The sequence below is a fragment of the Chrysoperla carnea genome, chromosome 3, assembly GCF_905475395.1.
Source record: "Chrysoperla carnea chromosome 3, inChrCarn1.1, whole genome shotgun sequence".
NCBI lineage: Eukaryota > Metazoa > Arthropoda > Insecta > Neuroptera > Chrysopidae > Chrysoperla > Chrysoperla carnea.
Window position 1 is genome coordinate 46,718,898 of NC_058339.1, and position 288,358 is coordinate 47,007,255.

Here is a 288,358-nt window from a genome sequence, read left to right on the forward strand (position 1 = left end):
TTTTATAACAACAAAATGGATAGCTTCTTTTCAACGTGAGTAAAGGATACAAATAGTAATAAACGAGCCGGATGTAGAATTTTTCTGAAGTCCTGGGGAAAATATTTTGCGGTGGACTTAAAACTTCTATAATTGTTTAAATACTTGGAAAATATACTTTAATTAAGTCTGAAAATAGAAGTACCTACTTAAGGCGAGTTTCCATTTGCAAAAGTAGTTACGAGATCATCAGAATTCATAACGCAACAAATACCACTCTCCAATCTAAGTAGCATTTGATTGATCAGTCTGATTTTAATGATAAAAGCGTTAATACAAAAGCGCACGTTAAATTCTAAATCTAGTCCCGAAACTTTTTCAATAGTATTATTCAAATTGATTTTAAACTACTCCATAAAGTAAATAAAACATGATTTTATAATTATTTATAATTTTTGAGATGAAATTGAAAAATAATCATAATATTTATATTAAGGTATTTCCGCATGATATCTGCAGTTCCCATGCTAAAACTATAGTAAAACCCACTTCGCGACAGAATTAAACGAATTATTTTCCACAGACTAAGAATAATTCTTACTTAAATGGCATAGTTTCAGAAATTTTGGCCTTTTAAAACACCAGATAATTAATGCCTTAGTTCTCAATTTTGACATAGTTAATATATTAGACATATGACGTGGTCTTCAACTCTCCTCAACATTCTTTTCAACTCTCCTACTTTTTTTTTTCAATTCTGTCGAGGGTATTTTTTAATATCTTAAAAGCTGAGAGGACAGTGAGTGCAGCTGATTATCTCGCGATCTAAACGACCAAAAATTCTCACAGCTAACATTATTCTGAGTCTGTGAAAAAAATAGAGAATAACTTAAACTGAGACACAATGGTATAAAACTGAATTGTTATAACAAAAACTATGATATACTTATGACTGGACGATCAGAATGCACTATCGCTGTAAATGGTGAATGCGCAAGCTTAATAAGGAAATCTTTTCAACACTCTTTGAACCTCTTAAAACTTAAAAAAACTGTTCAATTATTATACTATTATAGCAAAACTTTATAAGTTCATAGCATGAAATATTACATGGATATTGCTAGTCTATACATATATATTGTCTTTGGTCTTATAATATATGGCAATTAGCACCAAGCCCACTTATTTAAGAAGAACATTGTCTCTGCAATTTGTAACTACTTTAATTTTATTATTGAATTAAAATAATTCAAAAATTATTGTGAAGACTAGCTCAAAACTATGTCCCAGCCTATGTGACATACAACTTTGTAGCCTGTTTCTAACTATGTAGTTAGTTTTATGAAAAATTTTTAAAATATCGTTTGGCTAGACATGTTCTGCACTAATCTTTATACTTATATATTTAAGAAATTAACCATTCACAATTTGATATTTTCTCAATTAATAAATACTTACAAATTATTTTAAAAATATGATCATCATGTAAATTTAATTCAATGAGTGATATAGTATTATCATATTTGTCAAAGGTTAATTTTCATTTGTAAAAGGCACGATCTGTTATTCTTTAAAAACTTAATTTAAAAAAAATTTTTTAACAGCATACACACATAATGTTAATGGCAGCGAGATAGATTTCTAATACTTAAGTATTACTCCCTTCAAATTGGATGAAATTTATGAAGTTTTGGAGGCAGCCACCTATGCCAAGCTTTTTTAACTGTATAATTAAAATTTTCATATGCGCAAAAAAGGGCGATTTCGGCCAAATCAACAATTTTCCACGTTATTTCAGAAAAATTTTCAATTTACACGAAAATAATACATTTTAGAGAAAAAATAGTTTGATCGTTCAATCAAAATAGGTGCAGAGATTGGTAGGAAATTTTATGCTAAACAAAACACGGGAAATTTTGCATTGATATATATTTTTCAGAAAATACGAAAGATAAGAAAAAGTTTATATATACAAATCGCTCGGAAATTTTAAGTCCGATTACTTCGGAGAAACCTTTTTTTCTCTAAAATGCATAGCTTTCGATTAAATTGAAAAAAGTTGCGAAAAAATGATAAGATTTTAATAAAAATGTGCTATTTTGTGCATAAGAAAATATTACTGCCTCCAAAACTTTAGTAAATCATATGTTTCTTCTAACTAGATAGGAATAGTTTGTAAGATAAATACAGGTGAGGAATCAATGAAAGTCATTACTAAATTGAAACACTCTTGTCTATGAAAAAGGCAGAGTACTTAAGTGAAAATACTTATCATGTTTATCTACTGATTCGTGATCCGAAAAGCCAGGTTTCTTTGATATATAACTATTGCGTGAGAAAATCCGTCTTAATTGATTTCAACAAACTTTCTTAATCCCAATGTTTCCACAGTGTTCCCTTAGTGCGAGGTATAAAAATATCTTTAGGTAGGTTTCCCACCTTCTGCAGAAATTAGGCTAAAACAACGATTTTCATCTAAACTAGTGACCAAAAATGTATACACTCTTATAAAGTATAAGATGTTTTAACGCTTACTAGAGATTGAATTTAGCTGTTTTTGAGGTTTTAATCACACAACTTAACTCTTAATACTGTGGCGGGCATCTTTTTATTTTGTATATAATTTTTAAATATATCTACGCTGCTTTAACTTGAAAAATTGATATTCTTTGTGGATACATTATTCGATTTTATTTATTTACTTAGTATTACAAATTTAGAATATATTTTATTATATATTTTTACAACGTAAACAAGACTTTTGGAATTACTATTTACTATTTACGACGCCTATCTGGGCGAGGTCTAAAATAAACAATTAAAATAATTGAAATTGTTTTCCATTACTTTCAATTGATTGAAAACAAAAGACAAAAAATTGAAAACAAAAGACAGCCTGATGCACAGTATAAAGTACGCAACGACCGAGGACTAGACCTCGCCTAGATAAGCGCCTTTTTTCCTGTTTCTTGAGGGCAAATCTTTACTCGAGTTTCATTTACTTGTTATATGGATTCGTGGAACGATGTTTTATTTTAAGTTCCTAAACCAAAATAAAAAACGAAATAAAAATAATAGAAATTTGGTTACATGATTTTTACGGCATACAAATCCTTTAATATTTAATTTTAAAATGTTTAATTGAATTAACAATTGTTAACTTCACCACTCGACAAGATTGACGGTCTCCGGATATTACACATGAAGAGCAAGCAAAATGGATTTCCAAATTATTGATAAAAAAAAATTTAATATACGAAATTTATTATAAGTATATGTAAATTCTTAAAAGTGACTTGCTGGAAAGCAAAAGCTCAATGATTGGTTATAAATATCGGCATTACCGTTATTTGTAAGATAAAATACATGTTATAAGTTATCTATAATATAATCTAAAATGTGAAATATTCTGGAAGTCTGTATAATTAATGATTTCTAAACTATTACTTAAAATATATTTACATGATATACACAGGTTTTTTTGAATTCATCTAGAATTATAATAAATACATTCATTATTTTAAAAATATATACTTAAAATTATTGTCATTAATTGTGAGTCAGCAGTTTTAATATTTATTTATCTTAATGCATATCAGGATTGTATCCTAAATTCTTTCGTTCTAAAAATAAATGAATTTCTCTGAAATTTGGTCTATCGGATTCATTTCGTTGCCAACATTCTCTCATCAAATCATAAATTTCTTTTGGACATATAATTGGTGTTTGTAAAACAATCTGAAATTAAAATTGTTATTTAATAGTTAATATAAATAAATAAGTAGATTCTAAAGGAACGCAGCAAATAGAATTAGAAATCAAAGCAAATCAAAATCTCGCAATATGAGCAAATTTGACTTAAACCCAATACATGAAACTTGGTTAAGTGGAACCTGGATAAGTGAGAAACCTCCATAACTGAAAGTCATGCTGAGTTCCAACACTTTGGTACTGAATTACCTCTGTTAGTGGGACGAAGAAAAACCTCTTTATCTGGGATTCGTTTTTTCGATTTTATCGTCATGGTTACTTCTATAACTGAGACAGCGATTGAATTCTATACGCATTACGCATGAACCTATGTAACTCAGAACTGAGATAACATCGTTTTGTTTTTTTACTTGTTTACTTTACTTATATTTACTTAATCTTATTTTACCCACAAATTCCGCACTTTAGTAATTTTGAGCCTCAATGACTTTCAGTTTTAGTTTTTCTTTACTATCATACGAATGGTTATTTGAAAAATGCTGAAACTGAAAAAAAGGCTCAAATCGTTATCAGCACGTGAAAAACTGAAGTTAATATCCGTTTATGAAAGTATTCCAAAATCTACTCTTTGTAGAATAATTCAGAATAAAGATATAATTCAATCACAATGTTCTGAGGGACAAGGAAAACTAAAACGTGTACGTTTATCAGAATATCCTGAACTTGAACAGTGTTTCTAACATGGGTTAAGAAACTTCGTAACAAAAACGTTCCTATAAGTGAACCGACGATTAAAAACAAGTCCCAGATTTCCCGAAAAGGCTCGGTATTCACAATTTTTGTAGCAGCAATGGTTGATTGGAAGGGCTTAAAAAAGAAAGGGTATAGTTTTCAAAGCAATTTGTGGAGTAACGGTGTTGATGCTAACAAAAGTAGACAATGGATTGAAGACCTGTCAGTTTTTCTGCGCAATTATTCTGTTGGTGAATATTTAATTTGATAATACGTTAATATTTAATAATCGCATCTCTTTAACTGAAATAACGCATCTCTATTAATGGAACTCTCTGTAAATGAGACAGATATTTATAGCTGGATGTCTGAGATACTGGGTAAGTGGAATACCTCTATTAGTGAGACAAATTTGCAGGTTCCTTGATGTTTAACTTAACCAGGTTTCACTGTATCCATAAGATTAGTGCGGGATCTTTTGGACCAAGAAATTTGGTGAAATTAAATGATGAATTGTAACTTTAAATGGTTATACATAAAAAAGTAACGCAGTGAATAGTAGTAGAAACTACAAAAAAACCCATATGTGCGCTTAAATCAAAGGTTCATTTGCATAAAATGAAGAATTTTTACCTGTTTTCCATCATTTTGGTAATAATGTGATGCATTTTCTATAATTTTTTCATCACTTAATTCTTCAAACGGTTGCTCACGTGCAAATGTTAATATTTCCCATAATGTTACAGCAAAAGCCCAAATATCTGATTTTGTAGTAAATTTTCCCTAAAATAAAAAATATTATAAAAAAAACTAGAAGATTTTCGTTAGATTCTTATTTATAACATTATGCATACCAATAATATGCTTTCCCAAGCCATCCATCTTACGGGTAGAGGTTTCTCTTTAATACCCTCTAGTCGACAATAATCAGCCGAATACATTTCTCGACCAGTTCCTAAATCACTAATTTTTATTGCGTACTTCAATCCAACCAAACAATTTCTAAGAACAGAATTTTATCATAAATAAATACCTTTTGTTAAAATTAAAAAAAGAAAAAAAAAGTGGAAAAGTTTAATATACAATAAGGTACAAAGATTCGCAAGGAAAAAATGTTGATGGCAATCTGCGGTTATTTATCGTAGATATATTCTAATAACTAACGAACGATCGTCATAACTTAAAAATTATTAATTGAATAGGAAAAATTTATAAATTAACGTTTTTTAGTTAATCATTTTTATATTTTGAATTATGGAATAGACAAACATATTGCACTCAAAAATTTTAATATCTCGCTGAAAAAAGTTTTTTGTAAAAAGTAGAATATTTCAGTCAAATTTGATGGTAGATAGTTTATGATGTTAGATTTTCTATGATAAACTATCTAATTTTCCAAAGGTTCTGCGAGGCAGAAACTTTGAAAAATTATTTTACCATCTTTTCGAAAACCTATAAATTTTCACCGAGGTACTAAATTTTTTAATATAAGGGTTTATTTATTTCTCTATTGTTTGTGTTTACTATATTAGAAAAGTGTTTAAAAAAAGTAGGAGAAAATCGTCATGAAAAACAAATGGAAACCTTTTAATTCAAATAAAATACTTAGAAATAATGTAGGCAGCATATTGTTGATACTAATTACAAGCAATATGATGTGAAAATTCTAGAAATTTACGACTATCGTAATATAATAAATTCTGTTAAAATATAATAATATTTTAAAAGGGATGAAGGGAACGACATTTTGATAATATGGTGAACCTGTCTTTTGTTATATACCTATACCCTGTTATAAATAAGCAATCAAACTTCACAAATATGAAATCTATGTGTAACAGACTGTTCTGACATGTTTGTTCGCGTATTATCCATACTATACTAGAACACAGTAACAAACAAGAATATTAAGGAGAATGAAACAAATAAAATGGAAAATAGAATGCTCATACATGGGAAAGGTGTAAACTTTAATAATAATATGGAGGTGTACTGAAAAGGAATGTAATTATATATTTATAAATGATTTAACTTTAGTTACAGTAGGTTGTTGTGCTTCATTCAATATTTAAAATTCATATTTAATTTATTTTATATCGTCAAATAATTATATTCGTACAATATATTAGTCTAGCAGATAACGGCCAACAACTAAGAGTAACATTTATTTATATATAACAGGTTGGCTGATAAGTCCCCGGTCTGACACATAAATGGCGTCGCTAGTATTAAATGCATATTATTTTTATATAGTACCAACCTTCAAATGATTCGTGTCAAAATTTGACGTCTGTAAGTCAATTAGTTTGTGAGATAGAGCGTCTTTTGTGAAGCAACTTTTGTTATTGTGAAAAAAATGGAAAAAATGGAATTTCGTGTTTTGATAAAATACTGTTTTCTGAAGGGAAAAAATACAGAGTCCGGAAACTCATTATCAAGCCAAGTTTTTGCTTCCACTGTATTTTTTCCCTTCAGAAAACAGTATTTTATCAAAACACGAAATTCCATTTTTTCCATTTTTTTCACAATAACAAAAGTTGCTTCACAAAAGACGCTCTATCTCACAAACTAATTGACTTACAGACGTCAAATTTTGACACGAATCATTTGAAGGTTGGTACTATATAAAAATAATATGCATTTAATACTAGCGACGCCATTTATGTGTCAGACCGGGGACTTATCAGCCAACCTATTATTATAGAAAAATTACCAAAATTCAATTATTTGACTCTCCCCGACGCTTTTCCATCAGATTTCTATCACCATAAATCAAACTCTCAATAAAAAAAGCAGCATTGAAATTGTCCCATTCCTTTAAGAGTGAGTTATAGATAACGCATACACAAGAGACAAATATACGCTAAAGCAGATATGGGCGAGTTATTTTAAGTCGAAGTCACCATTGTTATAACTTTATTGTGTGCCATAAACTTTATTGTGTGTTTCTTTATCCAAGTTTGCATTGCTCATAGAGGAGGAAGCGAGACGAGTATACGACTCTTCTACCTATCTCAGTTACTCTTATAGTAATGAGATACTTAGAAAAAAAATGTTTTCTATGTCTTACTCGTGTTTTTGGTTGTCACTGGTTAGGTTATTACTGTCTTACTCGTTTGTTAGGTACAGAAGTTTGAGGGACTTCCCTAAGCCCACGTTTGGCCATGCCTGCGCTAAAGAACATTAAATTCTAACATTACCGCAGATGCAACAAAGTTTTATATAGCAGCTATATCTACAGGGGTGGAATAAGACGGATATTAAAGTTAAAGTAAAGCTATTCACAAGATTTCAAATAATTTATGAAATTCTTTAAAATATAAAGCTCAATAACTTGAGAAGTTTTAAAAACAAGTGGAAAAAATAAATTAGGGCACTGACTAGTAATTTCGTTTTAAATAATAACGAACATTTGAAAACTTAAAAAGCACAAATTGTTTTTAGATACTCATGCATCAACGTTTTTAGATACTCACGTATCGTCCTGACTATGCCAATTTTGGATTGCTAAAGGAGTTTAGTTATAATTTATAGATCATATCGCCTTCTATCAGTTTTTGAAAATACTATTATAGCACTTTACACAACTTTATTTGAAACTCTATTACCAATTTAAAGCAATTTAGTCTTATTTTAAACAAAATTATCCTTCCAAAGTTTAGGTTTTTTAATTTTTAACAAAATATTTTACTGAGTCGTTTTTGTAATTTTAATGCCATAGATTTGTCTATTAAAAATCGTGATGGACAAGCATGGAGGCGCATGTATTTCAGTATTGAAGTTAAGCATAATATTTAAAGAATAGGTACTTTCTGAAAACTTGTAAAAACAAGAAATTATCTGAAGAAATTAGAAATAAGGAATTACTTTTTTGTAGAAAGGTAGAATCAGATAGAAAGTTACGAGCACCTCGTTTTTAGCCATTTCAGAAGAGACTAGTACAATCCTTTATTAGTTTCAGAAAATTTTGAATACATAAAAGATAGTGGTTCAAAACTTAAAATAACCAGTTAAAACAAATTATCAAATTCAAATTCCAAATTTTTACTTTTGTTCTAAAAGTCTGTATAACTTAGAAGTAGAGGTCCGTGCAATAAACGTAAAAACGTTTTAAGAGATATTTGTTCCTGAAAAGTTTTGAGTAATATAATAAATAATAGTATTTATCTCTTCGACAGTTTTCGTTATATAGATAATAACGTTATATAGTGTTATTATCTGAGATGGCAATTTTAAAACCATCGGGCTTAATTTTTACCATTTTCTACCTATCTATAGGGATGCTATACCTCTACAATGATCAACTACTGAATTTAACTAATTTTTTAAAACACTTTTAGAATCTAAAAGTGAAACAGAATAGTTGTAAAAAAGTAATAGAAAGGATTAAGTTATGTTTGATATTAAAACCGTAATTTGTAATTCTATAAACACTAAACATACTGCACATTATATTTGTCAAATATCATATGTACCTTACACATCGCATACTTTTTAATTAAGCTTGCGATCTTTAAAAAGCCAGATGTGTCAACAAAATATTATATAAAACGAATCTTTGTACGTGATCAGAAAAACAATATCACAAGTGTTTTACTGTTAGGTAAAACAACATTGGTGTTATTTTACTGGTTTAAGACTTTTTTTTACAAGTAATGTATATGATCATAAGTTATGTAATTAATTTAAAAAAGGGTTCGTTATATACTCACCTTGTCGCCAAGTCTCTATGTACAAAATTTAACGATTCAAGATATTTCATTCCTGAAGCAATTTGTGTTGCCATGTAAATAAGGCAGCCATAACTGTTAAAAACAGAAAATGAAAACAATATTACAAGTTAAGTAATAAGTGGGTAATAAATTATAAATGTTTATATACATATATGACGCTCAATAATAATTAGTCTGTGATATGAATGTTAAATGAAAAAGGGGTTGTTTAGTATTCTGTACTATTTCGATCTAAAGATTTTTTTCAGAGCTACTTTAATTAATAGACAATTCACACAAAATGGATCGCATAAAGGAGACTACAGAATTCGCATGAAGAATAGCTCAATTGGTTGAAAATTTGGTGGAAGGTATTATTAACATACTAATTCAATGTTCACCAAATTGTGTAGTGAACATTTTTGAAGATATTTAATGCCAAAGACACCTATCCCTTTATGAGCTAGATTCGAGTATTTTCAAGTTATAAGGGATCAAATTCATCGTAATTAAACTTTGGAATCAAAACACTTTTGTCAAATTCAAATAAAAAAAAAACGAATTAATGCAATTTAACATTCATTTTTATGTGACAAATATAGGGAATACATCAGAGAGTTGTTTTAGGGTGAGCCACATCATTTTCTTGATTGGAGTTTTCTCTGTTTATCGCATCGAAATTCATATTGAGCAATGATTCGCTGGGTTATTTTACTGTGTCTTTGTGTCTAGCATAATCCAGGAAACACAAAACAATGGCTACATGTGTACATGTGTTCAGATCTCGTATACAAGCCTGGCATGTAATAGACTAACATTCAGCTTCAGAAATCTAAAGAAGACCTTTGATTCTTAAAAATCCTTCTACATTTTTGTGAAATTTAATTGGACGCTAGTAGTTTTTTAAATCATTTCTGAACTTAAGTAATATGCGAGAATTGATCCCTTTAAACTTCGAAACAATGTCATAGGAACAGGGACTTTTGACCGCAAATATCACAAAAACTATTCACTATATAACTTTAAGCTCATCGACGCTTTTAATCAGCATCGTTAGTTAGCAGTTCTGTTCTAAATTATTCTAACTAGAAATGGTTTGCCAACTTTATTTACAGTTGGTTTAATCACTATTACTTCGTATTCTGTCATTAAATCATAGTGAGCTTGGAATTTGCGAAAATATGTCGTAACGAAGAATCGAAGAATCCACAAGATTCATTAAAAAAACCGCCAATAAGAAAGGGCGTAAGTGTGTTGCGTCAAATGTGTCCTATTTCGAAGGCTACAAAAGATGATTTGTGAAACGTATAGTTTTTTTATTACCTTAATGTGTTTGCAGCTGGTGCTAATGGCGACGCTGTTTCAGCTACATGTTCTTGTAGAAACTGGAATAGATCGCCATGCTCAGAATACTCAAGAACTGCACAAATTGGTTCTTCATTCAAACAACCGCCTAATAATTTAACAACATTTGGGTCATTTATTGTTGCCAAAACTTTAATTTCCAATACAAATTCGTGCCTAGTTGTTTCTGAACAATCATGGCGTAATGTTTTAACAACTACCAATTTACATTCACTGCTGTCTACATAATCTGGAAAATTTCTCACTTCACATACGTGAATTTCACCAAATTGCCCATCTCCCAATTTATGTAAGAAACGTAACTCTTCTCTAGGAAAGTTTATAACCTCGATATGATGATAGTTTTGATCACATGGCGGTGTGTTCATATGCTCATTTGTATTTAAAGGTAATCTAAAAGGTGTTGATGGTATGCTAGTAATCACTGGTGGTGGAATAACAGGGGGGCTACTACTCAATACTTCAGAAGTGGCGTAATACTTTTCAGGTGGAGGAGGAATTGGTGGAGGTTTAGGAAAAAAGTTGTGGATAGGAGGAGGTACACGTGCTGGTGTAGGAGGGGGTAATGAAAAATGTGAATTAATTGATTGTTCGGTTAATGATATGTGTGGAATTGCATATTCTTGACATACTATATCGGGAACATCTGAAATTCATAAAAAATGTTTAATAAAAATTGTACGCACCTTCGAAAAGTGGCCCAATTTTTTGTTAAATAAATAATACATTCAATTTCTGATAGCTCCTCAGGACTTAGCCATGCGTTTTTATTTTTCAATAGTTATTTTTCATTATAACTTTAGTGCTAGCACCTTAAAGTCTTAGTTAGTCTTTATCGTACTCTTTAGGTTGAAATTATTTAAAAATATCATTGGTTTTCTGTAAGACGTCTAATTTAAGTTAAAATATAATTGGTCGTAAACATTTTCGGGCCAATAACTATCTACAAACAACTGAGAAATTTTTGTGTTGTCGTTTTATCGAAAGCCAGAGGTCTGAAGTAGAAATCATAACCATTTGAAATTTTTCAAACAAACGCAATTGAACAAAGAAAAACATTCTCGTTCTGCCAAGAAAATTATGGTTTTCAAGAATGTGTTTCATCTACTTCTGATAAACTTACGGAAAAAAGAAAAATGTTGTACAATTTAAGAAATGGACTAAGTGGCTGGTTATCACAAGGTTAATAAATGCATGATAGGACATTGTTTTTCTAGTTTATCACAGCTATTAAAACGATGTATAAGAAAAAAAAATTGAGCACATTATACCTATAGAATATTTTAAATTTATTATTTACCTGTGTAGTCTGGACTGTGACCGTATCGTGTATCCGATACTCGTCTATCAGATGCTGTTACTAATGATGTAACATTATTTGTATACATATTTAGATGATATGGCTCATGATACATTCCTCCGGGTACATTTCCTTGTGTTTTCTCCATTGTTCCATCATCTTCATCGCCTAATGCCACCTGTCCATATACACGACCGTTAGCATGAACATTTACTCGCATCTGAAGTTTCTACGTGCAACGGAACACATGCATTTTGCCAGGCATTCAATATAATAGTAGGCAAAAATACAAACAACATACGAAAAACAAAAAGCAACAAAATAAATAAATACATTCAGAAATACGGATCGTACAAATACATTTTTTTTTGTTAAATATAAAAACGGGGACGCCAATGATTTCCAAATGATTAGGGTATTGTAAAAAATAATTAACCTGCACTATTTTAGATGTGTGTTCTCTAACATACAATAAACTTAAAAGTTCTTAGCGCAGGAGCTGCGTTAGGTAAGAATTCCCTCAAAAAATTCATACCAATTATTGTCTCTGGGTCTGTTAAATGACCACCATTATCTCCCAATTTATCGCCGTTAGGTTATTTTGCGTGTGACTGGATGGAACTCTAGTGCTTATTTAACGTCTATTGGCAAGCAAGAAAAGTTTTGAAAACGGGGGGCTACAGTAACAGGTACTATCTCGGTATAAATTAATTTAAACCACACGTTTATGTGAACATTTTGCTTATTTCTACTAGGGAGCACATACCTAAAACAGTTCAGGGCAATTCTGAAACACCCCATATAGTACCCTGTAATGACCGTATTAGGATTTACATTGGTAAAGAGAAAACCAACTATAAATGGGTTTATTTTTTAAAGGGCAGATTTTTTTGGTCTGATGTCCTATGTTTTTTTGCCAAACCTGCACACTCTGTGAAAATAAACCTTGAAACTGTTGCATTCATTACATCAAAGTTTGTGTTTGTGCATACGTAAAAGAAATAAAACAAATTCCATGCAATTATTATGTTCTAAATTATTACATTTTTTAAGAAAAAGTGAGTTAAAATGTACGTAAACGAAGATTAAATATAAAACCCGATGAAAATATAGCGATAATTAATTTCCTCCGATTTTTTAAGAGCATAGACTAGGTATTTGAAAAAAATTCATCGACAAAAGTTGAAGGATTTGTGTGTTATTAATTAAAGTCACACTTTGCATTTTAAAATCCAAAACTTAATTTTTCTTTCCTAGTCTCTATCCTGAAAAACCGGCTGGTCCGATACTTATTGGACACAGGGTATATATTTTTTTTCATATTTGAATATATTGACTCACCTTCATATTAAAAGTAACACGTTTATCGGCACCAAAAGCTGTTGGTAGCACTGTATGTCCAGTGGCTGATTTTAATCGTCGATTGCGTACGATAATAAATAAAATCGCACCAACCAATACTAAAATTATTATTGTTAAAATACCAATCACGACACCAATATATTGTTTAGAATCTGCATTTGATCGTCGGCTTTCTGTGGATACTGAAAAAAAATAATTAATCATTTTTAAGTTTATTCATATTTCGAATTCATATTTCTCTTGATAAACAATTTTCTATATGTTACCAATTATATTTCGATCTTTTTTTGGGTTTGTTGGTTTATGTACTTCATCTCTCTGTAATGGATATTCTTTACTGCTGTCTTGAGGTTGAACTTTCGGTGTTAAAATTGATATAGATTCAGTTTCTTCTTCAGTAAAATTACCCACTGGTATTGCTGTAAAAAATACAATTTCATATATAAAAAATTATCCTTTATTACATTAGAATAATGTTACTTTGTATTGTGAGATAAAATACAATATTATAGGTATTTTTAAACCAAGTGGAAACTAAATATAAAAAATTTATATTTTTATGAATACTGGTGTACATACATAACAAGTATTTACAAAACGATTTAAAAAGTACTTTGGCTGCTGGTTTTCTCAAAAATTTTACCTTAACATGTAAATGGTCTCGGAACACTAAAATAAATTCGTTAGATTTATCGTTTATTAACTTTTCAAATAACGGCCATCCCTATGTATATTATAAATGTGAAAGTACTGAATGGATTTGATTGAAACTCTACACTAATATAGCTCTTATATCATACTAACACATGAGCTACAATTTATAAAGACATATATATAAAAAAAATTAATTAAATTCAGTCTGAAATTTCACTGCGTCATATATGAGCATCATTTTGAACAAAAAATTAAACATTTCTGTAAAAATGGAAACGTAAAAATGGTAAAAATACAATTAATGGCCATCTGATATACTCAATGAATTATGACTATTGTACATCTAATAAAAAAATTGAAAACTGTACATATATTTTACATATGTAAAACAATCCCTATCCCAATTTCGAGTGTTATGGAGGATGATAAGTGAGAGGGTAAACCACAAGTTTCTACGGGTTATGAATAGAGAAATTGACTCAAGATAGCACATCTTGCATACGATTTTAGTTGATATCTCAAAAAATTACTCGTCCAATCGTCAAAGAGTCTTGAATTTGTATTGTTTTTGAGCCAATATTTAAAAAAAAAAAAACTTTTGCCCGAATTGGAGACAAAATAATTCCCTCAATCAAAAAAACATCAAATTTTTTTTTGGGAGATATTTCCAGTTACTTAAAATAGTTGATTCCTTTTCGTTTTAGCGCGTAAACATGACACGAAGAAATATAAGTACATCTTGATAAAACAAACTTATCTAAGACTTTTTGCCCACCATGCAGGGCTAGCTACTAGCGCATACAAGGGATTGGTATGATCAAAAATAAAAAGTGCTTGGTAATAGAATCAAATTTCGATATTTTGGACTGAAATCGAAACAATATTTCCATATATTCTTCTAAAAGTGCTGTTCCAGTTAAAAATAAATCGATGTAAAAACAGCTTTATGTTTCCTATCCATAGTAGATGAGCGAAATGTGTTACGAGCATAGTAACATAGGAATTGTAAGAATGATTTAAAGACGAAAAGACCATTTGTGGCGGTCGGTATAAAATGGAACTATATTTGAAATGAGAAAACGAAACCATTAATCTCCATCGTCATATATCAAGACTGTCGTTTTCAGTAACAACACAAACATTGTATCGATTCGGTTATCAAAGTATAGTAGTGAAAACAACTATAAGTATTATTGTAAATGTATAAGAGTACAATGAAACACAAGAAGTAACATTGTCGAAGTAAAGTCATCCGCCACCTTACAATTCATTGGTTTGTGAAAATTTTTCATTTAACCTTTACAATACGTTATGTTCAATGTTCAAAGTGGTGAACTAAGTTGAATATGCTATTTGTCAACGTACTACAAAAAAATAAAACTAGGACTAAAAGTTTATAACAAACAAAAGAAAAACACGTACTACTGTGTTTGTATTTTTTGTTAATGCTCTTATAAAAAAGTTTCGCCAACTAAAAAAAATACCTATTTTGCTTTGAATATCTAATATAAGAAAAGTTTTTCATGTATAGTCTAGGTATATGTGGTTGAAAAGCATATTATAATGGTCTACTTTTTGGATCTTCGATATAAAGGCCAGGTTTATTTAAACCTTTGTTCAGGTTCCCTGGGTAAGGATTTATTTAATATTAAATAATACAAAAATTATTACGGATACTCTACAACAATCTTCTCTTCCTACATAACTACTTCTAATAACTTTTGATAATTAAAACGATATGTTGTTGCAAGATTGGCATATTTTTTGCTATTTCACAACATATTGTAGTTGAAAAGTACGCTTAAATGAACTTCTTTAAACGTAAAGTCTACTCATTCTAGACGTTCTAAACGTATTTGAAATATTGGAAGTACGTATGTTTCAAACATGAGTTGATGAAAATATTATTCTCAACAATTTTTGACAATCATTATTTTGAGATAATTAGCTACACGGTTTTGGATTATGAAGAAGGAAACTGAAGTGCAATATTTTATGGTGTCCGCTACCTAGTAGTAAAATTCAGAATTCGATTTAATACAAGTTGTGAACCATATTGTAAGAAATACCCGGTACACGGTAAGAAATTTATTAGGTTTACTAAAATGCTGATATGGTATAGAGACAGATACATATAGTATTTATATTAGCATGAATAATATTACAGTATTGAATAGGGCTATCCACCAGAAGTATTGTGGGTATCGCCAACCAGTAAGGACATGACGCCCATACTGCATTGCTTCGCCCGCCATAACTATTACTAATGTTAGGATTCCCTCAATACAGCAATACAGTATACAGCATGGCGTTCACACCGATACGGTATGGCGTTTACACCAAAACTGACATAGTGATATCCACAAAAAACTTCTTACCGCGTAGTTTTAAAATGTAAAATGTACCAACTATTTTCGCAATAAAAATATTTTAAAAGGTTTATTAAATTTTTATAACTTTTTTGGTAAAATCAAAATAACTTAAATAATTAGAGTTGAACTAACTCTAAATACTAATCTTACAACTTACTAGAGTCGAACGAAATTTCACTAAGCATAATCCATCGAGACGCAAAATATAGTTGCAGACGAAGAAACTTGCCGAGACGTTGATGTAGTTTGATAGTGACATCCCTCGCATGCTCTAACACATTATCCGGCATGTAGTTATAATGGACTGGCTCTGTGGAGAAGTGCCGACCGCCAATGCTGAAATACACCTTTGCATGCGAAAACACCTACAAAACATAAAAATAAAATAAAAATTATCACCTATGTAACTTTAATAGATGAGGCATTTCATTCTTTTAGATAGAAAAGCCGAAATGACTTCAATTGATGAATATTTGATTGAAAACTATTAGTGGGAAAACTAGAAAAGGTTTTGTAAGCTTGTTCTTGTATATGTATAGCGAAATGGAGTCTTTGTATTTATAACAAAAACTTTATAATAGATAAAGGAAGAACTGGAAATTTTATAATATGTACTATACTTGATTATCAGTTATGTATGTGTCACATTTTTGTATGTGTAATGTGATAAAGAAATCAACACTGACTATGCATGGTATTTCAACAATTAACTCAGTCAATTGTTTGTTTTCATTTTTTTCATAAATATTTAAACTATTCAATAATAAAAAAATTACTAAAATTTATTTAAACGAATAGGCAGCTCTACTTTGCGTATTCCATTCAAAATTATTAATTATTCCAAAATTACAAGTATTGGTTTTTTCGATTTTTTGGAATTTTTTTAAGGGATACCCCTTTATACAAAAGAGAAAAAATCGAGAAAATTTTTTTGTCTCTGATTTTGATAAAACTCTGTTTATAAGGTAATTTTGACCCATAATTTTCAAAAATCGTATTTATTTAACGATTAGGAAACAAGTTTCGGAGATATCGAGCCAAAATATGGGATAATGGGTGATATTTCAAAAACTATACTTCCAATCATCAAATGAATACGATTTTTGAATTTTTTGGGTCAAAATTACCTTATATGCTAAGTTTTATCCAAATCAAAAACCATAAATTTTTTTCGATTTTTTGGAATTTTCTTAAGGGGTACCCCTTTACAAAAATCGAAAAAATCGAAAAAAAAATGTTGGCTCCGATTTCGATAAAACTCTGTTTATAAGGTAATTTTGACCCATAATTTACAAAAATCGTATTTATATAACGATTAGGAAACTAGTTTCGGAGATATCGAGCCAAAATATGGGATAATGGGTGATATTTCAAAAACTATACTTCCAATCATCAAATGAATACGATTTTTGAATTTTTTGGGTCAAAATTACCTTATATACTAAGTTTTATCCAAATCAGAAACCATAAATTTTTTTCGATTTTTTGGAATTTTTTTAAGGGAATACAAAAATCGAAAAAATCGAAAAAAAATAGTTGGCTCCGATTTCGATAAAACTCTGTTTATAAGGTAATTTTGACCCATAATTTACAAAAATCGTATTTATATAACGATTAGGAAACTAGTTTCGGAGATATCGAGCCAAAAATTGGGATAATGGGTGATATTTCAAAAACTATGCTTCCAATCATCAAATGAATACGATTTTTGAATTTTTTGGGTCAAAATTTCTTTATATACTAAGTTTTATCCAAATCAGAAACCATAAATTTTTTTCTATTTTTTGGAATTTTTTTAAGGATACTAACAAATTTATATTCTGATTCTTAACTAAATTATTTGGTTCTTATATTAAAATTTAGTTAGAAAGCCGTTTGGGTATTGATTCTTATTTAAGGGACCTATTAATTAATTAATCTAGGACCTTAGCATTTAAATGATCTGTCAACGAATTAGAGAACCCTGTTATAGGTCCACTAAGATCATTTTTAAAATTGAGCTTATAAATTTTAAATTATAAATAAAAACAGATAGAATTTTTATTTACCTGAACATCTCTACTAAAAAAATTATTCGCATGTAAAATAACAGCCGAAAAATTACGCACACGATCAAATTCTAGTACTATTTCTACAGGTCGTCCAATCATTCCCGGCGTATCATTTCTCCAGCCGACCCACTCGTAACCTGTAAAAAAAAATACAATGTATTATAATTTAGTGTTTAGAGTGATGGTGTATGAATAAAAAAGTTCAAGTTGTATTTGAACAACTAGGGTTCTGTACTAAAAACTCTTGGAAAATTAATACCATTAACTATGCTCATTATTTCTAGGGAACTTATATCATACATTGCACTTAAATTTTAAAGAGATTTATACGATTCCATATAAAAAATTTTGAATACCTCTTAATAACCAAAACCAACTGACTTAATTTTAAAAGTAGCTCTCTCAACATCGTCCTTTCTTAGTGTTTTTAGACTATTTACGGACCATGTAATTGTAGATACAGGCGTGCTTTCTAGGCTTTTCCACTATTTATGATAATATTTATTTAGATTTCTTAGATGAAAAAATATAAACAAATTACAAGAGTAAGTTTTTTCGCTGTATCTTTCAATTTTTTATTTTATTTATTTTAATACAATAATACGGTATCCTAGAGTACCATTAAACTAGTAAAATGAAAGGTTTAGAACGTAGCCCGTTCATATGTTTCGTTGTATTAAACATCGTCGATCACAAACCATTAATAATACACATTTATATATCTATAATATAAATATCAGTATTATTGGATTATTATTGACAAGTTTATTACGATATTGTAAATTGTAGAATGAAAAAACAAAAATAAAAATACAAATCTTCCATCTAATATAAATTATATTAATTTAATAGAAATAAAATGTCGGATTTTTAAACCATAGATTTTTTAAATAAATAATTAACTCTTTAAAAGCAGATGAAAAATGTGATATCCCACTATCCTACTAATATTATAAATGTGAAAGTTTGGATGTTTGGATGTTTGTTACTCAATCATACAATGGTTGAACAGATTTAGATGTAATTTGGCAAGCATATAGTTTATTATGTGGATTAGTACATACGGTACCTTTTATTCGAGAAAAATGTTTGGTTCCTAAGGTGGTCTTTGCTCAGGAAAATCTTAATCATCGAACGATGGTACGCACTATGGAATAATAACGTTTTTGGATATACGTGGATATTCAGAATTAGAGTTGGAAAACATTGAAGGTTCGATTAAAAAAAAAAAAAATTTGATGATAGTTTTAAGCCCTCTGGAGGAGTAGTTCAAACTACCAAAATGGTGGGTTCGGATACGTATAAACAAAAGATGTTCTATTAGGTATTCTGTATTCTTTGTTTTTTAAAGGATTCGAATTACGCCACTGATACTGTGTGAAATATATTAAAATTTTAATATATAATTCTTGTAGTATGTAGAGGAAGTAGATTATATCACGTTATTGATTGATATTTAAATTGTTAGTTATCGAATAAATTTTTAAAAAGTAAAAAAATATATTAAATTAAAAAACATTAAAGGATGTTACTTTTATACGCAGATTGTATTAAAAGACAATTTTTGGACTGTTTATCCACGTTTTAATGAAAACACTTTGAAATAAATGATTATAGAATATTTGATAGTGATTTTCGAAATAACGATGCAAAAAATTTGCTCTGAATTGACATACACATTACTAAATTACGACCAATTATAAATTTTGAAACGTAAAGTGTAAAACTACTTCGTAAACAATTCACCCAAACTAATTCTTGCCTGTAACAAAGGTACAGCATGCCATTTACGACATGTAAATGACATTTAGAAATACATACTAAAAGGTTTCATGAATAAATGATTGTTTATAAAGTAAATTTTACAGTTTACAGTATAACAGTTTATTTCTCCCATTAACATTTGTCTGTAAAGTCAGTCAAAATATAGTCAGATGTAAAATCATATTTGTTGATGCTGTTGGATGATAATTTACATAAAGTTAAAAATTTGGTGTGAACTCTACATAACCTCTATATACACTAAATTATAGGATGTCTCAAAAGTATAGTACACGCAATTTGATGATTTATGATTATAGCTTCAATTGTTATTAGCATACTATATATTAAGAGGCGAGCGTATGAAATAACGTTTATTCAATAATGTAATTATCTGGATAGATAGTCTTCATTTTTACCCGATTTTCAAGGAGTGGTTGTTTTTCGCGCGTATCTGGTATGTATGTATGTATTGTATATCTGTATATTTGTTTGTAAATTTCTTTTTAACCTTGTATCTTCCAAACAGTACGATGAACGTTAGCGCATTATTATATTACTGTTAAAATTCTGTGTTAAAAAGTGTCCTTAGATAGGTGTTTGAAAAAAATGGCAAAATGGCGGATTTTTGGTATAAAATAGTAATACCTAAGCAAAAAAAAAAAAAAAAAAAAAAAAAAATTAACGAAACCTATCGAATAGGGTATCAAAATAAAGGACATTAAAAGGGGATTACAAAAATATATATATAAAAGATGATAGAACAAATGTTTCTAATAAAAATGTTCCCTATAAGAACATAAACAACTTTTGTTTGAAACATTTTTCGTAATCACTGAACTTTGGTGTCCATTTTCTCCAAAACTATGAAAGATAGGGAGTTGAATATTTCTTACTTCTCACTTGGGGTATGTTGGGACTCATTTGTACAATGCCTCTTGTTGTTGCCATCATCTCATAACATTTATTTCTACATAAAGAACGATTTTAATATGTGGAAAAAATCAAATATGGGAAAAAAACCGTATTTCGAATATTTTCTTAAATATTTATTTGTAAGAAAATTGTTTTAAATAGTAAATAAATGTTCTAATTAACTATTAACTCTTCTGCAAATTGCATTAAATAGTTCTACAGATTTACTTACTTATCATACTGTGCAAAAATGTTTTTATTTTTTACCGTTACTGTACCTATTAACTATCATATACTTATCTATCTCCATTTAAATATCGCAACCAAGAACTTGTATTTGGAATTTTTTTTAAATCAATCCTATAATTTTACAATCCGCAGTAGCATTGTTGTTACAGCAAACGCGATATTTTTTTTTCGTTTTAAAATAATCGGTTTGAATTTCAAAATAAATTTGTATACAAACTCTTAATCGTTATTTAAACAATTGTTAAATCGTACTTTTGACTAAGGGATAAAGAAAAATAGTATATAACCCACGGCCGGTATGTTCGAAGTCGAGTAAATCCAATTGTCTGGCCTAGGGTCGTTTAATTCTATTAAGAGAAAATTTCCTTAAAAAAATGTTAGTCATATATTAAAAATGATCACTTGGTATTTACGTAGTACCTATATTTTATCGGATTGCTGCTGATTATCAAAAACACGGCTCTTGTAGCATTTGCTACTCTTACCACATGGCTTATTCAGTACTGCTTTTTAGTCTGTGTATGGTAGTAAAAAGCTCATACATAATAGATAACATTGATAGATAATAGCTAATTAACAATTGGTAGATAATTTTCAATGATTCACAAATAATTAACCATACAAGTTTGTTAGTCAGTCAGTCAGTTATACCAATATTACTATTAAATTCGTGCTACTCTATGTCAAATGGATATTGATTGAAATATATAATATACCTACGAGTGGAAAACTATACGTTTCAATCAATTGTATCATTTATTGGGAAATTTGGTAATTTATACACATGGTTGTCAACCCTTAACTCGCACTTGAAACATATCAAAAAACACTTTCCATTTAATTACCCTTTTCATTAAAATATTTTCCAAACAGAACCGATTTTGAAGATCATCGCTACTTTTTTAGTTTTTCCGGTTACGAAACAATAAACTCACACATAGCTGAGAACACTCTTTATTAAATTAGCTTTCAAACGAAACAAAAAAAACAAAATTGGTCAAAAAAATCAATCACATCGTTGCATGCCACGTAGGGCAAGTCGGAGGCCAAATGAGTTAACGTAATTTAAATTTAACAGAGTCAGAAACAAAATTGAAATGGATTTATTGAAATTTGACATATTAACAGAGAAATTTAAATCACAAAAAAATATTTATGCTTGTAAAAATTGAATTTTAAGAAAAAATTTGCAACTCTATATTTCTACTATTAATTATAACCCGTAGATTTAAAATTTTGTGTTTTCTTATAAAAATACCAAAATATTTAAGATTAAAAAAGTCGAAAGTAGGATTTGATGTCAGATTTACCGATTTTTTATGTTGCTTTGAAAGTTTTTGAAAGTGTCTTTTATTATATATTAATCAACCGAATAACGGATGGGTTTCTGATTAGTATTATTAGTCGAGTTATTGTAACATTGGAAACGTCTGATTCTCCTATACTTTATATTCGATTCTATGAAAATGAAACGTACTTATCCTTATACCTATGTCAATCCTCATGTCAAGTATAATTCAAGTAACTTATAGTTTTGCGATATATTTTGACGAGAGTTATTCAAGAGGTCCTAATAATTTAATTTATGTATTCAATCGTTTTAAAGTTTTGTCTTCAAGTGAAAATGATTGACAATAAAAATTTGAATATATTATTTATGTGTGTTATTTAGTTGTAAATCATGAATACTTCCAATTATTGGCAATTATTAAATATAGGCAAATCAAATAATTATAACCCTTAAGACACACAACTCTTTGAAAAAGTTTGTTGGGTTAATCAACAATTCGAGAGAAAATGTTTTTTTTTTTTAAGTTATATTTTTATAGCAAAAATTAAAATCGTAAAAATAATTTTAATTGCCATGAAATGAGCTTTAGCGGTGATGTCAAGGCAACATTATCACACGTTAATCATTGTACCAACCATTCTGCAGCTTGGAAGAAATGTTCTAAATTCATCCAAGACCGTCTTGTTCCCGAAGGACTTCTAACTTCGGGTACAAGGTAAAGAGGTTAATTGGTCGAATACTTTAGATTATTCTCGGCAGTAATTGCTTGATTAATATAACTTGTTACTTGTTGCCTGGAATGGTAATAGAATCTCATTGGGTACATTTGTCACTGGTTCGCTTGAAGCTTTACTAGTATAGAGTATTAAATCCTTCGGTAATCTAAAATTTGAACTAATATGAATCCTCGAGGGATAGCTAGTCATGTAATAATAAAACAACAATTTTCAAACATTCTTTTATTGCATTACAGAAAATGTTTGAATTAAAGTTTTGATGTATTTAAAAGACTTTAAGAAAAGCTTACAGTTAAAATTATTTGCATGCTATTTTTCTATAAAATAAATTTAGTTTTAAATTTTTAGTTGTATGTGGCAGATGGTGCTTGGATTACACTCTCATAACTAGTAACAAACATCTACGTCTACTCGTCTAGTTTATTTTCATATACATGTATAAGAAGAGGACGTACGTACCAGTAAACCATCTATCTTGAAGGATCTTCGGTTAACCAAAGGCAACATAGCTAGTAGTAAACTCCCTAAGGACTTGAATATAATAGTGGGTTTCTTATATGCATAAACAATATCTATTGTACCTTCTAACCAATTCTACATTATTATTGTATATCTTAAATGTTTCGCCTCTTCAATAGTTAATAATACTGACTACACTGTATAGATTAAATTATGTATACTCATTTATGAAAATTAATTATCATGTTTCCGAGAACATTGAAATTAGACTTAAGATTGAAACGCTTTATCAAATAATACAGTGAAGGCATTAATAGGAATATCGTAAAAAAAAAAAAAAATGAAAAGTTTGCGTTAAACCGAAAACTGAGGAAATTTGGTAGATACGAAATGGTAGATACTAGTTTCTCTCAGAATAGTACACTAAAGTTTTCACCTCGGATTCCATTAACTGCTAGTTTCATGAATTTCATACTTGAAAACTACTACGCCGAGGCCAAGACCAAGATTGGAAGGTCTTGATCTAGTTTCAGGACATTTAGTAGTGGTCTTGGTCTTGATTTTGCTATATAAGTAAGAGTTTTAATTTTTACTTAATCATCTGTTATTCAAAAACTTTAGAAACCAGGAAATAGAACTGAAAAAAATACCAAATTTTTGTATGTAACGCATATGTTGTAATGGGTTATCTGTTCGTCTCTGTAAAATCTGAAGAATGAAGCAGTAGGATGGTAAAATAAAAATAGAGCAAGTTGTGGAGGAATATGCAAAATTTCGTCCTATTTCGAAATGTAATCCAATCAAATTGCCTAAAAAGTCATCAGACTGGCCTTCGCGTACAATGAAATTTAAATTTATCTAGATCCCAAAGCTAATCAAGAAAACAATGTTTTCAAAGCGTTTATCCGAAAATGATAAAAACAGATAGTTTCATAGCAGGTTGGGGCAATGAGAAACATTTTCCTGGCTTTTTTTCCTTATTTGAGAGTTTTTAGAAAACTTTTTTTTCTATTTTATGTCTGCGAAATTTTTTATTAGGAAATAATTAAGAATATAAGTTAATAAAAGCGATAAAATTAGCTGTACAGAAAAAAAATAGACATTAATCGCGGCATTCCATTGTTTGTAGGTTTTTCCACTATACTATTTTCAAAGAAACGTAATCCAGAAACATAACTATTTAATTATTTTTTGTTACACATAAATGCACATACTGTTTTTAATGATGAAAATAAAGAAAAGAGTTGTGTATTATTCTAATCTAGTCGTTTTGAATGTTTGTATATGAATGTGATTTGTCAGAAACTATACTAAATTTTTATTTTATTTTATTCTTTGACTGATCTGTGTACTCCAACGAAGCACTGTTCTATATACATTTTTTAATGGCGTGAAATCATTATTTCATTGGCGTGAAATTTTCTAATTTTTTAAAGACTCTTCTAAAGTTTTCGTTTTTTCAGGTGTGAATGGTTAAAGTTACATTTGAATTTCAAGCACTGAGATTATACACTTTACTCTATCGATTTGAAATTTGGATATGTTATAGGAAGGTACTCATATTCTACCTGCCCTGGTTACTTTTATTTTTCGAAAATCCTGTTAATTTTCGCAATTTTCATTGTTCACATCCAGATACAGAGGAATACAAAAAAAGTACCTAGGTAAGTGTGAACCATGAAAATTGTGAAAATTAACAGGGTTTTCGAAAAATAAAAGGGCAGGTAAAATATAAATACCTATAACCCTTCCGAATTTCAAATCGATAGCGTAAAGAGTATAAGCGCAGTGTTTGAAATTTAATTTTAACTTGAATTATTCTTATCTGGAAAACCGCTTTTCTTTATAAATATTTTTTTTCTAACAATTAATATTTAAGAGGAGTCTTAAAAAAATTATATGGTTTCACGCCAATCAAATAATGATTCCACGCTATTGAAAAATGTGTATAGAACCGTCTTAAGTATATAATCAACTGGGTTCAAAAAGGAAGATCTGCTTTGCTCGTATGCTTTGTATGTGCAAGCATGCGAGAGAGTTTTTTCAGAACCCAATTCAATAGGTTCGTGTTTATTCTACAAATAGATTGTAATTTATTTTGCGATATACCTGTTTGATTCAATCGTCAATTTCGTTGTGTTTTCAAGAAAGGAAATTTTCTTACGTTTCGACGTTTGTTTTTTAGTGTACTTTTTCTTACTGTTTCTAGTCTACATTTTCCAAAATAGTTTAACTATAATTTTTTAGTTATTATAAGAAAAAAATATAAATTTCAACATCGCTAGATATTTTTTCTCTAGTAAAATTTTTTTGAACTTTTTTTATTTCATCAATTATTAATCTTCAAATTAAAAGAGAAAATAACAATATTACATATTTAAAAAATAAATTTAAATAAATAGACATATTATTTAAATTTATTTTCGTATTTACTATACACATACAGGTAGAAATAAATGAAAAGCTCAACTTTATAGACTGACTGCGTAGAAACGATCAAAAATAGTGTGCGGTTACAATTTGCATATATATGAGAGTAAATCCAGAACATTTGGATAATATTATCATCACAACAAGTGAATGAAAACTTAGACTAGGGAATATATGAGGGCTTGAATATACTAATCAGAAATCGGCGAAATATGACTGATTTCGTTTGAGGTGTGTTGTGTGTCAAAGAAAGTGGTTAAATAAATTTTTTTGGCTCTGGCAAATTATTTTACGGATTTTTTTTTTTTTTGGAGCATATGAAGTTGTTTTCCCCCGACCATACTCTCGGGAAGTATCTTTGCCGAGTATAATTCGCCAAAGTAATCCAAAATGAAGCACTCACCACCGCTCACCACTCACCAACGCCTCCACAATATATGTATATGTGTGTGTATGTATGTATATGCATATATATCTATACTTTTATGTGTTTGTATCCTTTCTAGCGGTTGTATGTCCGATTTGAATAAAATTTGGTATCTAAAAAGGTTTTGCTATTTGAAAGAGCAAGTTCGTTAATGAGAAAAATCGACAAATAAACAAGGATTGGGGAGGGGGTAAGTATCTTTGCGTAAATTATCAAATTTTAAATTTTTTTAAATAAAAATGTTTTGTACTTTTTGATCAGTTTTAAGCAAAAAAGTACTCTTGTGATTTTTTCTTTAGACGCTTTGTTTTCGATACTTTATGCGTCTGTAGCATCTCTGCCGTTTGAGGGAATTCGCTTAGCAAACACAGCTCCTGCGCTACGAATTTATTTGAACTGATTTTTGTTAACTAGAAGTTTTGTGCTCTACATCTTACAGGGTTAGCACCAACTTTAATTAAATTTTTTTCGAAAATATGTTTTCTCTGAGGGATTAACATTACCTACTTTCTCAACGATAGCAATCAACTAAATTTTAACCTTTTTTAAAATCTGTTATTCTATGAAAAAAAAGATGTCTTTTTTTTATAAATTAATTAAAAAATCAGACATGCATTTTTATAACATTTGTGTAAAAGTGTCTCAAACAAAACTAAAATATAATTTTGTTGAATACGAATTGCATACTCAAGCCGTCGTATCTCCTAGTCTAGATACGGGTAGTTGTGAGAAAACACTTTCAAAAACGTGCTGTCCTCATAACAATATTTAACATCTATATATAGTAAAACTTTGTTATAAACCGACATACAACATTCATATACCTTTATTTTACCTTACAACTATATCCCTGCCCAAGAAAAACAAAAAGAATGTTTTTAGGAAAATTTGTTAGAATTCAGTACCGAAAATTCAATAAAATTTCGACGAATAAAAACTTTCAAGAACACTTATTTTAGTTAACGTAAGCATTCTATAAACAAAATCATTAAAATTAACTTTGCAAAATTAAAATTTTAATGTATGATATTAAATGAATTAAATTAAATTTTTTCACATGTCTTACCTAACAAAGCTTTGAAAACAAAATTTCTTACACACATATTGAATTTGAAATTCGAAATTGATATAATTATTATTAAAAGAAATACTGAAAGTACAGAATCATTTTTTCGTAAATACATTTTATGCTTTTGACCGATTTTTATTGTATATGTTATCTCATTCTAAGCAATATGATTAAATAAATTTAGATAAAGACAAACAAAACACTGATACTAGTTAGGCACCATAAATGAAAACCACTATGATGTAACTTTTATAAACAGGAAAATGCATTTTGTTTGGTCCCAAATGCATTATTTTATTTCTGATTCCCTCGCCATGTAATGTAAACATATATTATGTATGAATATTTTTTTGCTTTGCGGGTTATGTGAAAAATTTTCTATGTGACATAGTTTGGCTGAGTGACCTGATGAAAATGTTTTCATTTTGAACTTATTTAAATGTTTGCGCAAATAAATGTAGTATAATGACCAAATTAGGAACTTTTTTAAAAATTTTAAAAAAATGTACAATATTCTGTAATTTTAAGGAGAAACAAGGTTTTTTTGTTCAAGGATACGCAAACGTAATTATTAAAAAAGGGAATTAACGAAGCGATTCTAAGATTTGAATTCAGCAAGTCAGTATCAATCATGCAACGCAGGCAAAAATATATTAATTCTGTAGGATGTTTTTCGTCGAAAATTTTTACAATTTAGAATTGTTGAATAGGTATTCGGTTGAAGTTATAAGCAAATGATATTAGGAGCAGCATAATAATGAAGACTATTAAAAAATGGTTAAGTAATTATTTAATTGATAACAGATAACAAGTACCGATTCCAATTTTTGGTTATGCTTCCCAGAAAATCCATAATGTAACATCATTTTTAATTAAAAATAGAGAATCCACGTATCTAGTTCATATTTTATACCGCAAAGATAAAAGAATTCGATAAAAATTCAATTTTTATTACAATCTGGTGTATACATTGCCACACATATATGGGCTACAATAGTAAAAAATAACAAGTTTAGTAAATAGTTGTACAATCTAAAACAATATATTCCCACAAAAGCTGTTGTCCAAAAATCAAACAAAATAAAATGGTAACGTATGCGATTATGTTATTTGATTGAAATTTATGGATGTTTGATATTTCTCCATATGCAATAGAAACTTTTTTTTTTGTAAATAGAATGTTATTTTTTTCAAAGCGAATGCTATAAATTTTCATATTATATTATTTTAAATCTATAAGATCTTATATAATAGGTAACGTTTACAGGATGTAACAAATCAAAAATTATAATTATTTGCAGAAACAACAATTTTAGATGACATGTAGGTAAGGAAATGGATCTTAAGTATTAAACGCTAAAAATATTAAGATATATATTTTGTGACTGATTAAAAACCTGATTTGAGTGCAAGGGACAGTTAAGTTTCATCTATTCCGGGTGTAAGTATATTGAGTTTTATATAACTGTTTGTTGACACACGAATATCACGTCAGAATTAGTCTCCGAGGTACCTGGTGCCCAGGCTAAGCGGCATCTCCATTGTCTCTTAGAGTTTTCGAGAAATTCGTTATATAATCATATTCGTGCTCAGCAACCCCAAAAGCCTCCGAGTAACGAGTTTTGAATGATTATATAACGAATTTCTCGAAAACTCTAGAAGACAACGGAGATACCACTTAGCCTGGACACCATGTTCCTCGGAGAGCAATTCTAATGCTATATTCGGATTCAGCGACCTCAAAAACCCCCGAGTAATAAATTTGGAATCATTATCATCACTATTAAACTAATTATGAATTTAGTATATTTACGGTTAATTTAAAATGCAATTATGCATTCATTCAAATCCAACTTAATATTCAAATTTTTCGAACTTTGACCGTTTATAGTGTTTTGTTTCTGCGACTATAGTTAGTTCATGCAGTAATATCTTTCGTATAAAAAATGAATATCAATCGTTATAAGTGTACACCTGTTGTCTTGTACCACATATTGAAAACAGAAATTTGATCAAATCTATGTATGATATTTGTTGGGGATAGAAATATTATTTAAAATTGGGTTTGCTACCTATAGTTGTTATTGTAAACAGCAGAAGTCGGACGTAAAGTATAAAATATTTAATTTTTTTATGTTCAATATGATTTTCTGTCATAAAAGCCAGATATAATACCACAAGTTTAGATAATTCAAAAAATTTATTGTGGTTAAAGTATTTTGTCCACAGGGGAAAGTAGTCTAAAAAGGTACACTACTTTCGTCGACACATTGCAATTTTTAAGATTTTCTGTTATTATCGTGCTTTTATAAATATGGATACTTAGACAGTATCGTGAAAATAGTCCCAGTAAAAAACTTTGACAAAGTCTTAAAGAAAATAGTGTTTTGCAACCAGTAGTACCATTTATAAAGAAATTTTTAACTCGCGGTGGTAAATAATAAGAAAAATGGAATGAATCATTATGGCCATGAAGCATTCTGAATTTAAAAAAAAATACCGAATAAGTAATACTATTCCATAACGTTTTTGGTTTTGGTGTGGAGTAAGTAATAAGTTAATGCAAATTAAGGGTGTTTTATTTGGGTAGTGAAAGGTTGAGCCATCAGAATTTCGTACAAAACGAAATTAAGATCCAATTTTTATAAAATGAATTTGAAAATATCAAGTATTGTCTTCTTTTATAGCTTTGTTTAAACGTTATGCTTTTATATAACGGTAGGTGTACTTCAAACAAGTCAAGCTATTTGTTAAAATTGTAAAAGCCACGCAAGGTAGTAAAACTGGGGCAATATTTGGAGAAAATTTCGTTGAAATGTTAGAAATACGACGTGTTATTTCATTTTCTTGTACTGTAATTCATAACATACAAACATTTCAATAAAAGCAGAAAACTCGACAAGCATATGTTTTGTAAATTTTCAACGATGGATTAACCTATTGTTTTCAATCTTGGCCTAAGTTTTTATTTTATAAATGTTTATGACTTTTATTACAATCAATTTTTTGAAAAATAGAAAAAATTATCTTTTTTCCATATCGTTAATTGCTCTTTGCCGTAAGGTGCTTGAATTTTCCAAACTTCTCTCTTACATAAAACTTTGGACTTAGGTACTTTATTTCCAATTTCTTGGGAGTTTTTTTTTAAATTTTCATTTTTACAATTCTTAAATTTAATTATTTTGTTTCAAAGTCTACCGTAGAAACTGTTTTATGTAAGATTTAAAGGAAAATTGGAAACAAATTTGTATCACGCTTTTCGGCAAGTATTACATGTTATGGAGTAATGTTTTATATTTTTATTACAATTTATTATACCGAACGCAACAAAAATTTATTACCCTTGCCAAACTACAATTGAAGCTGTATCTACCACATAATTCTTTACCAAAAACAGAAACACATACAGCATCATAATTTTTTAGAAATTTATTACATCATTCTTCCATCAATTTCAGAAATGACAGTGGTATTAAAATTTTGTTTGATGTAGTAATTTTCAAATCAGTGATGTTATAAATTCTAAATCAGTATAGCAGAGTAAAAACTTTGAATGACATTGGCAGCTGTCCTTAATTTGTTGCTGTGGATTGGTGTCAGGATTAATATGCGGTTTTTAATTAGCAAATATCAGCGATAGTAAACTTAAATATTATGATACTTTTTATAATGGTACATATTTATTTTTTATTGCGATTAAAATTGTTTCTTGATTCATTAATAAAACTTTGACACCTTCAATACGTCAACTTTATCTATGATGTGTCTTTTTGGATGGAAGAATGCAACTTTTTTTTTTTTTTATATTCTTATAGTTAAGCAAAATATCATCCTGGATAGATTATATTAACAGGTTTATTTAACAATTTTTAACTGCATTTTATTGTTTTATCGTTTAATTTTGAAGTCTTAAAATAATATTGAATATTTATTGTATTCCTGTAGACACATGTGTACGTACCTCTGTTCATACTCAAAGCTGCTCGAAAATTATCTTGTCCTTTTTGCCCGTCAACAAGTTGTCCAAGACCGTTCTTTAGTTGATTACCTTCTTGAATTCCATCATATGTTTTATCTGTTAAATCCACCTCATCGGCTTGTTGAACACCTTGTGGCATTGAATAACTGATAAGACCTTCTGTAACAATATTAACAATATAACTTCATAATTAAAAAGTATGCTTTCATTTGTTTTATAAGTATATTAATTTAATATCTTTGTGCTTACCTAGCCACTTACAGCCCAATATTTCAACACGCATGCACACAGTTCTAACATGTACACTATGTGGAATAAATCTTATTTTGCTTCCAACAATCGGTGGTTCCAGCATTTGTTTTACTTCAGTGTAAGTGTTGGTATTGCCGGCCAATAACTGCAACAAGTAATTTTTAATTAAACTTTTGATAATCAGGTATATGTAAATTTAATTAATGATATGAATGTTATAGTTTTTGTTGTACATTCAAATACAAAATTGTGCCTGTTAACTGAATATGCCCGAATGCGCCAAGATCTCGCAGATTTGCTAAAATTCCGCAGCACTTCTTGCATTACATTCGAATCAATAAGGAAGGTGGTAAATATGTAAAACCAAACCACAGGTGGCAGAATTTAAGAATTGAGTCAGTTGTTTTAAGAAATACGGTTATTTGAAATACATTCCTTTGTAGAAATTTTAGACAACTAGTCCAGTGTTTTTTCCAGCCAAAATTTGGTAGGTTTGGGTATAAAACAATAATCATATAAATAGAAAACTGTAGAAACTCTTTACGAAAATAATAATTTCTTATGGTTTTCATAGGTGGTATTCAATTTAATCTTTCTAGAATGGTAAAAATAGTATCTTACGATCCCAGGCCAGAGAGTTGGCCGTAAGTGAGAAATCTTATAATTTTACTGTAAGTGTTGTCGTGCTACAAAAATAGAAAGCCACAAAAGTCGCTCTTCTTGGAATTAAATGCTGCGGGGAAGACCGTACTTCCAACTAGTAAGTGAAGAAAAATTATTTAAAAAAATATTCTTCGTCATTTTTGAAATTTGAATATTGATTAATTCTGCTTAAATAAAAATGGTGGGAGCGCAATTAAGTGGATAAATAGTATTTAAGAAGATTCGATTTACAAGGTATTTAACAAAGTACAACCAGTTGAAGAACATATTCTAGAGCCAATTTGCGGCGAACCAAAAAATTGTAAATTCTTAAGTTTTGTACTTCACCATTTATTTATTCACTTATCATCAATTTAACATTTACTCAGTTACAATTAATTTAAAATATGTAATTTAAAAAAATTGGTCGGGACTACCATTTAGACACTATTTATGTCGATTACTAGAAATTCTTTTAACAACAACGACTTATCGATACTTTTAATGTAATTTTTTGAATTTTTTTTAATTTTATCGTCATTTATATCAATTTTAATGACATATGGCTTAATCACTTAAACTCTAACGCGACGATATTCGAAAATAGCAAACTATTATTCACATTTCGTAAAATAATTGAAGTAGTTTGTAAATTTAGAAAAAACAAAATCGAAAAAATGACATTTCAGTTAATGAATTCGCTAATAAATTTTTTTTTTTCGATAAATAATATCTGAATATAGATAATACAATTATATTTAGTTGATATAGTGTATCAGATACTATCATTTCGATACTTTACCAGAAGTAGCTAGAGGTAAAAGAGGATCAATCATTTATTCCTAGGTGGTATGGCATTAGTTAAAGGTAGTTTTATAGTTGGTTATGAAATGGATAGAAACAACAGCATGGCTCACGTTAATTAGAACACACATATGGGTTCACTATGGCTACTGAATACATATATATTTACTATCAGTTCGAACAGAGAGACATCATCGTGTCACATCTCATATGGACAGTAGATGCTGTATCCCTTGAGGCTGTCTGTCATATATGCTGGTTGCTTGTACTATATGTTACCTACTAGTTAAATTTTTGAAAGAAAAGTTATTAATTTTATCCCGAAAAACGAGATTAAAATCTTTTGATTTACGGGAGACTCGAATGACTGCCAAACTCAATTCATAATATTGGATCAATTAAAATTTGTACTAAATTGACTCCATTCCCTTACCTTTGGCACGAAAGGGAGATGAAGCATAATTAGCATCGAGCTATGAGGGGAAGTAAGTGTAATATAAGAAGTCCGATTCATCAGTTTTCTCCCCAACTAAAAAAAGGGGTGTTATAGATTTGACCACTAAACGATTTTGATTTGTTTTGTTTCGTTCGAAGGGTAATTAAATGGAGAGTTTTTTTAGCTTACGTTTCAAGTGCGAGCTTAGGGTTCCGTACATGAAGAAACTAAAAAATTTGCGATTAACTTCAAAATCGGCTCAGTTTGGAAAAGGCTTTAATGTAAGAGGTAATTTAATGGAGGTTGTTCTTAGATGTTTTTCAAGTGCGACTTTAGGGTTCCGTATCCGAAGTTTTTGTAAATTTTGTAAATTTCACTTGTGCGTAGTACATTCCCCGAGAGTGAGAGAGTACATACATATGTACACATTAAGCAATGTACATAAGAAAGATACTCATATAGGTATGCTCAATTAATAATTATTGTATCAATTTCCACTCTTCCAAGTCGATACAGCCATAAAGCATAGTGAACTGTCTATTACTGTTAAGACGCCAAATGCATAAATCAGTATACAACTCAAAGACAATCTCCACGGAACAAAATATGTAGCAAACACACCTATAATAGTATCTTTCTTATAATGATATCTATCTACTCTCTCATACTCTGGGGTTTTAATATGCAAAAATTGTGAATCGAACGCTCAATATATAAATGAACACAATTATCAACTTTGCCAGAGAGCTACTGATGTGTCTTCTACAGGTCGTATCTATCACAGTTTGTTTAGGTGTATATATCGACCGATATGAATGTCATGTTTTGTCAGATCCAACAAATATTATAAAACTCTGTACTGTATATAGTTTAACGTGTCACGTATGCAATTTTATGGCAGCAATACAAAATTTTTTTAAATAAAAAATTCAGTTTTAACTCGTTATTTATTAATTGGTCGAGGTTAGATATCGCCCGTACATTGAGACGAATAATTAAGTACGACCATGAAAATAAAGTATACTAGATCAAATAAAACAACTTGTCATTGTCTGCTGTCAAGTCAAACTAGACTGAAATTTGGAAATTTGTAGAATGTAAAATCGCATTTTAAAATTAACAAGTGAAAACAAACAGTTGACTGAGTTAATTGTTGAAATACCATGTATAGACAGTGTTGATTACTCTGTCACATTACGTATACATACATGTCACACATATATAATTGATAAAGCCATTACATACATACTATACAATTTGCGCTCTCACGGGTAAACAATGATGTTTACGAAAAAATGTTTCAATCAAAAGTTGTTTATTTTTTTATAAGGGAAAATTTTTTACATTTAAACTTTCGTTCTATCTCTAACGGTTTACAAAATGGGTCCTATGGACCCAACACCCAACTGACCTATGTTGCTCATTTACGAACTTGACCTCACTTTTTACGTCCTCAGCACACTGTAACTATTTCAGCTTAATATCTCTTTTCGTTTTTGAGTAATCGTGATGACAGACAGACGACAGACAGACAGGCAACCGGAAATTGACTAATTAGGTGATTCTATGAACACCTACACCAAAATTTTTTTCGTAGCAGCATTATTTTTAAGTGTTACAAACTTGGGACTAAACTTAGTATAACTTGCATATTACATATATGCATGGTATAAAAATCATTTTAAATTAAAATTGTTTAATTTAATTTGTGAACATACGAATCACGAAATAAATTTGTTAATTTTGAATGACACCGTATAGATATCCATAATTTTAATGTTCCTATAAGCCTGCTTCTTCTATTACACTGTACATTTATGGATTTTAATAATATTATTTTTATACACAAAAAACAGTTCGTTTAAATTTTTATATACCTTCACATACATTGCTTCGACTAAGGTCTTTGTGGAACATTCAAGTTACACTTAAAATGGTTAAATATTGTTTATGATTTCAATAGGGTATTATCGTTAATAATAATAATAATAATTAGCCACTGGACCCACTAAGTGGGTATGGGCCTCTCCTCCATTTTTAAGGAAAAGTAATTTTAAATTTTTTTTTAAATTTTAAATTTTTTATGTTTTTAGATTGCTGGCAAGATTTTTATGGCATTTTTCCACGCATGTCTGTCCCTTGCAAATCTGGTCCACTCGTTACCAGCATAGCGTTTAAATTCGTCCATCCATCTTATATTCTGCCTTCCTTGCCTTCTTTTGCAGTAATTAGGTGTCCAATATATTAGTTTTTTAATCCATAATCGTATTATCGTTAGTCAAAAATAAATCATGAAGTTTGAAAAAAGTTAAAATTTATGTAAAATATACTTAAATATTCTGATTTCAAGTCATAAAAGCACTTTTTTAAAATATTAAAATTAAAAATCGTAATTTTTAAACTGTATATCACGTGACCTAAAACGCGAGTAAGACCTGCCTTGATGTCATAGCGGTATGAGTCATAGACCATCAGTTAGTTCAGTGTAGACAGTTGGGTATAATATATACATAGATAAGTGTTTATATTTATATTATAATCAGATGTCTATGAATATATCTGTCAAAATTATTTGTGTTATTTCGTATAGTGATACCCATATTACGTCATTAAAAATTGGATGCCCGCGTTTTTGACAGTTTAAAAAAGATTTAAAATTTAATTTAAGTTTTTGGCAAGAAAGCGTGTGTATTTTTCCGAAATAAATTTTTGGTGGCTTTTTATTAGCAAAATCAACATTTTGAAATACTTTTTCAAAAATAGTGGAATACCCTATTATTCTAAAAGTCAAAAATAATTTTAGCCTACAAACCGTTCAATCTCATTGCTATTATCATATTTTATATAATATTCACATGTAGATAATAAGTAAAATCGATTATCGCTTGTAAAAATCTACATACGTTGCATAACAACAATGTTCATTGATATATCATAATCATATACATTTAGATAATAATGTACAACTAGATCAAATAAGTTGTTACAATAATAAATACGTTATATAATTTAGTATAGTTGTTTCACAAATACCTGCAGATTGTTTTGAAAGAAACAATCAATATGGTTTTCGTATAAATGTAAAACATATTTACTACCTCGAACCGTACGGAATTCGGCAGTGCGATACCTGTGGTTAAAACAGGCTAGTGAAAAAATATTTCAAAATATTAAAAGTTAATTACTTTTTGTTTATGCAGCGTGCTTTTATAAGTTGACATATGCCTAAAAACTAAATTTAAATTTAAAATTAATTTAATCAAGGAAAATGTTTGGAACGAAAAATGTTAGTTTCAAAGACACACATCTTATAGCGGCATCAAATTTGATATAAGTTTTCAGGTTCAATTAAAACAACACTTTGATTCATAATTGACAAACATTAGATGAACGTTTTAAATTAGAAAGTTGTTATTTATAGATACGTAAATATTTTTCGTTCGAAACATTTTTTTGTAAACCGAATAGTTAAGACAGTAATTGATAGCAAAAATCTAACTTTTTATGCGTTTGTTCATTCAATTTTAACGAAAATGGTCTTTATAGAAAAACATAGTAAAATTTTCTTAGAAGAGTTATTTTAAAGAAACAATTATTAAACTTTTCGGTCTGTTTTTTTAAGTTTTTTTTAATCATAAAATCACTATAGTCTGTCTGTCTGTCTGTCTGTACACGAGAATTAAAAAACAAAAAGACATATCAAGCTGAAATTCTCATAGCGTGCTAAGAACATAAAAAGTGAGGTCGAGTTCGTGAGAAATACAGGCCAATTTGGTCTTGGGTCCGTTGAGATAGAACAAAAAATTAAATGTAAAAAATGTGTCTTATAAAAAAATTATCAAATTTTGTTTGAAACATTTTTTCGTAAACATCCCTGTTTCCCATGGGAGTGCAAATAATTGTATATATTTTAAATTTACACGTTACATATATTATGTATGTGTTTGTTTGTTTAAAGCATATACTATATCCACTGAGAAAGTGAGATGAAACATTTTCTTATTATATTGTGTGTAAGAGTGGCTATCTTTCTTTACTTAGTAGTTTACTTAGTTGAGTAATCAAGACTATATATACATGGTAATTCAACAATTAACTCAATTAAATTGTTTGTTTTCACTTGTTACTTTTATTTTCAAAGAAATATTTTTGAAAAATCTATAGTATATTTGAACTAAAGTGTTATAACAAACGTACCATTCATTGTTCAGGGTATATTTTAGCTGTACTATAATAGTTTTAGTTGGAATGATAATCATTTAAAGTACTATAGGTACCACTATGATATTACTAGGTCCTCACATATAAACACGCATATTGTAATATACATCATCATATTTTATGTATATATTATATATATATTCGAAAGGTACTCGAAAAATAGGTTGCATGATTTATATGAAACTATCATTGTGTGATGATTTGTAGCAATTTTACATTTTGATAATGACCATATTATATTTATACAGAGTGATCAGATTTTATAGCTCCTTTGCCTTTTATCTTAGGGTACAAAATTTGGAAAAAATTGAACCTTCAATATAATCATTTTTACCCAACTGTCAAGGAGTGGTTATGTTTTTCGCGGGGTTTCTTGTATGTATGTATATATATATTTTTTTTTTAATATTATACTACGTGTTTTATGTATATTTGTTTGAAAATTTCTTTATAACCTCGTATTTTCGGAATTTTTGATGGATTTCGAAAGTTAAGGAATCGTTATATTCGTCTTAAAAACCCAAGTCGGATTTGAAATAAGACAGATTTTTGGTGCAAAATAGTAATTCGGTAATAAAAAACAGTTAATCAAGCCTATCGAGTTGCGTATCAAAATAAAGGAAATGAAAAGGGGATTATAAAGTTATATGAATATATAAGTTATATGTTATTTTATTATATATTAAATTTAATTAGGAATAATAAATTGGTTTAAAAAGTTTTAATGGATTGTAATAAGAGGGTGTTTTTAATGACGGGACACTAAAAAGTCAAAAATAAAATAAATAATTAAAAAAAAAATTAAAAACCCGACTGCGTTAAATACAATCTGAAAAAAAAACTTAGTAATGTACATTGCGATTTTAACAGTTAAAACCCATTAAAATATATAATAATAAGCTCTGACTGTTAAAATCGCTATGTACCCTACAGAAATTGTTTCTTTCTTTTCAAATTTTATTTAACGCCTTCGATTTTTCGATTTTTTAAATTATTTATATTTTAATCTAGTTTATTTCAAAGGATAGAAATTGGCGTCGACTATAAAGCGTAATTGGTTCCGAGGAAATTGGTTATAGAAATCGCAATTATTTTAACCTTTTTTTTGCATTTTTCGTCAGTTCTATTTTTTGCAAACAATTTTTATATATCATTCTATAAGGGTTGCATTTTTCTTAGTTAAATTTCCGGGGGTACTTGATCAATTATGGGTGGGTATTGCAAGATTGGGAGAAATATTTTTGCGTTTAGTAATACATTTATAAAAAATCATTAAATAATTAATCATTTCAGGACAATAAATAAACTAACTTGAGGGTTTAAATTTTGTTTGGTTTCAATATTAAATTGGGAAATCCGCCATATAACAACAAATCTGTTTGAAAATATGTAAATCATATCTAATAACTATTTATTAAAAGCTACGAATAAGTACTGCGTTTGAAGAATCCATATTCCAGAATGTGCAACTATTTATATACTTAACGAAAACTTTCGAAGAGAAAATTGCCAATTATTATTTCACAAAAAATTTTTAATAAAAAAATTACAAAATTATAGAACCAAATTAAAAATTATAAAGAATTATTTTTACGTTTATAAATCTTGCTTCTACTTCTAATTTGTTAAGGCATTTAGAAAAACCCAGAAATTTTTAATTTGGGGTTGAAAATATCATATTTTAAGTTTTGTACAGTTTTTTTCTTGAAATATTTAGGAAATTTTTGTTATAAAAATATTTTCACGTTTTCTCGTTCTGGGTTGACAATTTTTAATATTTTGCCGTTTTTCTAAATTCTATAAAAAAATTTACTGCTTCGAAACTGTCCGGATAATTTGTTTCTAACAGTGTTTAGTGATCTATTACATAGTTTTGTTAATTTAACCTTGTTGAAATTTTTTAGTATGGTAATAAATTTGATTTAATTTTAACATAGTGTACACATTTTATCCGTTGATGATAATAAAGCTTTAATAACCCATTATAATTATACAAACAAATAAATATTTACAGGGTGCCAATAATATTGTTATTCGGGCAATAAACTCTTGTAGAAAAGTTCGTAGAAGTTTGATATGCTGTTTCGATTAACAACATAAAAACTACGTTAGTTGAAGTTTTTAATTTTGAGAGTTTCTCAATTAGGTTTGATTCAACTATATCGGCTGCCCACGAGAGACACACTTAGGCCATAAGACCAATTGCGATACCATATATGTGTTTTAACATCTTTTACGCTGACAATTTCATTTATCAGTGCTCCTCCATTATTTTGAGTTATCCTCCTTATAGCATATACTATGCACTATTCACCCCATCACAACCATTAATTATGAAGCTACTAAAAGAAAATTTGCTAATAACTATTAGACTGAGGTCAAACGATGGCGTCGATTAGACTGAGGTCAAACATGTATATGAAATATACCAAGGTATACTAAGTTTAGTCCCAAGTTTATAAAGTTCAAAAATATTGATGCTACCAATAAAATTTTTGTAAGGGTATAAAATCACCTAATTAATCCTTTTTCGGTTGTCTGCCCGTATGTCCGTCTGTCTGTCAACTCGATAGCTCATAAAAGAAAAAAGATATCAAGCTGAAATTTTTATAGTGTGCTCAGGACATAAAAAATGACATTGAGTTCGTTACTTTGCCAACAGGTAAATTGGGTCTTGGGTCTGTAGGACCCATCTTGTAAACCGTTAGAGATGGAACAAAAGTTTAAATGTAAAAAATGTTCCTTATAAAAAAATAAACAAACTATTGCGTAATCAACACTTTCTTTACATGGTATTTCAACAATTAACTCAGTCAATTGTTTATTTTCACTTGTTCCAACTTGCGTTTTAGCAATAAATTCAGCTAAATAGAGTCGTAACAAAATAATTTTAGAATTGCATCTCATTATGAAATTCTAGCAAATGGGGGTTTGAATCAACAACCATGTGACCTCAGAATAGTTAGTCAGGTTTATACAATTAAAAAAACCGCAACCTGTATATTTTAAATTGTTTACAATAAAAACCATAGCTCTAATTATCTTGCCGATAAATAATTAATGGGTATTTATCGTTTAATCCCTGGTGATATGTTAGGGTGGATAAATTTACGACACTCAAAATATCACAACATTTGGTGGTAACGTTGGTAGCGGGATGGTTACAAAACAGAAATATAGAACATCCAATATTCCAAATGAACTACGTATATTTATGATAGTAAATAGTGAAGAAGATCGTTTCGACATTAATGACGTAAACTTGTAATACTCAGGGGGGTTTCTTACATATTATGTATATGTTGATCAAGTGTCTTCTTCCTGCAATGAATTTTAAAGAGTACACTCTACTAACATCCTTCTTTAATATTATATGGATAATGTGTATTTTGTAAATATATGGGTACCATGTATTTATTTAAAATTCAACCCTACTAACAAATAAGGTAAAATTTAGTACCTTTACCTCAGACTACAGAGAATTTATTTCTGCATTAAATTACAGGAGTTGTTTTTTATTTCAATAGGTTCAGTATCACATACTGAATGTAAATACAAAATCCTTACAAATTTGAAGGGGGGAAGTGCCGCCATTTTAAGAAAAACCGTTACGCTCTATAACCCCGAAACCATGCACTTTAACCCAAAATAGTAATAACCCTTTTTGTAGATAATTAAATTTCCTATCTTTTAAGTCTATTATTTTAATAAAAAAAAATTTCAAGGGGTTGTCGCTGCTTTTACAGGTAAGAAGACTAATTATTTATTGCTAATTATGTTACTAACGTTAGCATTTTTCATATATTTATTGAATTTTTATCAATACACAATATATACTTCTTTTGTATTAATCTTGTACCCGGTGGCTGCAACATTAACCGCGTTAAAACTTCATAAATATTAATTTTAGAAAAAAAAGTTTAAAGTAAAAGTTTTAGAAAATTTGTAGATATAAAAGTTAAATTATTATCATTTTCTTGTTAAAACAAATATTAGAATATATTGGTCAAATAGTCAAAAAGAAAATCGTCATAGTCGTATAAGTAATAAACGGTTATTGATAAAAAAAAATTTTACAAAAAAGGTAGGTAATTTAATTATCTAAAATAAAGGTTATTATCATTTTTGGTCTAAAGTGCACGGTTATGGAGATATAGCCTAAAACAGTTTTCCTTCAAATGGAGGCTCTTCCCTCGGCTACTTCTGTAAGGATTTTGTGGATTTACTTTCAGTACGTGATACTGAACCTAGTTAAATAATAAAATAATTCCTGTAATTTAGTGCATTATGAACACCTAGGTATTACATCTTCCCCCTACTAAATACTTCGACTAAAAGTTTAATTATTCGTATAGAAAATATACGAAAATTTTATTTGATTTAATTATTAATTTTAATTAACCATCAAATAAATTTAATAAACAAATTTCTAATTATATATGGGAGCAAAATATTATTATGTCGGTTTGATAGGTGAAACAGCACTTCTCACCTATCAAGTGAACATTTAGTAAAACTTACAAGTTGTTATTGTGTCGATATTTCACAATTCATTAACGCCAGAACAGTATTTTTAAATACAAATTTTTGAATCAATAATACAATTTAAATCAATTTTCAATATAAATAGATTAATTTTTAATAAATCAGAATTTTTATCTATTTATTTTTTTCGATTTATGGATTTTTTTTGATTCACAATTTCGTAATCGATAATGGTTTTGAAGAGGAAAAAAAATTATCTGGCATTGTAACAAAGTTTCGTGTAAATATTATAATGTGACCTAGCAAATCAACGTCGAGTGTTCTAGAAAATCATTTAAGGCCTACATGAAATATCCTTCTCCTAGTAGAGCAACTTTTACAAAAACTTTTCGATGAATAAATTTTCAGCTAGATTATTTAAAATAGGAAACTTGGTATATTGATTTATTATTTTACAATGGTAAGGCTCGCTTAACTAGAATGATTGAAGAGAAACAGTTACTTCCAAAGGATCTGATAAATGATAAAAATGTGGAAGCTATAGGCAGAGAAAAATAATTATAGCTGTATTATTTTTTTTGGTTTCCTTAATAAAAATATAATAATTTTCTCGGCTCTGATAGGTTACTGATTTATAATAACTACTAACAGGAAGCACTATTTAATATATTTAAAGAACAAAAGCTTTTTAAGTAAATTACAAATTGAACATATCTATCTCTATCTCTATCTCTATATATTATAAATGCGAAAGTAAGCATGTTTGTTTGTTTGTTACGCTTTCACTCTTAAACTAGCGAATGGTTTTTAATGAAACTGTACAGCAATATAGCTGATATATCAGAATCACACATTTCTGTAAAAATCTTCTCTGATATACTCAATCAATAATTACTATTATACATTTAAAAAAATAATATATTTTACCTGTGTAAAACAATCCCCACCATTATTTCGAGTGTTATAGAAAAGGGATAAGCGGGAACAATCTTTACCAATCTTTTCTTTTAAACCCAGCGAAGCGGGTGGATATCACTCTAGTATTACATAAAATTTAAAATATATATAATTTTGTGTTTATAAAAGACTTTATTGTGTAAAGTTTTGACCCAGACAATAGCAACAGAAATAAACACGTACATTTATTTATTTAACTAAGATATAATGAGTATAAACAAAACATTCTTCACAAACTCGGTCATATGTGTGTTATACGATCATAATGGATGTTCCGTAATAGAAAATAAATATTAAATTGAGAAAAATTTGGACTCTATGGGAAAAACGATTTTTCATCCCCTACCCCCCTATGTAACAGATTGTAAAAAATTATTGAAACCCCCTCCCCCTGTTTCGTACGTAATTCTTTTTCTTTTTTGAATTTTAGAGTCTTATGGTTAAAAACTTTTTATGGTTAAAAAATAATTTGTGTGTGTTGAGTAATTTCTTTACACCAAAAGCGGCCGCAAAGCGTTACTTTCAAAATATTAAAGGCTAGCTACAGTCAGGTAAAGAGCGCGAGCCTCAGTTGCAAATTTTTTATTTAAATCATCAAAATTAAAAAAAAATTTATTTTGATAATTTCGTACGAGCGTTGAGGGACCTCTTCCCCCGTATCATAACAAATAGTAACATTATAATTTGACCCCCTATTCTTCCTAAATTTGTAACGTAATTTAAATACAGCCCCTAGGATAAAAATTAAACAAGGTTTACGCTAATATTATATGTACAACAACTATAAAATGATTGTTTATCGTGAAACAATGGAACTTTACGATACGGCATTCTAAACTAAAAACTATTGTAAATATTTTACAATAAATGTGTTCGTGAATGGATGGGTATATATGAATAAGAAGTATGTAAAATGTTCATCATTCATGTTGTCTTGACTAATAACAAAAATGATGATGGTCGTAATGACAGCGATGCTGCTGCTTACTCAATATGCTTGCTCATTTTTAAATTCGTTTAAAACGTTGTGGTAGGTATTTATATTGTGCTCAAGTACATTTATTTTATTTTATCTAAACCATTCAAACATTTAGTATGTAATGTGCAATAATAATTAACTTTTAAAAATAAGTAATATAGGCAGGCAAACAGCACAGTAGCAATACTAGCCATAATGTGCACTTGTAACATATGTTATTCATTATTTCTGTCAGCCAACAAACTATCTACATACTACTTTTTATTTAATGATTACTGCTTGCTTCTGTTTAACATAGACGTACGTATATGTTATTTGGGCACTATTTTTTATTATTCTAATTTAATTTGTTTAGTTGCATCTCATAAAATGTTGTCAGTCGTTAGATATTACAATCGTATCCTCTTCAAACGACCTTTTCGCTAAACAAAGGAAATACAGTACAATCTCGATAATCAAGACTCAATGAAAACCAAGGATGTTTCGACTGGATTTGATGCAATTAGTTGCATTGTATGAAATAATTTATTATATATAAAATAAAAGCATTGCAAAAACAGCCTAACGTGTTACTGTTAGGCTATTGAGATTTTAGAATCATAATCATAACAATAGCTTTAAGAAAACTAAAAAAACGCATTTGACTAGAGTGTGGTAAAAAGAACAATATAATTTTAATCTTTTATAAAAATTTCGAGTGTGTAGATGTTAGTGACTGTACTCCTCCTAAACGGACAGGCTGATTTTGATGAAATTTTTCGTGTGTGTTCCAGTAGATCCGCTGATGGTTTAGATTTACCATTCGGCCCATGGATCTACCATTGAGGGTTCCGGACCAAAAAAGTAAATTTCATTAAATGGTGGGAGCGCATATAAAACATATATTATCAGTATAGTTATTACTGAATTGGAGTTACAGGACAGCGTCTGTGGAGTCCACTAGTTATAATATAAAATTAAAACACGCACAAAAGAGTTTTCGGGCGGGAATTATAAATTATTTCTACCAGAGATGTTTTGAACGTTGCTGTTGAGTTTTTTTGCCAAAAGATGTTTGGGATTCAGTTATTATTGAAGGTTAGCGATTTAATGTTAAATCTGAGAGTTTAGTGCCCAAACTTTAATATTTTTTTTTATTGTGCTCCACATACATTAGTCAGTCGTCATTTCATTACTGATGTTCATGGCAGCCAGCGCTGTCTATCAGTTCGCTTGTTAACTAAGTATATGTATGCAGTACGTTTTCAATATGCATAGTTATGTTAATAATGTTTCCGATGAAAAATTTATATATATTTAATTGAATATTTGGTTGTAGCTTAATCTATATTTAAATGTATAAAATACTCAACGTAATTTAACCATTCTTTTTTATTTTTTGTTTGTTTTTACTTCCTTGTACATACTACAAACAAAGGAATAACGAAAAATTTCGATGTCGATTTTTCTATGGAAATATCCATTTTGGCCATCCCTGAATTAATTCTTGTTTCGGTGTGAATGAAGTACGAGAATTCTCGAACAAGATTTTTCGTGCTTCTCGAGAATTCTGGGAATATTTGGAGAGTCAGGCCAAAAAAAATTCGTTGAATTTACTAAAGCTGATCGTTTGAGAATTGGTTATAATTTTTGTGTACACATACTGCGTTCCGTCAAACGAACGTTAGTTATACAGATTAAAGATATATTTTTTATAGAACAAGTTTTTATAGTACTAAAAAGTAGAAAATAATAATAATTATTATTAGTATTTATATGAATATAAAAGAAATAGTCGCTTAATTTTAAATAACAAGGGTAATTTAGATCGCCTCCAGATTTCACAAATAGTCATGCATGAGGGACTCATACAAATGATTATTTTCTACTGAACCAGACTAAAAATTAAGTCTGTTTCATTCACATGTTCACATTGATGGGCAATAGACGTTTTACATGAGCTTTTCTATTGACCTTTAATATTGAATATCTAATTTTTAATAAATTTCAAATTTTCAATAACAGAATATATATTAAATTACCAAAACTACATGCAGACTTTTTAAAATTTAATTTTGAACATAATTAAAATTTGTTTTCAGAGACTTATTATAACTTACGTATAACTTTAACAGTTTTATATAAAATTAAATATTTTTACATATAATCTCAAATATTATCCATTTTAAATAATTTTACACATCAAAATACACACTTTTTTTTTGGTTTGAAAAGAATGATATTAAAATTAAAACTGCTTGCTCCCATTGAAATTATTTGTACTTGAAAAAGTATTAATAAAATGATTTCCATTTAATAATGTACATTGAATGTTTTTTTGTGTGTAAAACTACCTACTAAATTTAATAAACCCAACGGTAGTATAGAAATATTTTTTACATAAAAAGAAATTTTGTATTGTGGTTTTTCATTCCTTGTTAAATTATTTGTAAGTAGTATTATCTACTTAAGGATATAACAAGATACATGGAAGGTATGCTAATAAATTTTTTTCTTTTTAAACACTCTGATAAGAAGTTTTTCTATTTTCACTTCGACAAACGAAATTAAAACTTTTTTATAAGGTGAACATGCTTTTGTCATGAATGTATTGTTTACTGCGTCAATCTTTTTAATAAAATAAAATTAATATTAAATATTGAAATTGATTGAAAATCACTCCACGGATATCTTATATGAACACGTTTACGGTAATTTCACTTACAATGTAATAAAATCTTAGAAGGTAAATTTACCATACTTCTAACTTTGTGATTGAAAATTTGCACGTGTATGAAAGTTCTGAGCACGCAATAAAAATTTCAGCTTGATATCTCTTTTCGTTTTTGAGTTATCGTGTTTACAGACAGATGGACAGACGAAAGGAAAACAAGAAATGGATTTTATGAACACCTATACCAAAATTTTGTTCGTTGCTTCAATATTTTTAAGCGTTATAAACTTGGTACTAGATTTAGTATACCTTGATATATTTCATATATACATGGTATAAAAATTAAAAAGCACGCTTTATGCACTAAAAAGTGGATAATAATTTGAATTGTATGTAAAACTCAAAGCGTGGGGTGGTCGATATCTGTCAAATCAGTTAATGTAAAGCGTGAATGTAGAGAGTACCCCACGCTTTGAATTTTACATTATAATTAAAATTACTATCCACTGTTTAGGGAAATAAAGCGTTTTTTTATAGTTTTTTTAAACCATTTTTTATTTTTATATGCATACATGAAGGGTTTTAAATAGCGTACACCTATGGCTAAATTTGAAGTGAGGTAACTAGTAAAAAGACGGTACAATAAATTTTAAATTTTGACTGGAATATTCCGATTCAAAGAGTAAGAGTAAGCAAACGGTTGAAGAAAATGATTTTTGGAATTTAATCATTCGACTACTCTTATTTAAATTTAGATTTCTCCGATTTTGTCGGAAAAATTAAATTTGGATTTTACAGGTTAGAATTAATCAAAATCATAAATTTATTTAAATTATGGGATATTTAAATTGAAAAAAAATAAACTTCACTATAATTTACCAATGAATACAATAATATAATAAATGAGAAAGTTAAAGATCTGGTCTCCAAGATCATAGACATAATAATCGACCTTTCACAAAAAATATAGCCATTTTGCTTACATTGGGTGTAATTAAGTGAAAAACAAAATCCAAATACTTTTTTCCTTGAATGAGTATTATAAAGCGGCACATAATACCCATTGAACATTTTCATTTATTAAATTTACAATTTTAGCAAATACTCGCCCAAAAAATTCTTTTAAAAACATCTTTTGAAAAAATTCACATTTCTATAAAAACATTTATATTTTTTCATAATAATACTGTAATTTACAAAAATTACTAAAAATAGTTTCGTGTATAGCTCTAAGCAAAGAATTTGATATATCTTTTCTTAACAGTTAACAATCAAGCACTTAAAATGCAATAAGACCAAAAATTTTTGCAGGATTTTGTTAAATAAGCTTTACACTACAAATCAAAATTTTATACATATTTAAAATCTGATTTTTTCATACACTTTTTGAGGGGTCAAAATCGAAAAATTGCGTCAAATTTCGTGAATCTTTTACCCGAAAACTGAAGGTTTTAGAGAAGCATTTTTTTTGTTAATGTTGATCTCAATCATATAATAAAATCTTTTCGAAGTGATTTTGTTTTCTTTTTAGCTAAATAAAACATTCTATTAAAGAAGCAATTTTTACTTTTATTTCTTTTATTTCATCTATATGATGGGAACTTTTCACGATGTAATAATTATATATTATAACGATATATTTTATTTATCCGATATATTATTGTATAATAATTAAATTTGAAGAACATAATATATTTGAGCTTTTTAAATATTATTTTACTATTGAACATGACTGTACGCTTTTTTTAAATTACTGGTATGGAATATTTTTTTATACATATAATTTAGGTAAATATAGAAAGTCTTTTTAAAGAATAGAAGAATATTTTTAATAAACACATTTTAAAAAATTTTTCTTTATAACAGAAAATACATTTTTATGAATTCTGAAATTAATTTTTTAATAATAAATATTTGTAAAAAAAGGTCTTTTGTATTCTGTTTACTGCAAATGAAAGATTACCAACATAATAACTCTTTCATTTAATTCATGGAAAATTGGATGGAAAGTACATTGTTAATTCTTTTACGATAATTTTATGAGAATAATTATTAATAAACAGAAAATAATAGGACCTTTTGAAGATATATACATGGTGCTTTTTAATTAAACTTGGAAACTTTAGAAAAATAAGCTCATCCAATCACAAATGGCTTAAAGACAGTAGGGAAGTAATCAAACGTTTTTAACTTCCCGTTATAGAAAGTTATTGTAATGGGTCCAGTTTTCGAAATCGAAATTTTCAACATATTTTTACGTTTCATGATTAGAATAAGGCATTAACACCAATTAGGAGAAGAAGTATGTGTGTGTGTCCGTCCGTCCGTACGTATGTTTGTACGTAGATATTTTCGTGGATATCACCCGAACAAAAAATGATATGACTTCCTTGATAATTGGATGAAAGATATCACGGAATATCTCGGAAATTACAGATCGATCCTCATATGGAAATTTGGTAAAGACATTTTTCGTTTGTCTTGAGGTACTTAATCTCGTAGGACAGTTTTCCAGGATCACTTAAAGATCATCCTGTCTTAATTCATATAGAAAATATATAATTGTATTCAAATATCTTATTTCGCATGCGATAACTTATCTGTTCAAGATTTTTTTAAAATATTGTTTTCAGCATTTTCATTTAAAAAATGGTGAAAGATAATAGGTAAAGTGTAAAATGCGCACTTCTCTATGACAAAATGTTCTTAAGTTGAAAATTTTTTGGCTCATTTTAATAAGTGCTGCGATAAAGCTAAATTCTTTGATTTTTTTACTTTCTAGAATAAAGATCGAGACTTTAATCGTATTCCTAGTGTTTTGTCAATGAAAATGGTTGGTTTTTCAATTGTAATGTTTTGTCTGAAATTCATACAAAAAGAAAGTCGTTCAAAACACAACTCAAAAAAAGTTTAAAAGCAAGTTTAAAAGAGCTTAAAAAAGTTAAAAAATGACACTTGTAAAAAAACCTTAATTGTTTTCTTACAAAAGGTAGGTTAGGTTAGGTTAGTTTAGGTTATATTGGCTGTAGACGAAGAACACTCTTAGGCTATAGAGCCCTTTGTGATACCCTATATTTGTTTTACCACCTTTTCGCTGATAATTTCATTTATCAGCTCCTCAATTTTAGAGGCTGAGTGCACCTCTTTCATACATATACCTTACACTACGCCAGCCCATCACAACTATTAATTATATTAATTTTGTTGCGACCGCGGTAATCGAACTCGCTACTCTAAGTATACCGCGGACGGTATTGGTTACGCCTTAACCAACTGAGCTAATAGGGCATACAAAAGATAGGTTATTGTAAGTTTTCAAGATAGAAGAATATTTTTAGCTGATAAACATATTTTAATGTTTAAGAATGGGTTACCATTCAATCATTTATGTTACATTGACTATGTCTGAGAAGAAAATATTCTAATACTTTCTAAATCATCCTGTAAAACAAAAAATTGTAGGTATCTGCAACTAAATATTTTACCTTAATTGAATACTCTTCACATATATTTCATATTATATTAAAAGTACAAACAGAATACAAAATTTATATAATATAATAACTTACAAAAGAAAAAGGGTTGATATAATACCCATAAGTCTATCAAAAGGAATCATAATATTAAATTATAGTTACTGTAGGTACTGTAGTGATGGTACCAACATAAGTAACATTATAGCAAAATAGTTTACACAGGTACAGTAAAAAAGAAGAGTATCTAGTCTTTACTTTAGACGAATCTACTTATTAATACACCGTTAACAACAGCAAAGCGGTTATGTACAGAAAAAAAAAGAAAAACAGGTAATGAAAGAGAGAGCTTTACTATGTAACTTGTTCAAGTTCTTATTATATAATCCTTAAACTTTTAAGTACCATAATTGTAAAAAACGAAAGAGTTAACAATTATTTTCTTTGGTGAGTAATAATCTTTGGTGAGTAACAACTAAGTAGTAATCTTACAGTGCAGATTAAATATTACAAAATAACATAAATTTAATACTACAGCACAGTTTGCGTTTATCTTATCAGGCATTTTTGGTAATAATTTTAGTAGACATGGAATTAGTGGAGCATAAAATAAATCTAATTTTTGAGACAAAATACTTTTTAGAAATCATAAGCTCATTTAAATTGGAAAACAAAAACGTACAGAAATTTTGTTTATAATATTACTAGCTGGGAACTACCCGCTTTGCTGGGCAACATCCCCACTTGCACCCCTCCCTCCACATTTCCTTGCGTTGGATAACAGTTTTGTAATGTACACGTCATGCTCTTTTATTTGATACCCCACTTAGGTATATTTGTAAATATTCGATATTTCCTTCCCACTTTCTCGCTACACCTTTCTACCCTCCGAAGGTTAAAAAAATTTCTAAATGTAATTTAAAACATTCTGACCAAGTTTTGAACTATTAAAAGCCATAATTGAAAAATATGAATTTTTTATTCATGAACACCCCCGCAACCCCCCTTGTGGGTGGAATTTCGTAAAATCCGTTTTTAGCTGACCTCTACTTGGCAAAAGGAATATTCCTGCCAAATTTCCAGTCTCTAGGTCTTATAGTTCCAGAGATATCGTGATGAGTGACTATCTATATCTATAGAAAGTCTCCTATATATTTATAGATAAGACTGAGAAAATTACTGAAATTGACTTTTTTTTAATATATTGAAAATGGTTCAGCGCCATTTGACGCAAAAGCGGTATACTCTATAAACCACTGCTGCAATGCTATGGGGTTACCGAAATAATGAAAATGACACAATCTATTAGTGACACAACAATTCCACGTTGCTTTTGTGAAATCTGTAGGTGCATTTCGTATATTTAAATAATTTGGTTAAGTGCTAGACGAACTTCCATACCATCGTATTGAGGATTCCATACCATCGTACAAGGTATCACACTAAGTACTGACTGTTGGAATATCTACTTGTGCAATCTTCGAAACATTTTAGCACATAGAGATACATTTTGAATATTTCTGAATATATTTTGACTAATTTTTAAATGAAATACGTCGATTTTTAGTATCACTAGAGTTCTTAAAATTTATAAATTTATATGATAGGCTCTGTTAATACAAACTCAATTTGTGTTAAATGATGAACGTCTATGAAAATTTATTCATGCGAATAAAAGTGGAAAATTTTACAAACAATAATAATGAATTATTATTCGTAAACATATTCATTATGCAGAACTAGTTTGTTTTACGAAAATAATAATAATAATAATGTCTAGAGATCATATATACAGAATGAATATTATTAAATTGTATCATAAATTTATATTAAATTCCATGTCTATTAAATTCTATGTTTCAATTTAATTTTATTCATCAATTGAAGTAAAATGGCGTAAAACACTTCAGAAGGACCAAAGTAAAATTTCTTGAGGTATACTAAAAATAAACTGTCGTCATTAGTTTTTCACCACATTTTATAGAATGGTACACTCTTATTTCATAAACACAAATCTCAAAGAAAATTTTTTCTCACGATTGGGTCCTGCAACAACTCTGACAGAACAGTTTGCAACATTAGCTTGGCTGACACGGACTCCAAAAATAACAATAATTTTAACTACATTATATTATCGTTATTTTTTTTACTTTTTAGTACATATTAATTTATTATGGAAAAGTTTTTCTTTTGAAGTCGGTTTTTTTTTGTTAAAAGTTTTTTTTATTTTGTGATTTTTAGTGAATCTAAAGTACACTAACTGATTTGTGACTAAAAAAAGAATCAACGAAATCGGTTGGCGTGATATTGAGTAATTCGCCCTCTTGTCGTGCATACTTAATGCAAATGTAAGACTTTTATGGTTTTCTTATGGATGCCGTTGTCAGAACAGGACTCAAATGAAATGGGACCACACGGGAAACACCAGCTTTCAAACAAATAAAGAATCATCGAGTCGGTTAAAAATGTAATGTGATCTAAAATTTAGGGTGATATCCGTTGGACAGAGTTACTATAACAACGTAAACAGAAAGTACCCCATGTCTGTTTCGGGCCTAGATGTAATAAGTTATCTTGTATTTTTTCGACTTAATTCGAATAAAATGGATTCTGTTAGGTATATCAAAAGATGTTATGGCAAATATTGCAAAAATTTAATTACTTAAACTAGAGCTACAAAGGTTTTAAATTTGTCTTGAACTCAATGGACCTTCTTTCTGTGAGTTGCACGATCAATTAAGCCAAAATGAAAGTACAAGAGACATAAAAAATTTTAAGTGATTATTTACGATGTCTTGATCAGATGTTATTGCTTTGCAAATGACTGTATAAATGTGTACGATAACTGTAATTTTTTAAAACACAAATTATCAAAAAATAAATTAAAAGTTAATAATAGCTGATATTTCAAGTAAAAGTTTGGTTACCTTTTTGGTGTCCCTAGCGCTTATCTTTTAAATAATTGTTGCGAATTTAAAGAAAATGGGCCATCGTAAAAACTATTCATTTGTTCGGCGTTGGAGGGATTTTTATAATGTTAAGAACCAAACTTGATTTGACACTTTGTATATAAATTTTTTTTATACAAGATGAGTACTTAAGTCGAATGATGCAAGTCAGAGAAAACTCTTGAATTGTAACTGAAGCGTTTATTGTTAAGTACTTCGTACAGATTATCATCATGTAACATTTGTAACTAAATTCGAGAAATTTAAGTGTTTTACATGGAGAACACAATATTACATAACACACGTGTTGTCTATCGTTGAATTTAACAATATAAGTAGAATTATCATGATATTTATTTTATGTAATCATTATCTTCAGATTATTAGAGGATAACTTTAAGGATTATCAAATAATGAAACTTTGAGGTAAATAAAATTACACAAAATGGTCCGTTAATTTGAAAAATCATTTAGTCATATTGGACAGAGCAAACGAAAATGATATAAAAATTGAATGTAAATTCTTTCACATAGCCTACAATCGGTTTTCGAAGAACAGTTTCATTCAAAGCTTTTGTTTCATTTTATATTTTCATGTCTTTTACGCTTATAGTAAATTGATACATTTGTTTCTAATGTACATCTTTTTAAAATAGAATCAGAATTAGAAGTACATTTAGTGGAATTGGAACAATAGATGATTTTCACTATGATGAATACTTAACCGGCATTTATTCTAAAAATGATTTGAACTCTAGGCACATTTATTATTGGCACTTCACCAAACAGAAATTTTAACCTATACTGGTAATTTACATTCACGTTTACTTCGAAATATAACACTTTTAGTTCTTCAAATGTGATCACCATCCCACATAAATACAAAAGTAATAATCTATACTTATTATAAAGCAGATGAGTTTGTTTGTTTGTTTGAACGCGCTAATCTCTGGAACCGCTGGTCCGATTTGAAAAATTCTTGTTGGAATAGTCCGTGTTGGATAGTACATTTATCGATAGGCTATAGGCTCTAGTATATCTTCAAAAAATGAAGAATCCTTACTAAAGGTCCATTAATGTAACCCAAGGTGTAAAAAAATGACCCGCAAAAAACCCTTATCCTTACACGGCGTGCGCTGCCATATTTTACATTAAATAAAAAGAGAGCCAGAGAGGTGAAGGCTATAACACGGTGGTCTTTATCAGTATTTATTTTTAAGCCCAGAAAAGAGGGTGGGTAACAAGCTAGTGCTTCATAAATATCGTATGGATTAAAAAGGATCGAAAATTTGACCCACATAAACATTTTCTTAACTGTCTTTCCCGTTCTAAAACGTATGAAGAGTGGTACAGGATATAATAGCATAACTTTATTAAATGGTGAATGACGTTCAAATAATGACAATTTCTAAACACACTTATGGCTAATAATGCGTCATTTTCAAGATATAGTTTGATGAAATTTTGGAAGAAAAATTATATTCTTATGATATTTATAAGGCTCGCTTATAAAAATTCGAAATTTCATAGCATGGACTATGGATCCCTCATAATTATACCGTATGGTGATATATTACGAAAATCAGTGGTAGATATATGGGTGTGCCGTTTCCACGTTTCTAGAAAAAATATGTATGAAATAAATGATAAAAACACTTTTAACAAAAAGAAAACCGACTGCAAAAAAACTATTTCAAAACAAATTAATATGCACTAAAAAGTAAAAAATAACGGTAATATAATGTTGTTACAATTATTATTATTTTTGGAGTCGGTGTCAGCAAAGAAAACAACTGTGATAGAACAGGTTGCTACATTAACTTGGCTGACACCGACTTCAAAAATAACAATAATTGTAACTACTATATTATCGTAATTTAAAAAAATAGTTTTTTGATTTTTTGATTTTGAGTGAATCTGATGTACACTAATAATAACTAACTAATTTGACACTAAAAAAAGAATAATCGAAATTGTTGTATGGTTGGCGTGATATTGAGTTATTCGTCCATTTGTCGCGCACATACTTAATGCAAATTTAAGACTTATATGGTTTTCTCATGGATGCCATTGCTAACAAAATTGAAATGGGACTACACGGGAATCACCAGCTTTCAATTAGAAAAAGAATCATCAAAATCGATTCATCCAGTAGAAAGTTCTGCGGTAATAAATATAAAAAAAATACAGTCGAAATGAGAACCTAATCCTTTTTTGTTTAAAGTCGGTTAAACATATATATGAATATCTGAGAGCATTATCAGCTGGATTTCAAATTTTTTTACTGATGTTTTGGAAATATTCAAAGAATACATACACTTAAGTTATTATATGACATCAAATTTGTGCATGAATGGAAATATGGAAGTGAGACAGTAAAGAAGTAAGCAGTCCGTAGAGTGAAATAGGCGCGTTATATAGGCATTGTGAATTGAATAGAAACGTTTTGTGGGTGAGTTACAATGTGGGCGCCGATGGCTATTCCTAAAACACAAACAAAGATTTATTATGAATTTTAAATAAATAGAGTTGTAATATTGTAATTCAAGATGGATTAGTTGTTAAATCTTGTCGTTTATTATTAGAAAATGTGGTTGATTCATATCCTCTTGATCTGAAATTGTCAAGAGGATAAACTTTTGAAACTTTTTCTTTGTATCTATTATCATTGTTTGTAAATCATGTCATAGACTGTGGAATAGTGTTTTAGCAACGATTAAATGAATCAATGATGAGGTAATTTAATTGTTTGATCATAGTCTTACGTTCTTATAGTTCTCTGTATACATATGAAAATTTTAAAACATTGTAACATGTAATTAAAAATAATAATTCACGGCATCAAGTGACTCCCAATGCTTAAAAAGAAGAAATATGAGAACAGCAACTTTGTGGGCCTAGCATTCCCAGTACCTAAGAAAGAACGTTAGAGGCTTACAAACATTGAGAGGCGGGGATTTAGGCAGTTATCAGGTATTAAAGGTGCTTAATATCTGGGTTTGTGTGTCACAAGTTAGCACTACACATTCGCATACATTTTGAAAAAACTTTTGACAAAACTTGTAAGTATGCTTGGAATATGAATTTTGGAACTATGTTCTCTATCGCACAATATTTGTTTGCTGGTTGGGAGTTAAAACCAAAAAACAAAACTACAACAGACACCAAAAATCGACATCTAGGTTACCTTGGAAACTAAAACTTTTTCAATCGATTAAGGTTACTATGAATTTCGGGAAAATGCAAAAATCTTTTTATAACAATCAATTTGTATTTTTTGTCAATATTTTATGTTTTTTCACTTAAAAAAATTGAGTTGTGAATGTTATCAGAAGTTAAAGAAAACAGAGATAATTTAAAAATATACTAATCAAACCAAACGTAATGTACTCACATATTGGATTGACTACTAAATCAGAAGTATGTCTTTTTATAACTAATATTACAATACAGTAAAAACTAAAAGTAGCTAATTAAATTCTTTAAATAATCAAACAAGTATTTGACTTCCAAAATGAATACATTAATTTTTCAAAAAAATATCTTGCAAATAAAAAAAGTAAGCGCCAAATTTATAATGTACCAAGGTACGAAAGGAAATTAGTTTCCTACCGTGTGACTCATAACACCATTCGATCTTTTTTCACATTTTTATAACCAGTTGATCTAAATTTTTGCACACTTTATACGGAAATTGAAGGGAGGAGACGTTTGCATACTCTCTAAAAAAGCCCTAAGGAAAATTTAGTAGGGCTGAAACTTGAAATATTATTGCATAATTATAAAGAGGAGGATGGTCACGGATTTTATATTTTTTGTTTATTTTAAAAAATTGGATATATTTACTGGCTATGTTATGTGATAATGGAAGTGAAAAAAATGTTAGCCAATACAATATCATATCATTTCTATCTACCAGCATATTTCTTTATACTTTTTAATAATAACAGACTGCCGTCTGAGTGATGCTTTTGTAATTTATATGTGTATATTACATGGCATATACTTTATCTTATCATAAAATAGTTTTTTACGATACTAGTTGAAACAGCATTTTTAACTTACTACTGCGAAATTTGGACTACCAGTGCGTAGTACGAATTTGACAATCGCAAAATTACGTTAAAAATGAGTTACTGGTGTAAAAAACTTGTTACTAGTGTACATTTTGACAGTAATTTGGAGTGTTGTAATGAATTCATTGCGATACAAATGCAGTAATGAATTCATTACCACTCTAGAGCGGTAATAAACTATTTTTCCCACGTATACTGAGTGAGAAAAGTAGTTTCTATCTAACGCGCGTAAGTTGATTGATTTTTAAGGTAGGTATAACTTAATATTCAAAACTCTAATGCCTGCCTAATAAAGTATGTAATAAACTCAATTCATAAGAAAGTTAATTCTCAATAAAATGTATTTTCCATAAAATTTTGTAATAAAGCCATGTACACGTCTTCGGATAATATTCGAATCAGTATAATGCATGTTTGATCGTTTCGTTTCGTTTATAGTTTTCTGTTATTGCTTGTCATATGTTTCTTTTGTAGTTTAAGGTTCTACGTTGGATGATTGGTTGCTTCAATAAAGAAATAATGAAAAAGAAGCACTACGGTAAGAGATTTTTCTTACCTTATAGAATATATTATATATTATCTTTATCTAAATCCATGTGCTGAGTAGATACAAGACGTTGATGTCTTGATCGAGAGTAGAAATAGCAAACAATAATACGTGATTTAAATTTACTCGGTATATCGAATAAATAATGCAAAATATACAGGCAATATAGTTTATTTATTAGTAAAACTGCATGGGATAGTGATATACAGATGATTCGAAAAAAAAGGATTTGGGACGTTTGTAAAAGTTTACATGTGTAAGACAATTATTCAAAGATCAATTTGCGCAGCCTCTCAACTACTTGGAAGGCGAGCGATATAGAAACATTTTTGAAATAAATAAAAAATTTGAGGCTTATTATCTAAAAATGGCTTTGCTCGCTTGACCCCTGCTATGGCCTTCGGCCTTGGCTCCACGTCACAGAAAATAACATTATATGAATTGCAATTCCACCAAAAAATTTACCCTCAAACCCCCGCCCCGACGATAGCGTCCCTATAAATTTTGGGGAAGGGTGAGAGAAAAATTAAATTTTATGGAATAACCTCATTAGTTTGAAGAAATTTCTCACCAAATACAAAAAATCGCATTTCTCTAGAATACCTATATAGTAGAAAAGGGGTAGTTTAGGGGGTGTTTTTTATTTTTTGGGGGTTTCGATGTTGATTCTGTTCATTTAACTTTATTTTTAGTCAACTGGTGAAAATTTCATTTTAAAAAACGTAGTTTTGGGGGATTTTTCCGATTTTTCTGTGTCGCTAATGAAATTCCTTAAAGTATTCTGTTAATTTGACACTATTTCGAGTCGATTGGTAAAAATCCCCCTCTTGCTAGCATGTAGAGAACAGAAAACGCAATTTTCGATAGTTTTTCCGATATTCCGGAGGGTTTCAATAAACAAAATTTCATCTTTCTAGCATGTCTAAAAGTCCCTTCGAATTTGAACAGAATCAGTCAGTTAGTGAGTCAGTTAGCTTTAAAAAGGTCTATATTGTATTTTAAATTATTGAAAATTAGAATTGATTGTCGATAAATAGTATGGTATGAGACAGGTTAAGGAGTTGAGGAGCTTATACTTTTTTTAATTTATCTTTTATCCGTAAAATTGTACGTATCGTAAGGGCAATCACTTTGGGTGAGTTAAATTTAATGTAGAAACGATAGAAACAAGGCGAAACTTCCAAAAAACGAAAAAATACAAGGTATTCAACTTTCATGTCTTTGCGTTACTTACTAGATTACAAAATTAATTAACGATTTACGAAATAAAGAGAAAAAAGAAAGGTAACGAGATACATACATTTTTATCTGTACGATTTCGCCATCGTCTCCATTTTGTATCTCCCGGTCGCCAGTAATCTAACATATATTCTTCTGCATATTCTTGCCCTTGACCATTACCAAATCGACCTTGTGTTAATGTGCCAGTAATTACGTGCATTTCATTTAAATCAATTTGCAAATATTCTTTTGCTTCTTTTGATACCATATGACGAGGGCACCACGCACCACCACTTTTATCAATTCGCAATCTGAAAAAAAAAACCATATTTTACAACTTCAATTTAAAAAGCTTAAACTTTTATATCAATCGTTACAAATATTTTTACTACGGACGTTAGGTCACAAAAATAATAAAACTTTCATTTTGCTTGCTTGGCTTGTTTCAGACATAGATTTAGATAAAATCGCTCTTGATTTACGGTTAAAATATTTTGTTGTAAATGTTTACTGTAGTTCTTACAGTTTTCGAACATCTTAGAGAGCCTTTAGTTTATTAACACGCTTATATTAACAACAATCAATGTAATAAAATAACTTCAATCTTTATTAACTTCCCAGAGGAAGTTAATATAACGGGGCCGATTTAAATTTATTAAACCTTTTTAATGTGATGTCTGTGTGTGTGTGTGTGTGTATGTTTGTGGGTGTACGTATATGCGTATGTTCGTTCGGATTCTTTCGCCTCGATTATCTCGCGAACCAGTTATGACATTGACAAGAGACTGGGCTTGGAACTGGAAAAAAACTGAATAAACCGAATCTGAAAAGTGGATAAAACACATTATTTATGTATGGAGATAATGATCGTTCCAGCATAAGCTGCAATACATGTTGGAAGAATCTATGAAGGCTAACAAGACCTTTTTATAATGTTTTTCCCCCTCTGGGAAGTTAGTCGTGTGGACTATAGGGGTCGCACTCACACGACTTCAGTAAAACACCACCGACTATGTACTCCCAATTTATCTTAGTATCCTGATCAAGATCACCAGGATAAATAATCTTATCTTTCTAAGTAATTTTATCTTCACATATTGACAATAACTATAACACGATATTTTATTGTCTGTAGTATCCGCTCCGCAAATAATTTATTTAAAAACATTCACACATAATAATGGATTTCCAAAAATTTAGACTTTAAATTCTTAAAACTTTAGACCTTAAAATTTTGCAAAGTGAATGGTGTCAGCAATTTTTTTTAAATTACAGAAAATCAATAAGTGACTATAAATTTTTGGTTGATATTATTTTATAATTTGAGTAACAATATTTTTATAAACATAATTGATTTTAAATATAATTTTAATAATCTAGACAATCAGTTGTATAAATATTGTTGCATTACATTATTGGTGTGGTATGATAATCATGTTTTTATAAATAATATATTTTTAATTGAAATAAAATTGATTAACTGTCGTCTATCTATCTATATGTACATACAATAATTATGTATGCAATTTACCACGGGGACTAAATCTATATTATTTTAAATAATGCATTATGTGATTCATGTAAAACGAAAAAAACCAAATTGTTTTGTAAATATTGCAGAAAGAGTTTGTAAATTATTGAAGCAAGACTTGCTATTTAAAAGTTATAGATATTTGAACAATATTTAGCTCTATGGCCTCAAATCACCTAGGGAATAAATTTGTTTCCGAGACTTTTAAATCAATAAATAAAAAAAAATATAGGCCGCATTATCTTCAACTTATTTAAGTTTGACATAGACACAATTAGTTGCAAAACATACGAAATTTAATTATTTTAATAAAGCCCCCCTGAAACCTCATTTCGGGAACACGTTTTTCTTGTTAAACAGTACTTTCAAGTAGCTTTTTGATGCCAGAAAAATTGTTTTTCTGGTATTTTAAACCAAGCAATGAATAAATATCAGTACGCGAAATTAAATTTTGTCGAGACAATTAACTCTCCCGTATTGTAGCAGATCTCGGACTCCTATAGTTGTTGGCAAATTATATAGTCGCGTGTATTGCTTTCCCAACTAAATTACGGAGTATTGATCTCAGATACCTCTGTCATAGAAGGTGTGTATTTTATCTCTAGGCTAGAAATTTTTGTAACAATATAATAATTAATATTGTAGTGTTTTAGACAGTAAAGGGGAGTTATTTTCACAAAGAAGTTCAATGTGTGGATGATAAGGGTCGTACTTATACGAACAGCTTGATATTTTTGTTTAGTTAAAGCGCAATAGCCCGGATAGGCCGGACGTGCGTAGATGAAATTACCTTTTTCACATGATTCCATAGGAGAATATATCATTTTCTAAAGAAAATCCCAGTAATGCTTAAAAAAGGTCACTAAATAAATTTATTTCTATTCTGAAAAATAATTAACACTAGTGTTCTATAAAAAACAAAATGACATGTTGACTTATCTATAACTGTCATTGTACTCTCAATTTAACTTTATACAAAGAAATAATATTCTAAGAGTGTTAAATTTTTTATTTCACAGAAAAAAGTACTTTTCCTGTTATAAATTTAAAATAAAGGAAAAAAATAATTTTTAACAACACTTATTAAAATTACAACAAAATAAATAATGGTTGTATAATTGTTTTTTGGCATACGTTCAAGATTTGTGAGCCATTACATTTATTAAACTGTGTATATATTACCTTAGCTTTTAATAAGTACATTAGTCTCTATTTACATATAAATTTTAATAATTATTTATAAAAATTAAAATTTTATGATTATTTACCTATAAACAGATTATTATTTTAAATACACAATAAATTAACTTTAAAAAAAAATTCACACATAATAAGTGTTTAAAGTAATAATTTAAATCACGCTATTACGTGTCATTTGAAATACGCGCTATTATTATTAAAATTTAGACGCCTCTAATAGTTAGTTCATTTATTAAGGTTTTACGATCACTAACATTATGTTTATTTAATATGCTTCACTAAATAAACGATATACAGTATGATACACAAAAAGGAAATTGCGATTTTCTGTTTCGTTAAAAATATAGAATATTTGTTGACATATATAGCCATCATAGCCGTACGATCATTAATTGTCAAGTTAGGAGCGATTTTATAATAGGCAATTAAATACGTCCTAAAACTTAAATATCTCAAAATATCTTTTTTTTTTCTTTTAATTTCAATTAATTATGTATTATTAACGTAAATCTCTCTAAAAAGATATTGCTTACTCCTAAACATGTGTTATTTTGGACAGGAATCGAGAAAAATGGAGTTGTGTGTGTTTTTGAATGTTTAAGTTTTGTATGTATGCTTTAACTAAAATTGTTCGGTTTCTGCTAATAAATATCCACCAATCTTGAGAACGAAAAATCATACGGCTTTGAAACGCATATTGAACTGTAAAAAGACCGTGATACGTTTCATGCGTCAGGACAAACACTGAACAAATGTAATTGAATTTCCGACTGTCATGACAACTCTTCCAGTCTTTTAGTAGTAAAAAAAGGAAATCAGAGCATCAAGTTACAAATAAGTGGACTGTTGAGTTTTATGTATTATGTCTTATTAATTTAAAATAAGAAACTAATACATAAGGATGATTTCGTTCCACGAGAGCCAATTCCACGACGGAAGTTTATTATTCGTTCAAAAATGAAGAGTAATTTTAATTGAAAAGATAAATGGATTTCTCCAAAACTCCGCATTCTATATTAAAAGTCACTAAGATCTTGCAGAAATGCAGAAATTGAATACATAGTTGTTTTTTTTTAGTAATGACTGATGTATTGTTTGCATAAAAATGTGTAAATGAAGGATTGAATTAACACTCGTTCATTAAGCATATGTGTTGAGTCTTTATTCTTTTTGTTTTGTATAATATATTTTGTGTTATTATTATTATTTATGTTCTTGTTAGTTGTAAATGAATGAATACATTTCTGTGAATTATGTACTCGTTAACGTATACGTCATCAACCTGGTCTTGGTTCCATACCTATGATTATAATTATTATTATTAACTTTCCCAAGGGAAATTCTTGTAACGAATCCGAAAATCCAAATCGAAATTTTTCAACATACCTTTATGTTTCATAACCAGGATAATATCAACACTACTTTTAGATTGATGTCTGTGTGTACACAATTTTTCTGTAAATATTGGGAAAGTATAAAGTGTAGTGTAAAGGTGTGGAACATTAGGAAATTTTAATAATTAGTAAATGGCTGTGTCAAGTGTTAATCCTAAGGCTTCTTACACAGAATGTTCGATTTTTACACCAAGGCATACAAATATCAACAGTATGACAGAGTACATGCGTTAAGCAATGCATCTTAGTAAGAAGTATTATAGGTGTTATATGAAAAGGCAAAAGTGACTTGTATCGTGACTTATCTGTTGAACTTCATCTATTCAACATAAAACTCCCACTCTCCAAACATCTTACAACTATCTAAACACATATCGGATATTTATATGCCTAGATGTAAATCGAACATTCTGTATACAAAGCGCGTGCTTAGTTTTTCACATCTTTGTTATAAAAATAATAAATAATATTAATAATTAGTATCTGGAAAGTTGATGACGTGGATCATAGGGGTCATATTCTCATAAATAGCTTGTTTAATATATTTGGTGGAGGATTGTACCTTAATAACAATGTGCTTCGCATAATCTTACAAATTCATAAACGAGATTGCTATCTCTGAGGTAGAAACTATATGGAGACAAAGTTTACTTATTAGAGGACAAAAATCGAGAAAATAGTTGTTAATTACTTTCAAGTAAAATAAAAACAACAATTTTTAGTGTATTCCTTTATTTACAAGTAGTGGTTTTGGTTTTTACTACATTCTTCTATTTTCTCTTTTAAATTACATTCCATCTTAAACAGAAGTAACTGATTGGTGAGAACAGAACTAACTGATGTGTTTGCCATATCAATGAAAACCACTATATGTTCACCTACTTGACACTAACAAAACTCATTTCTATTCTTAAACGAACAACAATTTGTATAAACGTTAATTATTTGGTAAATTATTATAACTAATTAACTTATACTGTTATATTTGTTAAATTATTATAACTAATTAGCTTATTAGGTGAGCATATTTAGAAAAGTTAGTTAATAAAATTGAATTTGTATAGGTTTAACATTTGTTTTTGTGCAGTTTACGTATGGAATTTCGTTCCCATGACCACCCCAAAACCGCACTCTTTTTTTATTTCAAGTATTCTTAATTTGAAACGTATTCCTTCATCTTTTTGAAGTGGAAATTTATTCAGCCACGTTGAGCGATTTCTTATAGGAGTAAAATTTATGGATTCGTCTCCTGAGAAGCGACATGCACACCCTGTGACATAAATACTACGTTGAAAATACTGTGTGATATGGGTTTTTTAATATTTAGCTTTTTACATCCATCGTATACTTATAGGTTAATATTTTCAATTACAGTTATTCTAAAGTTTTAAGTTTTTACTTTACGGTTTCAGTCTTCATGACTATCAACTTTTGCCGGGACATGATTTCATTTTAATTTTTGGTTTTGCACGAATATATTTGAAATATTTTATAAGGATATTGTCCCTAATACACCATAGAAAAAGGAAGAATGGTTTAACGTGCCACTATTTTGTATGTGCCCAAAAATACATTCAAATACTTTAATGTCAAATTAATTTATTTTGGTATTTAAAAATATATTGTGTTATTTAAAACACTAGATGTCAAAAGGAATTTTCATAAATCATTTCGTGTGCCACCAAACATATATATCGTGATTCGCAATATTTATGTAAAATATGTTATGTGTATAAAATATTTCTATATTGGGAACTGCCATAAATTTTAAATATTTTTTGTGTGTGTGTCGATTTACATGCAAATGTGCAGTATTTCATGTAAATCTAAACAGGACTTCGACACATTATGATAGGCTCATCCACTAATTTTGAAATGGTGTCTAAATATTCGTATACGATTCAAATTTACTAACGAATTTGAAATACGTAAGCAATTTGGTTATATCTAAGTATAAAGTCAGTTCTAATATGTCAGGGTGGAAGTTCGGGTTGGGGTTCATTCTTTAATGGGACACTGTAAATTGTAGAGAAAATGGTTACACAGTTAAGGGAAAAATGGTCATTTGTTTTTTGACCCCCGAACTAAAAAAAGGGGTGTTATAAGTTTGACCGCTATGTGTCTGTCTGTGGCATCGTAGCGCCTAAACGGATGATCCGATTTTTAATTTTTTGTTTTCATTTGAAAGTTAATTTAACGGAGTGTTTTCTAGCTATGTTTTATGTGCGAGCTTAGAGTTTTGTACCCGAAAAAACTAATACATTGACGATAATTTTCAAAACCGATTCAGATTGAAAATGGGATGATATTTAATTTTAACATAAATAATTACTATGGAAATGGATGGTCAAATAAACATGGTTCAATTCATTTCGAAAAGTGAAATGGTAAAATAATTACGTAATTCAAAACAATAATTCAAAAGAACAAAGTCAACTTCAATATTTTAATTTCAATTAAAATATTTCCAAAAATTTGTCCCAAAAAATGATAGCTCTGCACTTAAGTATCCTTTTCATCTCATCTGATATCCTTGATCATCACTTTGGTACTGATTAAGGAAGGAGTGTTATAAGCTTAAAGTGTTTATCTGTGCGCCCGTGTATTTTTCAGTCACATCGTAGCCTTTAAACGGTCGAACAGACTTGATTGAGAAAATTTTATAGCTAAGTTGCCAAAAATCGGTTTACAAAAATAAATCGCTTTTGTCGGGGGTTTTTTAAATTTTGTAAATTTCACTTGGTAAACAAAATTTTGAATTACCATACAAAATCAAATTGTAGAAATGTGAAATTAAATTTTTGATATTTAATGGTTTTAATCATAAGTGAAATATTCTTGACAATTTTATTATTTGACACGTTAACGTAAAAACAGCAACGTATATTTTTTTGTTTTACATAATGTATCTACGTTTTTATCACACATTTATGTTGTTTTATTAACTGTATTAAAATTATCAATAACTAATAAATTAGAATTATTATTTTCATTATACAAACAATGAAAAACGTGTTTTTAAAATGAAATAAAACAGTTAACATTAAAAATAATAATAAAAAAACGTCATTGAATAATAATATTTTAATACAAATACACTGACTGACATATGTACCTATGTAGAAAGGTACTAAGGGGTGATTCAATTTCAGTATTTAACTAGAGATTACAGATCGATTTTTTCGATCTCCGATAATAATGATACTTAAAAAAAATTTGTGATGTGTGGAAAATTTGGAAAGAAAATTCGAGTTCCTATCATATCAAAAATTTCGTTTCAATCGATTTATCGATGCTGTATCTTTATTAATTTAATTGATGCTTTCGAAAGTGCTGAAAACACAGCACTTTCAAAAAAAGTCGTACAGAGAAAGTCTTGTAGAATACAAGAATAAAAGCAAAAAAGAAAATCGATGGGAATAAGGCCTTCATGCCATCAAATTGTTGAGAATATGCTACAAAGTTGTTCTACATGTAAACTCGTTCATCGCTTGTCAGCCGTAACGACCATAGCTTTCCGCTGTTCTTTCGTGTATTCTACAAGAACCAGAGGCAACAAGGATCAAATCGCGTAGCTCTCTTTATTTTGATTCAAAATCAAAAAAGAAATTATTTTCTTGGCTCTTCAAATTTGACGCTTGTTATAAGTTTTTACTGAGTAGAGAAATATCTTCTTATATACATTTCTGTCAGTACTTCATCTTTCAAAAAATTTACTTTTTGTTTGCGTATATGAGAAATTGCTAATTTGCGCCCATAAAATACATTTGAAAACAGTATCTTCCTTGTTCTCCATGTCTATGTCTATGTTTGATTCCCGTGCTTCATAATACTCAATTATTTTGTACAAAGCCTGAAATGTTAAATATTTTTAGTGAAAAATGGCAGATATTAAATATAAAAATGCTTAAATAATGCGTCCTGAAAACTTTTCCAAAGCTTACGAAGCTCTAGAAGTAAGGGAAAACTGATACATAGATAAGTAGGCAGCCAATCAAGTGGCCTTCTAAAAACTAATCGATGAAACAATCGTTTGTTCAAATAGTAAAGCAGATTTTTATTAAAAAAAAGTACAGAAAAAGAAATTGAATCACCTTCTATATACAAAACTGTCATATTTCCCCAACGGATTTCAATTTACACAAACCCGTCTCTCACAATGTGGTGTTGTTAAAATACATAGGCAGATAGGTATATACATATGTCTATGCAATTGTATGTACATAAAATGATACTGATAAGAGTAACAGCTAAATACCGCCCATAAACATGCAACACATATAGAAGGTTATACACGTTTGGGACAAACAAATGGTTAGAGCAACAAACATGTCCCTTTAGAGTTTAGATATTATAAACAAATGATAATAAACACTTTAATACAAAGGTACATATAGACTAGAGGTATGTTTATTGACATACAATAAAAATACAAAACTCATAATATGTGCGGTTACAACAAAAATACTGTAGAACGTTTTAAGGATAATTAATGCAAAGTAGACAATTTCAAATAAAAAAAACTTTTAACAGAAAGAAGACCGACTTCCAAAGAAAAACAAATTCCAAACAATTTTTCCAAAACAAATTAATATGCACCAAAACGTAAAAAAATAACGATAATATAATGTAGTTAAAATTATTGTTATTTTTGGTTGTTAGCCAAGGAAACAACTCTGACAGAACACTTTGCTACATTAGCTTGTGCTGACACCGACTCCAAAGATAACAATAATTTTAACTACATTATATCATCGTCATTTTTTTCTTTTTAGCGCATATTAATTGGTTTTGGAAAAATTTTTCTTTTGAAGTCGGTTTTTCAAGTTTTTTCATTTGTGATTTTTAGTGAATCAGAAGTAACTAATTTGTCACTAAAAAAAAACCATCGAAATCGGTTCGCTTGATATTGAGTTATTCGTCCTCTTGTCGTGCATACTTAATGCAAATTTAAGACTTTTATGGTTTTCTCATGGATGCCGTTGTTAGAACTAGATCAAAATAAAATGGGACCTCGCGGGAAGCACCAGCTTTCAAATAGATAAAGAATCATCAAAATTGGTTCACCCAGTCGAAAGTTCTGAGGTTACAAAAAATAATAATACAGTCGAATTGATCACCTTCTTCCTTTTTTTTTTGAAGTCGGTTAAAAAATGGTAGACATTACAATTTTTAAAGTTGTACGATCGTCGTTTTCCTTAATTTTCCGGACAGTTTTGAGATTTGTATGCTACATATCTGAAACTATAGTTAATCGTTGTTTGAAATATTTGAAGCAATAATGGTTCTGAAGCTATGTACATAAAGTTCAAACTGGCAAGAAGAGTTAAAGGCAAAACCACTGAAGATAGAAATTTGAACTAATTTTAACGATTTCTAAAAGAAAACTGATCAAGGGGATGAAAGCTTATATGAAACTCTGTAATTTTGGTGGTGAAAAGGGGATGAGAGTTTGTATGAAAATTCATCATTTTTGAGATATCGCAATGTTTTGATCGATTTTAGTCCGTATCTCAAAAACTATTCGATCAGTCATCAAATGCAACCGATTTTTGTACTTTTTGGGACAAAATAACTTTATATACTGAGTTTTATCGAAATTGGAGATAAAAAAATTTTTCAATTTTTTGTAATTTTTTTCAAAGGGTACGTACCCCTTTGAAAACAATCGCAAAAAAAGATTTTGTTTTGGTGTTTCATGAAACTAATTTTGATCTGAAAAGTAAAAAAATCAGGTAAATTTAATGATTGGACTTATAGAAAGTTACAATGTTAGCGAGTATCAAGGGCGCACTATATTTTCAAATAAGTTCTACATCGAAAAATTAAAATCCACAAAATTGTGAACAAAAAAGAGGATAAGTGAGGGCTATAACGTAAGAGTCTTTGTTTTAAAAAGGAGAAATTTCTTAGCAAAGCGGGCGGGTATTTCAAATATACATGGTAAAGCATCAAATAAGATGCCAATTTAAAAAAAAATATACAAAAACAAATAAGAAAAGTATAGAAATATAAATAATAGCATTGCAAATTATTCATCTATTAAAAAAAAGTCATTTAAATTTATCATCATTCAACCGTCAAAAATAATATTTTAACACATTTACAATAGGGTCATTTGAAAAATACATGTTTTTTTTTTCACGGTTATACAACAAATTTTTCATTATATACATACAACATATAATGTGTACAACAATGTTTACATTTAATAATATCAGTTGTGAAAAGCGACAGTAGACCGGAGATTCAAACCTTATCTTAGTAATAATATTCTCAGTATAATAGCGACACTATTACCGTAAAGTTACAAAGTGGTTGTTATCACTTTTAGAAATGGGTATTCAGTTTAAAAGAGGGTATATTATGTGTTATGTATATGTATATATAAATATGTGTTTGTATATAATGTTTGTAAGTACATATTATTATAATACTTATATAATAACAACCACAAATCTTTTTATCTATTTCATTTTAATGGAGTTGGATATACAGTGATGGGAAAAAGGTTTGACAATATTTAAATTACGTTCAATCTCACAATGAAGAGCTCAAATTAAAATGAACTGGAGTGAATTGTACAAGTGAAATTTATACATATATATTGAAACATATATACACACCTCATTAAATTACATTTTTCCTTAAAGCATCTTGAAGAAAACTATCAAATTTTTTTGTTTTTACGGGTACGGGAACCTTACCCGTAAGAACTCGCACATCAAACGAAACCAAAAAAATTAAAATCGGTTCATCCGTTTAGGCGGTACAATACCACAGACAGACACACACACACACGCACACACAGCGGTCAAACTTATAACACCCCTTTTTTTAATTCGGAGGTTAAAAACGGATAGTTTCACGATAATTCCACTCATATACCATAGCCCTCTTATCTGAACAGGAGCAAGTGAAGTTCGTTATTTTAAATTGAACAGGGTTCGAGTTATGGCGCAATGGAAAGTTTTTCAAGACAAATAAAATGGATTTTGAAAATTTTCGCCACAATTTTTTTTAAAATTGTAGTTGATTTTACTGGTTTTGTTATATTAAGCGCCACAAAAACACTCGCTAACACACCAGAAAGAAAGAGTTTAGAGCTAATAAAAAAAATAAAGTGGCAGGGATAAGGTCATTTCCACAGATTTCCATGGCTAGTTATTTCAACGTTATTTATTTACTCTAAAACCCGTCTGGTGTGCGTATGCGTTTGATTCGATTTCAGCACTTTATGTAGAACCGTTTGAAAGTAATTTTAGAGTTGCCGAACTTTCTTCCATCGCTGTACTGCTATTTTTTTATATACGTATTTCTTTCAAATTTTTTTAAACCATTAAAGGCGTCTTTATTCATGTCTGAAATGTGGAGAGTTCTTTAACGGGAAAATATGTGATATGGTCAACGTTTATATACAAGGATGTGCATAAGCATAATAGTTAGTTGCAACTAATAATGAACGCAATTCTCCTACGATAACACTTGCACTACCTATTGTTATGTTATTACGCAGATCTCAAACCTCCTTCATCCTATTTAGATTTAGATGTGCTTAAGATATTTTTCATGAAAGGTTAGGAAGGGAGGTGGCGTGAATAAAAATGTATATGAAGCAGAGAATAGATCTGAAAAGGAATGTTCATGGATGTTAAAATTACTTTTTAAAATCCGTAAAAGTTGCTAAAACACGGCCCCTTGCTCAACAAATTCGGGCTGTAAAAGTGAAAATCATCTTCATAAATGTTGACAACCTTGCCCGCATTAGAAAACCAAATGAGTTTTTAATGAGTCGATTAATTTATCGGAAAAATTTCCTAAAATAATATTTAGGAATCTTGACTTTCAAATATTCGGTTGAACCTGAATCTGAATGTTTGGGAATTAAATGCTGACGTAGGTTTTGTGGTTATTCGAGGTAGAGTTTGATAACAGCTTTTACGCTTTTCTCCCACTTTTTTACAAATTTAGAAGCACGAGATGCATAAAAAATATCGCTTGATATATTCTACAGTTATTGTATAACATTATGTAATTTTTGAAGAGGAAAAAATATGGCCATCATTAATGTACTGAAGACTAGAAGGTAAAACTGTCAAAACATGTTGGAAATATGGGTTTGGATTTGACTTGGTGCACAAGACTTGTTCTTCATCTCAAGTCTTGTTCTTCGTTTTGTTATCATAAGTGTAGTGTTTATTTTATGCTTGATTTTGTAGTTCTAGAAAAACACTGCTGGTACTTTCCTATAAAATCAAAACTGAAGTGATTGATTTGTTTGATAACGAATTAAATAAATCAGTTCTTGAATAAGATCCATTCAACCTGGCACTAGCACTAGTAAGTAACTAAATGTATTTATTTATTGTTATGTTTACTATAATTAAAAATCAAATTACATTCATTAACAAATAATTTATGTGTGTTGAAATTTGATAATGTGAGTTGATAAATAATTACATTTCAACATATTACAAGAAATGAAGAGGAACAAAATAAAAAAAAAAAAACCAATAAACAAAGCCAGCTTGTAGACGAGCACATTATTATTATAGATGTATTTTTATAATTACTCTCCGTCTTTATGCATATGATGAAGAACATTTAAAACAAATTTCAGGTGATAAATATGCCAGGTGTGAATGATTTAAAATCTTGTTTGAACTTCGACGTTGGTTGTATATTTTTATTTTTAATTTATCCATTTAAAAAAACAACAAAGATTGAAAAATTATATTATATACACTTGATATGAATATGGATGCAAATTTTATATACAGTATGTTTTTATACTTTAAGTTATCGGAAGTCAATGACATTTATATGCAAGTAATGACAGTGAATCTTTCACGGTTTGAAATAACTACCGGATGGGTACAGTAGGTTTTTGATTGTATTTCATGCAAAATAAGATAGTAATTGATATTCTTCTAACTGGATAACTGTAAAGCAAGAAGCTCATTTGGCTAATACAGTGAAAAAAAGAATTAAATTTTAGTCAGATAAATCGCTCAAGTTTTTGATATGTTTCCTTAAAGAGACTTTGCCGCGTTAAAAATTTGGAGAAGTTGTTTTTAAACATAAGAACTAAAGTTAAGAAGTCAAAATCAAATTTTTAAAAAGAGGGCGTTATCGCCCACTTTGAGAAACAATCGTCTACAATAAATAATCTAGGTTCCAGAATATAGCCCAGGTCTACAATATATCACATAAGAATAGGCTACTTTTTTTTCACCTTAGCTTTGTCAAGTCAATTTAATAATCATCGAAATCATTGAATATTGCAAATAATACTATCGTTGAGCGGCATTCGAGCCAAAAACCAATGATACTCTTGGAAAATACTTGGGATAATTTTATTTTTATTCAAAATAGTAGGTAAAGTTCGTATCCCTGTTTAGGATGAATTAACAACATATTTCACAATGGATACAATTTATTCCCTTCCATAACAGTGGTTTCATTTTCTACCTTGTTTCATCAAGATATTCATTTGTTTAATGAAAATAATTAATCCTGCGCATATGATTTGAATGAGAAGTCTTTATATTTGTTTTTACACCATGTATAAATTTCAAGTTTTAAGTGAATGTTTCTTGTAAATGATAATTGGAAACGATCCAAGAACATAAACGCTGTATGTAAGTCTTTTTCTTATAAACTTTCTTACACAATGCATATGTATATGTATATAAGGTTGTATACACTACTACAGTCTCTTGACTGCCAATTAGCTGTCTGTTTTTAAAAACACCACCACCGCAGAAAAGTACACATTATATACATACACACACGTATAAAACAGTGCTTTGAAAGTTCACTTAAGCAAACAGAGTGGACTGGCAAAAAATTATTTTTATATGATCAGAGTATTTTATTATCAGTTTTTAAAGGAACTCCAAAAGATCCGATATCTAAATATCATGAGCAGTAACTGCACACTGGTAGTCACCTATCCGAAATTATAGTGAACTATAACTATAGTTACATTATAGTACGCTATTTTCTGTTCTTATTAAATCAAAATCTAAAGTCTAGTATACTGTTTATTATTCTAGCTAAATCAAATCCAAAACCTAGGATACTCAGCCTGTTCCTGTGTACACCTTCACCATTGCTTAAGAGGTTGATCATCTCAACATTTGGATGCTGTTCAAGCCACAGAGAAATTTCAAATTTCAACTACTCTGACTTATTATATACTTAAAGAGTAAAATAGTTGTGGGTTTGAATTTCGTAACTAGGTACCTAGTCCCATGATTGTGGTGTTATCACAACATTCGAGAGGGGCTATTTATTAATAGAGGTAGCATATCCCAATTATGGAATAATTTTCACCTCATAACTCAGAAATGTGACGTAAGACAAAAATCTGGTTGCGAATTTCGTGGTCAGTTGGTTAAATTTCATAGAAAATTTTTTGAAATGTGAGGTCACAAACATTTCTATCTCATATTACGTTCTGAAATCATTATATAAAGTCGTATCGGTATTAATTCGCCTCTGATATACACGTACTTATGTGTATCGCATATTTTCGATGTCAACTTTGGCGCCTCCCTGTAATGAAACGTGGGTATTTTTTAATTAAGCATCGCATATCCAATAATGTTTTGTTAATTCACTATATTATTTAATTACGTCATACTGTTATGATGAGTATTTTTTATATTTTTGAATGAGAAAGTAAATGATTAATAAAGATTAAGAGGTATAGATTAGATTGAACATTTCCTGGATGACAAAATTTTTAAAATATTTTTTTATGATTACATTGAAAATATTTACTTCGGAGCCATGATGAATCTTCCACTATATTTATTTTTAACTCACTGTTTTTTACGAAGGCTAAAATATATTTTATTATTTAGAAGGCTAGAAAAAATCTACATAACCTTGATTTTAAATAATAATGATAAGCACGATATAATATTTGGTAGCATCATACAGTCTTATAGGTATAAAGCTACCTTACGTCTAAAATTTGTGTGGTCGTGGTCCTTAACGAGAACATACTACTCTACTCATATAAGGTGTTGTTGAATAACACTCTGCTCATATAAGGTGTTGTTCAGAGAGTTGTGTCTTCGGGGTCTAGAAAATTGTAAATTGAGCCGCTCACCTAAAATTAGTGAATATTTTCTTTTTCCTTTTTTCTACAGATAGATAATCAACTCTCCGACTCGTATTTATCTCTAACACTCCACAAAGTACTCGTTAACTTATACATTTAAATTTTAAATTTGTCGGACTACAAACTTGTTGCTTTGTTAAATTTCAGGCAAAATTTTTCGGCGTCAGATAGTCGATTATCTCCTTATTAAAATAACTCAAAAAGGTGATATTTTTAAATTTTAGGATGGGCCGAAATTTCAAATTGTTGGGACTTAGAACTGAAAAAGCTCAGCTTTTAATGAAAACCTTTACAGAATTGTTTTACTACCCAAAGACCACGTATACACAAATTTTTAACTTGTTGCAAATGTCCAAAGAATATACGGTAGCTTTATATACATATTGTACGTAAAAACTTAAGTTGGCTCCATATTTATAATCTTTATAAAAGTTTCTACTTTCGAAAATATCAATATTCCGCTATTGACATCAAACGGACAGGGTGCCAAAAATTTTAAAAGTTCGATAGAACTGTTAATTTTCGTTTAGAAATGTAGACCAATTAAAACAGATAATAAGGGAAATGGTTGTGTAGAGAGTTATGTAGAAATGTATTTAAAGAATTTTCTAAAAGAACAAATACATGTATGGAAAGTAAAGATGGATACGTAAAAACAAACTGTTGTTACTTACGTCAAAAATAATAATTGTATTTTTAGTGTAATGTATGAAAAATAGATGTTCTGTATTCATTATTTAATTACATAACATCCATCATTCATTAAATGTGTCAAATCAGCAAATAAACATGGGAAGTACGATGACTGGTTAATTAGGATAACAGATAACGTGTTTTATAATTAGGATTTGTAAAATTTTATTTAAAATTGAAGTGGTCTAAATTCATGGTAAAAAAAAATTTCACAAAAAATAAGTGTTTAAATTTATTTATTCACATAACATATTTAATAAAAGTGGTCCAGGCATTTCCATTCCTAAATATTCATTAACGGTTCATACATGTAATTGTTCTTTCAAAAAATTTTTTAAATATACTACTACATATCTCGGGAGAGATTTCTTGAAACGGTTTCCTTATTATCTGCTCTAAATAGTCTTCATTTCAAAATAACCATTAACATTCCTATCGAACTTTTTCAATTTGTGGAGACCCAGTATATTCGATGTCAAAAGTGAAAAGCTCAATGTTAATATTATCGAAAGCAGAGATTTTTCTGAAGAGTAGCTGAAAAACATCTTTCCATATGGAGCTAACTTAAACAGACCGACTGTATAATGTAAAATTTAAAAACTGAAAGATTTTTTATGTAAGTGCAGCCGTTTGGCATGTAAATTGGGAAACTTTTATAAAACTACAGACAAAATATATAAGAAGTGATGTTGAGTGACTGAATGCAAAAATGATATGTAGTTTTTAATAGCCAAAATTTTTTAGTTTTGTCGAAATGTGTACGTTAGTGTAATTATGGGATAACATACTATAATCAATACCTTTTATTAATAAACATTTAAACCTTTTTTTCATGTTATCTTATACGAAATACAATTTTAATTAATTTATGAAAAAAACCTTAAAACACCATGCAAATAGTATTCTCATATAATAAATTTTTTTAAAAAGTATTTGGGTCTTCAACTTAAACAATGTTATTAAATTTTTAATGAAACACAAATATTTGATGTAATTATAAATGGTGAACCAAAAATATGTATGATAAAAATACAATGTAGAAAATTTTTACAAATTCTTTGAACATTCTTAAAAATATTAATTAATTTTATTCCAATATATATAAACTGGACTTTTAAAGCCGTTATGAATTTTCCAATTTTTAATGAGCCCTATCCGAAGCGAGTAAAAGGGAAACCTTGATCTATCATTATCTTGCGTTATATTATTTATTTTTATAGTGATTATAGCTCGTGAAATATTAATACCTGAATGACATGAGTTGCGAAAAATCTGTCATTGACATGTATTGTATTTCAGATCAGAAACATGTTCTTTCGTATATATTCTAATCTCCTGGGATTGGTGATAGAGGTCGCTATTCTTTGTTAAAGTATTCAACTTTCGGACAAGAATAAGCCTCTCTCCACCACTTTTGAGTGTAAAAATTTAGTGGAAAAGTGTGGTTCTAGGTAATCAACAAAACCATAATGATTGCACTGGCAGCTCGTTTAGATTCTGCATTTTTCATGCAGCTTTGAGAAGTGGCTAGAAGTCCCCATTACCACACACGAGGTTGAAAAGTATAAGAAAAATTATGCTTCGGAACTGATCTATAACATATGTCAATACTAGGTTTTTCCCAGAAGACGACATTCACATGTTACTAGCTCACTTTGTATCAGTTTTTATGCCATTAATTTTTTCCTTCATTGGATTCATTTCCTTGGAGTGAAATTTGATTAAATGTGAACTTTTTACGGAATTTCCATGTCGAAGTATTATAAATTTCTTCAGAATAGTTTTTTAAATAAGTGACGTAGATGGCCACTCGATACATTTGAAACGAAGGTCTACTTTATATATAATAAATAAGTATTGTCTTGTGGCCACTTTGATATATTTAATAAAATTCATGAAAATTAATATTGGAATCCATTTTATGTTAAAGACCAGATAACGCATAATTAAAATATGTTGTTTTATTAGTAAATGTGAAATTACCTATTTATATATTTTCTAGAAACGTTAAATGGCCGATGTTAGACCATGTATTGATAAATTTTAAAATTTTTAAATTTTGCAAAATTCAACGTACATCGTCCACGGTCTTTAAAATGATGAATATCGTAAATGATTAGAGATAAGAATACTTCTATTGTCTACTTCCAACAAAACAAGTGATGGTCTAGTGTAACGCATGAAGGAGGTGATAATCCGCAGATTCTAAGACTGTCAGCTCCTCTCAAGCAATAAATTATAGCTCCTCTCAAGCAATAAGTTTAATTGTTATAAATAAGTTACACACATAGCGGTTAAACTTATAACACCCCTTTTTTTAATTCGGGGGTTAAAAAGAGACCTTTTTTAATAATTAATTCTCGTTACCGTACAGAGAATCGACTTGAAACTTCAACAGACTTATTAAGTATTCATTAAATTCAAGTTTTCTATACCTAATACAGTTTGGTCTCGAAACTCTTTGAACAAATTAATTGTTAAAAATAAGTTAAGTTAGTTACGCTGACATTTTCAAATAATTTTTCAACAAGTTTCAATTAGTCGTTAATAATTATGTAAATTAATTAGTATATTATCAAGTTAAAATATATAATTCCATGGTTGCATAATATTATTACAACGTATAAACTGTACTTATCATTTTATTACTTAGAATTTAATTATTATAACGTGAATTGGGAACATATGCAAACATAGATATTTTTTTGTAGTAGTAAAAACTTAAAGTCCATATTCACAAAGTACCTGTTAAAATATTTTAGCGTGCATAATGGAGCGTATTCTTCTTTCAATATGCACTTGTGTAGAAAGTTAAACTCGAATCTTATTTCGAATAGATGGCATTTAAATTATTTAAAAAAAGAAAAAAACTCTTAAACTTTAATAAAAAAAAGTATCTCTTTCATATATGATCAAGTTTTTATATGACCAAGTTTTTCGAAATGATAAATAAAAAAACTTTAATTATAAATATTCAAATCAAATGATTTTAATAGCAAAAAGATAATATAAATCAATATTTATCAAATATGTTAAAAGTTATTATTTATTAATATTTAATGAATGCAAACAGAATAAATAATTCATTCAAACGTAGTTTTTACCAAATAAAATGAATATTCGTTCAAACTATTAATCGTAAGTCAGCCTGAATAATTGGAATTAATGATAAAACTGGCCACCAAATAAAACTTTTTAATCCAAATAATTGATTACCTAAGACCGTATCTTTGCAGGTGGTTTTTGGCGAATTATTAAAAAATTTGAAGGAGAATTTGAATATCTTTTGAAAAGTTTTTAAAATTATGGTTTTGAATAAAAAAGTGACAGCGAAAAAAATAGTTTATTTCTTTACTTGGGTAAGGTCAAAGTCGTTATGACTTTTGAATTAGTTTCGTGAATATTTTTAGGATAAAAACGATATGATTTTTTGTTTTGAGCAGCTTACTTTTTTTGCTATGAACAAGTAAAATTTCTTTGGAATCAAATTTTTTGCAGTTACTCTACCAAACTTGATTCATTTTGAGGGGCCTTGTGTTTTTTACCCCGACTATACAATGGCGAGGGTTATGTGTTTGACCCATATGTGTGTATCGGACCTAGCTTCTAAACTACTTATTTTAATTTGACAAATGAGGTATCATTAAGGGCATCTTAATTGCCCGATGGTTATAAGCTACGTGGCGTCACATAAAATTGAATATGGTTCACTCTAGCGGACATATAGCTATGATAAAACATTTCAAATATATATATGCTGCTATAATTTCGTGAGAAAATTGTGCCCCAAAATGGTTTAAATAAAATAAAGTTCGAAATCTAAAACCCCGACAATTACAGAAACGCGCTCTTAAAAGTATGAAAACAAGTAAATATTTTCATTTGAAATTGTTATGATAAGTAAAATCGTCATTACAGTCGGGGGATCTCTTTTCGGTCCTGTGGAAAACTGTTTAATCTTAGAGGTCCCTCGACTGTAATGACGATTTTACTTTTCATAACAATTCCAGTTGAAAATATTTACTTGTTTTCATACTTTTAAGAGCGCGTTTCTGTAATTGTCGGGGTTTTAGTTCTCGAACTTTATTTCTATAAAAGCAGCTTATTTAGTTGTTGTTTTCAATATTTCCCATTTTCAATAAAGAATTCTAGTAGTATCTTTAAAAAGTTCAGAATGTAACCTTAAATTTTGAAGCACAGCGGAAAGGTTCGCTGACATGATTTCGAAGGATATGTTGGCTTGAACTAAAATATTTCTCAAATTTCACTGCCTCTTCAAAAATCAACGTAAAACTGTATTATTCACTAATTACCCTGAGAATTTGCTAAATACGAAAATATACACTGCTAATTATCGATTTATTTAACAACGGGAAGGTAAATAAATATTCAGAGTAAATAATATGAATGCCATTTACATAAAAAAATTATTTTATTGTACAACGAAGTAACAATCAATTCAATTCAATAGTACCAAAGTATCCTTTTTTATTTGGTTGAATACTGCACTATAAATTTAATTAATTTTTTTAGACAAAATTTCCACTTTAAAATTTTCGTATACATAAAATAATTATAATTTTTTAAATAAAATTAATAACATACCTCTGCCGGGTGATAGAGAAATAATGCGCTAGGCTTCTGTCATACCACAGTAAAATTTAAGAATTGTATGAGAAAAATGTTACCCTCGTGAAAGTGGAATTTTGTGCGTTGCTCTTAGCCGTGACGAACACACCTTTTTTTTTGGGGGGGGGGTGTAAAGTAAGCATTTCTGATGAAGCGTTGATATTTTCGTAAATAAACAGTTTTTCCCTTAGCTAATTTTATGAATATTAATATGCTTTAATTTGTCAATTTTTGTTTCTTTCGTTTTTCATTATATTGAAAGCACTCCTAATAATCGCTTGCTTAGTTTAGAATAATATTTCACTTCAATTCTGTGTATATTAATAAAAACATGTATATGTGCATATTTAAAATAATAAATTTAATGTCACAAGTCATCGCGTATTCATGCGTATTTTGTGGGGGCAACCTACACAACAAAAAATAATATTTATTATAGACATAATGTGCATGTTTGTGTAAAATTTTTGATATTACGTACGAAAAATGTAATTAAATTTAATTACATAGTTAATTGCATTTTGATTTACATAAATATTAATGATAATAATTATAAATCAACAAATATTGTGTACTATTTATTTAATTAAATATATTTTGAAAATTTATTTTGTATTTGTTCTTAATTAAAGATAACATATACAATTTTGTATATAATGTGTATGGATGAGTTGATTTCCAATTGATTTTAGGCGTATATTAAAACGTTTAACAAAACAAAAATAAAAGGTATATTCGTCTATTTTGAGATAGAGTACAATTAAAAATTTTTTGTTTAAGCTACCTAAGATGCAAATAATTCCAATAAATATGCACTGGCTTTAAAACTTTAATGTGTACAATACAAGTTAGGTTTGTTTATAGAGATATACAGAATGATTTTTTAAAATTTTTCAATCTTATATTTCGAATACGGAATGGAAAATCGAAATACGCATCAGCTCATTCTTAAGCGAAATAAAAATATAGAATTAAGTCTTTTTGGCACCTGATTGTACTATTTATTTAGGCTTAAAATTACTTGTTGGAGTCGATGGAGAATAATATATAGAATAGCAAAACTCCAAAAATAAATTTAATTGAGGAAAATCAAATAAAAAATGTTTATTTCTAAGGCACACATCTTATATTGAATTAAATCTAAGTGTTTCGGCTCAATTAAAACCTTCCTCTTATTCATAACTGGCAAACATATTCTATAAGACCCTGTAAGTAGTAACATATCATAGCTTTTTAAGCGTTTTTTCATTCAATTTGAACAAAAATGGGTCCTTATACAAAAGACAAACCACTTTGATTGGAATTTTTTTTCGCAAAGTGTCTAGATTCCGCATAAGACATACGAAAAATCTATTTTTAAGTAAAAATTTTCAGTACGTTTTTATTTTTGCGAACAAGCAATGCTACCTTTTAGTCATCTTTCTAATTGAAAGTGTTCATCTATCTATTACCAGGTATGGAATAGAGTGAGCTTTTTAGCAAGCCTGAAAACTTGAGCCAAATTTAATGTAGTAAGATGTGCGCTTATAGACCCAGCATTTTTTGTTCCTACCATTTTTATCAATAAAACATATTTTTCGTGTTTCAAGCATATGCCAACTTAAAAAAGACATCCTGTATATTGTAGAAATCAGTTCTACAATATACAGAATGCTTCTTCAGTAGAAATCAGAGTCTTAGGAAAAAAAATTATTCAAACAGAAAGTTACTTTTTAAAAAAAAGGTTGTGAACAAAAAAATTAAACAATAAAAATAAGTCACCTGCTTGACCATGCAGTTCATAAAAAAATGAGTTGATACGTTTACTTTCATTCAAATTAGTTTTACTTCCAAAAATTTTTTTTTTTATTTCCCTTTCCGATTTTGAAATATAACTATATAAGCTTTTTAAAAAAATCAACCTGTATACGTAAATATAAGCATTATATGTATATACGAATCATTCCAGATTATACTTTTCAAACCTTAAAAACCCCCTTAAAATAAATAACACACATATTTCATATTATTTGTAAGTATCTAACACAGTTGATTGATTAACCTTTTCGGGTTACAAAATTTAATCATAAATTTAATAAATAATTTTCAAGAGAGAGATATTTTAATAAGCATTATAGTAGAGAACCAGCCGTTCATTCTAAAGTATCGGTCTATGTTCTGTTATGTTGTTGTTCTATGAAATAATTATTATTTGTATATTACCAAAATACAAAATGAATATTCTACATAATATATAAATAATTCTTCTTAGTTTCAAAGTATTTCCGGATCGTCAGATTTATGGACAACACACACACTAACTTGCTATATAGTAGCAACCTACCTACGTACCTCTGCTGCTTAAATGTAGATGGTTATTATGTTTGTAAGATGAAGAAAACCTGTTGAAAAATGGTCGGAGTCCTTTCATTTTTGGACTTGCAGAACTGGGATTATGTGTATATTTACATACGTACCCTATAAACACTAATAGGTAAAAAAACTGCCGTAAATTTTTGTTCATTTTTTCAGTATAGCCAAAATTTGCGTGGGTGCAATATGAAATACGCCTAAAACCTGTCAGGCATTCTATGGCCATCAGAAAAGATGACCATGAATTTATAAAAATTCATTTATTATTTTAAATTTTTACAGAAATCTATAATTAATGATTCAAAATGATGATCATAGATGGAGCAATAAAATGTCAGATTAAATTAAATTTAAAAAAAATATATCTTTATAAATTATAGCTTATGTGTTATTCTGATGTATGAGCTATATTGTTCTACAGTTTCATTCAATTCCATTCGGTAGTTTTTGCGTGAAAGTGTAACAAAAAAAAAAATGTATAGAGGCAAGCATAGCCAATATATAATCGGAATTTTAAGAAAATAGTTTAGAATTTAAAGAACCATTATCCAAATTATTGTAAGTCTAAAATTTGACATGTCCTGTATGTTTAAAATATATACCTATGGGTTAGCAGTTGTAATTAGTTTGATACATTCATTCATCCTCACAAAATTTCCCATTTATAATATATCAGGATCAGGATCAAATTGATTTGACATATATGTATACAATTGTACTAAAAAACTGTAGGTATTCACGATCTTCTATTACATGTAATAGATCTCATCTAACCTTGGTACCCCATTTTACCCCATCTTACGCTACATTTTCTGAGTTTTTTTTTTGGTAAAAATTGATTTTATATGAAATCATTTTAGGGTGATAAAACGTCGGATAGTGAAAATTTAAGACAATTACGTAGATACTTGTACGTTGAATATAATAGTAGCTGTTGTAATATGGCCGTTAGGGATTGACCAACCGTATAACGAACAACACATTACGATATTATTCATTGTTACATATATTATTGTTATTATTATTATTATATATAGGAAAACCAAAGAGTATTTCTAGAGCTGACTAAATTTAGGCCAAATGTAATGGAACACAATGAGAGCAATATGAGTAGAATGGAAGAGGTAAAACAATATACCACATACCATCACCATCAACACTACCATTCAACATACCTCCCCGCTGCTACCACGCGTATATTATAACCATTTTGTATTATGTATATTTAATAATTATTATATATAAGATGATACAGTATGTTTAGGAATTTCGGAACAATCAGTAATTGTTGGAATAATTTAATATTTGAAGAATAGATACAGTGTCCTTTAAAACTCAAAACGGAAATGCATAAACAGAGCCTCCACCATCATTGACAAATTGCATGCAATCTACTTTTTTGTAAGAAGTCCGCGGGACAGCAACCTTTTTTGTTAAATGCTCAATGCACACTTGAAACTTTGTGAGTGACTTTCTTTTGACAGGAACACCAAACTTACTCTCTACGATTTTTTGTCGAAAGTGCTGCGTTTTCAAATGAGCACGATAACGTCATATTTAAGCTTTCGGTCTGAAAAACGCAGCAGGGAATTATTATATAGTGTCCCACAAATTCCTTGCTGCATTTTTTCAGATCGATATCTTATTATACCGATTGTTATCATGCTCAGTTGAAAATGCAGCACTTTCGAAAAATGTCGTAGAGAAAAGTTTGGTCGACTCGCCAAAATTAGACTAGTTTTTGGTAGACTCGCCGTGCATTTTTTAGACTTAATTGCGGCAAGTTCAAATTTTTTACAAGGTAGTTAAACAATACAGGGACGTGATAAACTTTAAATATTTCTATTCTTATACTTGTAAGAAAATATCGACAAAGGGACTGTCTACTTTTCTCTCACACTAAAGAAAGTCTAAAGTCTCAGCACTAAAGAATGCGATGGATCTGAAGTCTGAAGTTTTGAAAATTTCAATTTTTTGAGTGTCGAAGAAAAGTTTATTCACTTAGTGTTGTAAATTCATTTCTTTCTAAGAGTGAGGAAAACAATGGGCCGGGTTATGTATAAAAAATTTTTCATTAATATTTCTTGATTTTGAATTTTAAAACTTTAACCTAGGTTTACAATAATCTTTATCTCGCATACTTGAAGACCGAGACTTATTCCCCGTTGCGTAATCACAGTATAGATCTAAGTGCAAAGATCATGGTCAAGAAGGAATTTGTTTTTGCCTTTCTCCGGATATCGGAAGAACTTAAAATGTACAGATCCTTTGAAAACTTATGATCGAATTTCCTCGAAGAAATTGTATTACAAATATGATCTTAAACAAATGAAAACAAACAATTGACTGAGTTAATTGTTGAAATACCATGTATAGACGGTGTTGATTACGCTGTGACATTACACGTACATCCATGTCACACACATATAACTGATTTGCGCATAATTTGCGCTCTCACGGGTAAACAGTGATGTAAACGAAACAATGTTTCAAACAAAAGTTGTTTACTTTTTTATAAGGAACATTTTTTATACTTAAACTTTTGTTCTATCTCAACCGGATAACAAGATGGGTCCTGCGGACCCAAGACCTAATTGATCTATGTTGCTCATTTTCGAACCCAACCTCAATTTTTACGTCCTAAACACGCTGTAAGTCCTTTCAGCTTGATATCTCTTGTCGTTTTTGAGTAATCGTGATGACAGACGGACAGACGACAGACAGATAACCGGAAATGGACTAATTAGGTGATTTTATGAACACCCATACTAAAATTTTGTTCATAGCATCAATATTTTTAAGCGTTACAAACTTGGGAGTAACCTTAGTATACCTTGGTATATTTCATATACATGGTATAAAAATGTGCCATATATGATTCGTGTATATTCCTGCAACGCAATACATCCTGTAAGTATGAATATATACATATATAACATGTTTATATAATATTCCATCGTATATATGAACATAGCAATAAATAGTTAACATACTTGTGTGGTAAACGATCCGGGAATAACTGACCAAAAACATAAATGACTAAATATAACTAAAACCGTAGCATAATATAAAATATATGTAGAAATTTGTATATTATTCGCTAGCGCATAGTATAATAGTTTGTAGATAACCCAACATATTACTATTCTAGTAGCAAGATATACCTACTCGTACCAAACAAACCAATAAACATTAAACGTATCCCACAAATGGAAGCATTTTCATTCATACTTTAATATTATTTAGTTGTTTATTAAAAAAATATACAATGCTAGCGAACGATATCGAAAATAATTATTTTTAATGTTTATAAAGTTTAGTTTATTATATTGGTAATTCAATTTTTCTCAATAGTATGATTTTTATCAATTTATTTTAGACCATGTTAAAGAATAGTAGAGATAATAAAAAAAACTTTTAACAAAAAGAAAACCAACTTTAAAAGAAAAACTTTACGAAAATAAATAAATGTGCACTAAAAAGTAAAAAAGTAACGATAATATAATGTAGTTAAAATTATTGTTATTTTGCGATTTTTATTGAATCTAAAGTAATCACGAACTAATTTGTCACTAAAAAAAAAAAAATCATCGAAATCAGTTACCGTAATATTGAGTTATTTGTGCTCTTGTCATGCATACTTAATGCAAATTTGTGACTTTTATGGTTTTCTCATGAATACCGTTGCCAAAACTGGACGAAAATGAAATGGGACTACACGGGAAGCACCATCATTCAAACAGATAAAGAATCATCAAAATCGGTTCACCCAGTCGAAACGTAACCTCAGATTACCCACATAAAAAAAAAAAACAGTCGAATTGATAACCTCCTCTTTTTTTGTTTGAAGTCGGTTAAAAATGTATAAAAACTCAAATTGGTTTAGTCTATTTACAAAGTCAAAAATCAAAACGTTATTCGTAAACTTTAAATCCGGTTAGTTAAAGGTAGTAGATATTGCATTCCAATTCAATTTAACGGCTTATTTGGTATTTGTTGTTATAAAATTATCAGCTTTTTCTTCAAAAAGTTATGGATTTGGAATTATTACAAGTAAGACTACTCTTTATTTCACAACTGAACGAATGATTGGCAACACAAAGTTTTAAGTGCATATCGTCAAAAAATATCACGCACGTAACATTTGATAAGATTTTTTGTTCACAAAACAAGTGAAAGTATTTTTCTTTTGAAATCCTTCAGAAATTTCGAATTTTTAAGCAAAAAATTTGTCTTGAAAATTGAACCCGTGGCCCCCTTGATATTAATGAATGGGTTTAATACAAATTTAACTATTTGAAGCATTTTGAAAATTTGCCACTCTCTATCTCCAGTTTCGCACTAATTGGGAACCTAACGGAAAAATAAAGATATTTACGAAAAAATGCTTCAAACAAAAGTTGTTTCTTTTATAAAAACATTTTTTATATTGAAGCTAAGTGTAAATGTGAAAAAAACGAAAATGATGATTGTAAGTAATGGGCGAAAGAGCAGTGCAAATGAGGTATGGAAATTTAAAGAACATGTGATAGAGAATGTGGGAAACTTCGAGTATCTGGGTGTGATATTATCACGGAATGGGAGTTGGAATGAGCATGTGGAACGAATGTGTGATAAAGCGCAAAGAGTATTAATGAGTGTTAGGCGGTATGTGTATAGGTATGAGAATTTTCCCGTAAACGTGATTGTAAAAATGTGTAATGCCTTGGTACTACCAATCCTTACTTATGGCTGCGAAATTTGGGTGAATAATAGCGCCAAATATAAGGATCACTTTAAAAAGGTTAATGTTGTTATGCATAACTTTTTTAAAGAAATCTTATGTGTACCTAAATCCATACCTAATTCGGCAATTAATTTAGAGTTGGGAACGAAAAGTGTGGAATATCTTTGTATACAGAAAGCTATAAACTATCGTTACAGAGTACAAACCAGCGACAAAAATCTGCAAATAAACTGTATGAATGAAGAATCAATGGGTAAGCTGGATGAATTATTGGATGAACGAGGGCTGAATGAGTTGCACGAATGTAATAAATTATTAACAAAAAAAATAATTAAACAACTTGCTCTTAGTGAGTACCTGAGTGATATCAGCGTAAAGGAATCCTTGCAAATATTCACTATGTTACACCACTACGAGCAAGGAGCAAGGTATCTGAGTATAAGTGAGAGGAGTGAAAGGTATGTGATTGCAAGTTTTCGTATGTATGGGTTTAAATGGAACAGCAAGAAAGAAGAGGGTGTTAAAGTGTGTGCCATGTGTGACGCGGTTGAAAGTATAAAACACTTGATAGAAGATTGTCCTGGAACTGCAGGTGTAGAAAGAGATGAGCTTATTCGCCTAAACATATACTCTGCCACAGATATTTTGAATGTGTCCGAACAGGCTAAAATAAAACCCGTGGTAGCCTACCTTAAACACATCTTAAAAAAAAGGGAGTCGTACATCAAATGAAGCCGTCTATGTTTCCATTTTTATATTAGAATGATAATTTTCATTAAATTTTTTTTTTTTCTGTCCGTCTTTGTATAATTTCTATTGCAATTAATGTTTTATTTCTATTATTAATATTATTTTTGTTATTTATTTTATTTTTAAGTTTTCATTTTGATTGATACAAGTTTATTTTCTTTTATTTATTGTATAAATTGATTTTTTACGTCAAATAAAGTTAAATATATATATATTGTCAAATTGTCTGCCCAAGACAATTCCAGAGTACGCTATAAATATTTTAGCTCGATTTCTCTTTTCGCTTTGAGTTATCGTGATGACGAACGGAGGGACGGATAAACGGAAATGAAATAATTAGGTGATTTTATGAGTACCTTTACTTAAATTTTGTTTGTCGCTCTAATATTTACAAACTAGAGACTAAGCATACTCTATATATAGTTGCGATTCCTTTAAACAACAATTTTTATTGACATTTACTTCGTAAACCTCAACTGTTATTTCTATCGGTAAGTTGGGTCTGATGGTCGTATAAAAGCTATTAAAATTGCTCATATGTTTAAATCTTTGTGCAAAAGTAGGTATGCTGTTTGTTAGGTAGGTGCTGCCAACACTCCCTCGGAATGACTAAGGCCCATTGGATTGCCTTTGTGATTTATCACCCCTTTTCGCAGATTATATCAGCTTTCATTTATTTTGAGAGACTGACTTCCATCTTACTTATACCATGCACTACACTAATCCATTCCACCTATTAAATTAATCTTTGTTCTATCAATTTAATATTTGTTGTGAAAACAGGAATTGACTCAGGTACCCTAAACACACCACGCACGAATTTGTGACAATTTAACCAATTGAGCCACTTTTAATTCTAGCTTTTAAACCCTTATAAAAATTAATTGAAAAATATACACTTAAATGCGACTTCAATAAATGACGAAGTTTAACTAATAACAAGTGAAACAAACAATTGACTGAGTTAATTGTTGAAATACCATGTATAGACAGTGTTGATGAAGTAATCGTTTGTTTTTTGACGTCACGTTAATAAAAAATATATAGACTTTTAAATAGCTACACACACACTGATATTCCCATATTAATGCATACCATAAAATTTGCACCTAAAAGCGCCCTCGTGGGTAAACAGTGATGTTTACAAAAAAATGTTTCAAACAAAAGTTGTTAATTTTTTTATAAAGAACATTTTTTACATTTAAACTTTTGTTCTATCTCTAACGGTTTACAAGATGAGTCTTACGGACCCAAGACCCAATTGACCCATATTGCTCATTTACGAACTTGACCTCAGTTTTTAGGTCCTGAGTACGCTATAAAAATTTCATCTTGATATCTCTTTTCGTTTTTGAGTTATCGTGTCCACAGACGGACGGACGGACGGACGGACAACCGGAAATGGACTAATTAGGTGATTCTATGAACACCTACCTATACCAAAATTTTTTTCGTAGCATGAATATTTTTAGGCGTTACAAACTTTGGACTAAACTTAATATACTATGTATATTTCATATATACATGGTATAAAAAGTATTAAAATAGAATTTAATTGATTATCGTTTGTATTTGATTTTAAGTCCAATAAATATGGGGCTCATAAAAATTTCATGTCTTTACATCTACAATTACTTTTGTACTTTTGTACATTCTCAACATTAAAAATGCTTAAATTAAATTTCGAATACTTTCAAATCATTATGAATAGAAGAAAAACATTTGAAATGTTTTAATTAAAACTGTCTCCGTTAATTTTAATGTGGCACCAAATTATAAGACAAATGAAATTGGCCAACTAATTACACACATTTAGTTATTTAAAAAAAGAAAAATCACTCATATGAAATATTTTTGTATCTCCATGAGAAAAATAAACAAAACATTTTCAAAATAAGTTAGGTTACTAAAATTAGATTTGAATTGATTGAAACAAGCATTACATGAATGAAGAAATAATTAACTATTCTTTAACAGAGGTATGTTATGTTAACGTATTTGTTGAAAACATTTGGGGAGTACTTTACTCGCTGCTTATTACCAAATCAGCCTATGAGATGCGATTCAAGCTATGGTAGTGAATTTTCTAACACGTAAACTAATATATAAAAGAGACAAAGACAGAAGGATCATTCTCTTACTTCAATCGGTATACGGGGGTGCCGGGGGTTTGTAATTTACGATGTTAAAATTTTTTGTTTACTGTTTGCAGTAATTGTACCCTATATTATACATGCAAATTGGCTTGTCAGTCCTTAAACTTAAACTAACACAACTATATCTAAATTGTACCTAATCCAATAGTAAAAGTATTTATCCTTCAAAATAAGTGAAACTTACAAAATTGAAAAAACCCCCGACAAATAACATTTATTCCTTGTAACCGATTTTTGGAAACTTTGCTATAAAACGTTCTCAAAAGAGTCGTTTCAACCGTTTAGGGGCTACGATGCCTAGAGAGCTATCATTTAGGATACTTAGAGAGCTATCATTTTTTGAGACAAATTTTTGGAAATATTTTAATTAAAATTGAAATATTTGAGTTGCCTTTGTTCTTTTGAATTATTGTTTTAAATTACCTAATTATTTTATCATTTCACTTTTTGAAATGAATTGAACCAGGTTTATTTGACCATTCATTTCCATAGTAATTATTTATATGTCATGCCTTTACCAAACTGAATCGATTTTGAAGATCACCGCCAATTTTTTAGTCTTTTCGAGTGCGGAAACCTAAGCTCTCACTTGAAACATAGATAAGAACACTCTCCGTTAAATTCCTTTCAAATGAGGCGCTACGATGCCACAGACAGACACGCACATATATCGGTCAAACTCATAACACCCCTTTTTTTAGTTCGGGGGTTAAAAAAAGCGGTAAGGTGTAATTTCGAAAGCATTTTTTTCTGCTTTCAGAATGGCTGTGAATGCTAAAATATATTTATTCAACGTTTTAAAAGACTGTAAAAGTTGCAAAACACTGTAGCGAGATAAATTTAGAGAATAATAAATGAGATACAAAAGAATTCAACAATGATTTAAATTTTAAAATAACAAAACAGTATAGAATTGGACTTTGACTATGTTGTTTAACATACTGTTGGTATTTTAGTTATTTTATGAAGTTATTTTATTGAATCGAATTCTGTTCAATGAGCAAATATTTTTGCCAAAAATATATACATTTATATACAGAATAGAGTACACATTTAACTGTTTTATTCATAGGTATAACGCAAAAAATATGCACAAGTATATAAATTATTATGGAATAAAATTTCTATGTGTTTATTATTGATAATAAAATATTTTTTGTTCCAATTACATAAAATGAAACGCTCAGTTTTCATGCAAATATAAAAATGAAAAACCGTTCTGAAAAAAAAGGAAAATTTTGTAGTTAATCTTGGCGCGAAACAATTTGACACGTAAATTTTCATCCGTCATAAAATTATATAATTATAAAAACAAATATAAAACACGTATTTAGTAGAGCGGCCGAGCGTTTTCCCTCATATTCAATGTGTCTTTTTCCGTTCAAAAGTTGTGGCGTAGTTTTTAAGAAATTTTTACAAACATTTAAACCCAATTAGAAACCGGACGTATATTGAATTTTTCAAAAATCTCTATTAAGTTCAAATTTATTGCAAAAGTTCATAGCACGTGACCTATACCCATTACGCCCACTCTTTTGCTCATCCTATCTCTTCTAATAGAGCCAACAAGTTGTTTATCACTCATTTTCTAAAAAAAAAAAATGTTAACAAACAAGAAAAACTCATGATCACACCGAGGAAAAATCGAATAAAATGTGACGATTAGCTTAATTCTCATTGTTTCAATTGAACCTTTTGACTGACCATATTTATTTATAACGTAAATAAATGGACTTTGTAGTAAAGAACATGCTTTTTGAAATTTTCTAATATTTATAAGAGGAAGTTATGGACAATTAGTGCTCGGACTAAGGAAATTTAGTGATGAACAACAATATTTGGTTAAAAATTTAAACAATATCATTTCTTCATAGCGAATTTCCGAAAAATCTATATTGGGCTGATTATCAATGAAAATAATTGAAAAACATTCTAAAAATTCTATTTTTTTCAGAAAAGATGTCCATCATTAAAGTAGAATTTGAAAAAACACGACAATTATTATGGAAAGCAACTAAAGTGCTATCAAAGTATCTGTAATTGAAGATACAGCATGTTTAGTCAAAACATTTAGAGTCTTTATCTACACGGCTTATAACAGATAAAAAATGGCAGATGGGAAAATGAGTATGTACCCTTGTTGGGATTAAGATGCTTATAAAAATCAGATGATCTCACTACTTTTTTGAATGTACAAACTAAAATATGTGGAAAACATGGCATAATCCATGACATTCGCTATATTTTCTAGAAATATACTGATAAATGGAATTGCACTAGGTCTATTAAAATTACTGAGCAAACATCTGCTTTCATTTTACACAATAGCAATTTGATCGACAAATTACAAAACTGTTAATGAACAACATATTGTTGTTTTAAATTATTTATTATTATGATTGTAATATTTCAAAATGACAAAGCACCATCATACATATTAATATACAATTTTAAAATTTTTTAAATAATTGCTTTGGTTCAGCACTCCATTATCTATTAGTGCCATTGTTGCAATCAGTAAATCATAAAAAAACTTACTAATACTGGCTTTCAGTACTTTCAGTTCATTCAATTGATAAATTATCTGTTAATTTTTCGAAAATGACTGGTATTTTTTGCCATCTTATCGCTACTTTATTCTCGATTTTTTTGACAAATTTTGTTTGCCGTATATCTGAAAAACAACTTTATAAAAAGAAAATATTTGAGTGCCGTTTTGAGAAAGGTGGATATCAAATAGTTCGAGAATTAAAAACTTTCTGCATTTACGAATTGTGTTGTCAAATAAAATTCTTTTAACATACGGCAAATAAGAACCTTCGGGATACGAAAATAGAAACACGAAAATATAAATCTTTTTCATCAAAAAGCCTCTCTTGTGTTCCGAAATGTATGTTGTACATTTAAATTGGTAGAGCTTATCATTTTATTTGGAGATTGAAGACTCAAACTTAAATTAGCAGAGACGGTGGTCTTGAAACAACTTGTGGAATAGGTCAGAAATTTATTGATACCGTTGCGTTGCAACCTTTATTTTCAGCAAAGTGTCAGCAATGTATTAGCTTATTCGAACTTCTTTTAAGCTGATTTGGCTAAAATTCATATTCTTAGAAAACGAAGTCTGATGATGCTTTCTTTCTTAAAAAGAGAAAAAGTCATTCACATGGATACTAGGAAAGATAAACCGCTAAAAATCCAGGAATATCATATTATCAATATTTCCACAAAACCAAATAAAACTACTTTATAATTTGGTAAAATTAAAATCATAGATTATTTAATCTTTTAAAATAATAATGAATGGACCTAATATGAATTTCAAAAATATGTATTTTTTAATATTTGATAAAATAATATTTTACTTAAATAAACGCTACATGCTATCGTGGAAAAAAAAATAAACTGGCAAATGTGTGTTGGATTCTTCTATCAAGGGCCTCGTAGTGAAGGTGTATACAAACTCTAAACAATTTTGTTTCTGCCGTCATCTGCTTGAGTATCTTATTCGTGTAAAAATTTCGAATGGAGTCTTAAATTTTCATAAAAATTAAGTATTTTGTCGATTGGCATTTAGAAAAAAATGGAGGCTTTGATTAGATTTATTTTGCAGCATTCAAATTTAACGTTCAAGAAATTTTTCACTTAAATTTTAACATTTTTAAATTTTCATACTTCTCAAGGACAAATAAAGAAATAAAGCTCATACAGCAATGCGACATATTTTACATGCTTTGGGTACGGTGTCCTTAAACGAATATACATGAAAAAAAACGATGAATTTCCATCAAACTAAAAAGCACAAGCACTGTTCTAATAATAATTTCGTAACACGTTTCACGTGTAATAAAACAGTAATTTCTGACCACAACATAATTTTTCCGGATGATGCACATACACATCCACTACTCACAGCGTTTATACAGGGTGGATCATTTTAATCGAAACGTTTTAAAATCTTGCAGAATAACAAAAAATTTCCCAGAAAAAAATGTTGTTAATGTAGGCGACATGTATTATGAATCTTTGAATTTGTAAAACTTTGACAGGTTCACTTAATCATTCATTATCAGAAATTAAATAAAACTTGTACTTTCTTAAAAGACCTATCAAAGGACCCTGCAATATTAGATAGGAAAATGACTTTTTGTGAAACTTTTTATAATCCATCCTTAAATGTTCTTTGGATCATTCTGATCAAAAGCTCTCACGGCCACAAAAATTTTTAGCGAGTAGTTTTCGAGTTACGGGCTATATAACTATAATGCATGTGTAGCTTTCAAAGCCCGTAGCTCGAAAACTACTTAATTTGGTGGCCGTGAGAGCTTTTGATCAGCACGATCCGAGAATATTTTGAATGTGGTCTGAAAAAGTATCACAGAGAGCCGTTTTCCTAGTCATATGTTCTACAAATGAAATATATATATATATAGATTTGATCGCCCGTAGCTCGAAAAGTACTCGTTAAAAAGTTTTGTGGCCGTGAGAGTTTTTGATCAGAACGATCTGAAAAATATGTTGGAGGTGATTTGAAAAAATTCCACAGAAAGTCATTTTCCTAGTCCTATACTAAAAATATACTATATTCGTAGCTTGGATCGCTCGAAGCTTCTCATAAAAAATGTTTATGGCCTTTAAATATTTTGTAATTTAAAGTACTTTCTTCTACCACTTGTTAGTAAGGATACCGGTGTGAATTTTAGACGACCCTGACTTAGGTCAAATTTATGCTGCCCCTCTCCAGTTCAATATTTGCAGTTTGATATTTTTTCTAAATGTTTGTTACGCTACATAATTTTTCAATTTATCGATTAAAATTGTACATCCTGTATAGATATAGAGCATTTCATTCTTTTTCCACTTACGTGGACAGGTATTTCATTCGACATAGCACCATTCCATTGCTTTCTATGTAGGTATTATCATCATCATCATTATTCGCCAGAATTGCGGCACTATATCGTCTCATATGTGTGAGGGTGTTGTATAGTCACATGACGTATGGGTGCAAATAGTTTGAGAAAGGTAACCCAACTACACTGACCACCTATCTATGAGCATTTTACTACATTTTCATCAACGGTCTTTTTTTATGTTTCAACATTCCAACCATATTAACAAAATGTTAAAATTTTATACTACATACTGTTTGTATGTCGAAGGTTTATTATCAAAGCCATGGTATGCCAATACGAGTAGCGAGATTATAAATAAAGTCAAAATTCCTTATAACGATATTAAAGTGACCAACAATATTGGTCATTATACCGAATATAGTCGACAATACATGACCTAATAAGATCAAAATAAAGTAAATAAGGCTAAAAATACTGTTAAGTAAGGCTCAAAACATTATTATAAAGTATTTTCATGTAACAAAAGTGTAATTGTTATAGTCGATATGTCGGCTCGTTTTGTAGTTAACCAATAAAAAAAAAACTTAATTAAATGTTGCGAATTTAATGGGGGGCATCGTGTTCTGAGATCATATTGGACCTAGTTCTTCGGGATTTTTTTAATAGCCAATTTAGATCCTAAACGGTAAGATATAGAATAACACTTTAAATTAGAAAGTTAATCCTCATGAAAAAACTAACAATTTTTGTTTAAAACGTCTCTAATGCCCTTGAAAGCAATGAAAATCAACTTTCTATTTTATAGTGTTATTCTATCTTTTACCTTTTAGGATCTAAATTGGCTATGAAAGAAACTCGAAGAATTAGATCCAATCTGATGTTAGAACATGATGTCTCCCATCCAACTCTGCTACTTTTGTTCAAGTTATTTTTGTTTGTTTGATTAACTACATAAAGATGGGTATAGATGAAAATAGCCGACCTTGTATATATAATCGGTTATAACCGGTTGGCCGTCATAACCGATGTGATTATAGCCAATATTGACTGTAATAATAAAAAATATTTATGCAAAAGCTGTGTAAGCTTAGCAAATGTTTGTACTCAAACGTATGTATTACAAAATTTCTATTGAAATTTAATGTATCTTTTAAATGTTTAACAAAAAAAAAAAGTGATAGCCAGAAGCTGTAATGTAGTTGCAATTGCTAAAGTTCAGATGGGAAGGATCCTGGGAAAATGTAAAGTTTCTTGTTTCGTCGACGCAGGAGATTCGGAAAGAAGGAGTGGGAAAAACTGTGTGGTATATATCGTAGCGCAAAATGTATTTATTTCGTTAATTTACAGATACAATTAGTCACATTTCGATCACACACAATATCTAGATAATAGTTCGGAATATAATTGTAATGAATGACGTTAGACGATAAATTAATTTATAAATTTTATTAAACATTTTATTCGATGTAAATATTTGCCAGCATAAATAAAAAGCTTATCATTTATCCATTTGCAAACTAAGCCCAGCGGAAGATATTTTTGGTCGTTATTCGATCATGAAAATAAAATAAATAAATTTTTGTAGTGTTGTGAGTAAAAATGTACTCAAAATAAATTTATACCCGGCCTAAAATAAAAGCAATAAATTTGAAATTAAAATATTTGCAATTTTAATAAAAATAAAACGGTGTGAAATTTTTTAATTTATTCATTTTTGTTCAAAACTACAAATATTTTTTGATAACTCTGCACTTTTAAATTTTCATCATATCGTCAGAGGTTCAACTACTTAACTGTTACAAATTTAATCAAAGAAATATATATATTCTTATCACTGTTGAAATCTTAAAAAGAAATGTTTCACTTTGATACTCTAGGGGGATCAATTTAAAATGATCTTGATTTGAAACTATTAAATTAATCACGTTTTCAACATGTAGTTAATAGAAAATATAATATCAAACATGTATTTTTATCCGATTTAATCTCGATCTAGAAAATAAAAAAATCATGCACAAAGTATTTTGACGTGATCGAGTGGATTTAAGTAATTATTGTTTTAAGAGTATTTTTTATTGAAATCATATAAATTCGTTTAATTGAACAACTGTTATTTTGATCATCCTCGGTGTTAAATTTCGAATTATTTCAGTGTTTTAAAATATTTCAAACATATTGTGGGGTCGGGGGGTGGTTTTATTCAATTAGGGATGATCAAAATATATGGAAATGACATTCCGATCACCAATTTCTATTAATTAAGCATGTTTGGAGGCTATTTTGGATTAAAAGAAATTAAAACAGATGAAATTTCATTTTTATAGTTCCAAATACTATATGTACAGTTTTAGATTCAAGTACTCAAAAGTACAACGTGCAGATGATATTTATTATTCATATGGATAGCATTTTTTGAATTTCGATGCCAATAACTCGTGAGGTAAAGTAGTAAAAATAGAAAAAAATCATGCTTTGGTTTAGGTCACAATTATTAAACTTTTGTAAGAATTGCAAAACAGTCATGTAGTAAAAAGAGTAAATCCACCATAACTATAAACTTAGACTTAATTAACTTTATTATTTAAATTTTTTTATTATAGTTTCTATTAGGTATGTCTGGGAATAATAATAATATAAAAATATAATTGAATTTACCTTCCATTTTGTGGACCAACACTACTTGAATCATAAGCAGAACTAGCTGATATACTGCTGTCTTTTATGTCACCACTTTCCATTCCCAATGGATTCGTACAATGTCCTATAAACAAACAAACAAACAAAAATATATAATAAAAACTTTATTAGAGAGATTTTTTTTCCAGTAAAAATAAATTCAATTTTTTAGGATTTCATACCGAATTTTCAGCAAGCAATTGATAGTCCTGTGATATGAGGGAATAATTTCCGAATCAAGAAATGATAATAGACTGGCATTTTCATACTCAATTTATTGATGTAGGCATTTAATTATTCAAATAAAAGTTTCTTCGCAAGAAAAAAAACTTCCAAAAACTGTACAAAGAAGTAAAAGATAATTTTCAAATACGTATTCCCATTAATAAATCCCTTGTGAGAAATTACGTTAAAAATGACGTCATTGAATCGATTGAAATGGATGTAGTTTATTTTAAATATTTTGTAATTTTAGTCTTTTACTGACCAGAGTCACTGAACTTCAAAATTTATTTCTTTCATTTTTCTTTCCTCCCTTCTTCTGTTGCTAAAACACAACCTGAAATACAAAAACAGTCGAATTGATAGCCTTATTTTTGATGAAAATCGTGATGAATGTCACTGATTCCAACCCTGGATAATGGTCGCTATAAGTTCATGTTCGTAACTGTTTAGGGATAAAGAAAAGTTTAAATTATGAAGTTATAATTCATAAAAAACTTCCAAGCATTTTTGAAAAACTTAATAATTACGGAGCAAATTGGGTCAAATGACAAATGTAAAATTTGTTTTCTACTTATCTACTTGAGACAATTTAAATAAATTAGATCGTGTTCATGCATAAGTATTTCGCATTCTATGAGCAGTAAACCCGAAAATTATGAATTTTGTGCTTTCCTCTAGAATCGCAAAAGTGGAAATTATTTAAATTGTGCCAACTCTTCTTCATTCCACGAATTTTAGGTTTTCCGAAAACGAGCCGTTATAATAATTAACACGTAAATACTTCGAATTAAAAAAACGGTAAGATAATCTCTTGGTGTTTCTGAATAAATGGAATACAAGGAGGTCTGAGATTCGAATCCAGCATTTCGCAGAACTAAAAAAGGGGGTGTTATTAGTTTGACCACTATGTGTGTGCATCTGTTATCTGTGACATCGTAGCGAAGCCGAATAATTTTTCGGGGGTTTTAAAAATTGTGTAAATTTCACTTTTATTTTGTGATTTTCTAACGGAACTGTTCGAAAGCTTTGTATACATTCTTCATTCATGAATACTACGCATTCATGGATGTTTGTATCACGCTTGATAATTTTTGTTTTCTAAATACGTAAAAGAGAATAAAAATAAGACATGAAATTGAAATATTTTTATTCAGGTACGATGCGTATAAAACTAGAAAATATGTTATCAATTTTTTGTTAGATAGATATTCATACAAATTGTATTTAGCTGCTTTACAGTTATACATACCCACATCTATGCAAACTGGAGTGTGAAAACCAATTTCGACAAACAAGCTCTACTTTTAGATTGTGTTTCAAATGATCAATTGTAAAAACTTTTTCATATGTTCTTTTATTTTGTAACAAAAAGCAACCTTCATATGGAGACTAGAATACGTTCATATTCAATGAAATTATTAAATTGAATGACGTCAAATAATTGGATTTTTAACATTGAGACAAGAACTATGTAAGCTCATTTGGGTATTTGTTTGACCAGTACCCGAAAGAAAATCAGAGTGACAAAAGAGTAAACTTAAAAGAAAGTGTAGGAAATTAGATTTACCGAGTTTGAGTAAGTTTTTTACAAGCTTGTATTTAGTTTCACCTCATCTGTTGTTTTCTGTAAGAAATCTAGATCCATTTCCCGGTTTCAAATTGAGCTGAAATTTTGCATGCTCATTTAGTTTAGATGACAATGCATGGTAAGGTTGTGTCTTCCTGATTTTCCCATCGCTTCCACCATATTTGATATACATAAACTTTTTTAGTCTTAAATTAAAAATTTTATAAAAAAATACTTTTTAAGGGACAAGCTTTTATTGTACTTAAAAGTAGAAGATAATTTTATTATGGGTCACTCCCCGACTATTTGTAAGAGCTTGAACCATATAATAAAGATTAATCTGAAAGATAGATCTGAAAATAGATCTGATCCATCTATGATCATGATTTTGAACCATAAATTAAAGATATCTGTTAAAATTTAAAATAGTAAATGTCAAACAATTCAAGGCCATTTTTCTAATATGCTGACTATTTTACAATTGAAAACTCTGCATATCTTTTAGCTGTGTAAAACAATCATTTAAAGTGTTGTGGAAGGAGGATAAGTGAGATCAAGGGAGGTGGAACTATAAAGCGGTGGTTTTTACTTTTAAGTCCAGTGAAGCGGGCGGGTATCAAGCTAGTTGTTGTATATTTAACATAAGGGAAAATGATGAAACAATACAAAAAAAAAAAACTACCAGCAGGTAACAATGTTAAGTGTATTATTTGTTTTATACGCAAAGTAACGAAATATTATTTACTCAATATAACCCTTGTACAGTGTGTGCAAACGGCAATAGAATACTTAACGTTTAAAATTGAATTGATTGGTAAAAAACTTTGAATTTTTTGGATTCAGTTTAGTTGCTCGACTTTACAACAAATAACATGATGAGTGATCGATCCTAAAAGTGATGTTGTTCGGAAAACATTTCTCGTAAATGTGAACGCCGTATAACCACATAGAAAAGAACTTATCGAGCAAATATCGGATAAGTATATGTATTCTCAAGTCTTTGACTGTTTTAATCTTTAAATCTCTAAACAAACCTTGAATTTTAATGAAAAACTTCCCAGGTATGATATAGTCTGGCTTCCGAGCCTAAGAAATTTGATCGAGATGCAAACAGCATGGAAAACGTGTGCTTATTATTTTCTTACATAGAAACCACTATTTCCATTCCCGTTATACTTAGGGAAAGATAAATTATACTATTTTTATTTTGTTACACCTTGTTTATATCCAACTCTAGCTGGTAACAACAACAACAAAGAATGTAATCATAACAGTGAATAACATAAAATTGGATGAACAAATTTGGATAAAATATTTATAAAATAGATGAAATTGTATTTTCATTGTATGCGTTTTATGTTCGTAACCGTATACATGTTTATGGTATGTGCAATTTAAAATGAAAAAAAAAAGAACGGAATAAAACATTCTAAGCTTTATTAAATGTAATTTCAGATAAATTTTCAATGATTTATATGCTTAGAAGGTGATCTATGAACTAAAATACTTTATTAGAAATCAGTTTAATTAGAAATCAGAGAAATGAGATTTCCACAACAATTATTCAAGTTTGCAATATTTAATAAAATTAATAATTTAAAAAAAAAACCGGCTGCATTAAATAAAATTTGAAAATAAACAAAGTCCAGTAGTTTAACAGTCGGGGCTCATTATTGGGAATAATTGAGTCGATCTATATTTTAATGGACCGCGGCTGTTAAAGTCGTTTTGTAAATTGCTGGACCCTTTTCTTTTTTTTTCAGATTTTTTTTTTAACGCAGTCGGGTGTTTATTTTTTTTAATTAATTGTATTACTTTAGAGTTTTTAGTGCACCGGCACTAAAAAACCCTATTATTGTACTGTATTAAAATATTTAATCCAATTTATTTTTTCTTATTATATTTAAAAATATAACATACATATTGTTGTAATCCCCTTTTAATTTCCTTTATTTTGGTACTCTACTTGATAGGTTTTGTATATTTGGTTTGTTCAACGTATTACTATTTTGAGCCACAAATCTGCCATTTTATTTTGTTTTTTCGAACACGTATCTAAGGACACTTGAGAAGATAGAAATTTACTCGGTCAAATTTTTTTAAAGAGATGGTATTGGCAAAGAAGCTCCATACATTTAGCATTCGATGCTTCCCCTCGTCCCACATTCCTCAAGTACATAACCTTACTGCCTTAAGTATTATTGTATATACAGGGTATTAAAAAAAGAAATACAATTAAAGAATAATTTATTCATACACAAAAAAACTATGCGTTTGAAGAGACTTTGCCCAGCTTCATTTTATAACAAAAAAAAGTCATTTAAGGCCAAAATTATCATCATCATTAGTTAAAGTAAATCTCATAACTTTACGATCATATAATCACGTAACTTTAACACGAGCCCTTTCAAAACGCTTATGTATTTTGACCGGAACATATTTTGATTTCCTATTTTGTGTAAAATGTAATTATTTTTTAATAATTTAAATTTCCAAATGTTTTATAATTATCTGATGTTAGTTAGTGGTATTTAATTTTTATAAAATTGTATTTGAAAATAAAAAATAAAAATAATTAAATGTGATGGCATGTTGGAATGATTAACACCAAACTAATTAACACTTACAGATTACATTTAATATATAGATATATACATACATAAATAATAAAATACATGTTATGTATAGATGAATTAATTTTATGCGTTCTGTTTAGAAGTAAAATTATTCTCATTAAGCGGAATAAATTATCAACAGATCTATAAATGGTTAGTTCATTTATTTGTGAACTCATATCCTTCATTTTTATTAGGATAGCATCAATTTATATTTATAATAAAGAAGTTTCTAGTTGCCTAAATTATTATGGTTATTCGACAGCAGAGAGGAAAAATAAATATTTATTCATTATTTTTAGATGGGACACATTTTCTAAAAGTTTTTTTAAAGATTTCCGTTGAGCTTCATCACAAACAATTGTTGCTAAGGTTACATATATACCTAGCTAGTGATTTGGCATTGATTTTTAAACATTTTTTTTTTTTTTTAATAAAAATAAAACAAAAATTTGCTAAAAGGTAGTTTTTCCAAAGAGCTCGCATTTAAAATCAAGCTTGAGTTCTTATTTCTTTGACTAAGAAAACAAATTCATTAAAATTAATCCGATTCGCATTTGGAAATGTTATCTCTATATTACTCACAATTATCGTAATTGATAACATTTACATAACTTCGTTGAATCGCACTGGAGACGCGAGTTGTAAGTGTAATATTAATAAAAGATGCTAGTGGTTACTTAAGGATGTATGAGCATGGTAGTGGGGGCACAAATTTAAAAATAGATATTTTCAATTTTGATGATAAATTTATATTATTACTTGACGATATAAGACGAAAAGTAAGAATAAAATTTTTCGATATCTGGCTTAATTTTCAAAATATCGAAAATTGAAAATTTTGTTTAATTATTTAGCTTTCGATATTTCGAAAACCAAGACACATATCGAAAAATTTTATTCTTATTTTTCGTCTACATTCATGAAGTTATAACAAAATTCATCATCAAAGTTGAAAATAAGATAAAAATAATTTCAACCCTTAATCTACCCTGCTCTTACATCCCTTATATGGACGGTGACACTTAGTTTTTTTCTTTTCTAATTCATTGCTAATATGTTAACTTTCTATTAAAAATTTTTTTTAAAATTTGTTTTCATTCATTCCAAATGAAAATTATCAAAAACTTCCAAAATATGTCGTTTTTTGAGATTCCTCCATAAGAGCCAATGTATTTTATATCGATTTTTAATGCCTTTTTTCTTAAAAATTTGCACGGTTACCTAAGCTGAAATTTTAACCACATATTTTTTGAGTAAAAGACTACCTACAAACCAATTTTTAGCCTTTAAATCAAACATTGTTGTCATGCTCTTACATCCTTAAACCACTAGATTAAACTGATTTTCACTCTCATCTTACTATTTTGATTTGACCTTTATTACCTTTTTATTTCACTAAAACTGCATGAAAAGAAATATATAAAAGCCTATTTATAAAGCCGTATATTTTCCCAAATAACGATAATATCTCTGATAAAAACCAAAATTTTTGGCTGGAAACATTTTTTTGAAAGTGAAATAGATTTGGTTCAAATCTAATAGTTTCTCAAAGTTGTGAGATCTGCGGCTCAAATTGAACCAGTATTCGTGTACATGTTTATTGTATCAAAATGCTTATTTTGATATATCTTATGGAACCCTTGAACAGATTGTGTAACCGTAAGTAATCAAAAGACTTTAAAAATCCTGAAGAGTCTTTCAATCTGTTATCCGTAAATGAGAATATGAGCTGAATTATAAAATATAGTATTGTAAAATCTTAGTTGTAACACTTTTTTCCCAAAAAGTAAAAATTTCGTTTATTCCAAGCGATTTTAGATTCCAGGTAGCTTTTTTCAGGAAGTGAATATTTTTAACCATCCCTATAAGCATTTATAATGCTTTACTGACAGTAAAGTGAAGTTAAATTTGTGTTTTTACTGGTTTATCAAGGTGTCAACTTTACAGACTTACAATTTGTGTTTATGTAAATATATTGTATATGTATTTGTACACATAACATGGATATTTTTAAGATGACAACGCATCTTTATCTAATCAAAATACCTTCTCATTAGGAAATCGGTTAGTCTTATGTTTAGTTTTTTTCCTTTTTAATGCATCAAATCAAACGACGATTGATATATTATTATGGGATACCTATCTATAGATCGTTTTTTACACATTATATCGGATGATTGAATGTTCAATGTTGTGTACCTATTATTCAAGTCAATGAAAATTGGTATAGACTATTGCGGCACATCACAACATTTTATACCATTATACACAGCGGTCTTGCTTGCTTACACAGAAATTTATTATATACAAAGAGTGCAGACCATAGATATTTAATTAGAATAATATGATACCAAAACAAATTCTAAAACAATAAAACTTAAAAAAATTTTATTTAGAATTTTGGAAACAAAGGCGGTCAAGTGATTAATCGCTATGCTATGTCGGGAGTAACAACTAATTTTGAAAGTTTCCGGGATGATGATAGAGATGCTTATCTATAGTATAATATGAATATTTATTATAACTATGCCTATGGAGCAGACCTTCCCTCAATAGCATATTTCAATAATACTCTCCAAGTGATTGAGAGAACTGTGGCTGTTCATCTGCCATAGTATTTATCATCTTTCAAGAAACTAGAAGGCTCAAATTACGTCACTTTATAGATAAAAGTGAAGTTACCGAACTGAGGTTTATAAGGAAAAATCCGATGGGCTTCATTGTACAGGCTATTAATTGTCTCTACCACGATATATTTTGATCCGGCGGTTAATGGGGTCCTTAACTCAAGTTTTGTAATTTTTTTTAGAGTTGTTATGTATTACTTTGTTTTATTTTAATCAGTCAACTATTTGCCCGCGATTTTTAAATAAAGTCCCTCTAACCAGCAAGGGAAAACACTGTTTTTTGTATTTATTTTGGTGGGGTATTTAAACCGAGATTAAAAAGTATTTAAATCAAAGAAACATATTTCGATTAAAAAATTATGAACAGTTAAACAGAAAGCTTTAACAAATGTTAGTATTGCAAAACCTTAGAAATTTCTTTGGTGTATAGTAAAAACAGAACAAACTCAACAAGCACACAAGCTTTTTTATGGGAACACCGAAACATTTTAAATTTCGACCCAATCTATCCGAATATTTTAGCACTTGATTTTTTTGATTTTTGTAGCTTGAAAAGTATCTTAGAGAAAATTTTCTTCTTAAATCAGAACCCTATACTCTGAAAAAGATAGCAAATTCGAAAGAAAATTTAATAAATTTGCAGAAACTTGTTGGGTTAATCTACCTCATATTTTTGTTAAAAATATCAATATATTTTAGAAGTTTAAATGCTTTTCTTCTACTGCTTTAAAATAACTGCTAGACACTATCTTAAGTTTTTCATTTGAAAAGCTTAATTTACATATTTTAAGAACTATAAAAACTTAAAAATTAAGAAGAAATTAGAAAATATTTTTTTTCTGACAAGACTACAACAGTTTAATATTTAATTCTGTTATATTATATGATATTAATAATAATAAACTTATAGACTTTTTTGTGTTGTCTTGATGATAATTTATTTACATCAAATTGATATGCTTCTCATTAATTAACATTTTATAGCTAATTAGATATTTTAAATTATTATTAAATTTAATGTGAGATAAACTTGTGAAAGTATCAACATATAGCTTAGCTTAGCATGGATAGTATAGCATACAGAGTATCTGTGTAGCGTAGCTCATTCAAAGTGATGTCAAATATATCTTTCAATTCATTAGAGGGTAATGAATTGAATTTTAGTTATCGTATACATATGTTTTCGATTTAATTTTTCTTGTATAATCTTTTACATGTTTGTTTTAATTTATTATTGCGTGATTTTATATTTGTGGTTCGATTTGTACGGTTTATTAATTTCCCAAAAGTAGAAACAAACCCTACATTTGATTGTTTATGGTGTCAAATGGAATGATTTATCTGTTTGCTATATATTACAATTTTTATTTCTTATTTTTGGATCATAAAGATTTTTAAATATGAAAATGATCTTTATAAGGATTTTTCATTCAATTGAGGCGTTGACGAAAAAATACTTTGTCGAAAATATAGTTTTCTATTATTCCGTATTGCGTTGTTTTTTGCATTATATCATCTATACTTTACGATATTTGTCTAACTATTCTAGCCCGAAAATTTTATTTTATTATCTTAGCGAATATCCAAAAGCAGCAAAAGTGGAAGATTTCAATTTAGGTATTTGAATTTAATTGACCAACTATTTAAACTCTTAATATTGTTTTTTTTTTTGTTGCAACGATTAATACGTTCTGAATTTTTATCGCTCGCAGTCAAAAGAAAAAAAATTCTTCACAAATTTTATTAAATTGATATATCTAGTAAGTAACGTGGTTAATTATAATATTAAAATTTGATTTCGTTGTTAATAATAATGTTAAAATTTAACTGTTTTGAATAAATTTTTTCTTATGCCATGCGAACATAACAAGCAGCTGTTGGTGAAGTTTGATGCCCAAAACTCCAGAAAAAAAGACCTCCGTGTTTGTCTAAATACTCTATGCTTAGTATCAGTTAAAATATAATATTTATCAGATCAAAAATCTACAGAACAAAAAATACTGGAATGAATAAACAAATTGATGGAAGGTTTGTGTTAGATTAATCAAATATGTTTTACCACGCCTACTCTTATAGATTTTAAATTATTACAGTTTAAATTAAGCAATTTTAAAAATTATAAATAATTATTATAGTAATTTAAAATCTGATAAAATTATCGATGCAACATTTAAAAAAATTGTATGTAAAAATACCGTTTTATAACCGAGAAAATAGATTTAAAAAAAATAAAATATTAGTTTAAATTTGGAAATAATTATAATTAGAAAAATTGATCTTTCGAAATTATATTTCAAAACAATGCGCTTTAAAAGACTTAAATTGCCCCGTGATTGCTTCATTTGGACAGAACATTACAATCATTGCATTAGAACGTGCTGGACCTAGGAAAGAGATTTAAGTTTATGCCCAACTTAGTTTTGCAGACCAACATGTAGACTTGCTTTCAGAAAAACTCATTTTATAAACGCTAATTAATTAATTGAATTTTTCTTATTATTTAAGATAAATCAATACCTGCTATAAAACAAAGTCCTTTCAACCCGCCTGCCTGTCCTTAATCCTTATGTATGCTTAGACCTTTAAAACTATACAACGGAATTTGATGAAATTTTTTCTAATAGATAGAGTAATTTAAGAGAAATAATTAAAGTTTTTATGTATAATACATGCATAACATAGTAGAGTAAGTGGTTGAAATAGCGGTTGAAAGAGATGTGCTTCAAAAACTTAAAAAGTTGAGCATCGATTAAACTCAAATATTGACAAGATATACAACCCCCTTCAAGGATTGTTTTTATCTATTTTTAACCTTCGGGGATGGAAAAATATAGTTAGAAAGTGGGGATGTTCTCCAGCAAAGCGGGTAGTTCACAGTGATTTCATGGAACGAGTAAATTATTCATACATAAAAAATTATCGATGTCTAAACAATAGGTCAAAAATACTGATAAGAGAAAGAACAATATAGAAAAAAAGACTGTTATTATAAAAATTAAGCATTTGAAGTGGATCTGTACAAGAATTTTAGATGGAAGCGAGTAAAAATTAATTTGAAAAATTCTATTTCATTTATACATATAGTCAAGTTAATAAAAGCCGGTTAAAAAACAATTGAGGCTATAATAGATCGATAGTAAATGAATAAAAACAAATCATGTATAATTGAAGAGCGGACAGTGGATATGATAACAAAGTTAGTTTAAAGTAAAAATGAATGAATTCATCTATGATGATTCTATAACATAGTCCACTGTTCTTCGTCTTATTACATTGGATAAAGATAAGATACATCGAACTGTAGTTGTTAAATGAGAGGACAGAATTGACTGACGTTTTGTTACTTAGAAAAAAAGAATATGATTGACATGTTTTTATTTATTACAGAAGTGACAAGCTTTCAAATATTTTTTTCTTTATTTACTTTTACATTCTCTCCATTTCTTTATACAAACTTCTCATCTTACCGCATTTGTTTCTCAATTTTATTTATGTCATGTAGTTCAATCTTAATTTAATAAAATTTTAACTTTATGAACCATTAAAATGGTTACAAAATTATGGACTTTTTTAGAATAAAACATAGTTTTTTAAGAAATGGTTTTGATAAAACGTTGGTTTTAATTGAGTTATTAATAATTTGATTAAAAGGCATTTTCAAACGTTAGTTAAATCTATTTGGCACAAACTGACTAAACCAAATTTAATATCTGAAAAGAGACTTTGAGAAACGTTTGTCAAAAAAATAGCTCGAATGTTGATACCTAACCTCTTTTGAACCGTCACAATTTTTTATTACGTAAATAATTTTACGTAACTCAAATTTTAACCCCCGAACTAAAAAAAGAGGTGTTATTAGTTTGACAGCTATGTGTGGGTGTTTGTCTGTAGCATCGTAGTGTCTAATCGGATTTTTTTTGTTTCGTTTGAAAGGTAATTTCATGGAGAGTGTTGTTAGCTATGTGTCAAGTGCGAGTTTAGGGTTCCGTACTCGATAAATTTGACGTGAAGGATCTTCAGCTCTTACAGTATGCCAAATTTAAAAAATAAACTTTCTCAGTTATAAGGCTATTGAGTAAGTTGTTTAACGTTATTCTTTATTTGACCCTGCTATTATATAGTGAACCAGTTGGTTATTACACTTCTTAGGTTAGGTTGGGTTATATTGGCTGTCCACGAAGGACACGCTTAGGATTTAGAAATTATATTGCTACCATGTTACTCATTTTAAATTCGCAAAAAATCTCATAGCAAAATTTCAAAGTAATTTTTTTTGATGCGATACACATAATAAATTAATTTAATCAAAATATTCATCGATTAGTTTTAAAATGTCTCAAGTAATAAAAATTGGTACTGTATTCTAAAAACAAAAAACGCTTATTTGAATAAGAATACCGACATTTTCTACTGCCCTCCTGCGCAGACGAAACATTAAAAACTTGTACATTAAAAAAATAAAAATAAATAACAACAACAACAACAACAACAACAACAACAACAAAAAGACGGTCACATTCAAATCTGTGTGATTTTATCTTAACGACTTGTCGTTTGAGTAACTTTATATTATTAAAAAATAAATATTTATGTTTGATGTACTTTTAATTGACTTTAAAAATATGTAACAATTTAGCCTTTCAACGTAATAATAATAATTTACCTATACACATTTCCCATCCATGTACAAACTCAAATTATGTGTTTGGATGAAAAATGGAATGATCCCCTTTCTAGAAAACTACAAGAGCTATGATTACCTAACTTGAGCAGTGAGAGCGAAAATATTCAATTTAAACAACGACTAGAGGAGTTTCTTTGACCAACATTATCCATGACGTTATATCCAAAGATAGTCTTAGCCTATTTGGAGGCTCGACTATTATCGATAGGGAGCTAAGTATGTAAATGTCACGAGCATAAACGAAAGACACTTAATAGCCAACTTCAGGCTATATGGCTTCAAATAGACCTCTAAGAAGGTCGACGGGGTGCGAGTATGCGTGTTGTGCAACGCAGCAGAGAGCGTAGAACATCTATTAGAGGATTGCCACAGAACCGAAGGGGAAATCAGGGACGGATTATTTCTCGTAGATTACATACATCTTTTTTAGTTATATATATTTTTTTTGTTAAATCAATACACGGAAGTTTAATGAGTATGTGATACATCAAATTTTAAAAGTACTCTTCATTAAAATCCCACACAAATAGCTGTTTTTGTTGCAGATAAATTTATTGAAAGTTACTATTAAAATTATTTTTATTAAATATTTAAATATGATTAGAAATATTGATAACAAAATATTTGAATCTAAAACTATTCAAATAATTAAGATTATAGATCTACCAAATTAGAATTATCTCTACAATAGTATTAAAAAATATTATTATTAAGCCGAAATTGATTGTTTTTTGTTATAAAAATATTAAAATAAGCAATTCCACGTTCTTGATGTCAAAATTATGCCTTCAAGTGATTGTTATGAAAAATTCTGATCAGTTGGGTTGTTTAATAGTAATTCTTTATCAAAAATGACAATCATAAGGCAAAGTGTGCCATGGTCATGACGTGGAAATGTTAAAATACAAAAGTCTATGTATATATAATTAAAATTATTACGTTCCACAATGTTATTATGAAATTATAAAATATAAAAACAATTTTGTTATACAACTTGAGTGCGATCTTTCCATTTTAGTGAAAAAAAATTTTTGTTAAAAACAACTCAATTCTATGAAATATTAAACTCATGTAAGAGAAATCCTGCCTAGGTTTATCTACAACCTTTGGGAGTAAAAAATGGAAGATTCGAAATGCATTTTTCTACGTTAATGTTCTTGGTGGGAAATCACTCTGTCTAAGTACACAAAATTTGAATGAAATCCATTGCTTTACTCTTGTAAAATAGACCGTTACCCCATATTGAAGCGAAAATTTTATACTTCCTTTTACTTAGTCTGCAACTAACGAAAACGTTGAAAAATTGAAAAATGGAGCGCAATTGTAAAGAAAGCCAATTCTTGCAAATTGAATTTCAGTCTTTCTGTGATTTAGGTATTCTTATATAGGCTATTAACAAATACCAACTGCGGACCAAGACAAATTTTTGAAACACGCAGAAAAGGCAAATAAAAAGAATCATTAAATTTCGTATCATTAAGGTTCCGAGCTTAAATAACTGATTTACCTATTTATAAACCAAATTTCATGAACTATATCAACATACTATGTTAATTAATTATTGTGCCAATATCACCAGAAACAGGAACTGTGAATGTTTTATAAAATTCAAAGGCGAAAAGTGCATTGATGTTTTTTTGACCAGGTTTGGTGTACCATTGACGATTAATTATCGTTTATAATTTTAAGTTCAACTAATATTAGAATTCATAAGACTTTATAATGAGCTATGATAAAAATGATGCTAAAATAAAAGTTTTACAAAAAACTTAGAATTTGATAAATTATATTATTCATAAAATTATAAATATAATTATTCTTTCTCAACTATATTTTTTAATGAAATAATTCTACCATGTTGTTTACTACTTTTTTATAGGTAAAAAATTTGATCATCAATTATTAGTAATTTCAAAAAGATCAACATTGAAGCATGGTTAATAAATAATTGTGAAATGATGCGAAAATAGGGACTAAAATGTCAATTTTCGTGTTGTATGTTCATTCGTTGTGTGAAAGATTAATTATTGGTTATTGTTCAATCTACTGTTTTCTATCATAAAATTCACTATACGAAGTATGTTTGTTCGATATTTTAATATTAGTATTTTATATATGGTGTCTATAATTATAATAATAGTTACGAATAATCAGGTTTTTGGAAGTACGTGTTGATTCTATTCTAAATTTCGGAAACAATCCAAGACTTTCATTAAAATATATCCAAAATTTCAATGACGGAATTAGTAGATCCGATGCTAAGGGCTAAGTGCTATTTATTCATAGATCCGGTTTTCGCCATTTTCATCCACAAATTTAGCTTTTCAAATTACAATCAGTACATCAGATATAGTGGGTACATCAGATACCTACTCGAACTTCAGTCTTATCAGACTTCTAATATTATTATTGATAATAAATTCGATCTCCTGACTCATATTCTAGGTTTTGTTAGAGTATTGCCATGATAGCAAAAAATTGATATATCTTTCTTCAATAATTATCCAGTATTTTGAAAAAGCCAGTATTTCGAGATTTCTTAGATTTCACCATAACATTAGGTGTGAGGAATAACTTTCGAATTAATCGTAATGAATATGAACTTAAAACAAATTTGCCCCACGTTATCGAACGAATTTTACTGAATGTATGAATGAGTAATTATTAATTTAAATAATCAGGCATCCCCTCCCCTACCCCAAAAATTTTATATTTAGAAAAAAAAATTTCATTTTTCCAAAAGGGCCATAAAAACATGGGTTCTTGAAAAACATCTTTTAAACGCAAATAAAACACTAAACATGATGTCGTTGTATATATATTTAAATTTAAATTACTATTGTCTCGAATGCTTTGTAAATTATCACCTTGATAATTCTTCATTAGAGTCATAAAACGCTCCTAGGTAATTGTTGGAAACAACAACATTGCTTTACATTTACTTCAAAACAAATCAAAAACTGATTAAACTTTAAAAAGATTTATTTATTGTCAAATATAATAATTAATTGTTTGAAATTACTTGTCCCACATTGTATATTGTTTATATTCATATATAAACATTGTTGTGGAAAATGACACAGATTGTGTGACGATCATATTATGACTCATGACATTTACAATGACGTAATATAACTGACGTTATATCAACATTGAAAATGAATGCAAATCAACTTAAATAACAATCAACCCCATAACAAAATTTTGTGTATATATTAAATTAATTGTTAAAGTTTACTAACAATTGGAAATGTTAGATGGATAAGAAATAATTGATTAATTAATGTGGTTTAAAATAATGAATTTATTAATTATATTAAAGAAATGTGATTAATATATTTGTCCGCTAATCCTTCAATATGCAATTCAGTACTCGAAACGAAAAAATAATAGTTTAAAGAAACTAAAAAACACGATTTTGTAACCAACTGAACTAAATGGAAGAAAATAATTCAAATTCAAAAAAATCATTTAATAGTAAAAAAGCAAGGGTTGCTAAATTTCCGTTATTGTAAATATTTTGTATACAAATATTGGTAAAAGTAAAGTCATTATAAAATATATTAAAAAGCACTCCACACTTTTTTACGATAAAATAATTTTTTCGAATTTAAAGCAATTATTTTCTACGTTTTAGTTCAGTTAGTCATAAAAGCGTGTTTTTTAGTTCTTTTAAACCATTAATTGTTTTGTGTTTTTTAGTTTTTAAACTATTATTTATTTATCAAGAATACAGTAGAAATGTGGTGGAAGCGCAAATAAATGAATATATTTTCAGATGTAAAATTCGTTAATCCTGAAAATCTTCATTAGGATAATCAAATAAAGTTATAGTTAATTAAATTATTGTATTGTGATCAGTCCTTGATATTGTGATCAGTCCTCGTAATAAGCAAATCTCGAATTAATCCGACGTTTTGAAGGGATTCAATGTCATGTTCAAAGATTCTGTTACATACTAACATACTAAAATGCTTACATACGTATGCAGCTAATAAAAGCTTGTTAAAAAGAGCTAAAATATGACATCGTTTATGACTGACAAAATAGTACACGCTACCTTGTACATTGGCCGCACTCTTACATTATTAAGTCTTGGTCTTGGTATGTTGAATTTTCACAAAATAAAACGACCTTTTTTCATGCTTTCTGAAATTTTTCGATATTTGTGAATATTAAATTTTTTATCATACATATTTTATATCCCAAAAATCCAATAAGTTCAAAAATTATCACTGAATTTGCGTATTGGAGATATTTCAAATCTCAAAGTAGATTTTAATGGAAGATATCCGTAAAACTGAAGACGTGATTCCGTTTCCGCTAGATGCTAAAAATCGAAATGGTTTTCAAGAAACCTTAAATTTCAAATAAATAGTTCTAAAGAGGTCGGATGATTTAGTTTTATTATTTGTTTTTCATGACCAAAATAAATCATACTTGTATAATGCGTCTAACAGTTAGATATTCAGGTTCGATAAAATTATTTCAAATATTTCCAATCACTCACGGATTTATAAATAAGATAAATCAAATTTGGATACATTTAATTACGTTTCTGAAAAATATAATTTTCTTTCTTGAATGTAACAGTCTATAAACTTTTATTACATTTGCAAACATTACAAGTCTAACATTACCTTTATATTAGACAGAGAATATCAGAGATTCTTTGAGCGTAGATCAAAAGTAACCTATCTTATACATTGGTTGAGTCGCCGAACAAAATTGAGATCATTTAACCGTACATAAAAAATATATTTAATTTACTGTCAACCGTTTTCTAGTGTCTGCTAACCGAGAACTGAATCAATTTTAATTTAAGACTTATTCGGATATAAGAAAATTCACAACAATTTTTATGTTTTCTATGGTATTATTACGCTTTTTGCTTGCTTACAAGAGCTTTCATCCCACTTTCGGTAATTTTTTCGATTTTTTGTTTAATACTTACTCTTACTGTAACGAGAAATTTCAAACCTTTCTTTCTTTTTTTAATGAACGAATGTATAAATACCAATATCTCAAGAGTTCATAGTTGCCGAATGATGCCTATATCAGCAGTGGTGCCTCGTATATTTCGTTTGGAAAGTTCTGGGCCAATTTTCCTGTGATTGTGGCTATAAATTATGATGAAAAAATCTCAATAATAAAGTTATTAAACTCTCGTAGAAAATTTTGGAATTAAAGAATCGTATCATTTATCGTAACAACTATCACTCATAGTTGCATGAATTTGCCAGGAAACCGCCACACATTATACCCCTGAACTTCAAACCTCTCTATAAAATTTCAAATTTTTTTTCACGATGCTCCTGCAATTTGGTTGAGGCATCACACAGGTCTGCAACTAAAAAAAAACTGCACAGGATTATTTAACTGTTTTTTATAGATTTTTATCAGCTGAAATTGGAAAACTATAATGTCAGGTTTTCTTGCAAAACTCATTTGAAATATCGAAAAGTCCATGAACCTAGGGAGATAATAGGAGGAGAGAGTATTGACTCAAGTTATCCATGTGGGAAATAAAAAAGGAAAAGCAAAAATGTTCTCGGAGGAGCATCAAGAAGAAGAAGAAACTGTGCCAAAGACAGAAAATGTAACCTTGTTTCAAAGGCAAAAAAGTTAAATAGACAATTCCGGGATTGGTTTCACCCCTTATGTTATCCAATTCAATTTCAGGAGTTGGTAGTATACATAATAACCGACTTTTTGATTTTGGGATTTTTCAAAAATGTTTTCCAAGAAAATCTGATATGATAGAAAGAAATTGATACTATTTTTGGATCCAGTTCCCTAAAATTAAAATTTATCAAATTTATTCCATCCTGCAAATTTAATTTTTTTTTTGCAGACTTGTGTAAAGAATACGTTTAAGCTAAGTGAAAGTTAAATAGAAAGTTTGACATGGAGTGAATTTTATTTTTTAAAATAAGGCGTCATATCAAGCTGGATTTTCCCATTTGGTATTTTTGGTGATTTTAAACAAAGCATATTCTAATAGTATAATATCTATGAGTACAAACCATATAATACATATCTACCTATAGGATAGGTAGGTAAAGGTAATGTTTGTATTCCTATATACATTAAATTTGTACAAGTGTATGTAATGTTTGTATTTCTGTAGTAAGTAGTTGTTTGGTATATAAATGCATTTTGTTGTTCATTTCGTTGCTAGTAAATATTTGATTTCAATATCAGTTCAAGGTAGATACGTAATACAGTGAGTGAATATATACTATATGTGTGTACAGCTATTACTACCACTCAATAACTGTATGTACTCGACTAGACAGGCTACTGTACTACCCCTAGACACTATTAACTAGTGAATGTTACAATAACTTCGGTGATTTTACATCAAAATGTGTAGAAGGTAGATAACAAGAGTTTTGAGTTATTTGGTTTGTGTTTTGGTTCAGAAGTGCTCTAGAAAGCTTGCAGCTTGTAAAATTTAGAATATTTCAAAAGGCTACTTTCGGTGGTAAAAAATAAATTATGAAATTTGGTAAAAATTAAAATTTATGTAGAAATATATATAAATTTTAAGATTTTGAGTCATAGAAGCACATAATTATTTTATTGTATTAAAGTTAAAAATCGTAATTTTTAACTGTATATCATGTGACCTAAAACACGAGCGAGGCTTGATGTGATGTCATATAGGCAAACGTTTTTAGTTTAGTGTAAACAACTGTATACATATCTGTCAAATTTAACTGTGTTCTTCCGTCAGTGCATTTTATTTGTACCTATTTATTTATTAAAATACAATTACAACCCACTAAAAACATGATAAAAAAGAAGGTAAATGAAGGCAAAAGTATTGATACAGTAACAAGTGTGGTAGAAAATAAAAAAAATTACTACTTGTAATTACATGAAAATGATTTTCTTTGCAAAAAAATTAATATGCTCTCATTACATTACCTAATGTGTAGTAAAAAGCTATGATTGAATGTGATGAATTTTTGAAACAAATAGCACATTTTTTTAATGACAAAAATATTAAAAACGCAGAAAAGAGACCAAGAATCAACATAGAAGTGGATTATGATCTCCGCTATGGCTGTTGATTTTACCAATATGTCACCAAAATGGATGACAGCGTTTTTGACCGAATAAAAAAAGTTTAAAAGTTAACGAAAATCAACATTTTTAAGTATTTTTTCAAACATAGTACATAGTACAGCATCAGACTGCCCAAAAATTCGATTAGTCCAACGGTTTTTGTGTTTTAAGGTCCCCTGAGTTTATAAACACCACTTTTTGTGCTCCCGAAAAAACATTATATTGTCACACTCTACATATATTATTTTACAAATACCTTTCAACTTTTAGGTCTTAGTGGAAGAGGGTGTTTACTTTTCCGATTATCTCGATTACGGCCTCTAGAATCTTATTTTAAATATAGGTCGATGCAGCTTTTTAAATTTCTATATTTGTATAGGCTGATTCGTAAATTTCTGCTAAACAGACAACGCCAATCGTTTTGAACAAATATTTTGTCTAAAATGATTTTTAGAAATATCGGGAAAATGAAGGTGATACTAATAAGGGCGATTGTTGTGAGAACTATATTTTATTGGGGAGCGAAAAATATATCTTTCTGCTGCATAATTATACTAATTAGTTAATTCATACTGATATTAGAAAAAGAGATAGACTGATATTAGAGATAATTAGAAAAATTCACAATTGGGCCAAAATGGATATTTTATGTCATATATGTACAAATATGAATATGGAATTTTTAGTGATAAGGTAAGGTACATTTGATGATTATACTTGCAATTTTTGGTTTTTAATCTGAGGAAAAATACAATAAATAGCCAGTAATTTAAACTAATTTTTCCAATATTGGATCACACATTACAAGATTACGTATATAGTAACTGTAGTAGCCTATAGAGATAATATTTAGTATATACTCATACTTGTCTGTCTACAATTCTCATCTACACTTCACATAATATTCATTTTATATTCTATTGCTTCTATACATTCATTCCAGTACACGGAGATTTTTTTTTACAAACATATCTTTAGGCTAATATCACTGTGGTAGATCACGTATGAAGTCAAAAATCTTAACGTAGTTCAACTGTACTGACAAAGAGTTAGACTTGTTCCGTAAAATTACGAAGCCTCACACATACCTTATGCTTAGCAAGCAATCTTTTGTAGAAATACGTTTATCCGAAAAAAGAAGATTTAAGAAAATCATTCTAGGCTACTTCCTGTCTTCCTGCCTACCCGGACTCTGCGATTTTTGGTTTGGTTGGGTAATATTGGCTGTTCACGAGGGAAACACTTAGTGTTGATTTTATCACACTTAGGCTATAGAGATAGCCTAAGTGTGATAAAATCATAAAAATATTATTGTATTGCGAAGCTAATTTTAGGCCATTTTTTGTTAAACTTGATTTTTGTCTAGCAAACATCGTGGCTAACCTCCAATAAATGGTATTCTTGAAATCGTATTTTTACCAGACTGTCAAGTAGTGGTTATGTTTTTCGTGCGTATCTACTACCTACCTATGTATATTTGTTTGTAAATTGCTTTATTACCTCGTATCTTTCAGACGACTCAATGGATTCCAACATTTAAGGTATCATATTATTTGTCTCAAAAACCCAAGTGTTCTTAGACAGTTGCTTAAGAAAACAAAACAAAATAGCGGATTTTTGGAGCGATATAGTTAATTAAAAAAATTTAACAAAACCTATCGAGTAGGGTATCAAAATAAAGGATATTAAAAGAGGATTACAAAAATATGTTAGTTATATGTTTAAATTTATATGGAATAATAAATCGGTTTAAAAAGTTCTAATATAGGATAATAAGAGGGTTTTTTTTAGTGGTAGGCCACTAAAAAGTCTTAAATGAAATAAATAATAATAATAATAAAAAATACGACTGTTTGAAAAAAAAATTTGAAAAGGAAGAAACAAGCCCGGTAGTTTACATAGCGATTTTAACAGTCGAGGCCCATTATTGAGAACATTTGAGGCGGTCTAGATTTTATGGGGCCCCGACTGATAAAGTCTCTATGCAAAAGTTATTTATTTTATTTTGTTTTTAATCGAGCAATTACCTGTCTTCGTCAAATAAACTCCTACTAGAAAGAAAATGACTTGTGCGTGTTTTTCATATAATGCAAACTTTACGCTGCATTCGAGTCAGCCACCATGGTAAAATTTTCACACACATGGCATAATACTGAATTTTCAATGAACCCAATCATGTGACGATTGATATTTATTTCAAAGTGATTAATTTCGATTTAAAGTTTATTTTCTATTAAAATAACCATTTATAAAACTGGTAATATATTCTGTAAAACTTTACTTATAAAATGAGTCCCATAAGACCCATCATTAGTTTCTAATAATATGTAAATGTACAGTAGTTATACTACATACAAAAAAGTTTCACCGTGTACCCTTTGCCCATGCATGTTATTGTATATATTCAAGAGAGACTACAACTAAAATAAAATTAGTTATATAGACTGTGTTTCTTTTATTTTCCATTTTCTTCAATTTAGTTGGTTTTTATTGTTATACAATGTAATAAAATTTCACTTACCAAGGACCTTCTTATTTCTTTTCTATTTCATTCATATGTTATATACCTTCATAGGTATGGGTATACAAATATATATAATTTGTTTATTTTACTTTATTTATTTATTTATTTTGGAACAGTGAATATTAGAGTATGGATGTTATTAGTGTTATGAATTATTCTGTGAAGTTTTATTATTGTAATGCATAATGTATGTATGCATAAGGGTATTAAATTCATGTTAAATTTATGTACATAACAGTAAAAGGTTATGTAGAGTCAAGCTACAGAAAGAAATGGTAGAATATTAGTGGTTGTTCGGACCATGAAGTCTTAAGGTAAATAAAAAATTAAATGGTTTTAAGTTAAAAGTTTTGAAAAGAAAAAACAAAACAAAATTTTAACAACCTTCAAAATAGTAGATTCATAGTTATTTGGAATTCGAGTTTCAAACTTTCGTGGGATAAGTAACTTCCGAGCGATGAGGTAATAGTTATTATGATCAATTATATACACTTCTGGTAGAACTTGAAACCGCTGGATAGGCTCGCTGCTGATTAATACTTTTAAAGCAAGACAAAAAAATATTCCCTCAAAATTTAAACATTGTGGGAACAGTTAATGAATTACTGTCCATATGACATCAAAATGGATTTAAAATTTTTTTACGCCTAAAAATATGTAAATTAGAACATCTTAAAATTGTAACCATGTGGATGTTAATATTTTCAGTTGATTTAATAGCGAATGCCAAACCCATAGTCTTTTAATAAATCGATAAGAAAATGTTAAGACATACTACAGAAATGATCTTGTGAAGTAGGGGGCGGTAGAATTGATCACATTTTCGTCGCTTGGATAAGAACGAAGTAACCGATTCCACCCACATTATAAAATGTAATTGTATATATGAATGTAATTTAATAAATAAAGATTAACAAATAATGATGGCTTCTGCTATAGGCGTATATACCAGAGAAACGGAGTTCAAACCCCATTATTATTATTAATAAATTGATAATAAAACTTTATTAAAATTTTCTACCTTTGTGGGAAACGAGTTAGTCGGATGGACCGCTAGCTCTTAGTCTATATTGTCGTAAAAATCATTTTGTTGTTTGTATATAAATATTTTATTAATAATTTTTGTTTAGTATGTATGTTCATCTAATATGAGCAGATAATGTATGAAATGCAAACAAAAAATATGCTGAAATGTTACAAATGTTAGAAAAATGCAAAAAAATGTATGAAACTCTTTTGTGACATAAATACCAAAACGTTAAAAAACTGTTTTTAATTATTAAGAATTAAAATTATTACCATTAAAATCGTTTTAATTTATTGTTCCCAATAATATTATTATAAGGTTTGAATATCTTCTTAGTAACATATTTTATCTACTCCTGTGGGGAAAGAAGTACTTTTCTTACTCAATGTGCGTGGGAAAAGTAATTTATTATCACCCTAGTGGGATAATGAATTTATTCTCACTGTAGAGTGGTAATTAATTCAGTTACTATCGTAACTTTTTTAATTTACTATTTTTCTCAATAAGCCATGGCAATCTAAATAATAATTATCGTTTATTTTCACATTTTAGAGGCATAGATAAAGTTTTGAACGACGTTGTGATACGCGCATTATTAACGTACTTCTGTGATTGTCCAACTCGTGCTACGTACTCGTTGTGCAAATTTCGCAAGCGTCCGTTATTAATGCAGTTATTCCACTAGTATCGTAAATAGCTATAATTAAACTTAACTTAGACCTTACTGAGAAAAACAGGATATTAATTTTCAAAATCAAAAGTAAACTGCAACCGGTGCGATATATTTTTCTGCAAGTTTTCGCAATTTGTCCGTGGAGTATTGCCCTGCATATCAATGTGCGTGGTTCCATTCGAAAATCTGGTTCCGGTATTTTCGAATTCTAATACGATAACAGAATATTTTGTGAATATTTTGTTCAGAATGTTAATCAAAGTACCCGGTGTGTGCAGCACATTGCAATTATCTGAAAGAGAAAGTGAAAATAAATTTTTAGCGAATTGGGATTCTTGAATTGAATTCAAGTGGAACCAAGAATGAATACGTAGATTCAAATACGAGCATTGTAATATAAACACACTGTATAGATCTAAATATTATATAATATTACACAATTTGAATATATAATATATTGATATTTTATTTACTTGAAAATTAAATTTTCAGCATTTCTCTATGGATTTACTCTGTGGACAGCACACACCACAGTTAGCCTTACGGCATGCCAGTTAAACGGATAGTCAGGTCAAGCGAAAAGAGAGACGCTTGCAAACTTTTTTTGTTTTAACAAACACATTTTTTGCATAAAAACAATAAAATATGATTAAAATTGCAATATTACTTTTAAAAAACACAATTGTTCAATGGTTCGGTTAATTGATTTATATTTTACTAGTAGATTATATATTACCCGTCCGCTTTGCTGTGAAATTTCTATTCTAAAAAAGGGACTACTGCAGCCGCATTACAGGCCTAATACCACTATCCTTTCCTCATTTATCTTCTCTTTCGTTCACAATTTTATGGATTTTAATTTATTGGTGGGGAGTTAACTTTTTTGAAAATGAAATTTTGCTCATGATACTCGCTAATAATGCAAATTTTTTATAACTGATAAAAGAAAATAGGAATAGGATAACTGATAAAAGAAAATAGTAATAAAACAATTTTTTTCTTTTACCACAACGAATTAAAAAAAGAGCGAGAGATGCCGTTGGGCACCCAGTAGGAACTATGTTCTTTCCGTACCTTTGAAGACATACTTCTGATTTAGAAGTCAACCCAATATGTGCGTACCTTACTTATTTTTGATTTGATCTGGATATTTATTATGACAACAACATAAAAATTGCATTGTACTTACTTTAAATTATCTCTGTTATCTTTAACTTCTGCTAACTTTCCCAATTTTTTTAAATGATAAAAAATGTTTTGACAAAAAATACAAATTGATAAGTATAATAATATTTTTGGATTTTCTCAAAACGCACGAAATTTGAAACAGTCAAAAAGGTAAAAAAATTCCACTATTGTGAAAAACAAAACCATTTCAGATCCCTTGGACTTCCGTTACAAACTAAATAACACTATCTGCTATTGTTTCCACGTAGTAGCTTCTCAATAACTATATGAAAACTCAATTTTTATAAATTCGTTACTCGAGTCATGGTTGAAAGTTTAATTTTCTTGGTAACCACTTTTAAAAGGCAGATAATTGAAAATTGCGAAAAATTTTTTTCATTATGCACTCACGGTGTAATTAATTCAACGCATAAAATATATACCTAAATATATTTAAACGTACTATAGTGTATAGTTTTTTATTTATTTAATTTTTTTATAATAAAATTTATTTTTTTAAGTAGATAAAATATACAGGCATATATTTTTTTATTTATACAAATACATGCACCTACAGTATTTTATTTATTTTTTAGTATATAGAATATGGTAGAAAGATATACACCTCTCAACTAATACTACTGTTATACAGGGTGTTCAAAAAGACTAAGACAACATTTGTACAATGTCATTCGTACAATCTTATGGTGGTCTTGGATTTGACCTTAAAGACCATGAACGTAATTTCAAACTCAAGTCGATTTTTTAATAGCAGATCGTATATTTTCTTATTGATTGCATAAAGTTCTTCAATATAAGAGTTATCACAGAATTCGGGTTGAAATAATGACAAAACAAAACATAGTGCTTTAGAAGAAAAGTTCGATGCGAACAGTGACGTGAAAAAGTCTGATTAATAAATGTTTGCTAGTTGGGAGTTAAAACCAAATAGGTATTTATTTGCTGGTTGGGAGTTAAAACAAAAAAACCTGCAACAGACACCTAAAAACGACATTTAGGTTAGTTAGGAAACTGAAATTTTTTCAATCGATTCAGGTTGATATGAATTTTGAGAAAATTCAAAAATCTTTTTATGACTGTCAATTAGTATATTTTATCAAAATTTTATGTTTTATCATTTATCATCAGAAGTTAAAGAAAACAGAAATAATTTAAAGAAAATACACTGTAATTTTTATGTTGTGTCATAATAAATATCCTAATCAAACCAAACGTTATGCAGTCACATATTGACTACTAATTCAGAAATTTGTCTTTTTTAAACTAATACTACAATTATTTGAAACAGTAAAAACTAAAAGGAGCTATAAAATTAAATTCCTTAAAGAATCAAACAAGTATTTGATTGAAATTAATATCCTAAATTTTTAGAAATAAATAAAAAATTAAGCGCTTAAAATAACAAATTAATAACATAACATAAAAATTAAGCTACATTTATAATGTACCAATGTACGAAAGGAATATAGTGTCTTAATAGTGCCCCACGACACCTCTCAATCATTTTTAGTTCTTTTTGCAACGCAAATTTATGAAAACCATTTAGTAATTTTGTTCTAACACTTTCATGATGAATTTATTTAAAGATTAATCATTTAAGAATCTCATTTACAAATCAATCGTAAAGTGACCTTCAAGGGCAAGGTTTAGATCTACTACAAGATCCCCATTAGATTATAATAACAAAATCTTATAAATTTTGCGTTGGTAATTTTTTTTTCCAATCATTATTTTCCAGTGGGAATCTCCTATTTTTTGTACGCCCAGTACCTATGTGTATTCTGTTATATGTACGTTATATGTATATTAAAAAAAATGTATAATCCATTGTCACATTAAAATCCAAATATGATATAGTGGACAGACACATGGACATATTTTAATACCCCACGAATAGAGAGTTGAGATTGTTATTTAATATATTCGCCTCTCATTCCCAGCATGATGATGATACATACAAATAATATTGGGGCAAGTCATGTACCTTTAAACATTTAGTAAAAATTTTAACTGTAGGTAAGTCATTTTACACTAAAATGGCTTTTAAATTTAAAAACCTTAGAAATTCGTTTCTTAATCCAAATTAAAGATCATCATTTTCTTTTTAGCCCATAAGCACAACAATAATACTTAAACGATTTAGCCATAAACACAGCATTATAGTTAATTAGTGATTGTTCCATTTTGTGATAGTAAATTAGTATAAATGGGTATTTGTAAGAATAAATTAGTATTAGTGCCCAAACGTAGATGCAAATTGTACCTTTGGTAACATAACATTACACTTATTAAACTACAAACAGTACTACCCCTTATTTTCTGAAGTATTCTCATCTATCTAGTCGTAGTAGAGTTCGCACAAACCAAAGTGATACCGAGCAAAAGAGAGTGTATGACGTATACGTTTGTGTATCAGGGTCTACACTCACTCTTGGTAAGTGCCACTTTAGTTGAACGAAATCTAGTTATAAAATTCTGAAATAGATATTAAAGAAGTAAATTAATGAACTTGCAAAATGTTGTTGTTTGTAACACTAATGTAAGTGCTTTCATCGAGAGTCGTCGAGTCTAAGTAAAGGATACAAGCAATGGATTGTATCAAAGGTCGTCCAAAGGTACACAACTTACCCTTTTATTGCATAAATCCATTCTGTATAAACAGAGTGATCTAAAAATGGTTTTTATTAAAATAGAACGTCCTATTCACATATTAGAAAATCTATTTTCTATGATCGGAGTTAAGGTACATTATTCGAGCAATTTGAGAGCCAACAAGTCAAGATCAAACCAAACAACTTTTCCAGCTATAAAAGAAGATAATTCAATAATAAAGACGAAAATAACTTCGCACCATGCAAGAAAAACGAGGTATTTGATGCTCAACTTGGTAAAAACTGCACTTTTCAGGATTTTATTAAACAATGTTTGTATTTTAATTTAATTGTCATACAGCACTCAAAGAATAATATTCATCAATTTTTAACATGTGATAGATAAAATTTTCCAAGCGTCCTGAAAGATAGATCTTCGCCATGAAAATTTTTATAGAAGAATGATAATTGAAATTTAGTTTACTTTCAAATGTATTGTGCTAAATACAAACTTGGCAGGAAATGAATTTAATATCGCAACAATTCCATTATTAAAATATTCTTCGCGAAAAAAAAGAAAATCCATCTCCACAGTTCAAATAACTAATTCATATCATATTTTCGAATTATATCAATACATCAGGTAGGTGGTGCTGTATTGCCTATACCTTACAGTACATATGTCATATAGGTATTCGCAGTCATAACCCTTAAACAGATTAAGTAAGTGCAAATTCGAATACATTAGCCTTATGCCAAACTTCGCGGGTATATTTTGTTGCGATGTAAATATTCATCCTTTGTTAACTGAAATATTCAAAATATCCATCGATATTCGTAATGCTAAAAGCAGGATTTCATCTAAATGCAATTCAATTTACAAACTTTCATATTATGATATATAATCTTGTTTTAAAACTTATACATTAACATATTTTAAAATGACTACAAACAATAATTTTGGATTTATAAGTCACTAAGGCATTCTATCAAATGATTACCAAATAAATAAACAACTAATTTTTTTTACTCCTTATTATTATTGAGTTGGCAACATTGCTTTTTCAAATACTATATGTATTATGATGATGGTCGGTAGACTCAGCTGAATTGGCAAAACCGTTATGAATATTATATTTGTTATTTTAAGCCCGGTAGATTATATGATCCCAGGTATTGTAGTGAAATGATCTCTATATATTTTGTTTTTCACAAACATAATTGTTAAATGTTTGTGAAAACATAAACAGAAAAAGAGGCTTAAGAATTAATAATAATATATATAAAAATATTATCTAACATATTATTTTTTAGGGTTTAGTTATTTGTCAAAAATAAAGCTCTTGGTATACTTATAATGTAGATTTATGGTTATAATTTTAATTCAAAGTGAATACGGATTCAAAATTATTTATTACATCCTCTGTAAATGAATAAATAATTCATTCCTTTCTCGAGAGTAAAAGCTGTGAACAATTATATGAAATTTTATTATGATACATTTTGGAGTTTCAATTTTTGCAGCTATTAATGATAATAATGGGGCTTAACCTCCATTTCCCCGGCATATACGCCTATAAAAGAGCCCACCCACATCATTATTTAGTAATCTTTATTTATTTAACTTACATACATATTTACAATTAAATTTTAATGTGGATGGAGCCGGTTACTTCGTTCTTATCCAAGCGATGACAATGTGATCAATTCTACCGCCCCCGTTAATTATTATTTGTTCACATTGCCGCTGCCTGGATTCGAACCCGCAACCTAATTCTAGGTAGGCAAACGTTCAAAGTTTAAAGCCCTAGACTGTTGACCACTTAGGCTCTCTCTGTTGCAGTTATTGTACCTCCGTTCTTCAAATAAATTTTTTCCAATCAAGTGCAATCATAGATACGAAGAGAGTAACTAATATCTCCAACATCCTGAATATAGGATTGATAAGCATTTGTCAAATATGTTTTCGACATTTCTATCAGAAAATTTTTTCTGAAAAATTATTTTGATAACGATTATTATAATTTCACAGTGTTTTCAAGCTCTTTCTCTACAGTAATATTAAAACAACCAAAAAAATAAATAAATAAATAAAAAACAAAAAAACCGACTTAAAAAAAAAAAAAACTATTCCATTACAAATGAATATACACTAAAAAGTAAACTTATAATTTGCGTATTCTTCTGAATAACAAACAATCATCAAAATATTTTTTAGAGTTTTCCTAAGTAAAATGAAATAAAAAAGATTACACTGCTTAAAAGTCAATCAAATTGTTACGATAATATAATGTAGTTACAATTATTGCTATTTTTGGAGTCGGTGTCAGCCAACTTAATGTAGTAAACTGTTCTGTCACAGTTGTTTCAATGGCTGACACCGACTCCAAAAATAGCTCTCAGGTCGTTCTTGTTTTGCCTCTCTAAAATAAAAGATTTCGTGCAAGAAACATCATATCTCACGACAAGCTCGGTAAATCATTCTTATGTGGGTTAATGAGTTTCAAAAAGGGGAAGGAAGGATGAGTTTGAAAAGCATAAAACCTTCAGTGTTTTCACAATTCTGACCCACCCGTTTGTTACGACTACAACGAATTTTAATTAATTGTACATTTTTATGTTTCCCGTAAAAGAGTATAAAAACAATCTTCTTTAACTTGTATAAAAAGGTAAACGCGTTTTGCAAAAACAAAAGTATTTATATGTACTTGTTTACTATTAAATTATAATAATTATATTTCATATCAAACCATCTCTCTGTCTGGATATGTTTATTGTACACACGAATGAATTTTGTATATGTAAATTTTATTCTGTACACATAACAAAAATAAGTAAAAAAATTTGTGGGCAGTAGAAAACCATTACCAAAGTCAGATTTCCCCCTCATTAAACGCTTTTGTAATTTCAGTTTTTTGGCAACAGGAAAGAATGCTAAATTTAAAAAATCCCAAAGAGATTTCTTTTACATAGATTCAATTTGGATTCAAATTTTGAGCCCTTCAATTCAATGTGGCGAAAATAAATTATATTTCGATATACAAAACGCAATGGAGGAATAAAAAGTTTATGCTCGTGAAAGGAACTTTTTGAACACTGATTCAACTTGCATATGAAATTCTAAACCTCTGCTCTAATTTGGAGGGGGGTTCTAAAGGTGCGCAAAATCATAAAACTGACAACAAAAATTATGTATCCATATAAAAAAAAGGATAGCGGTTCTGGAAAGTTGACACATGCAAAAGGCTTTTTGACACCAATGAACCAACATACAAGTTTTAACCTTATAACTCAATTTAGAGGAGGTGTTGAGATAATCAAAGTCTTCAGAACTTTGAAAAAACAGCTTTTTGCCTCCATATTACTGAATTCAGCTTCCATCATGTCACGGAAATGTTGTTCCAGAGGTCATACAACGGATTCATAACACAGCCCTATTCCTTTATGTTGGCTTCCAATATAGTACTCAAGTCTATATTTTAGAAAACAATTTGAATAAAAAATGGATAAGTTAGTCGCGGTGGTGTCTTTTAATGCATCTCTTCCAATGGTAGTCACAGAAATTGGCATGTCAAAGGAATCCGAGGACAGGTAAACTACTGGTTATTCAAAACACGTATGATAATAGTGCACACAGTAAGCAAGTACCGAATGAGTGAAGCAGTTGAATCAAGACAGTAAAGGTGTACAAAAAATGTATTGGGTGTAGACATCGCCTGACCTCTATATACGCGCTCTGGGGTACATACATATACTCGGATGTCATTCTTTGGTAAAGTTATTAAATTATGAACTTACTAAATCATGAGAGTAACTTCGAGAACTTTAAAAACTAGACAAATCCCAACATTTCTAGAATAGCTATTCATTTACATATGTTTGGAATTTTTCAAAACTTTTAATTGAGACAGACTCAGTAATGGATGAAAATGGCGCATAGAGGCGGGATGTCATTATTCAAAAGTTTGATTTCATTCTGTTTTGTATCAAGTCACAAATCGAACGTCTTATAAATTATCGTTGCATTTGACCTTATATTTACACTTTTATTGATATTACAGGCCGTTTTAAAATTAACTTAAGGCCATAACAGAAAGGCAAAAATTTTGAATTATAAAGTTAGTTTTTTTACCTTTTACCTAACACGTTTTGTTTGAAAGATTCATACACCTGATCAAAACTTGAAATGAATACAGAAAATGTATCTTTCAAATCTATAAAAAGTACGTCAATTTCAAAAATTCAATGGCTTATAACTAGAGAACAGATAAAGTAACACGATAGAATTTTGGCACAAAATACGTATTCTTGAATTATCTTTAACTTCCCCATTTATTGTCATCAGGGAAAACCGTGCCAAAAAAGATTGCCCTGGGGCAAATCTTTGTGCAACATTTTTGTTTTTTTTATTTTTGGTAACATTACTTACTAAATCGTTAACAAGTATTTTTACTCACCCGTTGTAACTATTTACACAGAAACTCACGAAAATAGTATTATTTTATAATATTTTACTTGTATATGCGGGTACTGGATATTTTAACTTTACACAAGTACATGACTTAAACAACAAGGTAATATTTTTTTACTGTACCAGATATAATTAAGGCCTGAGTCTTAAAATAAAATATTTATTAACATTTATATTATATTTAAAAAATTCATAATTATTTGTTGTATAATTAATAAAATAAAGGATATGCCTTCCAAAATGTAAAACCTTCCATGTTTCAGGACATGTGTCAAGAACGAAGATTGGGCTTTAGTATTCGAAAACTTACATAACTAGTTAAAAATTTATTTCTTAAACGTTCTTTACTCTGTGAATTGAATATTTGGCAAAACACAGATCATTTAGATAGAACAAATAGTCATACTATCGTAAATCAGATTTTACTGATGAAATGGGACTAGGTAACGACTATGCAAACGAATATTTATTAATGATTTGTTGGTGTTTGGCTCTCAAGAAATATTTTTTGTGTCTCTGTTTCAAGTAACCTACTTTGCAAATTTGACATTTGTTTTAAACTTTTACACAAAGGTATTATGTATATGAGGAAGTAGTAATAAATCAGTGAAAATTGTTCCGTTGTAATTTGAATTATGATTACCTAGTTTCTTAATATAGGACGGTTAAAAATGAAAATATTTTATATATATGATATATTTTATTATATATAAAATAAAAATATTTTATAATGTTTCTATTACTCAGTGGTATGGAATTGCGTTACAAAAAGGAGATGTTTAAGTATATTTGAAAATTTTGGATTTTGTAAAAAAATTAAATTTCATCGGCTCACTTCACAAACGCGATACATCCGAGGGACGCGAGTCTCATAGCCTGATCCTCAAAGTTTTTAGTTAATATTAGACTAGCTTCATACAACAAATGATTTTACCCAGAAATATTTTTTAATTATTTTATTTTTATAGAAATAAAGTTTTCTTGCTTCTCTACGTCAACGCAACATACCTGAGGATATATTTCGTCAGTGTAACTTTAAAAGCTACAGGGTCGCTTTTAGATAAATTTCTGGTGGTATATAGATGTATTAAAAAAATAAATTTAATAAATTTAATTTATCTCCTTTTTTTCCCTATAGCTCACTGGAACAGGAAGCTTAAAAAAATTAATTTCTAAATAAAATCGAGTCTCTTTAAGGATGAGATCATCGATTGATAGCGGTACAGTGCTCCTCAGATGTATCGCATTTTTGCAGTAGGATGATTAAAAAAAAATTTACTTTGAAATATCGTATATATCAACGGAAAAGTAAAAAATCTATACAAAGTTTTATTTCCTCTGGAAATATTGGCTGAAATCAATAGATCGATCGTTGGATGGTGATCGATCAGATTTCCTCGTCTCCCCTGACAAAAAAAAATATAAAGGTTGATTTATAAAAGTAAAACATTTAGGAGAGATCTACAACGTATGAAAAATTAGTTTTCTGTTTTTTAAGTAAAACTTTATATTTAGTTTACTTGCAGCTGATAAATTATTCCGTCACTCAACTTACCTCATCTATTCTTTGTATTTTCAGACATAATTGCCTAGGTATAATAATAATAATATTATTATTAATACAATAAAAGCATATTCTTCTATTCAAATAGTGTTTTAGATGGATGATACTTTGTCTACATAAAGTGTAGAAAACAATTGCAATAAAATTGTTTTGTGAGTGTAAACGCATATTGTTGCTTACAATAGGTGTAGATCAGTAGATAGATGATGTAGGTAACAAACACATACACTATACTATAGGGTAAAATGTTGTTTCTGAGACACAATGTATCTTGCGGTCAATAAAAATGCGAAACTTTACATCAGATTTATTTGGTAGCACTAAGCATATTTAAAAATGTGTATTTTTCAATTATCAAATATATCTGATATATAAAGAAGTGCCATCATTGTTTAGTTACTTGGAACATTATTTACCAGACATAATAGAAATTATTATTAAAACGAATTTTCCTGTAAAAATAACATTTCAAATCTATTATAATAGTTTGCGGGGCAGCAATCTTTTTGTTAAATGATCGATACATACTTTTACCAAACTTTTTCTCTACGACTTTTTCGAAAGTGCTGCATTTTTAAATGAGAATTTAACGTTATATTTAAGCTGTCGATTTGAGAAAATTCAGCAAAGAATTTGTGGGACACTATGACCACTTGACGACATTAATTATTATTCAACAATAAAATATTTAGTCCAACAAAAATACTGAACCGATGAGCTTGTCTACCACCTCGAACATGCCGTACTGAAGTATTTTTGTTTTTCAATACATTATTCATTTTTGTTTAATTTATTAATAATAAGAAATATTATTATGGGATTATCATGTCAGACCAATTCCATGCTGCTTTTTTTCAGACCATTAGCTTAAATATAACGTTATCATTATTATTTGAAGACGGAGCACTTTCGAAAAAAGTCGTAAAGAGAAAGTTTGGTAGATTCGTCAAAAAAAAGCACTTACGAAGTTTCGCGTATTTATTAATCATTTAACAAAAAGGTTGAAGTGTAAAGAATCATACGGGTATTGCTTCCGGTACGTCTTGTATAGAAAACGTATGTTTAAGACAGTAAAGGAAAGTTATTTTCATTATTTCGAAAGTTGATGGTGTGGACCACAAGGATTGCACTCAGTTCAGTTTTAAAAACAGCATAAAATTTTAAGAAGATAAAGTTTGAAGAGATTCCAAGTCGTGTACCATGGAAATGAACCTCAAATTTAATGATAGTCCTACTTTCTATAGTGTTGTTTCTTAGAATTAACTGTAAAGATTATCTGTTTAAAAGAACGTCTTGAAAAACAATGGATGCAGAGGAACCAAGATACATTAGAGAGTGCTTCATGAATCTTGTATCACGAATCACATAAAATACAAATATAACCATGCTATCATCATTAATAAACCGATATTCAAGAAACGATACTCTCCCCTACATTACAAACGTTGTACATGTCTTGTTTGTTATAAATAAGAAGAATAAAATGAAAACTGAAGAGGAAATTCAATTTATATATCCCATGTCCATCCCATTTATTATTATTCTATAAAACTACAATACAACAACAAGAGCAACTTGTCTTTTTCACTCACAATGAATAAATTGTTTTCAACTGAATTTTCTCAACTTTTTTGTTGTTTGAAAAACACAAACAAAATAAAACTTTGTAAAAAAAAACCGACAACATATGATACTTTTACTCGATTTACCGCTTTTCACATCTTGTGAATATTACTCTTATAAAATATTTTTATTTTACTCAGCTTTCAAAATTTTATTGTGAATAGATTAACTCAGTGCCAGATTGGAGTTTTTCGATCTTATAGGTAATCTTATAGGTGTTTAATATCCATAAGATAGGCAATAAAAATCACTTTATCCGATTATATCTTTACTAGAGTAAACACTAAGGAACAACATCATATGATTTTTGTAAGTGCAAATTTCCCAAATTTCCTATGCAAGCGTCGTTAAACTTCGCGCCGAGTAATAGCTTCAAATGCTATTTTTATTGATCCAAGGTGATAGGACTTCTTTTTTTTTTAAATCGTTATTACAATAATTTAATCATAGTAACCTAGGAATAATAATTGTAGAATTAGGAAAATTAGTTATCACGCATCCATCAACCCCGAGCACCGTCCTCCAATCAACGAACGGTTCTCCAACGCCAACGCGTTAAGAGAGTGTAGAACTTAAGCCTTTGATAGCTAGTTAAAAGCACTCTGTACAAATAAGCATTAGGTACTAGAGTTCCTCGCCATCTAGTGAGTGTTTACACGTTGTTGTGTATTGTATATTATTATATTGTTGAGAAGAAAGATGAATGAAGAATGAATGTCAGTTGTTTATTTACATGTTCGTGACAGTTTACAATAATGAATGTTTAAAATGAAAAGGTCTAATTAAACATACAATGTAAACATACACTATAACAATAATAATAATATTTATATCATCGCGCCATATTATAATAATGATGATTTTACACTTGTATTTCATTTGTTTTTTTACTTCCATCCACGTATTGTTCATGTATGATAATATACAGCATGTTTTGTTATTGATAGCAGAAAATTATACCACAAAGTTAAGCTTATAAAGACAAATGGAAAGGCTCTTGCCAAATGTTGATCTGAGGCCTGATTCGGGAGATGTGGCTATGGGAAAAATGGATAGATTTATACTATATTTATACTAAAAAATATTTTGTTGTTATTTATAAAGAAAACAATACTTATTTATCAAATTATTTCACCAATACAGAGACACTTAGATTTAGAAGGTATCAAATTCTTATAAATAGGTACGGAGAAGGATTAAATTGTGTAATACATAATACAAAATCTAAAACATCGTATCACTTTACAACTTCAACACAATATACATAGTGTGGTTTGTCTGTGAGTATGTGTATCTTAGCATGTATTTGATATTCGCACAATAGCTTAGGTTGCGTACAAAACTTAATTTACAAACAAAGGAATCTGCTAATTCTTGGTTTTTATGGGTTAGTTAAGATAATAATGTAGTTAGTCAAATAGACTTTCTTTTTTTTTTGTAATAATTTTGCATTTAGAGACGCCTCCCACTATGGCGAAACACATCCTCTGTTTAAATAGTGTTTTATTGGATGAATTTGCTTTTGAGGAATGTATTTTTTATTAATTGATTATAATAAGAGTAGGATAATAATCTCGTAAATTAGGCCTCAGTTTCAAATTTGGTAAAGAATATTTTCTTTTTTTTCTCAGTTTTTTCAGAAGAGAATAGTTCTGTATTCAATGATAGAGCACCCTGTATACACCTAAAATGTATAAAATGTGGTGAGTATAGTTGGAAAATGTAAAAAAAAAACTGCATACAAATCATTTTCATTCATTTTTAAAGTTACAGTAATGTATATCACATATAACATGTAAATATCACTATCGACATGCAAAATTGGGTACACCATGACGGTGTAAATTGTTCCTCTTTCTATCTCTTTCAAGTACCGTTCTCCTTATTCCATAAGAAATAGAGACAGGTACGTATTTAGATAAAATATTAAACCTCAGCCATGTACATCCAAAAAACAATTTGAGCGAGATGCGATAAAAACTCTTCCAGTCTTTCCACATTAAAAATATAACTTATCAATGGAATTCCACAGCATGGAATTCCGACATATATCCACTGGTTTGGAATAATTCTTGGATTCATTTCATCAAATTTATCCGTGCGCATATTATACTATTATTCATTCAAATTATAGTATTTTCAATTAGGATATTGAGATAAACCCCTTTTAGGCATAACATAGTAGTAGTGGCTGAAACCTTGGTTGAAAGAAATATATGATTCGCATCTTACATTAAACTAGCTTATAAGTTTCATAGCACTGATTAAAACCCCGTTGTATTGCAGATAGGATCAAATGATTTTTCAGAGCTTTGTGGAAAAAAAACCTCTTCTCCCGAAATTTTTTGATGTAAGACACTGACCGGAATGAATTAAAGAACACATATTCAAAGTCACATTGGTGATGACAGTTTTTTGGACGAAGGCCTGCGGACTATAATTATCATCATGGAAGTTATATGAAGTGATATACGACATTATATTTAAGACTCGTTTAAAACTGAAGTATGTATTTACATAATGTTGAGAAAGAGAGAGAAATTGTGATAAGGTTTTTGAGTAAGGTTTAATAATTTTAATATGTTTTTCTATTATTATAATATACATTTAATTTATGTTGATTTAAATATAAAATTGTACTTGTTCTAAGTGTTCTTGTTCTATAACCTCTGTACTATAAGAGGTTTTTATCACATTTCAAATGTATATTAATCATAATAATATATTCATTTATTTATTAACTATTGTTGGAATGCATATTAGTTGAAAAAAATAATGTTAATTGTGGTTTTTGTTTTGAATGTGCGTGGTAGGTGCCTGAATTTTTATACCATGTATATATGAAATATATCATGGTATATTAAGTTTAGTCCCAAGTTTGTAATACTTAAAAATATTAATCCTACGAACAAAATTTTGGTATTGGTGTTCATAAAATCACTTTATTACACCATTTCCGGTTGTCCTTCCGTCTGTTCGTCTGTCTGTGGACACAATAACTCAAAAACGAAATGAGATATCAAGCTGAAATGTTTATAGCGTGCTCAGGACGTAAAAAGTGAGGCTAACTTTGTAAATGAGAAACATAGGTCAATTTTGTCTTGCGTCTGTAGGTTCCATTTGGAAATCGTTAGAGATAGAATAGAAGTTTAAATTAAAAAAAATGTTTGTTATAAAAATATAAACAACTTTTGTTTGAAACATTTTTTTGTAAACATCACTGTTTATTCACAAGGGCGCAAATTAGCTGCAAAATTTTTTAGTATGTATTATGGGAATATCAGTTATGAATGTGTGGCTATTTAAAAATGGATATCTTTATTTACTTATATGACGTCAAATAACAAATGATTGCGACATTAACACTGTCCATACATGGTATTTCAACAATTAACTCAATTGTTTGTTTTCACTTATAATATATGTATTCTGTAAATATATTTTTTTAAATACTCTACTGGAGTGGTAGATATAATTATGGTAAGTATTTCCGATTACCTAAAAGCTACAATGGAGTCCTTGAGGAAAAGCATGTGATATGGTCAAAGTTCGGAAAATTATTCAAAAAATAACTATCATAATCCAGATATACTCTATAAAATAATTGTTATTTCTTTATCTTAACATGTTTATCATCTATAGTCAAATATCACTAGCTATCTGAGCAATCGTGAAAATCTTATGTAATCTTATGTAAAGAAGAGGCTGCATGACCATGCAAAATTTTATTTATAACAGAGCCAGCTCCTACCTTATATTGTTTTGTGGAAAAGTAGTTTATGGTTCCAGTTGCAACCTTTTTAAATTTATTTGTTCTTTAATCAAATTTCACATTTTTGAAAATTTTTAAAATTGGGAAGTTAATGATTTTTAAATACTTCTTTTATTCAAAACTAACTGGGGTCAGTTAGCATGATCTTTTTGTCCAGTAATTTTTACTACAAATTGACAGAGAAATTAATTATTGAAATAAAAACATAAAAATTGCATGCCGAAACATCGTATTCGTACCATTTATGGCATCATTTTCCATCGTAAATATATAAACAAAGTTGATCAATTGGGAAGTTGACTCAAAAAACAGTGTTTTTTAGTGTTAAAAAGAGAAAACATGAGTTTTGAAAGCAGATAATCAGCATTTCAATTATTTTGAGAGGCTGGGTACACCTCCTTCATGCATATACCATGCACTACACTAACCCATCGAACTATTTCTCAGCCTCTCAATATAATTAAAAAGCTGATTATCTGCTTTTAAATTTTCCCTTTTTAGCATTAAAAAAACAACCTGTTTTTTGAGGCAAATTACCACCAAATACAAATTCATGATGCCCCTACTTTTCATTTATATAGACGAATATTTCTAAAGCTTGTTCCAGATTTGTATGCCATTAGCTGCAAACCAAAGTTTTCTAAGCTTTTAAACATTTCTTAGATCACGAAGGCATACAGCACATTTCTGTGCTACTTCATTAACAATCGAACAAATAAAAACTAAAATAATCAAATTGGACGATAGTTAATAGAATAAAAGAAATAGAAGTAAAAAGTGGCCGTGGACCAGCCTAGATCGCGGGCTTACCTTAGCAACTTTAAACAATTTGTAATTTATTTGCTTACACGTATATCTTCTGTGTATTAGTCACCACTGTAAAATTAGTCTAAAATATATAACAAAGCATTTTAAACAGTTAATAATGTCCGTTCAAAGATGATGCAATATTTATTAGATTGGATGATATTGATCTGTTTTAATTGATTTTAAATCGAACACTAAATCAAAATAATAGTATACCCAATTGTTAAGATTGCAAAATTAATTGATATAAGGCCTCTTTATTTTGTATTCTAGGAGGTGTGTGTTATCAATACATATTCTAAAACAAAGTCGCTTCCCGCTGCCTGTACCTATCATGTCCATAGATATGCTTAGATCTTTTAAACTACGCAACATAATATAGTAGTGTAAGGAGTTGAAATAGGGGTTGAAAGGGATGTGCTTCAAAAACTTAAAAAGTTGTGTATCGATTAAGATCAATTATTGATAAGATATACAACCAACTTCAAGGATCGGTTTTATCCATTTTTAACCTGCTAGTGGTGGAAAGGTGGACCGAGAAAGAAGGGATGCATAATCGAATATTTTCAAATATACCCAAAGGGGGTATCAAACAAAAGAACATTACGTGTGCATTACAAAACTGTAGCCCCCACGCAAGGGGTTATTTGAAGAGGGGGTGAAAGTAAGGATTTTCCCAGCAGCTTGTTCTATGTAAAAGTTAAAAATCAAAGATATACCTTAATATTTTGATAAAATATTTTTCATTTATATTTGGAGAAAAATGAATGGAAAAAAGAAACTAAACTACGATTAAACTTTGATTGATATCAACTCAATATTTCTTTAATTTTTTATCTGTTCTCCTACCAAACTACGCCACACAACCCTCGTGGTAAAATTTGTTGATAATGAAACCAAAAGTCTCCTCGGGTAAAAAGTCTCCTCGGGATTTTGGGATGAATGGGATAAGGATCAAAGTTGAAATATGGGCAATATTACTGTCATTTGACAATAAATGTCATTAAAAACATTCATGATATTTTCAATGATAGTGTGCATTTTCAGATACGTCTTTAAAAAAACAATTTAAAAAAGTCATCGGGTTAAAAATTTTATTCTTAATTCTAATCTAATTTGCCGAATATCTAACAGAATCCATCCTCAAAATTTGAAACGTATTTCTCAAATATTTTCTTACACTTATATTTTTGTGAACGCCTTTAAGGCTATAAATGCATATTTGATAGCCAATACAACATACAATATCCACAATGTATAATCTATATTTCGCGCAGAATCGAATTAAGTGCCGGTAGCTGCATTATTAATAAGTTCCATTTCTCTTAATTTTATAATTATATATATTTGTATATAATTAATATTTACCGACAATATTTTCATCATTTATGCATCCGACATTGCCTATAATTTAAAATAATAATATTACTTTTCTAATAATATTGGCAAAAACATAACATAAAAAATGAAATCAAAGTGTAAAAATTTATGTTAGTAATATAAGGAAAAATATAGAAATAACAAATATTTCAATACATAGCGCTAAATTCGGTTTTGCACATAAAGAATACGAATATCAATGAGTATATACGCTACATAGAGCCATTGGAAATTAATGATTTAAGATTACTTAACATAAATTCAATTCGTAATCCGTTCCGCCCAATTCATTTTCAATTAGATAGATAATTTACGACCTCTCTTTAGTATACATATACTATTTGTAAGTGTTTATACACACAGAGTATAAATGCATATGCAATACATATTACAATTTATTAATAACTATTTCTTATAGAATACAAATTTACACTTTGCATTTATTGCTTCGAACATTTTACAAAGCATGCTGACAAGGGTCTGCACGAAAATGATTCATACCACTTTAATTAAATATCAAACGGTGTTTTTGAGTTATGCAAAATACATGGTAATCGAAAAAAATAGACCAAGAGAAAATAGACCGAAAATTTTCTATACCTCGATTATTGTTGTAATTAGGAGGTTGGGTTGAGCTTATCGACTATAGAAGAGTTATTACAACGTTTTCTTTCATTTATTTTTCCCGTCTACTTTTCTTAGATCCAAATGACAAAACGAAAAAACAGGTCTAATTGAACTTAGTGATGTTAAAAATTCATATTTCCATTAAAAACTCAACATCGTATTTCTTTCTTCGCACTTAAAATTCTTTCTTTGTTTATAGACATTCTTGTATTATGACAAAATATTTTTTTTAGTTTTATATACAGAATTTTCTAAGAATTATTACATTGCATTGACCAAATTGATACTGCTTTTCTGTAAAATGAGAAAAGCAAGGGTGTTTTTCTAGGCTTTCAGACTGTGGTAAAATCAAGTTTCCTTTTTCTATTTATCGTTTAGTTCAATAGTGATATGATATATGAATGTTCAGTATTTTATAATATAAGAAAATCCCGGCTTCCAACTAACCCCGAATCATCCTTGGAGCACATTCACTTTACCTTATATTAAGATTATACTTAGATTCTTTAAAACTTTAAATTTCCTTCTCTGTTCAGTTCATATAAATATCATTTGAACCTACTTACTAAGCTTGAAGTTTTAATCAATGCACAGAGAAACATGATTTGGAGCACCTGAAAATAATATACAGAACCCTCCTTTTTTTCACAGGGTACTATGCGGATTATTTTATACTACCATGTTAAATTAAAAAAATCGCGAACTTGTAGCACTTTAAGTTCAGTCTCAGCTTTTAAGAAAATTTGAGAGCATATTGAGGTATATAAAGTACGCATAGTCACATACATCGTGCAATTATTGGTATAACCATATTATATACATATCGAAATGTACAAGGTGCCCAAAAGTAGCGAACAACGAATAGTGGATATTTCATGTTCCCTAATTATAAGACCGAAAGCCGGCAATTGTTTTTATCTGACGCACTGTTAAGGAGTTAGGACTTCGCTTATCATCGTCTTTAATTTTCAGAATTTCGACTGATAATAGAATCTATCTAGATTATTTTTTTATTATGTCGTGTAAATAGACTTTATCATAATTTACCACTTGACTATTTTTCCGATAAGTATAACAATCACAGGCACATTTATAAATTTAATAATATTTTAGAACATATGATTTGGAATTTTTTTCGAAATCTTTGAATTTTGTTTCCAACCAATTGTAGAAATTAGATATACTTCGAAATCAAAATTAAAGACAAATTATGCTAAATTGGTTTTCTTGATATTAATAGAAAAATTTTGAGAGCTTCTGTTCCAGCGAAAATCGATAAAGGACTTTTCTTTTAAGAATTACATCACCTATCCAGCACTTTTCTGCCATTCACTTATTTTAGAACACACTGTATTTATACGATTCTAGATTAATATTTTGTGTGCAGATTGGTTTCTATATTATAATACTAAATAAATTATTTATAAGCTATACAATATATATGTATAAAATATAATATTTAACTTAAATAAATGATAATTTAAATTTCAACGTCATTTTGTACATTTAAAATATGCAAATTTATTTAATCAGAAAATGTTTCATTTATAAATTATTGTTATTAATTTATTAAAAGTAAAATAATATAATTATGATAGTTTTTTATATTTTATTTTGTTATTTGTTAAACCATCATAACTCCACCTTCTTTTTTATAGCGTATAATAATTGATAATTAGGGTTCAATAGATATAAAAAATTGTTTTAGGAAAAAATATTTACGGCCACACAGTAAAAGTAAATTTTTAGATACGTAATAAAAAGAAATTCTTGAGCTTGTCTTAAACATTTGAAATCTGAAACCTTCAACCTTTTGTGTATAGCGTGGAGAAATGAATAGTTTTTACTGCATTAAAATTTTCTACGAACATTCTATTAGCTTAGAATAGATCGCAGTGGAATTGGGCGTGTATTTAATAAATAAAGAAATCAAACTTAACTTTACTTACTGGGCTATGTTAAAATGACTGTGTTTCATTAAACGAATTGTCCTATTTCATTGATTTCTATTTTTATTGAGAATCCGAATTTAATGGGATGCATATATTTGGTACATTAAGGTGTTTCTAGACGATTACAAATTTTCAGTTTTTTAGTGTTAACTAAAAGACATTGTGTGGATGTCATTTAGAAGACAATAAATTTATACTTCAGACTCACATTAACGCATTGCTTTATATTGTTACTAGCTTGATACCCGCCCTCGTCACTGGCCTTAAAAGTAAATACTACCGCAATATAGCCTCCACGTATCTTGATCTCACTTATCCTCTTTCCATAACACTCGAAGGGATTGTTTTACACAGCTAAAATATGTGCACAGTTTTCAAATTTTAAAGTGTTAAATAGCCATAATTCATTGTGTATATTAGAAAAGAAGAGAATTAGATTATCAGAAAAGATTGGCCATGAATTTTTTGACATTTACTATTTTGTACAGAAATCTTTAATTTATGGTTCAAAATGATAATCATAGATGGAGCAGTAAATTAAATTTTTTTTTTAATAATAAATAAATTTTTTAATAAATAATAATAAATATATCTTTATTGATTTTAGCTCATGTGTTATTTTGGTGTATGAGCTATATTGTTGCACACTTTCATTAAAATCCATTCGCTAGCTTTTGTGTGAAAGCGTAACAAACAAACAAGCATTTATAGGGAAATATATAAAATATATTGGGATAGCACTTGGTTCAGATTGGTTAGAATGATTTAAACAACCCGTTAAATTATGTATAGAGGCAAGCATAGCCAGTACATAATCGGAATTTTAAGAAAATAGCTCAAAATTTAAAGAAAAAATTGCCAAACAATTGTAACTCATAAACGTGACATGTCCTGTATGTTTAAAATATATACCTATGGGTAAGCAGTTATAGTTAGTTTGATACATTCATTCATCCTCACAAAATTTCATATTTATAAATATATCATATCATATCATATTATATCAGGATCAGGACGAACATTTAAAATGTATGCAAATTTACAAACGTCTAAATTATTTAGAATTTCATAAATTTTTAGTAAGATTTATACCGAACAGGCAAGCAGAAAAACAACAAAACAATTAAAATTGATGCTATTATAATCGACGTTTAATTTGATTAAAAACATGTAGGATATAAACCTGACTCACCACTTGATTGACTTTATAATAAAACAATAATTGATTTTTAAAATCAGTCAACAGTGATATGTTTGTTACATTGTATACAAAATGTAATTTGTTCACAGTAGTTAAACACATCACTATTGTTTTAAATAATAAAAATATTACCAAATCATTTCTTTCAAATATTTAATTAAAGTGCGTTGAACCACTTCATATTTTTTTATTATTATAAAACTTGTTATTATCCAATTTAATCAATTATGATTGTGTGGTACTTATAAAAATGCTATCTTTTTATTATGATTGACTTTATCACGCCCAATATTTTATTGTAGTTTCAAAATATATTCTGCATAAAAAATTAGACAATAAGGCAATAAATTATAGGGTTTTTGAACTTAGTCATTATTTTGTAGTTTCCATTCCCAGAGAATTGTAGCCAAGAGACTACAAAATGACTTAGAGGAGATTTTAGTACGAACCAAAGATATGCCGTTTTCACCAAATTTTCATCTTATAAGTCCAATCATGGGGGAGATATTGTTATCCAAAATTGATATAATGTCGAGAATACTCTTTTGACAAGATTTCATCACAAAATATGAACAAATATGAAGCGGTTGCCAAAGCGGTCAATTTGGAGCCAATTTCATTCCGCTATCGAAATTATTATATTTATGATTTTCAGAAAAGTGGTAGATAAGGATAAGAAGTTTTGAAGACATTTTAAGGATAAGAAGTTTTGCTTTAAAATTGTGGCAAAATCAAGATTTTATTTATTTATTTTTTTTCAATTAAATAGCTTCATCTATTTTGAAGAAACCAAGCATTTAATTCTTTCAAGAACAATAAATATAGAAAATAACGCCCCTATTCTATTTACTTCCAAATATGAACTTATAAAAAACATCATGGTACTACGATTATAGTTATAAAAGCAGAGGAAAGAAATTAAGAAAATTAATTTATAAAAATTTAATAAAAATATTTTAATTATTAAAAAACGCAAGCGTGTGTTGTAATTATAATATACCAACAGCTTCTGAAATTATCTTATGTTAAGGTTGCTCAATTCGTGATAATACAAGTAATCAATTAAAGCGAATACTTTTGTTTGAGAGATTTCGGAGTCGGAGGACCTTAAAATGTGAAATCCGAAGGACACCAAAAAAATTCAGCAAGATTTATACCTTACGATGTCATTGATATTAGTAGAACAGATGTCATTAATACTAGTAGTACAAACAAATATCGTGCGATAAGGAATATAGTTCCAAAAAAATGTGTAAGTTCACTAAAAAAATGCATAATGACAATCATAAATTTGATTGTTAGCCCATCCAGGATCAAATTTTTTGCCTGCTATATATGTTAAATGAAAATTACTGAACTAGTACTTTTTTTACAAAAAATGTTTATACGCGAATTTATAGTTAAACATGCTATCGTAAGTCACATATCCAGCTGTTTTTAATTGGTGCCCTCCGTGATAGGTCAAGTTTCTACATTTACATTTGTAAATCGATCAATTCATTCTTTGTCCGATAAAATAGTTAACTAGTGTGAATTCATTTCATATTTCTTGAATTCTCGAAGATCCTGAATATTATAATAAGTATTGTGTGCAAGGGTTAAAATATGAAAACAGGAATGTGTGTGTACATGTATTTGTGTGTGTGTGTGTACACACAAAAGAGAAGATAATTAAATAGTAGGCAATCATAAATAATTAAATGTAAAGCCAGAGGAATTTTCATTTTAGTATAAACTTTCTTCTCCTCTTATTTTCAATAGTTATTATATTTATTACTTGTGTGTACAAAAAAAGTTTTTTTTGGGTAAGTGTTATGCGCACGTTGGTTGTTCGTCCTCCAAGTTTTCCTCATCTTCTGTCCATTACGTTACATTTAGTTTAGTTCACATAATGCATTTTATGTATATAAAACTTGTATAAAACTTTGTCATCAACATAAAATCATCAATTTCTTGTATAATTTCAATCATTCGGTGGCGGAATATTAAAAGTATTGAATCCAACAAAACATATATGGATTCCTAGTACCGCAGTTTTCGGTTTATGTCCAATATATAGTTTGTGTTTCCAACATCTGTACAGCTACTAATCTGCTCGGAGGAGAAAATAAGTCCGGGAAACTTAAAATAAATTAAATTAATTTATATTCGTAGGATTCAAACCTTAAAGAGCGGTCTCTATTATTATGAGCTTGTTTAAATACCTATGAAAATGTAAATTTTTAGATTATTAGGTGTACAAATAAAATTACCAAGAAAATATTATTCCTTTTTTATCAATAAATTTTATTGTATACACTAATTTTCGAAATAAACGATGTCCGAGTTTGCCGCTAAATTTTGTTACGCCTGGTTACACCAATTTCTATAGACTATCAGTTCATTTACGTTGTATATTTGGTCTGAGATTGAATTCTTCCAACAAAATAATTACCAGGCCATTTTAATTTTATTTATAGCTTTAACAAGTGGGCTAAATTTTAATTTATTGATTTTATAAAGGTTTAACAGAAGAATTGAAACTTGTTTTTTCTAGTAATGGAACAAACTATGTTAAAAGAAGGATTGAAGTGTTTGAAGCATAATAACCTTTTATGAAACAAAAGTAGAAATAATTTTAAACGATTAAGTTTAAATGACAAGGAAATACGATTTTTATTGGATTTCCGATTTCGAAAAGTGCCAATTGCCTGTTGAAATAGAATAAATAAGCTGACACATAGCAGTGATCCTTTATAAACTAAGGTTATAATGGAGGCAGTAATTTAGTCACACCTTGTATGTTTCTATCCAGTCACAATTCGATTAATCAAGATTAATTCAAAATATAGTTTCAACTAATAACATATGAACTGGACGTAAAACTGACCTAGTTTTTTCGAGTCGAATCTGAATATAAAATGGTTGTTGCAAATTATAATGTGATATGTAGCGGTAATTTTACGGTATTAAAATCTGAATCAATCTGTTTGGATGATAGAATGATAGATAGATTGGATCATCAGAAACTTTGAATTTAATATATATTTGTTAATAAATTTCGTATATTTCCACAGAAATTTTTTTCTTTCCATTGAATTATAAGTAATAATTCCATTCCAATTACTGGCCTTAACTATAGAATACAAAATATTTTTGGTATAGAAACATTAAAATAATAATGGATTATCTACCTTAGATATATAAAATAATGAGGAAAACTTGAACATATTTTAATAACTAACTGAAACCAGTTGAAAAATAATAAATGTGCATTTACTAGTTTTGAGTTAAAATAATGATAATCATTTAACTGAAGTATAAGTAAACTTCTTTAAATCTTAACAAAGAGTTATGGATATAGATATCAAAAATTCGTTTGAATGAAAGTTCTCTGTGGGCCTTTGTTTGTAAGAAATTAGAGACAAAGCTTGTAGATTTGATGTGTTAGGCGACATTTTTTGTACCTATCGTTGCATAATAACATCAAGATGAGATGAAAAGACTGTCAAAAGTGACGCATAGAAATTGCATAGAGAGGAAAGAACAATTTTACTTCTTCAGAAAATTAACACTTAAACAATAATTAATCCTCCGATCACTTTTTCTGTAAAACTAATATTTACGATAGTTTTTTATGAATTTTTATATTGCTCTCTTTGATCTCTTGTTAGATCTCTTTGATCTATTGATCTCATTGATCTCTTGGAGGTATCTTTTCCATATCAAGCACGATTTAAGCTTTGAGTTGCACATCTCTGTTACAAGGTAATAATTAATATTTCAGTGTTTTAAGAAGTTAGGCAAAGTTATTTTCGTCAATTGGAAAGTTGAATGCCTGGACCATAAGACTTGCACTCACATGAACACCTTGGTTTTAATAATATCGAGAGATTTTTGTAATTATTTATGGAACAAATAAAATCAGTACAATTGCAAAAAAACTAATCTACACTATTTGTATTTCTTTTTCACAGATTCACCCCAATTCTAGTGCAAGTGTATTCTATCTGCCAAAATAATTGAGAACATAATGGGCCCTATGGACTAAAAAAACTCTCGTGGATACTCAATATAACTTAACCTAACTTAACAGATTCACGTACAGTAAGTTTAGTTTGGGTAATGTATAATCGTACAGAGAAAAGAAATCGAAGGATATGCAAGCTACATGTATGGAATAATTTTCAAGCATACTAAGAATTATTATTATATTAATGAAATAAGAAATATTATATTGTTTAAAATCCACAAAACAAAAGATAAGAGGATTATAATCGTTTATTCTTGTTAAAACATGCGAAAGTTATGTAACAAAATACCCACAAAAACCGCCACTGTATTATTTTACTTGTAACTAACTATACTATACCATGCAGTATATCCCATATATGCAAACGAACCCAACAACATAGAACATCTTTATATATTATGATGTAGAAGTATTGGCAAAAGCTGTTACTATATCTGAGAAGCTTCTTTAGAAGGATTGTCGTGAATCAAAAAAGACTTTCTTACATACAGCTAGCTAACTACACATAGTAACCATCTATATAGACTAATACTGTCTGTAAAGGAAATAAGGATAGACGGTCGAACGAATGAATATACCGAAGTGTTCCTTACATCTCACAAAACTTTGAATGGAAGCAAGTTTGTTCGACATAAACTTTTATGTTCAAAACGGGATGATATTCATTTACAAGTAAGTACTATATGGTTATAACACACACATACATACGTACCTACATAACATTCCAAATTTTACATACGTATATTTTACTATTTACATATTGGCAAGTAAACAAACAGGAAGACCTTTTAAAGTATCTCTCATCATCAACATTATTCACCATTTATCTACTATCTATATGCAACGAAAAAATGGAACAAAATAATAAAAATAATAAAACTATTTGCAGAATTTGGAGAAAAATACATTCATAGGCAAAGTTGAGACTTAAACGCAGGGCCGTAGCTAATTCTGCTAAAGTGAACTTGTTACACCGCTCGTTTTTTTCGAGAATAAAGGATGAAGAAATAAACAATTAAAAATATTCTCTGAAAAACAGTCTAAAAATTATTAGACACAATTTTCTGCAAGAATTTGTGTTGTCTAAATGGTACAATGGGCTTGTTTAAAATAACAACACGCATTCACTTTTGAGCGGGAGCCCAAAAAAAATGTATTTTCTATAAGAAATAAGAGGTAGATAATATATGCGCTCGTACAAAAGTGAATGAGCATTGTTTAGCATTGAAGACGAACGAGCATTGTACACAAATTTAAAAAAAAAATTCTTGTAGAAAAATGATCTATATCTATAATTTTTAGCCTGTTTTTCAGTGAACAAGCTCACTGTATTGTTTCTTATTCGTGAATTGTGTAGTTTACTACTAATGATTCCAAATACTCACTTTCAGCTATCGATATCGCATTTTGGAACTTTTTGAGTTTTAATTTCAGCAATTAATTTATATTCAAAAAAACCATTCATAATGTGAATCACATTTGTAATATTTGAGATATATCTTGTGGTATTTGGGATGAAGTGCAAATCAAAATATTTATTTCATTTTTATAGCGTTTGATTTAAACGTTTGGCTATTATGCCAATGTTTAATCTATTTTGCTTTGGAGGTTGCTGTTATATTTCTGATTCCCTATAGTAAAAAAACTCCTTATTCAATGTTTATCAAAATCAAACTTTTGACCAGACATGCGTCTTTGACACAGATATATTCTGCGATTTTTATGTATGTTTGACTAAATAGGTCATATCAAGATGCGCCATGGTTTTCACTGTACATAGTTATTTTAACTTTATGCAAATCTACTATCTGGAAATAGAAATGAGAAATTTTTAATAAATTGTAATGTAATATCAAATTGGATAATAATTATAAAATCTCTCTCTATCTTGCATCGATTTAAAAAAAATACAAACAGTTTTTAAAGCAAATTATATTTAATTTATTTATATAACTATTAAATAAAAGTTAAACTAAAAACTATAGTCATCCTTAAGAGATTCTAAAAACAAGCTAAAGCTCTTAAGTTTTAATAACGTTGAGCGTCTAAAAAATAATGGATTTATAGTTTGTTGTAAATCTTGGATGTTCTTTAATTAATAGTCGTATATAATAAATGTAATAGATGTGCCCTTATCATTCAATATAAAAGAAAGATATTTTGATATTCATTCCAATGCAATGATAAAAGTAGCAAATATTAAATGTTTTCATGATGGTCAAAAATAATATAATAATTATAAGATCATTCATTTCCAGTATTTCGGCTGTTTGATGTTTGAGCAATTTGATGCAAAAAAAAAACCATTACCTTACGGCGCTTTCCAAAAAGAAAACTTAAAAAAACTTTGGTTTTTGACGTTTAAACGTCAAAGCTAGCTATTAATTTTACGATATTTTTATGGCATTTACGTGATCCAAATATTATTTTTATTCATAATTTTATTCATAACTTAGATTTAAATTCAATGAATATCAATTAGTCCTAACTGGACTAGTCATATGACAGCCTACTTTAAGAATAGGGTTTTTATGTTTGATTACTTCGTGGTTATGATGTAGTTATCTTTAAAACTGGAAAATTATTTGGTGCAAATTAAGAATTTGGAGATTCATTTGCCATAAAAGAATATCCTTGAAACATAAAATAAATAAAAAACTTTAAATAAATAATATTTCGCAATATATATAAAAACTAAATTTAACTCCCGAACCAAAAAAAAAGGTATTATAAGTTTGACCGCAATGTATGTGTGATCCTAAACGGATAAACCGGTTGAGATTTTTTTGTTTCCTTTGAAAGGAAAGTTAATGAAGAATGATTTTAGCTATGTTTCAAGTGCGAATTTAAGGTTCCGTGTCCAGAAAAACTAAAAAATAGGCCATGATCCTCGATGGCCTATTGATCATTTTAGTCGGGTTTTTTTAAATTTTGTTTTATAAATATCACTTGCAAGAAAAACATGACATCATTTTCGAATGTGCTTATAAGTTGGAATTTAACCAAAATCCTTGTTAATTAAAGCTTATTTGCATGAACAAATTTTAGAGTTGCTCCATAAGTAGGCTTTTCAACAGTTGAATCATGAACTCATAGCCGCTAATACGAATCATAAAATTTCTTGAGGGTGTTCCTGAAAAGTGTGTGTTTAATTAAACTTACCTTTGAGAGCTACAAGGAGCAACTTTGTACTAAGTTATGTTTTGCTTAGTCGATTTATTTTAAGATCGAATACTGTATGTGGTAAAAGTTTTCCACACTTTTCAGAGCCAGCCTGTATAATTATCGTCGAAGAATGTAAAACAAATAACTTTCTTTAACAGAAATTGGATATAAACTGTTTTTTGACATTTAAAAAACTACACACTCCATTCTTGTAAAGTAAAAGTCACCTTATTATAATAATACTATAAAAGAGTTATGTGGTATACACACGCGCGTATACGAATGTTTATCCTATCCATCTGCTGTTAAGAAACTTGTCGCCTTGCCTTCTGCCTGTTGCACTAATAAATGTCATCACGTTTTAGTAACTTTCTATATTATTCTTGTGTTGCTTTGTTCGCATATTTCTCACATATTATTATACTCTACGATTTAAAAACTATGATAGTCTTAAGGCTATTTTACACTAATAGATCGTGATACTTCATCACTCTTAGAACGTTCTGACATAACGCGTTTTAATTTACTTCAAATATGAATTTTATTTCAAGCGAGTGAAGAGAAATGAGATGAGTAATATAATATGAGGTCAATTTAGTAATATATAATATAGAGCAATTTATACGCAATAGGTTATATTTTACGTTTCAAATTTATTTAACTTTTAATGATATATGACCTTGGAATGTCACAAAAAAATTGATGTCTGATACCAAAAAGAAATAATTTTGCATTCCCGTTTAATAATTAGTATGTATAATTATAATTCTTAATAAATTTTGTCATTGTTTTACCGAGCCAGACATTGTTCTAAAAATTAAAAAAAAAAAAGGTTTAAAATCATTTAAGTGTGCTTTCAATTTTATTATGATCTACCTTTATAGTTAAGAAATGTAATTTATTTTCCGGAGATAAATTTTCATCCCTACCTAAATTCAATAAAAAACAACCGTAATTTCCTGGTCTGAAAATTAACTCTCGAAAACGTTGCCAGCTCTCATATTATAATATAAGACAGAAAAAAGCTTTTTAAAATTCATTTAGGTTCTTAAAGCTTACGCCATCTTTCTATTTTTCTTGTCTATTTAATATTATAGGGCCACGTCCACGCCACTCGATTTTCAACACAATGGGCGTACCTAGCTTTTGTTTTAGGAGTGGTTAAACAGGAATTTCTGGATAAGACGGGAACAAATCATGAAGTTTTGCCCTCAAATTTTAACACGGACTTGTAGCAAACAAAATATATGGCAAGAGTGGAAGCTCTCTTAACCTGGTCTCTTGCTACCGACATGTTAAGCTGCCAGTCTATTCAGAAAGAACTGATGTGTGAATATTCCTGAAATTTTTAATAGTTATATATTTCTACCTACTTGATATACACGCGTATTTCACATTATAGTTAGAATATGTACACTTATTCAGTGACCTGTTTATGATGAGTTGAAGTTGAACTAGAAGGTTAGCATATAAATAAGGAAAGAAAAACCTCTTACCAGTTCAAAGTCATTTTACATTGCTCTAAAAATTAAATCAATAAAATATATTATAAGCATGTATAAACTACTATATAAGAATTTAACCAATTTGTTGTATTTCATAGTTTTCACAAATATACACGATAAATTCAATGGTCTAAGATCTTTAAAAAGTTATTTGCAGATTTTCCATTGCGTGAATCCCCAACCAGTGGAAAAGTACTGTATCAAACTTTTTATATAAAATTCTGTGAGCTATTCAGCTTTTTACCGTCTTTATCTTACAAAAAAACATTCGGCTTTTTAAGATCAAATTGAAATAGCAGAAATACGCAATAATACTGAACACACAATTCTACATAGTCCATTCAAGAATTTTCGTGAGCCAATCCACTATTTTCATTCTTTGTATGACTGTATAAATAGGCATATATTGATGGCCATATAGAATAACTAGCTTGATATCCGTTCGCTTCGCTGGACTTAAAAGTAAAGACAACCGCATTATATCCTCCAACTATCTTGATCCCACTAATCCCTCTTCTAGAACACTGGAAATAGGGGAAGGGATTCTTTTCACAGGTTTGTACATATTTCAAGTTTTTTTAAATGTTATATACAGTCTTTAAATGTTATATACAGGTGGCCATGACTTATATCTCTTAAATTTTACATATATATTTAATTTATGGTTCAAAATGATGCTAATAGATTAGGCGTAATGAAATGTCTAGCCTAAATTTAATTTCTTATTTTTTTAATATATCTTTATAAATTATAACCTCTGCTAGTGTGCTAGTCTGATTTATGAGCTACATTATTGTATAGTTTCATTCAAATCCGTTCAGTAGTTTTTGTGGAAGCATAACAAACAAACAAACAAACAACCTTACTTTTACATTTATAATAAACAGTGAGTTGGGCTTTGGTATTGCAAAAACAAAGACAAACTTTTTTAAACCACAAGTATAGTAAAAGAACCGTTTAATTTACAAAGAAATTTACGATTCTATACCGATATTCAGTATTAATTATATACTGGCTACCTTATTGGTGGCAATGTATGAAGTTCAGCGCATACTCGACTTTTTGAGATTTTTGACTATTGGTATTGACAGGGCTCAATATAAAGGGCTCAATATAAAGGGCTGGATAAATCGTCAAAAAGTTTCCATAACTTATTTTTTTGGAACGATAATTCAAAAACCCAATGAATTTGGAATAAATTCGAAACAGCGTGTAAAGTTTCTGATGCTTGTGACTCAAAAGGGGTCATTTCTGAGTAAATGCTCCTTAAACTTAAGACTCTCTTGATTCTTGACTATTTGTTCAAATTCCCGCTGTATAAAGTAAAATTTTGATTTTATTTCAGTGCCAAAAATAATGACAGATAACTTTTTTAAATAAATATTCACTTGATTTTAGAGTACCTACAATAGGAACTGTTTTAAAAGATAATATTTGAAATGACCAACATAAAATTTTTCATCTCATCAGCATAAAATAAAATAGTGGTTATGTAGGTACATTACAGATTAGTATAATACATAAATTAATTAATTAAAATATAATATTTAAACAATGAATATGCTTACTAGCTACATATTGTCACAATTTTATATTCATACATTAAAGAAGAAATATAATATATGGTACGATTTAGGTTCTGGCATCCTAAATCCTGACAACAGCTTTTATGGAATTTAATGTCAGTAGTACTTGTGTAGAATGGAATGGATGATAATATCCTATTTATACAAATATAGTATTATAAAATAACAGGTAATGTGTAATGTTAAGTGTACTTTTATACAATATGGAATATTGAAATTTTTTTTTTTTTTTGCTTGAACACAAGTGTATTAATGTAACAAACAGAGAGAAAAATTATGTTTTGAATAACTATAAAAACAACCAAGATAATAGCCATCAAAAATTTATTTGTATTTCTCTCTAGTAAAACAGAACTAGCTATGGTAGTATATGCCCCGAGTAGCTCGGTGTAGGTATTTTAGCATATGGTCGTAGTAGACTCTGACGAGTCTATGTTGGATCTCTCTGTCTAAACTCAGTCTAATTAGTAGTTTAAAACGCTGATATCATCCGTATTTCTTGGCCGATTTTCACTTCTTGTCATATCTTGCACCAAAATAGGTAAATGCCAAAATTTGTTTACAAAAAAGTGAAGAAAGTTTAGTGAATTCTTTAAAATGGCTGCCATTTTATGCTATTTTGTCCTACGGGGATACATTTTTTTTTAACTGTAGAATTTTTTATTATCTTTCGATTTTATAATGTTGCATACCCGAAAATGACTTCTTGATCCATATTTTTGCGGAAAACGGTAAATTTAACACTTTCTGGAAATAATTGTTTGGAGGGTGTATGGACTGGCTTTGGGGGTGTTTTTTGCTTTGGATTCAGAAAACTATTTTTAAAAAAGGTTTATACGGTTTAAAGCAAAATTTTTAAGGTTTAACCCCCGCGCTATTAGGGGAAAGGGGTGTATGGAATAAATGTATTTTAAAAGATTTTAAAAAGAGGTCAAAATAGTTTTAAATGCTAAAGTAACCCAAAACTTTAGATGTGTTTATTAATATAGCACTTTTTACAACATTCATCCCCTCCCCCTCCCGCTTTCATATGTTTTTGCAAATTAAGAATTTTTATGACGTATAAAGGGGTTTTTTGTGTCCTTGATCTCGAATTTTGCATAACATAAAAAGTGCTATATTAATAAACACATCTAAAGTTTTGGGTTACTTTAGCATTTAAAACTATTTTGACCTCTTTTTAAAATCTTTTAAAATACATTTATTCCATACACCCCTTTTCCCTAATAGCGCGGGGGTTAAACTTTAAAAATTTTGCTTTAAACCGTATAAACCTTTTTGGAAAATAGTTTTCTGAAGCCAAAGCAAAAAACACCCCCCAAAGGCAGTCCATACACCCTAAAAACAATTATTTCCAGAAAGTGTTAACATTTTCCGTTTTTCGCAAAAATATGGATCAAGAAGTCATTTTACGAGTAAGCAACATTATAAAATAGAAAGATAATAAAAAATGATACAATTTAAAAAAAACATTTAATCCCGTAGGACAAAATGGCATAAAATGGCAGCCATTTTAAACAATTCACTGGAAACTGGAAATTTTGGCCGAACTATTTAACGGATTTCGCTAAAATTTTAACCGAAAGTTATAAATAATAAAACCTTCTATTGATATTAGTTTCATTAAAATCAATCAAATATTTTTCTAGTTACAGTCAAATGAACTGTTTTACCATATGTACGTATACATATATATATGTAACTCGGAGGGGAAGGGACGAAAGCTCCCCAAGAAAATATGAGGAGTAGTTCTTAACATTGACTACAAACCTACTAAATTTAGATATGCACCGATGTCTCCTCTTGCGAATATAAAATAAAAATGATAAACTTTCTGAAAAAAATCCATTTTTGACACCATTTTGTTGGTTAGACATGTTGCACCACTCCGCGAAAGTAAAAAATTTCAAAAAATACTTATTTTGATGTGAAAAGAAAAACCCTAAAGTTTCGCTGCCCGATAACAGCCTTTTTTTGCTTAGTTTTACTCCAGTAATATATGCAAGGATTGAATAATACTAGGGATTTCAATAAGAAGTGAAGTTATAACTTGTAAACCCCCCTGTATACTTACATTTATATTATCAAATATAGGTATAACTGATACTCATCAACTATTTTGTTCATATTACATATATTAAGTTGATAAAATTTGCTATCATCAATGGGTTGTTATGTACCTATATTGTACCTACATAATACATATATTGTGTACCCATATGTGGTATACGTATGTAATATTACATGTTATATAATATAGTTGGAGATGAATATTTACACCAAAATGTAAATTTAGATCTGTACATGTTGATAAGAGATTATGACATACATTTATAAAATGAAATAGAAAACATACACTGCATAAGTGAAACGGAAGATAAAACACACACAGGCAAACACACGTATTTCCAATAAAACATCTTGTAAAATTTAGCATTAAAATAAACATCGTTATTATACGATTAATATTTAACATTCAAGTTGTCAGAATTTATTAACGCTAAAAAGATACAGGATATCCATCTCAAGCTTACCACTTGATTTACATAGATATACCTATGTTGACGTACTGTATCTTTTTAGAATTAATATATTTTTACAACAATAATACCAACAGGTTGTTTTGTCGCTCATAAAGCGACAAACGTATAATGGGAAGTCGAATTTAAAAACTGCATTCATTTAAGGTGATAAAACAAAATACTGTTTATCCACTGGACCCAAAGCACGTTGTATAAAATTGTTAATTGTAAAAGTTTTGGATTCAATGGATTTAAAACAGTTATATTGTAATTTGAACTAAGGAAACGTTTTACTTTGATAATTATATTGGGTGTGTTATCAGCAAGCAGTTAACTTTATTATAAGATGCTATATTTACCTACATTGTTTATATAGTGGAATTCAATGGAACGGCTGACAGGCGACTTACGGTCAATGAAAAAATATACTCGGAAAAAGTAGAACGAAACCGATTTCTGTAATAGTGTCTCTTTTTTGAAGGGAAGGGCTCAAAACTTCAAAACCAACTAAGTCCTCTATAATCGACAAACTCAACCCAACCAATTCGTAATAACAACAATATTTCGGGTTTATATGGCTATGTTTTGCTATTCCACCATAATAGTTTAGTATATGGGTCCCAAAAAATCATGAACCTTAACTTTCTACCGCGTGTTAAATAAGCTCCTGTGCCGATGTGGAGCATTTTCTCTCTCAGGCAATATATATGGCAGAGACATTTTTGAGATTAAGGGGAAATAAAACGAGTAGAATTTGGAAAAAGTAATTGCTCTTTGCCAAATAATTTTCCTAACGACTGCACAAATATTCCGTAATGTTAGCAGACATATCCCCCCTTTCCTTCTCGACTAATATCTATGAAACCGTTACCTATTTTCGGGCGTTTAGAAGGAGGGTGAGGGAGGGGAGGCATTACACTGTTTTTCCAATCCCATGTTTTATTTTCTGTGGAAATATGTGAAATTCCTAGATTATGTCGACAATCGACAGACATGAGATCTCATAAAATCCAACATTTACGTGATATTGCCGTTATACATCCTAAGTTATTCGCTAAAAGAATAAAATTAGTATTTTTCAGGACTTAAAAACACACACGTTAGTATAAAATTCAATTTTAAGAATAGTTTGGTTGTAAAAGTTTTCCTTTTTACGATTAGATTAGAAATGCGATTTTGCAATAAGCGGAGTGGTACCTACTCTACAGCGTATCGTATGTTTCAAAGGTTTTAGGTTATTTTAATCTAATAGCATTGTGAGTGGTGTTGCGAGCCGATGGTATTTAGCTTTATACTTTTAGAAAATTTAATTAACAAACTACAGGTTTGGCGTTTGTTATGGATCTAACGATAAAAACTTCAACAACATAAATAAATACGTAGTAAAGAAGAATTATTAATTCCTAGAATTAATAATAAAAATTTAATTCAAATTGTTGTAGGTTGAATATTGTTGTTGACTATTGAAGCAAATGTTATTATTAATTTTTCGAATAAATTTATTAGCATAATATCTTCGATTAAACACTACATATGCTTTTATCGATATCAATTTATATAACTAAATTTAAACGATGAAATACAACCACACATTCGTAGAATTTGTATACATATTGTCATATCACAAATATCATATATTTTATATATGTTTTGTTGAGACATTGAGGTGTGTGTATGCGTAGAGTAATGTGTAGTACCCTGGATATATCATACAGGAAAAGGTAAGAAAGCGATAAAGTGACTAGTCTTAAGGTGCAATTCCACTGAGACAATATGTAGTTTGTGGAATTATCGCATGCTACACACAGTCTTTCAATAGAAGGAACACAAAGTAACAAAAAATATCCCTTCTGCCGCATCTTACAAGTTGACTGTAGTTGTCTGTCGATTACGTTATCTCCCGACATGAATCTATACGTCGAACAGTTTCGTTGTCTATCCAACAGTGAACGGGTCGGTGCAGCTCGCTCGTAGCATGCAACATGGAATGAACAAATGATAAATACGTCTTTTATAAAAGATTACCATAATTCCACCGAATTATGGAATAATAAAATCGTCGAATACAAAAATTAAATAGTTAAAAACTTGATAAAACTATCAGGTTAATTTATTGAAATAGAAATTGTACAGTGATGAAGGTAAAAAAATTCAAGAATTTGCGGCTAGCATTTCATCGCGGGTGCAAAAAATTTCAGCGTAGAAATGCTCGGATCAGATATTTGAAACAGATACATAAGCGATGGATAGCTCAATCTCTTTAACAATCTCATGCGAGGTGTTATGGCTTCCCGAAAGTTGATATCATATTTTTTTATCATATTGACATTTTTTCAAGTAATACTAAAATCTTCTTTACTCATCCGCGTGGAATTTCGAAATAAAGCATCATCGTCAGCAACAAACTTGTTGTAAAATTTTCACTGAACTTCTAGAACATCGACATATAGCTCTCTTCTCCAATATCTTAGCGTTTTTCTTTTGCTTCTACAATTCAAAGCAATTACCAAATAAGCAGCTACCGCTATTTTTTTCGTATAGACATGATGTACCAAACTGAAGTCTCCTGAATGGAATCGCTTCAGCCGCATGCCACACTCTTGTAAGATAAAGCGCATGCGACGTGGAGCAACAATGCTGCACGCGGCATTTGATTGAATTTTGTGCACATTGTCGCACGTCTACAATAGGCAACACTTGGCAACAAATATCGAGCAACATTTCGTTCAGTGTGCTTCAGTGTAATTGCGACTTTAATGACTTTGTTTTCAAGTAAAAAATAAATAATTTCTTTAGATTAAAAAAAAAAAAATTTGGTAAATATTTATTACAAGTGTACTATTATTCTTGTGTTTTAAGCCACAATTTATGCAATGAAGTGCTTTTCTGAACATTTTGGCATGCAAGATATCAGTTTTAGACATAACGAGATATATGGTTTTCTAGACTGGGCACTAAATATTACATGCTGTAAAGAGAGTCTTCAAATAAGATCGGTGGGAGTGTTTCAAGGTACACAAGGGTGTTACTATGGTATACGATAAGGTTGTATCCATGAATAATGCATCTTGCACCATGGATCTATCACAAGTTTTTATCAAAAGTTGTTTAATATTTCAATTTTCTTAATGGTAGATTTTGATCCCTGGTACAACATTTTTTCCGATTGAATTTGTGTAACTATTTATATTCATTGAATATTACTTCAATTTATATGGTATGTAACAGCAGTTATTAGAAAAACTTATATAATTAATGGTGAAGAAAAATCGTTAAATATTTAAACTGTTTTAAGCTACCGTTATAGACATTCGGAGTTTAGCGAGGTTTGTGGTATCAATTTCTCAACAAAAATTAATTTTATCAGTTGTGATGGGCTGGTGTTTTGCTTCTCGAAATAAATGAAGAGCATAATAGATGAAAAAAGGTATTGAATGGACCTAAAAACCATAGACAATTAACTATACTTGGTGTCTCCAAGTCACTCAAATTTAACCACAAATAATCCAGAATAATTGCCCGCAAAACGTAGCCAGAGGGTCCATTGTGATTCTGAATATACACACACACTTCCTTGCAAAAATTAACGCTTTGTTCTTGCTTGAAGAAAATATTGGTGTGGTGTCTATAGCCGCACACGACTTTCTCTCACGGTAAGAAATGCATATAGGAACAGATACTCAAGAAGTATCTGATAATATTCTATAAAATATTAAGATCCACAGCTATGGTGTTATTTACAATACTGTATTGTAAATAACGCCCTAGTTATGGATCTTACGATAATATATCACACCAGCATTGTAATAATCACCAATGCTTTTAATAACAAAAAATTGCAAGTACGACTTCGTTCTGCATTGAACATCTTATATATTTTTCTTATAGCTTGGTACGTTTTTTCCTATAAGCTATGGTTATGCAGATGTTAATAGAGGCAGAAGGACTGCATGTTCTCGGAAGGTTTTATAAGATTTTTAAACACTTAAGTATTGAGAATGGCCTGGCCTGTCTCATTCTGTATATTGAATTGTGTGTTTACAGATTGAACTAAGCAAGCAAGTATACAGTAGTACAAGTCGCAATGTTGTATAATATTTGAGATCTTATCTTACTTTGTGAGTGTTACCACGTTGGATGAGTGGTTGTTGTGGGTGGGTAACTGTAGCAGGCGTGTTCAGTTAATGATATCACTACATACTAACGTTCTGTTCACAAAATGCTGTCGTTGTCAAAATCTGTGTTATATATACATACATACATAATATAATATAATATTCTATCTTGTATGTATAGTAACTTAGTAAGTATATCGTAACGAATTTACAATGTTAGTACACTGTTTGTACATGTGTACCATGTCCTTAAAAAGTTTACTATTTGCTTTGTGATCACGTGACTTCCGCTTTCCCATAAATAATTAACACAGTCGTGAAAATTTGAGGTATGCAATGTGACAAAATTTAACTCCAGAGTTTTCCTGTCTTGCTTTGCAGTAAGGCTATAACTCTTTTATACACTTTAGTCCATATATATGCTCAGCTCGTCGGTAAGCCTTTTTATGCTACTAGCGAGGTGGCAGAAACAATTTTTTTGACTAAGGTTTCAGTGAAGTTGTCATTTCTTCGATCGGATCTTGCAACTAAATTCTGAAGTGGATATGTTCCACCAATTGAGGTGAAATTTTGTAAACCGAATTTTCCCATCGCTTCCACCATATCTGATATGCATATTTTTATTTTTTATTTTCAAACTAAAAATTTTAATAAAACTTTTTAAAGGACAATTTTTTATTGTACTAAAAATTAGAAAATAATTTTGTAGAAATCACTCATACATGAATATTTGTAAAAAGTTCAGGGCGCTGTGTGTATAGATAGATCGTACTTAAATTTGCAGGTTTTGATGGAAAAACTTTGATACATCACATTTTTAGCGCGAACAAGAATTTTGAAAATATGTGTACATAATTATCGATGTTATTTAACAATTCTGAATCCAAAATTACGAAATTCTACGACTAAAGGTTCATAAGGCACCAGAGACCGAGATAATCCTTTGTTAAGATTTATAAATTTAGTCGTCAAATTTATTTTGTGCCATTGACGAAATAATTCTCAGACAAAGTAGTGACTCCATTTTTGTAAATGAACGCTTTTAGATTACATCATTATCTTGAAAACCGTCGTTCTGAATCTGAAGTACGATCCATACGTCGAACTTGATCACGCTAAACAAGCAAACAAATCATGGATTATTTTTGATATTTGGAACACATAATACACATTTCATTCTTCATATGTTTAATACCAAATGGATCAAAAAAAGAGTATGTTAGCAAATTTGAATAAAAATATCAAATACTCGTGTTCAACTAATGTTGGTCAACGTTTCACAGTAATTGTTTGAACTACACCATGTCTTTACTAAAACAGCATCGTTTAGTGTAGCAAATTTCGTTGAAAATTGATATTTTACACAGCTTTTTCAAAACTTGGTAAATGTTACAATGAATTTACAATGTATCTATAATATATATATACATAAATGTTGGCGCAGACACCCACATATTTCCTATCATATCTGTGTAGTAACACCAGAATAGAAGGAGAGCATGAATGGTATAAGCGTTAAACGTGTTATATATATTATAATAATATCATATATACTATCATATTATTATCTCTTGAATTACACTTTGCAGGCAACAAATATGTATTATCAAATAATATCTATAAATAATTTCGTTACTAAACTAAAAAAGTATTTAACTCACACATTTGAAAAATAAGTTTACTGAGCTCAATATATTTTCTGAGAAACCATATTCGTCATTTAATAAGTTGATGCAAAATAAGGTAACTTAAGAGCAAATTTATTAAGTGAATACTTCCCATTTACTAAAAAATATAGACCATATTGTTACATAATTAATGGATCTTTTGTTTAGACAATAATAATAATAAGTAATAATAATAATAATGAGGTTTAACATATGTTTCTCAGACAGAATGGCCTTTACCCAACAATTGAAAGAATCTGGGCTATTATAAACGATTTTAAAAAAAAATTTATATATTCCCAGCGCCAACACCAAAAATATACATTAAATTCAGCTCAAACTTAAATAAAGCAAGTTAACCGCGGTTCACGGAGAGAGTTGGAGTGTGTTATAAATCCGTTTTGTAGTCCCTAGAACATTATTTAAGGGAGCCCAAAGCCTCAAAAATGAAAAATTCATGATATTTCGAAAAAAGGGTGTCGTTGCTGGAAAGTAGACAATCACAAAAGGGTGAATTTCTTGATACTAAACCAACGAATATATTGTTTGCCAAACCTTTTAGCTGAATTTGGAGGGCTTAACGAGACGAAAAAGTGTTGAAAATAAGCTCCGTTTGAAAGTCTACTTCACAGCTTCCCCTTCCACTTTTTTATGTCAGCTCACCATAAGAGTTCCACAAAATAAAAACATCTTATATATAGAAAGAAGCACATAGTGAGGGGAAAATGTGACCTTAGAGATGCAGACTTTTTTTCGTGTACCTATCATCTTACGAAAAATTATGTATTAGGAAAAAGGTTTATTAAAACTAGAAAAATAGAAATATCAAAACAAAACAAACATATTGAAATATATTTTACTACTAAATTATAATTTTTAAATAATAACTCAGAAGACAGTCTTAAAATTTTATAATAAATTAAAGAGTCAGTTTTATATTCAATTTATCACGTACTCATATTTTTAATATTCTTTGCATTCCATAGATTACATAATTACATGGTAATTAAAGTGTATGTTTGAAACAATTTTCATAATAAAATTAAAATAAAATAAAACAAATAATTATCAGAAGATAAGACAAATAATTAACTTAAAACACATAATAATTGTTATTTTCATGTAAAACGAAATTGTAAAATATAAACGTACATATAATCTGTATTTTGTTGTATTTATAATAACACGTTTATTTGTATAGTTAAATGTTATGCTTATTTACTTGGTCGGTATCACCACAAACTCTCGGCTAAACACTAAGTATCTCCTATAAAGAGATTCCTAATTTTCATTTCGTATTTTACAAAATAGAAACGTTTATAAAGCTTATTTGAAAATATATTACACAAATTAAACTCAAATTTGCGTCATAATCTGAAAATTACGTAATAAACTTGTTAATTGCTGTAATAAGATAGTTTAGATAGTACTTTGTGCTTATTTTTTTGTGTGTGCCGGGATTATGCTTTGAAATTTTTTGAAAATATCCAAACAAAATTATCTTAGATAAACTATTTTTTTTAGGTAAACAGTGGGTTCCAATTTGAAAATAATTAATTTGCATTTCTATTATATTTAGTAACAGCTGTACTTGGCATGCCACAAAAACTAAAAAAGTGTTGGGTTGTATAACCTGTTTATTGAGTGCTTTTTGATACATAATTTTTTTGTTTTTCCTTCTGGTGCGTACACGCATAAGCTAGATGTCTGTCTGTCTGTCATCAAGATAACTCAAAAACGAAAAAAGATATCAAGTTGAAATTTTTACAGCGTGCTCACGACGTAACAAGTGAGGTCGATGAAAGTAAAAGTGAAATGTTTTTAAAAAGTACTTTTCACTATTTTACCGCGGGACTGATTATTAAACTACAATCTATATAGATTGAATTTGAAACCCGTTTTAAATTCGTTTCAAATTCAATTCTACTAATCCATACGTCATTTATCGAACACTTTCTCTTTTATATTTATTTAGCCAAACGTTTTTGAAAAACGTAAATTCTAATATTTATTTTCGAAAAAACGGGAATAATTTTTTTTTTTTTTTTTTTTGGTTTGCAAAAATTTTAATTTTAAAATTCATCCGATTGATTACTTAATAACGGACTGTCTGCGAATATTAATAACCAATGAATATATTCCATTTATTTAGCAAAAATGGATTACATTTATTTAGCAAGAATGAATTACTTTTTACCTGAATTTATTTTATGACTACAATAATATAAAAATAGCAAATTCTAATTTACTACAATTTATTGTTACATTACAATTTCCAACTATCATTATTTATAAAGAGATAAATATAGAAACATTTTATTACAGTTATGAAAATACAGAATATATTACATTTATTATTATTTAGATATGTTGTGTATTTATTCAATCAATAAAATCAATATATAAAATGTATATCAATCAAATGTACCAATTGCAATATTTTGTTACATAATAGAGATTTTATTAAAATATATTTTATAATTAAAAATATTAGATATCGATATAATAGTTAAACACTGGTTTAGTACTGTCGGTATAGGACCAAAATTATGCTAAATTTATGTGTACATTTCTGAAACTTTGCACATAGTTTCTTGGAACAATATAATAAAAACTTTAAACAAAGTAATATGCACTAAAAAGTAAAAAAATAACGATAATATAATGTAGGTAATTAAAATTATTGCTAGTTTTGGAGTCGGTGTCAACCAAGCTAATGTAGCAAACTGTTCCGCCAGAATTGTTTCCTTGGCTGACACCGACTCTAAAAATTACATTAATTTAAACTGCATTATATTATCGTTTTTTTTTTTCCTTTTTAGAGCATATTCATTTGGAAAAGTTTTTCTTTTGAGTCTGAAGTACATTAACTAATTTGTCACTAAAAGAATAATCGAAATGGATTGGCATGATATTGAGTTGTTCGTCCTCTTGTCGTGCATATTTAATGCAAATTTAAGACTTTTTCTCATGGAGAAGATGGTTTTCTCATGGATGCCTCATGGTCAGAACTGGACTAAAATAAAATGGGACCACACGAGAAGCATTAGCTTTCAAATAGATAAAGAATAATCAAAATTCGTTCAACCAGTCGAAAGTTCTGAGATAACACACATAGAAAAAAAAAATACAGTCGAATTGATAACCTCCTCCTTATTTGTTTGAAGTCGGTTAAAAATGCAACTTTATCCTACGTTAATAAAAGAATCTACCACACGTACTTTATTAATGAGTCTGTGCATAAAATTTTTTTAATTTTTAATTTGTTTACTGGATAAAATAGCAAATAAAATATAGATTTTTTGAAAAGATTTCTATTTTAATGGAAACAAGATAATAAATTGACTAATATTGAAACAAAATTGAAAAAAACTTGTTGGTGGAGTAATCTCTCCCCAACCTTTTATTTGGAGGTTTCAAAATTAGAAATGTCAAGCGTTTTGCGAGGTTTAAACAAAAGCCATAATAAATAATAATATGATCGATTTTACCTTTCCAGATTTCTTACCTAATTAATGAGTTTAATGAGTGTAATAACAATAATTAGTTTAATAAAATCAGACCAGGTTCAAAAGCGATAATACAGCGCTTACTAAGCTTGGACGGGCTTTTTATAATATTTTTCATTCCGCAGCATAACCACAGCAATGCAAATTACTGCATTAAATTTAGTGACTAGTTTTCTCGGTAGATTATGGGTCGTTAGAATAGTTTTACTTACTTGTCTAACAATTAATATGTCAACAACTATTTTTTAATTGATTTTTGCCATTACTTAAAAAATGTTTAATTTTTCGTTTCTTATTTTTTACCTAGGAAAATAAATCAGTTAAAAAGTATAGGTTTAAATAAATGAAATTAAGCTTTAATTGAACATGTAGCAATCCACGTAAAAAAGAGTTGATTACGAAAAGGTATTTCCCCGCTAAATATCAAAACTGTTGATATTTAAAAAAAAATGCAAACTGCTAATACATCTGATGTATTCAGATGATATATATATACAGAGCTTAAAAAAAGAGTAGATTATATATTTCCATATTCAAACAATTACATTTCAAATGTACATTTTGATGTGACAGCTGTTTCCTCTTGTACAAAAACAAACTAATTACGCGTAACAGTGAGTAATATAAATTAAATTAAAGATTTTAAAGAAAAACAAAAATAAAAAGGATGTTTGTTGCATTTAATTAAAAACTAATCATAAATATTTATAAAATTGGGTCAAAACAATATAAGTTTGCATTATGCACAAAAAAAATAGAATTTTTTTTTAAATACTGAAATAATATCATAAAAACGAATTCAAATAGGAATAATTATCGTTAATGAGCTCACTGTGTATTTAAGCATTTCGAATTATACTCCTGTCTTTTAAACAACGCAAAGTTATGAGATGTGATCGTATAATGAAGCAAAATTTTTTTGTCTGCCTTAACAGGATTGATAAAGGTAAGTTCAATAAATTAACAAAGTGAGTTTTTGATCGTAACCTGTGTGTCGATAATTAAAGAAATCAAGTTTTTGGGTTTCTGTGTTTTAATTTTCGTATTTCAGCGATTTTGTTTACTAGCTGATTTCATCAATGATGAAAAAAATTATTGTAATTGTCGAAATGGTTGAAAATTTTTTACCTTTTAACTTTTGTTCTATCCCTAACGGTTTACAAGATGGGTTCTACGGACCCAAGACTTAATAGACCTATGCTGCTCATTTACGAACTCAACCTCACTTTTTACGTCCTCAGTGGCCTGTAAAAATTTCAGCTGGATACTTCTTTTTCGTTTCTGAGTTATTGTGTTGAAAGGCGGGCGGGTGGACAACCGAAAATGGACTTATAAGATGATTCTAATAATCACAGAGGCCACCCACATCATTATTTGTTAATCTTTATTTATTCTATTACAAACATATTTACAATTACATTTTTGATGTGGGTGGAGTCGGTTACTTCATTCTTATCCAAGCCACGGCAATGTGATCAATTCTGCACTCCCATTAATTATAAGTTGTTCACACTGCCGCTGCCTGGATTCGAACCCGCAACCTAAGTCTAAATAGTCTAACGTTCTAAAACTAGCGCCTGAGACCGCTCGGCCATTTAGGCTCGATAAGATGATTCTATGAACACCCATACAAAAATTTTTTTTCGTTGCATCAATATTTGTAAGCGTTACAAACTTGGGGGTAAACTTTATATACAGAACCTCCACAAATTCGATTACACCGAATAATACTGAATTGGTACCCCAAAAGATTGGAAAAACAAACATAAAGCTTTCAAAAGATTTCCAAATTAAATTAGTCTATTTACAACTACACATAACTGTCTTCGACCCAAAGAACCTACTAGAAAAATACTGAATAGTTCAAATAAAATGCGTTAAACTTATAACCTGAAAAGTTGTTAATAAAGAAGTCGTTAATTCAGATTCGTATACAATTTTATGTGCATAATGATTGAAAATCTCTGTCCCAGAAAATGTAGCAGTCATGATAGCAGTTCATGTCATGATAGCAGCACATGTTAAGAAAACTTGAAATAAGTCGTGAAAATAACTTTATGAACAATTTTTCACGTTGAAGTTCACGTCTTATGAATTTTTTAGTTCAGGTTTAAGAATGTAAAAAAGTACTATTTCATATTCAAATCTTCTTGTATTTTCGCTAAAGACTTATTTTTTGTTTCAGGTACAAAAAAAATTCCAAAAATAATTCCAATGAAACTTACCATACACATGCAACAAAATGGCACATACAAATGAATAGTCGATAACAACTGAAAAAGTTGTACTGTCAAAATACCTAAAATGGATCCAAGAATAACTAAGAAAGAGCAACCTTTCGATTTTACATTTGTCGGAAACAATTCAACAGTTAAGGTACTAACTAAATGTGACAAACCCAACGCCACAGACATTTCAAAAATAATAATCCCAGCAAACCGTGTTACTCCTAATTCTATGGTTTTAGTTATATTATCCGATAAATACAAACTTATACCGATTAAAAAATGACCAATTGTTGCCAAACTATAAACAACTATAAATAAAATTTTTCGACCCCACGCTTCAACTACGAAAATACTAAGAAGGTTTGAAGCGATATGCGACGTACTTATGACTAATGATATTGTTAATAATGATAGATTTAATCCAGATTCGTAAATAATTTTATGAGAAAATTGACTGACTGGTAATACGCCAGTCATTTCTTGAATAGTAACAATACTTACACCAAATAACAACACTTTGAAATTAACTGGTATCGTAAAAAGTTGAATCCATGAGCTTGAGTTCTTGTTTTGAAGATTTGTGGCTGCAATCATTTCTTCAAATTCTTTCTCTACATTTTCACTTCCTCGTAATTTTTTTAGAACTTGTTTACATTCCGTTTCATTATTTTTTAGTAAATAGTAGTATGGTGATTCAGTCAGCAAAGGGAGTAATGGAATAATTGATAATGTAATTATGATCCCAATTAGCGATGTTAATTCAATCGATAAAATTGATTGCATGTTATTTCCAACAACCCTATTACCGAGTGTAATAAAAAACATACCAATAAAAGTAAAAGCTCCACGAAATTTTGGCACAGATATTTCACTGATATAAGTTGGTACTACTATAAAAATCCACCCAACGAAAAAACCACGCAACAATTGTGACACGTAAAACATATAAACACTTGTTGCAAAATAGGTAAAAAGTTGAGCCGCTAATTGTGGTACGATTGAACATATTATGGAATATTTTCGGCCAATTATATCATTTGAGTACGATGCACTTAATGCACCAGGAATAAATCCTATCGTAAGACAAGTGATCATTAAAGATTGAGCGTTCGTTGATATTGGTGTTATTTGATAGTATCCATTTTGTTGAAGTTTAACCAAGGCTGGACCTAAGTATCCTAGTTGATATCCACAAATAAAAAATGATAACCATCCTAAAATAATTAATAATGTGGGTTAAGCTGAAATGGGCACTAAAGTTATAGTCATCAAATTGGTAAAAACTAAAAAGTGGTTATACAAAAGTGGTAATTATATTCTCAGAGAAAAATTCTGACTTCTAAATCATTGATTTGTGGGGTAATATTGACAATGAAAAAGCAAATGTAGCGTTATACCTGACGGTAAAGACGAATGAGCTATTAAAAATTGAATTTAGTGTAATTAGAGTGATATGATCATGTTTAATGACCATGACTTTTTTTTATATAATCAAGAGTCTACAAATACAGACCTTCGACAAATCTTGTTCGCTACGAATTTGCTAACCATTTATTGAAAACAAAGCAATTACAGGTATAATTTGGTTTTATTTTCAATGATTTTTGATGATGAATTAGAATATAACTTCGAAATTAGACGAAAAGTAAAAATTATTATTCAGATTAATTATTTAGTGTTCCGCGGTACATTTCGAAAATTATGCTAGGTATACTCAATTTACCTTGCTCATATTTTCTTAAATATTTTTATATAAATGCGTAGTGTAAAGTGGGCCATTTTGTAAATTATTGAATTTTAATGTAACGTGGCATCGCATTTTTAAAACTCATTATTTATGGAAATTATTATATTTATCGATAATCTGTAAGTATTTACATTTCACATAATTTGGTCGTCAATCAGAAACATAAAAGTGTACAAAATATATAAAAATGGTTACATATTGATAAAAATTACCTGTGAACACTGCAATGAATTGATGTCTCTGTTCTATCTCTACTTTCAAGTTTTTCCACATCATCTTCAAATAAAATGTTTTTCTTTTGAATTTCCTCAAAACTTGTGTACTGTTTTGTAAAAGTATTGCAATTTTGTTTGAACGTATAATAGAAATTAAAGTGAATCATGATCTAGTCTACATTATCTCTTAGCAAATATTGATGTTAAAATATGAAATAGGTAAGTTTATTAATTTGTTTAAAACTAAGCGTTGTTTATTTAACATAGAATCAGTTCTTAATATGTACCGAATTCAAAATTTATAGTTGAAAATTAGTGGTTGATATAAATGTTTAATGAAATAATTGTTTTTTAAGGTAGTACGAGCAGAATTGAAATTTTCATAAAATACTTAATTAAAAAATATAAGCCCGATTGTGTTCAATAAAATCTGAAAAGAAAGAAACAAGTCGATAGGAAATTTAACAATCGGGGTCCATTACTGGGTAGACTTGAGCAGGTCTAGATTTTAATGGGCCTCGACAGTTAAAGTTGCTATGCAAACTACTGGTCTTGTTTCTTTCTTTTCTTGTTCTGTATAACGCAATCGGGTATTTGATTTTTTAATTATTTATATTATTTTAAACTTTTTTGTGTTCCGGCACTAGAAAATCCCCTTTTTTAAATATACTGTCGAAAATTTCGAAAGTACTTTCTATTTTCGTTTTTCAATAATGTTTTACAAGAACACTAGTGGAACTTACCTGCAGAAACGAAACGTTTTAAACTAATTTGCACACCCGCGCGGGTAAACAGTGAAATAATGTCCAAACAAAAGTTGATCATTTTTTTATAAGGAATAACTTTTACATTTAAAGTTTGTTCTATCTCTAACGTTTTACACGATGGATTCATATTCATTTGATTGAATGAGCAAAAAATGCACTATTTTTAAATTGGCATGTCGCGGTCTTCTTTGTTCCAGAAAGTCGAAATAGAAACAACAATTATACTTCTGATGGAACTTTTATTTGAACGGTTTTTTAATTTGCTAGTTTTTTTTTTTGTCATTTGTAACTTAATAAAAAATTGTGGCAAATTTTAAAGATGCAACACTTTTTATTCAATGCTAGAATTTTTTATTTAATTTTGTTGTACTTTAAATACAATTTTAATTGTATGTCAGAAACATGAAATTGCAACAAATTTAAGCCAATTGCCACTTTAAAAGTGTATAAATTAAATGTCTGCATAAAAAAGAAAAAAAAATTATTTCTAATTTAATTCAATAATCACTTCTTGTATTTTAGCTAAGGATCTACTTTTAGTTTCAGGTACATAAACAATACCAAAAATCACTCCAACTAAACTTGCACAAGCCAGACAACAAAATGGAATAAATTGATTAAAATTTGTCAAAAATTCAAAAATTTGAACAACTATAGCACCTTCAACAGATGCGAGAATTTTTAAGAATGACACACCTTTCGATTTAGTGTCTGTTGGATATAATTCTGAGCCTAAAATGAACGGCATTTGAGAAAATCCAAGCCCCGTAGCAATTTCAAAAAATAAAATCCCTATAAATTCAAATAAAACAAAAAATTTTGTCTTTTTTGCATCCGTATTTTCTATTAAAAAGATGGATGAGGCGATTATAAAATGGCCAAATGATGTAAGAGCGCACACCAAAATAAATAGTGGTTTTCGACCCCAAGATTCTATAAGGAAAAAGCTTACCATATTTGGTACTAAATGGGTTATACTAATAAGTAACGAAATAGTCAGCAAGGAAAGATTCAATTCAGAGCTTTTCATAATTTTATGGGCATAGACGCTCATTGGTATTTCACCACTGAATTGGACAATTGTTAAAACACCAGCAGTTATGAAGGTTACCTTAAAATTCAAAGGTTCTGAAAATAATTTAATCGGCAAACTTGATTTGTTAACTTGAAGGTTTTTAATAAATGCCGCTTGCATTTCTTCAAACTCACTTTCTATATTTTCCGTACCACGAAGCCTTTTCAAAACTCGTACACATTTAGCTTCTTTATTTTTTAGCAAACAATAGTATGGAGATTCACTAATTGAAAAATATAATGGAAGGACAATTAACGCAATTAAAATTCCAATTACTGCTGTAGTTTCAATAGATGTAACTGACTGAATTGTACTTGAAAAACATCGACCACCAATTGTCTGAAATGCTACAGCCATTAATGAAAATGAGCCACGTAATTTTGGTGTGGCAATTTCACTTACATAAGTAGGTATTACCACAGATACGCACCCTACATAAAATCCACGTAAAAATTCTGATAGATAAAACATGTTTATATGCATTGCAAAATATGTACACAAATGTGCCAACAAATTTGGAAAGAAAGTCAATATTAAGCAGTATTTCCTACCAAGGAAATCATTTGCATATGAAGCATAAAATGCTCCAGGAGTAAATCCTATAGTAAGCCATGTAACCATCCAAGATTGAGCATAAGATGATACCGGTGGTATTTCATAATATCCATTTGCTCCTAATTTAATCAATGCAGGTCCTAGATATCCCCATTGGTATCCATTTATAAAGTAAGCCATGCATCCTAAAAATTTTTGAAAAATTTTTTATCATTTATCTTTTCTTTTATTTCTCGCTCTTCGTATGTTCTTTATGAAAATAATTGGATTTTTGTAATTTTGGGTCAAAATTATAACATTGTACCTTAGGGTACAATGATCCGTCATTGTTTTACGTGAACCATTAAAGCCTTCTAGTACATTTATCGATAGATGGCTTCCGCGCGATTCAAATTAACTTTTCAACAAAGACTTTTGGTGATTGTGTTAGTTTTTGCTGGTTGTTTTACTCTTGGCTTTCGTTGACTTAAATAATGTTAGAACACATCTTTAATCCCTATATGTTATAAATGCGAAAGTAAGCATGTTTGTTTGTTTTGTTTGTTTGTTTGTTTGTTTGTTTGTTACGCTTTCACTATAGATGGAGCAGATTTATGATAATCATTTTGAACCATTAATTAAAGAATTGTGTAAGAATTTAAAATATTAAATGTCAAACAAATCATGGCCATCTTTTCTGATATACTCAATGAATTATGACTTTTTTACATATATATACATATTTAACAAAATTGAAAGCTCATGTGTATATCAAGAGAGGGTGGAGGCTATAAAGCGGTGGTTGTTACTCTAAGCCCAGTGAAGCGGGTGGGTATCAATCTAGTTAGGAGTATAAAATTAAAAACAAAAAAATATCTTGAATTACCTGCAAATACGCACAAATACTGATGTAACATTGAAGCACTATGTATGAACTAATAGTGCATAATAAATGTTTAAATTTATTAATGTTTATATCAAAAATGTACATCGATTCTATGCAAAATTCCATTTGATTGCATGATTATGCTGTTATGTACCTCATTACTGTGGAATTATTTCACTATCCATAGTTAAAATTTAAACGGTTCATGAAAATTATGATTACCGAGTTTATAAATATTTCTCAGAAAAATAAAAATATATAAATTCAGGCACGGTATAAAATAAAATTTTGGGGGGGTAAAATACTAAATCAGGAAATTTTGGGAGGGGATATATACGGAATACAGTATTTTACAAAATCCAATCATTTTGAGGGCAGGCATCACTACCATCTTACCTTTTCTCTCAAACTCAAAAGACGAAGCAGTAAAAACAAGCTAAACTTGTAAATAGTGAAGCGGCTGAGTATAAGGATCAAAATTGTGCGAGTATAAATAATTATCAGAAGATAAACGAGTATCTTCTAATAAGAAGCTTCATCCATCAATATTGTAGAAGAATCATGCACCAAAGCACAAGACAAACAAAATGATGAATTTTTTAGAAAAGCTATCATAGAAAGTTATTACCAATAATATTTCAGTAATAATAGTTCAATATTTATTCATTCTTATTATGTTTACTATTTCAATGCCGTTTTGAGTCCACGTGCATTGTGTATTTTTTATTACTTATTATAATAATTACTTTAAAAAATTGTTTAATGCAAAATAAAATTTATAACATATTCAAGGTTTTTTCAAAAGTATTTTCTTGACTACTGTGGTGTAGTTAGAAGGTAAAAAGGGTTTTTCAAATCCTTCAAGCTTGCAAAGCACTAAATACAACAACTATTTATATTTGAAAAGTTTTTGTCATTTCCACTTAATATTTTTGACAGATGCATTATTTTGACAACATTTTCTGGTACCTACTTCTTTGTTTTTCATCTGCCTATTGGCCTTAGTTGTTTATATTTTGTTATTTCGTAAGATGGTATTGCTTTAACCAGAATTTAGATACGGATCTGTAAAAACGTATTGATTAATTAAACTTCTGATTAATGAAAGATAATGCTGCGGAAGATTTAAGGGACTGTGTCAAATATAGACATCTCAGTAAGCAGTCCCACTCAAAAAGGAATATAATAGAATTCAAATTGTATTCGCCTACACAATATTATGTTACACTATTTGCTTTTGATCTAAATACTAGCTATAAACATTTAAAAACTTTAGCATTCGCACTCGCATTTGCACTAATTAAAGTGTCAAAGTGACAAAATACTTTTTTAGTTTTTTAATAGTGGTTTCTTCTAAGCAACTTTTAACCCTCTTGAGACACTTAAACAAACTTAAATAATTCTCTTGATGTACTATTTAAGAGCTTGATACAAGTTGTAAAAATTAAAAGTATGTCTTTTTTGGCGCATGTAAAAATACAAAGTAATTTAATTTACTTACGTATAAAAATCATTTAACAAAGGATTAATTACATGTTGTATCTCTAATCTCTTATTCATTGTAAATATTTATAAAGTATTTTAAATTATTTAAATAATTTATATTTAAATAACTAATTTAAGTGTTTTCCGACTTAAGGCACAAAAAGAATACCAGAACTTACACCGAAGAACTAACAGCACTCACACAGATGAATGAATTATTGCCCCAGTAATCACGACCCATTTTACATAAAATATCAAAATATCTCATTTTGATCTGGGTTTTCCAAATTTACCATACTTACCTTCGTTTACGATTCGTCAAAACTAAGGGATGATTTGGTTTCTTGCTAGCATATCTTGTATTAGTTGATCTCATTAGTTTGATAGTCGAAGAAATACAAGATTTTATTTAGAAAATTTGCGCAGTAAGACCGAATGGCATAATATTTTTCAATTCAGGAAGACAATTTTAAAACTTGCTACCACTTTGTTTTCTTGGCACCTGTGAGCCAGATTGACTATCTAGAAATCCTTGAGGGTGCTTTGGAGGTTGAACAATTTTAAATAAAGTTTTAGAACAGAAATTTTATTTCGGTACTAAATGTTACAGTATCAGTATACATAGGTTAATAGATAATTTTTGGTCAGTGTTTAATGGTCCATTTGCATTTACAATTTATTATGAAAAAGGAAAAATCCTCGATCACTTAAAAAACAGTATAACTAGTTTCTTTCTTTTCAGAATTTATTTAGCACAGTCGGGTTTTTTTTTTTTAAACTTTTTAGTGTTCTAGTGCTAAAAAAACCCTCTTATTAACTACAGTTAAAATTTAAAGCCAATTTATTATTTCGAATTAAATTTGAACAAATAACTTATATACATTTTTGAAATCTCCTTTATTTTTGAAATTCCTATATTTTGATACCATACTCGATAGGTTTTGTTAAATTCTTTTAAATAACGTTAACTATTTCGTTTCAAAAATCCGCCACTTAATTTACAAACAAATATACATACATACATACATACATACATACAAGATACGCGGGAAAAGCATAATCACTTCTTGACGCCGGGTAAAAAGAAAAGTAACTAATTCGTAAATGGCACGATAATCTTACAAAGTTTGTACAAAGGATGATCCCGTCTAGCCTAAGACAGAAATTTATCAAATTCTTCAAGAGGCTTTTGCCCATTTAATGAGGTATCATTATTAAAAAAAACAATTTTCTATTTTAAAGGAAAAATTGTTTCATTTAAATTTTAAAAGATAGTATCGAGATTGTCATTTGTTGCAGAAAAACTATGGTAAATTTAAATCTTCTTGTATTTTGGATAAAGATTTACTTTTTGTTTCAGGCACAAAAAGAATTCCAAAAGCTACTCCAAATGAACTAGCAACCGCCATACATAAGAATGGAATGAATTGGTTAATATTTGTCAATAATTCAAACATTTGCATCACTATAAGACCTTCAACCGATTGAAGGATTTTTAAAAACGATGCACCTTTCGGTTTGATGTTTGTAGGATACAATTCGGCTGCCAAAGTGTAAGCCATGTGTGTGAAACCAAATCCTTCTGCTATTTCAAAAATTGCAAGTCCAATAAATTCCAATATTCCTAATAGTTTAGTATTATGCGTATCCGTATTATCCATTAAAAACATCGGAAATGCAATAAGAAAATGACCTGTGGCTGACAGAGCACATAGTAAAATGAATAATGGTTTTCGACCCCAGGAGTCAATAACAAAAACACCGATAAGATTTGGTATTAAACGTGTTGCGCTAATAAATATCGAAATAGTTAATAATGATACATTAAGTCCTGTACCTTTTATAATTTTATGAGCATAATGACTCAATGGCAATTGACCACTTAGTTGAAATATTGTTACAGCCCCAGCCGTCAGAAGCGTCACCTTTAGATTTATAGATTCTGAAAATAGCTTAATCCATGAACTTGATTTTTTCATTTGTTGGTTTTTGTTAAAAATGGATTTCATTTCTTCGAATTCCTTTCCTATATTTTGTGAATTACGAAGTTTTTTTAAAATATCCATACTTTTTCTTTCATTATTTTTCATTAAACAATAGTATGGAGATTCACTAATGGATAGGACCAATGGAAGATCAACTAATGAAATTATAATTCCAATTAAAGCTGTTGTTTCAATAGATGTAACTGATTGAACTGTACTTGAAACAACACGACTTCCAATAGTCATAAATACAATCCCCATGGCCGAAAATGAACCACGTAGTTTTGGTGAAGCTATTTCACTAACATAATTTGGAACAGTTACAAATACCCAACCAGTATGAAATCCTCGTAAAAATTGTGATAAGTAAAGCATGTTGACATTCATGGCAAAATATGTACATAAATGTGCCACTAAATTTGGTATAAACGCACACAGTAAAGAATTTTTTCTGCCAATCCATTGATTTGAATATGACGCAAAAAACGCACCGGGAGTAAATCCTATTGTAAGCCACTGGACCATCCAAGATTGAGCATATGATGATAGCGGTGGGATTTTATGATATCCATTTTCTCCTAGTTTGACCAAAGCGGGGCTGAGATACCCCCACTGATATCCATTTAAAAAGTAGGACATGCATGCTAAAAATGTTAACAATTTGTTTGTAGAATTAAAATAATAGTAGTATATTAATAGTCATCTAAAAAAGGGGTTTAACCTCCGTTTTTGACTTACGCCTTATCACAGAGGCCACTCACATCATTATTTGTTATCTTCATTGATTAAATTACATTAATTTTTAAAATTACATTTATGATGTGGGTGGAATCGGTTACTTCGTTCTTATCCAAGCGACGACAATGTGATCAATTTCACAGACCCCACTAATTATAATTGTTCACACTGTCGCTGCTTGGATTCGAACCCGCAACCTAAGTCTAAGTTGTCAAACGGTCAACTGACTGAATACAAGATTATTATTGATAAGTATAGTTAAGGAAAAATCAAAGCTTTTTAATTAATTTATATTTAAATTTCATTTACCTGCAAATACACATAAATATTGATGTAAGTATTTAACATTGAAACACTGTAATCTGGATTCAGGCACATAAGTCATATCTGTGTCAAACGTGTACACCGTTTCTGAACGTAATTCAATTTGGTTCTTCATCATTTTATTGTTATCAAATATATATTAAATTCAACAAAAAACCCGTTAAAAAAACCAATATGTGTTATCTTCTTCCGACACTTTCGCTGTGAAAACAAAATGCACACAAACTAAACAAAAAAAGAAACTTATAATATAGAAATAAGAGTTATAGTACTTCTTAAAGGAGAAAAAAAGAGCTCTTATGGTCACTAATTTTTAGCGAATTTTCGAAGGAAATGGAGTTACAGCTTTTGTACTGATGATGGAATTTCGAAAAAAATTCATATACATATATGCATGCATGTATGAGTATGTGTCTATGTTGTTATGTGTCTGTAAATTCTCTAGCGGTCGCAATTTAAGTCCGATTTGAACAAAATTTGGTATCAGGAAGAACTTTGGTATTTCAAAGGTCAAGTTCGTTAATGAGAAAATCGATTGGTAAACAAAGGATGTGGAAAGGGAGGGTACGCAAAGTACAAACTTTTGAATTTTATCAAAATAAAAATATTTCAGCAAATATCAATTTTCAGCCAAAAAGTACTCTTGTGATTTTTCCTCTCCACGCTTAGTTTTCGAAATAAAATACGCGTCACAGCTCCAGAGCTACGAATTTTTTTTAATTTGTTAGTTTCCAAAGATCGTATTATTTATGGACAGACAACATTGGATAACGGATGAGCATTTTAATTATTATTATGATTTTATATTACTCTGGATTAATATTTATCTTATCAATAAAATAATTAACAATCGCATATTTTACTACTTTGTTATATTCGGTTCAGATATGACTGCATAGTCTAAGACTAGTCTAGTAAACAAAGAAACAAACTGCATAAAGATTTTTAGCCAGTTCAAAATCATTTGTTCTTAAAACAAAATCTCAATTTAAGTCCTTTAAATTGGTTGGTGTTCCAGAAAAATGAAAAAATTGTACTAATGAAAGTATTTTAATTTATGTAGAACTTAAACTTTTTGGATGAAATTTTAAAAAATGATACTGAATGAATTTTGAAATTTTGACTTTATTTTGAATTTCTTGACCCAGGTGGCGGTCTTAATAAAGTAAGGAACGGAAGACCGGTTAACAATTTGACTTCATACATAAGTATTATAATTTTTACGAGTAATATAACACTTTATTTGCCATTTACTACTTAATTTGACAGCAAGCTTATGTTCGCTGGGTGCTGATATCAAGTTCACATGAATTTCAAAATACTCTATCTGACTTTCGTCTCTATGATTTTTCTTTTGGTATCATGTACTTGTATATCTTCGTTTAGTCTGAATTAAACGTTTATATTTTAATATAACTAATTAAGGATATCAGCAATCGATTTTCAGCATGAATAATCTTGGAAACAATTAAATTAGTCAGCCAAGTTATTAATCATAATTAAATAAACAATAAATCTATCTATAAAATAATCATTGCACTTACTTAAGAAGATGTTGTTCCTTATGTCAGCTAATCCACAGCTGATATTTATAAATTGAATACTCTTGATTATGTTTTTCTTAACTTCTATTGACCTTCCGAAACTTCTATTGACCATCATTTGAAACTTTTATTTTTTATTTGACTTGGCCTTGTTGCTCTTATCAGGATGGTGTAAAGTGGACATTGAACGAAAATTCGATCCTAGCCCACTAAACGTTTAAAAATTAGTTTCGTTGATTTCACGATGATTTGTACGATGAAAAAAAAATTTTATAACTTTTATATGAATAAAATTGTTGTAATAACTTAAGGTCATAAAATGTTGTAACTTAAGGCATAAAATGAAATAAGTGTCACGTGTTTACCACAGTGGCGTACACCAGGAATGATATTACGAGGATAATTCTGTTAGGCTGATAATCTTAAAATTTAATCACAAGATTTAAATAATCAGAACACTTAATAAAAAAAAAAATTGCATAAAAATAATTAGCTTTTACGAGTGTTTAACGGACAAATACTAAGAGTTCGCGCAAACCTTAAAGGAATTGGCTTCCAACAAAACAGTCTGAATTTTTCATATTTTGTTCCTAAGCATTTTAAATAAATGTCTCAACTGGCGCTAAAAAAAAACATGGAACAATTCTGGAGAGACTAAGGATTTTCTTTACTGACAAAATAATATTTCTTTCTCATTTCTATCAAAATCAGTAGCTAATAAAAAAATAAAATAAAACAGACTCTTGAGCTGTTCATTATTTGTTTTTGTGTCCATTGTTCATTCAGTAAGCACTACAACATATTAAAAACCCACACAATTTAACTGGCAGCCAATTTCCATAACGTTTGGGCCGGGTTTTTTTCGATTTCAAATTTGAATTTCACAAAACTGAATGTATATGTATATGTACAGATAATTTCCAAAGTGAGGTCTCTTGTTGAATTATATTGTTAATCCCTACACACATGTGTAAAAGTGTAAACCACTTGATTATAAAACTTGTACTCATTTTAGTTCTATGAATTTTGACCACTCTTCTAAAAAACCATACTTTCTACACTAGATGCACACACTACTACTGTCTGCATGAATTAAGTCAAGATTGAATTAGTAAAATTTTATCAAAGATACGTTAATGCTATATTATAATACAAATAACTTGCTTTTGCAGTCAATATTTTCAATGAATGATTAATAAATACAATATAAATAAATAATGCTAGTTATCGGAAATAAAATAATACAATAATAATCACGTCTCGTGAATACAACAAAGTAAATGTTAATATTTAAACATAATTCTTATATCTCATATTGATTCTTTATTTACAAATATTATTTTTATATTTCTTTTTATATATTTCCAGTTTAAAATGGAAATGTGGTAAGGTAAAACCGACAATTTTATTTCATATACTTATTGCAATTTATCTACTAGGTACCTCCTACTCATAAAATATTTTGTAAATGCTTATTTTGGTTTATATTGATGGATTTTGGCAAATTTTGGCCGATATCGGAAGTTCAAATCGTAAAAGCTTCTCGAAGATAAGATTCTTTCAGTCGATGATTATCAACATCTTAAACTATGTAGAGGCTCAGTGGTCGTGCGGTTTAGGGCGTTAGTCTTTGAAAGTTTGGCTACGGACCGTTTGGCAGTGTGAAGAAATTATAATTAATGGGGGTGCAGAATTTTTTTCGTAGACGAATATACGTAACCGTTTTTTTTAAGTAGACATATGTTCGAAGCTCGAAAAATAAGTTTTATCAATAAAAATGCTTCAAGCAAAAAATGCTGGGTGTCTAAGCGCACATCTTACGCAAGTATTAAACTTGACCTACGTTTTCAAGTCCAGTGAAAAGCCCACCCTATCTTATAACTGGTAAACGATAGATGAACACTTTAAATTAAAAAGTAATAAAAAAGAAACATTTTTTGTCCGCATACCGTACAGTTTAGACAAAAACGGACTGACAAGTTTTATCAAAAAATTTTTTTTCGTATAGTTGTTTCTGCAAAATGTAGGCACTCTTCGAAATAAATTTTCCAATAATTCCAATAAAAGTGGTTCATTTTTCTCTAAAGACCATTTTTGTTTAAACTAAATGAACAAATGCACAAAAAGCTAGATTTTTGTTATCATTAATTACTGTCTAAGCTATTTAAAAAAAAAAATGTTTCTAATAAAAAATATTAGCGTATTTGTAAAGAACAACTTAATAATTTATAGCGTTCATCTAATGTTTATCAGTTATGAATGAAAGAAAGGCTTCAATTGAACCTAAATCGAATTGGGTGCCGATACAAGATGTGTACCTTTGAAACTAACATTTTTCGATTGAAGCATTTTTCTCAATTTAATTTATTTATTGAGTTCCAAGCATATGCCAACTTATCAATTTAACATTAAATTTTATATATATAAAATATTTTTGATGTCACAAGTCATGTTTTAATTAATAATTTCATATAAATTTGTTGAGAAAGAAGCTCATGAGAAAAAAATGGAACCATCCTATATAATATACACAAAAGTAGGTTTACAAGTTAGTTGATTATAAACGTCGTTTAGTAAAATGTTAGCTAACTGGTGACGATGATGATACGAGAATGAATAATTAACCTCGGGAACTCATTACGGCATACTTCACGCTTGTCTATTGTCAAATGAAAAGTAGTTAATATAACACTTCATGTACTACACTACTATATTTATTTCTGTTGACGTTTGTCTCTCTCTTTACAAATTCATTTTACTCTCATTATTAGGGTAAAGAGGCGTATAGATGAAAATCAAGGTTTATTTTGTAGTTACGCTCAAAACTTCAAAATGCGTTGCCCTATAGTATCGTAAGCACGATTATGTCTAATTAATATTTGTTAGATAGTATATCACAAATCATAACTAACATAATTCTCAGTTTTAATACATTTCATCGTCAGAAAATTTTTTATCTCACATAAAAATTCTATACGAATACATCGGTATTGTATTAATGTTATTTAAAATCTTAAATACAGCAAAAATCAATCCGCCAAAAGAATAGAAGTGACCAAAGCGTTGAAAGAAATTGGTTACGTTTCTTTATTTTTTTGGTTAGAAACGAAAATTAGAAGAGAAATTTTGAAATGATAACCATGAAGAAGCTCATTATATGTTTTGCTAATGGCACTACCTTTAACCAATCTCCAAGCCTCATTTTAAAGCCAATTTATTTTGGTCTTATTCAATCGAAAAAAAATTCAGGTGTTTTTGTAATCATTCAGAAACTGAAGAGGTTTTTCAACTGAATGGAGTAGGAAATTGTCTTTATCAGTATAAGTGTATGTTCTGATATACAAAATTAGGCTGTTTAAATTTTGAAGCATTCATCTAAATAACAATACCACTCAATACTGATAACCAATTTAAATTATAAAGAATTAACATAATTGAGTAATTACATTGATTTAAGTGGATTGATGAGTTTTATCTATGAAAATTTAAGAAATAATTATTATTTAGATAATATTGCACGGATATTTGTGAAACATCGTAGATCAGTAGATATGGAAATGTTTTAAATGACTGATTTAAAAAATTTTAAACTAGAAAAAAATTAATAACGTGTAAAATAAAACCCGAACTATGCCATGTGCGGGAATTAATCAAAATTTCTAAATCTTTTCATTATATTATTAATTTGAGATAATGATTTTATCATTTTTGAAATAATATTGCCTATCTTTTTAAATGAATGGTAGTATTATTTTAAAATACAAGCATATTATTTCATAAATGATATAATCATTGTGTGAAAACTGAATCAATATAAATATAATTAGCGTATATCCAAACACAATTATAATTTATATTTATTTTTTAATTTCTGACTCAACAACAAAGAGTTAAGTGTTTATTAAACCCCGAGTCAACCAGAGAAAATTGAACTGTATTTAACGTGTGTATTTTTTTACTAGATGCCTGTAAGAGAAACGTTAAATGTTTTTAATCCTTCCATAGCATATGCCTTATAATGTTTGTCCCTAGAGTGAGTGAGATTCTGGGCACACTAAGATGTTAATCATGGTACCCATATTATGATGTTGTACCATGGTTCACACCATGCACCATTGTTGTGAATACATAATGTTGAGAATTAGAAGTACTATAAACAGAAGCAATGTGACATATCAATGCGTTGCTTTAAGAAACATAAATAAATGTAAATTACCATTCCACAATAATTGCTTAATCTTACATTACATATATTATTTCTTTAAGATCAAATTTCAAACCCTTTCCAGTGAGGTTTGTTTACTTGCTTGTTAATTGTTTTAAAATATATATTTGAATTGAAAATTACTATATATAATATGTCACAATGTTATGTTTAAACGCCTACCATTTAAATATATACCAAATAATACAATATATAAGCATAAATAACATTATATCTACAACTGAACTAGCACAATGTATAGGATGATTCTAAATATATGATTAAAACGTTCAAGAACCTAGATGGAAGCCTGGGTCCTATCTGGAACCCCTGAGTACACATACTCAAACGTGCAATTTCCTCATAAACTACCTACTTGAGTGAATACATCAACATTTATAATACTAGTAATTTTTTGGAATAAATACATATAGCATTTTGATTTGAAGTGAGGTAACTTCTTTGTAACTTCTTGTAGGCTCAAATTCAACTTGTCCTTTTTTGTCGTCATTTGGATACTTTTAAATGTGCTAACCAGTCTATGAATCGGAGTAATTCTGATATCGTGACCTCTAAAAGAATTATTTACTCATCATTTCTTTGAATTGAGCTAATTTGTCTTGTTTGTGTACAATTGGTTACATTAACGTGGATGAATACTTTATTATTCTTGAAATGTGCCATTTCCAATCAACAAACACGAAAGTTTTTTGCAAATAACTCCTGAAACCTGTAATAAAACTGCTGATGAGATTCAAAACGGGTCTCTTATTATAATATTCTGTTCAAGGAAAATGTTAGCCGAAAGTCCATATACTGACGTTACTTGTAAGAAGTAACTTTACTCTTTGCTCTACGATGTTACCACCCTAAAGTCATGTGTGAAAAAATCCTGATTTTGGTTTGGAAAACATAAATTACTTCCTTTTCCCCCAATCTTCATTTCGATTAACAGGACCACCATAAAAGCAGTAATAATGAAAAGTAATTTATGAGGTAGGCAACCATTGGATCGTTTATATGTTCCGTTCGTTCAAATATTGAATATTGAACATTTTTTGAAGAAAAACAAAACTCACAAAAGCACAATGGTGTTCCTTCAAGAGACCATTGGTAATCTTGCCTAATAACTTGTTAAAAATGTTGTGTTTATAATCAAACTGTATATATGGTAGACGTTACATTTAATAAACAACCAACGACATAACTAACTGTGCTGTATATATTTTTTTAATGAACATACTTTAATTACTTTTTACTGTACATTATTACAAATACATAGCGAGAGAAAAAAAACAACAACAAACAACAGTTTTTCAATTTTTTACATTTCAAGACAGTGATATATCTCGTTAAATTTATTATAAATAAAATGTTACTAACTATAATATACTATACCTACGACTATTCAGTCACTGTTAAAACACTGCTTAATAAATTTTAATTTATTTTCAATTATTCACGGTTGAATGAAAATTTTATTTATTGTTTCTCATATTTGATTTGCTTGTTGTCAAAGTGACCTATCCAATACAGACTTGATATTGGGATAAAATGATATGTATAAGGGATTAAATTAGAACCATGCATTTATGAGAAATAAGAGGTAAGACTTAAATGGAATTGCAAAATTAATCAGTTATACTACAATAAACGACGTTTAAACCTCTAAATTTTATCCTTTTTCTCTATGATTGACCTAGATTAAAAATTATATGATGCCTAGTGGTGCTTTTGTCCAGGAGGTGGTAACCCCCCCCCCTCTAAAGAATGGGAAAATTTATCTTGAAAATAGCAAAGGAAATCGATAGATCGATTATATCTAAGCAAAAAGTGTCATTTAAGTATATTTCGGAAGGTGAATACTGTTCGAGCTATTGGCGATAGAAATTTGGAGTACTTAACCATAAAAAACAGAAAAATTTTTTGGAACAAGTATACCATACACTTTTTAAATACAAAAAACCTACAAAATGCAAAAAGTCATTGGTACTAAAATTAACGGAGTTATAATGAAAAGCAAGTTTCTCGTACCTTTTTTTAATGTTTTATTCAGCATAAAAACTGATGAATTTACCACGGAAACCAAAGTTAATGCTTGCCGCTTTTAAATTTACTTTATCTAGGTACTGACAACATCCTCAAACAGTTTTAAGGTTTCGATTATATAGTTTTCAAAATATTGCAACTTAAACATTGCTGGGGCTTTAAACTTTTTTAACATTTTCAGTAGAGTAAATCTCCACAAAAGACTTACATATAATATTTGGAGTTCAATCGCAAGCTTACGAAAATTCTTCGCCGCCCAATTTGTTTATTCGGTAATATTTTCATTTCTTTCAAGTAATCAAGATTTATACTTAACTGACTAAACAGTGTGTAAGTATTGAATGTGCTGTTGACTCACCTGAAAATAAAGAGAACAATAATTATTTATCAATTTTTGACAAGGGTACAAAACTTGAATTGTAGACAAATTTAAGAACGTATACAAACTTATCTTATCTTGAGATATGTAAACACTGATTTACTCGATTAGAAGCGCTATTTTTTAGTTATATTTCCACCGAAAATCATCGCTATGTCGAAGTTCAACGGAGATCTATATATTTTTTTTCTGAACCAACCATTTTTTTACTATCGTGGCTCTGAGATCTTAAAAATATACTCGAATATTATATTCGAAATAATATTTATTATATTATATTATTCGAAAAAAATTGAAATTTATAGCTGTACGTATATTTTATCTGTGTAAAACAATCCCTACCCTTATTTCGAGTGTTATTGAGGGGAGATAAACGAGAGCCAGAGAGTTGGAGGCTACAACGCGCTGGTGTTTACTTTTAAGCCCAGCGAAGCGGTTGGGTATCCAGCTAGATTTTAAAATTATGATGAAACATATTAGCTGAAATATTTCTATGCTCTAAGACTATCTATTAAAATATATTATTTCTCTGAAACTATTTATTATTAACAAAGAGCACCGAGGTGGGTAAGAATTTATTTATAGAAAATACAATTAATAATAATATCAGAATAATATGTTGATTATACAGAAATTGAAAATAGTTGATCACTAGTTTTGTATGCTGCGAAATATAAGGCTACAGATACATTTGCTGTAAAAAGAACGTTAATATCAGTAACATATTGGATTGGGAACGTTAATATCAGAAGATATTGGACACTAGTTCATAAGTTGTTTCAATTCGGTTTTCTATTAAAGCAGTAGAAAGTCACTGTTCCAAGCAAAAATGTAGCATACTAAATTTCGTTATAATACTTGGAAGGTTAGTTATCCAAAATCCAAAATTTTTCTGAATGAGTTTTTTACAAGCTTTTATATAAAATACAATGTATGTATGTTTGTCCGGGTGGAATCTGAGTCTACTTTGAGAGATAATTAACTAAATAAATTAATATAATATTGATACAAAGTAAATAGTTTTATAAAATCACAGTTTTGCATCAATAAACCCATATAAATTAAAATTTAACCGAATTAGGAAAATAAAGTCACGTAGGATTCTTCCCATACTGATATTATGATTGTATGAACTGGTACATTTCAAATAGTTTCTCTTGAATACACTAGTTTATGGCTTTTTCCGGGAGTATGTGTTTGCTAGCTATACAATTTGAAGTTTTTTCAAAAATATCAAGCTTATATGCTATCACTGGCATGTCTATCCTTGGCCTTATTGGTATAGCAGACGAAGTAAGTATATAACCTATTAAACAATTGTATTTATATAAATTGTTATAATAAAGTTATGACTGACTATTAGTTCGTTATGCAAGTAGTCATATTAATAACAATAACAATAGAATTTGAAACTTTATTGTGATATAAAGTTCACGTCTTTCTAAATGTTTGTTTGTTTGTATTAAAACATTTTGAATAATGTATTATGTATTATTACACTAAGACATAATAATATTATTCAAGTACTAGATCTAGAAGCATGTACATTATATATTATACACTACAATATATTTAATCGAGGAAATGAAACCAAAAAAACCGTCTAACTGAGGAATTCTCTCCTCGTCAGTAGATTTTTATGGGAGCGGGTGGAAAATGTTTGTCTGAGTGTACTGAAAAATGTCATATACGTGAGTGCTTGTGCTTTTTTGATTTACGCCCATGTGGCGTGGCAGAAGTTCCCTACTCCCGGGCACCATGTTGTCTTTATTAAACATTTTAAAAAACTATTGGATTTTATATTTTGGACAATTTTTCATATTTTATATTTTTTACTTAACCTCACCGTTTTCGAGTTATAAGCATTTTAAAATAAATACTTTTTACTTCAAAAATTATTTTTATTTTCATAGAGCTTATTTTTCAAATTTAGGTCAGGTAAAAAATGAAAATAATGAAATAAAAACTCTTAGAAAAGCCTAAATATAAACATTTAATAATTTAAATACCAAAATTCATAATAAATGCCAAAAAATAAGCTTAAAAACGTATTTTTTATTTATAGCTGAAATTGTGTCAAAAATATGCGTTTTTATTTTTTTCGAAGTCTTATATATCGAAAACGGTGAGGTTAAGTAAAAAATATAGTATGAAAAATGTTTAAAATTGTCCAAAATATAAAATCCAATAGTTTTTTTAAATGTTTAATAAAGACAACATGGTGCCCGGGAGTAGGGAACTTCTACCCCGCCACATGGGCGTAAATCAAAAAGGCACAAGCACTCACGTATATAACATTTTTCAGTACACTCAGACAAACATTTTCCACCCGCTCCCATAAAAATCTACTGACGAGGAGAGAATTCTTGGGTCAAATGCTTCATTTCCTACAGTAATTAGATGGCATAACTTTAATGACAAATAATTAGTTTTGATTTATATTTTGCCTTTAATTAATTTTATTCATATTTCAATTATAATATTCTATTGTTATATCAATAGTTTGTACATTGTATCTATACTGCGTTGGTTTAATGATAACAGATATTCAAGATCAAGCTGTATACTGCTTGAATAGAATCTTAAATTCGATCGATTTATTGTTCCGTACCTATCCGTATGAGACATTAAAACACAAATTATATGCGTCGCATTTTTTTGTTAGTCGAATATCTATGGAAGAAATCGGCTCCAAGCAACATATGAACGTTTAAAACTCCTTATTGAATAAAGAGAAAGATATAGCGACGTCACTGCACGGTATCACCATAGAGATGACAAATAAAACTTTGTTTTGCTAATAAAATAAATAATAAAAAAAATAAATAGAAAACCCGACTGTACCTATTAAATAAAATATGAAAAAAAAAACTAGTCCAGTCGTTTACATAGCGACAGTGGGGGTCCATTATTGGGAAGATTTGAGTCGGTCTAAGCTTTTCTTTTCTGATTTTATTTAACACAGTCGGGTGTTGATTTTTGTAATTATTTATTTTACTTTAGACTTTTAAGTGTCCCAGCACTAAAAAACCGCTCTAATTATACCATATTAAAACTTTAATGAATAAATGTATATAAACTTTAAAGACAATTTATTCTTTCTAATAAAATTTAAACATATAACTTATATTTTTGCAATCCCCTTTAAATTGCCTCTATTTTGATACCAGACTCGATAGGTTTTGTAAATTTAGTTCATTAACGTATTACGATTTCTCCTAAAAAAGCAGCCTTTTTGTTTTGCATTTTTAAACATCTATCTAAGAACATTTAGGTTTTTGATACAAATATTATGATATGTTAAATGTTGAAATCCATTGATCCGTTTGGAAGATGCGAGGTAATAAAGAAATTTACATACAAAATACGCCCGAAAAACATAACTACTCCTTGACAGTCGGAGTAGAGCACACATGAGCAAAAATATTTGAATGCTTATAACTTCGACATCAGTCATCTACCGTATTGTGAGGTTGAAGTTAGAGTCATGAGCAAAAAGAGTTAACTTTTATTAATATTTGCGCACATGGTTTATTTTGCGAATGCGAGATTAGTTTTCTCTTTTTATGCGATTTTGGTAGTACCTACACGAAAGTGATATTCCAAGAATTTCTCAAAACTCAGAATATAAAATATTTAATTCATAATACACTTGCTGTTAAAATTAGAAGATGATTTACCATGCCATACATGAGATATTAGCAATTAAAAGTGACGCAATTTGTACGTGTACATGGGAGAAGTGTATAAAAATACACAAATTTACAAATATTATATTTATTTACCAATGAATGACGTCCACCATCTCTATGAAAAACTAATATAATGTAGAATACTATATTTAGAAAATATATAAATAAAAATAAAAATTATTTACCATATAGTTTCGATAAAAAACTTAAATAAATAACTCGTTTTAGCGATGATTTTTGTGGAAAAGATATGAAGACTAATGTTAAAGGCATATGTCATAGTGTGTGTGCTTATATGTATACTACAAACAGTAGTGAGGAACTACAGTCTTTTGAAAATAATATATGGTATATGTATAATAGTCATAGCACAGTTTATGCACGGAATGATAGTATTAGTTCAAAACTTTTTGACTGGACGGTCGCGGAGGAACTACCTTAACACGCATATCATACAAATTGTAAAATGTAATTGTCGATCATTTGTGTATTGATAATAATGTATAATAATAATAATAATACATAAAATATATATGAGAAAATGAGAGAGAAAAGGTGAAAATAACATTAAATTTATAAACAGGTTAAATGCTTATGGAAGCGTATATATGTATATAATGAAATTTTAATTGCGATATCATTAACGCCTATTAGTGAAACTCATGTCAAGTATATTAACATCTATTATTACCATTCCATGTTTATTGTGATCAGGGGAATTTTATTGAAATATTTTGTATCATTTATTTTGTTTTAACTGTATGTATACAAGGTGACACCTCATCTGCAATCAAAAATTATATAAAATCGAAAATTATCACAAGAAATTTAATTTTAGTTAAGTTACCTTACTCGACATGTGATTTTATCGGGCAAAATGGATTATTTTGTTGTTGCATTTCCTAGATTGACTAAATAAATATGTTTAGAAATTATTGTGAATATCTCAGCTACCAAACAGAATTCCAATCTTGGACTCTTTCACATACTGATGACCTAAGCCAATCGATTTAAAAACTTAACAGGTCTCTTTTGTTTATGGATTTCAACATTTTCTTTCAATTTTGTTACCATTATTATTTTCAAAGCAATTTTATTTTTATTGTTTGTAAGTATTACAAAACAATTATTTCCCAGAGCAAAAACGTTAGCTATATTATACAAGCTCGTACTAGAACTTTTTATAGCTCATCAAAAATAAACAAAATTTCGAATGTTCTTAAAAAATTTGTTAAAATAATTTTGAAAAGTTTGGTATGTTTCTAAACTTTATATAAAATTGGGGTGGGTGGTTTTAACACCCCTTGTGGTAAAACAAAATCTTAGTTATAAAAATATTTGAGGTATGCATTATATCGGTGTAAAAAATAATAATAATAATTTTCATTGCAATTAAAGCTTGAATCAAACAGTATTTCGTACTAAAATTTTTATTGCTATTGACGAAAGACTTGCAATCCATCCCTATTTTTTTGAGAAATCAAAGTAATTCCTATCCCTATATATTATAAATGTGAAAGTAAAGATGTTTGTTTGTTTGTTTGTTTGTAACGCTTTCACACAACAACTACCGAACGGATTTGAATGAAACTATAAAACAATATATCTCATACAACAGAACTTAACCATAATATAGCTCATCCATCAGAATAAAACATGAGCTATAATTTATAAATATATATTAAAAAGAAAATTAAATTTAATCTGATATTACCATAAATTACAGGTTTATGTGAAAGTTAAAAAATTCATGGCCACCTTTTGTGATATACTAATTGAATTGTGACTACTTTACATTTCAAAAAATTGTAAATATATTTTAACTTATTTTTCATATATTTTATCTGTGTGAAACAATCCCTACAATCCCGAGGAGAAGGCTATAATGCGGTGGTCCTTACTAATCTTTACTTTTAAACCCAGCGAAGCGGGTGGGTATCAAGCTAGTCAATAAATAAAAGTGTTCTCAATTTATTTGCCTCTATTTATAGCAAACGATCTATTATTTATAATATAAATATAAAAGTGTACAAGTTGAAAAAACACAAAGAAACAAAATTAAAGTATAAAAAACTAGATGTCAAGTTTATATATTAATAAATTATTATATTACTTTGTTCTAGTGCCAAAAATATTTATTTGCATCATATTATAAAAAAAAAACCATTGTATATATCATTTATTTTAATATTTAAATTATTATTATACACTTGTAAGTTTTGTTGCAACAAGTGTAATGTTTAGAGTGTTTTTGTAGATACAATATTTCTTTCTTTAAATTTTTTGTTTTAAATAGTATTGTTTGTTTACTGCTTGTTTTGTTTTTATAAAATTTATGATAAAATTATTAAAGTTGAATGATTAACCGGATACTAATTTTGACAGAAATATTTCAAAAGTAATAATCTATCTCTTGCAATAACTAGAGAACCGGGTGATCTGTTAATTTCAAGTTACATTTCCAAAAATTAGTAATTTAATAGTAACATATTTGACTTTTCAAATCTTTCTTAATCAAAAGTTAAAGAATACATTTATCTCTGCATAAACTTTTAGAAGCGGTTACAGAAGCGCCAACAAAAATTTGTTTTTTATTATTATATTTCTAATTAAAAAACAAATTTTAGACCAAAAAAAAGCTGCAATATCAATCAACTCTGCTTAATTTGACCACCATCAAAATCAGCCTACGGGCCACAGTAGTAAATGCGGTACTGGATGTTTCTCGTGTTTTCGTTTTCTTGCCATCGCCAACTATACAGTAGTTTTTCAACATTTTTATGCTTCATCCCAAATCCCCTTATTCACCTATTCTACATAAATTAGATGGCTTTTTTGGATTGAGCAACCACCTAGTCCTACTTTTTAATTTGTAAATATTATATTTAAATCAAAAAATGCTTTCGTCTAAGATTTCAAAATTGCATTTGCCACCGTGCCATCGTTATCACCATCATTGCTATTAAAACTTTGAATTTAAGTATTACAGTTTATCTTGAATATTCTCTTCTATTATGACATTTGTTTCATAAAATGAAACCCTAAAAGACCGGAAAATATTAAAACACAATAAATAATTATATCTCATAATAAAATATTTTTTTACGAAAAAAAAAATGTCTATTCGAGTATTTCTATGTGGATATAGTAGTAAAAACATTTGTTGAAATCGTTTTCTGATATGCTTTTCTTGTAAACAAATATATTTATGAAGGAAAACATATATATATATAAAAGTACGAATGGAAATTATGTACGAACAAAGTTGAAACAACAGGAAGCCACCACATAGTTCTCTTTTCGTGAAGGCAGCTAGCTAGCTTTTCAACGAAAAATGAGATGTATAAGAGAGTATAAAAAGTCATGTTAACTTTCCGGTGATGTTAAGCGTCGCGACGTTAGTCCTTACGTATATAATATATACATATAAATAATTTATTTCACCATGTTTATCCCGGAAACATTTCGATTTTTGTTGATAATAAAAATTTATAATATCAGTTTTATTTATTTTTTGTGTGACTATGTATTTAGTGGATATACAAAAAAATTATGGTTAGGTTATAAAAGAAGTAGCCTGTTTAGGAAACTGAAAACAGTCTTACTATTGAAAATATATTGAATTTTTTTACTGATAACCATAATGAATAACTAATAGTAGATGTTCATAGTCTTATCATAAACCTGTCTAACATAATAATAGGATTGAGCTTAGAATAAATAGCTTCTCCTTAAAGTAAAGATATTTAAAATTATTTACAAAACAGTGTACGCGCTGTATTTGACAAGCATCGAACATTTGTAGGATTTCTATTCGGTCCGTTAAAAATTGGTTAAAGAAATTTTTGGAACTATGTTCCTTATCGTACAACATTGTTGCTAGTTGGAAGTTAAAACCAAAAACACTGCAACAGACACCAAAAACCGAATCTAGGTTATCTGGGGAAATTAGAACTTTTCCAATCGATCCAGGTTGTCATGAATTTTGAGAAAATGCAAACTGTCAATTTGTATTTTTTGTTAAAGTTTTATGTTTTATCATTTAAACAAACTAAATTGTGAAATTATCAGAAGTTAAAGAAAACAGAGATAATTTACTGTAAGTACAATGCAATTTTTATGTTATGTCATAGTAAATATCCTAATCAAACCAATCGTAATGTACTCACATATTGGCTTGATTACTATATCAGAATTATGTCTTTTTTAAACTAATACTACAATTATTTCATACAGTAAAAACTAAAGTAGCTATAAAATTAAATTCTAAAGTATTTGGCTTCTAAAATTAACACCTTAAATTTTCAGAAAAATATATTGTAAATAAAAAAAGTAAGCGCTACATTTATAATTTACCAAGGTACGAAAGGAATATAAATTCTACTGGATGTCCCGCTACCGGGTGACACTAATCAATTGAAAAAGATTCATTAACTTCTATAATATATTTTTGCTTCAAAAATTTTGAAAATTTGCGAGGCTACTATCGATTAAGTTTTGGTATTTGATTCCTTGTTACGCCCTACCTGAACCCTAGAACAGGCTACAAATTTTTTTGTAACATTCCTTAAGTAGGCTTAAACAGACACGCGTGCAGATCTTAATGCGTCTTTGCAAGTCATCAAGTTTTTAGTAATTATTAACTTTTCTAATGAATATAGGGGAAGGCTTAGTACCTAAACCTGCCCCTATTCATTAGGAAAATTAAACAATAGTAACAATCGTTTTTCAGTCAATCTGCATTCTGATAAAGAATTTTTTTTTCAATATAAATAATGCCTATGAAATCAATCTACCAGGAAACTATAGAAGATACAAGGTACAATCCTCTCTAGGTACGACATCCCATCTTATAATATTTAATTATTATTATATGATGATGAATTTAATCTATAATAAATAAAATTTTATTGGTTTAAGAAGTAATATTTACCATAAATTTGAGGTTAAAATGCTGTGTATACAATTTATTTAATAACATTAAGGTTATTCAATCTATCACCGAAAACTCTATAAATGCATAAAAGCTCAAATAAAAGTTGATTAATAAAATAAAATAATTTTTAACTTTCCAGTTGGATAGTTAATGTAATGGGTCCGATTTTGCAAATTGAAAATTTTGTCATATCTCCACGTTTCAAGGCCTTTAGAGTCGAATAGTATGGTTTTTAAAAGGATGCCCGTGTGTGCACATGCATGCATGTATGTATGTATGTATGTATGTATGTATGTATGTTCGGATTCAGCTTTCGCCTCAAGTATCTCGAGAACAAATGATGATATTGACATGGGATTTAATGCATCATTATGTAACTTAGACCTGATTAGATTTTGAGCCAAATCGGTCAAGCCGTTTTTTGTACCGAATGAAAAATTGTACAGGGGGCGAAGCTCCCGGTGGGTCCCCCTAAAATAAAAAAAAATTGTTTACAAAAAAAATAATAAAAACAATATAAAATAATAAAAGTAATAATAATAATAGGGGATCTGAAATAGTTGAATAATATAATAATTATATAAAAAATATTAAAATATATGATATTTTTTATCCTTTCCACTGGGAAGTTAGTCGTGTGGACTTTTCGGGTCGCACCTAGACAGCATTTTTGTAAATTTTAATAATTTAATAGACGCTCAATGACTGAGCTTCTCAAATTTTTACATAACGAACAATATATAATCGAATATTTTAAGTTACCTACTTGATATAGCAATCAAACAACCTTAATAAAATTCAACATTAAATGTGTTTATTATTTGAAATAACTATTATAAAACTTAAAATTATTTATAAAATGTAATAAAATATTTAATATTCAATATCCTCTTATAATAATTATATATTTATTAATATTAATATCTACATATATGTATGTTAACGTAGTAGGCATAATATTATTAGTAATCAAATATATATATAATGTATACATTGTCAAGAAATATTTTCTAGCATGAAAATTGGCTAATAATTTTTTTAATACTTTTAGCATATTAACATTTATTACTTTATTTATGCATGTTGATTATTATTTTACCCTTAGCAAGGCTGTCCAAATTTGAAAAAAAAAGATTCCTGGTGATGCTGGCTTGGGATCATCCCCCCAAAAATGATGCATACATTTTTTTATGAAATTTTATGTCAAAAATATCAATTAGAATGTAACTCCGAAATGTTGGTCTTTAGTGGCTAATTTCATAGTCTAACATAAAACCAATAACTTGAAGCTTTGTACCAATTGGAAAACATCCCAAGTCTTATGACTTTAAAAGCTCAGATAATCTTAAGGCAGTAAATTAAGTTTTTATTTTCCATTTTTCGTAGGAAACTATAAAAAATAGAATCTTACTACTAAGTGCAAATTACTACCAACTGTTATAAATTTGTGTTATTAAAAAGTAAATTAAAAATCAAAAAACCCCGACAGCATAAAAAATTATCTTTAAATAAAAACTGAAATAAAAATTAGACTAGTCTCATTAAAAATTTTAATCCGGGATAAATGATCCTAAAAATGGCTTCTGACAGTAAAAGCCACTATGGACTTGTTTTTCTGAAAGCTTATTTTTGACAGACACAAAAACTGATAATAGACTGATAAGTGCATTACCCATATTTGCGTCGCGCAGTCGGGTATCTACTTAGTAAAGTAAAACATAAACTAAAATAAATGCACTAGTCTAATTGGAATTAATAAATAATCGAGAATGCGAAGGATTAAATATATATGTAAGTTATCTCAGGTAATCTATTTTACATCTATATTTTTTGTTCAGTGTTATAATAGAAACTTTGTATTAAATAATGAATATTGTATTCATAAAATTATGATTTTTATTGCCTATTTAAAACAAAAATTATTCTCGATTATGCTAATTTTTAACTTGTCATGTGAAATAAAAAAAGAAATTCCACAATTGATATCAAAATGTTAAAAAAACTAACCTATAAAAACAAGTTTTTATTATACTTTCTTTCTTTGCTTAAATTTATTTAAACGAAATTTTTCAAATTTTTTTTGTAGTCACGAGTCTGAGAGACTTTTCTAAGCTACGTTTGCCCATGCCTGAGGTATAAAGAATAATGTGTAACTAAGTACACACTTTTAATGATGTCATAAGTTTTTTTCCAACAATTGTCATATTTAAATGGATAATAGATCAATAAATCACTTGTTAAAATGGTTTAGCATGAAATGATGAACAATTGACGTGCTTCTTGCACATCAAACGCAGTTAAAATACGCTTAACTGTGGGCAAACTAGACTCTCTCACTAAATTATTTATATATGACCTTTTATAATCATTGAATTTTTAGGAGGCAAAATAAACCAAACATATGTAATCAAAAACTTACTTGTGTTATAAGTAATTACTGAACAATTTAAGGCTCAGTAAGGCTTTCTAATATAAATTAATATAGCAGGGGTAAAAAGCTATAGTTTTTAGTGTGACGCATTTTATAGGAAGCTACTAAAAACATTTACATAATATTCTTTGTCCATGATTTTTACTATATTTCCAAACTTATATAATAAAAGTTAAATAAAAAAAGTTTTCAAAGGTAAAAAAAAAAACTATTACCACCCTAAGAAGTGTAGCCAACCAGTAGTAAAATGATAGGAAGCTAACAAAAACCTACACAATAATACCTAATGTATTTAGTCGAAAACATAAATTATATAATTTATATTATAAGATATAAAAAAAGAAAAAATATTCAATGCTATAATAATATATATTAAAAATAAATTTATATTATACCTTCGACTGACTATTTTTATGAATTGAATTAATTTATTCTTTTTTTGATATACACACGAAATATTTTTATATGTACAGCTCTTTTTTTTTTGTCTCCGGGGATGTTCTTTACATATAGAAATAGTTTAATGGAAAAAAATGTAAAAATACATATCAAATTTATTATTGTACTTTTAGGATTCCGTGAAACTCTCAACCCAAATTTATTGTCACATAAACCCAACATGTCTGATTTGACATAAAATAATTGTTATTTTTATGTAGATTAGCCGTCAACAAATCTAGCTTATGATAATCATACTCTTGAAAACAATCCTCAAATTAAACAATCACAAAATCGTTACCAAATATCAAAAATTGGATTTTTCAATAAAATCTTTCAAAACACGCAAAAGTTCTTAAACGCCGCTTTGAAACAATGATGGGACTTATTACATTAAAGAACTAAATTCGGGAGCAAATAACTTATTGCATACAGTTTAACTAAAGATAAAAAATTTATAATTAGGTGAAACATTACAAAAATTTAAGTCTTTCTCAAACAATAATTGAGAAGCAATCTTCCCATGAAAACGCTTTTATATTGAGTATAGATTTCCAATCTCATTTATATTAAGTCTGAACTATTTTCCTAACTACAAATTGATTTATATAAAGTCCCCAAAAGAACGATAAAATAAAAATAACAGTAATCTTATTAACAAATTTCCGAAAAAAGGTATCGCGAAGTACAAAATTTTGAATTTTTAAGCAAAAAGTGCTTAGTTTTCGAAATAAAAATTCTTAAAAAATTAAAAATGCAATATTGGATTATAAGAAAAATGAAAAGATATTGAAAATTTTTTTTTCAATATCTGAGGGAATTTGCTTAGCTAGCACAGTTCCTGCGGTACAATTTTTTCCCTTATGAACTGACTGTCTAAAGGTTAATTTGCTACGAAACCTTCATATCATAACCACTACACCGCTTGCATGATTTCATTTTTAACATGTAAATAAATAATTATTGATATAACAAAATTGTATAATATTTATGTTATAAAAATATATAATTCATGGTATCGTAATAAAATGGATTATCATAATTTTATGACATACAACATGGGTACTTGTTATAATAAATATTATTTATACTGGTTAAGCTAAGGGATACAATATTTTAAAATCGATATTTTATTATTCCGTTTTATTAAGTATTTTATTATATTTCAATTAATTATCTGTTTTGTTTTTTAATTCAAATTAATATTCCAGTTTAGAAGGTATTTCATATAGTATTTTTATGATCAATTCAATAATAATTCGATTTATTGATCATTAAAATAACCGATTTTGATGTTAAGTTATTTAAAAAAGTAAAAATACTGTTTGAGTGATTTAAATTTTAAATAAAAAGATTCCTTATTTCAAGTGTTTGTAAGCTGCTGATAATTTACAAAGGTATATTGTTAGCTAACAAATTCTTCAACAAAGGTGAAATCTAAGTACCCACATCAAGACCGAGAGTAGTGTGAGTATAGTTTGTTCTTAATTGATTCAAAATTTACACTCAACCTTCTATTCTCAATTTGCAATCTATAATATTCTTTTTCTTTGGAACTATTTTTGTCTTAGCCTAAAAACATAAGATTCGACTCAGTTTTTTCTTTTTTTACATTTTACGTATTAAAAAACAAATTTCTTGTTATCCCCCACCACTTTATCACTAATTTATTATAAACGGATGAGGTTCGTATGGAATGAGAATCCACAGTCCTAATTTTTACAGCTATCTACAAATTTTCACCCTTCTATCTTGTATAGTCTCGTAAAATAACCTTTGGAAACTATACTTCAAGAATTACCCGTTTTCAGCCCCTTAAAATTATCAGATATGGTTGTTATAACATTAGACGCTAAAGGCGAACATCACACAACTTCTTAACAAGTTTTATCTAACTATCATAGTTTTGGAGAAATTTTGTAAACTAGATTACGCAGAAACTATATAACAGGAAAGGGAAAAACGATTCCTGATTGATAGGTAGGTTCAAGTAATTCTTATATTGTGTCGAGTTTTGTACATTCAATCCGATATTAACGAGGTTGGAAGGGATCGATGTATTTTACAGAATCGATTTTCAACAAATCTCTTTTTATTACTATAGAATTGAACATCATAAACAGACGAATATAGGCAATAGACGAGTAAATAGTGTAGCTATTTACCTTTTTGTTTTTAAAAGTAAAATTTAATCTGATACACATTGGACGAGATCCCTTTACAACCGGAGATGATATATCAGAAAATAGATCGCTGATTTTATCTTGATTGCTTAGAAAATAAAATCGGTTAATGTAGAGGGGGCAGACAAGAATATCTCTTCTTGAATTTTGAATTTTAAGAATTTAGAAAAGTCCTGTGGGTGGCTTTTTTAAATTTGTTTTTATTAATGATCATTTTTAGAAATAAATATGTAAATTACTCAAGTTTTTGTACAAAGTTTACCTTCATACGAATTCTATATCTCATGTAAGAGCAACATCACATAAATATACATTTTCAGTAGCTTCAATTACTTCAGTTGACTTTTTATACCATGTACACATGTAATATGCAAGGTATACTAAGTTTACTCCCAAGTTTGTACCGCTTAAAAATATTGATGCTATGAACAAAATTTTGGTAAAGGTGTTTATAAAATCGCCTAATTAGGCCCGTTTTTGCTGTCTGTCCGTCTGTCCATCTGTCCATCTGTCTGTCAACACGATAACTAAAAAACGAAAAAATATATCAAAGTGAAATTTTTACAGCGTACTCAGGACGTAAAAAGTGTATCACTGTTTACCCATGAGAGCGCAAATTAGGCGCAACTTATATAGCATGCATTATATGATAATATCAGTTATGTATGTGTGACATGTATGTATGTGTAATGCGACAGTGTAATCAACACAGTCCATACATGATATTTTAACAATTAACTCAGTCAATTGTTTGTTTTCACTTGTTAAATTTAAAATTATCACTATTTCAATTCCTCTTTTGTAATCAATATTTCTATCTATATTTAATATACAATCTTGATTTGTATGTTAGTTGAACATATCTATACCATATTTATATGCATAAGAGTATTATTATAAAACTTTACACGCTTGGTAAATTACTTCTCCTCCATTAGTTTCACAAAAATAATAATATTTTTTTTAAAAACTTTTCCAATTTATTGTGAAAATGTTTCTGTAAACAAAATCATATAGAAAATTAAGGTCGTTTATATGTGAACTACTTCATATGGTTCGTTCGTTTGACTTGTTTTCATATATTTTAAATAACAATATAAATATCCACGTAATCACATATTTTATAATGCATGGTAGGTGTGATCCAAAAATGGTATACTTTTTACTTTCTAATAAGGTTCATATTATTACATTGATTGGTATATTTATAATGAAATTATATCTACAAGGTTGGTAATGGTATACCTAAAAGGACTTAACAAAAAATATAAATAAAATACGCAACACTTTGCTATCCTCAATTTCTATAAATACCTCTTTTTTCAAGTTCTTCAAAAATCGTGAAAATTTTTTTTCACCACCATAGTAAAAGTATAAGCATAAAATATTTACTTCGAAAGTTTTCGAATTCATGTTCTTTCGTTAGTTTAATATAAGTCAGTAAATAAATCGAAATTACACCCATTAGTGTAGTAATAGGGCTGAAAATCTAGTAGGTCTAAAATTGGATCTAGTCAGAACTATAACATTTTAATAATAACATTTTTGTTCTGGACTATTACGTGACAAAGATTTTCCACTAAGTCGTTCCCCAAAATTTTCAATACTCAATAAATACAATTAAATATTAACGATAAAAAATTAATATTATGAAATTTCAATTTTCTGACTAAATATAGTCATTGGCAACCTTAAATTGGCAACCCGTAAGTATAGAAAGGTTGCTTGAGATGTCATTTTTTAGTCCTTTCCACGGAAATTCTGTTTTTAGTCCTATTCAAAGTTCTAACAAGGAAAAGTCAAAATATGTATAATGAGCCCTCTTTGGAAAATTTTTGATTTTCAGAAATCTAGAATTAAACGGTGACTCCCAAAATCCTTTATTAGTGAAAAATTCTTTTCGTTCCTAATACAAATTCTAATATTTTTTTTATAATAATAAACATTTCGTAAATGTGAAAGTTAATTTTCATAAAATGGAAAAAAAAATCAATAATAAATATTAGTAACTAATAAAATAATTCAATTTAAATAATGAACATAATTAATCTCATACACATTTATTAACCTAAGGGGTAATAACAATACATATATTTGTATGAGTAGGTACCTACTGTACTGGTATACAAGATATCCAGTAATATCAATCATCGTTATACACATAAAATTGAATTAAGAAGACTACCATACTTCACAAATCTACGTATATAAATTCATTGTAATCACTTGGGGCTGTCTCTATATTATTATTCTAGTCTATGCTGAAACTTGTTGAAAAACAAGTGAAAACAAATAATTGAGTCAATTGTTGAATACTCTGTATAGAAAATGTCAGTGCTTGAATTATTTTTAATAAATTAGAATAGTTTAAAAAATAATACCATTGGTTTTGTTTTCGAAAATTTTCGAAAACAGCTTCTAGAATTTTGTTTCTTTATTTTTCGAAAATCTTTCAAGACTACTAGTTGAAACTTGCTATAACTTTTCAACTCCCTATCTTTTATAGTTTTGAAGACAATGAACACAAAATATTTTGTCCTAATTTGCACCCTTAGGGAAAAACAATGGTATTTACGACAAAAATTTGAAAGAAATGTTGCTTTTTTATACCCTGACGACGCTATAAAAATTATCTTGCACAAGACGGAAATAACTCGAACTAATAAGGCGATTTTATGAACATCTATACCAAAATTTTGCTTGTACCTTCAATATTTCTAAGCGCTACAAACTGGAGACTGAAATTCGTATACCTTGATATATATGTTATATATACAGACTATAATCATGGAAACTATCACGTATTCTTATCACCGACGAACAGCTAAACTTTCCACAGCTGTTATATCTTTAGAATTGTGCTGAGAGTTAGGGGGATACAGGATCGTAGGATCATGATATATATCAAAAGAGAGATTTTTTAGATTTTGAGATTACGAAATATTTTTTGCGTATTTTATTTACAGTTGTGCCCTTGGATGACCTTACATAAATAATAACTTAGTTTAAGACCTTTATAAGATATTTTCTAGGTTTTCATTATGGAACTAAAATAATAAACTTTTGTTGGACTATTCTCGGTTATACCTGCTTTTCCTCTTTTTAACGTCTCGCCAATCGAATCTACGAAAGTTTCATGCAGTAAATAGTCCACAAAATGCCGTAAATAGACTACTTATTCGATTGCAAGATAAAGGACGTCATTCTTACATGACCATTTGAGAGAAATTGCGACAGAAAATTTCCGGTTTCTTGTAATAAATCATGACTTTATATCTACTCTATCATAGCTTTGATACAGTACGCATGGGACAATTGAAAGATCGGTTTCAAAACGAAGCACCATTTATCTCATGGTGGTCGCCCTATTTGCTCGGTAGGTTAAGGCGTAAAAAATTCCGTCCGCGGTATGCTTAGGGTAGCGGGTTCAATTCCCGCCGTCGCAACACAATTAATTTAATTCAGAAATTGAGGAGCTGATAAATGAAATTATCAGCGGAAAGGTAGTAAAACACATATATGGTATCTAAGGCTCTATAGCCTAAGTATGTCCTTCGTGGACAGCCAATATACCCTAACCTAACCTAACCTAGCCTAACCTATCCCATGGGATATATTTGGCGAGAGAACAGTTATGATAGTACCTTCAAGCTAAATTATACAGATCCCTGTTGAAGTGGTATATATTGATTTGAAACATATAGGTAATGTTATCTTACTAATAAAATAAATTTATTAATATTCAAATGTTATTTATGTGGTATACATGAAAAACTAAATATTTGATTTATTTAAATAATTAAATAATATCAATAACGTTTTGTAAGATAAATGAGCAGCATGGAATTCGAAATATCTGTAGCTGCAGTCTATATCTATAATAGTTCAGTTACTTAGTTTAGTAACAAATAATACTTATTTCGTATTCAAAATGGATTAAATAAATGTATAAATATGTCTAAACATTCATTTTCCTTGTAAACTTTCGTATCCAAAGGGTTTATTGGAACGCTGCAGTCGTGTTTTTAAACTGCCAAAAAATACTGAAATTGGAATCAATAATGTTCCTAAAGTAAAGCGAGCCATGTTTCCGGATCAGGCGCCGATTCTTTCCACTTATATTTGATAGCTCGGAGGAGTTATACTTAACTGTTATTGGTTATTGTAATTTGGTTATTGAGATCTATATGCAAAATTAATTGAACTATTTTTGATTGTCAAACAATTACTTTATTTTTATATTTAATATACAGTGTGTCCCCGGATAGAGGTAACTATACTTGTAAATTGTCTTACTTTGCATTTTAAGAAAAAAAGTCATTCTTTAGAAGAAGTTTTACTTATTATCAAAAGTATGTAGGGATATTTAAAACTCTAAATAATGTATAGGTTAGCCAAAAATTTGGTATCACTATTTTTTTTTTGGGTAAACTACTCTTCGCTTTTAAAAGTTGACAAAATGTTACTAAAAAAGTTACTCGAAATTAACAATTATGGTTAGGTGTTGACAAAGACAAACTGTGTCGCAGTTAAAATTTGTAGAAAAATATGAAACATGGTTATAAAAAAAAAAAAAAAAAAAGAATGCACAATAATAAACGAAAATCGTAAAATAATAGTCATCGATAGTGGTAGGACAAGTAGGACAAGAAAAAACGATACCTATACTGGCGAAGAAATCTTAAAAAAAGACGTAAACAAAGGCAGACATTGTTTTGCTACAACAAAATTATTTCTAAACACATTAAAAATTACTTTTAATTCGATTTTGATTGTTTACGTGCGTAGTGTTTTACAAATGATTATTAAATTAGCATTGACAATAGATATTCATCAATGCATACAATAATACATTCAGCATCCCTTTTTATAAAACGAAAAGCATTAGGTACTTCGGTTAGTTTACTACCCCAGTTCTATTCGGTATCTCTTATTATTTTATTCAATTTGGGAGAGATGTTTTGCAATCCAATCACGAAATTCTAGTATTTAGATTCAAAGAAAATATAAATATACGCTCGCTCTTTTTGGGTATTGTATTTTATTGTAAGTTGTCCTTTTGTAGTAAAAAATGTGATTATAAAACTTTATGATATATGATTTACTTTTACAAAATTTTAATGTGACTGACACTACAAGCGAAAGGAATTATAGAATTCTAGAACTTAGAAACTTATATAGCAGGGCACAAGATTGGTTTTTCAAAAGTCTTTTTTCAAAGATATAGATTATAAATGTGCACGACTCAGTGACTGTGCGAGTTTTTTACTTGGCTACTCACTGGGAGGTTCCGGGCTCAAATCTAGGCAGCGGAAAACTGAGCAATGATTATTATAATTTATGGATCGGTAAATTGATCACACTTGTCGTTGGACAAGAACGAAGTACCCCACTCCATACACTTCATAAAGCTAATTGTTATATACCTGTAGTTTAAAATAAAATAATGATTAAAAATAATGATGTGGATGGACTAAAAGTACAAGGGTGTTGGCACTATACTAAAGTATTGTTACCATCAAAAACAGTGGCATTTTTTCCATGCACGCTTTTTCATATAACCATCCATAGACTTTTGAATTTTAACGTTGCAAACATAGCACACTCATTTTAACTTAAATCAATGTATACACTTTAAAAAAAATTGTCTTGATGAAGTTCAATATTATTTATCATAAAGAATTGAACTAAAATACAAAAATTGATTATTATTTTTTATTCAACAACCAAATTCTAATCCAATTTCTGGTACTGACTATAGCAACTAGGGATAAATTTCATGTTGGTACTAAGTAGGTATATTCATTTATTTACAGTAGATGGTTGGTATCTAATATATGTATATATGTTGTTGTCTATATTGGCTTAACTTTGTCTTCAAAATTAAATTTTGTTTGATGTAATGAAGGATGAACGGTAATAGAAATGTATTGTAGAATTTATAAGGGGATTGAAAAGATTTGTAACTTTTGGTATACACTACTTATTCAGTCACTACTACTGTATATAGTAACTACTTGTTAGATTTCTAATAGAAAGTTATTGTTTTTACCCTCAAAATAGAAAAGATCATTTTTGTCATATTTTTCTATTTTGACTTATTTAACAATGTTATAAGAGCGTTTAAAAAGTTATAAGTAACTACACGATCAGAATAGTGAGACAGATCACTAAGTACCAAAAATGTAACACTGTTAGCGCGTTTGAAACTGGGAGATTAGAAATTTAAACTCCAAGTGCCAGTTTACCTATTTTAATTCACCGAACGGTTGGTTAATTGATGGAGAAATATTTATTATAAGCAAAGTTATAGATAAGAATTTTACTATCTTTTAATAATAATGAAGTCTTTCCACCGTTTTCAGATAAATCTGTTTATAATAAAAGTAACACATCACTACTTTTAATCATTATTCATTAATATATATCCATATAATTCAATTTATGTTGTGGATAGAGGAAAGCATATTAGTTGAAAAGTATTACTAGGTAGATATTTCATCAGCTTACTTCGAATGAAACTATACCAACAAGTGTTAGCAGTTTTGGGAAGAAAAACTGCAAAAAAACTCCACAAGCTACCCCGGTTACTTCATTCTTTTTCGTATACAATAACACATAATTGACAATCGCCCCTACCGGCATTTAAACCCGTTCCAGTGCCAAAAATCTATTAAGACGTGTTGAGTGCTCTAGCACACTCTGACACTTAGCGCTCTGAGTCAAATTTATTAACTTTTGTTTTATAATTAATAATGTTTTATGAATGCCTAATGTTGGAGTTTTAAATGTGTAATAACTTTCACTATGCATAAACTTACTAAACAGCAAAATTCTGTTTAGTATTAGTAAAATAAAATAAACATTTTATAGATATTTTAACATTTCAAAATATTTATAGAAAATTATTAATTTTACTATTGTTGACTATTGGCTGGAATAAAGTTTTAAACCAAAAACTTATTGGTCTTATCTCCAACGGTAATTTGTAATTATCTTGTGTTCAGAATGAGGAGAATGTCTGAAGAGTTAAAACCACAATAAAGCATTAATTTAGAACAATTGTATATGTATCTATATTGTATGTATATTTTACCTTCTATAATTTAATAAATAATATAATTAATGGTTTACTATCAAGTCAATGTATTAACTTCACCTGCGACGAATATCATAGCTAGCTAGTTAAACTGATCACTGTAACTTTATGTCCAAATATATTGACTATGGTAGAGAGGATTCAGATCCACGCCCGTGTTACCAATGGATAATTTTTGTGTTAAAGTAGACTATCATGGGTAATTTTTAACCCCCGAACTAAAAAAAAGGGGTGTTATAAGTTTGACCGCTATTTGTGTGTGTCTGTCTGCCTGTCTGTGGTATCGAAGTGTCTAAACAGGTGAACCAACTTTGATTTTTTTTGTTTCGTTTTAAAGGCAGTTATCTTTGCTATGTTTTAAGTCTATTTTTTAGTGTTCTTTGCTATGTTTTAGGTGCGAATGAAGGGTTCCGTACCCCAAAAACTAAGAAATTGGCGATGTAGCTAGATATGTTTCAAGTGCGAGTTTAGGATTCCATACCCGAAAACTTTGTCGGGGAATTTTTAAATTTTCTAAATTTAACTTGTTAATTGATTACATGTAAATAGTATAGTAAATGTCAAATTAAAATTATTGAAAAATAACAATAATTAAACTTCTTGAATAAGAAATTATGAAAATAAAAGACCAAATTGCATAAATAACATTTTTTAAATGTAAATTGTCATAATAACTAATTAAATTTGCCAGAATAAAGTTTTATTATTTTTAATGTAAACCATAAGTTCCAACCATAGACTTCATATGTATTGCAAGGAGGGAATTTTATCGGAATGCAGGTAGGCTGAAGGCTGATTGCATTGTATATTGTTTTATAAATTATACTAATTTATACTGTTAAATTATACGTTGTTGTACCATATTCCAGTAAACATAACAATATATTTTGACGAATTAAAATTTTCGATACATAAGGGAATGAGCTTCTAAGCCTTTTGTACCTTGAATGTTTAAATTTTACACTTGTATACTTTATTGCTTTCCAAGTATAGCTGAGTGGAATATAAATGGAACAAAGAAGTTTCATCCACCCACTTCGATTCATTACAAATACCATTGAAACCTGTTGCTGGGCGCTCCAAGAAGTTGATGCTTATAACTAGTTGCGCAATAGCGCATTATAGGAACCTCATTTTAAGAAAATTTTAATGGTTTGAGCCTCTGCTAGGTGTGACCTTAACTTTATCACTTAAGTTTTAATTTACAAACATTAAATGTCTCTGGATAATTTGCATGTCTCTGGATAAGATTTATTTTATTTTGATAAATGAAGTTTCATTCGAATAAATATTGAACATATCAGTTATACTAAATTTTTGTTACTTTAAAAGCGACCTTAAGCTACGAGTGGCGAAATGACTACTTAATTAAAAACGTTCCAAACTATGCCTCAAAACATATATGGATTAATATAATAAAATAAACGAATATATATCAAGGTATTCGCAGATAACATTAAAATATCACCGAAAGCATTGTTGTTGGGCGGATTAATATCTCTCGAACATTTGTAAAATAACATAACATGTTTGTTATTCACTCATTCCACGATTTCACAATTCTATAATAAGTAAATACAGCGACAGAATATTTCTATAACATACCACTAAACACAACAATGTTCATTATTTATGTTTACAATTACGATACGCTTCTACAGTCAAAGGTAAATTTACCTTTTGCACAGAACATACATATTCAAAATACAATTAAATAATCTTCTTAAGACATTTATTTGTAGCATTTTATACAGTGTTTATGGTGGATTAATAACAGATTTACTGTACCCGCAGCGTCAACGGGTGGTTCAAGAACAATCATCCAGATGTACGAAGTTAACACTAATAGACCTTAACACTAAAAAAAAAAGAAGAAGTAAATGGGCTAATTTTTTTCCCCGATTTTTTTTTTTGAGTCATATGACCGAGAAACCAGACAAGGAAAATCATTAAAATTCAAATTGGCGAAAACGATCTGGAAATACATTCTTTACACTGCATGATATAGGATCATTTAAATTATTATATTGCGTCCTATCAACTGCTAATACCCAAATTTACATATTCCTTACGTAATTTTTGAGCTAAAGAAGAATTTTGGCGGTATTGTCTGTACTATGCATTAATTAATATAATAATTTAAAAATGTGGATACTTTTTTAAGCACAAACTGTATGCATAAAAAAAAACATAACAGCGTGTCTGATAAAATGAATGTGTATCTTCCTTACATGCATGTTAATATATTATGGTATTTTTAAATTAGTTTTCTAGATTCTAGATTGTCTATCGAACATATACATATTTTTTTTTAATATAAAATCGTAAATTCATTTCGATGTATGCAAACTATTTAAACATTTTTAATCCAATAAATATTTTATAAAAAATATGTACCATAAAAATGCGAAAGAGTAGAAATATCAGAATAAATATTGAAAAAAATTCATTGTATATTTTCTGGAATTCAAACTTTTTTAATCTAGCTATTCTGAAATTTTAATCTAGCAAGCCTATTTTAAGTTTTCTTATCTTATTTGTTGAGAAGTAGAGAAGATACTGAAAAATGTTTCATGCAAAGGTATAAATTTTCTTAGGGGTCAAATAACCGAGATTTGGACTGAGGCCTGGAAGCTTATTAACAAGGTCGATCGAGGTCCACTTAGATTTTTTAAGTAGAAGCCTATATTTTTTTCTATTGATTCGTATTTTACGGGAGTAAATTCGTGGACTTGGTTTGAAAAGTTTTTCCAGGATTATAAACTTTGTACACGAAGAAGTAAGATTTTTGTAAATTTTCAACTACCAGATCTATTTAGATCATTCAAACCTGATTTTTTACCAAATCTACTCGAATATATCAATAATAATGTGAAGTACACAAATATCTTCTTAATGCTTGTTTGTGATATTCAATGCCTGCAATTTTTGTTTAGTCTGAGCTTTATTATACATACCACCCATAACTGAAATGAAATTATCTATGTAAATAAAATTGAAGTATCATTATTTTTGCTTGTTTGTCTGCCTATTAGGGCTAATCTCAGAAATGATTATTAAAAAAATATCGTTGAAAATATAGATAGAAAATATTGTCAAGAAAGTAATTAACCTTAATGCGAAAGTTAAATCGAAATGGAAGCAGCTATTTCTGAGATTATCGCAAACAGGCAGATAAACAGACTGGCACTTTTATATATATTTACTAGAATGATTTACTACGAGAATATTTATAATTATATATGTTTATAATTCCATAGAAGATGCTTAAAAATCGACCATTTTTAGTTTTAATACTTCATACATCGTGGACAAAAGCCTTAGGAAAATTTTCGTTTAATCAAAACCCACGTAGGTAAGCTCAGGTAACGTAAGGAATTATATGTGCCCCAAAATTTACTACATTCATTTAATAATATTCAGAATACTACACGCTAAAAGTGTAATGTCATGCCATAAAATATACAAAGTTAATAATTTGAGAATCTTATTTTTAATAACATTTATTTGATAATTTACTAGCGCTCACATCAGCTCTGTTCGGCACCAAGCGATATTTAACTATCATTATTTCTAAAAGTAACAGAAATAACGAAAATTCATACGAAAAACATTTTAGGAATCAAATGAATGTCACCATCAATCAAGCTGAAATTTACAGAGTTTATCTAGAGCATGTGACGAAACCCATGACACGTTAGGTTGATGTTTTACTCGTGAGAAAATGAATCCTTTTTTAATACTTATTATTTTTGATTTCTTTTAATAGATCTAATAAATTTGAATTAAAAATATAAAATAAAATAAACTGAAAAATATTTCTTATAATATGATCCATAAATAAATTCAATAAATATATTTTTTATAACGCAATAAATTAATCAATTTTGAATAATAAATAATAAATTTATATGTGCTTCAACTAATAAATACACTCGATGGCTCGATGGCATGTGTTTTTTTTTTTTCTTTAGATGAAACTAATAATGTTTAGATAACTTCTTCGTATGCTGATGATGTTACAACAAACATAGAGTAGCATTCATTAATGATCTATCACCCGATTATAGTAAACACTCCCCGGAAACTGATATTTTATAGTATATAGTATTTTTTAACTTTTTACCTATACACACCTGGAGGCCAATTACGTTCTTGGTAAAAAGTTTACTATGTTTACCAAATATTAAGATAAATAAACAATTTTACCCGAAAAAAGCAAAAATTGGTGATAATCTTCATAATAGACTCAGTTTGTAAATGGCTTGAAACAAAGTAATTTAACGGAAATTATTCTTAGATATGTTTCAAGTTCAAATTAAGGGTTCCGTACCCAAAAATTTTGTTGGGGCTTTTTTAAATTTTGTAAATTCTACGCTCTCGTCTACGTAGTCTCGCGTTAGTAAAAGCAACCACTCTGAGATGTAATATTTTTTGTGGCAGTTATATTTCAATAAAAAAGAAATATTAAAAACTTGAGACGTCTTCACTCTAAAAAATTGAAACCCTTAAAAACGTTGTCAAAGACTAATACAAAAGACCAACAAAGTAACATAATTAAATTTTAAGGTTGTCAGGGGAGTGCTTACTACGAGTTCTTATTATAATTTAAACACAAACACAGAGACTTCATCAGTATTTAAAAAGAGATTTAATTTAATTGAAGTCAATGTAATAGGGTCGACCCTATTCTTAGATAACAACATTTATTTTAATTGTAAATATATTTATTTTTAATTTGTTCATTAAATGTAATTAAAAGATTAATTGAATGAAATCCTTAACACATTTTGGTTTTTTTATTTTAAACATTTATTTGTTAGTTTTTTTTCACAAGATAAATAAACAATTAATTAAAATTTAAAATGTGTTTTGATTATCACAGATTTGTAGAAAAGTTCTGTACGCATGATGCAGACAATAGACATTTTTATATCAAAAAAATCTATCTATTTGGTTATATATAGTTTATAAGATTTAAAATAATAATTTTAATGACCCTGTATCATGGAGTGTCGGGAAAATTTGAGAAATAGAAATTAACATAGAGAAATCGATTTTACTCAAATAAATCCAAAAGTTAGTATTAAAAAAAAAATCCCAATTCACTAAATAGAAACTGAAAAGATCCAGCAGTTTACATAGCGACTTTTAACAGTCAGGGCCCATTGTTGGACAGATTTTAACCGGTCTATATTTCAATGGATCACATCTGTTAAAGTCGATTTTCTTCCGGACAAAGTCAAATTAACGTGTGTGTACTTTCCGAAGAACTAACGGAAGATGTAATTATTGTATTTGTATGAAGAAATACATTTGACAACACTTGTTTACCTTGTATTGTAAATTTTTAGAATTTATAATATTATATTTCCCTGTTATTATATTTTTTTATAATTTGATAATACGGTTTTGTTTACCCAGAATAAGTTCGGTATAATGTTTCGAATTTGGTTTTCATTTAAATAAAATCTTTTGATAATAAAATTGAAAAATAAATTCAATATTTTTGTGGGTATTAACATTTGTTGGCTTTTAAAAACCATGCATTATTCAATTTGTGATATAACAAAAAGAATTAAATTATTGTGGTTTATATTTTAAACGTTTGTTTCAAACAATATTTTTTTACGTAAAATTATATTATTTTTCAAAATATTTTTTGATAATAAAATAAGAGAAGCTGCTGTACCTTAAATATTTTAACAAACATTGTCTCTTGCTTAAAGCACTATTATTCCTCAATATTATGTATCGATAAAAACATGTGAACTATAGTATCATCTCATGATCTACAATTGATCGCACCGTAATATATCTAGAATCGTCAACATCGATTATAACTTAAGGCGCTCTCTCCAACAACAACATGCAACATTTACAGTTCACTCGAAGGAAGGAATCTTATGCACGTTATAAAATATACGCATTACCCCATGCCAATCTAATGTACCAAGGTACCAACAGCATTTTGTCGGATACAATATACGTAACTTTTCGTATTTTAAACTTCATTTCTTCAAAATCTAACACTATGTTTTAAACTGGAATATGGTATAAAAACTGTCCAATAACCAAACGCTTAACGTTGGGTATAATTTATAAAATAATGCAATGGCCAGCTTTTAAATAAGCAATCAGAAGAATTAAAAATTTCTACTTTTTTTGCAAAATAAATTTACTTTTGGTTTATTGAAAACCAAACCACATTCACAATCAGTCTTCAGCCTTCATAATCAGTATTCTGAAAAAATGCCTGCATTTAAATACCAATACCGTTCAGTAAATATTGATATCCAGTCGTAGAATACAAAATGGTTTAAGGTATATTTGAATCTAGGGACGACATTTTACCCTATACCTAATTTACCACAAATGAAAAAAAACATGATTTGTTTCCAATATACGTAATTTGTTTGTATTTTCAAATCAGTGTGAGAGAATGGTACAAAAATTTTGTTCATTTATTTTAAAGCTATACTACCCAAGATGGTCAAATTTGCCTTCTTAATGGGGTTCTCGTTATGTCCCAAAACAAAAACGTAATTAAAAACATTAACTTGAAAAGTTTGTTATCATATTTTCAAATCCATTCTGAAAGAGAAAACATAGTAAATATTCGTCGAGTATGAACTTAAAAACAAATTGAAAGAGTAGGGAATTAAAAATTTTTAATCTTGAAAAAAATTTTTTGGCCTTACACGATATTCAGTTTCATACTTAACATGAAAATGTGAATTTTAGCTGTATTCATATTATAATATATATATATATATATTTTTTTTTTTTGCAAACAATAATAGTCATAAAACAAATACTGATTTATATTACAGTTTGATATCATCGATATAACATTGGGTGTTACTTCCGATTGAGTTCGATTTATGTCATCCCTATTTGCAATATGATAGCATCACTTAAACGACAATCGTTTTACTATTTATATCAACGTATAAATGAATATACTGTGATCACAAATACAATATATCTTCCACCAGCGCATGTAATCTAACAAGCTTTGCACTGGCCATTGAAAACTCTAATTATCAGCGAGCTGGATCATCGACGTGCTCAATCTTCTAGCCTTTTTAATTGTTTATCACATGCAAAAATTTTATTTGATACAGCACCAATTGGGTCTATTTGAAAATATTCGATTGTTCATGGATAGGTTGGTTCTACACGTGCCCGGCGTGAGATAAAAAGGATTATTAGAGAGCTATCATTTTTTGGGAAAAATTCTTGGAAATATTTTAATTGAAATTGAAATATTTGAGTTGACTTTGTTCTTTTGAATTATTGTTTTAAATTTCCTAATTATTTCACCATTTCACTTTTCGAAATGAATTAAACCAAGTTTATTTGACCATTCATTTCCATACAAATTATTTATATGTCATGCCTTTTCCAAACTGAATCGATTTTGAAAATCATCTTCAATTTTTTAGTTTTTTCGAGTACGGACACCAAGGTCGCACTTAAAACATAGCTAAGAACACTCTCGTTTAATTACCTTTCAAATTAAATCAAAAAATTAAAATCGTTACATCCGTTCAGGCGCTACGATGCCACAGGCAGACAAACACACAGACACACGTACATAGCGATGAAACTTATAGCACCAATTTTTTTAATTCGGGGTTAAAAAAGAAGCCACTCACGTAGTTTGAAACGTGTGGTAATATTAGAAAAAAATTCGTGATGTACTGTGGACTATAAATCAATTAACGTATGCGACATAAATATATTTAGATATAGAACATTATTACTATTTTGCACAATAAAATAGCTATTAAGATAACATTTACACAACATTTAAAAAAATCGACCTGTTTGTTGTTGTTTCATTGTTTGAACGTTATGTTTTGTTATATTCATTCTACAAGGTACACGTACGTCGGCTATATGTATGTATAAATGTGTGTTAACAATTATTATTGAATTCACCACTTTATATGTATTATTATTAGTTTGTTACACAAATATCTGCAAACATTTCAAGGTACATGCAGTTTTTAACCCCCCAAGTAAAAAAAGGAATGTTATAAGTTTGACCGCTATGTGTGTATCTGTGTGTTTGTCTGTCTGTGGCATCGTAGCACCTAAACGGATGAACCGATTTTAATTTTTTTGGTTTCATTTGAATGGTAATTTAACGGAGAGTGTTCTTAGCAATGTTTCTTGTGAGAGTTTTGCACCCAAAACATTTGGCGATGATCTTCAAAATCGATTCAGTTTGGAAAAGAGCATGACATATTTAACATAAAAATAATTACTATGAATTATCAAATAAACCTGAAAATTATTAGATAATCAAAAAAAAAAAATCAAAAGAACAAAGTCAACTCAAATATTTCAATTTCAATTAAAATATTTCCAAAAATTTTTCCCAAAAAAAGATAGCTCTCTAAGTATTCTTTTCATCTCATCTGATGCCCTTGACCATCACTTTGATATTGATTAAAGAAGGAGTGTTATGACTTTAAAGTGTTTATCTTTGCGTCCGTGTGTTTCTCAGTAAAATTGTAGCCCTGAAAACAGTAAGAAATAGACAAAAATTGTTCATAAACAAATGGCCTTTATTTAAAACAAAAATTTTTAATAGAAATCGGTTTTTAAGCAACTATTACATACTAAGGAAGTGCATACTTAAAATACTTAAAATTTCTATGGAATGCCGTCTATTGAGGTTAGGTAGAAATTAGAATTTTTTTCGAAAAATGCCATGATTTATAGACATACTAAAACCAATATTGGGTAAATGTAACCTTTTTATTAAGGAACAACTTTCTAGCTCAAAGTCTTTTTCTTACCACTTATGCTTTTCGTTTAACGTTTAATTACGAAATAATTATTGATCAATTATATTTATGGCGACCATTAATTATAGTCATTTCACAATTCGTGAAACAGAATGTTATATGCTATACAAATACTGATTGTAATATTAGTGTATGTTCACTTACCGATATCGAGGGTGTGTACTGGTATCACCAACACTAGTAATAGTGACGCCAATACGACTAGCGTCGCGGCGCCGATAGTGGACGTCGGCGTCGATCTAAGTTGAATGATAGTAGCCATGCCGACCGACATCATTATCACGCAAGAAAAAGTAACGGTGACCTTCTCATTGTTAGTTTACTACAATCCACATTCAAATAGCGTATAAAAGCGCGCACCTTTTTTGTTTTAACAAAAAAACTTATTGTAAAAAAGAAACGGAACCAAACACAAACACCACTGTGCTGACACTTAACACTTGATTTAAAAAACAAAACAATACACAGAGCACTCGCTTAGGTCCTAGTTTCGTTGTATGTTTAGGGATATCAGACAATTTTTAAATTTTGAACGCATGCTGGTGATCAAGTTGATAAAATCTGAAACAATGTAAAATAAAATAAATTATTATAAATTGATTTGATAGAATTGTAAAATAATATAAATCGCTTGTTTTTTACGTCATAAAAGTAAAGAAATATAGCCACTCTTACACACAAAGTAATTAGAGTATATTTATGCTCACTTCCTCAGTGGATAAAGTCAACAAATCCAAGAAAAGGTAACATAAGCACAATCTCTGTATGGCTGACTAACGCTTCTTCGAAGAAATTATCATCGCATTTCATTTCGTTTGGATCATCAAGTCGTCATACTATTACAGTTTCCGAAATTTTCAAAGACTTGAGTATGATAAGCTTTAGTATGAATTATATATTAGGACTAGTAGAAAATTGTTCTTAAACTCAGGGTTTTGATACAAATACGAAAAATACATAACCACAAAAAAATATAGCCATAAATTCTGGGCTTATATGTTTTCTAAAGAGTCGATTCACAAGAACCAAAAATATAAATATATAAAAAAAATATAGAGAAACAAACAAAAACGCCAACAATAAATTAAATTCTGATGGTTGTTTTGTCATCATTATTTCATAAATAAGGCCTATTTAGTTGGGTAAAACGTCTCATTTCATGAAATTACCAAACAATTCATTTTATGTGAAAATATCTGTTATTATCATTTTGTATACTTTTTTTCTGTTAAGATTGCCACCATATTTTTACATGTTTTCTTATTGTTGTAGTTAATTTATGATCATTACTTTAAGTGTCTCAGAACAACAGGCATATTGTTCTGAATTTGATGCTAGAGTGGCATTATTTTAGTATAGTATATGTTACCGGTAAAGTATATACTGATATAACGCAGATATGGGACATAATCACTGGTGAGTCTTTGAATTACCGTATATTTCCAGGTAAATTTTAAAATAATCTTTCTGCAACCCTTAGGTACTCTTCTTTGGTAATATCTAAAATACCTAAAATTTCTATAAAATACTATTCTATTGAGACCGGGTAGAAATTAACGGAAAAGAGTGAAATAAAACATTGACTTTTAGCTTTAGCATATCTCGGATTTTTTTCAAATCTAGCCAAAGTCAAGTACCACATTAGAATGATGGGTGGGTAAGTAATTTTCACAAAATATATTCATTTTCTAAAAGTTACATTCGTTAGGCGAAATACTTCTATATCGGTTCATGACATTATAAACTGAAGTTTTCACGCAATGACTTCATTTATGTAAAAATATACCATATATCTATTAATAAATATGAATTATTATTATAAATTCGGTTTCTCACGCAACGAAAAACAACAATGAATGTAAATCAGTTTCCTATTGCAAGCTATCAAAAAAATTCCAAACCGTTTTAGCTCGTTTCAGACAAAAGGAGTTCAGCTGATACGTGTTTGGCCTTTTTTTTAAACATTCTACAGTTCTCTTTTCAAGAGACTTAAAAATTCATATTGTTGAAAATAAAAATATTTAAGTTGAAAAAAAAAAATGACTAGTTGACAACTGACAATAATACACATTGCCGCCTGTGCGTTTTGTATTGCATAGAAATATACCAAGGTAATGTACGAAATCCTTATTTGTTATAAATGTGAAAGGTTGTTTGATTGTTTTTTAGTTTGTTTTTTGTTTGTTACGCTTTGACGCAAAAAATATTAAATGAATTTAAATGAAACTTGACAACAATATAGCTTACACATCAGAATAACAAATATTCTATAATTTTTAAGATATATTAAAAAAATTTAATTTGGCTTTGGCATTTCATTAAGCCATCTATGAACATCCTTTTAAAACTTAACTAGTGATTTCTGTAAAAATGGTGAACGAGATACAATTTATGGTCATCTCACATGATCATTTTACATTTAAAAAAGAAATTGCAAATTGTATATATCTTATATATATAGGAGACTTTCTATAGATATAGATAGATAGTCACTCATCACGATATCTCTGAAACTATAAGACCTAGAGAATTGAAATTTGGCAGGAATATTCCTTTTGCCAAGTAGAGGTCAGCTAAGAACGGATTTTACGAAATTCCACCCACAAGGGGGGTTGCGGGGGTGTTCATGAATAAAAAATTCATATTTTTCAATTATGGCTTTTAATAGTTCAAAACTTGCTCAGAATGTTTTAAATTACATTTAGAAATTTTTTTAACCTTCGGAGGGTAGAAAGGTGTAGCGAGAAAGTGGGAAGGAAATATCGAATATTTACAAATATACCTAAGTGGGGTATCAAATAAAAGAGCATGACGTGTACATTACAAAACTGTTATCCAACGCAAGGAAATGTGGAGGGAGGGGTGCAAGTGGGGATGTTGCCCAGCAAAGCGGGTAGTTCCCAGCTAGTATAAATATATATTTTATATATTTTAACTGTGTAAAACAATTCCTATACCTATTTCCAGTAATATGGAAGGGGGATACACGAGAGCAATGTAATTGAAGGCTATAATAGCCTTCCTATATATAGCCAATCTATAGTTTTCTAAGCGATTCTATAGAATACCTTAATATAGCATTACCCGTAACATATGTATTATACACTTCTAAATTTGGTGGTAATAAACTATTCAATGCTCGAATAAATAAATTTTTTTGTATGAAGATTTCTTTATGTAATGAAACAAATTAATTAGTTTAAGAAAAAAATCTTAGAAAACTTTCTAGATTGTACCACATAATTGAATATAACGATTGTAAAAAAATTCTTTATTATTATATTCCTAGATGTTACCCCGTCGCTTCGCAGAGAAATTTCAACTTTCAAAACAAAGACTACCGTGTTATAGTTTTCACTTTCATTGCCCTCGATTACCTTAGCCCAGGATTTCTGCCAGGATAAACCCTGGCACACCTAGTTTATATTGTAACAATCGTTAAATAGCATTGATTCATATTCGAAATTTCGAAATCCGTGGAAGTGCATTTTTACTGTTACAAGTTTCCCGCTTATTTCCCCTCCATAACACTCGTAATTTAGACAATGCTAAACTTTAAAGACGAATTCATTCTTTTTTTTCCTTCAATTCACTTCAAATTTCAGAAAAAATCCTATAATCTGGACGTTTATAAAGCTAGTTAATCAAAACCATTTGGTTAGCATTCAAACCCATGTTCGTAATGGCCAGTTAAATTTGATATGCATACTTATGCATATTCTCATAAAAGACGCTGTGGAATAATGCATTTTTTTGATAAAAGTACTATGAATTGTATATACATCTCAATAGATACATAGGTATCAACCTACACATAATTCAAATACATGTACCTAGCATACATATGAAATAAGAACAAACTTAGGTGGTGAAGAGGCTTTCATATTAGATCAATAAATTTTAGATTTAGTAAATTATCGTTTTTATTAATAAATGAAAGTAAAAGTTAGTTTGTACGAGTGAATAATTTTATTTTATTATTATGTCAACCGAGATACAGTTAAACAAATTATAATTTTTGAACGGCAAAAAACACACTTCATGTGGTACGAACATGAATTTTCGTAAAATTGATTTCTATGTGTGTTTATGATAATTATTATAATTTTTATTAAAGTAACAAGAAATTGGCAAACTTGTGCCTAAAATGGCATGGTACATTATACCTGAAATTTTGTTCAAATGACAAATATTTCCATTTAGTTGATACTAAGCGCAAAATCATTTTGCCTTGTTTATGTCTCCCTAAAGTAGGAAACATAACTTTTTCTGTATAATTTCAAATTTTATGAATAGAAATTTATACCTTCATATGTTAAATTCTCAAAATAATTTGATTATTTATTATGGACAAAAACTCACTTCGAAATCATAAATCCGTAGCATTTTTATTTCGTAAGAAAATATATATAATTTTTTGTATATAAATATATATTTTTGTTTTATTTATTTTTTTTAATTCAAAATATATGCAAGCACGTTACTTTGTTATACTTGGTCTTGAAGGGCCCTACCAGGGCTCATTTTAAGGGTAAATAAATGAACTTGGCAAGGCGCTGCATGAGAGGAGTGAAACGTGTGATTTGTCTGGAGAAGCATTGAAGGTTTTTTCTTTTAAAAATAGCCTTGAATTTCTAATTGCAATGACGATATTTCGTGGTTTGGATTAAATTGGAGTAGGAGGATATCTTAAAGCTCACTTATTTATGACTAGGATAACAACAAAATCACATTCCTGAAATACTTTCGATATATTTTTAACGAACTAACAAATATTGCGTTTTTAAGTTTGTAAGGTGTAGTTGCTAGACATTCACACTTTCGCACACATTTAAGAGGTATATTTATTGTAAACATCTCAAAACTAATATTTTTGATATAACGAAACTTCATGAAATAACCAATGTATTTCTTTCAGAATGTTAATAAAAATATACTTGATTCTGTTGTATACGTTCTTAGGGTCAACTAATAAATGTTGTACGTTCAAATCACATATTATTATAGGGTCACAACCCCTACTCGGATCGACATTTATGACCATTGAATTGACATTGTGTATTATCGAACAATTCTTATACTACAACAGTCTATTTCTTCATATAACAAACAACAACAACAACAACAACAATAACAAAACTAGTACTTATAAAAATCAAATAAGAAAAAATAGTCAAGTACTTCACTTGAACAAGTGATAGAAATTTTTTTGTTAGTCAATACATTTTATTATTATCGAACTTTATCTTTTATTATTTGTACACTGTGTTATGTATATAACACTATCTCAGTTGTTAGTGAATTATATTGTATAGGGTATGATATAAAAGTCGACCAAACTGTAAGCCAATTCTGGACTATTTATCTAGCTAGTTTTAGGTGATCAGATATGATTTTACGTTATTCTCACAAGTTTTTAACGTGAAATATGCAAGCCGCAGGTAGGGTCTGGTGCGACCCCAAAGACCCACGCGAATAACTTCCCAGCATAATAAAAAATAAAAATAAAATCGACTGACTCGACTGAATGATATGAAATTCTTTTCGGATCACATTGCCGTAAATAGTCTGCGATCGACACCTAAAATAAAATGATAACATTTTTTGTTCGCGCGATATAGATCAGAAAAAAATGAATACGGGATCTATAAATTGGTGTTAATGACTTGCTTTGACCATGAAACGAATAAATATGTTGAAAATTTCGATTTCGAATATCGGATCCATTGCAATGACTTTCTATATACTGGTGAGTTCATAAAAATTTCGAATGTTTTATTTTATAACACTATAAATTTAAAAAATACGATAATTAATCGATAATTTTTTATTTTACTTTCAATAACATGAATATTTACAATATTTAATATTATTTGTACACATTGTGATCGATCACTACATAATTAAACAAAGAAAGGTATTAGTTTCATTACCATATAATATTAATAAAAGTGGAAACGTTTTAAAGTGCACTTATTGACTAAAAACCAGCATTTATTACTATTCCTTCGAATACATGCACGTAAAAAAGAATATTTTTAAGCATTAAACTTCTCGTATACCGTACAGAGAATTGACTTGAAATTTCCACTGAAGACGTATACTTAATACTACTGGATACCTAAAATTTAAAATTTTTTTGTCATGCTTACAATTTGATCTTAAAACTCCTTAAGAATTTTTTTTGCCCAATAAATACAATACAATAACATTCAATAATTTTATTATTTCACTGTTAAAATAATATGATGATTTGTCCAGCACTCTCTTGTACGCTGATAAACCGGTCAAAATGGATACAGGAATACACAAAATAGATATTTCTGTTGGAATACAAAAATTAAAAATTTTCGATATTGCTGTGTACAAGGAAGTAGAAATCTCTTAATGATTCCAACGCAATAAAAACCGTTTTGTTATGAGCATGAGATCCATTCAACTTGACCCAAGCTGAAGGTTTTTTGTGAGATAGGAGACTATTCAAGACAGTAATCTATCAATAAAACCAATTGCATAAAATATAAAAAAGTTTCTTCATAATCATTAATATACTCATTTACTTTGTTGGTTGCACTGTGTTTTTAAAATTTGTAACTAAAAAATAGTTATTTATACAAAAAACCCCAAGTATCTATATAAAATACAAACTAGTTATTTTGAAAGTTGGCGGAAGAGTTATGTTGAATGTTTTTTGTTCAAAGATAAGCATCAGAGGTCAGCACCTGTAACAAAACAAGAGAAAATCAGTAATATATATTGTTGTAACAACATACCAAACAGATTGAAATTTAAATTCAATTGTTTAGTTCAATACCAATGTGTATTTATTGACGTTTATTGTATTTGATACAAAGATTTATTTCTTGTAGTCTTGTATTTTTTTTAATGCATCAATACGTAAATTAAATGTTTTTATTCAATAGGTAGAAAGAACGAGGTAGGTATATGGTTGCAATAAAATCAATTTAAATTTAAATAACTTTAGTTTTTGATCGAATTACAAAGTGATTGAAGTAAAAAAAATACTAAATCAATTTACTATTGTGCTTAAACACACAATAGGGTATTATCGTTAGTCAAAAATACAATATGAAATTTGAAAAAAGTTAAAATTTATGTAAAAATATACTTAAATATTCTGATTTCGAGTCATAAAAGCACATTTTTCTTTTAAAATATTAAAATTAAAAATCGTAATTTTTAAACTGTATATCACGTGACCTAAAACGTGGACAAGCCCTGCTGTGATATCATATCGGTATGACCCATATACCTTTAGTTAGTTCAGTGTAGACAGCTGGGTATAATATATCCATAGATAATAAGTACTTATATTATTTATAATCAGATGTCTATGAATATATCTGTGAAACTTTTTTCGTATAATGATACCGACATTACGTCATCAAATTGGATGCCCGCGTTTTTGACAGTTTAAAAACGGTTTAAAATTTAATTTAAGTTTTTGGTAAGAAAGTTTCATTACTTATGTTTTTGTTTATTAATATATGTTTGTTTATATTTATTAAATATTACAAATTCATTTGCCGTCTGATGTAATGGTCGCGCAAAGATATATGTATTGACTCACTTGTTCTATATTTTCACAGTTAGCCTTTAGATTTACTTTGAGGTTCGCTTGTTTGGAAATTATCATACATTTATGCTTTGATAATGTTGTTTATTAAAGCTTGTAAACTGTCTTCACTGTCTATATTTCAGCATTTATCCCAGTATATCTATCATATATTCTATATTTAAAGGAACACTGCTGCAGAAGACAAATAACATTTTTAATATTTAAAAATTGTATTCAATTTATTTTATAATACAGTACATCATTGTGAATAAACTGAAATCAGTCATTTGTAAATGATGTCTTGTTATAACAATACCACATAGTAATCATTATAATATATATCAAATTTATAATAGAAAGTGTGTGTTTTAACACGAAAATGGAAACCAAAAGTTTTACACTAAAATTTTGTTGCATGCTGCTTCCTGCTCGAAAGAAATATTTTTGCAACTAACAGAAATACAAGTATACTAAAATCTATTATTTAAAAAAATAGGAACTTTTGATAATTTTAGGAAGGAAAGGACCAGAAACTATCAATTCGTTGGTAGGAACAAGTGAAATTTACAAAATTTAAAAAACCACCGTATTTAAAACATATCTAAGAGCACTCTATATTAAATTGCCTTTTTTTTTTAAAGCTTTTTCCAAACTAAGCTGATTTGGAAGATCATCGCCAATTTTTTCGGGTACGGAACAAGAAAGGGTAGAGGAAAATATTAAATTAAAAAGCTATATCATTTTTTCGTAAAATTTAAAATTCCAAAGTTTTTAGAAGTAATGGAAACAATGTTAATTAATGAATTTTTTCCAATATCATCTAGATTTCGTAGACGTCGAATTGAAAAATACACAGTTAGATTCTTGAATTCGATTTCCATGGAATTTGTTAGGTTTCATACTATTTATTATTTATTTTAAATTTAACAATCAACACAATAAATTACTTTATCAGAAAGTTGTTAGCCCAATCTATAAAATTGTCACCCACTACAGATCTTTTTGAATTTGTATGAGTTATTTTAAATAATTTGACTTTAAAACATATCATCTCCTATCTCTTCTTTATATTATTTTAGTTGACTTTACAATACAAGACATTAAAATGTATAACTTTGATTTTAATTTGAAAATAATAATGGTATTTATGCTAATATTACATCCATATATTGTGTGTACTACATTAAAATTTAAGTATATTTACTCGTGAGCAGCGGAACTCGATTAATGAGGTAAGATTGCCCCTTCATTATATTTTGCTTATTAAAAGGCTTCTTTTATTGAAATGGAATTCATATCTATTCGGGGTTTTGAAAAAATGCAATATCTACATAAAACAGCGATTAGAAGTGCTTGAAAGTTGACACCTCCTTTGTTGGCACTTCGTTTACTCACACCAAACCTATATAGTGCTTTTTAGTTCTGCAGCTTAATTTTTAGAGGCTCTCAAGATGTGTCCGGGTAATACAGTTGAGAAAAGTGCGGCAATGTCGAATATGTGGTAAAAAGAATTAGTAAAACAAAAGAAGCATTTGCACAGTTTCAATCAATATGGGGATCTCACCAACTCAGAAACCTGGAATGTGTCCAAATTAATATCAAGGCAATGACAAACCTTTACAAATCGTTGTCTCAGAAACATCTCTAACATCTACTGGCCTGAAAGGATCTCCACCAAAGAGCTATGGAACATACGTCAACAAACACCAGTGAAAATCGCCATAAAATAACGTAAATATGGGTGGAAAGGACACGTGTTAAGAAGGCAAAATAACATTACCAAAGAAGCACTTTAATGGAATCGTCTACGAAAACAAAAAACAGTTCAATTTCGACACACTTGGTGAAGACCATTGACAGGAACATTAACGTCCCTTCGGGATTAAAGGACTTAAGTCACATCAAGATGTTTAAAGTCTTCAAAACTAAGAACACAAGATACACACAGTGAAAGGCTGGTCAGAAGTCTTTACCCACAAAAGCGCATCGCTCAATTTAGAGAAGTTATGAAGTTAAAAATCATAAAAACGTCGAGAACAATGAACCCGTCTTATAAACAACCGTTAATACAGAATTTCAGGTTATTTTAATTTGAGACCGTTGAGCATGACCAAAAGTAGCGGGAAGAAATTAATCAGACATTTCAAAATGTTATATGTGCCATGAAACGAATTTAAAACGCACAGCCTCCCCGGTTGTCCTTCGACACAGTACAAAAGTCAATATTTTGTGAAAAATATGACTAAGAACGTGTAGTAAGGGCCGATTGTCAAACTACATACGTTATATATTACATACATTGATGAGAAAGGAGTGTCATTTGTCGTTTGCTATTCAATTATTGTCTTTTAAATGCTTTAATTTTAAATTTTAACCTACTCGTTTTTGTTGAAAACAATTAATTATATTATTCAGATATTCTCAAATTGTTGGTCTTAAGTGAACTGATTCATGGCTTCAACAAAAATAACCATTCTTGAGTTCCGTAATTAATGATAAAAAACCAAACATTTATAGTTTTCTGTAATGAGCCCTTGTGACTATAAAAATCCTTGTTATAAATATCATATCGTTAGATTGCTCTTTCAGAGAAGCATACAAAGCTAGATCGTGGTGCAAAAATTGTGTCCCCTTCCCTAAATTTTAAGATTCCCCTGAAGAGAGAGTCACATCTTTAATTGGTAACATCCAAAAAGATGTTACCAATTAAATGGGGAGACGTGCATTTTAAAAACATACAAGCTTAATATTTTACTATATATAGAGAGGTCCAAGCTGTAATGGCAGGACTATGTCAAATATTGTTAATTAATAATTTCTCTATACACTTATAGGTATAACATATTTTTGGGTATATTTGTCTATTTACGTGGTAATATCTTCTTGAACAATCTAGTGTAGGTATTTATGTATTTATCCTAGTTTAATATACAACTTACTAAATTTTTTTTTTGTTAAATTGTTTCCAAATTTATAATCATTATAAAAACTCATTTTTAAATACTTCCAGGGAAAAAACCTAGAAGTATTCTATAAGTACTAAAAGGAAAATCATAAATTTGATCACGCAACAATGTATTTCTGTAAATGTGAATCTCTAATTTGAGTGTGATCATTTATTTTCACAAAGAAAGTACACTAACAAACAATAATTTTATTTCATTAAGTTTTCAATGAGTTTGAATTAAAATTAAAATGAAAAATTAAAGCATTTAGTATTTATTATTAATCAAAAAGTCAAAATACAAAACAAATAGGTCGTATAAATAGTAATAATGATCGACATAGAATAATAATAATAATAATAATAACAATAATAATAATACATATTCATTTAGATATTTTGTAAATATTTTAATTAACTAACATAACTATCGGCTGATTTATTTAAAAGCTTACACTATATTATGAAAATAGAAGGAAAAATCATAATATGAAAAAATAGTTTTAAGGGGAACGAAAATATAGTATTTGTTTTTTTTTTCACTGGGACATCTTCATGATCAAACAGGGACTAACTTTATTTTTTTTAATGCAACTGCATATTTTGTAGTTTAATTTTTGTAGATGATTTTTGTTCTTTACTGTAAAACTTTTGTTCGAAATTTTTTATCACAGACTTTAATTTTCAGCATGTAATTTTAGGTGTTTTAAAAATGAAAGTATAGAAATTTTTTTAATGCCTTTTAAACATGAAAATAACTGAAACCAGGTACTAAAAAAAATAATTTTTTGATTTTTTGCGAAAAAGAACAAAAATCTGCTTCAAAAAAATATGAACTTTCATTTAAATACAAAAATAAAATTCATGTTTGGATGACCATGAAGATCTTACTATAAAAAACTATAAACTGTATTTTAAGTCTCTCTAAAAATAAAAAGGGTGAAAAGTTTTTAAGAAATTATCCTGTACACTTATCATTATTATTATAACTATTATAATTAAATACTGGGTTTGTAAAACTTTCTTGTTACAACAATATCAATTTACACAGCGAACAGTCAGATACTCCGACATTCTCCAAACTGAAAAATTCAAATCAAAGCTTCAGAAAAGAATTTATTTTTCAAATAAAAAATACAACAAACTCAAGATATAACAGTTTTATTCAACGCTTTCTCTTAGTCCATCTAGATTAGCAATAAATACATTTTCTATTAAAATGGATTCATTTAAATTTATACCATCATTAATACTAATAGCTTCATTTTCATTGATGACCTGAAATTTTGGCAAAATCATGTAGGTACCTAAATATTCCAACATAAACATAGTATATTTAATATAAATTACGTGTTATTATTTGTGTAATACAATGCACTAAGAGCTCTGGTCTCAAAGTTTTGAACTTTGAGGAAAAACTTTGGTTTTGGGCAAACCGAAAACAAAATGTAAGTTCCCTGATTTATATAATTTCTAGAATTTATTTTATTCTCTTGCGGCAATGAAATGCAAGGGCTTAATACCTGGTTTAACGTTAATCCAAAATTCTTCTTGAAAATCGAATTTGTGTAATAGCCTTGAAAAGGGAATTTTTGAAGTAATTACCACCTAATCATTTTTAAATCGTAAATATAATACACAAAAACACAGCAATACAAGTGAATGCTATTCTTATGGTCTACACCACCAACTTTCCAGAATATGAAAAAAAAACATTTGAATCTATCATTCGCATATTACGACTTATATTACGATAACTTTCCCAAACTGCCAAAAATCCTGCAATATTGATTATATAATTAAAAAAAAAAACAAAACGAGTGTGCTTTAGACCACAAGACTGAAGTAAAACTTCTTTGTCTCCATCGTTTGGTGTAAATACGTGTTACAAATAGTATAAATATTGTTTATATGATTATTGAGTAATAAAAACCAAAAATTTTTGTTTAACATAAATGAGCTGGTTTTGTACGCTGGGTTAAGGTATCGGAATCCAGTGCCACTAATCTACTGGGTCTCTATGTAAATGTTTAATATTTTATATAGTATGACATGTATGTTGTTATTTGTTGAAACGTAATCTCTCTTTCTGTCTTTCTGTCTCTCTATCTTGCTCTCTTTCTGTTTTCACTTACTTATATCCTCCTCTCAACTTGATCACACTTTTCGTTACAAGCATGATCTCTTTCTATCTTCACTAACTTATATCTCTCTCAAAACTGATTACACTTTTCCTAAACAACTTGATCACACATTTTCTTAACATTCTGATCAAACATCCTCCAGTTTATTCTCCAAGTATATGCAAGAATTACTGGTAGTATCAATGAGAAGTACTGGCAGTTAATGATAAATACTGGAATCCTAAATAATTACCATCTACTCAAACTTTTCAATAACTCTGTATTCAATGAACTGAAATAGAATGAAGCATTTATTATTATTACACAAAATATTCATTGTAAAACATTTTGTAAATAATAAATTTATGAAGAGAATTGTATGAATGTTTTTTTTTTTTTTTTTTTTTTTTTTTTTTTTTATACTGTGTTAACATCATGGTCATTACACAGTGTAAAATATAAAATTAGAATCTATTTATTTACATGATTTGGTATGTATTTGAAATTGTCTATTATTGGCTATAATTATAGGTAAGTCTAGTTGTTACTTTTTACTTTTATATTTTGTTAATAAGATTTGATTTTTTTAAGAATTTATGTAGCAGTTTGATGTTGTGTTGGCTGTCTCCAAGAAGCTGTTGAAGATTATTTGGAAGATTTACTTCATTTCTTATTTGTTGATATTTAGTGCAATCTAGAAGAATATGTTTAACCGTTAGCTGTGTATGACATTTTTCGCAGTTAGGTGGAGCTTCTTTTTTCATTAAAAATGAATGAGTTAGTAGTGTGTGACCGGTTCTAAGCCGTGCTAGAATTATTTCAAATTTACGATCATTTTGATTAGCAGTTTCCCAAGGTGTTATCTCGTTTTTTATTGCGCGCAGTTTATTTTGATTGTTATCAATGTTTCGCCATTTATTTGTTAAGTGTGTGTTTATCTTTTTATCGATGTGTATTCTTAGGTCTTGGCTAGAGATATTTAGAATTAGGTTGGTACTGTTATGGGCTTTTATCGCAAGACGATCAGCCATATCGTTTCCATATATACCCATATGACTGGGTACCCATAAAAATGATATATTGTGTTTGCTGTTAATGTGATGAGATTGAATTTGTTTAATCAGGGCATTGTTGGATGTTTTATTATTTATTGCTTTTAGAACACTGATGAATCACTAATTATTAAAAAATTTGTTAGTTTATTTGCATTATCAGTTAAAGTTAAGGCCTTTAGAATAGCAGTAGCTTCAGCAGTAAATATTGAGGCTAATTGGTTAAGTTTAAACATTTTATTATTTTTGTCATATGTAATCGCGCAGGCGGTAGAAGTGTCATTTTTAGAACCGTCCGTATATATTTTTTTATAGTTGCAATATTTGGTTTCACAAACTTCTGAGAACAATTTTTTAAATTCACATTCACTGATTTCACTTTTGTTATTATTTGTTAGCGAGAAGTCGATTTCAAATTTTATTTTATTCCAGGGAGGGAGTTGTTGAATTTGGGGATATGTAGATATGTGTTTGAATATCTTATTTTGTATGTTGTTGATGTTAAGGACTTCTTTGATTGATAAGGGTAATGGTTTGGGAATGCTTTTAAGTCTTTCAAAATGAGTGTTGTATTGGGAGCTATTTAATATATTAAGAAGATCAGGATTTTGATTTTGATATATATTGGCACAGTATTTAAGGAGTAATTGGTGTCGTCGGTTTTCTAATGGTAGAATGCAAAGTTCAGCATGAAGACTTGTTATTGGTGTTGTTCTGAGAGCACCAGTTATGATCCGTATGGCACTATTTTGTATGGTGTTTAATTTTGATATTGTATTTTTTTTTGCTGTCATATATATAATACTTCCGTAATCGAGTTTGCTGAGTATTAGCGATTTGTACACTTTTAGGAGCGTTGCTCGGTCTGAACCCATGTTTTTGTTGGCCAGAACTTTAATAATATTTAGAGATTTAATGCATCTGTCTTTTAAGTCTGAAATGTGCATTTTCCATGTAATCTTTTCATCAAATATCAATCCTAAAAATTTGTGCTGGTTGACATGCTGAATTGTGTGATTGTTTATTTTTAAGTTGATTGGTTTTTTTTTTCGTCTGTAAAATGTCATGCATTTTGTTTTGGGGATAGATATTTCCAGCGAATTAGTTTCTGTCCAATTTTTTATTTTATTGATAGTTTTCTGGAGATATTTTTGAGCGTATTGTGGGTTAGAGGTAGATAAATATATGAGGATATCGTCAGCATAGAGAAGTATTTTAATTGGGCGACATATATTACTTGTTATATCGTTTATTGCGATATTGAATAGTGTCGCAGATAGAACAGAACCTTGTGGTACGCCTCTTATTTGGCGATGGCTTGATGAAAGTGTGTTTTGTATTTTTACTTTGAATGTTCTTTCAGATAAGAAGTTTTGTATAAACATTGGGAGGTTGCCTTTCAGATTCCATTTGTATAAGCAATCTAGGATTTTTTTTTTGGGGATTGAGTCGAAGGCTCTATTAATATCCAAATAGATAGCATATAGATTTTCGTTCGTTGCTAGAGCATTTTTGATGTCAGTGTCAAATATATTTAAACAATCCTGCGTTGATCTATTTTTTCTGAATCCGTATTGTTGTTTGTTTAATAAATTTTGGGTTGCTAGTATCCATTGTAATCTCTTAAATACTAGTCGCTCTAAAATTTTTGCGAAGTGGTTTGTTATTGAAATTGGTCTATAGCTATTTGGGTTTAGTTTTTCTCTGCCCTGCTTGTGGATAGGGACGATTAGGACTTCCTTCCAGGACTTTGGGATACTATGTGTTTCCCAAATTTTGTTTAGGAGAGAGAACAGTGTGGTCTTAGCTGTAGTATGAAGATTTTGTATCATTTGAATGGTGATACCGTCCAATCCAGGGCAGGAGCTTTCAACCTCTTTTAGGGCTATTTCAAATTCGTTGTGAGTGAAAGGGGCATTGTAATCAAATTCATCTACACTGTTTGGGGAAAATGATATTGTATCTTCTTCTTCTTCTTCATTGTTATCTTGATTGTTTGGTAAGTTAGCTATATGTGATGCAAATGTGTCTGCAATTTTTTGGCTATCAGTAGTTAATCCATTAGCTGTTTCTATTGCATTTATTGGTTCAAATTGTTTTCTTTGAGTTGTTATTCTTTTTATATTGGCCCATATTTCAGTTTCAGGTGTGGATGTATTTATGGCTTGTATGAATTGATTCCAACTATTTCTTTTTTCTTTGAGAATTTCTCTCCTCGTTTTAGATCTTATTTTTTTGTATTCAATAAATATTTCAATATTTTTAGAGCGATAGTATTTCCTTTGGAGTTTTCTTTGTTGTTTTATTAGGTCAGCTATTTCTTTGGTCCACCATGGAACTCGTTTTTGCTTATAGTTTATGAATTTTTTTGGAATGGTTTTATCTATTGCATATTGGATTATTGTATAGAGATGTTCCAGGGTTTTATCTATAGAAAGATCTTTCTGTATGTTTGTTTTTGTAATTGAGTTGAAAAGTTCCCAGTTTGCTATTTTAAAGTTGTATTTTTCGAATGTGTATTCTGATGAATTTCCTGAACGGTTTTTCTGACTAATGATTATTGGAAAGTGGTCACTCGATAGTGTTGTATCATGAGTGTTCCATTCAAGTTTAGGGGCAAGATTGTTTGTTGCAAGTGTTATGTCGATTGCGGAGTAATTGCCAGTCGAGAATGATAAGTGTGTTGGTCTTCCAGAATTTATTATATTTATTTCGTTGTTACTGGTCAATAGCTTTTCAATTTGATGTCCTCTACAGTTCGTATGTGTAGAGCCCCAAATTTTACTGTGTGTGTTTAAATCACCAAGTAATATGAAAGGCTTTGTTAATTGTGACATTACATTTTCAATATCTTCGGAATTAAATTTCTTGTTGGGTGGAATATACATATTGCAGATGCATATTTTTTCGTTTTTGTTCAAATATGTCTCAGTCGCAATCACTTGTAATTGTGTCGTTATGTTTACTTTTTTTGAAAATATGTTTTTGTGTATGAACGTAATAACTCCACCGGAGGCTTGTAGACCGTCTATGTGATCATATCTGAATTGTGTGTAATTATTTATGTTTGCTACTTGATTGTGTTTTAAGTGAGATTCTTGGAGGCATATTATTGCTGGTTGATATTGGGATATTAATATTTTTATCTCTGGCAGTTTATTGAAAAAGCCATTTACATTCCATTGTATTATAGTATTCATTTTTATTGAAACTGTTTTGTTTAATGAGGAGTAATGCAGTCTTCGTCAGATGTTAAAAGGTTTCTGTCCGAGTCAGCCGAATTGTCGTTAATTTTTAGTAGTCTGTTTTTTAATTTTGTCATCGCCATTTTTACAGATCGATTTTTCGGTGTAAATGTGTACAGTGTGTCGATTAAGTTTATTATATGCTCTGGGTTTGTATTGTACTTTTTTACAATTGAGGTTATTTTTTGTTTGGTGTGGGTGTCTGTGATAAAATTTTTAAAAGTTTCATAGTCCAAAATGTATTTGCTGGGTTCGTTTAGCATTGGTTGCTTAAACATTTCTATGTTTTCCAATAGTGTATGTTTTTTGTTTGTTTTTGTATAATTTGTAGCGATGTTGGATTCTGTTGATTGTGTTTCTGGGCATGTATCGGATTTTGAGGGTTGAACTGATTTCAGAGGTGATGGTGTTGTTAGTTGTAATTCTGTCTCATGTGTTGTAGATTGTTGAGATTTTGTTAATAATTTATTGTGTTGTTCGATTGATTGTTTTTTTTGGGGAATAGATATTATTTCAGTTAAAGATTTAGTATCGGTTTCTGAATCGTGACTACTAGAATGTAGTCTTTTTTTGTTCATTTCATTTGAAATACTTTTTGGTGAAGTAGTGTTAGTTTGTATTTGTAAATCAGTGTTGTTGGGTGTTGTAGGTTGTTGTGTATTAATTTCTATTTGTTGTATATTAGTTGTGTCATTTGTTTGTTGTGTATTAAAGTTTGAATTTTGATTATTTAAGTTTCCAGGGCTGTCTTCTACGTGGGGTTTAGGTTTTTTGCATGATTCGGTTGTATGTCCGAATTTGTTGCAGTTCGCGCATCTAATCTCATCAATTGATGTGTAAATATTGTATGTTTCATTTTCATAAGATATTTCTAATGTTTGAGGGATTTCAGGATGATCTGCACTTATGAATAGAAAACGCCTGAATGTTTGAATATGGTTTAGGTTCGGATTGTTAAATCCAGCAGAGACACTGTACATGCCTGATAGCGGCTTTATGCCTAGTGATTCCAGTTTATTTAAGATAATGTTATTCGGCATCGTAGGTAGTACCCATAGAACTAAACGATGAGATGGTGTGACGTAGCTTTTTATTGTTATAATTGTATTGTTTATTTTAATTGATTTTATGTTTTCCGTTAGATGGTTCGCGTCTTGTTTGGATTTCAGATATATACATATTCGGTTTCCTGATATTCTTGATACGTATATTATTTTGTTGGGGTTTATATGTTTGGTTAGTTCGTTTATGTACACTTCTAATGGTGTGTTTTCAATTGCATTCATTATAATTGCTTGATCTTTTTTAGGATATGTTGGGATAACATTTTTAGATACGGTCCTGGCATAAGTAATTTTATTTTGTGATGTTTGTTGGTTATTTGTGATGGATGATGTTGATGTAGGTTGGATGTTTGTTTGGTTCATGTTGGACATTATGGAGATGTGTATAATGAATTTATTTTTTCACTTTAATAATATTAAATATTTTATAAGAGTTTTTCTACTCACCAATGGTGAGCAGAATGTGCTCACTGCCTTTACACTTATATTTTATGTATTTATTTAGTTGTAAACAATATGATTTTAATAATAAATAATTTTACTTGTTATCACTTTGATTGATTTATTTTTTTTTTTAAATAAATAGATGTTTACTCTATTAAGGTTGAAATTGAACTCTGTATGAATGTTGAAGAGACACACATATAGATAGACGTACGCACGCCATAATGGTGTGCGGGTGTACGTTGTTGGTAATATCATATAAATATTGGACTAACAACATTGGACACCGAAACAACATAACGCATTGATGTTTGATTAAAATGACGTTGTAGAAACTTCTGAAAGTAAGTCAGCTGATTTCACCCCAAAATTTTTTTTTCGAATATATGACGTGGCGTGTGAGATGACGCTATAAAAATTATATATGATATATAAAATATAAAAATGGGATTCCTAATACTTTTAATTTATTTTTACCTGTAATAATCTATGGTTAACGAAGTTTTATAAAATAATTTTTTTTTTCAATTTATTATCTGACCAATATCTTTTGAAAGTCTTAGAAGACACTTTTGGTTTTAGTCTATATAATATAACAATTTTTGGAGCTTTTCTTTTTTTTAAAACTGCTTCCGATTTTTTCACGTATCGTGCTGTCTATACAGAAATAACACAATAGGAACGTGATGCATCTGTGACGATTTAAAACAAAGAAAATCGAAAAAACTTGTTCTTTTATGAACTAGATGCTTGATACATGGATCAAATCTCTATCTTCTATAAAACCAAATTTAGCAGACAAAAAGATTGATGAAAATATAATTAATAGCAATACAGAAAGGAATTGATAAAGGTTTGTAAAACAACTAAATTTCTTGCGTTCCTTACAATTCCATAAATTTTTCTAACCTTTAGTTGATACATTCCACACAGTAAAGCTTTTTCATAGCCCATACAGAAAACTATTGATTTGTCGTTTAATGGATCATACTACGGCATGTTTCTGTATTTCTGTTGTGTGTTGTTATAATATTGCTGTGTATATTTTATTTGATTCCTATGGGAACATACACACATAAAACAATACAATTGCAAACGTAAATGTGTATGAGTAATGTTAAACAACAATAAATACTAATGAATATTTATTCCAAATTGTATAATTAAATTGTAGAATATAAAATGTTTCTATGTTTCTACCAGTCAATACATATAAGCCCGAGTGCATTTATCTGAACAAGATCAAATTTAATCATTGCGTAGCTCAGTTAAATTTGCAAAAGTTAACAAGCCTCAATGCAACTACATGGCAAAATACAAATGTGAAGCTCTCCATTAAGTTTCTGGTCTAATATTTTGGATATACAAGTATCAAATGATCTGTCTATTTTTCAAGTAGTATATCAGGCGGTATACATACTTACAGGGACCTGAATTTTGAATTTATCATCAAATAAGTTTAGTTACGTCTCTAAACAAGTTTCTGAGATAAATGTTAAAATATTCCTCTTTACATTTTTTGTATATAAAGAGAAATGTTCCAAATTCCAAATTAAGCGACAAAAATACAACATCTACTTGTTAAACAGAAATTTTAATCACATATGTTCGAATTTTTACAATTATCTATTTCGTTATGGCTGCAAGTGTCACTAACTTGTAGCAATATAAAAATTGGAATTTTTTCAACCGTAATAATTTTCGTAGTTTGTAAATCTTGTAAGTACTTAAAAGAAATGTTATACTTTACAAAAAAAAAAAAAAAAAACTGTATAAAATATCATAAGAAGAAATTTGAAAAATTTGAAAATAAAACACGGTTTTAAATGAAAAGTTGTAAGAAGTAGAACAAAGTAAAATGTGAACTAATTATTGTTAACATTATTTACATAATTTTCAAATACTTTTCAAATCTTACGCTACAATAACAATTTGAAATATAAAATAAATTGAACTGAAATTATATTCATATTTATACAGAATGGTTAACCAAAAATGTTAACAGCAAGCTATCCAAATTTGTGGCAATGATATACCAAGAACCAGAGCTTCCATTTTCATCGTGTTCTACAAGCTATATAAGCTACAAGAAATACTATAAATAGCTTAGAGTGCTTATGCAAATCGCGCCATCTTTCGTTTGAGAGAACGGTAGTAAGTCACATTATTTGAAGTAGTGGTGGTGGAATATCAGATGAATGGATTGAATTTCGATATATAAAAAAACTATAGTCAGTAATCAGGGCTGCCTACAGAAGTAAAAACTGTGGCTTTGTTTAATATTTATTATTAAGGGAGATATAAATAAAACTAGTCTATAAGCACTATTGAATAGAAAATGCAACGACCTATCAAAATTTCAAGTCAATACATCGTCTACTTTTCGAACCATAAACATAAACATATGGAAGCCATATTAAAATGTACAATGAGTATAAAAAACATATAAATAATAAAAAGACAACACCACACAATGTTCTTAAGCGGTCTCCCATCTAAGTACTTACTGATTGTGCCTTACGTAGCCTAACTTTTTTCATTCAAATAATTACAAAAACAAAACAATCATAAAATTAAATATATAAAATAAAATGACTTATGCTCGAGATAATTAGCACGATGTGCTTGCGTCCTCTTATTAATTCTGTTTGCTATGTGAGCCGGTGTTTTCGAGATATGCATGTCGCTTCGTAAAATTTTTACCCACCACTAAAAACTATTGTATATTCTCTCAAAAAAATTTCCACTTCAAAAATCCTTACCGATCATAACAAATGAAAATCAAACCAAATTCGATCTTTTGTTTGAATTATTTACACCCAAACTAAGAAAAGGAATGTGTTACCGCTATGTTTGTGTGTCTGTCTGTCTGTTTGTGTGTCTGTGGCTTCGTAGCGCCTAAACGGATGAACTTATTTTGATTTTTTTTGTTTCGTTTGAAAGTTAATTTAATGGAGAGTGTTCTTACCTATGTTTCAAGTGCGAGTTTAGGGTCCGTTCCCGAAAAAACTAACAAATGGTGATAATCTTCAAAATCAGCTCAGTTTGGAAAAGGCTTTAAGTAAAAAGGTAATTTAATAGAGAGTTTGACATGTTTCTAACATATTTTAGAAACATATCCTCTTATAAATGTTTCAAGTGCGAGTTTAGGATTCCATGCCCGAAAAATTTGTCGGGAGTTTTTTTATTTTGTTAATTTCACATGTCGCCTCTGTATTCTATATAGTTATTTATTTTAATATTGTATCAAAGAAATATTATTTAAAAGAATGTATAAAATTATATAATGTATAGTAGGTAGGTAGGTATACGTATGTATGAATCTTATAATAGTATAGGAAGAAACTCATTATAACTTTGTAGTCGTATAGCCAAAGCTATATTATCCTGTGAACATATAATATTTGCCTGACATAAAACCCATAAAAAATTTAAGGCAACACTGTTTTGACTCAATCTCTATGTTTATTTGAAACCAACAATCTTAATTTTTTTCATAAACAAAGATTAAAACAAATGGATTCAAATACGGATTGTTTGTATAATTAGAAAATTAAATTCTAACAACCTTTTTTTGCCTGTTACACGTAAACAACATCATTCAACCTATATTATTCCAGGCATGTATTAGGGATTTTCTATTGGATCTAAAAGGGTTGATTTCTAATTTTTTTTTTTACGATAACGGTAAATAATAATAATGCCAAAACAAATTCAAAATTCACTTACACCAATAAGTACACTTTTGCATATTCATTTCCGTAGAAGTAAAAAGTAATTAAATTCAAAACGTCGATCACAATAAATTCATTCAAGTCTGTTTGCCGTGCTCTACATTCTTTTTTTAAAATACATTTTTAAGATTTTCACATCTGGTTTTAATTAAACAATTCCACCCACCCCCCATCTAAAAACGAGAGTGTCATAAGTTTGACCGCTTTATGTGTGTGTGTCTGCCTATCTGTCTGACTGTGGCATCGAATTTCCTTTCCGGGTGAACTGATTTTGTTTTTTGAGGCAATTTAATGGAGAGTGTTCTCAGCAATGTTTCAAGTGCGACTTTAGGGTAAGGTGCCGTACCCGATTCAACTAAATAAGAAGGTATTATATTCAAAATCGATTCAGTTTGAAGAGAACTATTCCATATCCAAAAAAAATGCCCGGAGTTATTTAAATTTTGTAAACTTTTTGCATACCTGTGTAGAATCCAATTTTTGTGAGAATTTTTAATGATCAAGCTTTTTTAGTTTGGGAGCAATTTGGTAATATCCATTCATCCATTGATACAGACCAATGGCTAAAAATGTCATTTATAGAATCTGGAGTCCTTCAATCTTAAATAGTGAGTGCAAATTTGATGACAAAGTTTAGTAGTAATTTTCTGTAGTAAGTATACTATACTAATTCAGGGTTTTTTTTTTCATTAAAAATTTTATCATGGCTTAAGAAAACTTTGTATAAAACAACTAACTTTGATTTATCAATGCTTTGGAAACTAACCAACGAACCGTGTTTATTTGGAATTGTTACCAAAAAAATAATATTCCCAAAAACAATGCTTTATTAAAACTTTAAAATATTTTAGACTGAAAACAGTAATAAACTTATTCCAAATAAGTATACATACATTTTTCGAGTGACAATCCGGGCGTCGGACATTCACAAGGGTATTAAAAACGATAAAGACTAAGACGAAACTTTCATCATATACACGAAAATTTTGTAGTGTAAACTTTTATTATTATTAAGAGTTGCTAGATATGATCTTATTACATTACTTAATGTAAATGATTTTAATTATTTTGACGTTGGTGAAAAAATAAATACCTACTCACAAAAAAACATATACACATAAAACGATGTACAAGATTTTTGAATGTTATTTCCGATGACAAGATTTTAAATATATATTTTTGTTGAATATTATTTTCGACATAAATGTCATATACAATATCGAATAAATATTTAAATTTAATGATAGCATTAAAGATACTAATCTCTTTTTTAAGCACTGTATACTTTATAATCAAATACTTGTTATTGCGCTTTGGCTCGTCCATTGAAATCACTTCAAATCATGTTTTGAATTTCTGCTAGATCATATTACAGCTTTTAAAACTTCCACAAGAAACCTATAGCTTTACACTTTGCAAGTGTTCGTTTTATAACAATATGTTATTCCAAATAACGAGGGCTTCCCAAATAGCGCTTAGGCTCGTACTTACTAAAGACATGATTATACAATTACCATTAAAGTTTGAATCTTATTGTCCGTCTAGAATTCGAAATAAATTTAATTAAAAGTTCGATATTTAACATGTATGGTATACACTCTTTATACTTTTGCATCAGTTATTAATTTATAAAAAACAAACTAACTGTCAGATATTTTCCAAAAACTAACAGTCTATTAATTGATTTGTTTCGATTATAAAAAAAAGATAAAAAATTTTTGACCGTCTAGTTACTTTTAAAAAAATGGTATAAAGTTCAAGAATTTATAATCAAGTATACATAGTAGCGAGTCAGCCAGAAGAAGTAGTAGTGAGTATACCCATGAATATTGTATGTGTAACGTCTCCACGAGTACAGGCTTGCTTTAATATTATGGATTACTTAGCTACAAGCTCGTATACTTTTACAGCGCGCCTATTCCATAATATTTATACATATATTGCAGTAAGGATAGAGGCAATTAAAAATCATAGTGATACCCGTGCATCAAATGATTCTCATAATTAATGAGTTTGTTATAGACACAAAGACTCACAGGCACGTGAATTCAGAGATATTTAAACTATCTTTTAAACATTGATGATGTATTTAACCCTTTTGTTTTTAATATTAAAAAACTACTATTACACAGGCAGGCATAGGGGTCTCATATGTTATGTGACTTCCCAAACTGTAATTTAATATTAAAATATTATTTTTATTCTTATTTCAATAGTGACCAATGGTCATATTTTTTTTTTTTTAATTTCTATGGGTTTCATATTACACCAAGGTAATTGATTGTATATGTCAATTGGGTAGGGGGAGAGTTGTTATTATTATTTTTTTAATATTTTATTTTTAAAAAAATATTATTTACCTCTGTATGCAAAGTATGATACCGAGATTTAAATTTGAAATAAGCTCGAAATCGAAATGAAGATCTATATATGATAATTATTCAATTTTTATAACCGTGTCCAGAGCTTGATAAGAATAAATCATCTGAGGAGCAAAAACATACAATTAAAAATGAGGTAAATAAGTAAAGTGAAGGTAAAGTTTTGGTCAAATTGGCCAAAACAACAAGGTTTGTTGTTTAAAATGTTTGAGCTTTAATCCAAAACATTTTGTTCCAATCTCAATTTTAATGTAATAGGGCAATAAATACGCCAGAAAATTCTTCTGATTAAAAAAAAAATAATTGTCATATCCGGTTTTTCAAGGAGAATTAGGAGCAAAATAGTTTTAAATGAAAACATTTCTCGAAAAATCGAACTGTAGGAAATTATTTAAAAAATAGGTGATATAAAAACAACATTTAGGGAGAATGTTGTAGAGCTAAGAAAATCGACAAAAATGATACTAGCTAAAGTCAAATACGTTTGAAACTTTACTATTTATTTTCTCGATTTGAATAACCAGTTTATCTGTTTTGGGCCCAAATGGTAGCTTTTAATGATGTCTTTTTCGTTGCAAAATTCAGAAAGTTTCCATAAAATATAAAAATAGGTGCTTCGGAAAAGACATGATTATTCACGAAGTATCCTATGGCAATTAAAAAAAATCATTTTCTCCGTTTAGAAATGCTTTTAAACCACTGTATAATAATTCTTCTCGTAGATGCATGATGAATTATTTTCGGTTCCGCTTGAACATCTTCACAATTTACAGCATATTATACAAAGTGGAATCGAGAAAGATATGATGCATTTACATTAAAATTGAAAAAGGTGAAAAACTCAACTGAAATAAAAATTTTAGTCAATATAATTGCATTTTTCTTTGAATAAAAATGGCAACATTAAAACTGAATTTTTACTATCTCAAAATGCTTTCAATAAACTTAAATATTACACTATAGAATTTAACAGCTCTAGTTAATACATAATATAAATTACAAATAACATTAAACGAAAATCATAAAAAAATTAGATAATGAAGGAAGTCAAGAGACAAAGACAAGAAGGCACTTATGTTGATTAACCCTTATGTATGAGTGTGTGTACACAATATAAAAGAAGCAACACACATAAAATAATGTGAATACTTATAGCCAATAAAGTTGCAGTTGAATGAAATTTTATTTCGAAAACGTGACCAAAATTTAAATTTGTTATTGTGTAAGGTACTAATAAATCTTTCTCAAGTTGTAATAAAAACTTAACGATATATATACATAATATAAAAGGTTTACTAATGTTATATTAAGATCATCATATTATATTATATACCTCATAGTATATACCTTATGAATTTCATGTGAAAATATTAAATATATCACGAAAATTTGTTGACTTAATAAGGGAGAATAGTGTTAATCGAACTTCTTAACTTAAAAGAGTCAATCAGTGCATCAATCTGATTTGTTTTTAACACGCTTTTATTAGTTTGATATGTTCCTACGTATCTATGTATATAATTCATAATTTTCTGGTGGGAGCGCAGATAATATTCCATGATATTAATAGATAATTAGTTTAAATAACTAAAAAATGGACTTTTATAGCTGGTTAAACTAAAAAGTCAAAAATAAATAATAGTATAAAGCCAAAAAGGGAAGCGGGTTCGATTCCCGCCGTCGCAACAAAATTAATTTAATTAATAGTTGTGATGGGTTGGTGTAGCGCATGATATATGCATGAAGGAGGTGCACTCAGCCTCTGAAAATAAGGAGCTGATAAATGAAATTATCAGCGGAAAGGTGGTAAAAAACATATATAGTATCACAATGGGCTCTATAGCCTTAGTGTGAAACATAGGTCATTTGGGTCTTGGACCCAATTTGTAAACCGTTAGAGATAGAACAAAAGTTTAAACGTATAAAATATTTCTTATAAAAAAATAACCAACTTTTGTTTGAAACATTTTTTCGTAAATATCAATGTTTACACGTGAGGGCGCAAATTAGGCGTAAATTGTATAGCATGTAATTATAGGAATATCAGTTATGTATGTGTGACATGTATGTATGTGTAATGTGATAGAGTCATCAACACTGTCTATGCATGGTATTTGTACTATTCTATAACACAAGCTGAAATTTTGTAATAATTGATTTGCTTTTTGTATATCAATAAAGAATATATAATTGTTTGTCTTCACTTGTTTAGTATAACTGAGATTTTGAACTTTTGGGTGAAAAAAAAGAAGGAACGGAAATTTCACGTATGAAGAAAAATAAAATACAATAAATAATAGATTAAAGCATAAAAATGTGGTAATAACAAAAGAGATAGTTTAAAACATAAATAGTTTAATATTTATTTACAGAAATTTTAGAAACTTTAGAAATGTCTATTATTTAAAAGTGTAAAATTGTTTTCATAAAGTTAGTATACTGACTTATTACTTCAATTTAATAATATATAGTGTGCTGTTATATCTCATATTGTATCTAACGTCTCATGAAACATGAAACAAATACTGGATTTTAATTTCAGACATGTGTTTGCTGTTGCTCTATTATTATACGATAAACCGATGACTTAAAAGATTGATCAAGTAAACTTTAGACTGCAAATGCCAAAGGATGACGCCAGTTCATGAATTAGAGAGGGTTGAGTTAAAAAATAGGGAAAATGATTTATAAGAAAAAACATCTTAAGAATTTTTGTGCTTATTTTTGTCCAGTGAAATAGGATATTATAATTATTATCTCATTATTTACCTCGAAAACCAATATAAAGTGAAGTTTTACTGGATTTTCTGAATTTCTTATACTAATAAGTAAAAAGTTTATTGAAATCTTCCGCTTATGTTATTATTCCCTGTGTATATGATATATTTATCAAGGTACACTTAAAAAACTTGATGATACGAACAAAATTTGGGTATAAGTGTTCATAAAATCAACTAAGTAGTCAAGTTCCGGTTGTCCGTTGGTGATCACGATTACTCAAAAACGAAAGGAGATATCAAGCTGAAATTTTATAGCGTGCTCAGGGCGGAAAAGTGAGTTTGAGTTCTTAAATGAGAAATATAGGTTAATTGAGTCTTGAAAAGTTTAAAAAATAAACAACATTCGTTTGAAACATTTTTTCGTTAAGACCACTGTTTACCCGTGGAGGGAACACTGACATAACACTTTCAATACAGGATATTTCAATAATCAACTCTGTCTAATGTTTGTTTTCACTAGTTTTTTTTTTTTTTTAACACGTGGCCCATGAAAATGATGCCACTACTAGTAGTACGTTCCATTTACAGCTATATTAATTTTCCCTTAATTAAAGGGAATTTAAAAAAATACACTTGCACCAGGACTCACTACCCAGACCTGTTGTATTCTTGTAATTTCGAATTCACTTTTTACGCCCTAAGCACGCTTTAAAAATTTCAGCTTGATATCGTGATCACCAACAGAGATACGGACGGACGGACGGCCAGAAATTGACTAACTAAGTAATTTAATGAACACCTTTACCAAAATTTTGTTCGTATCATCAATTGCTTTAAGCATTACAAACTTAGAATTAATATATATATATATAGTATACCATGATAAATATATCATATAGACAGGGTATTAAAAAATTAGCGGAAAGTTTCAATTGGTAAGATCCAAAAAACAAAATTCAGTCACTATAACTGGGTTCTGTTACTTTTTATTTTATTTATGACTAATTGCACTCGAATAAATGTACTACATATATGCTCTTATAATTTTCGATGTTTTTGAATCTCAAGGAAGGGTTGTACGTGCCAAATCATGCTGTAATTTTGAACATTTTTACTTATTGAGTCATTTAAAAAGTTCCAAAAGTTAATATAAGAGCATTTTAGTTTTTTCCCATATAGACTTCTACGACTTTATATGCGTCCTGGATCCAGCTTTTAGTTTAATTAATGCTTACAGTAAAAAATGTACGTTTACCTACGTACTGACAATTTAAACCGTAATTTTATGAATATACTATTTATTTGTATGTTTAAAGTTTCACGTTCCATAAAACGTACACTGAGCGTTATTATATTCAATAAATCCACATATATTCAATTCATTCAACGTACAAACAGAAATAAATGTATTGAAACATAGTTAAAGCTAACAAAGATGGTAAATAGTAGATATGAGTTAAAAGATGATATTACTTTAAACTTTCATTTCAACCATTACTTTGCGAAAACTTTTGTTTGTTATTGTCACAATGTTACATTATGGGTGGAAAGTAAGAAGAAGTACATACAACAAACAAAACCAACAAAACAACAAGTAAGCAACTAAAGAAGCACACAAAGCGCAAGCCAGAATAGTCTAGATAATATGGGTGCTGGCATTTGGCAGTGAATTCGGATATAATTTTTTGGGATTAAATCCAGAGATAGAGCTAGTCAAAAAAAGATGCAATGTTGTAAGACGGTATTCTTGTATTCTACAGTAACGTAAGATGTTTTGGGTCAAATCGGATATAAGCTAGCGTGTGGTTTGTTTTACTCATTCTTACGCTTCAGAGAAAAATCCTTTAGCCAAAAGTTGCCAAGGGCAATAGAGGACATTGACCAGTGTTCATGACTTTGACCTATCATTATCGCTGAACTTTCAGCGTATTTCTTTCGATTAAATGCAATAATGGCATACTTTTGAGTCGCATTTACTCGGAAAGTTTTTCGAAAAAATGTTTTAAGCAAAAATTGGTAGTTTCTTATGAGAACTAACTTTCTAATTTAAAGCGTTATTCTTTTTCATACCATTTAGAATTTAAATTTTCGATTAAAGCAACCCGAAGAAATAGGTCCAATTTGATGTCAGAACATGATGTCCCCCATCAAATTCTGTAATTTTTGTTAAATTTATTTTTTGATTGGTTAAATACAAACCGAGCTATAACTCATTGTAGATTTAAATGACACACCCTGTATATCAAGTATACTAGGTTTAGACACGTATCAAGTATATTACGAACAAAATTTTGGTTAGGTGTTCATAAAATCACCTAATTAGTCCATTTTCGATTGTTTGTCCGTCTGTCTGTGGACACGATAACTCAAAAACGAAATGAGAGATCAAGCTGAAATATAGTGTGCTCAGGACGTAAAAAGTAGTTCGTAAATGAGTAACATAGGTCAATTTGGTCTTGAGTCAATAGGATCCATCTTGTAAACAGTTAGAGATAGAACAAAACTCACTGTATATCCGTGAGGGCGCAAAAATAGGACAAAACTGGTGTCCAGTTTCTCCAAAACTATAAAAGATAGAGAGTTGTTTGCAGGTAGCCTCAAATAGTGCTATTGTGAAACATAAAAATTCTAGAAAATACCTTCGAAAATAAAACTTTTTTAAATTTTAAACTCTCCTAAAGTATTCAAAAAATTTCTATACAGGGTATTTCAACAACTACCTCACTGCATTGTTAACTTTCACTTGATTTTGTAAAATTTCTTAATATGAATACAATAACGTAAGTTATAGTCTTTTTTATTTATGATGGATATTTGTGGATACAGACGAGGATGGTGGATACGGGTATCCGGTACATAACTAGTACCCATATAACCTAGTCTAAAAATGATGATGACGATAATGATGGTATAGTAAATAGTTTTGTTTTCATTGCATGTTTGTGTACTTAATTTGAAAAATTATTGTTATAGATGGACAGAAGATCATCGTACTTATAATAAATGAAAATAAACTCACTCATTCACAATAAGTTTAACTACTTATGAGAGAGAAAACTTATGCTTGTTTATATAACAAATAACATAAAATTATTTTCCTTTTTCTTTTGTAAAATTCACATTAATTTTGTGATTTCGCATTTTCAACTTTTGGTCATTTATGTATAGGAAAAGTTATCTAGGTAAGCATTTTGTGTGGACTGATCCACTGAAATTTTTTAGTTTTTCTCTTGTGAAATTTGATCGTTTATATTTATTGTTGCTAATGATAATGAAATCTTTTCATGTCAATAAAAATTTTGAAACCTCACCATTACATTCTCTTTGCAATCAATGGTATTATTATCATTGTAGGTTTTCACCTCCTTTCAAAGAACAGTTACGGCTTTGACATTTTTTTTAAATTTTGTCTCGTGACAAAAGTTTTATTTGGTTGTAGGTTCATTTGACACTTGGTATCACCCGGTTAGAATGATAAACTGCAAGTAAGGATGGTGGTTAATTCAATACCTTTTAATAGCTCAAAACCGAATATCTCAAAAACGCTAAATTTTTCTCTAACGAGTAAGGGAAACCAAAATCTGCTCTTATCACGAACTATCTACATAAATGCGATCAGACGGTTGACATGTTTACACAATGATGCACACCAGCTCATAAAACATATAAATGTGTTAAAATGAAACAGAAAACTGGAATTATCATGGTAAGTATTGTTAATGTGTATTACGGATCATGTTTAGAAATATACCAAACGAGTAATACAGTCCTATGACATAATTGACAGCATTGTAAAAAAATAAGGCAATCCCGATTTTTGTCCAGGTTAGTCCATTTTTGTGGTCAAAAATATAATTTTTATTTATTAAGGAGTAGGTTGTGGAGGAAGCAATGCAGTCGATCCAATCATTGTCAATTTCACAGTTGCCATAAAAGACAGTGAGCTGTCGTAAAACCTACCATGAACTACTTTGTTGCGGTATTTGCCGAAATTTTAATATAAAAAATGGATATTATTAATTAAACTGACAGCGGAATTTTAAATTTTCTAACTTCAAAAATACGGCTCTATAAGCAGTGCCATTGCTCAATATTGTTGGTATATCACGCCCAAAAATTTTTTACATAATTCCAAAAAATGTACGCTAGTCTTATTCTGCAACTCGTTTATTACCTTACATGTTTTCAAAATTAATAAGAGGCTATTGAAATTTTTTAGCTCCATTTCCACATTTAAGGATTGTTTTTATTTTCGGCTCATATATTATACAGTCGGTTTTTGATATTTAAAACGTATTATTATTTTTCAAACACAGTTTGGTAGTATTATTAAACATCGCTTCATATCTGCTGAATATTTTACGAACATAGATTACGATCATATAAAATATTTTAATATCGGTAATAAATATAAATCTAAAATAAATAAATAATTATTAATGTTTAAAATTTATATATTTTAAATAATAACTAAAAAAAATTTGTTTAACCGCAATAAAAATATATACAAAAAAAAATCAACATGGCGCCGGCAATATGTAGATATTGGATCGGGGTTCATTGTTGTTAAGGTTGTTGATGTTAAGTACAATACATGAGAATACACAACAGGAGGTTACACAACATTAAACCATTTGTGCCTTTCAACACCAGAGGATATCTCCATATAGTCCTTTTTTTCTCCATCATTATTCTTCTTCTTTTTGATGGTTTTGTAAGTGATCAATTTGAAAAACAAAATATCATACCGTCATCATATACATATTGAACCCATGTATGTTTATTTGTCTTTCTAACGTATAAGTTTACCTAAAAATATTGATTTATTGAAAATTTACAAATCATTAGTTTATACCAGTGGTTCTCAAATGTATTTCAAACGCGATACATCAAAAATATTATATTAGAGCTAATACTATTGCTATAATAATTTTTTAATTAAATTTAGAAAATTTAATAATTCTGTTTTTAAGTAAAGTACATGTCTATAATGCAATAGTCAATCATACAAAAGTGTCCGTGAATCCCAATACACTGAGGCAGCAAAAATTTTGTTAATCAAAACGTCATTGTTTAAAGATTAGTAAGTAAAACTGTTTTTAAATGCGTTTAAATATAATGAAAAATTGGACAAAAACACTACTCCTAAACACAAACAAAACAGCATTATATCTGATTTGATATCTACTGACATTGGGTATGTCAGTTCAGTAGTTAAACATGCAGTATAATCATAATAAAAAAGGAAGGTAAATCTGCCAATTTACAAAATATCTCGCTAGTTCTGCTAGTAACGGAATATACCGTATTTTACGGTATAGATGCGCTTTAACCATTATAACCCACTCCAATTTAAGAAATTTAATTAAGCAAGTTCATTCCGCTTCAAAATATCTAGTCATGTTTTTGGAACTATATTCCTTATCGCTGTGATATGTTAGCTGGTTGGTTTGCTGTGATATGTTATCGTTCTGATATGTTTGCTGGTTGGGAGGTAAAACCAAAAAAAGTGTAACAAAAATAAAAAAATAAATAAATAAATAAATAAATAAAATAAAAACCGATGAAGTTAAAGATAATAGAAATAATTTTAAGTAAATAAAGGAAATTTTATGTTATGTCCTGATCAAACCAAAATAGGAAATGTACATAAACGTGTTTTTGACAAAATCATGGTTTCGACATGCGGTGAATTATACATATTTATGTTGCTTATGCTGTGAATAATACCTTCAAAATAAAATTTTGCAGGATGCTTTTGGATTATATATTTAGAGATTTTCAAGTCATCATCTCTAAATGTAACCAATTCCGCCCGCGGTATGCTTAGGGTAGCGGGTTCGATTACCGCCGCGCCGTCGCAACAAAATTAATTTAATTATTAGTATTGATGGACAGGTGTAGTGCATGGTATATGCATGAAGGAGGAGCACTCAGTCTCTGAAATTGAGGCGCTGATAAATGAAATTATCAGCGGAAAGGTGGTAAAACACATATATGGTATCACAATGGGCTCTATAGCCTAAGAGTATCCTTCGTGGACAGCCAATATAACCTAACCTAATCTAACCTAGTTATTTCCACTATAGGTATATCTAATTTTTATATTGTCATTGAATACAAAATATTATGTGAACATCAAAATTTTTCAGAAATATTATCGATAAATAGAATGTTCATTTAAGTGAAAAAATTCACATAATTTATGTTAAAAATCACCTTTTCAAAAAATTAGTTTTTTCGTAAAAAAATATTTCAAATACTTCCAATGATAAATTAGTACCATAAATTTTGAAGAATATATTTCATTTTATACCCTTAAAGTGTTTTCAAAATAGGTTCAACAATTTATTATGATTGAATGTAAATAAACCATATGAAATAAAAATGTTATAAATTTTTTTTCTCTACTTATTAATTTTAGTTTATGGGTTTACTCACATGACTTCCAGATACAAAAATGTATCATCAGAGCGAAACATAATTGAATTTTTTTGTATATAGAAAAGAAACACTTCCATACTTAAAGTTTTGTTTCCGATAAACAAGACGTTTCACTATACAATTATAAGAGTAATTTTATAGACAGTAGAATACTAAAAAGTAGACCAGAAAATTCAATTGTTGAGAATTTTTCTCAATATTCTTTATTGTTTATAGATACGTAATAAATTAACACAGCCTCAATAATAACAACGCTACTAAGCAAGGTGTACTTCAAAGTATGGTCTCGGTTAAGTTTGAAATGTGCCAGGAGGTTAAAATTCATAATCAATCAAAAATGTACAAACCTACTAACACCTAACGAAATAGGATTCCGTTACCCGACACACTGGTAATTCCAATTTTTGGATGTATGGCAGGAAGTTCGGCTTTTTTTGGAAACACTTTATTAGGTTAGGTTAGAGTGGTTGTCTTGGGGTGGGACACACTTAGCAGTCCGCCACCAAATTAGCAAAGAGTAACATTCACTAGCTAATTCTTACTGATGATGACTACTTGGTAGTCGAAAATACGTATTTTAAAAATACAAAAAACTGATCTAGGAATTGGGGCAAAAATCGAAATTTATTTAGACCATAGGGTCCGTTGTGATACCGTAAGAGGGTTGGCTCATCCCCGGCCACAACTCTATGAACCATTTGGAGCTGGGTAGAACAGCAGGAGGGCTTTGACGTTGACTGACTTTAGGTCGGAGAGATCGTCAAAGAGAGGCTGGCTCAAGTAAGTCCATCACCTCATGACAAGAGCTGGACAGTGACAGAGAAGATGAGACATTGTCTCCTCCTCTTCGCCACTGTGACAGCTGCTGCAGTAGTCGTGATACACTGCAAGGCCTAAGCGTTCAGCATGCTTGCCGCCCAGCCAGTGTCCTGTGATAGCCGCAACAACTTTGCGAACAGAAGCCCTTGGAAATGATATAAGAACTTCGGAACACCTGCAATTGTATTCAGACCATATCTGTCTTGCAGTACCACAAGTACGTTCTTCCCTCCATCTAATATTTAAGGCAAACATTTTATTGCTTCAAACTATTAATTATTAAGAGTATTATATTGATTTTAGGGTACAAATTCAAAACTTAGATACAGCACTGAGTTTTGTTCATTCTTATACTGACGGCAATTTCAGCTTTGCCCATAAGTTCGAATCTTTACATTTTTATAATGGTTACATTTACTATACAAAGCCTCAAGGGTAGTTTTTAACCTCTTGTTTAACAAAATGTTTTATATATCGGCCAAATTCTATTGAAGACGTAAACAATTAAATTTTTTAATTGCGTGTATATTCTAATTAATAATTAATTATATTATTTCATAATATTGCCAAGTATAAAGTTATAACAAGAACTTCGAAATGTACAAAAACGTATTTTAAAAATATTTTTGAGTGTAGTAACAATAGTAAAATAAATTTTTAAATCATTCGAAAAACTAAGTTGAAACGTTAAACATCATCGTACGAAATACGATTTCTGAAAGTTTTATAAATAAATTCTACATAAACAGAGAATTAATAAAATTTGAAAAAAAAAATCGATTTGCAGTTAAAATAATAATTTAGGTGATGTATGATAAAATAAAACCTACAGGTCATTTTGTATGTACAAAAAACGAATTTTATATGAGATGTCCAACTGTGCATGAATATATATCTCGTTAAACTATCCAATGTCAACTTGACGATAGATTAGTATCACCACAGGAATTAACAAGAATCACATAGTAGAGTATATAAATGGGAAATTATTTTTTTTAAAGATATGCACCCAAAGTCTACCTTATATAAATCACTTGTTTAAAACTTTAACCGAATCTATTTAATTAAAATCACTTTAAAAAATACTCCAGTTATTTTATTAGTACTCGTAAAACTTGGAATTTCTGAATGTATTTAATTATTCACACATGAAATGTAGTCTTAAAAATGTTCGTATTAGACGTACCATTTAGGAAATTTCTTGAAATCGGTCCGAGAATTCAAATCAAAATTTTGAGTATATTTTTACGTTTCATGTTTCAATTATTGATAATTTATATACAATTATATACAAACTTGGGACTAAACTTAATATACTATGTATATTTCATATATACATGGTATAAAAATCTGAAGCGGGGTTACGGGAGTTACGGTAAATAGCCAATTTTCAAAACATCCAATTATAATAATCTTGAATAAATAATAATATTTTTTTCAGTGATTATAAAATAAAAATAGAGTTTAAAGTTTTCCAAAGAACAAGTCTATAATTGTACGAAGAAAAAAAAAATCATCAATAATAATTATTTTAATAATTCTAAAGTAAATGTTGGCTTATTAACCTAAAAAATTGAAATTATATCAAGTTTCTGTTGATAAAATCTTTTATTTTAAATAATTATACGCATATTTTTTCTATACCAAATAACCTTAAAAAAGAATACATTAAAAACAATTAAAATCCCTTAATAAGACTAAATTGCCTAGATTAATTTCTTTCTTACTTATTAGTTAAAAATAATTACGAAACAAAAATAGAATTATTTAAATATAGATTAGTGTATCTATTGTATTATTGCTACATACATATACTCATATTATACAAAATGATTAAAAACTACATTGACGCAATTCGGGCATCTAAAAGAACTTTAACAAACTTCATATGAACATATAAAAGAACAAATACTTTCGAGCTACAGGCTCATAAGATTTTGAAACAAAAATATGATAATAGGAAGTAAATTTTTTTGAGATATCTTTAATAAAAAAGGATATAGTCGTGTAAGCATATGGTCAAACTTATCATTTGCGAGATGATTTAAGTTTAACAATTTCGATAGACTTAAGCATCATTTTGAGATGATTCGAACTTCGATAGGCTTATTATTTTCGAACGATCATAAACTTTTAAGATTTTTTGATCAAAATATTATGATAGAATACTTCGGATATTTAAGAGACGCAAAAATAACAAGCTTGAAATTTGTCAGTGTATTTTGAACCATTCTGTATATACCAAATGATTACAGTATACTTCACTTAAGTAGTTATTGTACACTCAAAGCAGCTACATGATAATTTTTCTAGCACAAATTGCACTATTCGCTTGCAATATAATTCTAATATAATACAAATATAATAAAAGGCAATATTGATCTTTTTGATTTTTAAAAACTAAGCTCAAAACTAATTATATTAATTTAACTAAACATAAAGACTTTGAGAAAGTATTAAGGCATATTAACACCACAGACGACTTCAAGTGCCATGATTAAAAGTTGATGTGTTTGTTCCTTAATGTATTGTTCATGATCAAGCCTTTTTGCTTTTGTGAATAGAATATTTGAATATCATAGAAATCAAGTGCGAGTATTTTCACATAACTATTGCATTCTTTTAAACTAAACAAATATTATTCAAATCTGATTTCAAATTTGTAACTCTTGGCAAATAAATATATTTGTCAACGTTACCCTTTAACATTTCATTCAGTTCTAGAACTAAAATGATATTTAAAATTTCAATTTGTTTCAAAATTTGCTAGGATTGACTAAGTGAGTGATTCTTTGGAACGCCAAAATAGATTATGATGAATGTACATTGAAGATGATTTGCTAAAAACTTGTGCAGTCACGGCCTAGAGTTCTGTTTGCCGCGTAGTCATTAAAATTTAACACATGGCTTTTCAGTATACCTTTTCAGATATTTTGTATTATTATAACCAGATTAAAAATTTGGAAACATTAACCTGCCAATTTACTAAATAAAGTAGATTTCTTCGTTTCATTTTCTAATTTCGTTAATTCGTTTAAGAATTATAACAAAGTTGCAACTTAACTCAATATATTTATGCGTAAAATTATAAAGCCCAAAATTTTTATCGTAGTAAAGACACTTCCAATACTTTCTCTATCTAAAATGTCTTTCAATTGGTGATATTAGTTGAAAAATAAGAATGTTAATTTAAAAGATATTGACCAAAACGCTCAAGGATTGTCTAAACGGACAATTGGAAAACATACAGGGGAACTATTGTTAATAATTTTTAATATGTTGTTCTTGATATGACCAAAAATGTATTTTCAAAAGTTATGATTTCGCCGAATTTTCCCGAATTGAAAACATCAGTTTATTCTATTAATAGCTATAGGAATATTCAGTAATATGGCAGATTTTTCGAAGCTTTTCGCCTTACATTTATTTCTAAACTATCCTAAATGTAGTCAAACTTTATATACAAGAATTTGATAATTTTACTAGTGCTGTTTTAATGCATTAGCGTTGAATTAAAGTACCATTTATTGTTAAAAAGTACATAAATACACAAAGAAGGTACTACAAACACACACTTACGCACACACACACACACACACACACACACACATAAATATAATCTTCAATAATTAATGTGTTTTGTTAAGGGTTTAAAAGATAAAATACAATAATAATACATACATAACCATCGTTTTATATAATACCAAAACAACTAACTACTATGTAAGCTATTATACACCATTTATATAATTCTTCTTCTATTATGTAACGAGTACTACATATGGGAAGGTTGTCAAGGTTCAACACACTTAAGACTATCGTCTACCATTACCGTTTATTGATAAATAACTTGTGAAATGAAAGCACATGGTTGCAAAAGTCAAAACGTTTTTTTTATAAGAACACTGTTTGGATATAAGATTAAACAAGTGAAAACAAACAATTGATTGAGTTAATTATTGAAATACCATGTATAGACAGTGTTGATGACGCAATCGTTTGTTTTTTTAACGACACGTAAAGAAAGATATCCACTTTTAGATAGCCACACATTCTGATATTCCCATATAATTCATAATATAAAATTTGGATCTAATTTGTGCCCTCGTGGGTAAATAGTAATATTTTCAAAAAATGTTTCATACAAAAGTTGTTTATTTTTATAACGAACATTTTTTACATTTAAACTTTTGTTCTATCTCTAATGGTTTACAAGATGGGTCCTACGCACCTAAGACCCAATTGACCTATGTTGCTCATTTACGAACTCGATCTCACTCTTTACGTCGCTGTACAAAATTTAAACTTGATATCTCCTTTGTTTTCGAGTTATCGTGATGACAGACAGACGACAGACAACCGGAAATGGACTAATTAGGTGATTTTATGAATACCTATATCAAAATTTTGCTCGTGGCATCAATATTTTTAAGCGTTACAAACTTCGGACTGAAGTTGGTATACCTTGATATATTTAATATACATGGTATAAAAATAACAATAAATTTGTTGCATTATTATCCATCATCCAAAAATAGAGCTTCAAAGAAGGTCGACTTTTGCACCCAAAGCTGATTTAATGCAATATTCTTCTTTTAGGAAGTAAAATCTTCTTTAGTATCCTGAGTATGGCGTGTTACAGCTGGTTGGAGTAACCAAGGAATTCCTGTTTATAGGAGCGATATTAATAAGAAATTATTTATTTTTGAAGATAATATGCATTTGTTAATTTCTAGATAATACAAAACCACGACGAATAATATCCGAATCATACGAAATTAAAATGTATGGCATCTGAATAATGTCAAGACTAGTTTAAAATATTGAAAAAATATTTTAACAATAATAAAGAATCAAACTTCAAACTGATATAACGATCAATTTTTGAATGATTGCAAATCATTAGTGTAGATAAATTAAAATTATAGTTACAGAAAATGAAATAGTTCGAAACCATAATCTTAATATTTGATCAAAGCTTCTTAATATCGTTCCCATATTATTTCGTCGTCCTGGTATATATTCCTAAATGTATAGTCGAAGAGAATAAGAAATATAATACAAGACTTTTCCAATCTATTTCTATTATTTTAATCATATTCAACATTATTGACGCTTTGTGTGAACGTAAAGTGGTAAATCAACCTTCATTGGAAAAATAAACCAATATTACCGACATTGTCCAATTTCTCCACAAAACAACTCTGGCATATTGTTAAACATGAGCGAATTTCCACATTTATAATCATGATTTTGTGTTTTTGATTCAGTAAGAAACACGAATAAAAAAGCTTTCCTAGTTTCGCACACCACTGATTGCCGCTAGGTTGTACATACTTGACAAACCAAAAAAGGAAGTGGTTTAGATCACTAAGTGGCAACATCGACTTAGAGAAAAATATTCCACCTAGGCAACTTTTCTTTAATTCTAGTAAAGTTGTTGTTCAAAATATTCAAACATTTATTATCATGTTTTACAGAGAAAACTATTTAAAACAATGTTTTAAATATTGGTGTATCCATGTACGTTAGTCATGTTATGGTAACAATATGTTTGTCATCGAGGAACAAACATTTTATTCAAAGGAATTTTGTTATTTTTATGCTAAGAAAATATTTCATTTTTATCTCTTTCATAGTTCATTTAATGAATGTATATTTATATACAAGACGCAAGTCTCAAATCAATATCATAATTGGCTGAATTTGTCCCTGGTTAAGTATAATATATATATCTAATAATTTTCTCAATAGGATAATTTATGAATTCATTTGCGGTGCAACGCTTGCTCTTATTACAATTACTATAAATTACAAATTAATCCCTATAACTGATTTTAATCGGATTTCAAGTGGATTTTCTGAATTATACTTCCTAAATATAATGGAAGAGCCTGGCCAAAAAAAAAAAAAAAATTCGGTGAATTTACTAAAGCTGATCATTTTTAGGATTCGTATTACTGCTAAAGCTGAAAATTGTTTTACAGATTGTATATTGCATATAAATAACAGTTATGATTGTCAGTCAGTTCAACGTAGGAACAGGGTCAGTCAGCCCTTATTTTTGAACAAAACATAAATAAGATTCATTTATGATTTTGGTAGTTAAATGAATTAATTAAAGTTGAAAATTGTTATACAGCTTGTATATTGCTATAGTAAATTCATTTTAGTACCACGTAAAACTGCCCCGTTTCAATAGCATATATCTGACCACTGACCCTTGTTCTATCGTTCGCTTGACTGGCCGCAGTATGTGTGTATGTAAGATAAATAACAATCAAAACAAAACTTATGAATCTTAAGTTTCATTAAATTCTCCAACTATCCTTAGTGGAAAAAATTCTAATAAATGAATTAATCAGTGAAAATTTTTATATAAATATATTCCAGAATAGCAAAAATTTTTGACAATGTTGTATTTGTTTACAAACAATAATTTATCTTTATTCTTCTTCAAGAATCGTTGCACATAACTTCACAAAATATGTTGGATTGTTTTACACAACTAAAATATATGCACAGTTTTGATTTTTTTTAAGTGTAAAATAGCCATAGCTCATTGAATATATCAGAAAAGATGGCTATGAATTGTTTTACATTTACGATTTCAAATTTTTTTAATTTATTGTACAAAATGATCAGAGATGTAGCAGTAAAATGTCCAATTTGTGTCCAAAATGTTTAATTTGAACCATAAATTAAAGATTTCTGTAAAAATTTAAAATAATAAATGAATTTAAATAAATTCATGGCCATCTTTTCTGATATACTCAATGAATTATGACATTAATTATTTTACACCTAAAAAAATTGCAAACTGTGCGTATATTTAAGCTGTGTAAAACAATCTCGAGTGTTATGAAAGGGGAATAAGTGAGATCAAGATAGTTGGAGGCTATAAAGCGGTAGTTGTTACATTTAAGCCCAGTGAAGCGGGCGGGTATCAAGCTAGCAGTATTTAAATCAATAAAATAAAACTAGTAATAAATATTTCATACGTTTAATTTAACGAACACTTAAACATAGAGTTTTAAAAGAAACAATGCATGGTAAAATAGAGAAAAATATTAAGGGTTAATTAAGTATGTAAATGAAAATTGAAAAACGAAATATATAAATTAATCAACTTGTACTGTGAAGTTTTATTATACATGGTGTGGAACTGTGGAAGTGGATGAACGAACAATTGTTTGATTACATTAGATGTATTGTTTAAATTTAGTTGGGTACATCATTCAAGTGAGAGAGAATTGCAGGCGTTGCATTGGAAAAAAACAATTGTGTTGTTAAAGTATACGAATTTAGTTTATATTAAAATGAAGAAATATTGAATGTGCACGATTATTAGTTAGTTCCTTTCAACACCTTTTGCAATCAAATCAAGAAGGGTGCATAAATTTATTACGTTCTGTGTGTGTACGACACATTTTCTAAATTTAAATCTGAATCCATTTAATTGGATCATCATAAATAAAATAAAAATAATATTATTGAAAATATTTATTCAAATTTTTAGTTTCTTTGATATTAACTTCCCAATACAGGAAAGTTTTTGCAATCAGGCCGAAAATCGAAATCAAAATTGTTAGCTTGATATTTTATAATTAAACAAAAAAAAAAAAAATTATGCCCCAGATATTGATCCTAAGTACCTCTTGTATAGAAAGCAAGTGATTAAGGCAGTTTTGGAAAGCTATTTTCATCATTTGGGCAGAAATGTGAGGAAAGTAAGGATCCCACTCACATGAACAGCTTCGTTAATTTTTAGCTATTTACATTTTAATATAAAAACGCGGAAAAGTGTATTTACCCTGTCTTTTAGAGCATTAATACATTTAGGTTTATTCAGGTAAAATTAAAGTGAGTTTTTGATGGTTTTCCACGATATTTAAGGTGAATACCGGGATAGTCTACGAAAAGTCGGCCATCACCGCATTATCTTTTATTATTATTTTTTTTACATGATTTTTTTTTCTTTTTTTTTTTTTTGACGAATTCTATGTATACATTGTATATCGAAAGAGAACGAATGAAATATTATTATTATTATAATTTGGTCAAGCCGTAAGAATTGGTAAACATGTTAATTGTCGAGTATTCTCACTAACTCACAATTTAAGCTCTAATATAATTGTCAGTTAAAATAGTAACCAATTAGAGAGCAATTACAAAGAATAATAATGCAGTAGACAGTACATAAAAATTAATTACTACCAGAAGAAGTGTAAAATAAAAAATGTAAATATAAAGAAAAAACTTCGTGTTAACATCTAAAGAAACAATTCTGTGTAAAAAAAAGAGTAAAAAAAAATAGGTAAGTGTTTTCAATTTATTTACCAAATGTAGCACCCATAACAACATCAAAGCTATTTTATTGTGCGTATAATAATTATGTCAACATATAATATTGAAGATTGGTAGATATGTACAGCATAACTCAAACGAATTTAAATATAATTTCATGTTTATTCAATTAATTTATATTTTATTATTTAAAATGAATTCTGAATTTTGTTGTTGAATCTTTATTAAGAAATGTTAAACAGTTCTATTGTTTCTTTTAAAGATCCGTTCTAAAAAAACAACGCAAAAAAAAAAATTTTAGTTCTTGTTATTGAGAAAACAAAGAATTAAGAAGATTTATATAAGTTGGAATTTTACTTGCCACTAGATTTCTAGATTACCCTTTTTATGTACCCTCCCTTCAATGTTTCTAACAGGTATATCAAATCTATTTTTCAATTTTTTTTTTTATATTATACCTACTGTAATACCATTAGATGAATTTAAATAAATTTACGAAAAAAGACGACGCAAAAAAAAAGCAAAGGAACAAATACATCGAAAAATTAGACTTGGAAAAAATACACAAGAAAAAATAGCGAAGGAAAAAAAGAGATGCGAGAAAATAGGAACCATTTTTGAATAAAAGGGCTAAAATCTTCACAACCCAACCAACTCCTCTATAATCGATAACTCAACCAAACCAACGGATATATTGTATTGTAATTTTAACAATACAGTTGTCCGTCGCTATTTTTTCCGGGACTATTATGTCCGATTACCACTTAAACAGTTTTGTGAGCTGAATTGTAACAGTGTAAACTAACCAAAGCAAAACAACTCTAACGAAACTCAGTATGGCAAACAACATTTTTCCTGTAAATATTCAAGCAATTTTTCGAAATTTTACCAAATCAAATATGGCTATGTGAATGAGTTTCCTATCCGAGCTACTTTCATTTGATCTAAATTAACTATGTATTTTGTGCATCTGGCAATGTAAATTTTCCAAGGAATTCACGAAACACGTCATCGTAAATGACATGATAAATTATTATCACGCACACAAGTTATAGAAAACAGAACCATTTTTCGCATTTACAGTTCCGCCACTTAGTTGAGAATGAAATATTTGCATATCGTTTTATATTTATTCAAGTTTTAATTAAGATAAATAACAATTAAATAAATCACAATAACATGATTTTGTTTTCATCATATTTCTTCCCTTTCTCTTTACTTTTAAATGAGTAGGTTATCAAGCGCATCCACACAAGTTTTCGCCAATTTTTTCGTTTAAAAAATTTAAACTCCTTATGTAAAGGTTTGAGCAAAATTTCTGAAATTCATCTATAGAATTTTTGATTTTTTTCTATATGGATTTTTTTTTTGAAGCATCGAGCAAGAAACACATAATGGAAATGAAACTCCGGGAATTTTTAAAATATAAACGCGGCCATGCATTTTCTATTCTTACTGCGAGTATTTTATATTCCTATTTTGTCTTGAAAGATTAAAAAAAAATTTATTTCTAAATTTCGTTCATCATTGACTGTGAAAACAAAGGTGTTTTGCAGACTTTCTTAAATTGCACGAGGTTGATCAACCGTCGCTACCTAGGCAACTTTCCTTTATACTGTAAAATATATTTAAAAAAAAAACCCCAATTTTAAACATAATCTCTTACTGTGCGGACTAAAAAAATGTAAACATACACATAATTGAAATAGATATTAAAACTTGACGATGATAAAGAGTACGCCTGAAGACTATGGTTTGAGTCAGAAGGTATTATTAAAAATGTTTCTCCTATTTTTACAATCGTATTTCAGCATCATTGCTCTCGAAATAAAATTAATTAAGAAAACAAATTGAAAAAGGCTTCGTAATAAATTTAAATAATACTTATGTTTTTGATTCTTTTATTTTTGTTAAATATTCAAATCACGTTTGGGATGATTAATTTCTAAAATCAAAATATTAAAATTTGTATGTAATTATAAAAAGCGTATAAAATCGTTTTAACCATGTAAACAATTTTTACCGAACTTAAACTTGTTCTTAAAAAGAAAAAACTTAATTATTTATGTAACTTGGTTTTACCAAATTTTTATACCGTAGCATATTTTTATCCCACCGCGCGACACAAAGGAGTAGCAGTAATGTGTTTATCAGTCTATATTTGTATCTGTGTTGTGAGTGCTACTGAAGATATGGAAGTAATGAAAATTCAATATGGCGACCACCAGACCCCATACCTGTTATGAAAAAGAAAAATATGTAAGTCGGTGAACTATGTCAAGTGGGATAACATTGAATACAAATGATCAAAGCAAAGTAATAACAAAAATTAGCTCACGAGTTTGGTCTGTAGAGCGCCTCATAGGACCAAACATACATACATACACGTAGGCTTAAAAAAAAAAGATGAATTATGGTAAGTGGGGAATCGTTGAATAGGTATTTGAAAATGCTTACTAAAACGCATATAAAAAAAATATTTAAAAAAATCAAAAAACCTGACTGCGTTGAATAGAAAATAGAAAAGCAAAAATCAAGTCTAGAAATTTACATAGCGACTTTAACAGTCGGGACTCATTATAAGTTCCTCTTTTATTCTAAGATAATTATACCAATCACGCGAATCTATCTTCAAATCAAGTAAATTAATATAGTAATAGGTTTTACTCTATGAACACCACCCATTCCTTTATTTTACGAATTTTCCTTATGACTAGATAAAAAGTAGCCAAAAGAAATACATCATCATCTGAGGTTAGCGTTATCTTAAGGTAGTTCCTCCGCGACCGTCCAGTCAAAAAGTTTTGGACTAATACTATCATTCAGTGCATTAACTGTGCTATGACTATTATACATATACCATATATTATTTTCAAAAGACTGTAGTTCCTCACTACTGATTCTAGTATACATATAAGCACACACACTATGACATATGCCTTTAACATTAGTCTTCATATCTTTTCCACAAAAATCATCGCTAAAACGAGTTATTTATTTAAGTTTTTTATCGAAACTATATGGTAAATAATTTTTATTTTTATTTATATATTTTCTAAATATAGTATTCTACATTATATTAGTTTTTCATAGAGATGGTGGACGTCATTCATTGGTAAATAAATATAATATTTGTAAATTTGTGTATTTTTATACACTTCTCCCATGTACACGTACAAATTGCGTCACTTTTAATAGCTAATATCTCATGTATAGCATGGTAAATCATCTTCTAATTTTAACAGCAAGTGTATTATGAATTAAATATTTTATATTCTGAGTTTTGAGAAATTCTTGGAATATCACTTCAACATAACCTTCTTTTAATTAAATATATTGTTTCCACCTTTTCCAGCATCTTGAAAATTATAAAGCGAATTTAAGAATTCGATTATGATACCAGGCAGGAGACAGAAAAATAGCTTCAGCCTGTAAATTGTGTATATAATGAAACAAAGTTACAGGTGATGATAAAAAAAAACGTGAGCACGATAATAAGAAAATGTTATATGTATGAGATTTTATTGCAAAGATCGTAATCATAAAATGTGTGACTCAATGGTAAAAACATAACATTTCTTTTTGAAATAAAATCTAATAAAATATATAATTAATGTTCAAATAAAAAGGACGTTGAAAATAAAAACGAGTAAAATTTCAACCAAAAAAGGTTATGTAATTATTTTTAATTATTTTTTTAAATTTCACTAAACATTCTTTTGTAGAAGGCCTGAAATTAATATAAAATGTTTATTTGGTAAATTTAATGAAGTTAATTATGATTTTTTCCAACATAAAATGTATGCAGGTGTAAAAGAAAACCTAGTTATTATAAACCGTGCAAGCGATAACTTATAAAGCTCATACCAACAACTTTCTGATTTAGTAAATAATTGAAACTCTTATTCATTATGGAATTATTTCTTGCCATTACTTTGATATTATACTTTTAAAGCATTTGAGATCTAAGCGCAAATAACTTTGTGATTTTTTGAGTTATCAATCATCAGGTTCATTACAATATGTGTGCCATTCCTTTAAGCTATTAGATTAGAGAATAGGAGAATATTCAAAATCTATACCAGCTTTAACGGCTGTCCGATTTTTTTAAAAACAGCAATTAAGGACAAATTTGTAGCATTTTCATGAGAGGTTGGTTTTATTGGTAACATTAAAATACAAGAAAAAGATAAAGGCAATATAAACGCCAAAGCATACAAAGAAAACATTGACTATGTCATCAATGATAACCCTTATAATAATCTATGAAGTTGCCGCTTTAGTCAGTGCAATCAATAACAATGCATCTGAAAAAAAGCATAGGGAACTGACATTTGGCCAATAATACTTTAGACATTAGTAAAGCTAAAGTTAAGTTAGAGGATGCAATACAATTCCAGCACTGATTGTAACTGAAGTGACCCATTTTATCTCTTCAATTTTCTCTTTTGATACTCGGGATGAAAAGACTGGCTTTCGGCTAGAAAGTTAATAATATTAAAAATAAAAAAAGGTGTTGAATATATAAATATTTACCAACCATATAAAATATTTGAAAACATGATGTGATATGAAGTAAAACTCTAAATAGGTATCCAAGTAGGTAACGGTAGTACATATTTTATATACACGATTTCTACAACGAAAATATGTGTTGTATCTGACATCTACACAACGATTCTTTTTATACGAACAACAAACACAAAGTGGAACGAAACACACTATATAAATAGATTTAATAAAAAAAAATACATCTCGCCTTTCATATACATGACAACATTGCCATTTTTTTTTAATAAGATCAGTAGAGAAATTCCTTAACGTAAACTGGAATTGAATCTCGTTTGCTTACACCACTCCAAGAGTTTATGAAATAATTATTTCGACCAAAGTACATGATTTATTATGTTAGACAATTCTGTAGAATTTACTTTTGATTAAGTTTAATTTTTTTTAAATAACTAGACTTTTGTGACGAGCCGACAAAAATTTAAAAAATATATAATACTGTATTTGTTATTTATTTTCCTTCTACCTAGAACAAAGCCCATAGGGTACGTTTTTTTTTGTCGCCGAATAATCATTTCCGAAAACATTAGTTTAAATTGGTTAATTCTGCAAAAACTTTTTGATATAAATTTTTAGGTTCGTTTTATTCGCATAAAGCATGCGTAGGTGCTTTGAATTTTAGAAAACTCGCAATCTTCTTGATTTCAAACTTTTTTGTAGCTTTGACGAAAATCTGTGAGGATTTCTTGCAATTACAGATGACTAGTTAGTCGCTTGCTTCACTGGACAAATTCAACTGCAAAGAGTACCGTTTTATAGTCTCCACCTACTTTTTCTTGGACCACGAGCTTCTTACAGTCATAATATAATATAGGTTTTAGTTTAGAATATGAGTTTAAGAGTGTAAAATATCTTTTAATAGTAAGAAAATGCGGTTTTTTCGTTATTTTAGGTCTGCCGTTATTGTAGCAAAATAAATATAGACTATTTAGTACTTTTGTGTACTATTTAAATTTCTGCGAATTTTATCAAGTCCGCCCAGTAGTTGTTGAGTGAAAGCGTAAGAAACATCAATTTATCCATACATTCTCACAAACTTTTACCATTATATAATAACAGTTAAATTTTCACAACAAATAACAGCTTACAGAACCCACTTAATAGAATATCAGCAAGCAAATTAATGGTATATATATATTTTCTGGAATTGGATATATAATATAACAGCGTAAATATTACATTTACATAATAATATCATCTATAATAACGACTAGTTGAGTTGAGTTGGTTCTTTTTATACTTCATCATAATTGCGAATGTTAAACACAAAACGTTCTTGTTAACCAAGTAGTTAATTTTAAATTAAATATAATAATGAGGTTGTAATATTACCATGTAAATATTATAAACTGTTCAAGCTTCCTTGCTAGCGATTTAGACCGTGAGCCCACCATGAAACGAAAATTTTATGATTTTTTTTGTCTGTTATGAGCCTACCATAAAGCGCAAGTTTTATGATTCTTTTTGTCTATCATTTGGAAGATTAGTAACGGTATGTTTAGTGATAAAGAAAAATAATATTGTAACTGTAGCTTGAGTGTCGAAAAGGAATTTTAAGATATGGAAAAGGAATATTTTGACTTTTCTTTTTTCAATGGTTTTATCTTGTGTGTATACTGGATACTGGATGTACCAAAAGTAACAGAACGGTTCAATAACATTCCAGAAAGTAATTTTTTTTTTCAGGAATGTTTTTTTTGTTTTTTCTGTTAGAAATTGAAATGAACTGCAAAATTCTACTCATAAAGTATATATTTGTACCTGTGTTGCGAGAGCTACTGAAGATATGGCAGTAATGAAAATTCAACATGACGACCATCAGACGCCAGATTGTATGTATGTGTGTTTCTATGTGGCACACTAGAGTGAGCATTAAGTAACAGGACAGATGGATATTCTGTAAGATGAGCTAATTTTTCGAATGAGCTCAAGTCGTAAGTAATTTTCAACGGGAAAACTTACACTGATCTTTTTAATTTTTGTTTATTCTCAAACTCATTTTTATCTATCCTCAAAAAGGCATCAAAAGTTATGAAGCAGCTAATTCAAGCAGTTAATGAACCATTCTTAATTGGTTATGATGACTTAATTTCAACAGCCAATTATTTGATCTGAATCAGAAAACTTACTTTGTTCATCATTATCCAATCATCTATTGGATTTTAAAATCAATATGATATGCGTGTTCTGAAATTGAATCCAACAAAAAGAAGCGTTCAAATTAAGTTGCAACTATGGGCTCTCGGCCTCTTTACTTGTGATGTAAATGAAGACGAATGAGAAATAAATTCTTCAAGTTTATTTTTATATCATTTTTATTTACTTATATTTGAATTTTATTTGGATGCATTTATTAATTACCGTTTTTCCCAAATAGATTATGTTTGAAAACAAAAAAAAAAGATAAAATTTGCCAATATAAGAGCATATTGGTGATGTTGGCTCAAGAGTCTTATAATTTTACTCAAGTTTAAACTTTCTTTCAATAAACCAAACTGGGTTAAAGAAACTTTACATGATTAAGTTATAGTTCATTTTTATGATTTAATGTTACTTTTATATTATCTTTATAATTATTTGCATGTGATTCGATTTTATGACTGTATTTTCGAAATGTCGATAGATAGAAGGCTCAGGTTTTGGGTCTTATGGTATCAATTCCAATGAAAATGCTTTTTGAAAACTTCATTATGGTGAAATGATGGAGTCCAATTTTGCCACTAGCATACAAGGAAAAGATTTCAAAATCAAAAAATATTTTTAAAAGCCAGTTGCCGATGCCAAATATATTTTTATTGTCTCTCCTTTTGACCTACATAGAACGGAGGTAGTTGTAATTTTTTAAACTAAAATTGATTGAAACTTTTAAATTTTTTCATGGAATTTTGATATTCCAAAATATTCATTCGAATATAAGTCAGTAAATCGAAACTTATATTTAAATTATAAGACATTATATCTTAATGAATGAGGTCCCTAACATGGAAAATTTTGGGTAATTTGTATGGGTATATCACAATTATTACACACAAAATTTACTAGTTACGGAGCAAGATCTTTGTGAAGAGGCTCAAGATTAATCCATACGCCGACGCCCAGAGATTTTCTTGAAACCTTTAGTTAGGAAGAAAGTGAGAACAAAAAAATAATAAAAAACATTTATACTTGAAATTCTGAGGATCTTGATACTTAAGGAGTCCAAAGTCAGAAAACAAGAATGGTTACAAAGAATTATTTGGCGAAGCAGGTTTAAATTTTAATTGCAATCCTCTTCTCTGTAGTTTTGAGCTCTTTGAAGATAAAAGGAAATAAGGCAGAAAAAAAGGATGTTGAATAAGCTTCAACGAGATAGGAAGGCAATGATTCATGTTACATATGTTACAAAAATGGTATCGCTGATTGAAAGTTGAAATTGCATCCGCTACAATCCTCTTTCTCTCTCCACTTGAGTCGTCCTATACGAAAGTTTGTGCCAAATATATAGCAAATAATTTATAATCGAATAACCTTAAACATTTTACATGAAAGATAAAACAAGAATTAATAATATATGACAAATGTTTTCTTCATATTTAGAATATTTTTAGTTCATATATAAATAAATAAACACATCACAACTTAAATAGTTATTTTAGAAGTTGTATTTCATCAAAATAGTAATAAGTTAAAATCATGCAAGTTTTATTTGTGTTATACTAAATGTTATTTTATAATAAACTTGACATATTCTGTCATTGTGTCATGTTCACTATCATCATTTTTATGTTGATACAATACAGTAAAAAAAACTCATGAGCTCTATCACTCAAGTCATATTTCCCCCTCAATTCATATTTCTTGTTTTTAGGTTATGTTAGATTAGAGTGGCTGTTCTGGGGTTGAACAAACTTTTACAATAGGGTCCGTTGTGATACCGAAAAAGAATTGATCCATCCCCGGTCACTACTCTATGAACCATTTGGAGATATTTATGAACAGGAAGAGTGCTTTGATGTCGACGGATTTTAGGTCGAATAGGTCGTCAAAGAGAGGCTGGCTTAAGTAAGCACATCTTCTCATGGCAATAGCTGGGCAGTGACAGAGAAGATGAGACCTTGTCTCCTCCTCCTCACCACTGTGCAATAGACGTGATACACTGTCAGGCCCAGGAGCTCAGCATACCTGCCGCCCAACCAGTGTCCTGTAATAGCCGCAATAACTTTGCTAACAGAGTCTCTTGGAAGGGATATAAAATCTTCAGAACGCTTACGGTTCTACTCAGACCATATCTGTCTTGTAGTATCACAAGTACGCTCGTTCCTTCATCTTAGATTGACCCTTTTTAAGATATTCTTATTGTAAGATTGAAATAAAAATCACGACTAAAACAGATTTTTTATGGCAGAAATACCGTCAAAAAAATTTAAAAAAGGGCTGAAAACATGCCAATTTGCAAGGCTCTAGCTCAGTTTGGAGGGGCGGTAGAGATGTGCAAAGTCTAAAATACCATTAGAAAACATAATTTTGTGATAAAGAAGAGGGGGTTAAGGATCCTATTTTAATAATATCAATCCACCTAATATTAAACTGTATATACCGAATTTCAGCTCATTTCAGCCAAAAGGGAGAGACGTGCAAACGTTCCAGAAACAAATGTACCTACGTTATGAATCACAATCTAGGAGTTATGAAACGGATTTTACTACCAGCGCTCTTCGTTCACCTTCGATACAGTGCCTAAGTCTATATTTTCAGGGAAAATATGACTAAATAAAACTTTTTAGCAAAATATTAATATATCTAGTTGACTAAAGTTCGTAAAGTTATTTATCAAGGTCCGATTAGTTAGTTCTGTTTAATAAATTCACTTCCTGACTATTCGTTTCAAGGTTCAGGTACCTAAATAAATCGAGTGTCCTGTGGAATTGTCCTCTGTAACAGATAAATAATATTTTTTTATTTTGATAATTCAATGAAAATATGCACGCCGGGAAGAGTAAAATATTTAAATTTTATTTTGGTATACACACCTAGAGAGCAGAAGTAAATAATGTCTCAGATCTCATTCTTAATTGCTCCTGTAATTGAGTTTATTTCAAAGAGTTATGATACTAAATCAATTCGAAATGGTGAGACTAAAATCTGTTTTCGATTTTCTTATTATAATTATTGTTTTTTCTGATACGTAACAAATATTGCAAGCATTTTTATCTATCGAAAGCGTTGGAAAATCACTTACTTTTTGTTTAGAATAGCAAGATTTTCAAGATTAAAAAATTTCGTTTAACACACTTGAAATCGTTGAAATACGAAAAAAAGGCATACAAGAGTATGCAGTTCGTATGACACGAAGTTTTTGATATTCTACTGCCGGCATATGTAAAAAAATTTTGTAAAAAATTTTGATTTTTTATTTTTCTGAAAATAATATACTGATTTTTTGATACCGGTTAAAAATATAAGTACGTTTTATGACTTTATTGTTTTCTATGTAAATTAATAAATGCATAAACGTTTCTTGTTGTGCATAATATACAACACAACAACCATAAACATTGTATCTCTACTATTGTGTTATTATTTATACAACAAAAACAAGAATAATAACATTATGCATAAACGGTTTTACAAACATAGGAATCTTTCAACACTTCATCACATTATAAACTTCATGTTTAGGTACTGATTTCATGTTAATAATATTTGAATTCGAAATCTGTGTCAATCAATATAGCACAAACAGAAATAAATTATCTCTGAGCTACAATATTTTAAGAACTCGCTGAAAATTTATTTATAGGTACATAAAAAGATGTAGAATAAAATTTAAAAATAAATACTTGTTAAAAAGAACGGAAGGGTAGAAAATAATTTTATCGTTAAAAAGCATGGGGTGCTAATTGTTAATTATTCCCACGCTTTCTTACGATACAATAATTTTTTTGCATTTAAAGAAATTATTTTCTACCTTTTAGTTCAACTAGTTACAAACGCGTGTTTTTAGTTTTTTGTAAACAAGTATTTATTTTGTGTTTTTTTTGTTATTTAGACTATTTAATTATTTATTTATCAAAAATTCAGTATAAATATGGTGGGAGCGCAAATAAATAAACTAAATAAATTATTGTATTGTCATCGGTACTTGATCGATGGAATTTTCGAGTTAATCTGACTGATATAAAGGGGGTCAAAATCATGTTCAAAGTTTCCGTTACACACTAACATACTAACATACGCATGAAGCTAATAAAAACGTGTTAAAAGCAGTGACCTAAAACGCGGGCAAGCCCTGATGTAATGTCATATCGGTATGGACCACAGACCATCATTTAAGTCACTGTAGACAGCTGGGCACAATATATCCATAGATATTAATATTTATATTTATTATAATTTGTTATCTATGAATATATCTGTCAAACTAATCTGTGTTATTTCGTATAATGATACCGATATTACGTCACCAAATTGGATGCCCGCGTTTTTGACAGTTTAAAAAAGGTTTAAAATTTAATTTAAGTTTTTGGCAAGAAAGAGCGTGTATTTTTCCGAAATAAATTTTTGGTGGTTTTTTATTAGTAAGATCAACATTTAGAAGTACTTTTTCAACAATAGTAGAGTACCTTATTATATGCATTGATGAGCTCAAATGACATTTTTAAGTTACAAAAAGCAATATAACAAAATTAGCGTATGCTACTTAGTACATCTTACCCTATTAAAATCATTAATTAAATAAAAATTTAATAACTGAATATTATCGTTATTTGTAAAATCAACTATAAAGACAGACAGACATTTATTATGTTACCTGTTGGGATGTGACCAAATAGAATTGTGTACTTTATATTCACAGACATTTATTATATTATATTAATACAATGTTGTGGATATTTAAATAATACGCAAAATTAATAATAAAAAATTTTACTAGACATTATTAATAAATCAACGTTTTGAGTTATGGGTGCGGACATCATGCTGTTTAAACTCCACATAGAATCTCTGTCTCACTCCCCTTGTTTTTAACGATATCATAGCCCATCACTATACACCACAGTATACCACCATAATAAATACATCTAAATGTGTGCATATAATATGTGTACCATACATTTCAATAAACTGAAAATGATAAGTTCGTATTTTAAGAATTCGACTGATTTTCTGTAAACAATCTTAATCCTAATGTAATAGCTAGGCTTGTCTGTCTCGCATCGATTATATAAAAAAAAAAACTTTTAACAAAAGAAGACCGAATTCAAAGGCAAAACTTTTTCAAAACAAAATAATATGCACTAAAAAGTAAAAAATAACGATAATATAATGTAGTTCTACATTGATAAAGTTATAACAAAATTCATCATCAAAGTTGAAAACAAGGTACATACAATTTCAACCCTAATTAATTTCACAATAATTAATTTATTTTTAAGCCACTTGCAGAAAGAAATAACTATTCATTTTTCTGGAGACACAGAATAAATGCCCTCAGGCGAATTTATGTCGAAGGTCAGCATTAACGTACTTCGTGAAATGTACATTGTGTCGAGCAACAGTGAATTTATAATATTTATATATACAGAGTTGGAAAAGCATTTCAATGGCCGATGGATTTTCGTACAAAATAAAAACTATTCCTACATGTGTTATAATTACATAAAGCTAGTTTATTTTCCACTCGGTATAAAATATATACATAATAATAAAGTTCATATGATTATTACATAATTTACTTTAATAACTATATGGGGTGGACAGTAATTCATCATGCCCGTAGAATGGGTGAGAAAAAAGCATGTGGTTTTTATATCATAGTTTAAAATAATAACAAAAGTTCACTTTTTATGTTTATTACATAAATTCTTTCTTTTAAAAATCACTAAACTACTTTATAATAAATACATAACCGAAGTAATAATGAATGCTACTCATATTCCAGACATTGCTGTTTTTATCTGTTATGGAAAGATATAGATTTCATCCTGAGAATCGAAGTCAAAGCTATTATTATATTTTGACTCTTTGTAGAGTTCATAATGCTCGTGGATACAATTTCTTTTTGATTCGGGAAATAGTTAAATAGTTTGGTCTAAATGTGGTGAATCAACCACTTGCAGTTTTTGAACTAATGTTTTGGTTATAGTTTTCGTCCCGAATATTTCAATAAAAAGCTTTCATAATGCTAACTCTGGAAAGTGTGTCAAATTTTCTCGCGATTGGGAAACAAAATTGTTAGGAAGGAGGGAGATACAAAAATTATCGTATATGTCTGTCTAGTATTTACAAAAACCACTGAGATTTCAGGAAGGAAAATTCGAAATTCTTTGGTTAGTATTCACAAAAATAAATATTCAAAAAGACAAACTGGTTATACATTTTTCTTTTTAATTAAAAAAAGGGGTGTTATAAGTTTTCCCGCTATATGTGTGTGTCTGTCTGTCTGTCTGTCTGTCTGTGACATCGTAGCGCCTAAAAGGATGAATCGATTTTGGTTTCGTTTGAAAGGTAATTTAATGAAGAGAGTCCTTAGCTAGGTTTCAAGTGCGCGTTTATGGTTCCGTACCCGAAAAACTAAAAAATGGGCGATGATGTTCAAAATCGGTTTAATTTGGAAAAGGCTTTAAGGAAAACGGTAATTTAATGGAGAGTCTTCATAGGTATATTCCAATTGAGAGTTTAGGGTTTCGTACCCGAGAAGTTAGTCAGGGATTTTATAATTTTTGTAAATTTCACTTGTTCAACACTTCACTCGATCAGAAAGTTATTGGCCGAGCATCTGAAATTCTCATCCATTATGCATTGTTTTATAAATTTATTTCATATTATGTTTAAGAAACACCATGAGGAAATTATTAAATTGCTACGAAGTCCATGATGAAGTAAAATTAAGTTTTTATTTAATAATAATAATGATTTATTTTTTTAAATAAACTTTCAAAAACAACAAAAAAGTTGTATGGCAACAAAAGAACAAATGTCGAGAAAATAACGTAGGTATATTAACTTAAATTTGAATCTTATTGCAACAAAAAATTGCATACAATGGATCAATATCGATCATTACATTTTGTTGGGTCAACTTTTTCGTTCAAAACTTGAGCCCAATGTATATAGGCGTATTACGAGCTTCAAACGTCACACTTTCAGAATTTTTTGATGAATAACCCGACTCGGAAATAGCAGTTTTTTTTCAAATATTTTCAAAATGAGCTATTGTAATCAAAAGCTTCGCCCACATAAAGCATAAGCATAAGTGCTTAATTAATCACTTAATCATATAATGATAGAATAATAAAGAGATATTACTTTATATATAAAGGTTATTTTCTTGATAATTGCACAGTTTTATCATTCATAAAATTCGAGGGTTATTTTTATGAATACCATTTATGTAAAATATAAAAGACCCAGGCCCTAGTTTAAAATAAAAATTTTGTTCATAGCATCAATATTTTCAAGCGTTACAAACTTGAGACTAAACTTAGTATACCTTGCATATTACATATATGCATGGTATAAAAATAAAAACTTAATGAAGTACAAGTTCAGAGCAAAAAACCAAATTTTCTGTATAAAACATAATATAACTATTATTTATAAATGCAAATAACCATGTAAATTGAAACATATGTTCTTTTATTGTTCGTAACAATTTTTTATACGTACTATGTGCACAATTAACTATAGAAAATTAAGTTTTTGCAACCTTTGACGTTTATTCTAAGAATCTAAATATTTTATTTCAAAAGCAATTCAAACAATAAAAATGAATTACATATTGATATTATATTATGTATGCAAGTACATTCACTTATACGTTCAAAAAATTATGATGTAAACATTTACACAACGTCTATATTTAAGCGTTCGTCTGTATAATAGATGCAACGACAGTTTATCCGAGGATAATAGGGAATATTCATGAAATTTATATTTGGTTCAAATACTTTTTTTCCGTAACTTTATTCGCTGGACATTTCAACAAAACCATTATTTTAGTAATTATTAATTAACCATTATTATTATTATTATTTTTTTTATTATTATACTGTCCATTATTTAATTAGTATATTTTTAATAACTTAAAATTAATTTATAAAAGCACAAATTCAGTGATAGAAATTCAAATTTCTACAACGGAAATTCATATTTTAAAACGGACGTGGCGTCACAGTATGTGGCTTGTCATTTTTGTTGTCATACTGTATGGTATTAATTACTTATATTTTGTATGGTATTACATTGAGTTATATTATTCTATGGCTTTTTATTAGAAACGTGTTTAAATTCTGTGTTTTAAATTCATTTTATTAAAGTTTAAATTATACATTGAACTGTCACATATTACAACGTCATCAACAGAGAGCGCCAAAAGGACTGCGTTTAAACATCTCAAAATTATTTTCTATTTTTAATATTTTTTTACACAGCATTTTTGTACGGTTGTTATATTTTTTACTATGTTATAACGGTGTAAGCAATAAAAAAAATAAATGAATATTCCCTTTTGCTCTGCGAATTAATCCTTACGACCTTAATTAAGTTAACGGTTTGATTTAACATACGACAAGTAATTGTATTTAAAAAGGGGTTTAGAAGCGCAAGGTTCTCTCGAACAATCATTTCATTGAACACGTATCAGTGTCCAAATTTTCTTCATGATTCTATTCTATGTGCATAGAGGTACAAAAAGAGCATTTGAATAAAACAAATAAATAAAATTAAAAAGCTAATTTAATATGTATTTATAATATTTATGACTTAAAAAAAAAAAACATTTTATAATAATGAGTACCTAAGTAAAAACACTTGTACGTCCGTACTTACGTCCAAGCATATAATATTATACCTTATTGATGTGATTGTATTGCTTATTAGTATTTCACTGAATGGTTATTAATTATTAGTATACCATGATGCATATTGAATTTATGAGAATATTATTGATATTGTATAAATTCAAATTATAATAATAATTATTTCTTCTATATAATATGCATACCGTACTTAATTGCATCTGACTGGTTTGGTACTACATCACACATGTTGTTTCTTCATTAGAACCCGTGGGTTTATATACAAAAACTTTCAAAATTTGGGTATATGCTAAATAAAAATTAAGTATTTAGGTTGTTAGTGAAGAGATGACAGCATACAAACTAGATTTAATGCAAGAAATAAAATATTTTGATTTCACTTTTAGTTTTTATTTCCAGTGATCTGAAAGCTCTCAACTCAGTTCTAAAAAATTTCCTTCCGATCCTTATATTTACCAGTTTCCTCCTCTTAAGTGTTTTCTAAAAATCGATATAAAAACCAGATAGAATCGTTTAACTTTGGTGTCGATTCACTGCAAAATGTTTAATAAGATAACGCTGTAGCTTATCAAATTTGCCACCAATAAAATTTTTATACTTCTTTTTAAAGTACAGTAAAAGATGTTACAAAGATCGGTTAATGAAGGAAAATGAAAGAAACCGCCCGCGTTTTGCTAAAATCTCATGGGATGTGTTTCTTAGGTGTTAAATATCATTGGTAACGCATGAGTTAGTGGCGCAAATGTTTTTATTCTTTGTTAAATCAATGAAACGAACAATATTAAAAGTTCACTTAACAAATTAGTAATTAGGCAACTTGTATGATGTAAATGTTAAGTGTTTGTCAAATAATCGAAAGCTATTTTGTATGCATAACGTATACGTAATACAAGTTGCCTATTTATTAACTTTGTAGGTCAGTTGTCACATTAACCGTACAATTGAATTAACAATTTATGGTTTATTAACCAAAAGAAACATTTGTGACAGTAGCTCATGCGTTACTAAGGATATTTGACACCTAAGAAACACATTCAATAACGTTTATCGTGGTTGCCATGGATATGACACACACACACACACAAAGTTTGTATGAAACTCTGTAGTTTTGGTTGTGAAAAGGGGATGATGGTTTGTATTATTCGTCATTTTGGAATTAACTACTTAACCGATTTTAAAAATTATTTCATCTATAATAAGTTACAATGCAGAGTTTCTGAGATATCACAATGTTTGATTCGATTTTAGTCCGTATCTCAAGAACTATTCGACCAGTCATCAAATGCACCCGATTTTTGTATTTTTTGGATCAAAATTACGTTATATACTGAGTTTTATCGAAATAGGAGATACAAAAAATTTCCTCGATTTTTTGCAATTTTTTTAAGGGGTACCCCTTTATAAAAATCGAGAAAAATGCTAAAAAAATTTTTGTTTTTGAATTTGATGAAACTCGGTGGATGGGGAAATTTTGATCCAAAAAGTATAAAAAGCAGGTTAATTTAAATATAGTATAAGATGCAGAATTTCTGAGATATCGCAATATTTTGATTGATTTTAGTCCGTATCTCAAAAACTATTTGACCAGTCATCAAATGCTCCCGTTTTTTGTATTTTTTGGGTCAAAATCACCTTATATACTGAGTTTAATCGAAATAGGAGATCAAAAAAATTTCTCGATTTTTGCTTTTTTTTGAGGGGGTACCCTTTGAAAAAATCGAGAAAATTGAAAGAAGATTTTTATTTTGATATTTGATGAAACTCAGTGGATGGAGTAATTTTGATTCAAAAAGTATAAAAATCGGCTTAATTTAATAATTGGACCTATAGAAAGTTACAATGTCAGCGAGTATCATGGGCAAAACTTTCAAAAAAGTTAGAGTTCCCCATCAAGTGAGCACTATAACGTGATGGCCTTTGTTTTTAAAGCAGAAATTGCCCAGCAAGGGCCGGTACCTGCTAGTAATTAATAAAATGATAAAATTCTCATAAGTCATTTCCCATAAGGTTTGTTCGCCATCTTTTGCAAACCCTCTGAGATCAAGATCACTGATTTTGCCCGTCAATATATAATTAAAACGCAATAAGGTACCAAATATTTTGAATACATTGTACACATTGCATTGGTTGATTCAATGCAGCACAACTTACAAATGCATGTATAATACGTTCATGATTATAATTGATGCTTATAAAATACATGATTTACAAGCTTCATTAAACAATAATTTATGTAGGAGACTTATTAATAATGTTGAATTTTATAAAAATTGTCGTTAATATTAAAATTTATGATAAAAATTATTGTAATGACATTGCTTAAGTAACAATGTATGTATATGTTTGTTTGTTCATTATAGCGAAGAAGAAGATACTTCACAAATAAATTATAATTTACAGTAAAAATTTATAAATTTAATGATTTATCTCTCTGTTGTTAAAGAAATATAATTTTATTTCAATATTTACTGTTTAATTTATTAAATTATTAAATTATTTGAAATAATTGAAAAGAATATAATGTATGTTTACTTGCATTTCCGTATATTTCGTAAAATACTCCTGAGAATTGAGTTTTGGGCATAGAAAAATTTAGAATAATTTTGCATTAATTATTTTGAGAAACTACAACTTTCTAGTTTAGCAAAGTTCTCGTTATCGATCTGAAAATCAATTTCAAAATTTTATGCACATTTTTAAGTTTTATGGTCAGGACAATGCATCAACATCACTTTTAGCTTAACGCATGTATGTACGGAGAGTACAGGTTCTCACTCCAAACTAATAGGCAACTTAGGTGAAATGTATATTCTGATTTTAAGCGTTTGTTTGAGAGGGGGGGAGGAGAGTAAATTTATTTAGAAGTTAATTTGTGACGTATCAAATGAAATAACTCTTCAACAGAAACGCAATTAAAAATTTTATTAACGATTACGTTATTCGATATAGGTTTTACGCACATTTGGCCAGGTTGTTTTAAGAATAACTTTCTCCACTTATTGCAAAAACTGCAACCCTACGTTTGCGGCGAGGGGGTAAGTTACAAGTGAAAAAATTCATTGACTGTGCTAATATATGTGTAAGGTGTAATAAATTCGTAAAAGTCAGCTTATAAAATTATTAGATTAAATTTAATATTGAAGCCTCCACCACTCCTAAGAATCGCCACTGTATACAAAAAAGCCATTTATATTTGTATACCATGTATATGAAATATACATAGTATATCAAATTTAGTCCCAAGTTTGTAACGCTTAAAAATATTGATGCTACGAAAAAAAATTTTGGTAGGTATAGGTGCTCGTAAAATCATCTAATTAGTCCATTTTGGGCTGTTCGTCCGTCCGTCTGTGAACACGATAACTCAAAAACGAAAATAGATATCAAACTGAAATTACAGCGCACTCAGGACGTAAAAAATGAGGTCGAGTTCGTAAATGAGCAACGTAGGTAAATTGGGTCTTTAGTCCGTAAGAGCCATCTTGTAAACCATTAGAGATATAACAAAAGTTTAAATATAAAAAATGTTCCTTATCAAAAGAAAAACAACTTTTGTATGAAACATTTTTTTGTAAACACCACTGTTTACTCACGAGGGTACACATTAGATGCAAATTTTATAGTATACATTATGGGATGTATACTATATATATGTATTATATGGGATTATCGTATGTGTGACATGTATAGGTATATGTGTAATGCGATAGAGTAATCAACACTAAACATGGTATTTCAACAATTAACTCAGCCAAGTTTTTGTTTGCACTTGTTTATTTTAAATTCAAAAACTTTCATCTTTTATTATTAAAGAAGTTAAGATGAAAATTCACACTAATAGATCAATGACATTAAAATATGCGTGTATGTATTTTGTCAATTGATATTACATGATATATTTGATCATCTTCAGTCATAATTGTTAGATGACGACACTATAATAATACCAGTCAGTCAGTCAGTCAGTACTCAGCACTAACAACCAATATGATATAAATCAACAAATGTGTAATGAAATAAAATATTACAGAACATTAAATAAAATAATAACAATAAATATTATTATCTTACATATATTATTTATATATGAAGTGAAATAAAGTATATTAAACTGACTGATTTTAGACGAATAAATATTAATCTTATTTAATTTTTATTTAATACATATTACACATCACTCAGTATCAGAAGAGAGTTATTTTCGTCTCTCGTTCTTATATGAATATGTTTATGTATTAGACCTTGTATGGTTAGGCTGAGAACACAAAATGCTATACACAATTCTATATTTTCAACTTCATGATGAGCAAACTGGCAAAATTCATCACGTAACAGTGTGACATATGTTTTCTGTGTGTATACAATATACATGACATACAATGTTCATCAACTTTATATTATTTTTGTTTATTATATTACACGATTTTTGTCATTTTTTTACTATTAACACCCAAAACTATTTATGTGACTATGTATATAATATATACATATACATAACTAGCTTTGGATGTAAATAGTACAAAAACGACAAAATTCGTGTAGTATAATTATGTGTCCAAATTCATTACTAGTCTGTGGGCTGTCCAGTCTGCAAATTATTATAACTAATAAGTTTATAAATTTATTTAGCTAAGTAATCAAAAACAGATTATAATACATATTTACAAAAGTAAGTTAGTAAAATTGTTTATAAGTATTTATTTAACGTTTACAATTGTTTTTGTACAGGTTTTATAAGAAACTTCTTTTCTAACGGGTGTTGCATGACCGTAATCTTTTTCTCCGAAGGGAGTACTAACATAACCCCCTAAAGAAAAGTGTAATTTTTGTCGAACTATTCGGGATATGTTTAGGAATACCGTGTACGGAATTGGTAACGCTTTAAGTAACTGACCTATCAAATATAGATTAAGTCTTCTGAGACTCTAGAGGATAATTTTAAAGCTACATCATGTCCTGTTACAAATACGTGTAAAATATACGGGGTGTTCTGTTATCGACTGCAGATCGTGGGCTTACGGAATAAGCTCATAAAGACGATGGAAAAAGTTATTTACCAATTTTAGATCTGAGGCTAACTTAGTGAGATAATTAACAAAATAAATTAATAGAATATTAATAACAAGTAAACAGTTTTGTCGCATCACAGTTCACTTAGATATTAAAGGCTGGTAATGTGTTAAAAATACATAATATTGTATTACTGTATAAATACATATATACAATAAAATAAACAACAAAGCATTTCTGAATCAGTTGATTCAGTCACATAACAAAAACAATTGTATATTTTATTGTATGCAATTGATAAAATATAGCAGTGGAAATGATTATATTTATGTACAATCCCTCCTATCTAGTTCTCCTTCTTTTATTATTATTTTTATTACTTAGTTTATGTAATAACTCAATACCAGCCTTCAATATTTAATTGAACTATGATTCGACAAAGTTATTTACTTTTTATTAATATTCTATTAATTTATTTTGTTAATTATCTTGCAAAGTAGGCCTCAGATCCAAAATTGGTAAATAACTTTTTCCATCGTCTTTATGAGCTGATTCAGTAGGCCCACGTTCTGCAGTCAATAACCGAACACCCTGTATATTTATTATTATATAGATATTATAGAATAGATATATTTAGTCCATACGAAACTAATTTAATAATGCATGCCTATACATATCAGTTTTCACATTCATCATAACATCTTTGCTTACTTCATCTTTTTTTTCTTGTATAGTTTATTATTTTTAATAATATTTTTTCTTTTTTTACGATGAATGTATGCCTGTAAAGTCTTCCTCTTTTATTTCTTTTTTTTCTTTTTTTCTTATTTTATGTTTTTTTTTTACATCTTTTCGTTTAGTGAATAAATAAAATATGTGCAGTGTTATATTTCAAGTCTTATTATAAAACAATATCCTTATATTTATATCTACTGTATGTATGTATGCATGTATATTATATTATGATGAATAAACATATCTTCTTCAAATTGTAAGAATGTATAAAAAGAGATAACCTTCTGAATATATTGAAATGAACTAACTGTTCAGTTGTGTTACATTTAAAAAAATGATATATAATATACCATTCATATAATACACTGTGTTCGAAAAATAATTGTACTTTGGTATTCGGTGTATAGGGACCGAATCTATTTTAACCGTTGACTCTCGAAGTTACTTGTTTGTTCATCCAATTAAACATTATTCAGCCATCAATTCTGCAATAATTTTTTGGACCAAACTCGAATCCGTAGATAATAATGAATAGTTCACTATTAGCGTCAGGCAATTCTTAAATTTAAAAATTTCTTGCCTTATAGAATTTGATTTAATAGGAATGACAAACGATTTTCAATTTTCAATAATGATATGTTTAAAAAGGAGTATATATGATACAAAAATTTAAATTCAAAGTTAACTTTCTAAAATGAACAATAAAGCGAATTTTTATGTATAATACAACATGTATATAATTCAAAATTTTATATTCTACATATAAAAGAAAAATCCGTATCGCAGTAGCCGCGTTAGCTAAGCGAATTCTCTCAGAGATGGAAAAAAATTACACATTTTTCTTAAAACCAAATATTGCATTTTAATTTTTCAAGAATTTTTATTTCGAAAACTAAGCATCAAGAGAGAAAATCAGAAGAGTAATTTTTTCCCTAAAACTAATAAAAAAATGAACGAAAATATTTTTATTTTGAAAAAATTCAAAATTTTGTACTTTACGCATACATCCGCACTCCTTGTTTATGTATGGATATTTCTCATTAACGAAATCGACCTTTCAAATACCAGAAAACTTCTTGAAATCAAATTTTATTCAAATCGGACTTAAATTGCGACCGCTAGAAAGAATACAGCCACATAAAAACATAGGTAAATAAATAAATGTATATAAGTACTTATATATGTATCTATATTAAACATTTGAAGAAATTTTTTCGAAATTCCATCATCAGTACAAAAGCAATAGATGCATTTCCTTCGGAAATTCACTATTATTTCAACTTGTGCGCATAATTGATGAGGTATACATATGGTGAACTCAAACACAAAGTAATTCTGACGACAATTAACACGTGATTAGCAACTAAATTGTATAAAATTATGATTAACTATTGAAAAATTTGTGTTTCAATCACAATTTCGTAGAGTTTAGAAGATCGTTCTTTTCCTAATCACGCGGATTTTTTGTCATTATTTTATTACAGTCGCTATTTCATAGTCAACGCCGTTATTTCATAAACAATTTCGATATTTTATCGATATATCTTAAACCGATATTAAAATATTGACATAAGGTTTTTGATCACTTGTAGCACTGATGCACATAGGTTTTCGCTGTTTGTTTGCACGTATTCTAGAAGTGAATTACCACAACAGGCAGCGCCGCCAAATCGTTGAGACTACCACATTTAAAAGTAAAACAAAAGACGAAAGTTTCGACTTGACTTACATTTTAAAGAAAAAGCAAAAACGTAGTAAGAACTTAACATAGAGATCACTCCATTTCTTGGCAACTGTATTAGTTTTTAAAAATCCCTCAGTATTCTTGGAGATATAAGAGAGATAATCGTAGAGTGAAATGCAACAATTTCGTTCAGTCCATAAACTAGAGGATAGATAACACCTTATGTAACCAGAAATAAAAAACTATTTCATATCAATAAATATACATTACAGTTGATGTCTACAAAATTGATTTTTTTTATACTTGTCATGAATTACAAAAACAGTACCTATACCAAATACATACTCCCCATATACGTATAACGCGACATTGTCAGTATATTTAAGTTAAAAAACTTGTAACATTTAAAAGATTATGTGACCTTCGACTCACACGTAGTCAAATCACGTGCCAATTCCTATGAGATTGAATTGGGAAAAAAATCATTTAAGAAAATGTGTAAAAAGTTTTCAAACCTCCATTAGCCATCATATCCCAATAAACTTTTTTTTCTCTTTGATATATTTATCACTTGTTTCAAGAAAACAAATTGGTTATGCTTGTATGTGAATGGAAAACCTATAAATGTATATTTTTACATAGAATAAAATAGGTCATAATGTCAGTACAGAAATGTATCAGCAATAGAAAATGTGAAAAATCTTCAAGGGAATATTATAAAGGGATTCAAGTAAATGTTTAAAAGGTTTTACAATTTTTGAAGTCACTAGTTTCAAAAAGTGTTTCATTGACCTGTATTTTGAAAAAATATTACAAGGACTATGGTTATATTTTATTTCATTGATTGAGGATAGAACAATCGGTTGTCGATTTATCGATTTCTCCCGTGCGTTAAAATGAAGGTGAACTTGCCGTTCACATTTAAATCAACGATAATGTTAACAAGGCAAGGGTGGGATAATGAAGGAGATATTCATTTCCGAACGTTAGAGGGTATTATTGGATTATTCACTGGAACCAACGTGCTTTTTGAGTCACAAATTTTATTAAAACAAAGCCGGCTCAACAGCCAAGCGAGCAAAGGCTTCATTACTTACTTTGACTACTGGATGGAAGTTTGCTGGTTCGAATCCAGGCAGTGACAAACTGTCGTCGCTTAAGGATAAGAACAAAGTAACAGACTCCACCCACATCATAAAGTAAAGACTAAGAAATAATTATGTGGATGGCCTCGGTTAAAGGCGCAGTCTGAGAAACGGAGGATAAACCCCATTATTATGTTTATTATTATTATCAAAACAAAAAATCTGGGACAGGTGTGACACACGAGAAAATTATTTTTTCGACAAAAATTATTTTTTTTTTTTTTTTTGTATTTAACCATCACTTAATAATTCGATTATTAGTGTATTTTACTGATTTATCCTTATGAATTTTTTGTCCAATCACCTTGATCTGAAAGCACCGGGTACGGTCTAAGCAACCGTTACGTGACAAGCTACTCCCCCCTGTTTATTTAAAGTTACTTAAACTTTCCAACTAATAAATGTTCTGATCAACGTAGTATGTATCGTTCAACACTGTATAAGTACTACTTTGTTCTTCGATACCGTAAGCGGGTACTCAAGGGTTTAATAATCTACTCCATTTCATAAATAGATATTATATTTGTAGTTAAAAGTTAATGTTCAGTTATTGATGAAAATTTTTTTTTTTTATATAGAAATAGTAACGCAATTTCGTTTATTTATTCTCCATATGATGTGATTTTGCTTTTCCAAAACATAATAATAATAAAATAAAATATTTTCTCATATCATAGAGAGAAGAGGTAATTATGTTGTTAGTCACATGAGAATTCAAAAGTCTATTGGAAAAGCTTTTATATACAATTTCAAGAAAAAAAGTTATTAAATTTGATCAAATATTTGTTGTATAATCTGTAATCTGCCATATTGAATTTGCTGCTGTTGTTTTATATATAAATGTTGTTTTTTTTTATTCGACGTTTTTGTTAAACTAGAAACAACTGAGACTGTGAATCCAAAATCCTTGCCTGAAATTATCTCACTTTTAGGTTATATTGAATGCGGCACAATTTTAAAAACAAACATAATTTGAGAGAAATTGAGTCACAATGTTTTAAGGTTAGTAATGCCCTACAGCATCCATGGGCAAACGTGACTTAGAGAAGCCACTCAGACTTCTGTATCTAACGTACGAGTAAGACAGTGATACCCTAACCAGTGTCAACCAATAATACGAGTAAGACAAAGAGACAACATTTTTTTTTCTACCTATCTCATTACTATTACGGAAACTGAGATAGGTAGAAGAGTCGTATACCTGTCTCGCTTTCTCTTCTATGAGCAAGGCAGACTTGCATAAAGGCACACAATAAACTTTATGGCACGCAATAAACTTATAACAATGGTGGCTTTGACCTAAAATAACTCGCCCACGCCTGCTCTACGGTTTCCTCTAATTTATGTAATAAAAACATTAAGTACCTTGGTAGCAGCGATGTCCGATGCGGGTCTTCAAAGGTACCTTCCTCCTTTATTAAAATATATTTTTTTACCTGCAAAAAATAGAAAATATTTTATTTGCAAACACAATTTCATATTTTTAAATTTTTGGAAATCGTATATGGATTAGTATGAAAAATATAGATTTATTTCAATTGTTTGATATTAGGAATCATTTTTTAATCGTAAACACTGTGGTGTATCTCAGAACCGGGATACTTATAAAGGAACTGGATTGGAGACAAGAATTACTAAAATTTGTTGTAATTTTCGCCAAGTATCCAGAAGATAAATCATTTTTTAGGATTTTAGGTCTTAAGTACTCTATTATGAAAGCAGTTACATGATAAATTGGAATCATTGACCTCAATATTATATAAGAAATATGAACAGTTTATGTCTATATTTATTATTTCTTCTATTCTAATATTCTTATTAATAAGAGGAGATACTCATTTTCGAATAGGCATTAAAATATTCTTTTTTTATCCTATGTAGTATAAAACATTCATAAAGTGTTAGTAATGATAACGGATGAAGTATTCGATATGTTTTATTGTGATTGATTATACCTTCAAATTATTTGACAGATGTGATATAAACATGATTATATTTCCGTTCTTATGTAATGACCTTTTGAATTAGAAAATAAATAAAGTTTTCTTTTAAGTGGATATAATTTTTCTAATTATTGTATGTCCATTCATCCAATAATTCCATAAAGGACATATTTTGGGGCCGAGAGCCGATAGACATAAATTAGTTAAAGTACCTTTCAAATTTTTTTCAATTGAAACATACGAAATAAGAAAAACGAAGCCTTACGATATGACGACGTTATGGTACCGGACTTCTGTTAAGATGATTCTTATCTTGAATAAAGATACAAAATATTAAACATAATATATTTGAAAGGTACATGTACGCTGTACTGTAGCTGAATGTTTACCAGGAAACTACTGTTTGCATACTGAGCCTTTTTGCTCTCCTTAGAGCAGTATAGAGCATTGGTGAGCAGACTGAATTAAATATTCGGTTAATAGTGATGAAAATGATTCCACGGGTGTTTCACGGTTATACGGGGGTTTTTGGGGTCTCTGGACACGAATTTTTCACAGAATTCGACACGAATTTCGCAAGTGCCCAGGACATACTGCGGGTAACCAGGAGTACCCCGGGACACCAGGTACCTCGGAGATCAATTCTGTAGCGAGATTGCGATATTCGTGGTCAGCTATCCCAAAAACCCTCGCGTAGCAAGTTTGAAATCATTTTCATCACTATTAACCGAAATGTGTATGCAATTACAAAATGCATATTATTTATGCAAATTGCATATTGTTAATTTCTAATAAATTAATTGAGGCCACAAAATTTCCCGATGCTCTAACGGACTGTTCAAATTTTTCGAACTTAAGTGTTTCGTTTCTGCGACTTTGTATACTCTAAAAAAATTTTTTAAATAACTTCAACCTAAAGTAAATAGACACATTTTTGTGACTTTTCCTGACTCGTGGGTATAAGATGTTTTTAAACGGTATTATAATATCTTTTGGAATGTATAAAGAATGGTCACAACCTTGACTGACCTAATTATATTTTGCAGATTTTTTTCAAGGTAGATTAATACGTAAGCTAGCAAGAATAATACATGTACACCGAGAGCTCCATGAGCAACTCTGGCTCTAGACCATGTTTAGCTACAGTATAAACGTACCTTCATAGCTACAACTATTGTTATAATTAAAAATAATGCCTTTATCCCAAGGCACAACACCTAACTCATAGGTATATTCATATAAAATTAATTACAACCCATCGTAAAACTACATGTAATCTTAACGATAGTGATTACATTTCCAGCCTTTTTAACATAGATAAACATTTGTAATATAAAATACATATACACATTTTTCGATATTTTATCATGATAAAAATTCACAGGTGTGTTTACTGTGTGCCCTAGTGTGTTATGTGACAGTGTTAAATTTAAGTAAAAAACTACATTATTTAAAAATTAATTTTCAAGTGTGTAAATATACAATATTTTTAGGGTCCAATTCCATTTACATTCTGGAAGAAGAAGATTAAAATTAGAATCTTAAATATAGCTCTAGCTTTTGTATTTTAAAAACATGTATAAAAATATATTCGTACTTTGTTATATCCTAAGAGGGGCAGCCATGGCTCATTATAGAAAATTGCAGAAAATATTGAGATGTTCCTTGATCAATAGGGGATAATTCTGATGTCGAATTGGCCATATTACCCATAAAAATGTAAAATAATATTTGAAAGTGAAATTCAAATTGATTAAAAAACGAAGAAATTGTAAACAATCAAAGATAACATTCAAAGGTTGTCCAATTTAGCAAATCAAAGATTTTTCTATGGCGATACCTACGTATGACGTCACTAGTAGGTATATTCCTCTTTGTTCAATTAGGAATTAAAACGTTCATATCTTCATATCTTGTATACTAGGAAAGATTTTTAAAAACCAACTTCACTTTTCTGCCTGTCCAGCTGAAGTTCAAATTCAGTCCCAATCCCTTTTAGACTCAAAATAGTTCAAAATTCATCAGATATGTTTGGTGGCACTAAGCATATTAAAAAATGTGCATTTTTCAACCATCAAAAATATTTGATATATAGAGAAGTGTCCATTCTTTTGCCAGCAAGTTTACCTACATGCGAATTTCAAAACCAACATTTTTTGAAGTATTGAAGTACTGAATAAGGTTTTTTTAAGGAAACGAACATTAACAACATCCTGATTTATATATTGAATGATGATCTATTTAATTTTGACTACGGATACCCTAAAAATTAGGAAATATAAATAAATTTAAACAACAAGAAACGATTCATGTTAATATTAATTACAACATAAGTTATAATAAAAAATATACAAACAAACACTTTAAAAACAGATATTTCTCTAAAAACTGTACACACAACCACTATCCAAAAAAACTTACCAAAAAATTTATAATTTATTTACACAACAAAACATTCAGTAGCCTATGTATCAAAACAGCAGTTTTGTTTTAAAATACACTTGCATTTATACATAGGTAAATAAATAATATCGTGAGTATATTAGAGATAAATAACATGGATAATTATGAATTTTGTGATGAAAGCATGGTACTATATTATCGTTAAACCTCAAGTTACTCTAAAATTGTGTAGAAAATAAGGGGTGTAATTTTTATGAATTTTAGATCAATATAACACGGTTATTTTTTGCGAATTACGTAGCCCCATTATCGGGGGCAAACTACGTTATGAGTGAAAAATCATTTGAAATGGTTTTTCAAGATAAACATAACGTATGTTTTTCTCATCTTCAAGCTAGATTAATACGTAAGCTAGCTAGAATGTTGAATACATTTACACCGAGAGCTCCATAAACAACTCTGTAGCTCCATAAGCTACAACTATTGTAATAATTAAAAATAACGCCTTTATCCCATGGCCACAACACCTAGCTCATAGGTATATTCATATAAAATTAATTACAACCCGACGTTTTTCAAGATAAACATAACGTATTTTGAAAAAATTCTCTCATCTTACTGTAAAACATTTTATAAGGCCTTTTGAAAAGTATCAATTAACCATTTTTCATCCATCAATCACGATGGGATCACAAAGAATTTTTTAAGACGCTTGAACTTCTTTTGTGACTTTACGATGATATAAAAGTAATCGTTTTTAATAGTTTTTTTTTGTTATAAAAGCACAAAAAATCATCACATCAAAACTAAAGGAAATTTTAAGAAATAAATAATTTGGAAATAACGAGCCATGGAGTCCTTGCCTTTGATATGACACACACGCACGTCTTTACGCGGATCTTGATTAATATCATTATCTTTGGTGCGGATGCGTGTGTTTTTTTGTTGCGCTGAATACTAACAAGATAATGCTAAAACTGACCATTTTTATGCATCGTAAATCCGCAAAAAAAATCAAAGCGTCTTGAAAATCTCTTTATTCTAGGTGAACATTGCCATTAAGAGAATGAGGCCAAAAGTTACGACGAAGAATGTCAGGAACTGCAGAGATGGGTCTAATCAAACTAGAGCATCCCATCGTGATTGATGAATAAAAAATTGTCAATTGTTACTCGTACATTTCAAACAACTTTATAAAAGGTTTTACAGTAAGATATTACTCTTTATATGTTTATAACTACTGAAACTCACTGGATCATACAGGGTTGTTCAGTAAGATGTTACCACTTATATGTAGTTTACCATCTCAGCACGTTTATATATTTATATGCAAAATTAGCACCAAAGAGATACTCTTATTATATGCCTATATTAATCGCACGATATTAAATTATCTAGATATCTTAAAATGTTTTTAGCTTTACAGATAACAAATTTGAAACATGTTCATTTAAAACGATTTAAGTAAATATCATAATAAATTAACTACTTGAGGTTTTATGTATTTTTTTTTAATTTTGTGGTAGTTTTGAATTCTTTTATTCTGGATTTGTGACTACACTTTTATTGTAACAAGAATATTATAAAATTTAGAATACTGTTGAAATAACACCATATATTCCGAAATACTGGGAAAAATATATTAATAATAATATAATAATAATAACACTAATATAATAATAAGAGTTTCATTATTATAAAGAGCTTTTCTCAGGCCTCTCAGAAGGTATCAAGGGCACTGCTTACGTGTATACGCGATTTAAAAATTTTATAAACTTTGTATATTAAGTTTTATATATTTAAGAAGAAAATTTAATTGACATAAGTATTTTGCGATGTAAGAGAATTGTATTTCTTTGAAACGTTAATAAATTTGAAATCATAAAATTACATGGATAAAAAGTCTGAGTTCAACAAAACAGTTTTTCGCGTAATTAAAATCGCACGAACGAAAAAACGGATATGGTGAAATTAAATATAAGAGTTATATTTTTGTCATTTGGTAATAAAATCGATACCTATGCACGTTTATTTTTGGAGTTTTTTCTGCAAAAGCTAGAGTAGCAAAATCTGAACTGTTTCACAGTTAAATTCAAATAAGATTTTAATAGCATTGAGCAGTGAAATGAAACATTAGAACTACTTTTCTCCTCGTGAAGTCGTAAAAGTCCATGTCTTTATTATTTTTAAGTTTCAATAGAACGTTTTGCATCTTAATTTGGTCAAAATGTAAATGTAGATATTTAAAAATCATACAAATTTTATTACATAATTGATATATGCAACAGGAAATAATACCAATTTGTCCATTAAATAAAGGGTCTCAGTATTTTTATAATATTCTGAATTTAACCACATACCGACAATTTAAATTACTTAATAATACATACTTGAGTATTGAACATATAGGATGTTCTGGAATTACATGGAAATTTTTTAGGTAGGTATACACAATAATCCCATTGACCTTTGTTAATCATTTACGAACTCAAACTTACGTCACGGACGAGCTACACAAATTTCTCGACATCTCTTTTAGTTTTTGAGACATCGTGCTCACGGACAGATGGGCAAGCAGAATTGAACTAATTAGGTGATAAAAGTTTTGTGGCATCAATATTCGTAAGCGTTACCTCGGGCCTAAAATGAACATGCTATGAAATATTTCATATACAGAGTATACAAATTTCATTTATGTGTATATACTCAGACTGAAAATTATTTCTTTCTGGGATAAAGCGCCTTGATGATATGGATTAACAACAATGTAATGCTCAGAGTAATTATTGCTACAGTTTACCTGATTCGTTTCCTATATTCGTCTTGAGTGTCGACAGGAGAAGCCCCACACAAAATAAAGTAACAGCAACAAATTAACCGTGGTCGACATTTAAGATGTCCAGAGACAAAAGTTTATATCAATTTTATTCATTTTGTCCGGGAGAACACATGTTTAAAATAAAGTACCTTTGAATTACGGAACACCCTGTATAGGATTTTTTGTATACTCTTAAGTAACATAATTTAATTATATAAATAATAATAAAATTTAAATAGAATATTATCATAAATTATTTCATGCTGCGAATGTCATTTTAAACATAATTACTATTGTTGTTGGGTTTGGTTTGACTATGATATGTATTACTGCAATTTAAATTAATAGACCACTATTATTTATAATTTGTTTCATATAAATTGTTATTTACGGATAAATTAACAATCAAATAATAGTCGCATCAATGAATGTTTTTAGTCGGGAGTCCTCAATGACAGCTCCAATTTTGATGATTTTATTTTTCAAAATGATTCTTGTTGTATATTATTTAAAATTAGAAACATTTCAGAGGGGGGGTAATAGTCTAGAGGGGGAATAGGAAATGTCGCGACTGACATATCGACGCTCAGTCTGAATCGCTAATGATAGAAGTTTGGAATTTCGAGAAGATACTGATTTTATACCGTAGGTGTCACATAAGTAACAATTTTTCGAAATTCATGCTCTAAAAGGGTGAAATAGGGGATGAAAGTTTATATGTAAATGTATATAAACATTTTTCAGTTCACTACTTAACTTATTTAAAAAAAATTTTCATCTATAGAACGCTACGTTAAAAATTGTAATTAATCATAACCTTACTAAATTAATGAGACATATAAAACGTGTCTTACAGCTAACTGAATAGCACACCTGACTCCAGATAGAGAGCCCCCTGGAAACTCATTTGAAATTCACCTGGAGTCACCAATTCCTAGCCAAAAAAGATTCCCTACGGTAAAAATGTCACACTCTTCTTAGCATATTTTTAAATTATTAATAGAACGAAGTTTTGA

The 288,358-nt window shown here is 28.9% G+C and overlaps 2 protein-coding genes and 1 long non-coding RNA gene across 4 annotated transcripts; all 3 read right to left on the reverse strand.

Moving 5' to 3' along the window:
* Positions 1–3,542: 3,542 nt before the first annotated feature.
* On the reverse strand, positions 3,543–213,800 carry LOC123295564 (discoidin domain-containing receptor 2). 2 transcript variants are annotated; one of them, XM_044876966.1, is made up of 15 exons: positions 213,525–213,800; positions 97,323–97,428; positions 59,329–59,560; positions 31,805–31,952; positions 31,538–31,714; positions 18,236–18,375; positions 16,345–16,552; positions 13,428–13,580; positions 13,141–13,343; positions 11,800–11,977; positions 10,458–11,145; positions 9,135–9,227; positions 5,277–5,424; positions 5,056–5,205; positions 3,543–3,717 (listed from the first exon to the last, which is right to left on the reverse strand). In XM_044876966.1, exons 1-15 carry the CDS (start codon positions 213,655–213,657, stop codon positions 3,565–3,567), a joined length of 2,910 nt encoding a protein of 969 aa, XP_044732901.1. In that variant the 5' UTR covers positions 213,658–213,800; the 3' UTR covers positions 3,543–3,564. The 2 variants fall into 2 exon arrangements, with proteins under 2 accessions (XP_044732901.1, XP_044732900.1); XM_044876965.1 differs by having other exon boundaries at positions 11,800–12,019.
* Positions 152,267–167,860, reverse strand: LOC123295566. The gene is made up of 3 exons (XR_006535153.1): positions 167,850–167,860; positions 155,179–155,184; positions 152,267–152,319 (listed from the first exon to the last, which is right to left on the reverse strand). It is a non-coding gene; the product is annotated as an uncharacterized LOC123295566 (long non-coding RNA).
* Positions 173,634–175,690, reverse strand: LOC123295565 (facilitated trehalose transporter Tret1-2 homolog). The gene is made up of 2 exons (XM_044876967.1): positions 175,589–175,690; positions 173,634–175,185 (listed from the first exon to the last, which is right to left on the reverse strand). The coding sequence occupies exons 1-2, from the start codon at positions 175,662–175,664 to the stop codon at positions 173,861–173,863; spliced, it is 1,401 nt and encodes a 466-aa protein (XP_044732902.1). The 5' UTR covers positions 175,665–175,690; the 3' UTR covers positions 173,634–173,860.
* Positions 213,801–288,358: the final 74,558 nt, after the last annotated feature.

What these genes read in the sequence shown, in the direction of transcription:
- LOC123295565 (XM_044876967.1), bottom strand. Translation starts at nt 175,664, where the DNA reads ATGACTTATGTGCCTGAATCCAGATTACAGTGTTTCAATGTTAAATAC. An exon ending in ATATTTATGTGTATTTGCAG is followed by an intron (nt 175,186 to 175,588) that starts GTAAATGAAATT and finishes TAACATTTTTAG; the next exon opens with CATGCATGTCCTACTTTTTA.
- LOC123295564 (XM_044876965.1), bottom strand. Translation starts at nt 213,657, where the DNA reads ATGATGTCGGTCGGCATGGCTACTATCATTCAACTTAGATCGACGCCG. An exon ending in TGAAATTTCGTTCGACTCTA is followed by an intron (nt 13,581 to 16,344) that starts GTAAGTTGTAAG and finishes TATTTTTTACAG; the next exon opens with CAATACCAGTGGGTAATTTT. An exon ending in ACCAAAATGATGGAAAACAG is followed by an intron (nt 3,718 to 5,055) that starts GTAAAAATTCTT and finishes TTTTAATTTCAG; the next exon opens with ATTGTTTTACAAACACCAAT.